Source organism: Anomaloglossus baeobatrachus, chromosome 2 (assembly GCF_048569485.1).
Source record: "Anomaloglossus baeobatrachus isolate aAnoBae1 chromosome 2, aAnoBae1.hap1, whole genome shotgun sequence".
Lineage (NCBI taxonomy): Eukaryota > Metazoa > Chordata > Amphibia > Anura > Aromobatidae > Anomaloglossus > Anomaloglossus baeobatrachus.
Window position 1 is genome coordinate 185,152,230 of NC_134354.1, and position 284,972 is coordinate 185,437,201.

The 284,972-nt window shown below is 45.5% G+C and overlaps 1 protein-coding gene across 1 annotated transcript; it reads right to left on the bottom strand.

Moving 5' to 3' along the window:
- Nucleotides 1-9,295: 9,295 nt before the first annotated feature.
- Nucleotides 9,296-211,939, bottom strand: LOC142288720 (amine oxidase [flavin-containing]-like). Its single transcript, XM_075333533.1, has 15 exons — nucleotides 211,655-211,939; nucleotides 111,502-111,596; nucleotides 102,765-102,902; nucleotides 69,285-69,389; nucleotides 65,690-65,781; nucleotides 62,200-62,341; nucleotides 60,284-60,433; nucleotides 55,521-55,680; nucleotides 52,488-52,584; nucleotides 38,310-38,363; nucleotides 33,969-34,026; nucleotides 32,006-32,103; nucleotides 30,001-30,112; nucleotides 25,873-25,935; nucleotides 9,296-10,985 (listed from the first exon to the last, which is right to left on the bottom strand). Exons 1-15 carry the CDS (start codon nucleotides 211,698-211,700, stop codon nucleotides 10,833-10,835), a joined length of 1,563 nt encoding a protein of 520 aa, XP_075189648.1. The 5' UTR covers nucleotides 211,701-211,939; the 3' UTR covers nucleotides 9,296-10,832.
- Between the last annotated feature and the right edge of the window lie 73,033 nt (nucleotides 211,940-284,972).

Genomic DNA, 284,972 nt, shown 5'->3' on the forward strand with positions numbered 1-284,972 from the left:
CCCTGTATTTTGATTGCCAACCAAGGTAACGGCAGGCAGATGGGGGTGGCAACCCATAGCTCTCTGCTTTATCTGCGCTGAGAATCAAAAATACCACGGAGCGCTACGTCATTTTTTTTTAAAGATTTATTTTTACAGCACTGTGATGTCCAGCAATCAAAATACAGGGAAGCCCATTTTGTTTTTAGTTATTTAAATAAATAATTAAAAAATATATATATGGGCTCCCGCTGCATTTTTTGTATTGCTAGCTAAGGGTAATCCAAGCAGCTACTGGCTGCTAACCCCCACTGCTTGGTGTTACCTTCACTGGCAATGTAAAATCCAGGGAAGCATTTTTTATTCTTTTTGCCAAAAAACTACAAAAAAAGGACGTGAGCTTCGCCATATTTTTGTATGCTAGCCAGGTATAGCAGGCAGGTGCTGGAAGAGTTGGATACAGCGCCAGAAGATGGCGCTTCTATGAAAAGTGCCATTTTCTGAGGCGGCTGAAGACTGCAATTCGCAGCAGTGGGGCCCAGAAGGCTCAGGCCAACCTGTGGTGCGGATTCCAATCCCCAGCTGCCTAGTTGTACCTGGCTGGACACAAAAATGGGGCGAAGCCTACGTCATTTGTTTTCTAATTATTTCATGAAATTCGTGAAATAATAAAAAAAGGGCTTCCCTTTATTTTTGGTTCCAAGCCGGGTACAAATAGTCAAGTTCAGGCAGCAATTTCAGCGTTCCAAGTGCCTTTAAATGAATTTGAAGAAACTGCACTTTAGGATTGTAGTGAGGATGAGATAAACTCCTATTGGAACACTTGATGAGCTGGGGCACCTCATCCTCACTACAATCCTGAAGTGCAGTTTCTTCAAATTCATTTAAAGGCACTTGGAACGCTGAAATTGCTGCTTATAATTTAAGCCTCTATTAAAAACCTTTTTGCTTATGGATTGAAAAAAACTCTCCAGGTATCTGAAAAATCATATTGCAGTGATAGTTTCAATTGGCATTAAATATCATATGCCTTGAAGCATCACTTAATATACTATATTTAATAATTGTTCTACTACCGGCTGGGGTACTGCAACCAGACACCTGGTATCTGTTTGCTGCACTATCAATTACTTATACATTATTTTTACTTTTATTTTTATTTCTACCATATGTGGTTTATTCTTCTTTCTTTTTCCTTGTTCTATTGTGTGAATTGTTTTGAATAAATTTGTATCTAAAACAAGGATAGCAATAAAAAGTATAAAATATTAATAAAAAAACCTCTTATCAGCGCTGGTTTATTGGGGATTTTTTATTTTAAAAAATCTCAATTAAAATTCATTTCTGATTCCAGGCAAATTAAAGGGGATTTTTTGCCTACAAACCTAGCTGCAGATTTAATGGTTATTGGGGTCAAGCGCTAACAATTGTCTGTAGACTACTTGGTATATCCATCCAGGACTGTATGCAGAAGTTTTTTGCCCACCAAAAAATTGACGTGGGCTTCGCCATATTTTTGTATGCTAGCCAGGTACAGCAGGCAGCCATGGGCTGCCTCCAACCCCCAGTTGCCTATTTGTACCCGGCTGGGAACCAAAAATATAGGGAAGCCCGTTTTTTTTAATTATTTCACTTATTTCATTAAATAATTAAAAAACAAATGACGTGGGCTTCACCCCATTTTTGTGTCCAGCCAGGTACAACTAGGCAGCTGGGGATTGGAATCCGCAGCACAGGTTAGCCCGAGGTTTCTTGGCGCCTCTGCTGCGAATTGCAGTCCGCAGCCGCCCCAGAAAATGGCGCTCTCATAGAAGCGCCATCATCTGGCGCTGTATCCAACTCTTCCAACAGCCCTGGAGTCGGGTGGCTTGTTGGGTAATCATGAGTTAATACTGGCTTTGTTTTACTAGCCAGTATTAAGCCAGAGATTCTTAATGTCAGGCACGTTTGACCCGGCCATTAAGAATCTCCAATAAAGGGTTAAAAAAAAACACCACACAGAGAAAAAATACTTTAATAGAAATAAATACACAGACACATTAGAGACTCCATCTTTATTACCCCCTGTCAGCCCTCCACGATCCATGGTCTTCTGTCTTTCTCGTTCAACAAATGCAGCTCTGCTACATCACTGCTGCATGGGGGAAGACGCTGCTGCTCCCCATGCAGCCTTCACTCCGTGAGTGATCAGTGCTGCTGGCTGTCAGTGGTAACCCTGACAGACGCGTTACCATAGCAACGGTGCTCCCGGAGCCGCGGTTAGCGGTGACGTCACCGCTAACTGCATTGCTATGGCAACGGTGATCTCCGTTAATGACCGGCTGTGTCAGCCGGTTCCTAACGGAATGGGGAGTCGACCGTGTGCTAGAGCATGTCGCCGGTACACGGCGATACACAAATGTGCACCGTGTACCGGAGAGATGCACTCGCAGGTCCTACATGACGCGTCATAGTCATGTGACCAGTCTGTAGCCAATGAGATAATTGCCACGTGACTGATCACATGGCTATTTTGACATCACGATAGGTCCTGCATCACTGCTGGCAGTGCTGGTCACCGGGAGGATTCAGCGATCATCGGATGGAATAGCGGCAGGAGACAGAGTGCAGGAGGGATCTTGGGGACCGGTAAGTGTTATGGAAATGTTTATTAACTGTTTGTGTACATTTATCATGCATTTTTATGTGTTTGTGATTGCCTCCCATTATATCCTATAGGTTCCTGTTTGGTTCGTCGAACGTTCGACGAACCGAACTCGAACGGGACCTCCATTCGACGAACCGAACTCGAGCCGAACCACGACCGGTTCGCTCATCTCTATTCATGAGTCTAACCGGTTTTCAAAGAACCTGTTCTATTGAAGAATGTCAGTTTACTTATTTATGAGACTAAAACTCATTACTTAGCCCTAAGCATAGTTTGTTTATATATACAATTCTTGCAACATTTCAGTCAGGTATATGTAAAAAGCAATACATAAAACATTCAAAATACAGATTAATCTTATTATAATAGAATATCATACTGGAGAAACAATTCATAGCCTAGGCCTTCACACCAGCATCTCTGATTGGCTGCAGGCAGACCCAGCCCCCAGACAGCGTTTGTGATTGGTTGGAATCACAGACCCTGTCTGCGCGTCTATATCGTGGTATAAAATAAATAAATAAAATGGCATAGCATCCCCCCATAAATTGATAACAGCACAGATAAAACCCACGGCTACAGGCCACAGACCCCAGCCATGCGTTTATCTTGGCTGTGCATAAAAATAGAAGGAACTGTCTGTAACTTTTTTAAAATTATTTAATTAAATAATTTTAACAAACTGGCGTGCGGTCCCTTCAATTTTGATACTCATCCAAGACAAAGCCTGACAGCAGGGGGATGTTGTTCCCAGGCTGGCTAGACCCATGCTTATTGGCTCCCCTCAGTCTAAAAATAGCAGCCTGCAGCTACCCAGTATTGCTGTATCCATTAGATGTGACTGTCCTACCACTTTACCTGGCTCATTGAGATTGCGCTGGTGCGGTGGCAATCGATGTAAAAAGGGCTCACAGCTGCCACTACGCCCTAAATAAGTAGTGGATGGTGTTTATGAGACCCCTATTACTAATCAGTAAGTCAAAGTGAATAAACACAAGCACCGAAAAAATCCTTTATTTGAAGTAAAATACAAAAAAAACCCCTCTTTCCTCACTTTATTAACACTTGAAGTCCCAGAGAGTGGTCATTTACCTTTGGAACCCAGAGACGGGTCGAATGACCTGAAGGATTTTAGCTAACATCCTATAATCACCGTCTTTTGTTCTGTAATTAAGGCCATTACTGTCGCACCACAGGAGGTTGTTGTTTTCCATTGAAATTAGCCATTTAGTTTCTAGTTAGTTCAATTCAGTTTGGATGAAGGGTCATTTGACCCTCTTTCGGGACTTCAGGGAGGAGTTCAAAATTTCTGGGACTTCTAGTGTTAACCCCCAAAAGACCCAGGTCCGAAGTAATCAACACAAGGTCCAACGACGATTCCAGATCTGCTACATCTGAACTGACATTTGCCCTGACATCTGTAATCCTCATGATCATGGCCTTATCCTGCTTTAGCTGGATATTGACTGGATTCTCAGACTCCTGAAGATTTCTGAGTATTTTGCCTTCTTCACTGAAATCTACCTAGAGATGCTTGAGCCATGCAGTGATCTGTTGAATGAATATGGTTTTACATATATGTGATGTGAATGGTGACTTGGGAATCCACCTTCGACCTACCAACTACCCCCTCACCTAAATCTTTTTGTGAAGCTATTGTTGAGTTAGGGAGGCTCTGATGCCCTTTGTTTGAGCAATGTGGAATAAAAACGTTTTCTGATGTCTACGGGATTTTTTTTACGTTATCACCGACTGTATTTTTGCATTGCTTGAATTTGCATTGCTTTTTGCACTGTACTACCCGGCTTCGCCCGGGTTAATACCTGCTGTTAACAAAATAGTCTATCTCTGTCCCTTTCCCTGTCTGTCTCTTTCCCTGTCTGTCTCTTTCCCTCTCTTTCCCTCTCTTTCCCTGTCTGTCTCTTTCCCTGTCTGTCTCTTTAACTCTTTCCCTCTGTCTCTTTCCCTGTGTCTGTCTCTTTGTCTGTCTATGACACTCTCGGGGTCCAGAAGTGTGAGTGTGCAAAATTTTGTGGCTGTAGCTGCGACGGTGCAGATGTCAATCCCGGACATACACACATACATACACATACACACATTCAGCTTTATATATTAGATATATACAGTCATTTGAAAAAGTTTGGGCACCCCTATTAATGTTAACCTTTTTTCTTTATAACAATTTGGGTTTATGCAACAGCTATTTCAGTTTCATATATCTAATAACTGATGGACTGAGTAATATTTCTGGATTGAAATGAGGTTTATTGTACTAACAGAAAATGTGCAATCCGCATTTAAACAAAATTTGACTGGTGCAAAAGTATGGGCACCTCAACATAAAAGTGACATTAATATTTTGTAGATCCTCCTTTTGCAAAAATAACAGCCTCTAGTCGCTTCCTGTAGATTTTAATGAGTTCCTGGATCCTGGATGAAGGTATATTTGACCATTCCTGTTTACAAAACAATTCCAGTTCAGTTAAGTTTGATGGTCGCCGAGCATGGACAGTACGCTTCAAATCATCCCACAGATTTTCAATGATATTCAGGTCTGGGCACTGGGATGGCCATTCCAGAACATTGTAATTGTTCCTCTGCATGAATGCCTGAGTAGATTTGGAGCGGTGTTTTGGATCATTGTCTTGCTGAAATATCCATCCCTTGCGTAACTTCAACTTCGTCACTGATTCTTGCACATTGTTGTCAAGAATGTGCTGATACTGAGTTGAATCCATGCGACCCTCAACTTTAACAAGATTCCCGGTGACGGCATTGGCCACACAGCCCCAAAGCATGATGAACCTCCACCAAATTTTACTGTAGGTAGCAAATGCTTTTCTTGGAATGCCGTGTTTTCTTGCCTCAATGCATAACGCTTTTTTGTATGACCAAACAACTCAATCTTTGTTTCATCAGTCCACAGGACCTTCTTCCAAAATATAACTGGCTTGTCCAAATGTGCTTTTGCATACCTCAGGCGACTCTGTTTGTGGCGTGCTTGCAGAAACTGCTTCTTTTGCATCACTCTCCCATACAGCTTCTCCTTGTGCAACGTGCGCTGTATTGTTGACCAATGCACATTGACACCATCTGCAGCAAGATGAAGCTGCAGGTCTTTGAAGGTGGTCTGTGGATTGTCCTTGACTGTTCTCACCATTCTTGTTCTCTGCCTTTCTGATATTTTTCTTGGCCTGACACTTCTGGGCTTAACAAGAACTGTACCTGTGTTCTTCCATTTCCTTACTATGTTCCTCACAGTGGAAACTGACAGTTTAAATCTCTGAGACAATTTTTTGTATCCTTCCCCTGAACAACTATGTTGAATAATTTTTGTTTTCAGATCATTTGAGAGTTGTTTTGAGGAGCCCATGATGCCACTCTTCATAGGAGATTCAAATAGGAGAAAAACTTGCAAGTGGCCACCTTAAATACCTTTTCTCATGATTGGATACACCTGCCTATGAAGTTCAAAGCTCAATGAGGTTACAAAACCAATTTAGTGCTTTAGTAAGTCAGTAAAAAGTGGTTAGGAGTGTTCAAATCAAGAAATTGATAAGGGTGCCCATACTTTTGCACCGGTCAAATTTTGTTTAAATGCGGATTGCACATTTTCTGTTAGTACAATAAACCTCATTTCAATCCAGAAATATTACTCAGTCCATCAGTTATTAGATATATGAAACTGAAATAGCTGTTGCAAAAACCCAAATTGTTATAAAGAAAAAAGGTTAACATTAATAGGGGTGCCCAAACTTTTTCATATGACTGTATTCGGGCTTCCCATAGACTTACATTGCGCATCGAATATTCGCATAGCTGCGACCTATTTGTCAAATATTCGCAAAGCCGAATATTGCCGAATGTTTGTGATATTCGATCATCCCTAATCCTCACCAAAGCACTCCCTATCCATTACATTATTTTAACATTTTAATGTTTATCAAACATTTACTTACTAATACCATTGACACATTGTACAATGGTTAACCGATACCCAAACATTAATAGATTCACCAGTACATGACACAAGTTCTAGTTCTTTATTACATTGCAATCTTTAATTCGAAAGCACATTAGTAGTCAAGATTATGACAAGTTAATTATAAGTAAATTAATACTAATTTTGACTATCGGTATGTTTAACTTTCAACATCTTGCATTAGTCACAATTACATATGTTTTATCCACTACCGAAATTATATTTTTAATACAGAATAGATACGAACACTGATCATTTTCTTTTCACTTATTTTATTATCTTCTTTCTAATCAGAGATTCAAGCTCGACTTGTGAAGGACATGTGGGTTACAGAAGAGCTACACAACAACAAAGTGTTTTAACAATTATCTTTAGCAATCAAAAGTAGATTTAGAATTTTAAGACGTGGGGATGTCATCAGCTGAATAAGAGTTCACAGGCTGACAAAATTGTCACGTATCCAGGCATTTAAAGGGAATATGCACTATTATTTTTTAAATATAAATTATGTGGTGTAAAAAGTGAAAAAAAAACAGATACTCACCGAGACTACACCAAAAGAAACAGAGATTGGAAGACAGAATGTTAAACTTAGAAATGAGCATTAGAAACTAATTGGTTGCGGAAGTTATGTGACATCTGCCATCAGAATTGTTAGCAAGGAGAATGGAAGGGTAATAAGCAACAGTGTGAAAGAGTGGCATGGGTTTGATACCGATGCTTAAAAAGGTTGGCCGCTACTTTAACATTGATGGCCTATATTTAGGATAGGTCTTAAATGTCTGACCTGGCATGCCTATGAATAAGGACAAACATGTCCATAACGCGTAAGCTTGTATACTTATTCATGGATTTTTTAAAAGTTTTTATTGTTAATATGGACCTTTTAATAAGGAGTCAATAAGGTAAAGTTTCATTATGCTAGTGCTTGATCCATTCATTCATAGTTTGTTTGCCCGACTGCGGACGCCAGCCACAAGAGTCTGTGCACCTGCGGCTAATCTTGGGACTATCTTGGAGACACGTCCATTGGAATAGGGTGGTGAGCTGCTGCTTAATTCCCTCTTTTTTCTTATTATCTGACAAAAGCTGTGATATCATTTTGTCTGAGAGAAGTAGTCTGTGACAACCACTGCCCAAAGTCTTCATGCAAAGATTTCATAGGCATGTTTTGGTTTTAGATAAAGTATTGACCTGAGCAAAATTAAAAGTGGGGTCCCAAATGCTTACATATTGCACCATCATTGTGAAACAGGGTTTCTAGGAGCAGATTTCAGTCCATTAAATGAATGCCAATCAATTATATTCAGAATGTTCTGTGCTTTTCTCTGCCTCTTTACATAGGTTAATGAAGAATTATAGAGACAAAATGATCATTCATATGATGAATTTGTCCCTATATAGCATAATGACAGCAGTTCCGCATCTCCTATTTAAATGGCAATATGGTGCTGAGAACAATCATTTTCGTCCCGGCATAAACAATTCCAATCACAATCCAATCACACAATGAATGAGCATTTTGGTTTCTCCTTGGGTGAGTGCCAGCATGTTTACTCTTACGAACGCTTGTCTGCACTGACAGTATTTTTAAATGTGAATACCACACACATTATATGTTACATGCACTCCATGATGCTCGTTACACACACACTGCATGTTACACACACACACTGCATGGTACACACACACACACACACACACACACACTTTATGTTATGAAAACTCCATATTACACACACTGCATATTACTTAAACACACATAGTAAAGGTATAATGCATTATCAGTGTAGTTTCTGGTTTAAAAAGGCAGACCGGCTCAGACTGGCAAGTCCACCAAACATGCAACCGTGTAAAGCAATGTTCCCCAACTCCAGTCCAGTTTCAGTATTTCCTTAATATTACACAGGTGATAATTCCATAACTTGTGCAATACTAAGGAAATCCTAAAAACATGATTTATCAGTGTCTCTTGAGGACTATAGTTGGGGAGCACTGGTGTAGAGTTTCACTTGGGTCCATTTACGGGCTCTAGGCAGCTGCCCAGATTGCTCCGCCCTAATACCAATCATGACAGTACCTCAAAGGAAACTTAATTGTAGTGCCTAACCTTTGGTTTTTCAGCTTTAAGCCAATTGTCACTATTTATAGGGGTGGTTCACTACTCTGCAATAGTGGCCACATTCCTGTAAAACTGATAGGGAAAGCTTTTTCAAATACCTTGTTCAGCCAATTCTGCCTCTGAGCGGTGCTATTGCAGTCCGCTCATCCCCCATGAAGTAACCCCGGGGTTCTGTGACCTCTGAGATCCAGTGATGTCACATCAACTTCCAGTTGACCTGACATCACTGAATCCAGCCCCAGTCTCCCTGAGTGACTGGGATGTGTGTAGCGTTTCACAACTCATCACAGTCCAGTGTCACAGTGCAGCATGCCATGCATTCTTCCCTTCACTGCAGAGTGCTACAAGCAGGAGTGATGCTGGGCTGTGACAACGGTGAAACTTTGCCCACAGCCCAGTCACTCAAAAAGACTTGGTGATGTCAAGTCAACTGGAAGTTAACGAGACATCACCAGATCTCAGAGGTCACGGAGTCCGGGGGTCACTTCATGGGGAGGAGCGGACTGCAATAGCGCTGCTCAGAAACAGAATTGGCTGAATAAGGTATTTAGAAAAAGCCTTCCCTATCAGTTTTATAGAGATGTGGCCACTATTGCAGAGCAGTGAACCACCTCTTTAATAAATTACATCAAATGCTGCTAATACCATATTCTCTGCTACACGTGGATAGTGTGTTCATAACACACAATGCACAATATAACATGTCTAGTAAACATATTTAAATTGTTAAATGATTTAGCTGTCCTTTTCATTTTTTTGTTTGTTTTGTTTTGCTTTTGAGACAGTAATGCTTAAGAGCAATTTAAACTAATTATACTGGTAAAATAAACCCATGTAAAATAGATAAATTAAAGTTATACTGTATATACAAAATAGTGTTCATTCTACATATAGTATTTTGGATACATGTAAAAAGGTACTTTCTGATAAATGAAATGTTCTGATGTAATTGAATACTTTTAGGATAGTTCTTCCTGACAAAGTATAATTAACTGCAAGTAGATCTGGAACTATAGTGAATGTTTCCCTGTAAAAAAAAACTAGTGGCAACTATACATCAACTTAAAAGAAATCAAATTGGGTTGGATTTTAAAAAATAGTTGAATTGTAGCTCACGACACTAAGGGGTACTTTGCACACTACTACATCGCAGGTGCGATGTCGGTGGGGTCATGTCGAAAGTGACGCACTTCCTGCGTCGCTCTCGACATCGTAGTGTGTAAAGCCTAGATGATACGATTAACGAGCACAAAAGCGTCGTAATCATATCATCGGTGTAGCGTTGGCGAAAACCATAATAACCTTGCTGTGACGGTCCAATGTTATTCCTCGTTCCTGCGGCAGCACACATCGCTGTGTGTGAAGTCGCAGGAGCGAGAAACATCTCCTACCTCCTTCACCGCGGCTCTGGTCGGCTATGCGGAAGGAAGGAGGTGGGCGGGATGTTTACGTCCCGCTCATCTCCGCCCCTCCGCTTCTATTGGCCGCCTGCCGTGTGATGTCGCTATGACGCTGCACGGCCCGCCCACTTAATAAGGAGGCGGGTCGCCGGCCAGAGCAACGTCGCAGGGCAAGGTGAGTGCATGTGAAGCTGGCGTAGCGATAATTTTTGCTACGCCAGCTATCACCACATATCACAGCTGCGACAGGGGCGGGGACTATCGCACTCGGCATCGCAGCATCGGCTTGCGATGTCGTAGTGTGCAAAGTACCCCTAAGATTGCACTAAACCATTAATCAAGCAATGTGTTCTGGCCTTGCATTGATTAGTGTCAATCAACTGTGTCTAGTACAAACCTGACAATACATATAGGATTGTTTTTTAACAGTTTTGTCAAGATTTGCTGCTTTACAAAATTTTTATAAAGAGACAAAAAGAACATCAATAAATATTTTTTTTAAAAATGAACACTAAAAAGTAAGTTACAAAATAATGCAAAACTACAGACATTTTCAATCATTGACATGAAATTTTTTCATAAACTACATTTGGATAATTAAAACACAAATTAACTGTTCATTTATGAAATGAGATGTGAGAAGAAGATATTTCACAGACTAGAATTGTAAACTAGAAGTAAATCTTTGGAATAAAGCAACTTTTAATTCCGAACAGGAAGTCCTTTCTTGTAAACGGATAAACCTAAAACGACTGTTGTTATAACTGCTGAAAATCCAACAAGAGTCAGTAAACCACCCACAGAAGGTAAGTTTCTTTCCAAAAATGTGGTTGTAATTGGAATTGCTGGAATATCCTACAAAAAAAATGAAAAAGAAAAACATAAATTAAACACATATCAATTCACAACCGTTCGAAAGTATTTATTAAAGTATTGTTTCCTTTCTGTACAGGGAAGAGTTACTTAAAGGGAATCTGTCTTCAGATTTTTGCTACCTCAGTTGAGAGCAGCATAATCTAGGGAAAGAGACTCTGATTCCAAAAATGTATCATTTAGCTGACTCAGTTCAGCAGTTGTGACACAGAGTTCTTAGAGGTAACATGCAGCAAAGCTCAGAAAGATAGCCCCAACCACACCACAGCTGTCTGTATACATTATCTCTTGACAGTGAGCTGCTTATCACAGGAATGGACATGGTCACGCAACTGCTTACAAGCCCTGTAGTCCTAATAGGGATAATCACCTGGTGATAAAACCTTCATTGTAAGTAAACAGCACACAAGCTATAACTAACATATTGCTGAATTCAGTGTTTTAAACTCTACATCATGCAGGCCTCAGATTACATAGCAAAAACCTGCTTACAGAATCCCTTAACCAAAAATAACAAACATGCTTAAAGGAAATCTATCACCAGGATTTAATTTCCAAAACTATTTAAAGAAAGTCTGTCAGCACAGAATCGCCATGCAAACAAAGTACAGGTGCTTGGTGCACTCTTGGAGTAGCCAAGAGCTCACATTCCCACCTACTTGTTTTTCCTCTATCACTGCACCATGTCTTTTTTGATTTATAGCTCTGGCATTATAGAGCCAGAGAAGGGGGTGGTGATGAGGGATTAGAGCTGGGGAGAATAGATGGTTGGAAAGAGCTCCTATGAATCAAAAGCAGTTTGGTTCTATTTGTACAGCAATTGAAATGCAGAATTCTCAGTGACTGAAGAACGGACTCTCTAGCTAAAGGTATTACTGGACATTTATTTGGAAGCTCTACATATATAATTTGGGAGGGGGTGAAATCCGGCTGACAGATTCCTATAAAGTGAATCTGTTATCAGATATCACAAGGCAAACGGCATAAATTATTAAATGCAAGTGTACACCTGACTAAGAGTCTGAGGATAAAATGATAATTTTTCAATCCAGCCAAAGAGAGAGAGTTCATGATTGCAGGTTTAAGGGGGTGAAGGGTTAGGCCCACCCCTGCATCTGTACCCGGAACACTTATGTGCTTGTGGTAACTGTAAAGTGTAATTGTAAAGTGTAATGCTTTGTGTAAAAACCGCCATCAGGTAGCAGTGCTACAGTACGAGTATCCTGGAACCTGGGTGGGGAGGAGGAGGAGAACAGGGACTATATAAGAGAAAATCAGTGGGAGAGGGAGTCCCCGGGAAGATGAATTAGTGAGAACCCCAAAGTAGAAGATTCCGACCTTATGGGTCACCCTCACAACCGTGGCACACGGGATCCGTTCTGATGGGGAAAACCGAGTCCCCCAAGGAAAAGGGTATAATCAGACGGTCGGGGGACTGACATTGGAATATACTGGCTGAAACTTAATGAATTCCACACTTATGGAAAGGTCAGGACGTCCTCGGCCAGAAGGGTATGTCTGGATGGCCTGGGCACAATAGGGATAGCCCCCCTTGTGCTAGAATGAAGAGTAGTCTGGAAGGAGAGGCCTGAAGGTGAAAAAAGGGTACCCAGGTGCCAGTGATATGGACTGTTGTTAAATTACGTAAAGTAGGGAAGAGTGGATGGAACCCCAATGGGAAGAGTACTGCCGCTGGCGAGATGCAGGCCGAGTTAATGCAGACAGTACCAGAAAATAAAGTTGGCCTGTTTAAGAAGTAAGATTGAGTCTGGAATTTATTTACTAAAGAAAAGTGAAAGAGTTTCGCCTGAGACTGTTACGGAGTCCTCCTGTGTGTGGTGCGGCGACGGGGAAGCAAGGGATTAATGACAGGCTGTGCTGTGACCTGTTGTTCCTCATGCACTTATGACTATGACCGCTGCCTGCCCCGTGTCCTCCACCACACAGGTGTATTTAATCTTCCTCCACAAAGGCGGAGAAACAGCTGCAGCTTGTACTGAGCAGTGTGAGATCTCAGCAGCTCTTAGAAGGAAGGGACACTGAAGAGCTTGTCAATCAGGCTAGGTTGGTGTAGACTGAGTTTAAATTCTCAAAAAGGATGGTACAACTATATTTAAATGGATTTTCAAAGTATTTTATTTCTGCTCAAACATGACACAACCATGATCTTAGGGATGTGCACACCCTAGAGCAGAGTCCCAAACTCCAGTCCTCAAGAGCCACCAACAGATCATGTTCTCAGGATTTCCTTAATATTCCAACAACCTGTCCAATACTAGGTAAATCCTAAAAATATGACCTGTTGGAGGCTCCTGAAAAGTGGAGTTAGGGAACACTGCTCTAGAGAAATACTTAGTTATTCCCAAAGTTACTTATTCCCTAAGTTAGTCCCAAAGCCACCTAATTCCTCAATATACAGTTGAAACCAGAGGTTTACATACACTATCTAAAAAGACACATCATGAATGTTTTTCTCACTATCCGACATGAAATCAAAACAAACCTTTCCCGTTTTAATTCAATTAGGAACCAAAATTATTTATATTTGCCAAATGCCAGAAAAATGAAAGAGAATGCTTTAAGGCTTTTTTCTTTACTTTCTGCAAAGTCAAAAGTTTACATACATTTCATTAGTGCCATGGTGATGGCAGTATCATGCTGTGGGGATGTTTATTGGCAGGAGGGACAAAGAAAATGTTCCAAGTCAAGGGTAAGATGGATGGTGCAAAACACAGGGATATTCTTGAGCAAATCTTGTTTCTGTCTGTCAGTGATTTGAGACTGGGACGGAGGTTCACTTTCCAACAAGACAATGACTCAACGCAACAGTCAAGTGGTTTAAGGGGAAATGTGTAAATATATTGGAGTGGCCGAGTCAAAGCCCAGACCTTAATCCAATTGAAAATCTGTGTTCAGACTTTAAGATTGCTGTTCACCAGAGAAAACCATGTAACTTGAAGGAGCTGGAGCAGTTTTGCTTTGAGGAATGGACAAAAACCCAGTGACAAGATGTGGAAATCTCGTAGAGACTTATGCAAAGTTATCTAATTTATCTCTTGAGTGATCACTCTGTTATTTATCCTAGTTATTGTGATATCTATGCTAACCAATTGGCAAACTGTATTGTATGAATCTATATTCCCCTCTTTTTTTGTGCTTTTTAGCACTCTAAGGAGAAGGCGTACTTTCTTCCATATATTCTGGAGAAGGCGTACTTTCTTCCATATATTCTGTATTATATTTTTTTATAATTTATCCCATACAATTTTTGTATGTTGTTCTCTCCTACCAATGTGTAACATCTTAGACCTATCTTATATCTGGGTTAGTTTTACTCACAGCCTACAAGTTGTGTACTCCATACTGACCTGATGATCATACCTGCAGCCTTTATTGTAATGCTTTAGGTCGCCTGCAGTCCCGTAGCAGACGCATGACGTGGGCATGCTCTGCATGCACCCTCCTGACGCCATAGTTGTTGTGTCGTTGTCATGGTGATGGAGGAGATGATGTACATCCTCTCTCCCATCATCCACATGGCGACATGCTTGCCAATTTTCTACACTCCTGATCAGCCATACACATACATGTATGAATACTCTCCACATGACCTTTTAAACCATGTATCCCGACAAAGCCCTGTGTTGACAAAACATGCGTTGAGGTACACCTGGCTCCCCTGTGCCCTTTGGTTCTTCAAACAATCTGCATCATATCTCAGTGTATTTAGATATTCATGATATGACATGCGTTTACACTGTGACTTGTCCCTCTACAGGACTATCCTCCTGTATTATCTTGCTGCTAAAGCATAGTTACTGCTTTAAGGCTCTGTTTATTGTTTATCAAATTTGAATAGTAAAGTGTTAATAAACTGCGCTGCCAGAGCAAAGAGAATCCATGTAGAAGGAATGATTATTCCTTCTACATGGATCCTCTTTTCTACGGCAGTGCGGTCTATTAACCCTTTTCTCTCCAAATTTGAACTGCATCTCCACGTGGGTTCTGCTGCAGCCGTATTTACGCCATTACAGTGGTTGCGACTTTCGCAACCACACCAGTTGAGTCTACCCTTACAGCATCTTTGCTGACAGTGTTTTAGGATAAGCCCTATTTGTGCTTACTGTCTTTTTCAGCATTTTTAACTGTTTATTGCTTTTGCACCTTTATGACATTTGACCCAGCCTGGAGACATTTGGGAGTTGAGTTTTTGTTTATTCTTTACTTCTGGATAGCCTCATTATAACCAACTCGCTATACTAAGATATGCCCCTGTTCTCGATATTACCTGTCTCATGTCCTGAGGTACCTTGATACTGATGTTACGACTTGTACATTTGTATTGTGACCTGCTTAGGCATATGCTGTGCATTATTCCCTTGCTGATAGACTATAGTTATCTTTACTTTATTGCCTATGCATTTTACAATTTTTGGATTAGACCCGAGACACTTGGGAGCTGTGGGTTTGTTTACTTCTTGCCTCTGGGCAGACTTATTTTCACCTGTTTGCTACCCTTGTCTCAGTCACCTTTTTAGTGCACAGTTATATGTTCATGTTAATATTTATATCAATAAAGTTTACAACTTTTATTATTACTATTTTTGATTCTATTCCTTTCTCCATCAGTTCATATATAATGCAACAATATTGCAATTACTTGTACAATTAGGGATTTTCTCCTATTTTGTTTTTAATCCAAAGCAACTTGCAACTGTAACTGCTACAAAAGGAATCTCTGCAAAGTACTGACTGTAGGGGGGTGAATAGTTATGCACACTGAAATTTTCAGTTATTTTATCCTATTTGTTGTTTGCTTCACAATAAAAAGAAAAAAAATGTTTTTCACATGAACTGATGCAAACCATAAATAACAGTGAATTTCCAGGTTGAGAGGTAGAAAAACATGAAAAATACCAACGAGGGGTGAATACCTTTGCAAGGCACTGTAGTGACCCATGTAGTCCTGAACAAAGAATAACCTGTGGAATGTCCAATAAATGAGCTTTTATGTCTTAAGACGTCTTCAACACCATTTGCTATTCTGCAAGTAATGCTCTTGTGTCGCGGGCGGAGGAAGGGACGCCGCGCTCTCCCACTGCTGCTCGGGTCCGTCTGCCGCGGCTGCTGCGGCCTGCTGCTGCTCGGTGGCTCGAGCGGTGGGCCGGATCCCGGGGACTCTAGCGGCGCTCCTCGCCCGTGAGTGAAAGGGGGTTGTTGGGTGTGGGGATTGTTTATTGTCCGTGACGCCACCCACGGTTGTGGTGATTTGTTGGCACCACCGCTGCTCTGTATGGGGGATCCCGGGAAGGATGGTATGGAGCAGCCAGTTGTTGTGTTGTCCCTCCGTGGGTAGGGGTTGGTGATCCCGGGGCCCAGTGATGAGATGGGAGATGCAGGGCTGGTGGGCGCAGGGACGCGGGGGCAGCGCTGTGCCTTGCGGCACTGTGACACTCACTCAGCCTGAGACGTTGACACAGTTTTTCAGTAAACCACACGGCTGGAAAGACGGTTCCCCCGGACGGCTGCACTTGCTCTCCCAGTAGGTAACGGTGATGTCCCTTTGACCTGCACCTAGTGTTTATATGTTGGTAGCGATGGGTTCCCACCGGTAACCCGCTCCCCGGCTTGGATATGGGCCGGAGGAGCCCTACTTTGCCCGCAGGCTCTGGCCCTGAGAAACTGGTGCCCTGGCGGTGGCGGTGTCTCTCCTTAATGGTTGGACTGTTGCCTTCAGTCGGGACTTGGTTGTTGGGGGATCGACGTCCCCTTCACTGACTGATTCGGCAAATTATGGCGACTCCTAGCTTTGCCGAGGTCCGAGAGGCCTCTGCCCTGGTGCTGACTGTCTTTCGTATACTGCTCCAGACCGCCGGGCCACTACCCGTCCGCGGTCCTTCCAGCAACCTCCGAGCAGTCCCCCTCCAGACGATCACCGCTGTTGCTGACCTTGCTGACACTGTCCTGCACTTAGCCGGACCAACTTCAGGTCTGTCTACGCTCACTTTTACTCTTTTCTTCTTTGCTCCACTACTACTTCACTTTCACTTCACTCAGCTCCTCTACCACTTCACTGTTTACTCAAGCTCTTCCCTGAGCTGACTCTGTTCTTTCCACTTCCTTCTCCTTTCTCTATCTGCCTGGTTCTTCCTGCCTCCAGGGCTGTGTACTCCTCGGTGAGCGGAGCCAACCACCTGGCCCACCACCTGGTGTGAACATCAGCCCCTGGAGGAAGGCAACAAGGATTTGAGTAGCTTTGGTGTTCCTAACTGGGATGTAGGGTGTGGTGGTGTGATGACCTGTGACCCCTGGCTTTCCCAGGGCGTCACATTCCCCCTTAGCAAAATGCAGACCGTCCGCGGGCTGCCCGTCCAACACCGGTTTTATTTTCTGTAAAGTATAAAAAGTAAACATATAAATCATAACATCATCCCACAATGGGAGGCACATTTCTTAAACGTTACTAAACGGTTTTACGGTTACGGTTTCCGCTCTCTCCCACCCAAGCAACCTGGCCCTGATGCTGCCCCTAAAACCCAGGCAGCACCCCTTGACCCAAGTCCAGCACAAGTTACCCGAGCGGGATCTGTCCTTCCCCTCCAGAGGGTAGCCACCGGTTCCTTTGGTGGCTGGGCCCCAGCCGGCTCTGCTGAGGGCCCTCCCTCCAACCTGCCTCTCCGGAGGCGGCAACTGTGGAAAACGGTACGGTAAAACAACATATTTACAAGCCACTTAACGTTTGTGGTTGCCCTGCAAGTTCACGGGCTTGTCCATGGATAGTTCCCATGCTAACTTTTTAAACGGTCCCCACGGGGACAACAGTGCCGTCTCCGGCCGGTTCAATCACTGTTAATCAAGTTAAACTTCGGTTATTATTTTGCTTATCATTTTCAAAACTTTCAAACTTTCAAACACTTTTAAACATGAACGCACACAGACTTCCTGACCCCCCTTTTTTTTAAAGGACAGTCTCCCTGTACCTAAGTGGGGGTCTACCTAGGTTGGGACGGGTGGACCTTCGGGGTCCGGTGTCAATGGGGCTATGGAGTTGGGCAGAGGGAACAACCGGTTCCTCCTCCCTTCTATTGTGTGGGGCAGGCGGAGGCATAGGGGAGCTGGGTACAGGTTCATCCCTGGGCACTGGCACTGGTTCTGGCTCACGGTCGACCGCTTCCACCACTTCTTCATCCACAGGTTGTGGGAACAGTATCACTGGAAGAATCACCGCGCCGTTCTGGGTAGGCCAGTCTGCTGGGAAGTCACCCATCACAGTGTGGATCACCTCTTTTGCCTTCTCTGCTGGTGGAGGAACTGGTACATCAGCCGTTGCCCTCAATGCTGGTGGGCACCTTTTCAGATGGTCCCGGGAAACCGTGGCCAAAGTGCCCCCTTGGTCACGACTGATCCGGTAGGCCTTCCCATCTTCCCACCCTGTGGGTTGTATGACGTATGGGGTTGGTTCCCATTGATCATCCAGCTTGTGGGTCTTCCTCTTCCGCTTTAACACCACATCTCCTGGCTGGAAAGGGCCCGCAGACGCTTTCTGGTTGAATCGCTGCTCTTGCTGTTCTCGACTTCGACTTAGGTTCTTCTCCACATACTCCTGAATCTGCCGGTATTGTGCTCTCCGCCGAGTTTCCCATTCAGCTGTCGAAGGGAGTGCTTCCGGGGACTCCAACCCTATTTCCAGGTCCACCGGCAGGCGGCCGGGACGAGCCCTCATTAGGTATGCTGGGGTGCACTTTGTAGAGCTGGACGGGATATTGTTATACATATCGAACAAGTCGGGTAGCTTCTCCGGCCACAGGTTCCGCTCTTCCAGCGGTAACGTCTTGAGGAGTCCCAGGACCAAGTGGTTCATCTTCTCACACATGCCGTTAGTCTGGGCATGGTAAGGGGTGGTCCGGATTTTCTTACAGCCGTACAACTGGCAAAACTCGTGGAACACCTCCACTTCAAAAGCCGGGCCTTGGTCAGTAAGCACTTTTTCTGGATATCCATGTGGGCGGCAGAAATAAGCCTGGAACGCTCGAGCAGCAGTTCGACCAGTTAATTCCTTGACGGGGACAACCACCATGAATCTTGAATAGTGGTCTACGATGGTCAATGCGTAGGCGTACCCACTTCGGCTGGGGGTGAGCTTGACATGGTCTAGGGCGACCAGTTCCAGCGGCTGATGTGTGATGATTGGGTGGAGGGGTGCCCTCTGGCTGGTCTCGTCCTTCCTCCTCAGCGTGCAAGGGCCACACTCCCGGCACCAGGCTTCTACCGACTCCCGCATCCCACTCCAGTAGAACCGCTCTCTCAACAGCATCTCCAGCTTTTTCCACCCGAAGTACCCAGCACCATCATGGTATGCCCGTAAAACAGTAGCCACATCAGCTTGGGGAATAACCAACTGGCAGATTTTCTCATGAGTCTTCGGGGTGATCAGCTCACGGTACAGCTTCCCTTGGTGTAGATACAGCCGCTTCCGTTCTTTCCACAAGCGCTGGGCTTCAGCCGGGGCGGCAGGGTCTATCCCAACAGCACCTTGTTCCACCAGGGTCTTGACGAGGCGGACAGCCGGCGCCTGGTTTTGAGCTTCCTGCCACTCTTGACTGGGCCGTGGGTCCAAGTCCACCCGTTGTTGGTGTACCTGTATCCTCTCGGTTGAGGGCTGGTGAAATGCAGGCAACTCGATCTCCTCGAGGTCATCATCCTCGCACCCTTCTTCTGACAAATGGGGCATTCGGGAGAGTGCATCAGCATTAATGTTGACACGACGAGCACGGTACTTGATGGTGAAGTCATAGTTGGCTAGCCGGGCCACCTACCGCTGCTCCAACGCGCCCAACTTGGCCGTATCCAGGTGAGTCAACGGATTGTTGTCCGTGAAAGCGGTGAATTTGGCTGCGGCCAAGTAGTGACGGAATCTCTCTGTGATAGCCCATACCAATGCCAGAAGCTCGAGCTTGAAGGAGCTGTAGTTCTCCGGATTCCTTTCAGTTGGCCGAAGCTTCTGGCTAGCATAAGCAATCACTTTCTCTTTCCCATCCTGGACCTGGGACAGCCCCACATTGCTGGCGTCTGTGTAGAGGATAAACGGGCAGCCATAGTCGGGATACGCCAGGACCTCTTCTCCGATTAAGGCCGCTTTCAGCTGGCAGAAGGATTCCTCATGCTTTTCTTCCCACACCAGTGGGGCTCCGATGGGTCTACCACCCTTAGTCTGTCCCACGAGGAGATCTTGCATGGGAGCAGCCATCTTCGTGTACCCTTTGATAAAGCGCCGGTAGTACCCCACCAGACCCAGAAACTGCCTTACTTCCCTCACGGTGGTTGGTCTTGGCCAGCCCTGGATGGCAGTGATCTTCTCAGGGTCAGGGGCAACACCTTCTGCACTCACCACGTGCCCCAGGTACTGCACTCTGGGTTTCAGCAGGTGGCACTTAGAGGGCTTCAACTTCATCCCGTATTTGGCAAGGGACGCAAACACTTCGGCCAGGTGCTCCAGATGGGCTTCATACGTCTGGGAGTAAACAATCACATCATCCAAGTACAATAGGACGGTCTCGAAGTTTATGTGTCCCAGACAGCACTCCATCAGCCGTTGGAAGGTTCCTGGGGCATTGCACAGCCCGAACGGCATACTATTAAATTCACAGAGCCCTATCGGGGTGGTGAAGGCGGTTTTCTCCCGATCTTCCGGGGCCACGGCCACTTGCCAGTACCCACTGGTGAGGTCAAGGGTAGAGAAGTAATTTGCAGTTCTCAGCGCGGCCAAAGACTCTTCAATCCGGGGCAGTGGATAGGCATCTTTATGGGTTATCTGATTAATCTTCCGGTAGTCCACACACATCCGCATGGTACCATCCTTCTTCTTGACCAGTACCAACGGAGCGGCCCAGGGACTACAGCTGTCCCGAATAACCCCTGCCTCCTTCATATTCCTCAACATATCTTTGGCACACTGATAATGTGCAGGGGGAATAGGCCTGTACCTCTCTTTGATAGGGGGGTGTTCCCCGGTGGGTATATGGTGTTGAACCCCCTTGATCTGCCCAAAGTCTAGTGGGTGTTTGCTGAAAACCTGTTCGTACTCCCGCACCACCCTGTATACCCCTGCTTTGTGATGTGTAGGGGTATCATCAGTGCCCACGTGAAGCTGTTGGTGCCACTCATTTACCTCCCCTTGCAGCGGGGAAGTGCTGGTAGTAGGTGGGGAGACTGAGGGACTGGCTTCGTGGATGGTGTGGGGATCTAGGGTGAGTAGCTTGGCAATGGTGGCATACCGGGGAAGCCTGACTTCTTCCTCCCTACAGTTCAGCACCCTCACGGGCACTCTCCCCTTCTTCACGTCTACCACCCCTCGGGCGGCCATTACTGTGGGCCAGTGCTCAGAGGGTATGGGCTCCATCATGGCAGGATAGTCACGCCCCTGAGGCCCTACCGCTGCTCTACACCAAATCATCATCTCACTCCTAGGGGGCACAAGCAACGGGGCCACATCCATCACTCTCACTCCACCAATCTCTCCTCCTGTTGAGTTTACATGCTGGCGGTACATCAAGGCTCGTATCTCTCGCTGCACAGCCCTCTGTCGGCTCCCCGCCGCCGTGGCGGCCAGCTGCTGCAGTAGGGCCAACACATCACCCATACAGTGCTCCATCACATTGGTTCCTAGCACTATCTTCGGGTTATGATCACTGGGTTCATTCATGATCACAATCATACCCTGGTGTTGCAGTTCAGCTTGCCCTACCGTCATAGCCACCTGTTTATACCCCACTTGGGTCAATGGGAGTCCATTGGCAGCAATTAGCGTTATACTAGTATCTGGGGGTGCCAGCTCGTCTATCCCCCAATACTGCTGGTACAACGTATATGGTATGGTAGTTACCTGGGATCCAGTGTCCAAGAGAGCCATCACCGGTATGCCGTCCACAACCACGGGAATAATGGGTCGGGCCCCAATATACCGGTCCCGCCAGTCCGAGGGGCCACGGGGTTCTACTCCTGAGGGTTGGCCCGGGGCCCCAGGGGTTGCTCGTTTAACGGGCACTCTCGGATGTAATGCCCAGGCTTACGGCACTTGTAGCAGATGGGAGGCCTGCTCCGCGGGTTGTTATTACTTCTCCGCTGCATCCAGGGGACATCTTCAGGGCTGTCGGCAAGCTGTATCGGTGCTGAAGGCTGAGATCTGGTCAACGGTTGGAGTGCAGCAAGAATCTTGGCGAGGTCTCCGTCCATGTGACGGATCTGGGCTGCCAGTTCCTCCATAGTGCTGCTTGGGGCTGCAGGTGTTGGAGAGGTTGGTAGAGCAGGGGCCACCACCACGGGAGCTGTCTCGATGGGCCACGGGCCTGGCTCCAGGGCTTCTGAGGCTGGGGGCTGTAGTGCTTTAATGGCCCGTTCCTTTAACACAGCAAAGTCCACATCAGGGTGTTCCAGGGCCCACAGCCGGAGTTGTTTACGATCCTCAGGGGACCTCATCCCCTGCGCAAATTGCTCTACTAACATCTTGTTGCTATCCGCTATCACAAGGCGCACCTCTACCCAACGGCAGAGCGGTAAGATCCTGTTCGTGATGCCAAGTTGTCGCGGGCGGAGGAGGGGACGCCGCGCTCTCCCCCTGCTGCTCGGGTCCGGCTGCTGCGGCCTGCTGCTGCTCGGTGGCTCGAGCGGTGGGCCGGATCCCGGGGACTCTAGCGGCGCTTCTCGCCCGTGAGTGAAAGGGGGTTGTTGGGTGTGGAGATTGTTTATTGTCCGTGACGCCACCCATGGTTGTGGTGATTTGTTGGCACCACCGCTGCTCTGTATGGGGGATCCCGGGAAGGATGGTATGGAGCAGCCAGTTGTTGTGTTGCCCCTCCGTGGGTAGGGGTTGGTGATCCCGGGGCCCAGTGATGAGATGGGAGATGCAGGGCTGGTGGGCGCAGGGATGCGGGGGCAGTGCTGTGCCTTGCGGCACTGTGGTACTCACTCAGCCTGAGACGTTGACACAGTTTTTCAGCAAACCACACGGCTGGAAAGACGGTTCCCCCGGACGGCTGCACTTGCTCTCCCAGTAGGTAACGGTGATGTCCCTTTGACCTGCACCTAGTGTTTCTATGTTGGTAGCGATGGGTTCCCACTGGTAACCCGCTCCCCGGCTTGGATATGGGCCGGAGGAGCCCTACTTTGCCCGCAGGCGCTGGCCCTGAGAAACTGGTGCCCTGGCGGTGGCGGTGTCTCTCCTCAATGGTTGGACTGTTGCCTTCAGTCGGGACTTGGTTGTTGGGGGATCGACGTCCCCTTCACTGACGGATTCGGCAAATTACGGCGACTCCTAGCCTTGCCGGGGTCCGAGAGGCCCCTGCCCTGGTGCTGACTGTCCTTCGTATACTGCTCCAGACCGCCGGGCCACTACCCGTCCTCGGTCCTTCCAGCAACCTCCGAGCAGTCCCCCTCCAGACGATCACCGCTGTTGCTGACCTTGCTGACACTGTCCTGCACTTAGCCGGACCAACTTCAGGTCTGTCTACGCTCACTTTTACTCTTTTCTTCTTTGCTCCACTACTACTTCACTTTCACTTCACTCAGCTCCTCTACCACTTCACTGTTTACTCAAGCTCTTCCCTGAGCTGACTCTGTTCTTTCCACTTCCTCCTCCTTTCTCTATCTGCCTGGTTCTTCCTGCCTCCAGGGCTGTGTACTCCTCGGTGGGCGGAGCCAACCGCCTGGCCCACCCCCTGGTGTGAACATCAGCCCCTGGAGGAAGGCAACAAGGATTTGAGTAGCTTTGGTGTTCCTAACTGGGATGTAGGGTGTGGTGGTGTGATAACCTGTGACCCCTGGCTTGCCCAGGGCGTCACACTTGCATTATATGTGTGATTCAATTTACAATCATTAGGCCATCAATAATTAGTATAGATGTGGGGCTCGACGACTATCTAAATATGAAAATACCTACAAAGGCCCAGTGTCCAAATAATACACTAGAAATTAGTAAAGTACATTCTTTATTTGGATAACACTGGTCAAAACAAAATTGCATTTGATTTGTAAAATACCAAATCATATGTATTTTTGTCTCAAGATTCCAAATATACCATCAAAAATGGTGTATCACGTAAGATTTTTTAGATATTGCAGATCCTTTAAATGTATTTTGTGTACTTGCTTTGTCACCTCAATGCCTCTTGGGTTTTTTTTTGTTTGAAATGATTGAATCACCGACTAAGCATGTGGTAGTATTCATTTCCGTGTAATATCCAGTGTAAAAAGCTATGAACAGTCACCAGAGGGCAGGCGTCCTATATGATTGATATTGCGTAATGTGGTTTACCGGGCTTCTGTGGTATTGCACAATGATATGTAAAGCTAGGGAATGAGTGAAATGTCTGAACGGTATATAAATGTGCAGTCATAGAGTTCTGGCATATTTCTTAGCGTTGGTGAAACCTTTTAAAATTCTTGTCTTATTTAATTACAGCAAAATAGCAAAATGGCAAGTGCTCAACGTTGTCGTTGTTGCGTAAACCATCCTGATAACTTCTGCTTTGTGTGTGGAACGTTTACAACAAAAGCAAACAAAAACAAAATTGTGAAATATAAAGATCATGAATGGCAGATTTGCTGTGATTTAAAAGTTGTTGCTCTGCTTTTAGGTTTACAGGGTGGTACTGAATTTACTAAATTCTGCTGCTTTTTGTGTCTGTGGGACAGCCGAGACACCAAAAACCAGTACACAGTCAAGGAATGGCCTGTGAGGAAATTGTACATTCCTGGAAAAGAAAATGTCAAATATATCCCACTGGTTGATCCAAGCAAAATAACTCTGCCGTCTCTACATATAAAGCTGGGATTGATCAAGAACTTTGTAAAAGCTCTTGATAAAGAGGGTCGGGCTTTAAATCATTTGGTTGCTATGTTTCCAAATTGAGTGCAGCTAAGTTAAAGGAAGGTATATTCATTGGACCTCAATTCAGGAAATTGCTAAAAGATGAAATATTCTAGTCAAAACTCAAGAAGAATTAGTCATCTGCTTGGTCCTCCTTCAAAGCAATTGTTGATGGCTTCTTGGGTAACAATAAAGATGATGACTATGTTTCCATAGTCAATGAGTTATTGCAAAACTACAAAGTAATAGGCTGTAGAATGTCATTGAAAATTCATTTTTTACATTCGCACCTAGACTTTTTTCCAGAAAACTTGGGTTCTGTTAGTGATGAACAAGGTGAGCGTTTTCACCAGCACATTCTTACCATAGAGAAATGCTACCAAGGACACTGGAATCCTGCACTGATGGGCGACTACTGCTGGATGTTGTGTAGGGAGACAGATGAGACTCATACAAAAGGAAAGCCTCATCAGCCCATTTTGCCCAAACAACATGACATTAGAATTTGGATTTTGAGGGCAATTAAGCTGAAAGTGTATAATTTAAGTGCTATTGCTAATATTATGACTTTGAGTCATCATTACGACTTTATGACATTGATAGTGTAGCTTTTAAGTAGGCCTAATAGTTTCTTATCATCTTTCTTAAAATGCTGTGTATCTATTAAACGTGACATGATAGAAAGAATCCAACTTTTCCACTGAAATCAGCACCGCAAAATTAGTTAGAACCACCCATTTTCAAACCAGATACAGGAAAACAATTGTTTTTTTGTTGACCAGGGATTAGGTGACTTATTTATCCAAGTAAAAAATATATTCTACTAAATTCTAGTGTATTATTTGGTCCACACTCAGCATTTGTAAGTGTTTTCATATCCTAATGTTCCCTGTATATAGAATAGTATGCTGAGTATGACCGACTGTAGCTGGATTCCTAGGTGAACAGTTTTCTGTGGAACCAAGATAAGAGACATTATATTTAGAAATATAATTGAGTTCTTACCAATGATTGTGGTTCTGGCATCAAAATATCATTCTCTGAAATTTTTCCCAACTCAAATAGGATCTAAAACACAATTAATACAATTAATACAAAAGGTTACAGGATTTACAATTGGATTGTTTAAAAACAACTTAATAAATATGTAACAATAACATAATTATTTTGCAAGGGTATCAACATTTTATAATTAAGAAACTAATTAGCCAGTACAATTGCAGGTAAATTGCATGTATATCAAAAAAAGTTTACGTAAAAAATATCTAGTAATTACAAGATTTACAATTGGACTATGTACTAGCACCTTAATAATAATTATTTGGAGAAGTAAATATTTTGACCAGATCATCATTTTTATACAGATCTTCCAACTCTGAGCTATATAAACTTGATTGCTTATTGAATGAAGCAGATCAAGTCATGTATGTTTATGTAATGAGGAAAGGTGAGGACTAAATATATCAAAATCCTTTATCAATGTGTACATAATTGTTAGGCAGCCTGTTTTCCTCAAGAAAAATGGGCCAAAAAAGAGATTTAACCAACTCTGAAGAAAAAAATGTTGCAAATTGTCAAAAATTGTTTCAAGTCTTACTGAAAAATATAGAACTCTTAAAATTGCTATAATATTGGGGCATGATCAAAGAAACACCAAAAGTTTGTTGTAAATAGTCAACATGGTCGCACATTAACTGCTAAAGATTTGAGAAGAATCAAGCGTGAAGTGACCAGGATTCCATTATTCTCCGGTGCTGTCATATTGCAGAACGACATCCTTCCTAGAGTGCCTTGAAGTACAAGGTGTTCAGTGCTCAGCGACATGGCCAAGGTAAAGAAGTCTGAAACCCGAACCCGACTAAACAAGACAAGTACGTTGAAATGACTGGACCAAGAAATATCTAAAGACAGATTTTTCAAATGTTTTATGATTTGATGAGATGAGAGTGACTCTTGATGAATTACATGGATGGGCCTGGGATTGGTCACTATCGATATAGATCTCCATTTCAACTTCAACTCCAGCAAGGTGGAGGGGGGTTCTACTATGGGCCGGTATTATTAAAGATTAACTAGTTGGACCTTTTCAGGTTGAAGAAGGATTCAAAATCAACTCTCAAACCTACTGTCAGGTTTTACAAGACACATTCTTCAATCAATGGCACAGGAAAAAGTTTGCATCTTGCAAAAAAGAACTTTATTTTTTTCATGCAGGACAATGCTCAATGCTCCATTCCATGCACTGACGTACTCCACTGATTGACAACCTAGTTAAGGCCTTAAAGGGAACCTGTCACCACTTTTTCGGCCTATAAGCTGCGGCCACCACCAATGGGCTCTTATATACAGCATTCTAACACGCTGTATATAAGAGTCCAGCCCGCTGTGTAAAACAAAAAAAACACTTTCTAATACTCACCTAAATGGTCGTGCTGTGGCGGATTCTAGTCAGATGGGTGTCTCTGCTCTCCGGTGCCAGCGCCTCCTCTTTCGGCCATCTTTGTCCTCCTTCTGAAGCCTGTGTGCATGACACGTCTACGTCATACACACTCGCCGGTCCCACACACACGAACTATAATGCTTTGATCTGAATTGCTTAGGGTAGATCAAAGTGCGCCTGCGCAGGACCTCAATGCTGGCGCGTATGCATAACGTAGGACACGTCATGCACCGCGGCTACAGAAAATTGACGACAAAGATGGCTGAAAGAGGTGGCGCCGGCACCGGAGAACGGAGATGCCCATCTGACTAGAATCCACCTTAGTGTGACCAGTAGTCCCTTGAGGGCGTTTCTGCTGTTCTGGCACTTAGAGGTTCTGCAAATTGAGTCTGCAAACTATTCTAGGAAAATCTTTGTCCAAAAGTCAAATTGCGCTTTCTCCCTACCAAGCCCTGCTGTGCGGCCAAACAGTACTGTACAGTCACATGTGGGGTATTGCCATGTTTAAGAGAAATTGTGCAGCATATTATGGAGTCTTTTTTATCTATTCTCTTTGGGAAAATTGGAAATCTGGGGTAAAACAACAATTTATTGGTAAAAATGTAGAAATTATTTTTTCTTTACCGTCTAATATTATAAAATTTTGTGACGCATCTGTAGTGACAATATGCTCATTGCACCCCTGGATGAATTAATTGAGGGGTGTACCTTGTAATAGAGTGTCACTTGTGGGAAATTGCACAACAAATTGCATGGTCCATTTTCTCCTATTAGCATTGTGAAAAAGTAACATTTTTGTTGTAAAAATGTATATTTTAATTTTCACAGCTCAATGTCATAAATGTCTAGTTAAATTAGTTGAGGGGGTGTAGTTCCCAAAATGTTGTGAGTTGTAGGGGAGGTTCCATTGTTTAGACACATCAGGGGCTCTCCACCTGTTATTGCATTTTATTGTAATGCTGTGGCACCCCAAAAAACATAATTCTGTCATTTTGGCTTTTTTCTTGTTTACCGCTAAGTTAATTTATTTTATATTTTGATTGATCAGACATTTCTGATTTCTGATAAAAAATAATGTGTATTTTTTATTGTTTTACTTTTAATGTGGCAATGGAGGGGTTATTTGAACTTTTGTTCTTGTTTGAGGTTTTTGGTCTTTAAAACCTTTTTTTACTTATTTCAGTAGTCCCTTTAGATAATTTGAAGCTGCAATTGGCTGATCAGCTGTGGCAATGCAGAGTAGTGCACTGTATACAGTGTACTGCTCTGTATAGCACAAATCTCAATCTGCTATGAATGCAATGGATTGCAATGACAGGCACAGTGGTCATCAGCTGATCCCTGGCTGTCATGACAGCACATTGTCGCCCAGTGGGCACGTGATGGGCACACCGATGAGAAGGATCAATGACTTGTTTCCTGTCTGCGCATGTTAATTGCTGCTGTCAGCGACTGTCAGCGGAATTTAACTGGTTTACAGCCATGGTTGGATCCACCCACTGCTGTTAGAGACATTTGATTGCTGATTAAGTCAGCCATCAAGTGCAGGGAAAGTAGCAGACTCAGCATGTGAGCATGCATGAAAGGCAAGGCCACGGCCGATGATGTAAATATATGTCATCGGTCGTGAAGGGGTTAAACTGAATATCATAGTCCCTCCTGATTGAATGCACCAAGAAATGTGATGTAATAGCTACAAGGCATTATGGGGAGACCTGCGTGGTCATTCCTAGGGTCATGTCAGCTTTCTGTGGCTGATACAGTCTTCTACAATATGCAAAAAGGTGGTAGGATTTTTTTTGGGGTGGGGTGGAATAGCTGTTTCACTAGGACTTGCATTGAGTCAATTTGCTCATCACTAATTTGCATAGAACCAAAACAATACCCGTTAATATCTATAGGATGATAAAATCATCAACTATGAACTAAACTTTATCACAAAGCATCTCTACTTAATCTCATTAATGCTTCTAGGGATAATTGGACCTGAATTTCCCTTGCCATGTTTCAAAATTTGTGTCAGGCTAAAGGTCCCGTCACACGCAACGATATCATTAACAATATCGTTGCTGCATCAACGTTTATGTGACGCGGTAACGATCTTGCCAGCGATCTCGTTATGTGTGACACCTATCAGCGATCAGGCCCCTGCTGTGAGATCGCTAGTCGTTGCCAAAGGGTCCGGACCATTTTCTTCAAAGGTGATGTCCTGCTGGGCAGGACACATCGCTATGTTTGACACCTAACAATGACCTCCTATACAGGTCGCTCATCGTTACTGCATCGTTGGTAAGGTCTGACTGTGTGACATCTCACCAGCGACCTCCCAGCGACTTACCAGCGATCCTTATCAGGTTTCATTGTTTTTGGGATTGCTGGTAAGTCGTTAAATGTGGCGGGGGCTTAAGTGTACCAAAAGGCAAATACATATGTATATCAGCAAAAACTTAAAACAAAAAACCTGTGCAAGGACATACACTATAAGTATGCACTATAAGTATATACTATTACTGTATATTGTGGTGGTTTGGCCCGGTTATGACTTTTTTCTAACCACAATGTCAGTAACAGAATTGTGTTAGCTTGGAAAAGTTCAAATATTTTCTCAGTATACAGAGTACACTCTTCACTACACTTAATGATCTTTCAACACTTATCAATATAATCGTCACAAAGAAAATAAGACATTATACCTCTCTAGCAGCTCTTTCTCCAGCTTGGATTGCTCCTTCAAGATATCCACTCCACTCTGTGGCTGTCTCTGTGCCAGCAAAAAAGAGCCGACCAAAAGGTTGTCGTAAAACCCTTAAAAATATGATGAGAAAGGAATTCACTTTCTAGGATACATGTATGTATGCTACAATGATATTTCTATCAGCAGCTTTATTTTTTACTAGCAATGTTATGCACATTTATATTAGGTTATGTAACCCAATTTTTTTATTTTTGCTACATCTACAAATCATTATAGACATGTCATAGGCTAATCCTTTTCTCAAATTACCTATAGAAAACACAACACACAATAATGATATCCCATAAAAACCATAATATAGTAATGAAATTTATAATTCTGTAAATTTTTATGTTCTAAAGTTTTTTGTTTTCAAGTTTTGAATTTAAAATCTTAAGCGACAAATCTCATTGTGTCATGGTCTTCTCTGTCACAGAGTTTTGTGACAAGTTCTGGGGCAGACTCTAACTTTATCTTGTGAGACTCTGCTGATTAAATGATTTCCCTTTCCTTTGGGGAGGAGAAGGTTAATGTTAGTTTACTTTTCACCAGCTTCTGTCTCCTGGTCAGGTGTTTCTGGTTATGACCATTCCCAGGTCTTACATATATCCTCTGCTTCCAGAAGAGGGTGCTGGTGATTTTTATTTATTTGGAAGCTTGGCCAGGAAGAGAAAGGAGCTAGAATCTGTTTGTTTTGCTTTGTTGGCTGCAGCATTGGTGCAGGCTGCAGCAATTCATGGTTTGCTGGTTGTACAGTATGGAAGTTTCCCAGTAGTCTGTTTTCTTCCACCTTTTTATGTTGTTTCCCCTTGTGCATTTTTAGTGGCTCCTTTGTGTGTGGTTGCAATGTGTACTAGTTGTCGTTTTCCCCTGTCCATGTCTGGTTGTGGGGTTTGTGTCTATTGTTCCAGCTCACCCCTCGGGGGGAGGTGGGGGAGGGGAATTACATCAGGGTTAGGACCTCACTACCATCTAGCGTACCTCTGAGCTGAGGGACAGTGCAGGGTACACAGTCCTAGGATCAGCTCAGGTGTCTCTGCCCTGTTATTCGCACCCCGTGACACATTGTGGACAAATACAATTAAGTCATGCTCTAACAACTTAACTATTACTACATTAAAATAATTATTAATACAGAAATAATCCTAATCAACCTTTTTTTATTGATCCACTATTTCTATGGTTACAAAATATATAAAAAACAGTTTCACATTTGATCCAGCAGTCATGTCATGAGTTACTTCACTTTCTTCAGCCCATTTTCTACTAAATATAGGTTCTCAAAAGGAGATGCAGCTAGAAAATATTATCATACCTCCTTATAATCAAGTCCTAAGAATGATTTTTTTAATGTCTATTAATTTTTTTTACAGCAAATCTGATATTATGAAGCAGATCCAAACAAACATGAGTTATTTTTGTTGATATGCATTTCACTGATTTTTTTTCTGAGAATTTTTCATGCGCTAAACTGGTATGGAAGTGTTGAGCCATTAGGAGCCATTCTTAATAGCAGTAAGGGAGCTTGTTCCATCCACTAGATATTGTGAAGTAGCCTTTACACTTTGGATAGCTGTGGGAATGAACATGGGAACTTTTGGCTCTGCTGGGCTCTCATGTATTTCCTATGAAGGAGCCACTGCAAGATTCTTCTGGCAGTGGCTCATCTCCTAGAGAACAAAAGGAGCAGCCATTGGAAATTCTACATTCCAGATCCTTGGCTCACGTGACATCATCTGTTGGGGAAGAGTAGGAAAGCCCCCCTACACATAAGACTGTTAGCCAATTCCGCTAATATCAATGGCTTACACTGACTTTCGTTGAGTGTTTATGGAGGATGGAAGTGTAAAAGCTGTACTTTATAGTCAGGCAATTGTTTGTGTTATTTACTCTTTTTTTTCTAAAGATAATAAGATGAAAGGATGTAAATTAACCTATTTTGAAGATTTAATTCTAAAACTTACCTTCCATACTGAGTCATTATTCCTGGTGGAAAGTATGCCGTATAACAGCCCCCAGAATATTGCTCCTCACACCAGTTCTTTTCTTCATAATGCACTGGCTGTTGATAGACTTACAGTTAAATAATTTTAAATTTATAACTCTTTAATTTTTTTTTACTGGCATATAAAACCACTATAATTAGGCACAGGCCGCTTCGATATTAAAATATGCCATATTAAATCCCTTGTTTTAGCAAGTTAATAAACATTATCATCAAGAGCTGTAAATTTCTACAATCTGCAATTCAGGAAAGTAAAAATAAACCCAGAGGTCACAGTGGTTGGAGTCTTGCTGATCAGGCTTTGTAGAGTTTTGTAATGTCTGTATTCGAGCCCGTATTTTAGGTCCCGGCGCTATTAGTGACAAAAAATGGACAGCACTTGGACAAATTTTATTCACTACGGTAAGACAAATGACTAATTTTTTCACTGACCAAATCTGTGAATGAAAAAAATTGCGACATGCACAATTTTACTCCTGAAATCAGTTGATAATCACTCATAGAAATCTATGGGTGCAAGAAAAAAAATCAGATGTCATAGTATGGTGTCTGATTTTTATGGATACATTGCAATTCTGGAACATAGAGAACTGTAAATGGTCCTGTAAATGATTAATAATTGCTGCTCTAAAAAAGTGAATTGCACAGAGATGACAAGTGAGAAAAACATTGTTCGACTTTTCTGGATGAAACTCTGAATGATTTTTTATACTGTCATGTGAATCTACCCTAACAGTGACTTCTACCCCCAATAATTTCCAACCAAGATTAAAAATGTTCCTGCCAATTAAGAAGATTGTCTAGGACGTATTTATTGATGACTTGTAGAGATGAGCGGACTCGAAGTTCGGTTCGGCAGCTTCATCGGCATTTAAGATTAAGTTCGGTTTGGGACCCGGACTTGACCTGAACCCCAATTGAAGACAGTAATTTGCAGTTCGGGTCTCTATCCACATGCAGCCAGCCATAAACAGATCAGTTGGGGTGGGTGGGTTTTTTTCAATTTGTTTTTGCTGCACACTACTTCCGATCACACTGTTGTTACCCCCAGAACGAGCCGTTTAAACTCTGCAAGTGACTTGCACTGGTCTGAGCACTGAGCATACCCAAGCACAGCAGTTCTTGTGCCAGTGGTGTTCATACATATAGCACCCAAACTCCAAATCCGAGTTGAGGTTTAGAGTTCAGGTGCCTTACGTATGCAGACCATTCATGCGACCATCACTGTGCTCAGATGCACTCAGTCCTCACCTCAGTGCAAGCAACTTGCAGTGTTTGAACAGCTCGCACTGGGAGGTAACAATAGCGTGATCAGATGTAGTGTGCTTCAAACAAAAAAAAATAGAAAAACCCCGACCACCTGCACCTGGACGTGATCTATTTATGTCTGGCTGCATGTGGGCAGAGACCCGAACTGCCCAATTAGTGACTTACATTGGGGTTCAGGTCAAGTCCGGGTCCCAAACCGAACTTTATCTAAAGTCCAGCTGAACCCGCCAAACTGAACTTCCACCGGTTCCCTCATCTCTAAATATAACTAAAGGTCATCAGTATCAGATCTTTGGGGTCTAACACCTGTCACAGCAATCAGCTGTTTGCAGCTTTCACTAGCGCAGAATGCATGCAGTGTACAGAGCTGAACAGCATGGCTCTGTGGGCTGTGTTGTGGCTGCTAATTTGTCTCAGTGCTATCATTCAGTTCTATCAGCCATTCATAGTAGAGCAAAGTCATTGTGAACATACATGCTTATTTTTGCTTATATTATGGTAGTAACTCGCTAGGATCTCCTGATTTCACCCTTTGTGAGTCATATCAGGATTTCACTATTTTTCCTAATTTTTCATTGATAAAACAGCATAATCTTTTTACTGAAATGCCTTAACCCTTGTTAGACACCAGTAAATGAAACAAGTGAACTTACATGTAAAGCTTCCTCGGATTCCAATACTCTTGCATACAGTTCACAGATTTTCCTTTTTCTAAACATAAAAAGTAGGACATTTTTATTTAATACTTTATTTCTAACAAGTGGACACATGTTTACATGAAAAGGTACGGTATATGGTACACTTTTAATTGTGAGAACTATACAAATCTAAATTTTTTGCACTCTTATTATATTAATATTTCTGACCTAACAGCACTTTCTGTACAATGTTAATGTATCCCCTATTAGTGCTGTGTAGGTTTGAATGTGTTACATCAGTTCATTTCTGACTGCAGTGTGAGAAACAATGGCTACCCACTTGTGATTTGCCCAAAAGAAGAGCCATGTGCAGAGATTCGTTTTTTTGTGGTCTGAGGGTGTGCTTAGTGTCAATATTTAGCACAGATTTTGTGCACAGTATGGAGATAATAATGAAGTGTGTATGAGTGTTTGAATGGATATAGAAATGCACAGAAGATTGTGTAGGAGGTCGCTTCCCTCCCCCCCTGCTGTTTTATGGTATTTGTCTGTGTTGTAAAGATAATGTGTTTAAGGTACCAAGTACGCCATTATTGTATTTGATAAAATGACTACTGCTGCTGCTAGTGACGTGCGGGTCCCTGATGTAGCATAGCCAGGACCGTATAGCTGCCGGTGCCACCGAGCCGCCGGGCCAGAGCAGCCTAAATGTTAGATAAGATAAGGGAGGCATGACAGATGATCGGTGGGTTGGTTAGAGAGACGGGCCTTGTGAGGGAAGTTCTGTAGCAGGGTTTGAGAAGTAAAGAAGTTGTCCGGAGCCTACGGCTCACCTTGGCGGGCTCAGGGAAGTCGTGAGAGTAGACAGTCATCGGGACCCAGAAGTGGACAGCGGTGAGAAGAAGCATGGTGGAACAGAGCCACAGGTACATGGCAGCTTGCGGCTGAGATCCAACATAGTGGGGATAGGTTGAGTGAGAGTACTCCAAAATCACAGTAACTGCAGAACTGTCAGGAGTTAGGCCATGTCATTCATAGTGTGGAAAGACTAAACTAGGGGGCAGATCGGTTTGATTAGTATCACTGCTCTCAAGTACGGCACCTACTCCATCTTCTGCAATCTCCATCCTCCTGCCCATCCTCATGTATGATGTGTCCGGCATCATTCACAGACAGGGCTCCATTGCACTCTTGTGCATGTGCACTTTGATCTGCCTTGCTGAGGGAAAAGCAATGTACTTTAAAGTGCTGGTGTGAGAAAAGGTCAAAGACCCCCTGCGCATGCACACTAGAATACTTTAAATTGCCTTTAGCCAGGCAGATCAAACTGCACCTGTGAAGTAGCGCAATGAAGGCCTCACTGTGAATGACACTGGTTGTGTCATGCATGGGGTTGGGCAGGAGTACAGAGATTGCAGAAGATGGAGGAGGCACCGGACCAGAGAGCAGCAACACCCATCAGTCCAATCCGTCCCATAGGTGAGTATAAGAAAAGTGTTTTATTTTACGTTATACAGCATGTCCTGGGCTCTTATATACAGTATTCTAGAATGCTGTATATAAGAGCTCACTGGTGGTGGCCGCAGCTTATAGGGGCCAAATCTGGTGACCGGCTCCCTTTAAGGTACACAGAAGGCCAGGTAGGAGATTGGTAATTATAGTAAAGCAATCATTCCATTACCTTCTTTAGTGCCACAGGGGCCTCAATTATGCCATTGTTATCCTATAGACTAGTCCCATAATGTGGATTGTGATTGTAGACCCAGTAGAGCAGTCACCAAATTGGGTCTTACATGCAGACTCAGGTGAGGGGCTTGGCCTCAGAAAAATACTTCCACCAATGCATAGTTAGCTTTGGGGGAGGGGGTGTTTCCCAGGGGATGGGCATGATCCTGGGGGGTGGCTAGGGGTACTTAGGACACTGACAAGAGGATGAGGGTTGTTGCTGGCTGGAGCTGGATACACGCACTACAGTCATGGTATCTGTCATCTGGATGAGTATAGGCTGTGACTAAAGACTATACCATTGGGAGATACAAAAGCTGTATGCTATCGAAAACTTGGGAGACAATGGGTATCACATGGTACAAGGGCAGGGGTGCTACTGGACCTGATTTGGGATCTTGTGGCTTGGGGGCATCTCATTTTGGCTATTTACCTGGAGTTGCTGTAAGACCGTGGATAGAAGAAATATACATAATTGCATTGTTAACCTGCCTAGGTGAATACTACAACCCACAACCTCAGATCTTCACACTACTTGTTAATTATTATTTAAGTACAATAATAACTTTACATTGTTCCAACATATCGAAAAAAGAAAAATATATAAAAGGACCTCATTTAAATGACTGCATTTAAAATCTATGTTCCATTAATCTTTTACTCTCTACTCATACTATACCATCTGCGGGACTTTCATATTACACGGAGCTATGCTAAGTTTTTATTTTCTAGTGAGCTCTTATGGAATATATGAGAAAAAAACAACTGCATGTTGTGTGGTTATTATTTTATGCAAGTATTCTGTTTATAGGAGGAAATTAAGTATCTCAAAGGCACCACATGGTGCAAGCAGTTCCTTTATGTACATAATCCAATAAAACCATAGGGGCAGTGATCCACCAACAGGCTAAAACATATTTTTTTTGTAAACAATAATTAAATGAATGAAAATATGAACAAGAGATAATAAGGTAATTGAGTTACAGTCATGGTTGAAAGTGATGGCAATTGTTCCAGATCATGAAGTCTTTCTCCAGGAAATTATTGCAATTACACATTTTGTTATACACATAAAAATGATTGTACTCCAAGAAAATAATTGCAATTACATATTTTGTTATATATTTATTTCATTTGTATGTATTGGAACAACACAAAAAAACATAGAAAAAAAAGGCAAACTGGACATAACTTCACACAAAACCTAAAAATGGGCAGAACAAAATTGTTGGTAAGTAACAGGTATGGTCAATATGAAAATCAAGCCTGAAACTAGATAAAAAGGAGTAAAGTTGACTCAATCTTTGCATTGTGTGTTTGTGTTGCACACTAAGCATGAAAAATAGAAAGAATAGAGAAGAGCTATCTGAGGACTTGAAAAACAAAATTGTTGAAAAATATCAACAATCTCAAGGTTGCAAGTCCATTTCCAGAGATCTTGATGTTCTTTTGTCCGCGGTGCGCAATATAATCAAGAAGTTTTCAACCCATGTTACTGTAGCTAATCTAACTGCCCATAAACAGCAGAGAAAAATTGATGAAAGGTTGCAATGCAAGATAATCTGGATGGTAGACAAGCAAGCCAAGTCAAGTTCCAAAGAAATAAGAAATTCAAGCTGTCCTGCAGGCTCTGGATGCCTCAATATCAGTGTGACATTTGAATAAAATGAAACACTATGGTATGAGACTCAGGAGGACCCTACTGCTGACATAGAGATATAAAAAAGCTAGACTGCAGTTTGCCAAAATGTTTGCGAGTAAGCCAAAATCCTTCTGGGAAAGCATCTTGTGGACAGATGAGAACAAGACAAAGCTTTTTGGTAAGCACATCATTCTACTGTATAACAAAAATGGAATGAGGCCTAGAAAGAAAAGTACACAGTACCTACAGCCAACTATACAAGAGGATCAAAGATGTTTGGGGTTATTTTGCTGCCTCTGGCACTGGGTGCCTTAACTGTGTGCAATGCACCATGAAATCTAAAGATTACAAGAGGATTTTGAGATGCAATGCAGGGCCCAGTGTCAGATAGCTGGGTTTGCGTCCCAAGTCATGGACAATGACCCCAAACATACTTCAAGAATCACCCAGAAAGAGATAAAAAAAAGCTGGACAGTTCTGAAGTGGCCAGTCAAGATCTAAATCTAATTGAACAGCTGAGGATAGATCTGAAAATTGCTGTTGGGTGAAGGAACCCTTAAAATATGAGAGACCTCGGGGTGTTTGCAAAAGAAGAGTTGTCCAAAATTACAGTTAAGTGGTGTAAGATGCTTGTTGATGCTTATAAGAAGCAATTGATTGCAATTATTTATTCCAAAATGCAACCAAATATTAAGTTGAGGATGCCAACAATTTTGTCCAGCCCAATTTTGGAATTTTGTCCAATTTGCCTTCTTTTTTCTACTTTGTTTATGTTTTGTGTTGTTTCACTACACACAAAGGAAATAAATGTGTATAACAAAATGTGTAATTGCAATAAATTTCAGAGAGAAATACTTCATTTTCTGGGACAATTTCAAGGATGCCAACTCTTTCGGTCTTAATTGTATGTGTATATACAACAATGCAAAACAATGTGAATAAAATTTGAACCGTGCACAAACAAAAATCAGAATTAAAAACACTTCTACCGTTCATCTTTGGTAAGATTAGCCAGTCTTCTTGACTTGCGGGCAAGTATGAATCTAAAATGAAATGAAAAGTCCTGATAAATACCTTTAGTAATTGTTTGCTTGTTCGAAATATCTGTGTGGTTTTCTTTCTTTTTAACTAAGTACATAAGTTATAAAGTGCCGCCAAAAGGTGCTGGTCTATGACTGATGCTTATGATGTATCCCCATAATATGGAAAAAATGTATATTTGCTGATGGTCGCAATGTAGACATACCAATAAATCATAAGAATAGGGCTCCTGTGTGCCCCAGTACCCCTCTTTTCAGAATTTATAAGACTGATGTTTTGTACTCACCTGTCTCAGACGGTCCCATAGACAATGAATGAAGTAATATTAATAGGTGATAATTAGTGATGAGCGAGTACTAAAAAGCTTGGGTGCTCGAGGCTCGGGCCGAGCATCCCAAGATACTCGTGTACTTGGCCCGAGCACCGAGCCCAATGTTATCCTATGGGAGACCCGAGTATTTTTCTGAAATGACCCCCGGCAGCATGTAGAAACCCTAAAAATGTCACAAAAGTCTCAGAAGAGTGCTCAAATGACATGGCAACAGCATGGGGAAGACCCCTTGAAGCATTTATCACTCAAAAGTCACAGCTGTGAACAATTTTGTCCGAGTTTTACACCATTTTTACGGACTCACCAGAAAACCTTCCAAAATGACACCAAAATGAATTTTCATGGCGGAAATGTTAAGGGCACATACCCAATAGTGAGATAGAGCTGGTGTATGTTTCTTTTTGAGATTAATACATGAAAGATTTTACGTAAAACATTGTGTGGCACTCCGATGTACAAAACGCACGTTTTGTGCTTTTTACTAGCGATGTCATAGTTTCATAGTTTCATAGTTTTTATGTCGGTCATTTTTTTTTTCATTCTATCTCCCGTCGGTCGGTCTCGCTCTGTCTGTCTCTCTCTGTATTGTCTGTCCCCCTCTCACAGTCTGTTGGTCATTCTCCCCCCACTCTCTTACTTACCGTTCCCCGATCACTGCCGCGGCGCTGCACTGCTGTTCACTAAACTCCGGCGGCTTTTCCTCTTTTGAAAAAGCCGGTCGCTCATTAAACAATCTCGTATTCCCTGCTTTCCTGCTTTTCGGCGCCTATGATTGGTTGCAGTGAGACATGCCCCCACGCTGAGTGACAGGTGTCTCACTGCACCCAAACACAGCAGCCGGTGGGTGTGTGTATACTGTGCAGTGAAATAAATAATTAAATAATTAAAAAAAAAACGGCGTGCTGTCCCCCCAATTTTAATACCAGCCAGATAAAGCCATACGGCTGAAGGCTGGTATTCTCAGGATGGGGAGCTCCACGTTATGGGGATCCCCCAGCCTAACAATATCAGTCAGCAGCCACCCAGAATTGCCGCATACATTATATGCGACAGTTCTGGGACTGTACCCGGCTCTTCCCGATTTGCCCTGGTGCATTGGCAAATCGGGGTAATAAGGAGTTATTGGCAGCCCATAGCTGCCACTAAATCCTAGATTAATCATGTCAGGCGTCTCCCCGAGATTCCTTCCATGATTAATCTGTAAATTACAGTTAAAAAACACACACACCCGAAAAATCCTTTATTAGAAATAAAAAACACTAACAAAGTCCCTCATCACCAATTTATTAACCCCGACAAACCCTCCATGTCCGGCGTACTCCACAGTCCTCCAGCGTCGCATCCAGCTGTGCTGCATGAAGGTGACAGGAGCTGCAGAAGAAACCGCAGCTCCTGTCAGCTTCACACAGCAACTGAAGACAGCTGCGCGATCAGCTGAGCTGTCACTGAGGTTACCTGGATCCAGCGGTGGATGCAGTGGTGGCCGCGGGTAACCTCAGTGACAGCTCAGCTGATCGCACTACTCACCGCCGCTCCTGTCAGCTCCACGCAGCAACTGAGGTGAGTATCGCGATCAGCTGAGCTGTCACTGAGGTTAATCGCGGCCACCGCTGGATCCAGCGGTGGCCGTGAGTTACCTGACTGACAGCAGCTGATTGCGCTACTCACCTCAGTTGCTGTGTGAAGCTGACCGGAGCGGCGGTGTATTCTGCAGCTCCTGTCACCTGCATGCAGCAGAGCTGGACGCGACGCTGGAGGTCCGTGGATTACGCCGGACATGGAGGGTTTGTCGGGGTTAATAAATTGGTGATGAGGGACTTTGTTATTGTTCTTTATTTCTAATAAAGGATTTTTCGGGTGTGTGTGTTTTTAACTGTAATTTACAGATTAATCATGGAAGGTATCTCGGGGAGACGCCTGACATGATTAATCTAGGATTTACTGGCAGCTATGGGCTGCCATTAACTCCTTATTACCCCGATTTGCCAACGCACTAGGGTAAATTGGGAAGAGCCGGGTACAGTCCCAGAACTGTCGCATATAATGTATGCGGCAATTCTGGGCGGCTGCTGACTGATATTGTTAGGCTGGGGGGCTCCCCATAACGTGGGGCTCCCCATCCTGAGAATACCAGCCTTCAGCTGTATGGCTTTATCTGGCTGGTATTAAAATTGGGGGGGACCGCACGCCATTTTTTTTAATTATTTATTTATTTATTTTACTGCACAGTATAGACACGCCCACCGGCTGCTGTGATTGGGTGCAGTGAGACACCTGGCACTCAGCGTGGGGGCGTGTCTCACTGCAACCAATCATAGGCGCCTGTGGGCGGGGAAAGCAGGGAATATGAGATGGCTGTGTGCAGAGCACAGCGCGCCCACCGGTATAAAGGCTCGGTCACGCTGTGCAGGCCGGCCAATCACTGCAATTCCACAACTAACAGGGCTGTGGCATTGCAGTGGTCTGCCAGCCAATCCCTGCATGAGGGCTGGCTCTCAAAAGAGCGCCAACATGCAGGGATGAAGACCACGAGTACAGCACGAGTATCGCGAAATTACTCGGTATCCGCCGAGTAGCCCGAGTACAGTGATACTCGTGCGAATACCGAGTAGTAACAAGCATACTCGCTCATCACTAGTGATAAAGTTAAATATTTTTGATTCAATCCCTTAGCTTGTCACCTAGGCTTTAAAGCCCTCATATTCATATACATTAAATAAAAGTCAGCTGAACCTGACAATTTTGGTGGCATTAACTATCTACTGAACTACCATTAAATATGCTTACCTTCCGACTTTCCCACCACATTATGATGATTATGTTGGATGAGATAAAGTGATTAGAATTGATTTACCAAGTCCATTTGTTCTGTTTGTTCTGTGTGCACATAAATCACTTCCAGTGATTATGGCAACAATTGCCTCCAATCTCTCCTTAGGGAACACAGGCAAAATACAGTATATCACAAAAGGTAATACACCGCTCATATTTTTGTAAATATGTTATTATATCCTTTCATGGAACAACACTGAACATATGACACTTTCATACAATGTAAAGTAGTTAGTGTACAGCTTGTATAACAGTGTAAATCTGGTGCCCTCTAAAGAACTCAACAAAGACATTAATGTATAAATCACTGGCAACCCAATTAGCTATATTCTCTCCCTAATGTCATGTAAGTCCTTAGTGCTACAAGTTCTCAGGTGTGCATGGGAAGCAGGTGCGTTAAATTTGGTGTTATCGCTCACACACTCTTTCATACTGGTCACTGGAAGTTCAACATGGCACCTCATAGCAAAGAATTCTCTGAGGATCTGAAAACAAGAATTGTTGTTCTACATAAAGTGGTCTTGGCTATTAAAAAAATTGCCAACACCCTGAAACTGAGCTGCAGCATGGTGAGCATGACCATCAATGTTTGACAAGGCACGTTCAACTAAGAACACGCCTCACCATGGTTGACCAAAGAGGTTGAGTGCATATGCTCAGTATAAAATTCAGACTATGTCTTTTCAAAATAGACATATGAGTGCTGCCAGCATTACTGCAGAGGTTACAGGGGTGGGGGGGTCCGCCTGTCAGTGCTCAGACCACATACGGCCGGCACACTGCATCAAATTGGTCTGCATGGCTGTTACTCAGAAGGAAACATCTTTTAAAGATGATGCACAAGTCCACAAACAGTATTCTTAAGACAAGCAGACTAAGGACATGAAGTACTGGAACCATGTCCTGTGGTCCAATGAGACCAAGATAAACATTTGTTTCAGATGGCAGTAACTATGTAAGGAGTACACAGACAAGTGTGTCTTGCCTAAAATCAAGCATGGTGATGGGCGTGTCATGGTTTGGGCTTCATGAGTGCTGCCAGCTGTGGGGAGCTACAATTTATTGAGGGTGTTATGGACAGGATTATGAACTATTATGAGTATATAAGAGTTATATGGAGATATCCAAAAGCCAGGATTTAAGATGCTGTTTGAGACTGTGTACCATATCTAGTTCTGCATTTTCGACATAAGACTCAGACAGTCTCTACTTTCATGTGATAAGTAGAGATGAGCGAACCGGTCCCGGTTCGGCTCGAGGCGGTTCGCCGAACGGGGGGTCTGGCTCGAGTTCGGCTCGTCGAACGTTCGACGAACCGAACTAGAACCAATAGGCTATAATGGGAGGCAATCACAAACACATAAAAATGCATTATAAATGTACACAAACAGTTAATAAACATTGCCATAACACTTACCGGTCCTCGCGATCCCTTCTGCACTCTGTCTCCTGCCGCTATTCCATCCGATGATCGCTGAATCCTCCCGGTGACCTGCACTGCCAGCAGAGAAGCAGGACCTATCGTGACGTCAAAATAGCCATGTGACCAGTCACGTGGCTATTATCTCATTGGCTACAGACTGGTCACATGACTATGACACGTCATGTAGGACCTGCGAGTGCATCTCTCCGGTACACGGTGCACATATGTGTATCGCCGTGTACCGGCGACATGCTCTAGCACACGGTCGACTCCCCGTTCCGTTAGGGACCGGCTGACACAGCCGGTCATTAACGGAGATCACCGTTGCCATAGCAACGCAGTTAGCGGTGACGTCACCGCTAACCGCGGCTCCGGGAGCACCGTTGCTATGGTAACGCGTCTGTCAGCGTTACCGCTGTTACCGCTAGCAGCCAGCAGTGATCACTCACGGAGTGAAGGCTGCACGCTGCTTCCCGATTGTAGTGAGCATTGTAGTTAGGATGGAGGTTCCCCAGCCCCAAGTGATGCCCCTCACTACAATCGTCACTACTACTACACTAGAAAGAAAGAAGACAGAAGAGCAGGATCGTGGAGGGCTGACAGGGGTAATAAAGATGGAGTCTCTAATGTGTCTGTGTATTTATTTCTATTAAAGTATTTTTTCTCTGTGTGGTGTCTTTTTTTAACCCTTTATTGGAGATTCTTAATGGCCGGGTCAAACGTGCCTGACATTAAGAATCTCTGGCTTAATACTGGCTGGTAAAACAAAGCCAGTATTAACTCATGATTACCCAACAAGCCACCCGGCTCCAGGGCTGTTGGAAGAGTTGGATACAGCGCCAGATGATGGCGCTTCTATGAGAGCGCCATTTTCTGGGACGGCTGCGGACTGAAATCCGCAGCAGAGGCGCCCACAAACCTCGGGCTAACCTGTGCTGCGGATTCCAATCCCCAGCTGCCTAGTTGTACCTGGCTGGACACAAAAATAGGGCGAAGCCCACGTCATTTGTTTTTTAATTATTTCATGAAATAAGTGAAATAATTAAAAAAAACGGGCTTCCCTATATTTTTGGTTCCCAGCCGGGTACAAATAGGCAACTGGGGGTTGGAGGCAGCCCGTGGCTGCCAGCTGTACCTGGCTAGCATACAAAAATATGGCGAAGCCCACGTCATTTTTTTGGTGGGCAAAAAACTTCTGCATGCAGTCCTGGATGGAGTATGCTGAGCCTTGTAGTTCTGCAGCTGCTGTCTGCTCTTCTCCATACAGACAGACAGCAGCTGCAGAACTACAAGGCTCAGCATACTCCATCCAGGACTGTATGCAGAAGTTTTTTGCCCCCTGAAAAAATTATGTGGCTTCGCCATATTTTTGTATGCTAGCCAGGTACAGCAGGCAGGTACGGCTGCCCCCAACCCCCAGTTGCCTATTTGTACCCGGCTGGGAACCAAAAATAAAGGGAAGCCCTTTTTTTATTATTTCATGAATTTCATGAAATAATTAGAAAACAAATGACGTAGGCTTTGCCCCATTTTTGTGTCCAGCCAGGTACAACTAGGCAGCTGGGGATTGGAATCCGCAGCACAGGTTGGCCTGAGCTTTCTGGGCCCCACTGCTGCGATTTGCAGTCTGCAGCCGCCTCAGAAAATGGCATTTTCATAGAAGCGCCATCTTCTGGCGCTGTATCCAACTCTTCCAGCACCTGCCTGCTATACCTGGCTAGCATACAAAAATATGGCGAAGCTCACGTCCTTTTTTTGTAGCTTTTTGGCAAAAAAAAAAAAAAATGCTTCCCTGGATTTTCCATTGCCAGTGAAGGTAACACCAAGCAGTGGGGGTTAGCAGCCAGTAGCTGCTTGGATTACCCTTAGCTAGCAATACAAAAAATGCAGTGGGAGCTAACATATATTTTTTTTAATTATTTATTTAAATAACTAAAAATAAAATGGGCTTCCCTGTATTTTGATTGCTGGACATCACAGTGCTGTAAAAATAAATCTTTAAAAAAATGACGTAGCGCTCCGCGGTATTTTTGATTCTCAGCGCAGATAAAGCAGACAGCTATGGGTTGCCACCCCCATCTGCCTGCCGTTACCTTGGTTGGCAATCAAAATACAGGGAAGCCCATTAATTTTTTCTATTTAAAAAATAGTTAAAAAAAAAAAATTACGTTGGGTCCCCCCATTTTTGATAGCCAGCTAGGGTAAAGCAGACGGCTGTAGCCTGAAAACCACAGCTGGCAGCTTTACCGTGGTTGGGGATCCAATGTGGAGGTCCCCTCAGGCTCTTTTTTATAATTATTTTATAAATATTAATAATTACACAATAAAAGTAGGGGACCCCCCAAATTGGATCACCAGCCAAGGTAAAGCGGACAGCTGTGGTCTGGTATTCTCAGGGTGGGAAGGTCCATAGTTATTGGGCCTTCACAGCCTAAAAATAGCAGGCCGCAGGCACCCCAGACGTGGCGCATCCACTAGATGCGCCAATCCTGGCGCTTCACCCCAGCTCATCCCGTGCCCTGGTGCAGTGGCAAACGGGGTAATAAATCGGGTTGATACTAGCTGTAAAGTCACCTGAGATCAAGCCCAGCAGTTTGTGATGTCATGGCGTCTATTAGATACCCAACATCATAAACTGTCAGTACTAACAAAAACAAAAAATCGACAAAAGAAATTTATTTGAAAAAACAGTCCCCAAAACATTTCCTCTTTCACCAATTTATTGTAAGAAAAAAAATAAAGGGGTCCCACGACGACTCTGGACCGTCTAGAATATGGGGGGGGAGACACTCAGGGAACGTATCCCCCATTTTCTAGGAGTGCGGACCCTTCATGTGAGGAGTGTGGGTGCAATGAATCTGCACTCACTCTCCCCGGGTCCACAGCAGCAGAGTCCATGTCGTAATGGTTGCTACCAAAGCTGCAATGCCCTGCTCATGAGGTAAGGGCATGCCTAATCAGGAGAACTACTGTAGAGGAAGCTCTGCTCACTGGTATATAGGTGCTCAGAGGTAATAATAGATAAAATTAGTGAGTAACCTCGGCACTCTATATCTCCCAGACTAAGTCAGTAAGTCACAACGGATAGTAATGCAAAATCACTCTTTATTGGTCCGTATTAAGAAAATTTTTTTTTCATAAGCATATATGTTTTTGTCCAAAACAAGTTACAAATGACGTTTCGGCCTGAGCCTTCGTCAGATTGGACTTATCTGCATGTAATCATGAAAAATGACAATAATCAGTATCACATAAGAGTGAGAGAACAATAACATAAACTCGAACAATGTAGAGGTACAATTGGGATGCAGCAAAAAAATTGCAACACAGCAAGAAATGAAACACATGATACAAATGTCATAATACAGTACAAGGACAATATAGTAATGACAAATATGGGGTCAGAGTAGACTTAGACAGCTCTGGTACGAAAGAGATGTCAATCATAAAGTAACATGTGCAGTAGGTGTAGAGCTACACTATGCATGGCAGAGCTAATGGGTAGACCGACCATAGAAAAAGTAGAGAAAAAGTGGAGAAAAAGTGGAGAATAAGTGGAACATAAGAGGAGAAAAAGTGGAGAAAAAGTGGAGAAAAAAGTGGAGAAAAAGTGGAGAAAAAGTGGAGAAAAAGTGGAGAAAAAGTGGAGAAAAAGTGGAGATTAAGAGGAGAAAAAGTGGAGAAAAAAGTGGAGAAAAAGTGGAGAAAAAGTGGAGCATAAGTGGAGAAAAAGTGGAGAAAAAGTGGAGCATAAGAGGAGAAAAAGTGGAGAAAAAAGTGGAGAAAAAGTGGAGAAAAAGTGGAGATTAAGAGGAGAAAAAGTGGAGCATAAGAGGAGAAAAAGTGGAGAAAAAAGTGGAGAAAAAGTGGAGAAAGTGGAGAAAAAAATGGAGAAAAAGTGGAGAAAAAGTGGAGAAAAAGTGGAGAATAAGAGGAGAAAAAGTGGAGAAAAAGTGGAGAAAAAGTGGAGAATAAGAGGAGAAAAAGTGGAGAATAAGTGGAGAAAAAAATGGAGAAAAAGTGGAGAAAAAGTGGAGAAAAAGTGGAGCATAAGAGGAGAAAAAGTGGAGAAAAAGTGGAGAAAAAGTGGAGAAAAAGTGGAGCATAAGAGGAGAAAAAGTGGAGAAAAAAGTGGAGAAAAAGTGGAGAAAAAGTGGAGCATAAGAGGAGAAAAAGTGGAGAAAAAGTGGAGAAAAAGTGGAGCATAAGAGGAGAAAAAGTGGAGAAAAAGTGGAGAAAAAGTGGAGAAAAAGTGGAGCATAAGAGGAGAAAAAGTGGAGAAAAAGTGGAGAAAAAAGTGGAGAAAAAGTGGAGAAAAAGTGGAGAAAAAGTGGAGAAAAAGTGGAGAAAAAGTGGAGATTAAGAGGAGAAAAAGTGGAGAAAAAGTGGAGAAAAAGTGGAGCATAAGAGGAGAAAAAGTGGAGAAAAAGTGGAGAAAAAGTGGAGAAAAAGTGGAGCATAAGAGGAGAAAAAGTGGAGAAAAAAGTGGAGAAAAAGTGGAGAAAAAGTGGAGCATAAGAGGAGAAAAAGTGGAGAAAAAAGTGGAGAAAAAGTGGAGTAAAAGTGGAGAAAAAATGGAGAAAAAGTGGAGAAAAAGTGGAGATTAAGAGGAGAAAAAGTGGAGAAAAAGTGGAGAAAAAGTGGAGCATAAGAGGAGAAAAAGTGGAGAAAAAAGTGGAGAAAACGTGGAGAAAACGTGGAGGAAAAAGTGGAGAAAAAGTGGAGAAAAAGTGGAGAAAAAGTGGAGAAAAAGTGGAGCATAAGAGGAGAAAAAGTGGAGAAAAAAGTGGAGAAAACGTGGAGAAAAAGTGGAGCATAAGAGGAGAAAAAGTGGAGATTAAGAGGAGAAAAAGTGGAGAAAAAGTGGAGAAAAAGTGGAGAAAAAGTGGAGAAAAAGTGGAGAAAAAGTGGAGAAAAAGTGGAGATTAAGAGGAGAAAAAGTGGAGAAAAAGTGGAGAAAAAGTGGAGCATAAGAGGAGAAAAAGTGGAGAAAAAAGTGGAGAAAACGTGGAGAAAACGTGGAGAAAAAGTGGAGAAAAAGTGGAGAAAAAGTGGAGAAAAAGTGGAGCATAAGAGGAGAAAAAGTGGAGAAAAAAGTGGAGAAAACGTGGAGAAAACGTGGAGAAAAAGTGGAGAAAAAGTGGAGAAAAAGTGGAGAAAAAGTGGAGCATAAGAGGAGAAAAAGTGGAGAAAAAAGTGGAGAAAACGTGGAGAAAAAGTGGAGAAAAAGTGGAGAAAAAGTGGAGCATAAGAGGAGAAAAAGTGGAGATTAAGAGGAGAAAAAGTGGAGAAAAAGTGGAGAAAAAGTGGAGAAAAAGTGGAGAAAAAGTGGAGAAAAAGTGGAGAAAAAGTGGAGCATAAGAGGAGAAAAAGTGGAGAAAAAAGTGGAGAAAAAGTGGAGAAAAAGTGGAGATTAAGAGGAGAAAAAGTGGAGCATAAGAGGAGAAAAAGTGGAGAAAAAAGTGGAGAAAAAGTGGAGAAAGTGGAGAAAAAAATGGAGAAAAAGTGGAGAAAAAGTGGAGAAAAAGTGGAGAATAAGAGGAGAAAAAGTGGAGAAAAAGTGGAGAAAAAGTGGAGAATAAGAGGAGAAAAAGTGGAGAATAAGTGGAGAAAAAAATGGAGAAAAAGTGGAGAAAAAGTGGAGAGAAAGTGGAGAAAAAAATGGAGAAAAAGTGGAACACCCTTTGGTACCTTTCATGTGGCACTAAGGGGTGCTTAGCTTTGTATTTAGCCAAAAAAATGAAAAAAAAAATGACATAGGGTTCCCCCTAGTTTTGTAGCCAGCTAGGGTAAAGCAGACGGCTGCAGCCTGCAGACCACAGCTGGCAACCTCACCTTGGCTGGTAATCCAAAACTGAGGGCACCCCACGCTGTTATTTTAAATTAAATAAATAATTAAAAAAAAAACCACGTAGGGGTCCCCCAAAATTGGATCACCAGCCAAGGTAAAGCAGACAGCTGGGGCCTGATATTCTCAGACTAGGGAGGTCCATGGTTATTGGAATCTCCCCAGCCTAAAAATAGCAGGCCGCAGCCGCCCCAGAAGTGGCGCATCCATTAGATGCGCCAATCCTGGTGCTTCGCCCCAGCTCATCCCGCGCCCTGGTGCGGTGGCAAACGGGGTAATATTTGGGGTTAATACCAGATGTGTAATGTCACCTGGCATCAAGCCCTGGGGTTGGTGAGGTCAGGCGTCTATCAGATACCCGACATCACCAACCCAGTCAGTAATAAAAAAAAATACACGACAAACACATTTTTATTTGAAAAAACACTCCCCAAAACATTCCCTCTTTAACCAATTTATTAGATTGAAAAACAAATCCAGGTCTGGTGTAATCCAAGGGGTTGCCATGACGATGCACACTGTCCCAGTCAATGAAGAGCAGGATGTTCCCCATTGGCTGGGAGAGCAGTGCAGTGACCTGAGCTAACATCAATGGGTCAGCCCAGGTCACTGCAGGGCATGAGAAGTGCTGCTGTCAGCGAGGTACATTATCTGCGCTGATCTCCAGCACACTGACAGCCCCTGTCACTGAGGTCAATGACCGGCGCCTTCACATCAAGTATCGCGAGAGGTCCGTGACGTCACCGCCAGTGTCAGTCTCGGGTCGGAAGCGAGAGGTGATGTGACAAGCGGCGGCCATGGAGGACAGTGACAGCGCTGAGGTCGGGATGGCGAGACTTCATCACCGCAGGTAAGCCGAGCGAGCGAGGCGAGCGAGCGAGCGAGCGAGCGAGCGGGCGGGCGGGCGGGCGGGCGGGGGGGGGGGTGGATGTGTGTGTGTGTGTGTGTTTGTGTATGTGTATGTATGTGTACATGCCGCGGGCAGGAGGGGGTGGAGCGAGCTGAGCGGGAAAGTGTGGGCTTCCTGCACGTAACTAAGATAAACATCGGGTTACTAACCAAAGCGCTTTGCTTGGATACCCGATGTTTATCTTGGTTACCAGCTTGTGGCAGGCTGCCAGCGATGGCTCCTGCTCACTGTAGCTGTAAAAAGCCCTGCTTTTTGCTGCTAGAACCGTTCTCGAACGTATCTAGAACTATCGAGCTTTTAGCAAAAAGCTCGAGTTCTAGTTCGATCTCGAACAGCCCAAAAATCACTCGAGCCGCGAACTGGAGAACCACGAACCACGAACCGCGCTCAACTCTAGTGATAAGTGAATCATGCTGACATTGCTTAATATAAATGAGGAAGCAAGCACATTACAGTATATTGTATATCACAGAATAAGCTGTTCTACTTTATCCAATGGGATAGACGTGTTATGTATTCTTGGCTCCTAGCCAAGAACTCCTTTTTAATGTTTGTCTAACTTCCGTATTAAATCAGTCTTACTTTCTATTCATATCCGAGTACGTCTCTGGTGTGTATGAAAGAGAGTGGTATGCATGCTACTATAATTGACTCATAATTTGGAGCAGACAGATTTAAGAGGGATGCACACTTAGATTGCATCACAGTAAATTTATGGACCGCCTTATCCAAGGGAATCATGAATGCAAACAAGTACTGTGACATACTGAAGCAGAGCATGAAACTCTTCTTTTGGAAACTGGGCATCTGTGGGGCATCCTCAAACGGAAGATGGAACACAAGGTCTCTAACATCCACTCGTGAGGTCGTCATGAAGGAGTTGAAGAGGATTCTAGTGGCAACCTGTGAAGCTCTAGTGAACTCCATGCCTAAGACAGTTAAGGCAGTGCTTGAAAATGATGGCACACAAAATATTGACTTTTTGGACATTTTCACTTAGGGGTGTACTCACCTTTGTTGCCAGTGGTTTTGACATTAATGGTTGTGTGCTGAGTTATTTATAGGGCACACCAAATTTACAGTGTTATACAAGCTGTACACTGACAACTTTACATTGTATCAAAGTGTCATATTTTCAGTGTTATCTTATAAAAAGATATAATAAAATATGTACAAAAATGTGATGGGTGTACTCACTTTTGTGATGTACTGTATCTGTCTCTAGAACAATTGTTCATCCAGCAATTATTTAATGTATATGATCAACTGTAGTGCCCAAAAAGATGAAAGTGTTTAGGATGAAAACTAGTGTTGTAAAATCACATCACTGCATCTAGTAACTTTTATCCACTTATGGTTACCAAATGGCCTTATGGCTACCACTGGCGTACTATCCTTTTCTAGGCTGATGTCTCTTTGACATTACTAAGGCCATGTTTGCATTTAGGAAATTAAAAGTGTTTGTACAGCACACTGTACAGTCCCAGGAGACCTCAGAGTGTTATACGCACATTTGGATTATCTGCAATTTCCTGAGAAGAATCAAATTTATGGAAAAAATAGCCAAATTTAAAATTTGAATTTCAAGAGATTTAATCATCTTTAAATAATCCTTTTAAGACTGGGCCATTTATCCCCATTCCTGACCAGTTACATTTTCGTACATGTGGTTTGAAGAATACATGGGGCTTAATTAATATGTAACTGTCATATTTTGTTGTTGATATCGTGCAATATCTATGGAAAATAAGGGAAATAAGTGTTTGTTTTCCCCATTTTTTAATAATTTTTTTTTATCACATAGAATATTAAAATACAATTAAAAATGTGTTCCTTTTTCTATAACAATTATGTTTATATATTGGACATGTTTCTTTACAGGGGTGGGGCAAGTAATTGCTATTTGAATTGACAGTGGCATTTCTATTTTATTTCTTTATTTTTTTATTTGATATTTTCTATTTTTTTACACATTGCGATTCCCTTAAGGTCATAAAAGAACTTTAGGGGGCATTTCAATATTTTAATATTTGATTTTAATTTTATTTCCCCTGTAATTGGGGCTAATATATTCATCCCAGTTACATGGGAAATGCAGCTTCCTGATTGTTTATCAGAGCTGTCTGAGTCTCCTATGACGAAGCTACTCCTGCTTCCTCCCTATACACATCAATCACATGACCGCTGTGTATGGAGGAGGAAGCGCCATCACCATGATAGTGGTAGGTGAGCGAGGTGGCATGCAGTTAATGGAAAACCTGCATGTGGCTGGTCTGACTGCTAAAGCAATGTCTTCACAACACCTTCTGATGGATTAGGCAGACACTGTTTGACATCTTAGGTTTGGCATGAAGCATCCAATTTCACTTGCAGCACAAAATAGATTAATTGTGAAAACAGTGGTATGGCTATTTCTGTGAAGTATCCCAGGAGCCATTTTTCAACACAACAAAGCCAGACTTCAGGTTTCTGATGTTGCAATCAGCAGCATGCATGACCTAATTATGCTTCCATGGCCTGTAGCATCTCCAGACATGTATCCCATTCAGCAGATCAATAGTTCCACTTTTCATTTTTGGTGTGGTGATTTTAATGTTGAGGAGTGTATACCCAATGCCATTAGTTTTTCTCAAAATAAATTTTACAACTAAATTATGTCATTAAACTACTCGTAAAACTTTTCTATAGATATATGTAATATCAATTGCACAATTAAGTAATAGACAAGACTATCCAATTGAAGTATGAAATTAACATTTTTTGAATGCAGAAGACATATTACCCCATTATAGCCGGCACCGTGCCATCAGGTTTTGTATCATCCAGGGTAAGACCAATTGGTGCTTCTTCATCCTCAATAATCATGCTCCCACAATAATCTAGTTAATAAAAAAACAGAATAATTACTAACGCAGAATTACTAGAGTTGGTGTAAAACGGTCACAAACCCATGGGTCATAACTAGAGTCATTTCTGGCCAACCTCTATTGCTTTTCTTTTGATTAGCTGGCCTGGTGAGATGTCATGTGTGTCATTCTGACGTTGTACCAGGCCGGCTAATCAAATTAACCCCTTCAGCCCCCGGGCACTTTCCGTTTTTGCGTTTTTGTTTTTTGCTCCCCTTCTTCCGAGAGCCATAACTTTTTTATTTTTCCATCAATCTTGCCATATGAGGACTTGTTTTTTGCAGGACAAGTTGTACTTTTAAATGAAACCATACGTTTTACCATATAGTATACTGGAAAATGGCAAAAAAATTCCAAGTGCGGAAAAATTGCAAAAAAAGTGTGATCGTACAATAGTTTTTGGGATATTTTATTCACTATATGGTAAAACTGATGTGTCAGTGGGATGCCTCAGGTCAGTGCGAGTTTGTAGACACCAAACATGTATAGGTTTACTAGTATTTAAGGGGTTAAAAAAATTCACAAGCTTGTCCAAAATAAGTGGCGCATGTTTTGCACCATTTTCCAAAATCCGTAACGTTCTCATTTTTTGGAATCTATGGCTCAGTGATGGCTTATTTTTTGCGTCTTGAGCTGACGTTTCTAATGGTACCATTTTTGCGCAGATGCTAAGTTTTGATTGCTTGTTATTGAATTTTGCGCAAAACTTGCGGCAACCAAAAAACGTAATTTTGGCGTTTGGAATTTTTTTGCTGCTACGCCGTTTACTGATCAGATTAATTGATTTTATATTTTGATAGATCGGGCATACCAAATATGTGTATATTTTTTATTTTTTTAACCCTTTAATTTTCAATGGGGCGAAAGGGGGGTGATTTGAACTTTTAGTTTTTTTTTGTTTTTTTAATTTTTTTAAACTTTTTTTTTTACTTTTTTTTTTATTTTACTAGTCCCCCTAGGGGGCTATAGTGATCAGCAATCCGATCGCTCTTATCTATCTGCAGATCTCAGCTACACGGCTGTATTCCGGCATTGAGAGTAAAGTGAGTCATGATAGCTACAGGCGTCATCACATGAGCCTGTGCTACCATGGCAACCACCGAAAGTCACGTGATCGCGCACGTGACTTCTGGTGGGGGCGGCGGTAAGTAAAAATCATGGCCGGGCGCATATACATCTCACTTTGGCAGTGAGATGTAAGGGGTTAAATGTTCCGGGTGGAACGTGATTCCACTCGGAACATGCAGGCACACATGTCAGCTGTTAAAAACAGCTGATATGTACGCCAGTAGCCGCAACCTGCCCGCGGCAGGGGGCGAGGCTTAACCCCACACGCTCCATGACGGATAGATCCGTCCAAGGTCGTGAAAGGGTTAAGAGTCGTAGATCCTGGAAAGTAGGAGGCCATTATTAGGTCCAAGAATAATGACGTGGTTGATGTACAGAGTCCTGCAAATCCAACGCCCCATTTAAAATAATTACATTTTTAAATGTCTATAAATGGTTGCAAGGATTATGCAGTGTAAGGGGTACTTTGCACACTACGACATCGCAGCTGCAATGTCGGTGTGGTCAAATTAAAAGTGACGCACTTCCGGCATCGCATGCGACATCGTAGTGTGTAAAGGCTCGATGATACGATTAACGAGCGCAAAAGCGTCGTAATCGTATCATCGGTGCAGCGTCGGCGTAATCCATAATTACGCTGACGCGACAGTCCGATGTTGTTCCTCGCTTCTGCGGCAGCACACATCGCTGTGTGTGAAGCCGCAGGAGCGAGGAACATCTCCTACTGGCGTCACTGCGGCTTCTGTAGAATATGCGGAAGGAAGAAGGTGGGCGGGATGTTTACATCCCACTCATCTCCGCCCCTCCGCTCCGATTGGTCGCCTGCCGTGTGACGTCGCTATGACGCCGCACGACCCGCCCCCTTAATAAGGAGGTGGTTCGCCGGCCAGAGCGACAATCGCAGGACAGGTGAGTCCATGTGAAGCTGCCGTAGCGATAATGTTCGCTACGGCAGCTATCACAAGGATATCGCTGCTGCGACGGGGGGCGGGTACTATCACGCTCGGCATCGCAGCATCGGCCTGCGATGTCGCAGCGTGCAAAGTACCCCTTAGCTGAGTGAGATCTCCGTCTTTTAAGTCTTTCTAGATAAAATTTATGCCTTAGTGTAAAGGCCACTTTAAACGCAACGACATCGCGAGATGTTGTTGGGGTCACAGAATTCGTGACACACATCCGGCCTCGTTAGCAACGTCGTTACGTGTGAAACACATGAACGACCGTTAACGATCAAAATTACTTACCTTATCGTTGATCGTTGACATGCCGTTCAAATTCCAATTATCGTTGCTGTTGCAGGACGCAGGTTGTTCGTTGTTCCTGCGGCAGCACACATCGCTATGTGTGACACCGCAGGAACGAGGAACATCACCGTACCTGTGGCCACTGGCAATGAGGAAGGAAGGAGGTGGGCGAGATGTTCTGCCCGCTCATCTCCGCCCCTCCGCTTCTATTGGGTGGCCGCTTAGTGACGTCGCTGTGACGCCGCACGAACCGACCCTTTAGAAAGGAGGCTGTTCGCCGGCCACAGTGCTGCCGCCAGGCAGGTAAGTACGTGTGACCGTTCCTAGCGATGTTGTGCGCCACAGGCTGCGATTTGCCCGTGACGCACAACCGACGGGGGCGGGTGCTTTCACCAGCGACATCGCTAGCAATATCGCTGTGTGTAAAGTGCCCTTTAAAACTAAAACAATTTAAATCTAATAATTTTCAATGTCTGGGTGAAGAATAATGTGCCAATATTACATGAAAGTAATCATGGATTTAATTGTAAAATTTCTACGTACATACTGTATAAATACTTGCATATAGACCATTCCCAGGAGGTTAAGAGTCCATACCTTTTTTTCTCCAGAAGGCCTCCTTATAATAAACCATGCACTTTATTACTGAGCCCATAGGAACACGATTAATTAGCTGATTCCTTAGCGGAGGCAAACTGGGATTAAAATGAATTTTAAGACAAAGAGCGGGTGGAATGGCACTGATGACATATTTGGCCTGAAACAATATAAAAATGTATTAAACACAAGAAAATATTTGATCACACCCTAAATGAAAACTATTTACTGTACCTCCTCGGCCTATTTCACATCACATTTATAGGCATTATATTGAGGGAAACTTTCTTATTTTTATTTTTACTGTTTTTCAGGAAAGTTAACCCATTGGCCATATGATACTGAATATTGTGAAATGCTATTGGCTTTGGCATGCTGGAACATAGGTACTTTAAAGGATAGACTATAGCATAAGTTTGTTATGCAAATACATATTTGTTACTTTCTTTAGCGACTGGTAGTATATGAAATGTTCAAAAATTTGTTCAGAAATCAATATTTTGTGAAATAACCATGATTTTTAATTACAGCTTTTATGCGTTCGTCGCCCAGAGCGAGGTCGTCCGGAAGGTAAGTGCGTGTGACGGGGGTTAAACGAGTTTGTGCGCCACGGGCAGCGATGTGCCCGTGACTCAAAAATGATGGGGGCGGGTACGATCGCTCGTGCTATTGCACGATAGATCGACTCTTGTAAAGCAGGTATTACAGTTGTTCTAGAGATGAGAAGGTGTGTCCAAACTTTTGGTCTGTACTGTATATATATATATATATATATATATATATATATATATATATATATATATATTGGTAGATCGAATTTTTGTGGATGCAGCAATAGTAAATATGTTTATTATTAATTTATTTTAGAATAGGGAAAATGTTTATGGTACAATTTCTTTTTCTTATTTTTATTTACTGTTTTTAAAATGTTTTCTTTTTTTCCCCCTCAATTTTTCAGTATTATTGACTTGCCTAATTGAGCCCAAACACATTAAGAAATGAGAGGGAATGTAAATAGAGCTGTCAGAGCGAAGAGCAACAACCATGATGGATTTACATTTTTGCAGATCACTCCGCCAAATAAGGAATTGTAGACCAAGAAGCAAAATGGTAATACATTTAGAAAGTTTTTTAAAGGAGATTTCCCACAAAGTACATTTTAATCAATAGATCTTGAAATAAAAATGAATTCCATGATTGAATGTGTTAAAAAAATGTTCCTGTGCTGAGATAATCTTATATACCATATTTTTTGGACTATAAGACGCACCACACTATAAGACGCACCCTAATTTTAGAGGAGGAAAATAAAATTTTAAGCAAAAAATGTGGTCATGACACACTGTTATGGGGCGAGGATCTGCTGCTGACACTGTTATGGGGGTAATGTCCCTAAATTTTCTAAGGTACCCCATCCTGATAATGATCCCCATCCTTGTATATATGTCCCACATCCTGGTATAGCCTCATCCTGATAAATACCCCCATCCTACTATATACCCGCATCCTGTTATACAGTGCCTACAAGTAGTATTCAACCCCCTGCAGAATTAGCTGGTTTGATAAGATGCAAATAAGTTAGAGCCTGCAAACTTCAAACAAGAGCAGGATTTATTAACAGATGCATAAATCTTACAAACCAACAAGTTATGTTGCTCAGTTAAATTTTAATACATTTTCAATATAAAAGTGTGGGTCAATTATTATTCAACCCCTAGGTTTAATATTTTGTGGAATAACCCTTGTTTGCAATTACAGCTAATAATCGTCTTTTATAAGACCTGATCTGGCCGGCACAGGTCTCTGGAGTTATCTTGGCCCACTCCTCCATGCAGATCTTCTCCAAGTTATCTAGGTTCTTTGGGTGTCTCATGTGGACTTTAATCTTGAGCTCCTTCCACAAGTTTTCAATTGGGTTAAGGTCAGGAGACTGACTAGGCCACTGCAACACTTTGATTTTTTCCCTCTTGAACCAGGCCTTGGTTTTCTTGGCTGTGTGCTTTGGGTCGTTGTCTTGTTGGAAGATGAAATGACGACCCATCTTAAGATCCTTGATGGAGGAGCGGAGGTTCTTGGCCAAAATCTCCCAGTAGGCCGTGCTATCCATCTTCCCATGGATGCGGACCAGATGGCCAGGCCCCTTGGCTGAAAAACAGCCCCACAGCATGATGCTGCCACCACCATGCTTGACTGTAGGGATGGTATTCTTGGGGTCGTATGCAGTGCCATCCAGTCTCCAAACGTCACGTGTGTGGTTGGCACCAAAGATCTCGATCTTGGTCTCATCAGACCAGAGAACCTTGAACCAGTCTGTCTCAGAGTCCTCTAAGTGATCATGAGCAAACTATAGACGAGCCTTGACATGACGCTTTGAAAGTAAAGGTACCTTACGGGCTCGTCTGGAACGGAGACCATTGCGGTGGAGTACGTTACTTATGGTATTGACTGAAACCAATGTCCCCACTCCCATGAGATCTTCCCGGAGCTCGTTCCTTGTTGTCCTTGGGTTAGCCTTGACTTTTCGGACAAGCCTGGCCTCGGCACGGGTGGAAACTTTCAAAGGCTGTCCAGGCCGTGGAAGGCTAACAGTAGTTCCATAAGCCTTCCACTTCCGGATGATGCTCCCAACAGTGGAGACAGGTAGGCCCAACTCCTTGGAAAGGGTTTTGTACCCCTTGCCAGCCTTGTGACCCTCCACGATCTTGTCTCTGATGGCCTTGGAATGCTCCTTTGTCTTTCCCATGTTGACCAAGTATGAGTGCTGTTCACAAGTTTGGAGAGGGTCTTAATTAGTCAGAAAAGGCTGGAAAAATAGATAATTAATCCAAACATGTAAAGCTCATTGTTCTTTGTGCCTGAAATACTTCTTAATACTTTAGGGGAACCAAACAGAATTCTGGTGGTTTGAGGGGTTGAATAATAAATGACCCTCTGAATAAACTTTTCACAATTTAAAAAAAAAAAAAAAAAGAAACAACATTCTTTTTTGCTGCAGTGCATTTCACACTTCCAGGCTGATCTACAGTCCAAATGTCACAATGCCAAGTTAATTCCGAATGTGTAAACCTGCTAAATCTGCAGGGGGTTGAATACTGCTTGTAGGCACTGTATACCCCCATCCTGTAATATACCCCCATTATGATAAAAACCCCCATCCTTCTCATATACCCCCATCCTGCTCATATACCCCCATCCTGTAAAAAAAACCCCATCCTGCAATATACCTCCATCCTGCTATATACCCCCATTCTGTTATATACTGCCATCCTGTTATATACCCCCATCCTGATAAATACCCCCATCCTGCTCATATACCCCCATCCTGCTCATATACCCCCATCCTGCTATATACTCCCATCCTGCTCATATATCCCCATCCTGCTCTTATACCCCATCCTGATATATACCCCAATCCTGCAATATACCTCCATCCTGCAATATACTTCCATCCTGCTATATACCCCCATCCTGCTCATAATATACCCCCATCCTGGTATATGGCCTGTATCCTATGGCACAAAAAAAAATAAACGTTTATACTCACCTTTCCTCACTCCCTGCAGCATCGATCATCTTCCTCTCTGGGTCAGCAGCAGCGCTGCTGACCTGTGTGGAGCAGGTCACTTCCCTGCAGCATCGCAATGTCCTCCTGTCTACGGCAGCTTTTGTATGTGGAGAGCGCGCACAGCAATGACGTCATCCCTGTGCGCACCGCTCTCTGCACAGATCAGCAGACAGGAGGACATCGCGGTGCTGCAGGGAACGACCGGTGAGTATACCGCACTTATTCACTGCACCCCGCGCTGATGATTATGCACGGGGGGCAGTAAATACAGCCGCACATGATCACTCCAGGCTGTAGTTGCCAGGGGTGATCATGTGGGCCGGCTGTTTACTATGCTTGAGAGATGATGGGCGGGAGGATGGGCGTGCATATGAAATGAGTGGGTCAACGTGGTCATGGCAGGTGCTGCTCCAGCTTGCTCGTGCCGCCGATGACCCGCTCCACTGCAGCACCCTCATTCATCGCAGCCCTACATTCAGACTATAAGACATACCCCCCACACACTTTTCCTCAACATTTGGGGGGAAAAAGTGCGTCTTATAGTTCGAAAAATACAGTATGTGTCCCTGCTATGTACTGTGTAATGGCCATGTCTGACTGTACAGGGACATGGTCTGATCATACCACATCTCTTGGGCTGGGGAGGAAAAGAGAGTATACAGGCATTAAAGCATGGGATCACAGCTGATTCTTTCTGAGGTAAAACATATTTTTAAGCAGGCAGAAAAATGTTGGACCCCACAGAAAGAATGAGCTGTAATCCCATGATGTAATGTCTGTTTAAATTCCTTTTATTTCCACCCTTGCCAAAGAGCCGTGGTGTGTTCAGACCATGCCCTGTAAGATCAGACATGGACATTATAGAGAAAATACTAGAGGCACATTTATAAAATTACCTCAGCACAGGAACAGTTTTTTTCTTAAAACACATCCAATTGTGGAACTTTATGTTATTATAAGATCTATTGACTGAAATGTACTTTGTTCACGGGAAAACCCTTTTCATTGTGAATTTAGGAAGCCACTGAACAATAAAAAAAACTTTAATCTTGCACATGGACATGAACTTTTTTCGCATGTATAGTTGCAACTTTGTTTTTATAAAGGTCTTTAGGTATATAACTTGCTAGCAAATTAATGTAACTCATATTTTAACTAAAAAAAGTTGAGACCTTGGATATCAGAATGAATAACTTACCTCGTATATTTCATGATTGATGGTTTCTACTGTAATGTTCTCAGCAGATTGATCAACACGCACAACTGGCCTCTGTAGTTTTACCCGGCCTTGTAGACGTTCTGCCATTTTTTCACTAATTTGTCCAGCTCCACCAACAAATTTTCTTTCCTTAACAAACAAAATGCAATATTTAATGATTAAATAACACAATGCTTAAAATTATGACTAATGAAAGAATATTAGTTGGTATTGTATGTTTTATGGTGTCCTGTTATTTCTCTGCAAAATTTATAATTAAATTGTCAATGCCCCTATAAATGCTAATGCCCATATATGAAATTATTCATGCACTTTTAGGAGTAATAGAAATTGAAAAGACAATGGAGGACTCTTAAAATATGCTTGAAAATGATTATTTTTGGAGCTTCATGAGCACTGACAGATCCTCGATGAAGGGAACCTGTCAGCTGATATACTGATATATGCTATCTGAGCCACAGAATCAGATATTGACTGGAAAAAACTGTAGTTCGGAGTAAACAGACAAAAGCTATCTGGGAATGATGAGGCTTGGGTGACTTATCTGAAGCAGGATGTATACAGTAGAATCTGGCTCAACAGTGAAAACTCGGGTGCCTCCGGGAAAAGAAGAGCAAATAGTTCAAAGGTGAACCCGGGCACACTTAATCAAGAAAAAGAGAGTGAATGTCTTTAAATTTGCTTTTATTCATGCAAAGATATGAAAAAATAATATCATATGACGTTTCGGCCCAACACACAGGCCTTTAACAAACAAATGATCTGGGTGACAAAAAGAAAAAACAACCATAAGTACAGGTTTAGGTATAGCATATTATTACATACATGCAAATAGATTCTTTACAATGCATGAAAAGAAAATTCTATGGGCTGTCATACATGTTAAAGGGAAAAATAGTATAACATAAGACTCAAAATCATAATGACCGCTCATTTGGTCCGTATGTCATGAGGTGTAACCTTATGAGGTGTACATACCTAGTTGAGTATGCAAGGAGTAAGGGTGGTGAACAACATGTTCCCATGGGTGAAGACTGAGAGAAAAGATATATACCTGAGGCAAAAGACAATAGTGTCAAATAAATTATTCTGGTATAGATAATAAATTCAGAGACTAACAAGAGGAGCAGAATCTGAGTATGAGGGGAGGGGGAGGGGTTTTTTGGAGTAAGTATAGAACTAGAGGTAAAAGGGGAATACCTTTGCCAGTGCTCCAGGCAGGAGCTATCCTATAGCATAGTCAGACAAAGTGTTGTTAGATCACGGCCTATCAGATGGTACAGAGAATAAAATGAACACATAATACAGAATAATGGTCACAGTTCCTCAAATGAAGTATGGTCCTAACACTAATATGGTCGGTATAACCTACCAAGAAGGACACAGATCATTTGTTTGTTAAAGGCCTGTGTGTTGGGCCGAAACGTCATATGATATTATTTTTTCATATCTTTGCATGAATAAAAGCAAACCAAAAGACATCTACTCTCTTTTTCTTGATTGAGTGTGCCCGGGTTCACCTTTGAACAATTATCTGAAGCTGGGTCTGGGAGGCTTCTCCCCACCCTACCTCCATGCTTGCTTGGCCTCTCTTACTACAAAAACAAACGTCAATCATGGGGATCGGAGGAGGCAGATAAGGCTAAAACCTTGTCTCAAACTAGTCAGCTGAGATACATAGTCTTCATTTCAAATAGGTTTTCTATGAACCGCAGTAGTATTTCAGAGTAAAGCATATAAGGCTGCAATAATGCATCATATGGCTGGTTAATGCAAAATTAATCATCAAACAGGTTCCCTTTACACTCTCTGAATGAAATATAATTAAATTATGGTTTAGTATTTCCGACTATCATCCTAATATTAATTATAATTTTGAATATTATTAGCTTTACCTGACCACCATTAGATGTTGAAAAAATTCTTGTGGTTCCTCCACATTGCTTTACATACCACAAGAACCAAAGTGCTGAGACTTCATGAGGTTCTGATGTTACATTTACATTCACAAAAAGTGTGGCAAACTTTTTGGCTGTGCTGAAACATAATAGAAAATTAATATATTATGATTAAAACATACTTTAAATTCAATATTAATGCCTTTTCAAATACAGGAAGTATTGTATAGGCTAAGCTTGTAATTGTTCAGTGTTCCTTACTTTCCTGAGTTTAAAGGGGTTGTCCACTATTCAAACAACCCCTTCTAAATCACTATGTTTGTCCCAAATAAAATAATACCAGATATACCTCTGATGCCAGTGCCTTTCCAGCAGTGTTGGCACTGGCTCTCCCATGGCCTGAGAGATGTTGTCTTGTCATGCAATCTCTGCAGCCAATCAGTGGCAGCTTCACTTTTTCTGAAATGGTGCTGGCTAAGGATACCTCCTTATCTTGTCCCCTTTCTGTCGGTGCCCCCCAAGGTTAAGTTCTTAGACCTCTTCTCTTCTTCATCTACTCCTCTGTCCTGGGACAGCTTATAAAGTCCTACAGCTTTCAGAATCATCTCTACACTGATGACAAACAGATCTACCTCTCTAGACCCACTGTCACCTCCTTACTAACCAGAATCCCATAATGTCTGTCTGCAATTTCATCTTTTTTCTCCTCTCGATTTCTAAAACTTAATGTGGACAGAATTCATCATCTTTCCCCATCTCACTAAACCCCCGATCAGACCTATCCATCATAGTCAATGACTGCTCACTTTCCCCAAGACCGCAAGCTCACTTGACTCTGCTCTCTTCTTCAAGCCAAATATTCAAGCCCTTTGAACCTTCTGCCATCTCCAACTCGAAAATATTTCTTGGATCCGTATATTTCTTACCCGATATTCTGCAAAAATACTACTGCATGTCCTCATCATCTCCTGCTTTGACTACTTCAACCTCCTGCTAAGTCACTTCCCTTCTAACACACTTGCACAGCTTAAATTTATCCTAAACTCTGCTGCCCGATTAATCCACCTGTTCCCCAACTATTCCCTGGCCTCTCCACTCTGCCAATCCCTTCACTGGCTTCTCATTGCCCAAAGGCTCCAGTTCAAAACCCTATCCATGACATACAAAGCCATCCATAATCTGTCTCGTCCATACATCTGTGCCCTAGTCTCCCAGTACCTACCTACACGCAACCTCTGATCTTCACAAGATCTCCTTCTCTACTCCCTTTGCATCTCCTCTTCCCACAATCGCATACAAGATTTCTCCCACAACTCTCCCATAATCTGAAACTCTCTACCTCAGCATATCAGACTAACCTACCATGTCACCTTTCAAAAGGAACCGGAAGTCCTACTTTTTCCGACAAGCCTACAACCTGCAATAACCCTACGTCCACTATACCGTTGCTTGACAAGCTCTACCCTCACCTATTGTATCCTCACCTATCCCCTGTACACTGGGATCCCTCATGGGCAGGGTCCTCTCTCCTCCTATACCAGTCTGCATTTTTTATTGTTCATGATTATTATATTTGTTTTTATCATGTATACCTCTTTTCACTTGACAATTGCCATGGAATAAATAGTACTAATAATAATTTTACTATGGGGAAACATAGTGATTACACACGAGAGAGAAATATTAGGATTTGCTTTCAGCTCTTGAAGCCCTCCATGCACAATAGATTGTCCAACAGCTATCTTCTGAGACTCCCTTTACTTCCCAATACAGGAACTCTTGGTTTGATATGTGGCTACCTATTATAAATTCGAGACTGGTGATTTTTTAATATATATATATATATATATATATTAATGTCAAATGTGTCCATGAATAACCCTAATGCCCCCGTAAGGGTCCATCTATCTAGCAAAATCTGGGCAAAATTTCTGGGTTGTGGGATTCTGGCATTCAGAGTGGGTTTCCATAATCTGCCACAAGGCTTCTCATAGAATAAGAGCGGAATCTTGTTGTCTACAAAAGCCCATCACTGCCATGCAAAACTGTTGCCAAACAGTAACCGCTCTAATGATATTACTAGTTACAGCTTAGTAATTTACACAACAGCACTGGGTTAGTGCAAAAAGCAAGATATCGCTGTTTCACTGCAAGAGTGACTGTTGAGGGTTTTAGGATCCTGTTCTGTATGCTAGGATTCCAGAACCCAAAAGTTTGGACTTTTGCTAGAAATGTAGGCCTTTTTGGGAACATTAGAGTTACTTATGAGCACTTTTGATAATAACAATAATAAACTGGGGCTGCTCACTCTTTTATTAAACATTATTATTAAATCTAGAGGTCAGCCCTTGACTGGTGATAGGTACTTTTTATGCAATATTAGACTTTCTTTCACAAACTTTACTCACCATTTTCCAGCACCGATTTTCTCTGCCAGGCACTACTGCTTTGATCTTCATGACTACTTTGGCAGAGATGTTAGGCGGCGCATGCACAGTGAGCCTGGTCACCCAAACAGCTTAACAGATGGTCCTTCTGGCCAATCTGGGGAGTTAAGGTGGCTTTACACACTGCAACATCGCAAACGACATCGCTGTAACGTCACCGGTTTTGTGACGTAATAGCGACCTCCCCAGCGACATTGCAGTGTGTGAAACACATCAGCGACCTGGCCCCTGCTGTGAAGTTGCTGATCGCTACAAATCGTTTAGGACCATTCTTTGGTCCTTTGTTTCCCACTGTGCAGCATGATCGCTAGAAAGTTTCAGTGTGTAAAGGGGACTTTACAGCGACTTTGTTAGCGACTTCCCTTTCAAAAAGCTGCTTTACAACGTCCCCAATGACTAGCTAGGTCGTTCTGCAGGTCCGGATCGCTGTTGCGTCGTTGGCCAGGTTTGCCTGTTTGACAGCTCACCAGCGACTCATCAGAGACTTTGTAGCGATCCCGGCCAGGTTGGGATCGCTGGTGGGATCGCTGAAAGTCTCAGTGTGTAAAGGGGCCTTTAGACAGCCAACTAATTACAGGGCTTGTTTGCTGGTAAACCGGCAGTCCTGACACTCTATTTACCTTACCTGTTTGCAATGTCATTGTGAACATTGCCAACTATGGTATAATCTCTATACTAGCTGGTGTGCTTAATTAGACCATGTTTCAAGTGTTATGGCCCAGTTGTTTACTGATCATTCTTCTGATTAAGCCTTGGACACTCAATATGTTTATTTTTTCATCTCTTTATTCTGCCTGATGTCCTGGAATGTGAACAAGCCAGCTTTAATTTCCTTTGTAGTACTTTTCTGATTTTGACCCTGGCCTAGTTAATTTGACCACAGCTTGTTTAGCCTGTTAGCAACTACTTTTTTGACGCACCAGGGAGCTATGTAGGGAAATTCAGGTCCGTGTAGAGGGGTTAAAGTATTAGTTCCAGGGAACACTATAGATTTCTGAAAGCAGAAATTCACTTTGAGCTGATGGGTTTTTAACACTTACCTGGTCCAGCATAACTTGTCAATCAGTTCCTTCATTGTTATTTTATCCCATTTTTCAGCATTTGGTGCATTCCAAGGCGAATCACTGGGAATCTGAAATAAACATTTTAAAACATAAAAATATGATTTTACCCCCCTACTTACACTGTGTGCAGAATTATTAAGAAAATGAATATTTTGATCACATGATACTTTTTATACATGTTGTCCTACTCCAAGCTGTATAGGCTTGAGAGCCAACTACCAATTAAGTAAATCAGGTGATGTGCATCTCTGTAATGAGGAGGAGTGGGGTGTAATGACATCAACACCCTATATAAGGTGTGCTTCCTTTTCTTTGGCAAAATGGGTCAGAAGAGAGATTTGAAGGGCTCTGAAAAAGTCCAAAAGTGTGAGATGTCTTGTAGAGGGATGCAGCAGTCTTGAAATTGCCAAACGTTTGAAGCATGATCACCGAACAGGCAAGCATTTCATGGCAAATAGCCAACAGGGTCGCAAGAAGCGTGTTGGGCAAAAAAGGAGCAAAATAACTGCCTATGAATTGAGGAAAATCAAGCGTGAAGCTGCCAAGATGCCATTTGCCACCAGTTTGGCCATATTTCAGAGCTGCAACGTTACTGGAGCATCAAAAAGCACAAGGTGTGCCATACTCAGGGACATGGACAAGGTAAGGAAGGCTGAAAAACGACCACCCTTGAACAAGAAACATAAGATAATACGTCAAAAAATATCTTAAGACTGATTTTTCAAAGGTTTTATGGACTGATGAAATGAGAGTGACTCTTGATGGGCCAGATGGATGGGCCAGAGGCTGAATCAATAAAGGGCAGAGAGCTTCACTCCAACTCAGATTCCAGCAAGGTCGAGGTGGGGCACTTGTATGGGCTGGTATCATCAAAGATGAACTTGTGGGACCTTTTCAGGTTGAGGATGGAGTGAAGCTCCCCAGTTCCCTACTGCCAGTTTCTGGAAGACTTATAGCAGGATAAAGGCACAGCCACAGTGTAAGAGATGTTGAAGTGCACTTGTAGGTTTCCACACCATATGTCCAGAGAATTAGAAACAAGGCACTCTCAAATGGTGATACAAATGAAGAATTTATTCCATAAGTCTTAAAGCAACATGTGACGTTTCGGCCAGGTGGCCTTCATCAGACAACAGTAATAAAGAATAATTCACATGAATCTTACAAAAGACTCAAATACATAGAGATTACGAAAACAGTTGCAGCATACAGCTTATAAAACGGACAAGGAAAAAGATTGGAGAAAAGTAAAAAACAATAAGAAAAGTGACCTGAGCAGCATGGATTTGTAGCAGCTATAAATAGACTGAGTGTCAAAAGTGTCTCCAAAGAATCTCACCTTGTTATTAAGACTGTCAGCATAGTAGTGAAGGCAGTGGTATCCACCACTATGCTGCATACACAGGGCACAAAAACGCCATGTTTAAAAAGCCCTGAAAACTAATCAGGATGCTAAGAGGGCGGTACTAAAACGGAGTGGATTGCACAATCGCAATGCTGGCTGTTAGAGTGACATGGGCAGAGACCAATGACAGGCGAGGAATAGACAGAAAATGTGTAATCGTTACAAGGGCCAATCAATTTCTGGAAGACAACTTCTTCAAGCAGTGGTAGAGGAAAAAGTCTGTATCGTTACAGAAAAACATGATTTTCATGCAGGACAATGCTCCATCACATGCATCTAACTACTCCACAGCGTGGCTGGCCAGTAAACATCTAAAAGATGAAAAAATAATGACATGGACCCCTTGTTCACGTGATCTCAACCCCATAGAGAACCTGTGGTCCCTCATAAAATGTGAGATCTACAGGGAGGGAAAACAGTGCACCTCTCGGAACAGTGTCTGTGAGGCTGTGGTGGCTGCTGCACGCAATGTTGATCGTAAAAAGATCAAGCAACTGACAGAATCTATGGATGGTAGGCTGTTGAGTGTCATGATAAAGAAAGCTGGCTATATTGGTCACTAATGTTTTGGGGTTTTGTTTTTGCATGTCAGAAATGTTTATTTCTAAATTTTGTGCAGTTATATTGGTTTATCTGGTGAAAATAAACAAGTGCCATGGGAATATATTTAGTTTTTATTAAGTTGCCTAATAATTCTGCACAGTCATAGTTACCTGCACAAACATATATCCTTCTAAGATAGCCAAATCTAAAAAATACCCACTCCAACTTCCAAAAAGATTAAGCTTTGATATTTATCAGTCTTTTGGGTTGATTGAGAACATAGTTGTTGATCAATAATAAAAAAATCCTCTAAAATACAACTTGCCTAATAATTCTGCACACGGTGTAGTATTTACTGTCAGCAGCTATATGTTTTTGCTAATACTAAAAAGAAAATTAATTACTAATTGAAAATAAGTCTTCAACCTAAATTGCAGCAGGTTCTGGTTTTACCATACAAAAATGTTAGGTTGAAGGTATCCCAAATAAATAGCCATGTAGCAAGAGAACAGGGAAAACTAAATTATTATGACACCACAAATTGTCTTCTGTTATGGAATTATTGTTACTATGTAGTCTATAAGCACTTTTTTATCACAAAAGTGAGTACACCCCATCACATTTTTGTAAATATTTTATTATATCTTTTCAGGGGTCAACACTGAAGATATGAGACTTTGACACAATGTAACAAGTCTCAAGTAGTCAGTGTACAGTTCGTATGACAGTGTAAATTTGGTCAAAACCACTGACCACAAAAGTAAGTACACCCTAAGTGAAAATGGCCAAATTGAACCCAAAGTGTCAATAACTTGTGTGAACACCATTTTTTTTCAAGCACTGCCTTAACTCGCTTGGGCATAGAGTTCACTTGAGATTTACAGGAGCTACTGGTCTCCTCTTCCAAACCTCCATGAGGACATCACGGAGCTGGTGGATATTAGAAACTGTGCGCTCCGCCACCTACCATTTGAGAATGACCCATAGATGTTCAATAGAGTTTAGGTCTGGAGAGATGCTTGGCCAGGCCAGCAGCTTATCTTCAGTTTCTTTAGCAAGGCAGTGGTCATTTTGGAGATGTGTTTGAGTGCGTTATCATGTTGGAATATTGTTGGCAATTTTCTTATAGACTAGGCGATCTTTATGTAGAGCAGCAATTCTTTTTTAAAGATCCGCAGAGAATTCTTTGCCATGAGGTGCCATGTTGAACTTCCAGTGACTAGTATGAGAGAGTGTGAAAGCGAGAACACCAACTTTATTACATCTACTCCCCATTCACACCTGAGAATTTGTAACTCTAATGAGCCACATGATACTGCGGAGAAAAAATGGCTAATTGGGCAAAATTTGGGCATTTTCACTTAGCGGTGTACTCACTTTGATGCTAGTGGTTTAGACATTAATAAGTTTGTGTTGACTTGTTTAGACGGCACACCAAATTTCCACTGTTATACCAAGTGTACACTGACTACTTTGCAGTGTATCAAAGTGTCATATCTTCAGTGTTGTGCCATGAAAAGATATAATAAAATAAAGGGTGTACTCACTTTTGTGATATACTGTATTTATTTTGGGATTTTTTTTAAATTATGTAACTATTATTCAAGCTTTATTTAATGTTACCTCCTCTCCCATTTCATCCATCGTTCTCCAGAGATTGTTATAATCCAGGTAGACAATGGGATTCCACATTGGCGGAAAGGGACCCTTAAAGGCATATGATTTCCCCTAAAAGACAGGTGGATTAAGAAAAAATATATACTTTTAGATTTGTGGGAAGGAGTGTAATAATGATAATTTCTGCACACACAATATGAGATTCACATAATTTTCTTTCATACATTTTTGTTGGTAACATCACATTTAATTCTGATTCTTCAGAAAAGTTATCTTCATCAGATAATTTGATTTGTCAGTTAAAAGAGAGGAGAAGAAGGCTTGGCAAGAATTAGTGATATCGCTTGTATTGTGATAAAAACACCAGGATGCATAGAAAGAAGTCAGACTAGAAATATGGACACATTAAAGAAAAGTTTACTAGACAGAAAGTTTTTTTTTTCCTTAATAAAATTTTCACCTAAGTCCTTTATCTGCACCCCGATATGTATATATTAGAAAACAATTACTGTAATCCATTTTGCAAAAATAAATAAATAAATAAAATCTTAGCATAAGGTATATAGTGCAGTAATACAAAAAGGATACATTGAACAGACAAGGCACATCCAATAATGAAATCAAAAGAGCAGTCATAAAGTATATATATATATATATATATATATATATATATAAAAAAACAATTAACACACACAGAACATTATATTACCATTAATTTCGTACCCTGGTATGGTCATGCAGCCAGAACATGGAGCCTGATAATAAAGGCTGCTTTACACGCAGCAACATCGCTAGCGATAACACCCGCCCCCGCCGTTTGTGCATCACGGGCAAATTGCTGCCCGTGGTGAACAATATCGCCGGTACGCGTCACATATACTTACCTTCCTAATGACATCACTGTGGCCACCAAACAACCTCTTTTTTAGGGGGGGCGGTTCATTTGGCGTCACAGCAACATCACACAGCGGGCCACCAATAGAAGCGGAGGGCGGCCGCATTCACGTCAATCCCACCTCGTTGCTGGAGGACGTAGGAACGCAGTTGTTTGTCGTTCCGGGGTGTCACACGTAGCGATGTGTGCTGCCTCAGGCACGAGGAACAACCTGCATCCTGAAAGAGCAACGATATTTTGAAAATGAACGACGTGTCAACGATCAACGATTGGGTAAGTATTTCTGATCGCTATTGGTCGCTCGTAGGTGTCACACGCAACGACGTCGCTAACGAGGCCGGATGTGCGTCACGAATTCCGTGACCCCAGCGATATCTCATTAGCGATGTCGCTGCGTATAAAGCGGCCTTTAGAGTCTACTGGTAAATACTGCACTGTATACTATTAGGCCCTGTGCGCACTGGAAAATGAAATTTTCTTAAGAAAAGGGTCTGAAAGATTACCGCACCCGCGGTAAAAAACGGCGGCAAACCCGAAAACCACATGCGGTTTGACGCGGTTTGCTGCGGTTTTACCGCAGTACTGCCGCGGTTTTGCTGCGGGTTGCATGTGTTTTAATGCATGCAATGCAATAAAGCACATTAAAAAAAAAAGAAAAAAAACAAGAAGTAATTTCCTTCTGAGATAGATAGTAGATAGATAGATAAATAGATAAATAGACAGATAGAAGAATAGATAGATAGATAGATAGCTAGAGGGATAGATAAATAGAGGACAGATCAATCAACAATTGACACACTGCATTTCTCCCGAGCGGTAGTGTGTTCACATCACCGGCCGTAAGAAATGACCTGTGGTTACCTCTCTGCAGGCTTGTTACGAGGCTGCATTCAGTGCAGTGGCAGTCACGGCTGGATGCAAGCAACGTGGGACCTCGGTGGATTACTCCGGAGCTGTGTGTTTGGGGGGTTAATAAAGGGGTGAAAGAGGGGCTTTTTTGTGTTTCATTTAAAATAAATGATTTTTCGGTGTTTGTGTTTATTCACTTTACTTACGGGTTAATCATGAAAGCTGTCTCCTAGACGCTGCCATGATTAAAGCCTGGACTTATTGGCGGCGATGCGCTGCCATTAACTCATTATTACCCTGATTGCCACCGCATCACGGCAACAGGAAAAGCCAGGGACACTCCGGGACTGTCACATAATGGATGCGACAGTCCCGGGGCAGCTGCGGGCTGATATTCTTGGCTGTGGAAGGGGGGCCGGGCATTAACCCTGGCCCTCGCCCTCCCCAGCCGGAGAATACCGGGCCACCGCTGTGTGTTTACCGGGCTGGACGGTAAAAATACGGCGGAGCCCACGTTTTTTTTTATTTTTATATGTCCGTTTGACTTCTATGTGTATTCTATATGTCTGTGTCTGTGTGTGAGTGTGATATGTGTGTGATCTATGTCTGTGTCTGTGATGTGTGTGTGTTTACTCTTCTCCGCTTCCTCTTCCTGTCATAATGACATCACTTCCCTAAGAACCGCAGGCAGTGATGAACATTATGTCCCGAAACCGCAAAATACCGCAGGGAATAACGCAGGAAAACGCAATGAACCGCACACAATTTGCTACCTGCGTTATTCCCTGCGGGATTTCCCGATTACATTGCAGTCAATGCAGTGACGTGTGGAAAATAAGTGACATGCAATTGTTTTTACTGGGAATCCCGCAGCAAAACATGCAGCTGTCAAAATCCGCATAGTGCGTACAGCATTTTTTTTTCCCATAGGATTTGCTGGTGAATCACTGCAGAGATGTTATGAACATAACATGCAGTGAAACATGCAGCAAAACTGCAGGAAATCCTCGGCAAAAAACGGTAAGTGCGCACAAGGCCTTATACTATACTCTAATGCAACCAAGCACAATTATTTTTCTCAGTCATTTCTGTTGGACCTTATCAAAAGAACAGCATAAGCGAACAGACTGTAAATATGTGTAATTAACCCCTTCACGACCGCGGGCCGTAAAATTACGTCCTATTTTAACGTGACTTAACGACCAGGGACGTAATTTTACGGCCTAAACTTCATTTGATTGCCGTGGCCATAGCAACGGCTTTCAAATGATGTCCTCTGCTGTTTCTTACAGCAGGGGACCTTTGCTTGACCCCAGGGGGGGCGGCATCGCCACCCCCTATCGACGATCGATGTGATTGGCTGTTCAAATCTGAACCGCCAACCACATCGATCGCACTAATTTCGGCAAAAATAATGCCCGAATTAGTGCAATCCTGTGAGATCCAGCTATGAGATGCCGCAGCTGCTGCAGCATATCATAGGTGGACCTCAAACATGCCGCCCCCAGCCCCTGCAGCACTGATTGGAGCGATCGTGCAATGACGCGCAATTGCTCCAATCAGTGTGCAGTGGGGCGGTCTGATCTGCCGGTGGCCGCCCTCCCCAGGCCTGTGCTGGCCTGCGAGCCCTCCCCCAACATGGCTGCAGCGTGCAGTGGCTGGTACTTGTGGTACCACGCCACCGCTGCTGCTGCCGCCGCCGCCGCCGTCGCTGAGGTCACCGCTGCTGCTGCTGCACGTGAGTACTGTGCTCACTTTGCAGCCCGTGTGCGCTCCCGTGGTGCCCCTGCGCGCTGCCGTGATAGCCCCTGCCGTGCCCCCCCCGCGATCTGCTCCCCCCAACCCCCCCCCCCCGACATCCCAATCTGCTCCCCCCGCGATCTGACTGCCTCCCCCATTATCTCTATTCTGCTTCAGCAGCTCCCTCTCCGGTCTCCCCCTCTGCTCTCCCCCCTCCCCCTCTGCTCTCAACCCCCCCTCTGCTCTCAACCCCCCCTCTCCCCCTCTGCTCTCCCCCGACGTCCTCTTACCTGTCTTCACCGGCCTGATCACATCTGCGTCCATCGCTGGGTCCTTCCTGGGCATTCTGCTGATCTGCCTGCTGCTCCTGTAAAGCTGTCCATCTCTCTGCCATCTGTTCCTCTGCAGCTCTTCTGGTCAGTGATCCTCCTGCTAGTCCTCTGGGAACTGTGAGTATAACTTTTTTTTTTTTTCCGTATCCCCTGTCCATTTTTACACCTCATCCGTCCGTGCGTCCCGCCAAGCGCTGATCAGGGATGCACATAACGGATCGGCATCCCTGCTCAATTTTTGGCGTGACTTTTTTTTCCGTATCCCCGACGCTTTTTGTATCGCATCCATCCGTGCGTCCCGCCAAGCGCTGATCAGGGATGCAGATAACGGATCGGCATCCCTGCTCAATTTTTGACGTGACTTTTTTTTCCGTATCCCCGACGCTTTTTGTATCGCATCCGTCCGTGCGTCCCGCCAAGCGCTGATCAGGGATGCAGATAACGGATCGGCATCCATGGTCAATTTTTGGCGTGACTTTTTTCCGTATTCCCGACGCTTTTTGTATCGCATCCGTCCGTGCGTCCCGCCAAGCGCTGATCAGGGATGCACATAACGGATCGGCATCCATGGTCAATTTTTGGCGTGACTTTTTTCCGTATTCCCGACGCTTTTTGTATCGCATCCGTCCGTGCGTCCCGCCAAGCGCTGATCAGGGATGCAGATAACGGATCGGCATCCCTGCTCAATTTTTGGCGTGACTTTTTTCCGTATCCCCGACGCTTTTTGTATCGCATCCGTCCGTGCGTCCCGCCAAGCGCTGATCAGGGATGCACATAACGGATCGGCATCCATGGTCAATGTTTGGCGTGACTCTTTTTTTTTACGTATCCCCAACGCTTTTTTTTATCGCATCCGACCGTGCATCCTGCAGCGGCCGATCAGTGCACTGCGTCTGTACGTTTGAAAAGTCAAATGGCGCTCCTTCTCTTCTGAGCCCCGCCATGCGCTCAAACAATTACTTTCCACCACATATGAGGTATCTGCGTACTCAGGAGAAATTGCACAATACGTTTTATGGTGCATTTTTTCCTGTTACTCTTGTGAAAAAAAAAGCTACCTAGTTGAAGCAACCGTTTTGTGGTAAAAAAAAAAATTTTTCTTTTCACGGCTCAACGCTATAAACTTCTGTGAAGCCCCCAGGTGTTCAAAGTGCTCACCAAACATCTAGAAAAATTATTTGAGGGCTCTAGTTTCCAAAATGGTGTCACTTGTGGGGGAGCTCCACTGTTTAGGCACCATAGGGGGTCTCCAAACGTGACATGGCGTCCACTAATGATTCCAACCAATTTTGCTGTCAAATGGCGCTCCTTCTCTTCTGAGCCCCGCCATGCGCCCAAACAATTACTTTCCACCACATATGAGGTATCTGCGTACTCAGGAGAAAATGCACAATACATTTTATGGTGCATTTTTTCCTGATAGCCTTGTGAAAAAAAAAGCTACCTAGTTAAAGCAACCGTTTTGTGGTAAAACATTTTTTTTTTCTTTTCACGGCTCAACGCTATAAACTTCTGTGAAGCCCCCAGAGGTTCAAAGTGCTCACCAAACATCTAGAAAAATTATTTGAGGGCTCTAGTTTCCAAAATGGTGTCACTTGTGGGGGAGCTCCACTGTTTAGGCACCATAGGGGGTCTCCAAACGTGACATGGCGTCCGCTAATGATTCCAACCAATTTTGCTGTCAAATGGCGCTCCTTCTCTTCTGAGCCCCGCCATGCGCCCAAACAATTACTTTCCACCACATATGAGGTATCTGCGTACTCAGGAGAAAATGCACAATACATTTTATGGTGCATTTTTTCCTGATAGCCTTGTGAAAAAAAAAGCTACCTAGTTGAAGCAACCGTTTTGTGGTAAAAAAAAATTTTTTTCTTTTCACGGCTCAACGCTATAAACTTCTGTGAAGCCCCCAGGTGTTCAAAGTGCTCACCAAACATCTAGAAAAATTATTTGAGGGCTCTAGTTTCCAAAATGGGGTGACTTGTGGGGGAGCTCCATTGTTTAGGCACCTCAGGGGGTCTTCATACCCCACATGGCGTCCGCTAATGAGTGCAGCTAATTTTGCACTCAAAAATTCAAATGGCGCTCCTTGCCTTCCGAGCACTGCCGTGTGTCCAAAGATTTGATTTCCACCACATATGAGGTATCTGCGTATTCAGGAGAAAATGCACAATACATTTTATGGTGCATTTTTTCCTGTTACCCTTGTGAAAAAAAAGCTACCTAGTTGAAGCAACCGTTTTGTTGTAAAAAAATTTTTTTTTCTTTTCACGGCTCAACGCTATAAACTTCTGTGAAGCCCCCAGGTGTTCAAAGTGCTCACCAAACATCTAGAACAATTATTTGAGGGCTCTAGTTTCCAAAATGGGGTCACTTGTGGGGGAGCTCCATTGTTTAGGCACCTCAGGGGGTCTTCAAACCCGACATGGCGTCCGCTAACAGGTGCAGCTAATTTTGCACTCAAAAATTCAAATGGCGCTCCTTGCCTTCCGAGCACTGCTGTGTGTCCAAACATTTGATTTCCACCACATATGAGGTATCTGCGTACTCAGGAGAAAATGCACAAAACATTTTATGGTGCATTTTTTCCTGTTACCCTTGTGAAAAAAAAAGCTACCTAGTTGAAGCAACAGTTTTGTTGTAAAAAAAATTTTTTTTCTTTTCACGGCTCAACGCTATAAACTTCTGTGAAGCCCCCAGGGGTTCAAAGTGCTCACCAAACATCCAGAAAAATTATTTGAGGGCTTTAGTTTCCAAAATGGGGTCACTTGTGGGGGAGCTCCATTGGTTAGGCACCTCAGGGGGTCTTCAAACCCGACATGGCGTCCGCTAATGAGTGCAGGTAATTTTGCGTTCAAAAATTCAAATGGCGCTCCTTCCCTTCCGAGCTCTGCCGTGCGCCCAAACAATTGGTTTTTACCACATATGAGGTATCAGTGTACTCAGGAGAACATGCACAATAAATTGTATTGTGTACTTTCTCTTTTCTCCCTTGTAAAAATGAAAATTTTATGGCTAAAGTAACATTTTTGTGTTAAAAAGTAAAATTTTCATTTTTTCCTTCCACATTGCTTTGGTTCCTGTGAAGCACCTAAAGGGTTAATAAACTTATTGGATGTGGGTTTGAGCAGTGTGAGGGGTGTAGTTTTTAGAATGGGGTCACTTTTGGGTATTTTCTGTCACCTAGGCCTCTCAAAGTCACCTCAATTGTAATGTGGTCCCTAAAAAAAATTATTTTGTAAATTTTGTTGGAAAAATGAGAATTTGCTGATGACCTTTGACCCCTTCTAACTTCCTAACGGAAAAAAAATTTGTTTCGAAAATTGCGCTGATGTAAAGTACACAAGTGGGAAATGTTATTTAGTAACTATTTTGTGTGACATATGTCTCAGATTTATGGGCATAAATTTTCAAAGTTTGAAAATTGCGAAATTTTCAAAATTTTCACCAAATTTCCTAAATTTTCACAAATAAACGCAAAAAATATCGGCCTAAATTTACCACTGACATGAAGTACAATATGTCATGAAAAAACAATCTCAGAATCGCCAGGATCCGTTGAAGCGTTCCAGAGTTATAACCTGTCAAAGTGACACTGGTCAGAATTGTGGGGGAGCTCCACTGTTTAGGCACCATAGGGGGTCTCCAAACGTGACATGGCGTCCGCTAATGATTCCAACCAATTTTGCTGTCAAATGGCGCTCCTTCTCTTCTGAGCCCCGCCATGCGCCCAAACAATTACTTTCCACCACATATGAGGTATCTGCGTACTCAGGAGAAAATGCACAATACATTTTATGGTGCATTTTTTCCTGTTACCCTTGTGAAAAAAAAGCTACCTAGTTGAAGCAACCGTTTTGTTGTAAAAAAATTTTTTTTTCTTTTCACGGCTCAACGCTATAAACTTCTGTGAAGCCCCCAGGTGTTCAAAGTGCTCACCAAACATCTAGAACAATTATTTGAGGGCTCTAGTTTCCAAAATGGGGTCACTTGTGGGGGAGCTCCATTGTTTAGGCACCTCAGGGGGTCTTCAAACCCGACATGGCGTCCGCTAACAGGTGCAGCTAATTTTGCACTCAAAAATTCAAATGGCGCTCCTTGCCTTCCGAGCACTGCTGTGTGTCCAAACATTTGATTTCCACCACATATGAGGTATCTGCGTACTCAGGAGAAAATGCACAAAACATTTTATGGTGCATTTTTTCCTGTTACCCTTGTGAAAAAAAAAGCTACCTAGTTGAAGCAACAGTTTTGTTGTAAAAAAAATTTTTTTTCTTTTCACGGCTCAACGCTATAAACTTCTGTGAAGCCCCCAGGGGTTCAAAGTGCTCACCAAACATCCAGAAAAATTATTTGAGGGCTTTAGTTTCCAAAATGGGGTCACTTGTGGGGGAGCTCCATTGGTTAGGCACCTCAGGGGGTCTTCAAACCCGACATGGCGTCCGCTAATGAGTGCAGGTAATTTTGCGTTCAAAAATTCAAATGGCGCTCCTTCCCTTCCGAGCTCTGCCGTGCGCCCAAACAATTGGTTTTTACCACATATGAGGTATCAGTGTACTCAGGAGAACATGCACAATAAATTGTATTGTGTACTTTCTCTTTTCTCCCTTGTAAAAATGAAAATTTTATGGCTAAAGTAACATTTTTGTGTTAAAAAGTAAAATTTTCATTTTTTCCTTCCACATTGCTTTGGTTCCTGTGAAGCACCTAAAGGGTTAATAAACTTATTGGATGTGGGTTTGAGCAGTGTGAGGGGTGTAGTTTTTAGAATGGGGTCACTTTTGGGTATTTTCTGTCACCTAGGCCTCTCAAAGTCACCTCAATTGTAATGTGGTCCCTAAAAAAAATTATTTTGTAAATTTTGTTGGAAAAATGAGAATTTGCTGATGACCTTTGACCCCTTCTAACTTCCTAACGGAAAAAAAATTTGTTTCGAAAATTGCGCTGATGTAAAGTACACAAGTGGGAAATGTTATTTAGTAACTATTTTGTGTGACATATGTCTCAGATTTATGGGCATAAATTTTCAAAGTTTGAAAATTGCGAAATTTTCAAAATTTTCACCAAATTTCCTAAATTTTCACAAATAAACGCAAAAAATATCGGCCTAAATTTACCACTGACATGAAGTACAATATGTCATGAAAAAACAATCTCAGAATCGCCAGGATCCGTTGAAGCGTTCCAGAGTTATAACCTGTCAAAGTGACACTGGTCAGAATTGTGGGGGAGCTCCACTGTTTAGGCACCATAGGGGGTCTCCAAACGTGACATGGCGTCCGCTAATGATTCCAACCAATTTTGCTGTCAAATGGCGCTCCTTCTCTTCTGAGCCCCGCCATGCGCCCAAACAATTACTTTCCACCACATATGAGGTATCTGCGTACTCAGGAGAAAATGCACAATACATTTTATGGTGCATTTTTTCCTGATAGCCTTGTGAAAAAAAAAGCTACCTAGTTGAAGCAACCGTTTTGTGGTAAAAAAATTTTTTTTTCTTTTCACGGCTCAACGCTATAAACTTCTGTGAAGCCCCCAGGTGTTCAAAGTGCTCACCAAACATCTAGAAAAATTATTTGAGGGCTCTAGTTTCCAAAATGGGGTGACTTGTGGGGGAGCTCCATTGTTTAGGCACCTCAGGGGGTCTTCATACCCCACATGGCGTCCGCTAATGAGTGCAGCTAATTTTGCACTCAAAAATTCAAATGGCGCTCCTTGCCTTCCGAGCACTGCCGTGTGTCCAAAGATTTGATTTCCACCACATATGAGGTATCTGCGTATTCAGGAGAAAATGCACAATACATTTTATGGTGCATTTTTTCCTGTTACCCTTGTGAAAAAAAAAGCTACCTAGTTGAAGCAACCATTTTGTTGTAAAAAAATTTTTTTTTCTTTTCACGGCTCAACGCTATAAACTTCTGTGAAGCCCCCAGGTGTTCAAAGTGCTCACCAAACATCTAGAACAATTATTTGAGGGCTCTAGTTTCCAAAATGGGGTCACTTGTGGGGGAGCTCCATTGTTTAGGCACCTCAGGGGGTCTTCATACCCCACATGGCGTCCGCTAATGAGTGCAGCTAATTTTGCACTCAAAAATTCAAATGGCGCTCCTTGCCTTCCGAGCACTGCCGTGTGTCCAAAGATTTGATTTCCACCACATATGAGGTATCTGCGTATTCAGGAGAAAATGCACAATACATTTTATGGTGCATTTTTTCCTGTTACCCTTGTGAAAAAAAAAGCTACCTAGTTGAAGCAACCATTTTGTTGTAAAAAAATTTTTTTTTCTTTTCACGGCTCAACGCTATAAACTTCTGTGAAGCCCCCAGGTGTTCAAAGTGCTCACCAAACATCTAGAACAATTATTTGAGGGCTCTAGTTTCCAAAATGGGGTCACTTGTGGGGGAGCTCCATTGTTTAGGCACCTCAGGGGGTCTTCAAACCCGACATGGCGTCCGCTAACAGGTGCAGCTAATTTTGCACTCAAAAATTCAAATGGCGCTCCTTGCCTTCCGAGCACTGCTGTGTGTCCAAACATTTGATTTCCACCACATATGAGGTATCTGCGTACTCAGGAGAAAATGCACAAAACATTTTATGGTGCATTTTTTCCTGTTACCCTTGTGAAAAAAAAAGCTACCTAGTTGAAGCAACAGTTTTGTTGTAAAAAAATTTTTTTTTCTTTTCACGGCTCAACGCTATAAACTTCTGTGAAGCCCCCAGGGGTTCAAAGTGCTCACCAAACATCCAGAAAAATTATTTGAGGGCTTTAGTTTCCAAAATGGGGTCACTTGTGGGGGAGCTCCATTGGTTAGGCACCTCAGGGGGTCTTCAAACCCGACATGGCGTCCGCTAATGAGTGCAGGTAATTTTGCGTTCAAAAATTCAAATGGCGCTCCTTCCCTTCCGAGCTCTGCCGTGCGCCCAAACAATTGGTTTTTACCACATATGAGGTATCAGTGTACTCAGGAGAACATGCACAATAAATTGTATTGTGTACTTTCTCTTTTCTCCCTTGTAAAAATGAAAATTTTATGGCTAAAGTAACATTTTTGTGTTAAAAAGTAAAATTTTCATTTTTTCCTTCCACATTGCTTTGGTTCCTGTGAAGCACCTAAAGGGTTAATAAACTTATTGGATGTGGGTTTGAGCAGTGTGAGGGGTGTAGTTTTTAGAATGGGGTCACTTTTGGGTATTTTCTGTCACCTAGGCCTCTCAAAGTCACCTCAATTGTAATGTGGTCCCTAAAAAAAATTATTTTGTAAATTTTGTTGGAAAAATGAGAATTTGCTGATGACCTTTGACCCCTTCTAACTTCCTAACGGAAAAAAAATTTGTTTCGAAAATTGCGCTGATGTAAAGTACACAAGTGGGAAATGTTATTTAGTAACTATTTTGTGTGACATATGTCTCAGATTTATGGGCATAAATTTTCAAAGTTTGAAAATTGCGAAATTTTCAAAATTTTCACCAAATTTCCTAAATTTTCACAAATAAACGCAAAAAATATCGGCCTAAATTTACCACTGACATGAAGTACAATATGTCACGAAAAAACAATCTCAGAATCGCCAGGATCCGTTGAAGCGTTCCAGAGTTATAACCTGTCAAAGTGACACTGGTCAGAATTGCAAAAAATGGCCCGGTCATTAGGGTGTTTTAGTGGCCGGGGGTGAAGGGGTTAATGTGTATAAAGCAACCACTAGCACACCAATATTATCTCAAAACCAAAAATGTATTTTTTATACCTACAGTCTAAAATGTTGTAGCACCTGCTAAGGGACTTACTAAAAAAGGATTGTTATCAAGTTTTATAGATTTTGACTATCCATAGAAAATGTGATAGCTTTTAGGGTCTGACATTGGAACCAACACCAATCCTGAGAACAAGCCTCTATAGAGCCCCATTTCAAGGTATGGAGCATGCTCACCACTGCTCAATACATTCCCGAGAAGATAACTGGAGATAACTGAGAGCTGCATGATTGAAAGAAAAAATTGGTTGAACAAAGGGAATCTATCAGCAGGATTTCGCACCACAAACAATATGCACATTTAGTTCTTTCAAAGACAAGTCCAGCAATACTTTTATAGTGCCTTGAAAAAGTATTCATACGCTGTGAACTTTCCCATATTTTTTACGTTACATCCTCAAACTTAAATGTATTTTATTGAGATTTGCAGTATTTATGAAATGTAAGGGAAACAATATATGATTTTCTAAATATTTAAAAAATATAAATATGAAAATAGGTTCATGCATTTGTATTCAGCACCCTAAATAAAATCCTGAGTGATCAATTGCCTTTAAAGTCATCCTATTGGTAAATTGTGTCCACCTTTGTGTATTTTATTCTCAGCATATCTACTGATATTCTGTGAAGGCCTCAGAGGTTTGTTTGACAACAATTAGGGATCAAAAAGCATCATGAAAACCAAGGAACACACCAGACACGTAAGTGATAAAGTTGTTGAGAAGAGTAAAGCAGAGTTAGGTTATAAAAATATAGCCCAAGCGCTGAAAATTAATGGAGCACTCTTCAATCCATCATCCAAAAATGGTACTGTGGAGGTGGCCTGAGCTATAGTTTGTTCAAACGTATTAAGAATATTTGTGTATGTAAATAATCAAAATGTAGATGTAGTTGCATAATTATCTATGTGTCTATATAGCAATTGCACAGACCTATAATATAATTCTAAGCTGTATAGTCATGAAGGGGTTACCAAAAATAAGTGAACAGATGTATAAACAATGAAAAAGTCTTCATAATGATGAGCAAAAGTCTTATCAGTAGCTTCACACAGAAAGAACGTATAACGAACACAGATGTATTTCATAACATGCTGGGAGAAATTGGGGAGTGGAATACTCCCTAGACTCTGTGTTTAAGTTCCAAGGTTAATGATGCATACTGTATAATTGAATCTATCGAACACACGAGTTTCAGTGGGTGACGCTGGCTCAAAGAGAACATGTTTTGTGTGATCATGGTCTGATACATTAACATCAGCTCTGATATACAGCTAACTCGGCACCGGACTCTGGATACCCTGTATGAAGACTCCATTAGCAGTCTTACCCAAATTTTTCCCTTGACAGTACAACCTCAAACCTACCAAGAAATGGTCATCCATCTAAACTGACATCCAAATTAAGAAGAGCACTAATTAGAAAAGTAGCCAAGAGACACCAAGAGACATATGGCCACTCTGGAGGAGCTGCAGAGATCACAGCTCAGATGGGAGAATTCAGCCACTGGAAAACAGTTGTATTCTGCACAAATCGGACCTTTATGAAAGAGTGCTAAGAAAAATGTTAGTTTTGAAAGCAAGTCATAAGAAGTTCCAATTACAATTTGCAAAAAGCTATGTGGAAGACACACCTAGCATGTGGAAGAAGGTTGTCTGGTTAAATAAGACCAAAGTAGAACTTTCTGTACTAAATGCAAAATGCTATGTGTATTGGAAAATTAAAACTACATATCAACCTGAAAACACCATCCCCACCGTCAAACATGGTGGTAGCAGCATTATGCTGTGAAGAAGCTTTTGTTCATCAGGGACAGGGAAGGTGGTCAGATTTGATAGGAAGACAGATGAAGCTAAATATAGGGCAATTCTGGAGAAAAACCTCTCAGAGGCAGCAAATGACTTGAAACCAGGGTGTAGGTTAATCCTCCAGCAGGACAATGACCCTAAACATACTGCAAGAGGTACAACAGAATGGCTTAGATCAAAGCATATTAATCTGTTTGAATGGCTCAGTGAAATTCCAGACCTAAATCCCTTTGAGAATCTGTGGCAAGACTTGAAAATTGCTACTCACAGACACTTTTCTTCCAATCTCACTGAGAAAGAACTATTTTGCAAAGAAGAATGGGCAAAAATTGCAGCCTTTAGATGTGCAATGCCAGTAGAGACATACTCCAAAAGATTTAGCACAGTAATTGCAGCAAAAGGTAGTTTTGTAATGTATTGACTCAAGAGGACTGAATTCAAATGCACGTCACAATACCCTAATTTATATTTTTTAAATAATTAGAAAACCATATATAATTTCCTTTACACTGCAAAAATACTTGTTACTTTGTGTTTGCATATCACATAAAATATCAATAAAATCCATTTAAGTAATAGAAAAAAATGCAGAGACGTTTGCAGGCTATAAATGCATTTTCAAGGCACTGAACATTGTTATACCGTTAACTCCATTACTGAGATATCAGTGTTTGAATAGTTATACATACAAAACTATGGTAGATCTGAGGCCTCTATCACTCCAGCTCTATCCCCTGCTCAGCACCATCTCCTCCTGCTTGACTTATGGTTCATTTGCCTGAATTCCCAGAGCATAGTGTGGGGAACAGAGCTGGAGTGACAGAAGCTTAAGATCTACAGTCTCATTTGTATCAACTCAAAAGACCGAATCCTCAGTAATGGGGAAAGGACTGGGCATGTAAAAGTATTTAACTTGTCTTTGAAAGAGCTACATGCACATATAAATAGTTTGGAGAGTGAAATCCTGCTGACAGATTCCCTTTAACGTACTGGATCGTGTGAGGTTAATCCCTGCTGGTTGCCATTATTTCAACAGCTGACATATGTGCCTGGCAGGCGTGAGTGGAATCATGTTCTACCGGTGCCTATTAACCCCTTATATCTCGCTGCCAATTTCTGACAGTGAGATGTAAGAGCGCACCACCATAAGGAGAACTTACCCAACCCCATTGGAAGTCACGTAACGTGATCACGTGACTTCCGTTGTTTGCCATGGTACCACAGGGTCATGTGATGACTCCTGTAGCTATCATAAGTCACTTTCTCTCAATGCTGGGAGAGGGCAGTGTGTGAGAGTAAAGCAGTTTTCTCCAGATCTCAGCTGTGTAGCTGTGATTGGGAGAAATAAAAGAGCGATCAGACTGATGATCGTTTTAGTCCCCCAGGGGACCTAGTAAAATAAAAACAAAAATTAAAAAAAGTTTTAAAAAATTTAAAAAAAATAAAAAAAAGCCTAAAAGTTTAAATCACCCCCCCATTATTATTATTATTATTATTATTTATTATAGCACCATCAATTCCATGGCGCTTTACATGTGAAAGGGGTGTACATAATAGGGACAAGTACAATAATCAAACAATACAAGACACAGACTGGTACAGGAGGATAGAGGTCCCTGCCCTCGAGGGCTCACAGTCTACAAGGAAAAGGTGAGGATACAGTAGGTTAGATACAGTTCGACCCATTAAAAATTAAACGGTTAAAAAAATTAAAAATATACACATATTTGGTATCGCCGAGTTGAAAAATGCCCAAGCTATCAAAATATAAAATCATTTAGGGCTTATGCGCACGTCGCGTAATAGCATGCATTTACGCTGCATATTGCACTGCAGTGTAAATGCATGCATCCTGCGTCCCCTGCACAATCTATGAAGATTGTGCATGAGACATGCGCACAATGCTTTTAAGAACGCAGTGATTTGGGTGCTAAAATTTTGACCCAAATCCGTGCGTTCCTAAAAGAAACATGTCAATTATTTCTGTGTTCTGGATGCAGCTCCCACTCTGTCTATGGTGGGGGCAGCAGCCGTAGAGCATGAAATCGGCTTTTTTAGCAAAAAAACTGCATTCATTATGCAGTCTTTCTGCAACGATTTGACGCGCACATCTGCTGTCAAATCACTGCAGAAGATTATGCAGTTACCTGCGCATGAGCCCTTAATCTGATTGGTAAACGGCGTAGCGGCAAAAAAATTCCAATCGCCAAAATAACTTTTTTTGGTCGCTGAAATTTTGAGCAAAATGCAATAACAGGCGATCAAATCATAGTATCTGCGCAAAAATTGTGCCGTTAAAAACATTAGCTCAAGGCGCAAAAAATAAGCCGTCACTGAGCCATAGATCCAGAAAAATGAGAACGCTGCGAGTTTCAGAAAATGGGGCAAAAAGTGCGCCACTGTTTTCAGATAAACTTGTGAATTTTTTTTTACATGTTACTTAAAAGTAAACCTGTACATGTTTGGTGACTACAAACTTGTATCGACCTGAGACATCACACCAACACATCAGTTTTATAATATTGTGAACACATTTGCTCTTTTCCAATACACTATATGGTAAAACAAGCCCTCATATGGCAAGATTAACGGAAAAATAAAAAAGTTACAGCTCTCGGAAGAAGGGGAGCAAAAAGGAAAAAAGGAAAAACGGAAAATTGCCTGGAGGTGAAGGGGTTAAAGTGCATGATCTTTTCTTTTGAGAAGAAACACAATGGGATTTTCCTTTGTTTAGTGCTAGGATGCGGAATCTGCCTTGCGCAGAAGATTTGATATACAGTATAACATTACTCTTCTCTTCATCCTTAGATTACTGGTTAAATAAACGTAACTATACAACATGAATTGTGCTAAACATGCTCAGGTCAACATTCAATGTATTTTCTTTCTGTCTTTTGTTTACCTTAAAATAGGGAATGTTTGATATGTATACGTAAAAAAAAAAATAAATTAGTTGAAATATGATTAAGAAAAGAATACTCAAGGATGTAGTATGCTTATTTCTAACTTCTAAGTGTCTATATGAATTGTAGCTTTGCACCTGCATATGAGAAAGCACAAAAAACAGTGGAGTGAAGAGAGTCTAATAGAGATGAGTAGTTCAATTAGGCTGGGGCCACACGGGGCACTAGTGCGATCCTCGCATGACACTCGGCTCCTGCTGGCAGTACAGCAGAGCTGAGTGTCATGCGAGTGTCCCTGCGACTGAGGTCCGACTGTGCGAGCAGACCTCAACTGCGGGGGGCGGGCCGGCACTGAGGAGGGGGGGCTGGTGCTGTGGAGGGGAGGGAAGGATTTCGCTCCCTCTCTCCTCCATAGCCGACTATTGCCATTCTCGTTCTGCACGCGCGGTACACCGGTGTACTGCGAGTGCAGTGCGATTTTTTTCTCGCCCAATGCACTTGAATGGGTGCACGAGAAAGAGTCTCGCATTACAATCGCAGCATGCTGCGATTGTTATCTCGGTCACAATAGGGCTGAGAAAATAATCGCTCTTGTGCGCTGACACACAGGCTAGAATTGGTCCGAGTGGAATGCAATGTTTTATCGCACTCCACTCGCACCGATTTTCTTGCCGTGTGGCTTAGGCCTTACTTCTGCTGGAGTAGGTAACGTCATGATGTCACAAGGCCTAGTGAGTGCCAAAGGTACCCAGGATGCCAGTGCCGAAGTGGAGATCCAGCTGTTATGGTAAACCAGAGTGCATGCCAGATCAAGTTAGCAGAAATTAAATTGAGGGGCTCAATCTACTAACATTTTAACTTCTTTATAATGGCTAATAATCCATTTATTTCATGTAGAAGGAAAAACAGAGACAAAAAAGTTTTGTATTTTCATTATGCAGAGGGCAATGACAGCTGATCTGTGGGGATCAGGATGCAGCATGTCACTTCTCTACCCACTCAATATGGATGACCTATATTAAAGATATATTGCCAAGAAAACCCCTTTAACTATTTAAAAGTTATAGCTAATGTTTATTTGCTTACAGATACTAGCCTTTTTCGATCCCGTAATATTATTTACTATTAAGTTCAAGATTCAAAATTACAACTAATATGGTTGCAATTAAAGGGAACCTGTCAGGTGCAATATGCAGCTAGAACCACGAGCAGTTCTGGGTGCATATTGCTAATCCCTAACTGTCCCTGTATCTAGTAGCATATATAAAGGGATCGTTCGAAAAAGTATTTCTAAACATCTATTATCTTATGCTTCTGAGTGCAGGGACTAGTCCCAAGGGTGTTATATCCCCCGACTAGCCGCCCTCTTAGCATGTTAGTATGCCCACAAGGGTGTGCTAATATGTTATTCAATTCAGCATCGGTGACGCACATACCTGTGTTTGCTTTGACCGCCCTTCTGAATGCCAGGCACTTCCGGTCATGCACATTATGAAGACGGGTGTATGCATCCCGGCTTCAGAGAGGTCTACTGCCCATGACTGGAAATGCCGGGCATTCAGAAGCATCACAGCAAACACAGATACGCAACTCCCCGCTGGTCATGCTGAATTGAATAGCATGTTAGTACACCTTGTATTAACATGCTAAGAGGGCGACTAGTTGGGGGATATAATGCCCTTGGGACTAGTACCCGTGCTCATTAGCATAAGATAAAAGATCTTTAGAGATACTTAGATGCTTGTATTTTTATGCCCATGCTCAATTTAGAATAATTTAAGATGGTTTGAAAATGTTGTTTTCAGTTTTTCAACATTTATCATTAAAAAGGAAAGTCATACTATTCATGCTGCCCAAACGAAAGGCAACATGAATCAAAGCATGGCTGAACAATTGAAGAAAGCTAAATTTTTCTCAAAACTTTTCTCAGAATGCTCTGGCATGTTAAAGAAAATAGAATTAGAAGATTCAGGGAATATAGTCAGAGACTAGACTAGTCTGGCACCTCCCCGTGCACCAATTCAGGTGAGTTATGAGTCCTATCAATCACCTAGAGTGGTGCAGGGACAAGCCGGCTGGGGTGGCAATGGACTAGAGTGGTCTCTAGACCTTTTATGCTTTCTCTAAAACATCAGAGTGTTCAAAAAAGATGTGCCTGACTACTATTGTGCAGCCAGACTCTGATAAATGCTATCTGTAATTTGGTCAGCATGAATTGTGTGACAGATTCCGTTTAACATGTCTATTGATCCTGCGATTTCCATAAATCCACTTTTCTTCTTGGTGCTGCAATTTCAATGTTGAGAAGTGTATGGTAAAGGGAATGTCACCAGGTTTTTCATACCTCATCTCAGAGTAGCATGATGAACAAGCAGAGAAACTAATTCCAGTGATGGGTCACTTAGTTTACTTGATGCAGCAGTTGTAACACAATCAGAGTTCTTAGATGTAGTATGTAGCTAAGCTTAGAAAGCTAACACCGACCACACCTATAAAGAGGGGGGCAACTTCCAGGCTAAGAGTCCTCCACACTCCTGCTGCATTAAAACTATGTGTCTGTGACCTGCCCCAGCCAGGGTGTGTAACACTTACTGCAGCCTTTAGAGTCACCTCCATCACCTTGCTGTTGGTCCCTGTTGGAGATGTAGCAGTGTTGCGGGCGGGGGCCGCTGCCACTTCTGGGGCCGCTTGGATCCGGGTTCGCTACTGCGGCTCGAGTGGTGACTGAACCCGGGCTCGCACGGCCGTCCGTCCTCACAACCATCGGAAGGGGATACTTACAGGTGGGTTGATGTGTCTGTGACGCCACTCGTGGGTTGCGGTGAGGGATGGTGACACCGCCGCTGCCTGGTGATGGGACACCCAGGGCTGATGGAGCGAGGCAGCAAGATGGGATCCCCTCCACGGGTAGGGGAGGTGTAGTCCCGGGGCCCATTTTCGGTACACGGGAGTAATGGCTGGAGGTGGCGCGCCGGGTTGGACTTGGGGTCAATGGTGTACTCACAGTTCAGTAATCACACACAAGTCCAGTGGTAAACCAAGTTGCCAGTGACCGGTCGCCTTTGGTGGGTGTATTCAGGTCCCTCACCTTGGTGTAGTAAACAGGGGTTCCTTCCTCCTGCACTCTGTGTTTGTGTCTTCTCTTGGACAACTCCGCATGGAACGGGGGAGTCCACTCCCAATACTATGTATGTTGGGAGCTGTGGCCCGCGAAATCTGACCCTTGGGATTTCTGTGGGTTCTGACGGACACCCTATCCCCCATGTTGGGCTTCCGTTTCGCTCTGTGGGCTTCTGGAGAACAAGGCCTGAAACCTCGTCCTCTGCTGGTTGATTAACAAGAGGCATACAACCTTCCTCGTCCTAGGGTCCAGGTACCCCGTCTGTGCACGGCCTCCAGACCGGATTCCCGCTGTCGGCACCGGCGGGCTACAACCCTGCCATGGTCTAATTGAGGTCTCCCACGACCGGATCTCCGTCACCTGTGGCCCTGTTTACTGTCTGCCACCTAGCTAGGTAGTCCAGGGGCCCCTATCCCTGACTCCACTTCTCTGTCTACTCCAAGCTTCAACTGTCAGCTTCCACTGTCAGTCCTCAATGCCACTCCACTACAACTTCCACTTGACTGTCGTGTTCCTGCCCCTGACACCTCAGGACCCCTAGGTGGGCGTTCTCATCTGCCTGATTCCGCCCACTGGTGTGTCCTTATTATCATGAGTGGGTGACTAGGCTTTAATGGCTGTGTGTTGTACCTGGATGTGGGTTTTTGGTGGTAACAAGGAGGGTGGACTACTTTTGAGACTACCTGGTTTTGTCAGGGCGTCACAGCAGGGCCACACATTACACACAGAGTCTTTATTATAAAACAATTAAGAAGAACAGCTTTATTCTTAGTACAAGTTTGTAATGACCAGAGGTCCGAATGAGATCCAGCGAGTCACAAACTGAGACCCAGGCAGATATGTCACAACATTGGGTTTAGTAAAAGGTATAGGGGAGAGACTCATAAGGAAATGCGTTAACAATTACTTCCCAGTCACTACTATACTTATTATACATAGACAGGCTATACACCATGGTCAAGGTGTTAACTTCAGAGATTCTTCCAATGTGTATCACGAACTGTAGGAACAAATTTACCCAAGGATCATATGTGGAACAAACAGTGACTCCCTCACGCTTCAGTAGAAAGGGTGTAAATTCAATGGGTGTAACCTAGTGAGGATCTCTGGAATTAACACACCGGCTTACAATACTAAATGTCACAACTGTAAGCGCAAACTACGAATGCTTCAACTGCTTGGATACCCGGGTATCGTTAGTAGTACCGTGTTACTGACGGAGTCTGACACAGGCCTGTGGTACATCCCGGCTGCAGCCGCTCCCAGTGGTCTTCGGTGACAAAATCCATGAGGTGGAATCACTAGTCGCAGAAAAAGAGTCCTCGTCTCTGCCTGCAGAAGGGCCCTGCAGATTTCCGATCACCGTTCACTCACAGTTCTGCAGGATTCAAAGCACTGCTCAGAATGTCACAAAAGTTCTCCTCTGAGCTCCTTCTTCACAAGCAATGGTTCACTTGGTGGCTCAGGGTCCTGCCTGCTTCGCCCAGTCAGTGTCCGCTCTCCATAGCCTCAAATATCGATCTCCATAAAGCTCTCACCCCCTCACAAACTTGCTGGAAATCCTTCTCCTGAGTTTCTCGCGCTTCTCTCCTCACAGCACAGCCACTATCCTCCCTCACAAACAGGCACCCACCTTTGGCAGGGAGAAGTTCTCCGGGTCCTGCTGCTCCCACAGTTCTCTCCACACACAAGTAGTCACACACAGGAATGATAGCATCCACAGCACTCTGCAGCCTGTTACAAGTTCATCAGGACAGACATGACCTTTAACAATCTGCTGCCGCTGTTTCCCGGGGGTACTCTTGCTTCTAGCCCTTGCTCTGACTATTAGCCCTGTAATTCTTCCCCATTATTTATCTTTGCAGCAAACGTGTCCCAAACACAACCGCGGACGGCTCTCTAGCTCCAGACCAGTGCAAGAAGCTGTCGGCGGTACTCTACCCCGACGTCCTACCAATCCTGAGGCGCTTTCTAGCCTGATCCTTGAGTCGAGCCTTAGGCTCAGGACATAAGGGAGGTTTACTCCTAGTTTTTGGACAGGCCCAAGCTACAAGACCCCATCCATACCACTGGAACCACTCTGCAGAACTCCACTCACTTTCTGGCCTGTCTGCCTAACCAATCCTCTCCTCCTCCTGTTGAGGAGAGCCATACAATGAAATACTTAATTAACCTCTGGACATAGAGCATTGTGGGAAATATGTCGATTTGCCTTACATAATTCAGCTCTCAGATCATACGCATAACACAGATTTAAAGATGGCTGACATTTCCTGTTCACCACACCTTGCTTGGAATGCAAGGAATGTCCAGATGAAAGAAGATACCATATAAGGGAAGACCCCTGGTCAAGCTAGAAGACATCACAGACCAAACCATCAGCATGGATCCACTAAATGACGTCCCTCCCATCACCATGGTTTCATCCACTGAAGTCAGACCCGCCCATCAACAGCAACATGGATCTCCCCATTGGCTAGCTCATGAACTGTCCCACTAAATGGGCATATCTGAACTTGTGTACACCCCTAGCCTATATCAAGAGGACGCATGAGTCTACTCAGTCTGTTTGGTGCCATTTCTACTGTGACCAAGAAGAGTTTTCATATCCGACTGTGTCTGGTGTGAATTCTTTTATGCATGCACTTGGCCCATATCAATTCGGCCAGGCAGTAGGCAACTAGTGATCTCTGGTTAAGAGTTCACCTTAACATTATTGGTGCCCAATGTGGAGCCAATAGACGGAGACACCTGAAATCCTGATGAACCGGCAACTGGAATGGCATGACGTGCTGGACACCCCAGGAAATTGATCACTTCCGAACGAGAGTACGGTAGGTCTGCTGATTTTTCATAATCTGTAGTCTTCCCGTGGTCTCGGTGGGGTGTGTGGCACTGATTGCCTGACTGTGTCCGGTTTGTTGGGGTGTCTGTTGACGGGCAGACGGGTCTCACGGCTATTGGCCATATTAATCTCGGAAGAACCGTCACATATTCAATTGCCTGCTGCCTGTTGTGTATTTGTGAAGAGAGCATGTGGGTTTGTGGGTGGTGTCTGTAAAACGTGTAAAGTATATGGTTTGTGGTTGCCTGTGATACGGTTTGTGGTTTTTGAAGTGCCAAGCTCAGATGAGTGCAGAGCCAGATGTAAGTGCCAAGCTCAGATGAGTGCAGAGCCAGATGTAAGTGCCAAGCTCAGATGAGTGCAAAGCCAGATGTAAGTGCCAAGCTCAGATGAGTGCAGAGACAGATGTAAGTGCCAAGCTCAGATGAGTGCAGAGCCAGATGTAGGTACCAAGATCAGCTAGACTTAAGTGCAGAGCCATATGTAAGGGCCCAGCTTTGGCTAGACTGAGTGCAGAGCCTTACGTTATACATAAATCTAACCTTTTTAAAGTGTTTTCCTGGAGTGAATCGGCCGGTATAGACACCTTGTAGTCAGGGGTGATACTAGGTGGTTTTTTATTAGGCTAGTTATAAGTCCTCCAAGAGAGGCGAATCGGCCGGTATAGACACCTTGTAGTCAAGGGTGATACTAGGTGGTTTTTTATTAGGCTAGTTATAAGTCCTCCAAGAGAGGCGAATCGGCCGGTATCGACTCCTTGTAGTCAGGGGTGATACTAGGTATTTTTTTTTTGTATATTACGGAACGCAGAAATCAGACAGGGACCACGTGGCAGTATAAGGAAGGATTTGGAAGTGTGTGCTGCAAACTGCAGGTTTTCTTTAGTGTTTCAGTTATTTGTCATCTCCCCCGTCTTTTTGTTTGTCTGTTTTTATCTGGTATGCATAGAGAAAGATTGCATGTTTGGTGTTGTTTATCTTGAGAGAAAGATGGAAAAATTGATGAAGCGGTGTCTAGTTGTGCCGGAAAGATCCGGATGAAAGTGGACTTTGTTGGGATGTGGGGACTCTAGGCCGCAATCCTGTGATAAACCATGTGCTAGTCATGGAGGCAGACATTTTAGGTAAGATTTTAAAATGGTGGACGAAGCACATGGCTACAGCATGATTGAGACAAAGAAAACAAAGTGAGTCAGGGGTTTGTGTGAAGAAGACCATGTGCTCTGTAAATGTTTGAGCAATGGATTGGATGGAGTACTATATACTTAGACAGAAACATGAGTGTTTTTAACTGTAGTTGGACCAGGACTGTAGATATCTGAATGTGTGTACATGATATATATAAATGTATGTGTGGTGTGTATGAATAAAATCCAGACTATGGAATATAGGGGGAAATAGTTGAGAAAAAAAAAAAGTTTCCCTTCCCCTCCCCCCAGATGATGCTGCAATCCCAACAAAGAGAAGGAAATCACGTGCTGTGGGGCCATTTTCTACAGGCCTCAGTGGAGCTGACAAAACTGCAGCCACTGAATAACATGAAGTGTTAGTAAATGTTTATAGCACTAAAAGATGGAATATTGAATGATTGGGTAGTTGTGGAAGACACTTAATATAGATCCAGTGTGCAGGTTGGATTGAGTCAGGACAGTCACAAGGAGCAATATCTTATTAATTAGTAAGCAATAAAAGAAAAGAGAAAAACCTTAAAATAAACGTACCTTAAAACAGATCTGATGAAAATAAATAAATATTTCAGTTATGGATCTGATAGATTGATCCTGAGAGTTGTATGTTTTAAAAATAAATATATAAAAAGATTAAATATATCCAGGCGAAGAGAGGTCGCAATGTTGACTTGTCTTGCAGAAGGAAAAAAAAAGAAACCCTGTTTTTGGCTACAGGGGGAGGAGGAAAAATACAGGCTTTTCCACTAGAGTTTCAAGTTACAAGGGGGGGGGGTAGTTCTATCTATTTAAGTTTACACCTTAAAGAGCAGCCCAAGGAAATAAATAAAAAAAAAGAGCTTTCTGCATTTAATTCATTGCAAATTATACTGGAAAAGGGTATAATTTATTTTACTAATTTTATCCTAAAGGAATAAAACTTAATTGTGTAAATGTTTAGATTTATTGGTAGATACAAGAGCATGGGAAGCTGTTTAATCAGATGGATTTCTATGGTAAATCAGCATTTTATAAAAAAAGTAATAGTATTTATGGACAGAATTATCACAGAGATGCTGAAAATTTCCTGATAATTTCCTCAATTTTGCAAATATGAACGCCTCTATAGCCAGAGGTTGTGTTACGTTATTAATATTATTGTTGTTAATAATAATGATAAAAATAATAATTATTAATAATTTATTCATAATTACAATTTGGTTTAAAAGTATGTGGATGATTTATGGCATTCTGTGTTTTATATATAATGTATTGAATCATCTGTTTCCTTTTTATAGAAAGAAAGATTGTAATGCAGATTTCTGTGGTTCAAGCAAAGGTTCAAAAGCCATTGAAATAGTTTTCTATTATAAGGTTATACATAACATAATATTTATTTTGTTCCCGATTAGGTACAATCTATACAATGTGACTTTCATGCCTAAATGCAGAGCTCCGGGGCCACACATTTTTTGAATCTAATTATGTTTTGGATAATAGATTCAAAAAGGGGGGAAAGATGATGTGGAAAATCACACATTATTTAAGGTTTTAATTTGTTCATCGATTGAGTTTTTCTATTAAGTTTTCTTTATATTTTTATCTGTAAGGAGGATACAGCAGACACACATATATCTCATGATTGCTCTGATGTAACAAGAATTGTCAGGTTTTGAACATGTCTCAGATGAGGCCATTGCTAATGCAGATTTTGAGTTTTTCCGTAGATTGATCCAGATACCAAGATGCTGGTTGATTCTGCACTGGATATGCTGAAGTTACACAACATGAGGTATTAAAAATCAAACCACTCCTCTCTCATCGGAATAGGAGAATGAGATGAAGATTTGCGATCACTGTGGTTCGTAGAGCGAAAAGGGGTAAGATAGTCAAAATGTGGATATAGGCAGCAGCCGGAGGAGATGCTCGCACAGGTGCACAACAAAGAAGCAGTGAATGGGCCTAGAGTTGAGAGTCCTTATACAAAGCAGACCAGTACCTCGGTGGCTCCTGTCACGTCGTCCGTGACATTGGTCACTCCTTGTGTTCTTAAATCCTTACAGGAACAAGCAATTCAGCAAGGAACGGAGTGTGAGACGCATGGAGCCATTTGACTGAGGAAGGTCTGTGGATAAAGGGCGGTAAGCTTTCTCTGCCGTGAGCATTCTACTCAATAATGGCCCAGGTAACCCATGTGACAAAGGTGTTGGGATGGACAAGATATGGGCGGCACCACTGCTCAGTACCCAGGTGGCGAGACACCTCCAGTCTTGTAAGACGTGTGCCTATTAAGGTAGAAAAAACTGTAAAGACCTCGTAGCAACACCCTCCTCATCCGCTCTACTGCTCCGGTGATTGCAGATTAGTCATATACATCTACCATGAGTAGGTTTATATGAGTTTTGTGCGTGTTGTGTGAATTTCTTTTCAGGCCTGCTCTGAAACATATCCAGTGTGGAAAGCGTTACTGTTGAAAAACTCATGGTGCTGGTGGTATGTAAAGATGGAGTTCCTAAAAAGCGGTAAAAGTACATACTCTATAGCACAGGTCATTATAAAGATCTTACAGTACCTGGCGATGCCCCTGATGAACCCCTGTCTGCCACTGCGAAGAGGGGAGAAATGCGTTGCGCTTCTTTCATGCTAAGTGTCTGACAAATATGCGTTTATTTTATTAGCCTGAGTGTGAATTGGACAGTGGAGGGCCTGTGATTGGATAAGATCTCCTCATGACTTTACCTGGCCTTATTATTATTATATTTATGCAGTGGGTACATGTTATACATGTGAGATATTTAATTTCTTTTAGGGTTTGGTCCTTCAATTTTGCTGTATCATATTGATTTAAGCTACCAAACAGCTATGTAAATACAGAGTGTGAATATTTAATCTTTGGGAATGAATTGGATATATATAATTGCATATAGACGCCTCTTTATCCCCTGTATCTCACGGTTTCTATATTTCCTCACTGACATTAGCAGCGCGTATTAGCTTAGCAGTGTAGGGATAGGAAGGGTGAGCCATCAGTGAGCGGGGGCGCCAATTCGCCTTATAGGGTGCCGACCTCCGCTGCGAGGTAGGGAGAGTTTAGGGCTATTGCCCCAATCCCTGCCCCTCCTTTATTGGAATATCTAATTGTGTCTATACTCACATGGGTGTATGTTGTTTAAAATTTTAATGATTATAACATAAAAATGTAACGATCCCCAAGATAATGGTGGACGCTGGCAAATCATGTAACAAATTTTCCTTTTTCTTAATAATTAGATCTTTATATAAGATATTTTTGGTTTAGCACCTACAATGTGATTATATTTCTTAGATACTTTAGATACAGTGTGATATCCTGACCAGTGATGTATGAGCCGTATACAACTGCCTATATAGTGTGTTAAATATGTGTATCCTCCAGTTCCAGATCCTAAATCAGTGTCAGGAGCACGTGGTCTCCAGCCAGGAGACTGGGTGATCCTAAAAAGACAAGTCAGAATGAGCCATGAGTCAGAATCAGATGGGCCGATCCAGCTTTTCCCAACCACAGTGACTTCCATGAAGCTTGAGGGAAAACCCATCTGGAGACAGCAGCCGCTGTAAAGAGTCCATCGTACCAGCAGAATGGGGGTCACAACACACATAGTGCTGGATTATCTCACATAGAACCTTATGGAGAATTTCTAGATTGGGAATGATACATGGGAAATAACCATAAGGGAACAATGGGCACAGGAACATTACACAAATAAGGGCTCATGGTGGAAAAAACATTATCTGACCTGAACCAATCAATTATTTTAAGGGTTTAAGTGACTTTTTAAGGATAACATACACTTGTAGGTAACTGGTATTGTTTTATTTGTTGGTATTTGAAGCCGTAAAAGTGCTACTCTGTGTTACTGAAGGTAATCGGATCCATGTGTAAGGGAAATCTTGTTAAAGGCCTCCTGGTGGTAGATTATAGACCCGAGACAAGAAGAGATCCATTAGTGTTGTGATACAATCAGGTGTATTCGGGTAGAAAAGTCTCGAAGATGCGGACAGCACTTGGATATTGACTGAGAATCAGTCTTTCAGAAACAGTAATGCTAAAAGCTGCAGCATAACAGTAAGAAGCTTATTCTTACAATTGCCTTACTCTTTCAAATCGATTAATCTCAAATTCTGAGTAAGCGCTTCGGCATTAAATAGTCTGTTCTAGTTACCTATACCTCTGTGAACTGTGTGTGCGGGATGTGATCAACTCTCTGATCAGCAGTCTGTACCAGCGGGGGTAAAAGCTTAGCATTGCTTGTGTAGCAGATAGAAAAATGAAAAAAGGTTGCAGTTAAAGCATTAGAGCTGATGTGTTAGAGGACCACGGTAGGGTCAGAAGGTTAATAAAGTATTTAGGGGGGACTGTTGAGGAGAGCCATAAAATGAAGTACTTAATTAACCTCTGGACATAGAGCATTGTGGGAAATATGTCGATTTGCCTTACATAATTCAGCTCTCAGATCATACACATAACACAGATATAAAGATGGCTGACATTTCCTGTTCACCACACCTTGCTTGGAATGCAAGGAATGTCCAGATGAAAGAAGATACCATATAAGGGAAGACCCCTGGTCAAGCTAGAAGACATCACAGACCAAACCATCAGCATGGATCCACTAAATGACGTCCCTCCCATCACCATGGTTTCATCCACTGAAGTCAGACCCGCCCATCAACAGCAACACGGATCTCCCCATTGGCTAGCTCATGAACTGTCCCACTAAATGGGCATATCTGAACTTGTGTACGCCCCTAGCCTATATCAAGAGGACGCATGAGTCTCCTCGGTCTGTTTGGTGCCATTTCTACTGTGACCAAGAAGAGTTTTCATATCCGACTGTGTCTGGTGTGAATTCTTTTATGCATGCACTTGGCCCATATCAATTCGGCCAGGCAGTAGGCAACTAGTGATCTCTGGTTAAGAGTTCACCTTAACACTCCCTCTGTCTCTAAGTCTCCTAGGTTACCAACTGTATCAAACTCTAGGCTTGCCAGTTTCTGTCTACCGCTATACTAACAACTATCTATCTACCACTTACATCCCCTCCTGCACTGTTGGTCCCTACATTATACAAAATCTTAACCGAAAACATTGTGTGTTAGTAACAACTGTTACTCCTATATACCCATTACTCCTCTAAATGCTTTACATGACTCACCAAACTCTGCCTACCACCTTGTTGTGGTGGTGGCAGGGGGCCACAGTTGTGGGCAAAGGTGAGCCCCTGCTACCAGGCAGCGTCTCTCTTCAGTGCTGCCCGCCTGCCACCTCCACAGTGCAACCAGGAACACTGCAGCTTCTCCTCCTCATGACAAATTCAGACACGAAATTCAGGATAACGTTCAACACTTCTTTACTGAATAACTTGCACAGTGTCTGTAAAACACATCCATTGCGAGCACATAGCTTAAACAGGCATGTTACGGTTTGGTTTCCTTTCACATTTTCCTGCACACTGCTCCCTCCTGCACATTTCTCCAGCTACTATAGGACTGTCTGTTTCCCCTGGCAACACCACAGTGGCAGCTAGTAAGTTCATGGAGTCTCACATGGATCTAATCGTGTCCCCTCCAAAAGGGATTTCATACACCACTAGACGGAGTTCCTTCACCATTGTCTCTGTGTCGACCCATTTACCCAGGTCTATTTTACCTCATGCCTAGACTGCGAGCCCTCGCAGGCAGGGACCTTTATCCTCCTGTACCAAGTCTGTGCCTTGTATTGTTTATAATTATTGCACTTGTCCCTATTATGTTTACCCCTTTCATATGTAAAGCGCTATGGAATTGATGGCGCTATAATAATAATAATAATGCCTAGACTAGTCCTATTGCTTCCCGTAAATTCCACTAGCATCAAGGCCTACAACTTTGGAGTCTGTCTGTGACTATTTCTGCACTCGGCTACTGAAGAGTTTTCTTTGTCCACTTGATCTGGGTTTCCTGAGATGACCCTGAGGGTCTGGTCAAAATACTCTGGGCTTGTCTAACTATACCTCCCTCAGGTATAGCTTCTTCTCTCTCCTCAATGGTGTCCCTATCTGACTGATCCCAACTGTCAACTCACTGTTGCTGGGCAGATTTTAACCTTTAACTGCTTTACCCCTTTTCTCAATTTCAACCCCAAGCTAAGGGACCAGGGAGCAGTGACACCTAGTGGTGACTAAAAACAGTGTACCCGAGAGCACACACATATAAACAACATTTCCCATACAAAATAACCATGATGTCTTCAGGGGGGCTGCAGAGAATCCTCCTACATTCCTCCCCTCTATAACCATGGTTGCCCCCAACCATGCAAGCACCTGGAAAACATAAAAGCACATCATGCATCCAATACAACCTTACATTAGTATAAAAATTATTTGTTTCTCCGGCATCCCAACGTCTTTTTTTCTTCCATGCCAGAGGCACACAACAGTTCTGTTTATCATAAAACAATGGGCCCGAGGGCCCATGGTAGTGACCCTTCAAGTCCGAGGGCACAGTTTGTTTACCACCGAGTGGTACTGTTCATATCTCCCACCAGCTGCAACAGTGAGGTTAAAAACCTTAAAGTACTGAAAAAACATCTTCCAAACAGTTTTGGAGTCACATTACTTTTAACACAACGTCTCATTGCCTGCCCTGGCTAGCACTTCGGGTCATTCATTTCTCCTTCCTTCTTCCCTTCTCCGGATTGTCGCAGTGTCTCAGGAATTTATCAGAGCAGGGTCCATCAACAGAACTGGCCAAAGTCCATAAACAGGAGAGGGCAAAATCCGTGAGAGCTACAAGGGACAAGTCCTTGGCTGAGGAGTACCTTCCTCCAGCCCAGAGGGCTCAAAGTTTGTCCCAAATCCAGCAGAAGGGGAAAACAAAAATCACAAAACAAAATCTTGGCCTTTCCAGCCACGAGGCGCATCACTCATCCCTCACTGTGACATAACTTTTCCATACAGGCCTTTCCAGCCAACTGAGCAACACTCTAGGGCCTAACCAAGGTTCTTCTGCTTCCAACTCTCAGTAACATAAGGGATATTTTGGAACCAACCCCCTCACTCACAACTTGAAACCATTCATAGCAGGTTTCCAGCCGTTTCAGGCCTTCTTCTAAGTTTTGGAGTGTCTGTGATGAATCTCAGTCCCTAAAAGGTGAGAGTGTCACTCTTATTTGCCCCCACCAGGTCTCACTACCAACTGAAGGCTTCATGGAGGTGGTTGGTGGGCTGTCTTGGTAAACTGGGCACATAGGGTTGAATTGCGTTCCCCTTCCCTGGGAGTATTGAATTACGGGTCCCACTGATGCTGCTGCTCATGACCGAGCCAGGACACAATTTGGCCTACCTTTTCCAGGTCTGACTCTTCATTCTCTGACACCATGTCCGCATCTTCCAGCACAGGCATGCCGGAGTGTCTCTCTCTTTGTCAAGAGCACGGCTGGGCATAGAGACAGCTTCCGCTTCACTCTGCTCTTCTACTGCTGGCATCTTGGTCCACCACTGGATCTTCAGCTTGCTGCAGACCAGGATCAAAGTAGGGTGTGAGGTGACACCCCAGCTGATGTACACTGGCGTCTCCGCTTCCATTCCCGGTGGCCGCTGTGGCTGCTCACCCGTCGCCGCTCCCAGAGTAACATTACTTTTGAACACTGCGCCGCATCTTGTGCTGCAGGGATCAGGTTATCCACATCTTTTTGAATATTAGGTTCATACTGCCATCTGCGGCAAATGTTGTGGGGGTGGCAGGGGGTCGCAGTCATGGGCTGCACTCCTGCCACCTCCACAGTGCAATCAGGAACACTCCAACTTTTCCTCTACAGGACAAATTCAGACAAGAAGTTCAGGATAACTTTTAACATTTCTGTACTGAATAATTTGCACAGTTTCTGTAAAACACATCCATTGCGGGCACATGGGTTGAACAGGCATGTTACGGTTTGGTTTCATTTCACATTTTCCTGCACACTGCTCCCTCCTGCACATCTCTCCAGCTACTACAGGACTGTCTGTTTCCCCCTGCAATACCATAGTGGCAGCTAGTAAATTCATGGAGTCCCACATCTATCTAATTGTGTCCCCTCCCACAGGGATTTAATACACCACCTGACGGAGTTCCTTCACCATTGTCTCTGTGACAACCTGTTTGCCCAGGTCGATGCTACCTCATGCCTTGACTGGTCCTATTGTAGTTAGTTGCTTCCCGGAAATTCCACTAGAATTAAGGCCCACAACTTCAGGGTCGGTCCGTGCCTATTTCTGCAACCAGCGACTGAAGAATTTCCTTTGTCCACTTGATCTGGGTTTCCTGGGGTGACCCCGAGGGTCTGAGCAAATTACTCTGGGTTTCTCTAACTAAACCTCCCTCAGGTACAGCTTCTTCTCTCTACTTAATGGTGTCCGTATCTGACTAATTCCAATTGTAAACTCACTGTTGCTGGGCAGATTTTAACCTTTAATTACTTTAGCCCTGTTCTCAATCCCAAATCCAAGGTAAGGGACCAGGGAGCAGTGACACCTAGTGGTGCCTGAAAACAGTGTATCCGAGAGCACACACATATAAACATTTCCCATACATAAATTCACAAAATAACTATGATGTCTTCAGGGGGGCTGCAGGGCACTGATCACCCTCCTACATTCTGACACAGCTCATTGAGCCAACAGATATTATACATATTATACATTACACTTTACTCTAAAACGCACACTAGCAATAAATTCGATATTCAATAAAACACTATAACCTATAGGCTGCTCGATATTGCTGACTGCTACGGCTCTGCTAGATCACCGGCAGCTGCATTAATATATATTAAACATTACATACATTTACATCACAACACTGTACAATAGGGGAAACACTGCTTAGTAGGAGTGGGAGCGAATTGACCACCTCCTACCCCTGTACATTGTGGGAGGAGGGAACATGGTTGGATGACTGGGCACGACGCAGCTAGTCACAGCAATGATAATGTCCTAGTGATAAAAGTTTTACTGCAAGTAAACAACAGCATACAGCTTAATAACTGACACATTGCTGAAATCTATGTTTCAGCCTCTAGACTATATCATGTTGTCTACAGATTACATAGCAAAAACCTGTTGAAAGATTCCCTTTAATGTTTAAGTAAAGGCTGAAAATCTTCTTATAGTATATTTTCACTATATTATTTAAAATAATGATTCAACCAGTAATTTATTAAAACACATTATTAAATGTAGTTGGTGAATCAAAAGAACTGTATGAAAAATATGTCTTTGCCACCAGATGGGGCTGTGAGTATTTACATATGATTGCAGTCTGTTCCTGTCAGACAGCAAGGCCCGCAGGTTTTTATTTTATTTAATCACTCTTTTCCCTTCAGCACTTGTCTGGTCTTTTAATGCTTTGATCTACTTCCCACGTTCTTCCTTATACTTAGTTGCCGCCTTGTCATATTCACCCATTTTAGATTTTCTCTTTGCTAAGGCTTAAAAAAGCTGTTTCTCATTTGCATGAATTACCAAAAAGGTGCTGTGCTTTATAGAGAACAATAATAATGGAAATGTTATGTAGGGCTGTCTATTCCCCCCGCCCCAAAAAGAAACTAAAATTTAAAAAAAAAAACTAAAAAAATAGTATATATATATATATATATATATATATATATATATGTACCGTATATATACCGTATATATATATATATTTATATATATATATATACGGCATATATATAAATATATATATACTGTGCATATGTATATATATATATATATATATTTATATATACACATATGTATATATATATATATATACAGTATATATATATATGTATACATATATATATATATATATATATATATATATATATATATATATATATATATATATATATGGGTTTTTTTTTTTAAATCCGTAATAAAAAGATAGTTTTCAAACCTTTCACTATATGATGCCATATAAACGGATCATTAATGCATCATATACAATACTGTAATGTTATAATTCATGGATAGTTACAGCGACCACAATAATAAGTAATAACTACATTCTCTTGCAAAGTGTAATTATTAATCTTACCTTAACATAATGAAGGAGACATTGCTCTTCATTTACTTTATATGTCTCCACTCCAAGTTCTTTGGCGACTCTTATGATTCTGTTCTGAGTGGGACCAATATAAGCACCACCGAGATCCACATATTTCGTTTTGCTGTTCTGATATGAAAACCAATAAAATGATTTAGTATGGGACCTTTCAAAAATATGCTCTAGTATAAAGTAGCTGGAACTAAAGTATAAGTACTTGCAATATTATTATCCCCACCTTATCATACAGTGGATAACTTCAATTCCATAGGTATAACACAGATGAAGACCAAGGTGGGAGGAGCCCACCCGGTCAGTAGCAGCTCATAATAGCAATATTACACGGAAAGAGAGCCATGAGCAGAAATGCTGAACAATAAAAATTATTTTTATTTATAATCAAAGTGCACAATGCATAAGGTATTTAGAATACAATACAAAGGATATGTAAAAGAGGACAAGGGGATCAGACAACTGGACAAAAGTTGCAAACAAAGTGCAAAACAGCTACAAAGATAGTTATATGACTATGTGCATAATTTTATCCCTAAGCAAGATATATCCTAATTAGCGTAATTAAAGATGGTGGTAGGATAAAAAATGTATATTGTACCACAGAAAATGTCCAACAACTATGAAACATGTGGGAAAAGGGGTACTGCGCACAAAATTTGATATGGAAAATGGATTAGTTTAGTATCAAAATTACTATTACTGGCTAGGGAAGTCTAAATGCCACTGGTGTATATGTAACTAATCCAAAAATAAATGAAAAAGGTGTGCAGTATGTACAACTCAAGTACAGAAAAATTGGACAAAAAAACATAGCCAGTCAAAAATACAATATATAATGAGTCAGCAATGTGGATACAAAAACGGAGGGAGAGTTGCTATAGGATGGATCTCCCGAAAGAGAACCCATTACAGGGGAAATAGCACAATAAATTGTAACCCAGGAGCTGGAAAGCACAAAATAAAAGCAGGTTATTGAAACATTACTGTTGTGTGGAGCAGTAGGGAAAACCCCTAACGTACATTTCGCGGCATACGGCTGTGAAGCCAGCCGCTTCATCAAAGGGGAAAGTGAAGAATCTATTGTGCTATTTCCCCTGTAACGGGTTCTCCTTCGGGAGATCCACCCTATTGCAACTCTCCCCCCTTTTTTGTATTCACATTGCTGACTCATTATATATTGTATTTTGACTGGCTGTATTCTTTGTCCCATTTTTCTGCACATGGGTTGTACATACTCCACCCCTTTTTCATTTATTTTTGGATTAGTTACATATAAACCAGTGGCATTTGGACTTCCCTAGCCAGTAATAGTTTTGATACTAAACTAATCCATTTTCCATTTTCCATATCAAATTTTGTGCGCAGTACCCCTTTTCCCACACGTTTCATAGTTGTTGGACATTTTATGTGGTACAATATACATTTTTTTATCCTACCACCATCTTTAATTATGCTAATTAGGATACATATTGCTTGGGGATAAAATTATGCACATGGTCATATAACTATCTTTGTAGCTATTTTGAACTTTATCTACAACTTTTGTCCAGTTGTCTGATCCCCTTGTCCTCTTTTACATATCCTTTGTATTGTATTCTAAATACCTTATGCATTGTGAACTTTGATTATAAATAAAAATAATTTTTATTGTTCAGCATTTCTGCTCATGGCTCTCTTTTAGTGTAATCTTATCATACAGTGGTAGTACTGAATTGATATATCCATTTTTTTAGATGCAAGAATCTAGTAGAGAAATACACAGTATATAAAAAAAGTGAGTACACCCCTCGTATTCTTGTAAACATTTTATTATATCTTTTCATGGGACAACACTAAGATGTGACACTTTGATACAGTGTACAGTTTGTATAATAAGGCTATGTGCCCACGCTACAGGATTTACCGCGGATTTACCGCGGATTTTGCCGCGGATTTACCGCGGATTTGCCGAAAATCTGCAGCAGCAGCACTTCCAAGCCATTTCAATGGCATTTTGGAAATGCTGTGCCCATGCTGCGGATTTTTCCGCGGCGGATTTGCCGCGGATTTTGATGCGGAAAAATCTGCAGCATGTCAATTGTTTGGTGCAGATTTGGTGCGGATTTTTGGCTTTGAATGGGAAAAAAAAAAAAAAAAATACGCATAAAAATCCGCGGCAAATCCGCGGTAAATCCGCGGCAAATCCGCGGCAAATCCGCGGGTGCGGATTTGCCGCGAAAGTCGCGGATTTTCAGGCAAAAAAATCCGCAGGGACATTCTAGCGCGGGCACATAGCCTAACAGTGTAAATTTGGTGTGCCCTCTCAATAATTCAACATTCAGCCATTAATGTCTAAACCACTAGTAACAAAAGTGAGTACACCCCATAAGTGAAAATGGTCATACGCTGAGCCCGCATCTTTCCCTGCAGATGAAGCCTGAATTATTCAGTGTTCATCTGCCTCTAAAAGCCACATGTGGATAGACGCTCCAACCATGACTGTTAAACTGATAACTGCTGTATATGACGACTCAGAGTCAATCTGATCACTTTTGGGGAGAACTATACTTATTTATGCCAGATGTATTTTTCATTTTTTGGGAAAATCAAGAGATATTAGCTATTGTTCCATGTCAGACTGCTTGGTGTCTCTTTCTGTATGTTAATTTGTGGAATGTCTGCGCATCACCACCCTGTGGTGTACTAGTCTGTATTTAGAGGACAATTCTACAGTCTATTTGGATCAGCAAAAAATTTGTCCTGGTCTGGAAGACACAATACCCTGAAATGGGAACAAAGGGATATAAAAAAGGCCTTGCTCCTGTCACCGGAGATTCTACAGAACTTTAGCTTAGGTTCCATAGTTCCATCTGGAGGATTAGAGAACTGATCCACTGCTCAAAATGAGCCCACAAATTCACTGGAGAAACCAGGAGAAACCAGGTTGAGACAACCCAGCCAGCTGGCTACAGACCTCTCTGTGCTCAATCAGCTTCCTCCTTTCAGTGGGTGCCTGCCAAAAGCAGGGTGCTGCTGGCTGGTCATACTTGGGCCTGGATGCTCTGAAGTAGCGAAAATTCTAATCCCTGATGGGCAAGTGGAAGAGTAAGACTCTGTTGCTTGTACCATCTTGTGTTCTTTCTGGGAATGTAGTATATACTGTTGTCTGTTGGTGACCCAATAAAGTCTTACCAGCGTGTGGTACCCTCACCATGTGTTGTCTGTGTAGTGTTCTACCCACTGGGAAGGAGTACAAATGATCAGTGGCATGAGCTCTGGTCCATGTGGTCTTTCAAAAGTCAGAGAGGTCAACAGACGAGAGAACCCACTGACCCTCATATCTCCCCACTGCTATTAATCTCTGACAGCGGCATTTAACATGCGTCAGCAGGGTGGCTGATTACCCCAGTGTATGTCATCATGGTATTCTTACTAGGGACCCCAACGTAGAGAAATACTTTGGCGTAGTGTTGGGGCTCTTCTGCATTGATCAATTCAGTAGCTAAATTTCTCTTTATTCATATATTCATGGCAGTAATGCAGGTTCCATTTTTCACATTTCATTCTTACAAATAGCTATTGAATTTTTCATGTCAGTATTCACACAGCAGTTTCTGCTATTCCATGTATTCCCCTTCCATAGTCACTGGTGTGCATACCTTATCTCCCCATAGTGATGTTTTTTAGGTTTTTTGCACCCAGTTCAGACATAGAATGGAGTTCCAAACGTTATTCCTTAAAATCATGGTATTCTTGTGAAAACCAACCTGTGGTGGGCGTTCATAGGAGACTGTGATTTCTTCTATATACTGTACAGCAATGCTGTGGCATTGCTACATATAGAACAAGTGATCAGACTACTGCAGGTTCAAATCGCCTAAGGGGACTATTAAATACAGTACAGACAAGAGAAAAAATGTTTTAAAAAATATGAAAAAAATAAAAAAAATTATGACAGTTCAAATCCCCCCTCCCTTTTTACTACATTAAATATAATATTAAGAAATAAAAAATACACATATTTGGTCTTGTTGCATTCAGAAAAGTCTGATCTGTCAAAATATAAAATAAATTAATCCGATCGTTAAACAGTGGAGCAAGAAAAAAAATCAAAACACCAGAATTTCAGTTTTTGGGCCACACCAACCACAGAAAGAAAGTCATAACAGGCAATCAACACATTGTATAAACTCCAAAATAATATTGATAAAAATATTAGCTGGAGCTGCAGAAAATCAAGCCCTCATACAGCCCCAGATCCCAAAAAATTTAAAATATTACAGCTCTTGGAAAATAGTGACACAAGAAGCAAGATTTTTTTTTTCAAAATTTCTGAATTTTTTTTTACCACTTAAAATAAAAACTATACATGTTCGTTATCTAAATTATCATAATGACCTGGAGAATTATACCACCAGGTCAGTTTGTGGTAAAATTATTGCGGTAAATAAAAAGCCCCCAAAACAATTGCAGAATTACACATTTTTTTGCTATGTCGACACATTACCATTACATCACATGATTAAATGAATGGTGTCATTCAAACGTACAACTCATTCTGCAAAGAACAAACCCTCACACAGCTATATCAAAGGAAAAATAAAAAAAGCTATGGCTCTTGGAATAAGGGGAGGACATAAAAACGAAAAATCGTCCGATTCTTAAAGGGATCAAGCACCAGTTTATTGCCCTATAAGCTAAAGACAATGCCATAATAGCAGTAGGTGGTTGATTAAAATGATACCTTCAGCTGATAAATCCATGTTTTGATTGCAGAGTAATCTTTGACCAAACATCCGAAACAATGTCATTGCTGCAGTGATTTGAGCATCGGGGAGACCTTTGTGGGTTGGGTTTTTGGCAATGACTCCTACCCTGGCTGCTTCCCCTCTATTTACTGTAAATATCTCCCCTCTACCACCCCAAGTAGTACTATGGCTGGCACTTTCACAGTTATTTTCAAGATTTTCTCCAACTCTTCAATAAAATGTTGCCAAAATTACTGCATGCATGCACCGCGATCTCTGGAGACATGTTATTGAAGACACTTTAAAGACGAATATGAGTGATGGCAGCGCAGATTGAATTTTTTTTATCAACGCATGCACCGCCGCTCATAGTCATCTCCACAGTGTCCTCAGAAAAATGGCGCTGGAGATCACGGTATGCACATGCACTGATTCTGGCACCATTTTATTAAAGAGTTGGAGAAAAACTTGAAAATGATACTGAACACGGCCATAGCACTAATCGGGTGGCAAAAAGGATAAATTTAAATATTGGGAAGGCAGGCAGTCAGTGGAAGAATCATTACCAAAGGCCTGAGCTATAAAGTCCCGCCCCGATGCTCAAGCCACTGCACAAATAACGTAGTTTTTGGATGTTTGGACAAAGATTACTCTGTAATCAAGGTTTGGAGTTATCATTTTAACCAGCCTTCTAGCGCTATGATGGCACTGCCTCTAGTTTATAGGGCAAAAACCTGGTGGTTGGTTCCCGTTAATGAGGTGGTCCGAAGGGAAAAGTAAATTTTATTTAAATCCTTATCTATTTGATGCTGTAGTCTAAGCTATTTTCTAATATACTTGAGTTAAAAATTCCCTACCATCCTCTAACTAACCTATCTAACTGCTATTCTATATTTTTTCTGTTTTCTGTCTGTTGACAATTTGTGTAAAAATCCTAGTGCATGCTGTAATACTCACATACTGTAAAGTGTCATCAGAGGGCAGAGTCTTTAGCAGTGACCACAGCCCCTGTCCACTCCCCGAAACAAAGCGTCATCAATCATGTTGCTCGTTTCAGTGGCTGGTCTGTCCCTCTGTGTGCCCCCCTGCTCTGTCACAGCTGTCCCTACTTGTTTCCTCCTTGCGCTGTGTATTTTGCAATCTATACAGTAACAGCATTCACTTTGATATCGTCTCAGATCTGTAATAATCAGCTGGTTACAGAGTAGAGTCTACATGCAGGAGACCAATGACATCACCAGCAGGGGCGGCTCTAGTCTCCTGCATGTCGGGTACACACACAGCTGTGCTACCGGCTGATTATTACAGATCTGAGCTGATAACAGAGCAGGTGCTGTACACTGTGCAAATCACACAGTACACCACACAGGGAGAGAAAGATAAGGGACAGGTGGGGCAGAGCTGCCCCTAAAATGAACGCCATGATGACACTTTGTTTCAGGGAGGGGACAGATGCCGCGGTCACTGCAACAGACTGCCACCTAATGACACTTCATTTGAGTATCCCAACATGCACGTCGATTCTCAAACAAATTGTCATCATACAGGAACTAGAAAAAAAACTAGAATATCAGTCAGATAGTGTAGTTCGGGATCTGTAGGGAATTTTTAATACAAGTATATTAGAAAATAGCTTAAATTACAGCATCAAATAGATAGGGATTTAAATGAAATTTACTTTTGCCTTCGGATTAGGGGATTATGTGTCCAAAGTTATTTTGTATTTACAAGTAACTTATTAAATGCAACTATTTTTTTCCTTATGTGGAGATAAATCTCAATGTATTAGTGAAACTTTGATGTCAATAAATGATTGTTTTTTTGTAACAGATATGTGATTCTTGCAATGATAATTTTTAAATGCTTAATTCTTAAGTATGTTCTGTAAAAACAAATTCTCAGCTAGTTTAAGATTTTATCTTTTTGGATTATCCTTTGGGTTGGAGTTAAGAAGGAACCAAGAGGTGGAAATTTTCTTTAGCTTTTGACTCAAAACGATTGTTTTCAAAACCATCTTATCTAGTAGTACAGATTTTAAGAATCAGTTTGTCTTAATATCTGTGCCAATCCAATATTTTGTACTGGTTAGTTTTTTGGTATCTTTGGCGCTATTTAAACTGAAGTTGATATATGCATGCTGAACCAAGGGCAGCATTTTTCAGATACTGGGGCTATTATTTCAGCCAACTGAATTATTTCAAAGAAAACTAAACATTTAAAGCTATCACCCCTAAGTAACAGGTCTCCCTATGCACCTACAGAGACAGAGACTGACACTCATGGGAAATGGAAAGAAGTTGTTGGGGACTAGATAAGTGACATGGAAAGAAGTTACAGGGGACTAGATAAGGGAAATGGAAATAACTTACAGGGGACAAGGTAAGGGACATGGAAAGAAGTTACAGGGGACTAGATAAGAGACATGCAAAGAAGTTACAGGGGACTAGATAAGGGAAATGAAAAGAAGTTACAGGGGACTAGATAAGGGAAATGAAAAGAAGTTACAGGGGACTAGATAAGGGAAATGGAAAGAAGTTACAGGGGACTAGATAAGGGAAATGAAAAGAAGTTACATGGGACTAGATAAGGGAAATGAAAAGAAGTTACAGGGGACTAGATAAGGGAAATGAAAAGAAGTTACAGGGGACTAGATAAGGGAAATGGAAAGAAGTTGTTAGGGACTAGATAAGGGATATGAAAAGAAGTTACAGGGGACTAGATAAGAGACATGAAAAGAAGTTAAAGGGGACTAGATAAGGGACAAGGAAAGAAGTTACAGGGGACTAGATAAGGGAAATGGAAAGAAGTTGTTAGGGACTAGATAAGGGATATGAAAAGAAGTTACAGGGGACTAGATAAGAGACATGAAAAGAAGTTAAAGGGGACTAGATAAGGGACAAGGAAAGAAGTTACAGGGGACTAGATAAGAGACATAAAAAGAAGTTACAGGGGACTAGATAAGGGAAATGGAAAGAAGTTGTTAGGGACTAGATAAGGGACATGGAAAGAAGTTACAGGGGACTAGATAAGGGACAAGGAAAGGAGTTACAGGGGACTACATAAGGGACATGGAAAGGAGTTACAGGGGACTAGATAAGGGACATTAAAATAAGTTGGTTCTTGAACTAGTCTCTCCAATGGCATGGTCCCTGACCAGCCTTTAATTGTTGCAGCATTTCAGAGCATAATATACCTGGCTGCACAGAATAAGTCAGTGTTTACCTATGCTGCCTGTGGTTTGGTCATCATATATCAGCTGTCAAGGTCCTTTTAAAATCAGTTTCTTCAAAGGGTTTTCCAGTTTAATTTTCTTTTTAGCCATTAACTTCTTGTATATAAATTACCAAATACAGTGTATGGTGCCCTACTGGTGCTTCAATGCTGGAACTTGAGCTGTGAATAACTACAGCTGTACATGTTATTTTTTTGTGTTAAAGCTCAATGGAATAAAAGAGAACCTTTGGGACGCTGCCTTTGGACACAACTTTTGCAGATCAGTTTCTGTGACTTTCCATCTATTTAGATGGTGGTCTTTTGTTACACTTTTGGGATATTGTCTTCAAAAATTTCTCATAAGTTTTCTTGACCTCCATTTATTTAGATGGTGGTCTTTTGTATATTTTGTGCTCTTTTGATCTGTGCAGGGCTGAACAGGGCCATATAGGGTTTCCCGTCGGTGAATGGGGGCGCCAGAACCTTTAGGGCGTCATACCCTCCATTGCTAGGTAGGGAGAGTTTTTGTTAGGGCTTATTTAGGGCCAGTTTACATTCTAGCTCTCCCGCCTGGATTTCTTTGTGTTACTATACATTCTGCAAGATCTTAATAATTTTTTATGTTTTTTGTGATTGAGATGGTCTTTGACTTTTTTTAAAGTATTTATTAAAAGTTACATTTTAATGGGACATTTTTCTACAGTTTGCTAATAAAAGAGAACCCCATTAATAATCCCATCCATTTAGCCATTATGTATAGTCAGTTAACTTACCTTTACAGTGAATGTTCGACCTCCTACTCGATCACGAGCTTCAAGCACAACTACACTCAGACCTGAATCTACTAGCACTTTAGCTGCCGAGAGACCTAGGGAAGAAACACCCCATCAGTCATAGGAATATTAATGTAAGCTATGGGTGAATGAACAGGAATTGAGATATATATAATTTTAAAAAAATACATTTTTTTGCCATTCTTTGAAAATTAAACTCAGTGTAGGTAACATAAAAAGATTTGATGAATGCCTCGAATACAGGAGAACACAAAGGAAGGTTGGTCACATATTAAAGGGAACATGTCACTTGATATGGACTGCCCAATTGACGATTGAAGCCAAGTATATTTTTTTGTGAAAATCTAGTTTGAAGAAGTGGTTTGGGACCATGGGTTTTGCGCCACACCCAGCTGGCATCTCCCCACTCCGTGTGATTGACGGGTCCCTCATAAGTGTGTACTTCCAGAGAGACCTGTCAATCACCTAGAGCAGTGCTGGGCTCTTCAAACTATATTTTCTCTGAAGCATCAAAGCATTTCAGTGAAAAACATTCCTGGCTGCAATCATCAAGACAGGCTCATATTTGCGCTGTTGGTGGTTTGGGCAGCATGAATCAAGTGAAAAGGAACTGCCCCAAAAGGTAAATGTGGATGGCAGAAAACATGTTATGAACGTCATTACTGCCCAAAGGAACAACATTATTCTGGATTTAGTTAAGTGAGGATAAGAAAATAACCATTTGCGGTACTTCTATATGAAATGTAGCTAAATAACTGACCATCAGCTTTAAATGACAGTAAATTAGCGGAGCAAAGTAAATATGTAGTGTGAACAGAGCAGGCTAGCTGCACCACTGATGTAAGCTTTTTATGACTTTACCTAAATCAAATATTGTCCTTATCTGCCAGTAATGTTTAATGCTGGCTGTCCATATCAATTTCCTGCTGTTCTGTACGGCTGACCTTTCCAGCAAGCAGCTGATATCTGGCAATAATACTGTGTACAAGGAATACAAGGCACACGTTTCCTACAGTTACATGAAAGCAGGTCTCAGCTGTGTGTTCACATCACGTTATAGCATTTGGACATTAGGTTATGCTCACACAGTTCTTTTTTGCAGCTTTTTTTCCAAATGAAAAACCCAGGGTGTTGGCAGGAAACATGCTGCATACATATTAAGGGATTTTCATGCATTTTTACATGGGTTTTTAATACATTTTTATTTTGCTGCTACTGTTAAACGCTGCGTTTTTTTTTTAAAAGGAATGTATAAAAGTACCGTATATATTTACTATGCACAAGTGGTTTCACTATCCTATATAAGTGCTAAAAGCTGCATAAATGAGCACACTCACTGCCTCTGTGCATGTGTGGCGCCCCTGAGGCTTCAGTCACCACAGAGTATTGCATCTGTCTTAAGGTGTAATGCTTATCCTGGGTAAGAAGAGGTTAAAGGGAACCTGTCATCATTTTTTTGGCATATAAGCTGCAGCCACCACCACTGGGCTCTTATATACAGTATTCTAACATGCTGTATATAAGAGCCCAGGCCGCTGGGTATAACATAAAAAACACTTTATAATACTTACCTAAACGGTCGCTCTGCGAAGGATTTGAGTCAGATGGGTGTCTCCGTTGTCTGGTGCCGGTGCCGCCTCTTTCGGCCATCTTCGTCCTCTTCTTCTGTAGCCGGGGTGCATGACGCGTCTATATTATCCACACTCGCCGGCATTAAGGTCCTGCGCAGGCGCACTTTGATCTGCCCTGAGTGTAATGTGCCTGCGCGGGACCGGCATCAGACAATGGAGACGCCTATATGGCCCAACTCCACTGCAGCACAACCATTAGGTGAGTATTATAAAGTGTTTTTTTATGATCTACACAGCTCTTATATAGAGCATGCTAGAATACTGTATATAAGAGCCCAGTGGTGGTGGCCGCCACTTATATGCCGGAAAACCGATGACAGGTTCCCTTTAACTTATAAAATACACTTAGGTGGTTTCTAGCCAGCCAGCTTGGAAAATTCCCGGGCAGGATGAGACATCAAAAAAGTGGGGCTGCCTGAGAAGTGAGCGAACACACTTAGTTTCAGTTTTGAAGGAGTTTTACCTCAAAATAGTTTGGGAGCAGAAGAGATAAAAAATAAAGATGCGGTACATTCTGGTATCCTCCATTTTGATACAGGTAAAATATATTTTTGTACCGTACAAAGATATATTTTTCCTGTATCAAAGCAGAGCAGAAGAGATCAGACAGCCTTAGGGGTACTATACACGCTGCGACATCGCTAGCATCGGCTAGCGATGCCGAGCGCGATAGTACCCGCCCCCGTTGCACATGCGATATGTGGTGATTGCTGCCGTAGCGAACATTATCGCTATGGCAGTTTCACACGCACATACCTGGTTGGCGACGTTGCTGTGACTGCCAAACAATCCCTCCTCCAAGGGGGAGGTGCGTTCGGCGTCACAGTGATGTCAATGCGACATCACTAATCTGCCGCCCAATAGAAGCGGAGGGGTGGAGATGAGCGGGACATAACATCCTGCTCACCTTCTCCCTTCTGCATTGCCGTCGGGATGCAGGTAAGGAGATGTTTGTCGCTCCTGCGGGTTTACACACAGCGATGTGTGGAGCTGCAGGAACGACAAACAACATCGCACCTGCGGTTGACCCAACATTATGGAAATGTACGACGCTACACAGATCACCGATTTTCAGCGCTTTTGTGATCGTTTATCGTCGGACCTAGGATTTACACGTTGCGATGTCGGTACCGGCGCCGGATGTGCGTCATTAATGACGTGACCCCGACGATATTTCGGAAGCGATGTCGCAACATGTAAAGTACCCCTTAGGAGATCAGCGTTTACCAGACTGGTCCTGGGGACGGGAGACTGGTGGAATTAGTCCCAGGACCAGGGGCCATGACCCGCACTGAGTTTGCACAGGATGCCAGTCAGGGTGCAGAGCCCTCGGTTAGGGAACCTTCATGGACTCTAACAAATCTGCAGAGAAAGGGGATTTCATGTCCCATTGGCCACTACCAAAAGTCCCGGGGCACAGCAGCAGATAGAGACAGGAGCCATAGCCACGGTCGGGTCCATAACAAGTTTTGCGCTGCCTGCTTACAGGATGGCAACTAAAGCCAAGGACACTGGGGTCCCCAAGTAGCTTCACGCCACAGGGATCCACACTACAAGGCACAAGGACGAAGGTCTCACACGCTTCACAACACAGGTGGTGACCTTTGCTTCATCCGGCTGGGGCCCATCACGGCGATGACTGGTACTCTGCGGGCGCAGCACATGAACTGTGAGTAAAACACCTGAAACTGCAGCCCCTGTGTGAGACTATGATTTGCCGGCACCACTGCTCCACGCATCGGTGCCAATGGCCCTTCCCCCGTCATCACTGTCCTCCCCGGAGATCGATCCACCTGTGGGGAGGTGGACCATCTGGGCTGCGGTAACATCAGCCCCGGAGGAGAGTGACATCTCGCAGCGGCGGCTAATCTTTGGCCACGCACCACGGGTGGCGCTACAAAGCAAATCCTCAATCCCCCTTTTTGACTCTCTCTTTGCCTGTAGCCAATGGGGCCATGAAGCTGGGTCAGATCATTCACAGCAACCCCACAAAACCATTGGCCTGGTGACGAGTTATGCCCTGCAAGTCCTGTGGGCTGCTACACATAAAGATAGTAAAATATAAATAAAAGAAATATGAGTTATATGGTACTGTGCGTCCAATGCAATGTGAAACTAGTACAGTATATGTGACAAAAAGGACCATATAAATGAAAGTGACGGTTGAGACAATGCCTACCCGTGTAAACAAGATGAAACACTGTGAGGCTGTGTGTTAGACCGCCGAAATAAGGGAATTCTTCTACTCTTGATAAGAGGAGAAGTTCGTGAAGATCCAAGGTGGGTATATGAATAAAGTTATATTCGAAGCAGTAGGATCTGGCATAGAAAGAGTAGGTCAAAGCATTGTAGGATAGTATCTTCAGTATTCTGGCCTGTAGCGCTGATAAAACACTTCTAGAAAAAATATGGAACTGCCACTTGGAGAAAGTGTGATGTCACCTGCAATGGGATTACCCGTATATAAACAAAAAATAACTCTGAATCGAGTATAATCACTTTGTAACTTGTTTTTGCCCACTAGCAATCTCATAATGTGACGCCCTGGGCAAGCCAGGGGTCACAGGTCATAACACCACCACACCCTACACCCCAGTTAGGAACACCACAGCTAACCCAAAAATCCTTGTTGCCTTCCTCCAGGAGCTGGTGTTCACACCAGGGGGTGGGCCAGGTGGTTGGCTCCGCCCACCGAGGAGTTCACAGCCCTGGAGGCGGGAGAACCAGGCAGTTAAGCTAGGGAAGTGGAGTAAACAAGGTGTTCAAGCCAGGGGAGTGAAGTAGAAAGAAGTGGTAGAGGAGCTTGAGAGAAGGAGTAAAAAGTGACAGTTAAGAAAGCCTGAAGCTGGTCTGGGTGTGTGCCCCGGACTGTGACAGCAAGGTCAGCAGACGGCAGTGATAGTCTGCAGCGGGACTGCTCCTCGGAGGTTGCTGGAAGGACCGCGGATGGGTGGTGACCCGGCGGTCTGGAGCAGTATACGAAGAACAGTCAGCATCAGGGCAGGGGCCTTTCGGATCCCGGCAAGGCTAGGAGTCGCCATAATTTGCCAAATCCGTCAGTGAAGGGGACGACTGTCTCCCAACAACCAAGTCCCGATTGAAGGCAACAGTCCAACTGTTACAGAGAGACACCGCCACCGCCAGGGCACCAGTTTCTCAGGGCCAGCGCCTGCGGGCAAAGTAGGGCTTCTCCGGCCCATATCCAAGCCGGGGAGCGGGTTACCGGTGGGAACCCATCGCAACCATCATCATCTTAGGTGCAGGAAAAAGGGACCGTCATCGTCACCTACTGGGGAAAGCAAGTGCAGCCGTCCGTGGGAACCGTCTTTCCAGCCGTGTGTTTTACCGAGAACTGTGTCATCGTCTCAGGCTGAGTGAGTACCACAGTGCCGCAAGGCACAGAGCTGCCCCCGCGTCCCTGCATCCCACCAAGCCCTGCATCACCCACCTCATCACTGGGCCCCGGGACAACCAACCCCCTACCCACGGAGGGGAGGACTAACATCCAGCTGCCCCATACCCTCACTCCCGGGATCCCCATACAGAGCAGCGGTGGTGTCTACAAATCACCACAACCGTGGGTGGAGTCACGGACAATAGACAATTCCCACACCCAACAAACCCCCTTTTCACTCACGGGTGAGGAGCGCCACTAGAGTCCCTGGGATCTGGCCCATTGCTCGAGCCACCGAGCAGCAGCAGGCCGCAGCAGCCGCGGCAGCCGGACCCGAGCAGTGGGGAGAGCGCGGCGTCCCCTCCTCCGCTCGCGACAACTTGGCGTCACGAACAGGATCTTACCGCTCTGCCGTCTGGTAGAGGTGCGCCTTGTTACCGCCGGAGGTGTCCGGCCAGAAAATTTCAGAAGCCGCCATCTTTGGTGCGAAAAGTCCCCACTCGAGCGTCTTCTCGAGTAGCAGAGGCGCGAAGGCCAAAACCCCGCCCCGATAGAGGAGTGGCTAAAGAGAAGCTAAGGGGGACGCGATGGTGGCTGGCTGCATGTGAGCGCAGCTATAAAAGCAGGGACGCCAGGACTCTGCAGACATCTTGTTCCTGGGAGAGGCCGCCAGCAACATGTTCATGCCGTACCGCAGCACCGTAGCCCCCGCGCCTGGAACCGCGGCGTGGGTGGAGATCCGGACCGCGCAGCTCTACCAGAGGCTGCAGGTCAGAATGCAGCTCCTCATGGAGGAATGGGAGGCCGACATGGCGGACGTGATTGCGACCGTGCGGAGACGCGAGGAGGAAGCCGAGGAAGGGAGGGTGAGTGACCCACGCCCCGATGCCCTGGAAGGGACAGTCATCGCGGCTGCGGGGCCCAGTCCAAGCCCTCTCCCCCTGCTGCCTCCCTCGCCACCCGTCCCGGAAGCCGTGACCCCGCCACTAGGCCCGCTGCCACCGCAATCGGTAGCGATACCCAGCATGCCCGCCCCGGCGGGCCGACCTGCAGCCGGAGCCCGTAGTCGACCGGAGGTGTTGCCCTGGAAAGCCCCGAAAACCGCACCAGAGGCGTCTCCCGAGAAAGTCCCCGAGCCGGAGCTGATGACCCGTTTCGAGCCGGAGGCCCAGCAGCGGAAAGCCCCTGTGCCCATCCCTCACACCTCGGCTGAGGTAGCGCCGGGTTGTCGCTGCAAGGCGGCGCCCAAGGCCAAGACACCGCGGGACCCGCCGCCCAGATCCCTGACAGTGGGCAGCGTCCAGAATGTCCCGTGGGGCCCGACCCGTGAGCCGGAGCTCGCGGCAGCGCCGTATTGGGACAGGGAGCCGGTACCGCTGGGCCTGGAGATCGGTGAGAGAGAGAGGAAAAAGGCGGAGCTGGTGGCCCGAGCAATCAAGGAAAAAGAGAGCCTCCGTCAGGCAACGTTCTGTGTCCGGGGCCCGCTGTATGAAGGGCAGGTGAGGCGGTTTGATGTCTGCCGGGGCTATGGGTTTATATATGAACCGGGCCTGGAGGCCGAAGTATTTATAGCCCAGCGGGATGTGAATGCCCACCTGCCTGAGGAGCATCCCGGCCGTAACTTGATGCCGGGCGACATCATGCAGTACACCCGGCACTGTGGGGAGAGGGGGTGGTTCGCGCTGGACGCTAAGCTAAGGGGCAGCCAGGAGTCCCGTGTAAGCACCGCGCCCCCTCCCTCAGGTGATGTTGAGGACTCCGAGTGATGGCAGCGGAGCACCGTTGCACCGTCCCCGTTGGGACCACCAGTCTGAGTATGTTTACAAGTTTGAAAGTTTTGCAAAAATGAAAATGATTACCGAAGCTTCATCTGATTAACCGTGATTGGGAACCGGCCGTTGCCGGCACTGTTGTCCCCGAGGGGACCATTTAAAAAAAAAGTTTCTTGGAGGACTTTCCATGGACAAGCCCGTGAACTTGCAGGGCAACCACAGACGCTAGTGGCATGTAAATAAGTTGTTTACCGTTACCGTTTCCGCAGTGCCGCCTCCGAAGAGGCAGGTTGGATGGAGGGCCCGCAGTAGAGCCGGCTGGGGCCCAGCCACCACCGGGACCGGTGGCTACCCTCTGGAGGGGAAGGACAGATCCCGCTCGGGTAACTTGTGCTGGACTTGGGTCAAGGGGTGCTGCCTGGGCTTTAGGGGCAGCATCAGGGCCAGGTTGCTTGGGTGGGAGCGGAGACCGTAACCGTAAACCGTTTTGCAACGTTTAAGAAATGTGCCTCCCGATGTGGGATGATGTCATACATTGTTATGTTACCGTTTTACCTTTTTATATATTTTCAGAAAATAAAACCGGTGTTGGACGGGCAGCCCGCAAACGGTCTGCATTTTGCTAAGGGGGAATGTGACGCCCTGGGCAAGCCAGGGGTCACAGGTCATGACACCACCACACCCTACACCCCAGTTAGGAACACCAAAGCTAACCCAAAAATCCTTGTTGCCTTCCTCCAGGAGCTGGTGTTCCCACCAGGGGGTGGGCCAGGCGGTTGACTCCGCCCACCGAGGAGTTCACAGCCCTGGAGGAGGGAGAACCAGGCAGTTAAGCTAGGGAAGTGGAGGAGTAAACAAGGAGTTCAAGCCAGGGGAGTGAAGTAGAAGGAAGTGGTAGAGGAGCTTGAGAGAAGGAGTAAAAAGTGACAGTTAAGAAAGCCTGAAGCTGGTCCGGGTGTGTGCCCCGGACTGTGACAGCAAGGTCAGCAGACGGCGGTGATAGTCTGCAGGGGGACTGCTCGGAGGTTGCTGGAAGGACCGCGGACGGGTGGTGACCCGGCGGTCTGGAGCAGTATAAGAAGAAAAGTCAGCACCAGGGCAGGGGCCTTTCGGATCCCGGCAAGGCTAGGAGTCGCCATAATTTGCCAAATCCATCAGTGAAGGGGACGACTGTCTCCCAACAACCAAGTCCCGATTGAAGGCAACAGTCATAGTTTCATAGTTTTTTTTTAAGGTTGAAGGGAGACTCTAAGTCCATCTAGTTCAACCCGTAGCCTAACATGTTGATCCAGAGGAAGGCAAAAAAACCCCAATGTGTCAAATAAGCTCCAATGGGGGAAAAAATTCCTTCCTGACTCCACATACGGCAATCAGACTAGTTCCCTGGATCAACACCCTGTCATAAAATCCAATATACATAACTGGTAATATTATATTTTTCAATTAATGCGATCAGGCTCTGCTTAAATTTTACTTGTGAATCCCTCAATACAACATCATACGGCAGAGAGCTCCATAGTCTCACTGCTCGTACAGTAAAGAATCCTCATCTGTGATTATGATTAAACATTCTTTCCTCAAGACATAGCGGATGCCCCCATGTTCCAGTCGCAGGCCTAGGTGTAAAGAGATCTTTCGAAAGGTCTCTGTACTGTCCCCTCATATATTTATCCATTGTGATTAGATCCCCCTAAGCCTTTGTTTTTCCTAACTAACCCCAAGTTTAATAACCTGTCTTGGTATTGCAGCCCACCCAGTCCTCTAATAATCTTGGTCGCTCTTCTATCTACCTGTAAAATTATGCTATTTATAACCTTCTATACTTTTGCTAACAAGAAATGCATCCATTCCTCTCTTAAATTCATTCAGTGAGTTGGCCATCACCACTTCCTCAGGAAGAGAGTTCCAGAGCCTCACTGCTCTTACCGTGAAGAACCCTCTTCTATGCTGATGTAGGAATTTTCTTTCCTCCAATCGAAAAGAATGCCCCCTTGTTCTTGTCATAGTCCTTGGTACAAACAGATCATGGGAGAGATCTCTATATGACCCTCTGATATATTTGTACATATTTATTAGGTCTCCCCTAAGTCTTCTCTTTTCTAGAGTAAATAGACCTAATTTTGATAACCTTTCCGTGTATTGTAATGCACCCATTCCATTTATTATTTTAGTAGCCCGCCTCTGAACCCTTTCAAGTTCAGTAATGTCTTTCTTCAGCACCGGCGCCCAAAATTGCACACAATACTCCAAGTGTGGTCTGACTAGTGATTTGTACAGAGGGAGAATGATGTTTTCATCTCGTGCCCCCAGACCTCTTCTAATGCATCCCATCACCCTATTTGCTTTGGTGGCTGCTGCCTGACACTGGGCACTCCAATTTAGATTCTTATTCACTAAGATGCCTAAGTCTTTTTCCATGTCTGATTTCCCCAGCAGTTTCCCATTTAGTAAGTAATCGTAGCATCTGTTTCTCCTTCCCATGTGCATAACCTTACACTTATCTGTGTTAAACCTCATTTGCCATTTTTCAGCCCAATTCTCCAATTTACTCAAGTCCATCTGTAGTTGCAAACTGTCCTCCTTTGTGTTAACTACCTTACATAGTTTTGTATCATCTGCAAATACTGATATTTTACTCTGTAAACCATCCACCAGATCATTAATAAATATATTAAATAGTAGGGGGCCCAATACAGACCCCTGTGGCACCCCACTAGTAACCCTGGCCCAATCTGAGTATGCACCATTAATAACCACTCTTTGTTTTCTACCACTAAGCCAGCTACCTACCCATCTACACACATTTTCCCCGAGCCCAAGCTTTCTCATTTTACTTAGCAGTCTTTTATGTGGGACAGTGTCAAATGCTTTACCGAAGTCGAGATAAATGACATCCAATGATTCTCCTCGGTCCATGTGAGAGCTTACATCCTCATAGAAGCTGATCAGGTTAGTTTGACAGGAGCGATCCTTCATAAATCCATGTTGATATGGAGTTAAACAGTTATTAACACTGAGACATTCCATAATAGTATCCCTTAAAAACCCTTCAAACATTTTACCCACAACAGATGTTAAGCTTACCGGCCTATAGTTTCCAGGTTCCCTTTTGCACCCTTTTTTGAATATTGGTACCACATTTGCTAGCCGCCAATCCAGTGGAACAGACCCAGTTTCTATAGAGTCTTTAAATAAAAGGAATAGAGGCCTGTCTATCACATTACTTAACTCCCTTAATACCCGAGGGTGAATGCCATCAGGGCCTGGTGATTTGTCAATTTTAATGTTACTAAGTCGGTTCTGTACTTCTTCCTGGGTTAGGCAGGTCATACTTAATGGGGCATCTACATGATCACTCTGCATTTCCCCTGGCATATGCTTTTCCTGTGTGAACACAGTTGAGAAAAAAGTATTTAAAACATTTGCTTTTCCCACATCGCTTTCTATGATTTTACCCTCATTATTCTTTAAAGGGCCAACACCATCAATTTTAATCTTTTTTCTGTTTATATAATTAAAGAATAGTTTGGGATTTGCTTTGCTTTCCTTAGCAATGAGTCTCTCAGTTTCTACTTTTGCTAAATATATTTGTTTTTTACACATTTTATTTTTTTCTCTATATATTTTTAATGCTTCCTCGCTGCCTTCTTGTTTTAGCTTTTTAAATGCCTTTTTCTTATTATTCATTGCCCCTTTTACATCCTTATTTAGCCACATTGGTTTTCTCCTGTTCCTAGCCCTTTTATTTCTGTATGGTATGGCTAGCTCGCAGTGGGTGTTTAATACCGATTTAAAAATTTCCCACTTATTTTCTGTGCTCCCATTTTTGGCGAAGGTCTTCTCTAAGTTGATCAAACTTTGCTTTCCTGAAATTCAGCGTTTTTGTAACCCCCCTCCAAGGCACCTTACTGAAGGACAAGTGGAATTGTATTATATTGTGGTCACTATTCCCTAGGTGCCCATCCACTCGTACGTCTGTTATTCTATCTGGCCTGTTGCTTAAAATTAAGTCCAGAAGGGCTGCCCCTCTAGTTGGGCCCGGCACAAGTTGGGACAGATAATTATCCTTAGTTACTGACAGAAACCGGTTTCCTTTCTGAGATACGCAGGTTTCAGTTTCCCAGTCTATATCGGGGTAATTGAAGTCCCCCATAATAATCACCTCATTGTGATTTGCTGCTTTGTCTATTTGTTTCAATAATACATTTTCAGTGGTTTCTGTTATATTTGGTGGCTTATAACAAACCCCTATGAGGATTTTATTAGTTTTCCCTCCTTGTATCTCCACCCATAGAGACTCCACCTCTTCATTTCCCTCTTGAATATCTTCTCTTAGTCTGGGCTTTAAACTGGACTTTATATATAGACAGACTCCACCCCCTTTCCTTTTTTTACGATCCCTCCTAAACAATTCATATCCTTGCAGGTTAGCCGCCCAGTCATAACTATCATCTAACCATGTCTCAGTTATTCCTACTATGTCGTATTTCTCCTCATACATTACCAGCTCCAGTTCCTCCATCTTATTGGTCAGGCTTCTTGCATTGGTCAGCATGCAGGAAAGAAGTTTTGCTCCCCTTTTCTCAGCTTCCTTCTTAGTACCCTGTCTTGGGTCCTCTTTACGGCATCTAGTGCCCTTGATTAGTTTGTCCTTCTGCTGCATGTTCTTGTCTGCTGTTTTTTCTCCCATCCCCTCTTCTTCTAGTTTAAAGCCCTCCTGATGAGTGTGGCAAGCCTTCTGGCGAACGTGTGTTTCCCAGGTTTTGTGAGGTGTATCCCGTCTCTTGCGAGAAGTCCATCGTAGAGGTAATTCACTCCATGGTCTAAGAATCCAAATCCTTGCTGCCTGCACCACCGTCGTAGCCAGTTGTTCAAATCTAGTATCCTATTCCATCTTCTGACACCATGGCCATCGACTGGGAGGATTGATGAGAAAACAACCTGTACGTTCCGTTCCTTTATTTTCTTCCCCAGAATTTCAAAGTCTTCACAAATAGTTGGTAGATCATTTCTTGCCGTGTCGTTTGTTCCTACATGTATCAATAGGAACGGGTATTCGTCCTTGGATCCGAGGATAGTTGGTATCCTGTTGGCCACATCCTTGATTTTTGCTCCTGGTAGGCAGCATACTTCTCGTGCGGTTATGTCCGGCCTGCAGATAGTTGCCTCCGTGCCTCTTAGTAGTGAGTCGCCCATAACTACCACTCTTCTTTTCTTTCTGGACGCACTGCTTGTTGCTCCTGAGTGCTTTTGAGTGTCTTTTGTTTCTGCTTTTGTTGACAAAGTAACTTCTTTTGATGATCCTGTGTCTTCTCCTGTAGAGACGGTATCATCCTGAGCTGTGCCATTTTCGTTCTCCAGCATGAGGGCTTCATATTGGTTGCTAAGCTGTGTGGGTAGTGCCGACCACTTGATCCGCTGGCTTCTTTTGGTCACATGTGTCCACTTTTCAGCCTCTGTATGTGTTCTGAAGCTTTTCTCACTTTCCATATCCTGAATTGTTGCTTCTGCCTCGTCCAAGAAGTCCTCATGTTCTTTAATTAGCTTCAAAGTTGCTATTCTTTCTTCCAGTCCCCGCACCTTTTCCTCTAAGAGGGCAACAAGTTTGCATTTTTGACAGGTGAAGTTGAATTTTTTGTGCGGCAGATCCGTAAACATGTAGCATGTGTTGCAGGTGACCATGTGGATTTTCTTCTCTTCCATAATGCTGATGTAGCGTATGACAGGCGAAAGTCGCGCGCCGTCAGGCGCGCGGTTTTGCGATGTCCTCAAACAGCGAGACCCGGCAAGTCCCAGCAATCGATCAGCTTACGGCGACTCTTCTCTTCTTAAACAGCTACAGTTTTCACCACTATGAGATTGTGTTAAAACTATGCCACACTTATCTTCAGTCGCCTCCCTTTACTTCAGTACCTCGCACTCTCAGCACCTCGCTAGCTCTGGCTGGTTTATATAGTTCTACAAGGACTAATAGAAGCTGCTAGAAGCTTCTAGAAACAGGTGTGGCTAATACTACTGACTAAATCACTAGACACACTTTTTTTTTTTTTGCTTTTTCACAGTACCCCAGACAAAGACAGACAACAAATCCCTAATGAAATTAAACAGTTACAGTTATCACCACTATGAGATTGTGTTAAAACTATGCCACACTTATCTTCAGTCGCCTCCCTTTACTTCAGTACCTCGCACTCTCCAACCGTTACAGAGAGACACCGCCACCGCCAGGGCACCAGTTTCTCAGGGCCAGCGCCTGCGGGCAAAGTAGGGCTCCTCCGGCCCATATCCAAGCCGGGGAGCGGGTTACCGGTGGGAACCCATCGCAACCATCGTCATCTTAGGTGCAGGAAAAAGGGACCGTCACCGTCACCTACTGGGGAAAGCAAGTGCAGCCGTCCGTGGGAACCGTCTTTCCAGCCGTGTGTTTTACCGAGAACTGTGTCATCGTCTCAGGCTGAGTGAGTACCACAGTGCCGCAAGGCACAGAGCTGCCCCCGCGTCCCTGCATCCAACCAAGCCCTGCATCACCCACCTCATCACTGGGCCCCGGGACAACCAACCCCCTACCCACGGAGGGGAGGACTAACATCCAGCTGCCCCATACCATCACTCCCGGGATCCCCATGCAGAGCAGCGGTGGTGTCTACAAATCACCACAACCGTGGGTGGCATCACGGACAATAGACAATTCCCACACCCAACAAACCCCCTTTTCACTCACGGGCGAGGAGCGCCGCTAGAGTCCCCGGGATCCAGCCCATTGCTCGAGCGACCGAGCAGAAGGAGGCCGCAGCAGCCGCGGCAGCCAGACCCGAGCGGTGGGGAGAGCGCGGCGTCCCCTCCTCCGCCCGCGACAATAGCAGGTGTTGATAGCGTCAGTTCCCAATTTTTAAGAGTATTTTCTTCTACCGGAACACTGAAGACACAACACTACAATCTTTTGACTAGAGATGAGTGAGCTTTTGGAAGTTCGGTTGAGAGGGTACAGTTGAACCTTGTATAAGGTTCAGTTTCTGACCCTAACTTTATCCGAGCCTTAATGGAAGTCAGTAATTGGGCAGTTATGTCTCTGTGCACATGCCAGCTATAAGCAGAACACTTAGAAGAGAGGGTTGGTGAGGTTTTTCAAATTTTTGGGGGGTTTTGTGTACATTAAATCTTATCATGATGATTTTCCCCTCAGTGTGAACAGTTCAAACACTGCAAGTGGCTCGCACCGGGCTGAGCATCAATCATTCACAAGCACAGTGCTGCTCGCTTGAGTGGTTTGCACTCATAACTTACTCGAACTTCAAACTCGAACTTTGTTTTTTTGGTAGTTGGTTTCCAAGACCCGAGCTTTGAACCTCGAACCTCAGGTTCACTCATCTCTACTTTTGACCTACTCTGGCTATCCCATATCCTACTGCATCACATATAGCAGTATTCATATACCCACCTTGGATTTTTACGGACTTCTCCTTTTATCAACAACAGAAGAATCCCCTTATTTTGGCGGTCTGACACACAGCCTCCACGTGGCCTCCACTATGTGATAAGGATTTGTGGGAGGCAGGAAGTGGACTGGTTAGAGGAAATTGGCATAAGTAATTTTGCCATGAGATCTTTGGAGGTGCAACACAGAAAGACAGAGACAGTAGGTGGTAAAGGCCGCAGCATTGGCTTGGAGCAGTCAAAAAATTGTAGAGTCTCTGTGAAGCCAGGTGGGAAACAGCATAAGACAGAGTTCTGTTAAAGAGGGGCAGGTACAAAAACATATATTATATTGGTAATCTAAGCAGGGATGGATTAAATTGTTTTTCCGTTCTTAGAATGCAAGTCTCCAGTCACTCCAAGTGACTGCAGACTTATAACTCCTCACAGCTCACTCACTGTGCAGATTCTTCGATCCCGGAAACAGGAGTGGGCAGTCATGTAAGTGACTAGATTGGTGCATCCTAACTCATTGAAAGTGTATTGCGTAAATCCAGAAACAGTTTAGTCGTAATCTGACCAGAAGTATGCATATCGCATGGGACCGGAGAATCCTCACAGCGTGCAATGTGGGCAATATGAGGATTCACAAATCTGCAATCACACAGAGTGACTGCAGAATTGTAGTTTAAGATTGAGCAACGCCTTTAAGAGTCCTTATGGGACCTGGACTATTTGGAAAGTGTCGGTCCCTTTCTAGTCCAGATGTTTTTAATTGTTATCTACACCAAGTGAATAACTACATCCCACAATAACTTTATACACTGCATGTCATGTGCACTGAACATTATACACATTTATTATTTAAGATAATCATCTACACTGTAAGAGTATTAAGAACGAGTGTTGCTAGGAAAGCTTTTTTCACGATTATCTTGCAATCTAAACAAGCTGACAGTCATCCGACGAACGAGCTAAAAGTTTGTTCGTTAGGTGAAATGATCTTTTATCATAAAGCCAGCAAATAGATAGAAAAACAATGGCACATACCAACGAAGATCCAGATATTAACGTTCTTTATTCATCCAACGGTGCAGGTAAAAAGCGGGAGGAGAGCTGGGTGTGGGTCCCCTCAGGACGACAGTCGTTTCGTGCCCAAAAGCACTTATATGGGCACGAAACGGCCGTCGTCCTGAGCGGACCCGCACCCAGCTCTCCTCCCGCTTTTTACCTGCACCATTGGATAAAATAAAGAACATTAATATCTGGACCTTCGTTGGTATGTGCCATTGTTTTTCTATCTATTTGCTGGCTTTATGAGAAAACTCCTCTGTTCAACGAGCACCCACGGCCAGTCTACCTCCTGGAACGACTTAAACTAACTTACTCCTTGCTGACACCGGTGCGAGACACAGCGTGGTGGTGCAGGACCAATTCTTTCTATTGAAATGATCTTTTATGCTGCACAAAAAAATCATGGTTCTTGGCAACACATCAACGTGTGTAAACAGGACTCATATTGCTGAGAACAATGGTGGCCTACGTTTACTGAAAGATCTATTACAGATTGTTCAATCCACATTGGAAGCACTGTCTGCCTGTGTAAAGGGGCAATTATCTAACATGTTGCTGATTGGCAGTCACTTGGTACTGATGGTTGTCGGGTGTTATCGCACCTTTACACTTATATATGAACATTCACTATTCACCAATGGGGGATTCTGCCCTGTATGTCAGCAGAAAACAGTACACTCATAAATGACATTATCAGAAAATGAAATACTTCATAGCTAAAATATTCCCAAAAAATGCTGAAACACAGAAGCTACTGGTATTCACTAGACATGTACGAACACTATGTACAGACAAAACAGATTACATAAATACAGCAACAGATCTGAACACATAGTACCAGAAATAAATGTAGTACATGGCTGATCGCACAGCTCATTCATGCTTTGCCTGAAGTTCACAGTGGGCAGTTATGTTCTGTGGCCACTCTCTGTGACTTCAGATGTAGCAAAGCTAGAATTGTTGTGGGACCTCGTGTGGATTATGTTGGACCTCGGTGCTTTGGGTTTTAATAAATTGCTAAAAGAATTTTTTGCATTTAATTTCAAATAAAGGATTTTTTTAATTTTAATGTTTATGTTTATTTTTTTTCACTTACAGATTACTAATGGAGGGGTCTCATAGACGCCTCCCGTTACTAATCTAGGGCTTAGTGGCAGCTGTGCATTGTTATTAACCTCTTATTACCCTGATTACCACCACACCAGAGCAATCGGGAAGAGCCGGATAAAGTGCCAGGGTGGTGGCATCTAATTGATGCAACAATCCTGGGCAGCTGCAGGCTTCTTTTTTTAGGCTGGGGGGCCCAATAACTATGGGTCTCCTCAGCCTGAGAATACCAGCCCTCAGCTGTTGGGCTTTATCATGGCTGTGTATCAAAATTAGAGGAGACCACTTGCTATTTTTTAAAATTATTTATTTAAATAATAAAAATAAAAGTTGCATGCGGTTCCTCTTATTTTGAGACACAGCCAAGAAAATTGAAAAGCTGGTGGCTGCAGCCTGTAGCCGTATGCTTTATCTGTGCTGAGTATCAAAATATGGGGGGACCCTATGACAATTTTTTTTATTATTATTAAGTTATTTTTACACCACGATAGGGACCCCCAGACAGGGTCTGTGATTGGTTGCAGTCAAACACTGTTACACAGGCTGGGGGCACGTCTGACTGTAACCAATCACAGATGCCAGGGCTGCCAGTGGGCGGGGAAAGCAGTGCATATTGATTAGCGTTAATGAGCAGCCTCAGAAGTAGAATGAGCGGCCTGGAAGCAGTTACAGCCGCGCCAGAGACTCGGTAAGTATGAGGCGCTTGCTTCATTCTTATTTTCTTAATTTCTCCTTTATTTATTTTCTTTTATTTACCGAATGCCAGATCTGGATCATTAGCCAGAATTCCCTAGGAATTAAGGCCCAGGTCCGTCACTCGGGTATGTTTAGAACCAAGTGGATCCAGACTTTTACAGTCCAGTTCCACCCATCACTAAAAGCAAACAGAAATGATCTCTCAATGCTTATCAGAATGGAAAAGTTTAAAAAACCCTCTCTATGGGGTACTTTGCACACTACGACATCGCAGCTGCGATGTCGGTGGGGTCAAATCGAAAGTGACGCACATCCGGCGTCACTGTCGACATCGGAGTGTGTAAATCATTTTTGATACGATTAACGAGCGCAAAAGCATCGAAATTGTATCATCGGTATAGTGTCAGTCATTTCCATAATTTCGGAAGGACCGATGTTACGATGTTGTTCCTCGTTCCTGCGGCAGCACACATCACTGTGTGTGAAGCCGCAGGAGCGAGGAACATCACCTTACGAGCGTCCCTGCTGCAATGAGAAAGGAAGGAGATGGGCGGGATGTTTACGTCCCACTCATCTCCGCCCCTCTGCTTCTATTGGCCACCTGCCGTGTGACGTCGCTGTGACGCCACACGACCCACCCCCTTAGGAAGGAGGCGGTTCGCCGGCCAGAGCGACGTCGCAGGGCAGGTAAGTGCACGTGAAGCTGCCGCAGCGATAGTGTTCGCTACGGCAGCTATCACAAGATATCGCAGCTGCGACGGGGGCGGGGACTATCGCGCTCGGCATCGCTACCATCGGTTTGCGATGTCGTAGTGTGCAAAGTACCCCTAAGAGTTTGGACTCTACCAATTCATAGTCAGCCAGATTGTGTATAAATAGAGGAAATTCAAGACAATTATTACCCACCTCAGCAGTGGTCAATAAACAAAAACGACTCCAAGAGCAAGGTATATAATTGTTCTCATGGTCATAATGGAACCCATGATGAGTTCTAAGCTACTAAAAGCCTCTCTAATGTTAATATTTTTGACTCCACCATCAGAGGGACACTGAACAATAGTGGTATGTATAGCTGGATTGTAAAAAGAGGCCACTACTGTCTAAAGATCACTGGTACAAGCCAGAAAGCAATTGGAACATGTATTCTGGATAAACATGTATGAGATAATATAGCGCTTTTATAGTTTGAGAAATTGTAAGTTTGGAGAAGAAAAAATGCATTACAGCATATAAACTTCATATCATCAGTGAAACACAATGATGGTAGTATCATGGCTGGAGTCTTCTTTATTGCATCTGGAGCAGGATGACTTGCTGTTAACTTCACTAATGAATTCTGAATTATACCAGCAAATTCTAAAGAAAAATGTCAGAATACTTGTATACTAGATGATTCTCAAGAAAATGTGCGTCATTCAGCCAAAGCACAAAAGTCATTCTACAAAAAAAATGGTTAAAGAAGAATAAAGTTTAAGTTTTGGAATGGCCAATTCAACTCCTGTAGAAATGTTGTGCAAAGATCTTAAGAAAGCAGTTCATAGAAGGAAACCCACCAACACAACAGAGTTGATGATGTTTTGTATAGAGAAATCGGCTATAATTCCTTCACGCCAATATGAAGGACAAATCAACGATTAATGGACACATTTAGATTCTGTTATAGCTGCACAATGGGGGTCACTCCAGATACTGAAAACAAAGGATCACATAATTTTGCAGTTCACAGACATGTATCATATTCCTCATTTTTTATTTTTTTTTTTTAAATGACAAAATCTAATATTTTTGACCAATTTGTTGTTTTTTTTTATCTTTATTTACATTTAGGACTTGTGTGAAAATCTGAAGTAGTTTTTGTTAAATGTTTACATAAATATGGAAATTTCTGAAGGATTCACACACTTCCAGAACCACTGCAATTCTGAGTTGTAAATAGAAAAGGTAAAGGTTCTGTTTTTTCCCTAGTTTTACACCTTATCCTTCTAAAATCTCTTTTTTAATGATACCACTATAAGGTAGTAATATTCTGTAGCATTTTCCGGAAGGTTAAGTACATTATCACAATGAATAACTGCAGCAATATTCGATTTTATATCTATCCAATTACATTTGTTTCTATTTCATTTATTGGCACTTGGGGGAATGCTTTATTTTTATATAAGTCTAATGGTAAGCACAGCAACCATGCCGGGGGCAACCTGTGGCTTTGTTTTAATTGAATAATGCTTTAAGACAACCGTATTACATCTGTCCTTTGGTTTTATCAAATACTATTACTTTGATTAAGAGAAATGACCATGGCTCAATAAGAAATCAGAAAAAAACAGACAATGAGGTTCTAGTTTGAAAAAGGGACCAGTGATTTGCAAATGCTTTTAGAAGATTATGCCTCACAGTAAGGGGTACTTTACACGCTGCGATAGCACCTGCCCCCGTCACTCGTGCGACATTTGGTGATCGCTGCCTTAGCGAACATTATCGCTATGGCAGCATCACACGCACATACCTGTGCAGCGACGTCGCTGTGACCGCTGAACAATCCCTCCCTCAAGGGGGAGGTGCATTCAGCGTCATAGCGATGTCACTGCGGCGTCACTAAGCGGCCGGCCAATAGAAGCGGAGGGGCGGAGATGAGTGGGACGTAACATCCCGCCCACCTCCTTCCTTCCGCATTGCCGGTGGAGGCAGGTAAGGAGATGTTCGTTGCTCCCGCGGGGTCACACACAGCGATGTGTTGTGCCGCAGGAACGACGAACAACATCGTACCGGTGGCAGCAGCTATATAAAGGAAATGAACGACGTGTCAACGATCACCATTTTGGAACGATTTTGCGATCGTTGATCGTTGCTCATTAGTGTTACACGCTGCAATGTCGCTACCGGCGCCGGATGTGCGTCACTAACGACGTGACCCCGACTATATATCGGTAGCGATGTCGCAGCGTGTAAAGTACCCCTAACAGTGTAGCGAGGCAGAGTATTAGGCTGCGTGCGCACGTTGTGTACTGCCGTGACAAATATTCTGCAGCGATTTGGCTGCGCTCCTGGGTGCTTCAAATCGCTGCAGAAACACTGCGTAATGGATGCAGTGTGTCTGCAGAATAGATGCTGCTTTCATGCGCTCTGCAGCCTCTCCCATAGACAGAATGGGAGCAGCATCCAAAGCGCACAAAATAAGTGACATGTTGCTTTTTTGAGCACAGCGATTTGGATCAAAATTTCAGCATGCAAATCACTGCGCTCTCAAACACACAACATGCGGATGGATTATCCACAATCTTCATAGATTGTGCTGGGGATGCAGGATGCATGCATCTACGCTGCAGTGCAATACGCAGCGTAAACGCATGAAATTACGCAACGTGCGCACAGAGCCTAATTGAGGTATGGGTGTTCTTTGTTACATAGTGCCTCTAATATGATATTACTTAATCTATAAAAGACATCTGATAAAGCATTCAATTCTTTTGAGCTGGATATTGACATTAAAAGATTCTATATGGGTAGACATATGCAAATAGCCTCTAGTGACTCCTATTGGAAGTAGCAATCCTACAAGTCAAAATCTTCCCTTCCCACATGACGTTAGATATAAAGCCTGAGTCATTTCATTTGGTAACGCTTTTTAAAGGGTTAATTCTGACTTTTAGGATGGCTAATTCCGATAGGTAGCACTAGAGGCTATATGCATATTTCATTTTCCACAAGAATCTTGCATGGTTTGTAAATCTCCCACAAAAGGGAAAATTTTACCTCTTTGACCTCCTGCTAAAGGTCTAAAGCCCGCTTTACACGCTACAAGATATCTTACGATGTGTCGGCGGGGTCACGTCGTAAGTGACGCACATCCGGCATCGTAAGGTATGTTGTAGTGTGTGACAGGTACGTGCGATTGCGATTGAATGAAAAACCGTTCATCGCATGCACGTCGTTCATTCCTGATGAATTGAACGTCAGGTTGTTCATCGTACCCGGGGTAGCACACATCGCAGTGTGTGACACCCCGGGAACGATGAACAGATCTTACCTGCGTCCTGCAGCTCCCGGCTGGCAATGCGGAAGGAAGGAGGTGGGAGGGATGTTTACGTCCCGCTCATCTCTGCCCCTCCACTTCTATTGGCCGGCTGCCGTGTGACGTCGAACGTCCCTCCCACTCCAGGAAGTGGACGTTCGCCGCCCACATCGAGGTCGTATGGAAGGTAAGTATGTGTGACGGGGGGTAATCGTTTGTGCGGCACATTCAACAAATTGAACATGCCGCACATACGATGGGGGCGTTGCAAATCGCATACGACATCGTATGCAAAATTGCAACGTGTAAAGCAGGCTTAACACTCATCCAACCACTTCTTCTACTTTCCACTGAAAGGAAAAAAACTTGAAATATGCAAACTAACCTTTTAACCACATAGAACGTATATATAAGTCCTAGGTTGCCTCCCACCCTTTGGTGTGAGCTCACGCGGTGAGCCCACATCTTTCCCCACACATGTCAACTGATCTGATCTCATAAGGGAGATGCTCTAGAGAAAAATTGCTTCATGAGTCGACTGCAATCAGACTACTTTCCTGGATCAATACCCTATCACAGATTGTACCGTAGTACCTGTAACTTGTCATCCTTGAAATGTTTTAATGAATCAACCATTGCAATATCATGAGGCAAAAAATTTTGTAAAATGACTACTCTTACAGTAACATTATTTGCATGTGATGATGATTAAACTTTCTTTTTTCCTGATCTAGAAGATGCCTGTTGACATCATTGTAGGTGTATATGTGGCACCCCTGAGGCTTCCGTCGCCACAGGAACTTTGCACCCCATCCAGCGGTGTGATGTCCCATCCTGGGTAAGGAAAGGAGTGAACGCCGGTCCACAGGCAAATCTGCACTACACCCATTGTTAGGTACACACAGGGACAAGGGACAGTGGCAGCTACTCTCTCATGCTGCATGCTGGGAGGGGCCATAAGACCCATCCCTGCTTCCATAGGGTGGTAGCTTGGCAACTGGGGGGTGGGAGGAGCCACCCGAGAGCAGAGTAGTAAGGAAGGTCAAGAGAGCGAGTTTAGTTTACCTCAGGGAGGAGGGGAGTGAGGAAGTCTGTGGGAGGCAGAGAAGTGAGAAGTGTGAGTCTGCAGAGAGACCTGAAAGGAGAAGTGCTCTAGTCAGTCAGGAGCAAGAAAGAAGAAAGCGACGCTTCCTGGTGAAGACCCTGGGACCCAGTAGGTCCAGGTGACACCAAGTAGAACAGAAGGGATTCCAGGGCCACAGATAGCTTTCAGGCTCGTGACCTGTTCCACAGAAACATCGGTGGAGGGATCAAGCTGCATACAGGGGACGGTCCCTAGAAACTGGAGGAAGAGAAGTCATTTCCAAAAGTAAAAACCGAGGCCCAGGGAAGTTGCAAACTCCCCGGGTCACAGCCCACAGCAGAACCTCTGGAAAGGGGGTAAAACTACCGACAGGCAAGCCCCCGGCCCGGAGGCTGTAGTGGAGGCCAAGCCAGGTCCATCCATAAAAGGCGAGGCTTAGAAGACGACCGAGAAAGAGACACGTTAGAGGGGTGCACCGGCTTTTATTCCCGGGTCTACCCAGGATCGGCGGAGGTCCCTGACAGAGGGTCCCAGCAGTCCAGAGGCACCAGTGTGCACCAACCAGGAACTATGAGTAAACATCTTGAAATTGCACCCTCTGGAGTTGCCTCAGGTATTTCGCCGGCACTACATCGACACTTACAAGCACCAACTGTTGCCCCGGGGCACCGCTCCACCTGTGGGGAGCAGGACCATCCTAGCTGCCATTCCACCAGCCCCGGAGGCCTCATACAGCAGCGATGGCTTAATAGCCGCAAACCACAGGTGGCGTCACGAATATAAACTTTAATCACCCCCAAGTCACCAGTCATATTAATTGACTCCCGACCGTCACAGAGTCGGGCCCCGCCACCACTGACGACCCCCCGGACTAATCCGGCCTGGCACCGGGTGTCCCATAGCCCTGGGGTGGGCGAGTCAACTTTGGCGTTGCGAACAGGATAACGTGCCCGGCCCCCACCGGGTACTGTGCACCTGAAAAGACTGTGTGTTTTACTGTTGGAAAACAGCCGCCGCCATTACCGCTTGCAAAGCGCGGGAAGAAGGGGGGTGTGCCTGGAGAAGGGCACAAAAGTAAGCCCCGCCCCCTTGGTCTGCAAGAAGGAGCGCGAAGCTAAGCCCGCTATGGAAAGCGGAGAAGGCAAAATGGCGCGCTAAGAATGCTGTCTAGAGGAAGAGAGAAGATGGCTTCTGCAAGCGGAGGCCAGGAGGAGCTCACCTGGATCAAGCCTGTGACCGCTGCTGAGCTGAAGGCTGAGGTCGGGAGGATGGCTGACAGGATGAAAGAGCAGAGCAGCGAATGCAAGATGGCGAAACAAGAAGCCATAAGTCTGCTGGAAAAGGCAGAGCGGGAAGTTACCAACCTGTTGCTGAGCAACATCAAAAGTCTGCTACTGGAAGAAGCGACGAGTCTGCTGCTGGGAGATCGTGCAGAAGGAGATGCAGAGAGGATGGTGTCCACACGCAGCGATCCGGAGCTGGGCTCCGCTGACTGGTGGGGCTGGGAGATGGACCAGTGGTGTGAAAGGCTGGAGGCAAAGGTGATGCAGCAAATCCGGGAAGCACACGCAGAGCTCAGAGAGATGGCCGGAATCGCCTGGGCCCATGAGAAGTGGACGGCGAGGCAGGCGACGCGCGGAGCCGCAACCGCTAGAACACCGGAGATGCTACTGAGGGGTGAGTCTTTAATGCCCCTGCCGGCGCGATACCCCGCTCGGCCAAGCAAGATCCCGCCGCAGCAGCGACGTTAATCCACGCCGCTGGAGTGACGCTGAACCAGGCCGCAGCCACGCCAGGCTCGGCCCGCCAAGCCCAGGCCACAGCCACGCCAGGTGCGGCCCGTCAACAACCATTCACAGCAGCGACTCCAATCCAGGCCGCCGTCATGCCAGGCACGGCCCGCCAAGACCAGGCCGCCGCCACGCAGGGCGTGGCCCGCCAAGACAAGGACGCAGCGCCGATACCATCACGCCACAGCAGCCCCACAACAGCTGGAGAATAAGACCAAGGGACTCAGGCCAGTCTGAGCACGGCCTACCTGCTGCCCAGGGCCCTGCCGCAGCGGGACTCCCACAGCTAATTAAAAGAAAGAAGAAGTTGAACTGTAAATAGACCCTGTCTGCCCCTCGTCATTTCTGAAGATTTTCCCTTTTGTGCTGCCCTTGTTCTTTTTGAAGATGACACCCTTTCCTGCATTCCTGCCCCTTTGTGCTTTTCGAAGATGTCACCCCCCCCACTGTTAATGTGTTACCGGGCCACTGGACTTGAAAGTGGTCCGCAGTTACATGTGTTTATATGTGAAGTATGTTGATGTGTAACCAGGCCACTGGACATAATGTGGCTGGTCTGCTCTAGCTTAAAAAGTCTCTAAAGTTTTATTAGTTTTAATTTCTGCAACGTTCAAGAAAATGTGCCTCCCATAAAGGGATGAAAAGTTTTAAAAATGTTTTTGTTACATGCATGTAAAAATGTGTTTTGCAATTTCTTCCACATTTCTTGTTGTTTTTCAGCCCGAGGACGTGCTGGGATTCGCTGTGGGGGAGTGTGGCGCCCCTGAGGCTTCCGTCGCCACAGGAACATTGCACCCCATCCAGCGGTGTGATGTCCCATCCTGGGTAAGGAAAGGAGTGAACGCCGGTCCACAGGCAAATCTGCACTACACCCATTGTTAGGTACACACAGGGACAAGGGACAGTGGCAGCTACTCTCTCATGCTGCATGCTGGGAGGGGCCATAAGACCCATCCCTGCTTCCATAGGGTGGTAGCTTGGCAACTGGGGGGTGGGAGGAGCCACCCGAGAGCAGAGTAGTAAGGAAGGTCAAGAGAGCGAGTTTAGTTTACCTCAGGGAGGAGGGGAGTGAGGAAGTCTGCGGGAGGCAGAGAAGTGAGAAGTGTGAGTCTGCAGAGAGAGCTGAAAGGAGAAATGCTCTAGTCAGTCAGGAGCAAGAAAGAAGAACGCGACGCTTCCTGGTGAAGACCCTGGGACCCAGTAGGTCCAGGTGACACCAAGTAGAACAGAAGGGATTCCAGGGCCACAGATAGCTTTCAGGCTCGTGGCCTGTTCCACAGAAACATCGGTGGAGGGATCAAGCTGCATACAGGGGACGGTCCCTAGAAACTGGAGGAAGAGAAGTCATTTCCAAAAGTAAAAACCGAGGCCCAGGGAAGTTGCAAATTCCCCGGGCCAAAGCCCACAGCAGAACCTCTGGAAATGGGGTAAAACTACCGACAGGCAAGCCCCCGGCCCGGAGGCTGTAGTGGAGGCCAAGCCAGGTCCATCCATAAAAGGCGAGGCTTAGAAGACGACCGAGAAAGAGACACATTAGAGGGGTGCACCGGCTTTTACTCCCGGGTCTACCCAGGATCGGTGGAGGTCCCTGACAGAGGGTCCCAGCAGTCCAGAGGCACCAGTGTGCACCAACCAGGAACTGTGAGTGAAGACCTTGAAATTGCACCCTCTGGAGTTGCCTCAGGTATTTCGCCGGCACTACATCGACACTTACAAGCACCAACTGTTGCCCCGGGGCACCGCTCCACCTGTGGGGAGTAGGACCATCCAAGCTGCCATTCCACCAGCCCCGGAGGCCTCATACAGCAGCGGCGGCTTAATAGCCGCAAACCACAGGTGGCGTCCCGAATATAAACTTTAATCACCCCCAAGTCACCAGTCATATTAATTGACTCCCGCCAGGGTCACGGAGTCGGGCCCCGCCACCACTGACGACCCCCCGGACTAGTCCGGCCCGGCACCGGGTGTCCCATAGCCCTGGGGTGGGCGAGTCATATATGTTAGAAGATAATTTGTACTGTCTCTGTACTGTTCATTCATATATTTCTACATTGTAATTTGATCACCCCTAAGCCTTCATTTTTCCAAACTGAATAATCTAAAGTTTGCTATCCTGCCTTGGTACAGCAGAGCAGCCATCCCCATAATAACCTTGGTTGCTCTCCTCTGCACCCATTCTAGTTCAGCTATGTCCTTTTTATACACTGGATCCCAAAACTATACACTGTATTCTAAATGTGGCCTGCCAATGACATGTATAGAAGTGGAATTATGTTCTTATCATAAGCATACATACCTCACTTAATGCATCCCATGATTTTATTTGCCTTGGCAGTACATACCTGGCACCGGTAACTAAAGTTGACTTTCCTGTCCACACATATACCCATTTTTTTCAATTAGGTTTACCCAGTGTTTTACTATTTTATACATAATATTTCCTTGACTCTCTAGATTACATAAACCTTAAGATTACAAAAATCCCTTTGTAAAATAAAATTATTCTCCCTTGTATTGATTACCTTGCAGAGTTTAGTATCATCTGAAAATATTTAAATTTTAATCCATATGTCCTTTATAAGGTTATTATTAAATATGTTTAAAAGAAAAGGGCCCAGTACTGAACCTTAGGTGGAGTGTTGGAGTTGAGTGGTGCTCATCATACTGAGTAGAGGATTGTCAGGGCCGTCATAATCATTTAGGTGCTGTGGGAGCATAATACTGCATCATGGTGTGGGGTCATCATACTGTAAGGGGGCTGAGAGGACCATGAAACTGTGAGGGGGCTGGGGGATCATATTGAGTGGGGGCATCATACTGGTTGGCTATCATACTGACAGCAGTTAGGGTTTATACTCAGGGTCATCAAACTCTATAATGGCCAGGAAAGGGGTCTCTTGGGTGTGAACACTGAGGGGCCTAGGGGCATAATAACGATGTACATGCCGCAATACATGTCCCTCTACTTTTTAACCAAAATTACTCTGCCTGCGTTACCGAATTTCCTTTTTTTTAGGCGGGGGGGAAAATTTAAATTTTTGCTATGGAGCCCTATAAATTTTATGTATGCCCCTGTGTACTAATTTGGTAATAGTAATCACATTGGAAAATCATGATGCCAAGTTCTTTTACCATACAATGAATGCTGTAAAACCAAAGGCCAAAAAAAAAATGAAGGAATTGCCTTCCTTTCATCATTTCATCACACTTGAAATTTATTTTCCAATGTTTTACCATATAGCATGGTAAAGTGAGTGGGGTCAATCAAAACTACAACTCATACTGCAAAAAAACAATTGACCATATTATTATGTAGATGGAAAACTAAAAAGGTTATGTATCTTGAGAAAAGAGGAGGAAAAAATTAAAGTTTAAAAATAACAAATGTTTTTTGTTTGTCATTGGGTGTTGTGTCCCTTATTGATTGACAGGTTAAACAAGATTCACAGTTGTGCTTCTGGTCAGCACTGTGTGTTCCCTGATGCTTCCAGCAGTGCAACTCTGTTGCTTTGGAAGAGGATGGTGGAGATTTATTGGCCAGATCCAGTGATCAGTGAGACGTCAGAGTAATGCTTACAAACTTTATAGTAAAGAGCTTGAAAGTGCTGCACATTTGCATAAGAGACCAGCCAGAGCTAACAGACTACAGGCAGGGGTGGGATTCAGCCAGTTCTTAACGGTTATCTCAACCAAGTTGTTAAAGTCATAGCAAATTTAGTGAATAAGAGAAAAGAAAAGAAGTTCCCCAATGTGGTACTGACTCCCAGGGGGTGGCACAATCCTCCTGCAGCAGGAGTACTGACTGTGCCACCCAATGAAAGATAGCACTTAGAGCTGATTGCAGGCTGCTCAAGAACTGTTCTGACATAGGGCAGAAATACTCACTCCAGCCTGCAGTCAGCGGAGACAGAAGCTCCTCCAGCAGCGTAACAGCAAGCAGACTAAAGGGCCATTTACACGCTGCAACATCGCTAACGATATATCGTCGGGGTCACGGTGTTTGTTACGCACATCCGGCGTCTTTAGTGACATCGCAGCGTGTGACAGGCTTCGGCGACCTTAAACGATCGCAAAAGAGGCAGAAATCATTTGTCTGAGAGAGGTCGTTTATGAAAAATCGTTGTCTGGTCAGCAGCGATGTTGTTCCTCGTTCCTGCGGCATCACACATCGCTATGTGTGACACCGCAGGAGCGACGAACATCTCCTTACCTCCGTCCACCGGCAATGAGGAAGGAAGGAGGTGGGCGGCATGTTCCAGCCGCTCATCTCCGCCCCTCCTCTGCTATTGGACGGCTGCCGTGTGATGTTGCTGTGACGCTGCACGAACCGCCCCCTTAGAAAGGAGGCAGTTCGCCGGCAACAACGACGTCGCAGGGAAGGTAAGTCCATGTGACGGGTGTTAGTGATGTTGTGCGCCACGGGCAGTGATTTGCCCGTGACGCACAACCGAAGGGGGCGGGTACGCTCGCTAGCGATACTGGTACCGATATCGCAGCGTGTAAAGTACCCTTTAGGCAACATAGGAGGGTGGAGCTAAAAATAGTGGCGGAGTAATACACAACCAGGGATATGAAGACAGAAGAAAGAAAAAGTGGGAGAGAGAAAAGATGAAGGAAGTGACAAGACAGAGTGAGGCAGGAGACAAGAGAGAGACAGCCAGGAGACACAAGAGACAGGCAGGAAAGAAGAGAAAGACAAGAGACAGCCAGGAGACAGGAGAGAGAGACAGGCAGGAGACAGCTGAGCGGGCTGTATAAAAGACACTGGCTGTCTCTCACTTGCCTTAAAGGAGTTGGCCGGTCTAAAATGAAAAGTCTGCAGTCACTCCATCAGTCTATGATACTGCAGACTTCTGAATCTTCACATGGCGTGCACTGTGCACTGTGAGGATTCTCTGCTGTGGGAGCCAGGAATAGTGATCATGTGGCTACAATTGTGTGATATGCTGACTCCCGGCCAAAATCCAACGATTGTAAAATACACTTGCATTCAGTAAGGCCATGGCCCTCTATTCGGACTCTGGCCAGGAGTGTGTATATCACAAATTTGAAGTCACATTACCGCCATTCCTAGCTCTCGCACCAGAGAATCTCAGAGCGCATAGTGCATATAATGTGAGGGACCTGACATTTTAGACCAGACAACCCCTTTAACCTCTTCACAACATATAACGTACATGTACGTCATATGTCATGTCCATTACTTTGATGCGGGCTTGCACACCGAGCCTGCATCTTTCCCAGCAGATAATGGTTATGGTATTTAGCCATCATCCACCTATAACAGGGGTGGTTTGAGTGGCACTCCACAACGGCTGTTAATCTGTTAAATATCATTGTCAATCTCTGATAGCAATATTTAGTATGAACTGAACTGTCAGGGGGTTGCATCACTCCACATGCTCATGGGCATGCCTGTGATGTGATTGCAGGGTGCTGATGGATTACCATGACAGTAATGCATCTGCTGATGACTCCCATGCCTGTATTTATAATTCTCCTGTGAAGACCAATGGCCAACGTTCATAGGAGACCATGATCTTCACTATACATTGCGATGCTATAACATTGCTTTGTATAGCAATTCACAGGAAAAAACAAAAAAAATCATAAAATCACTTCCTTAATTGTAGTAGGTGAAAAAGAGAGACTGCCCTCACACGAGGGTTAAAGTGAAAAAATACAGATTGCCATATATTAAGTTACAAAGTGCATATAAAAACAAGGACTTAGAATGCATGAGCCTGACTTGATATGTCTCCTATCTAATATATATAAGAGGGGATTCATCTTCAGTCGGGGTCTAGAATGGTCCTATAGGGAAATGGAAATCTCAAAGTAATAACATCACCAACCACTTATATATATTAGACTGGGGCTGGCCACGGTGATGTCAGGTCAACAGGAAGTTGATGTGACATCACTATATGCCAGAGGTCACGGAGACCGGGGGTCACGCGAAGGGGGTGAGTGTACCGCAATAGCACCGCTCACAGGCACTATTGGCAACACAAGGTATATGAGAGAAACCTTGTTTCTCAACATAATATCGATGTGGCCAGTAATGAAAAGGGGTGAACCACCTCTATTTTATAGTGCTTAAAGGGAACCTGTCACTATTAAACCAAAAGTGTCACCTTCTGCAGTAGCTCCTGTGCTGCATTCTATGTAGATGCACCTTGTTGCTGGCCCCCCTTCCAAACCCAAAAAAGAACTTTATAAAATCTATGCAAATTAGTTCTGTTGGCCAGATGGGCGGGCTCTATTTCGTCTCCTGTCCCCCCCTCCTGCTGCTCTTCGCTGTCCTGTCATGATTGACAAGGATGGCGCCGCCGTCATCATCCACTCTGCTGCCCAAGTCTTGCGCAGGCGCAGTTCGCTCTGCTCCTATCGCGGGCCGAGCATAAAAACACTTTCCCTCACGCGCGCCGGTGATGTATCTGCGCAGGCGCCAGATCATGGTCATGAACGAGGATGACGTGGCTAGCAGTTCATGCACAGCGCCGACCATGATCTCGCGCCTGCGCAGATACATCACCGGCGCCAGCAACAAGGTGTACCTTCCTAGAATGCAGCAGAGGAGGTGCAGAAGGTGACACTTTTGCTTTAATAGGGAAAAAAATGGTGACAGGTTCCCTATAAGTCAGCTTGACACTCACCACAATTCTTTAATCAAAGTTGCAGCTTATATTGCTCCTTATAGCTGTGTAATAAAGTGCCCATCTTTCTGCCCTCGAGTTATATCCTTTGAAATGTACATGGAAGGAAAAGTACTTTACATTCCTGCGTTCACTATTACTCTGTAATTGATTTCTTAGTAACTGTACTTATATTTCATGTTACATTTTTCCAGGCTCGGTAGAGTATTGGATTTATTTGCTCATGACAGCAATTCCTTATAAAGTGCAAACTATAATGCAATTGTTGTAAATGTGGATGGATTATGGATTGCTGCACTAAATGACCCTCATATATTTAACATGAAAAAGGACAGTAGTACATATCTCTTGTTAGGAGCTGGAGGCTGATTGCTGACATATGGTTAGATCATCTTACCACTGCTTTTGTTGCTCCAGGTTCTCATCGGTTACCATAGCAACGTTAAACCAAGATGCATCTACTTGTAGATTCAGTGATGAGGATGTCTGCAGCTGTATCTTTCTTTTTGCTTCACATGCAAAGCCCAGGGAGGAAACTTGTAAGCGCATGAAACAAATAATTATTAGATTATTTCAAATTTTTCCCAAATTTATTTGTGACTTCTTTAGTCCTGCCCCTTCCTTTGTCATTCTGGTGTTTATGGTTTGTGTTTTAAATTTTACATTTATCTTGCTTGCATTTTTAACCAGTATGTGTTTATTGCTACTAACTAGTAGTGTAGTTACGTTGGGGGGACAGAGGGGGCAGTCGCCCCGATTCTGGCGATCACAGGAGGCAAACCTGAGCTGCCACTACTGTAGACTGTATGGGTGTGCGCAGTGCGCCAATACAGTTACACTGCAGTAAAGCAGGTAGACATGATCTCCCTGTACCGCTTTTTGTCGATTTAGGCCTGCCATCTACAGAAAAGCAGGGAGACTGGCAGACGAGCTGGGGACGTGCAGCGTTGTGATGACATTACCTCATTGGTCCTCCCACGGCAAACTCCTCAGAATCCATGGGTAAGTGAGTATAAGATTTTTTATTTTGCTCATGGGGGAGATTTTGGGCCAGATCACAGTGTGGGGGAAATACTGGGGCCATGATAAAGTGTGGGGGAATAAATTGTGAGCCATATTACAGTGTGGAGGATACTGGGGGCCATATTACAGTGTGGGGAAATATTGAGGGTCATATTACAGTGTGGAGGAAATTGGGGCCATATTACAGTGTAGGGGAAACATTGAGATCCATATTACAGTGTGGGGGATACTGGAGGCCATATTACAGTGTGAGTGAAATATTGTGGGCCATATTACAATGTGGGGAAAATATTGAGGGCCATATTACAGTGTGGAGGATACTGGGGGCCATATTATAGTGTGGGGAAATATTGAGGGCCATATTACAATGTGGAAGAAATTGGGGGCCATATTACAGTGTAGGGGAATCATTGAGATCCATATTACAGTGTGGGGGATATTGGAGGCCATATTACAGTGTGAGTGAAATATTAGGGGCCAGATTACAGTGGGGGGAGGGGAATATTGACGGCCATATTACAGTGTGGGGGATACTGGGGGCTATATTACAGTATGTGGGAAATATTGGAGCATTATTACAGTGTGGGGAAAATATTGTGGGCTATGATAGTGTGGGTGAAATACTTTGCCTCATAGAGTGTGACAAGAGCTGCTGGGGGCTGTTATACAATGGGTAGGGTCTACTGTGGAGCCCATCATACTGTGTATGTGGGACTGTGGTGGGTTTAATGATTTATAGGAGGAAATTTTACCATCTACAGGGCATAAAGGAGGCATTTTACTTTGTTAGAGGCACAGAAGTGGACATTATGTTGGGCACAATGGTGGACATTATATGCAGCACTTAAGGGGTACATTGCACGCTGCGACATTGCAAGCCGATGCTGCGATGCCAAGCGCGATAGTCCCCGCCCCCGTCCCAGCTGCGATATCATTGTCATAGCTGCCGTAGTGAATATTATTGCTATGGCTGCTTCACATGCACTCACCTGCCGTGCATCATCACTCTGGCCAACGAACCGCCTCCTTATTAAGGGGGCGGGTCGTGCGGTGTCACTGCACAAATAGGAGTGGAGGGGCGGAGATGAGCGGGATGTAAGCATTTCGCCCACCTACTTCCTTCCGCATAACCGACGGGAGCCGCGGTGACAAAGGTAGGAGATATTCCTTGCTCCTGCGACTTCACACACAGCGATGTGTGCTGCCGCAGGAGCGAGGAACAACATCGCATCAGTGTAATTATGGAATTCGCCGACGCTACACTGATGATTATTTGATTACGATGATTTTGCGCTCGTTAATCGTATCATCAGGATTTACACACTACGATGTCGAGAGCGACATTACCCCACCGACATTGCACCTGCGATGTCGTAGTGTGCAAAGCCCGCCTAAGAGGATCAGTAATAGGGAGACATATGGCAGCAGTGGCTCAGTATTGGGGTATCAGGAGGATGAGGGGTTTGTGCAGGTTGGAAATAGATAAGGACGAGGCTGGAAATGTGAGAAGTCAAACGTGTCTGTGTTGTAATCTCTGCAGATGAGTCGTGACTGGATGAGGTTGTTATTAGTGATGAGCGAGTACGCTTGTCACTACTCGGTACTCGCACGAGTATCACTGTACTCGGGCTACTCGGAGGGTACCGAGTAATTTTGCGATACTCGTGCTGTACTCGTGGTCTTCATCCCTGCATGTTGGCGCTCTTTTGAGAGCCAGCTCTCATGCAGGGATTGGCTGGCAGACCACTGCAATGCCACAGCCCTGTTAGTTGTGGAATTGCAGTGATTGGCCGGCCCGCACAGCGTGACCGAGCCTTTATACCGGCGGGCGCGCTGTGCTCTGCACACAGCCATCTCGTTTTCCCTGCTTTCCTCGCCCACAGGCGCCTTTGATTGGTTGCAGTGAGACACGCCCCCACGCTGAGTGACAGGTGTCTCACTGCACCCAATCACAGCAGCCGGTGGGCGTGTGTATACTGTGCAGTGAAATAAATAATTAAATAATTAAAGAAACCGGCGTGCGGTCCCCCCCAATTTTAATACCAGCCAGATAAAGCCATACGGCTGAAGGCTGGTATTCTCAGGATAGGGAGCCCACGTTATGGGGAGCCCCCCAGCCTAACAATATCAGTCAGCAGCCGCCCAGAATTGCCGCATACATTAGATGCGACAGTTCTGGGACTGTACCCAGCTCTTCCCGATTTGCCCTGGTGCGTTGGCAAATCGGGGTAATAAAGAGTTAATGGCAGCCCATAGCTGCCACTAAATCCTAGATTAATCATGTCAGGCGTCTCCCCGAGAAACCTTCCATGATTAATCTGTAAATTACAGTAAATAAACACACACACACCTGAAAAAATCATTTATTAGAAATAAAAAACACAAACCAATTCCCTCTTAACTAATTTAATAAGCCCCAAAAAGCCCTCCATGTCCGGCGTAATCCACGGACCTCCAGCGTCGCTTCCAGCTCTGCTGCATGCAGGTGACAGGAGATGCAGAAGACACCGCCGCTCCTGTCAGCTTCACACAGCAACTGAGGTGAGTAGCGCGATGAGCTGCTGTCAGTCAGGTAACTCACGGCCACCGCTGGATCCAGTGGTGGCCGCGGATAAGCTTAGTGACAACTCAGCTGATCACGCTACTCACCTCAGTTGCTGTGTGAAGCTGACAGGAGCGGCGGTGTCTTCTGTAGCTCCTGTCACCTGCATGCAGCAGAGCTGGAAGCGACGCTGGAGGTCCGTGGATTACGCCGGACATGGAGGGCTTTTTGGCGCTTATTAAATTGGTTACGAGGGAATTGGTTTGTGTTTTTTATTTCTAATAAATGATTTTTTCAGGTGTGTGTGTGTTTATTTACTGTAATTTACAGATTAATCATGGAAGGTTTCTTGGGGAGACGCCTGACATGATTAATCTAGGATTTAGTGGCAGCTATGGGCTGCCATTAACTCCTTATTACCCCGATTTGCCAACGCACCAGGGGAAATCGGGAAGAGCCGGGTACAGTCCCAGAACTGTCGCATCTAATGTATGCGGCAATTCTGGGCGGCTGCTGACTGATATTGTTAGGCTGGGGGGCTCCCCATAACGTGGAGCTCCCCATCCTGAGAATACCAGCCTTCAGCCGTATGGCTTTATCTGGCTGGTATTAAAATTGGGGGTGACAGCACGCCGTTTTTTTTAATTATTTATTTATTTATTTTACTGCACAGTATAGACACGCCCACCGGCGGCTGTGATTGGGTGCAGTGACACAGCTATCACTCAGCGTGGTGGGTGTGTGTGACTGCAACCAATCACAGGTGCCTGTGGGCGTGGGAAGCAGGGAATACGAGATTGATTAATGAGCGGCCGGCTTTTTCAAAACAGTAAAAGCTTATTATTAGCTTTATAACAGCTGTGCAGCGCCGCGCCGGAGATCGGGGAACGGTAAGTATGAGAGAGGGGGGGAAATGACCGACAGACTTAGAGAGAGACAGACAAGACAGAGAGACCGACACAGAAATAAAGAAAATGACTTTTGTGACATTTTTAGGGTTTCTACATGCTGCCGGGGGGTCACTTCATAAAAATACTCGGGTCTCCCATAGGATAACATTGGGCTCGGTGCTCGGGCCGAGTACACGAGTATCTTGGGATGCTCGGCCCGAGCCTCGAGCACCCGAGCTTTTTAGTACTCGCTCATCACTAGTTGTTATGTTAGTTTGGGCCAGATGGAAAAAGCGAAAGACTCCATCAGATGGAACATCAGCTGTAAGTCATCATCTATAACTGTATTGTAATCTATTATATGTTCTGCAGAATTGGTATATCTACCATGCTCACCGTATAGCAGTATTATTAGTGTTAATCTTTGTATATAGATTATCAATAACAGCCCGGTCATCTACTTAGGTTCCCCGATATCTATGATTAGGCTGCGCCACAGTAATTGTAAGTGTGACGCCCCAGGAGCGATGATCCTGTTCGGGGACGCCACAGTGCTCGGTCAGCGGGACAACAGGTAGGTTGGTTTTATTTTTCTAGTCGTGACGCCACTCTCGGCATTTGCGGTCAGGGGTAGGTGACCACCACTGCCGTTTAACGAACGCCTGGGGTTGGTGGTATCAGCATAAGGTGGTATGGCCTCCCGAGAGTGAGGCCGGCCCCAGATGCTTGTGTGTATGGGTGTCGAGCCACGGGTTGCAAAATAATACAGGCAGAGTCCAGAATGTCTTTTAACTGCTTTACTCACTTTTTGCTGGTCGGTGAGATACCCGGGCGATGCTGAGATTGTACCAGGAGGAACCAGGAACTCCGTCAGGCCAGATTGAGGGTAGCTGCTAGCTCGCCTTCCTAGCACTCCTTTTGTTTGGGAGGACCCCTTACTGGTAGTATGGTGGAATTCCTCCAGTGAAGATGCTTCTGATCCACTCCCCTCCCTGGCCCGTCTGCCGGCAGCGTAGACCTTGGTGAAATGGCTTCTGGCACTGTCTCCTTGTGGGTCCCCCTGTTGCTGTTTGGGCTCGGACTCTGTGTTTCTGGTGAGGTATCTCAAGTACCCTCACCGGCAGATTGAGCAGCTCCAGTAAATAGATTTCTGCTCTGGGGACCTGTATCCCCGTGCGTGCTGGAATACCAGCAGGCCCCGTACTCGTCCACTTCTTCGTAGGTGTCTTTCAGGCTGACTTACAGGTACCCGTTCTCCCCTGCCAGCTGCTCCCACACTTGCAGTGTCTCCTCTCTAGCTTCCTCCATTCAGACTCTCCTGCAACAACTAACTCCCAGCCTCTCCACTCCACCCCCTGACAAAGAATTGGGGACTGCCCAAGGGTCCCATCTAGTGGTGTTGGAGACCTGGGTGCTATGTGTCTGTGTGTGCACACCCCATTCTGGCCTTTGGAGTTTACCTGGAAGCACTGGGTGCAATACTCTGTGGTGCCTGACCAGGTCAGGGGAGCCACATTCCCTCTTGGTTATCATCAGCACGTCCTCGGGCTGCAAAGACAAGAAGAAAATTATAAATACAAACTTTTCCCACACAGGGGCATTATTTACATTGAAACATACCAGGTACCATTTCACACCACCCACCACTCACAAGTCCAGTTCCCACCCAAAAACTCTTCAGGAGGCAGGTCACCAGTCCCTTTGGTGACTAGGTCTGGGCCAGCTCTATCCCAGACCTTTCCTCCAATCTTCCTCTCCTGAGGAGGGTGGTTTAAGGTAGGCCCCATAAACAGACGTACCCGCTTCCGAGTGTTGGAGGGCAGGCCACATAAACAGGCATGCCCCCTTGGTGGTGCAGAGCCATGCCCGTCTACAGGCAGACTCTGAGATTGGTACCACTGGGGTAACTTTTTACACTGCTAGAGTTTGTAGTTATAGCCAGTTCATAACCTTTGGTCCATTTTAGAAGTGCACGTAACCCGGTGCAACACATTTTAGCAGCAAAGTTCTCGCAATAGTCCTTGCGGGCACATTCTTAAATGTTACTGAACTGTAAACAGGTTAAACATTTGTAAACTTAAAGGCATTTACTATAAAGACATTTTAGACTGTACTTTCTCTATACTAGTCATGGCGAACCTTTTACAGGCCGAGTGCCCAAACTGTAGCCCTAAACCCATTTTTTTTCCGAAGTGCCAACCAATCCTATTATGTAAATAATTGATTTTAACCTAACCTTTGCAGTCTTCTCTTCAGCAGGGGGCATCACGCTCATGCATGCTTACCACACATTGAAGCTGAGCCCCTGCCCTTTCCAGACACAGCAGTTGGATTGATCTCTCTGGAAAAAATTGCAGCATATTAAGACAGAGATTTCACCCTGTAATCCACATCTACATTGCAAAGTCTGAACATCCTGAAATCCTATAAAAACGTACGAGTTGCTCCACTTCCCCTTCATTGTGTAGTTATGTCCCCCTTCCTGGGCCACTTCCTGGTAAACATGTCCCCCATCCTGATATATATTTCCTACATTCTGGTATATTTATCCCCATCATGGCCCCATTCCTGGTAAATGCCCTCCATTCTGGTAAATGTACCCCATCCTGGTAAATGTACCCCATCCTGGTAATTTTACCCCATCGTGGTAAATGTATCCCATCATTGTAAATGTATCCCATCCTGGCATGTTCCCCCATCCTGATAAAGGTCACCCTTCCTGCTAAATGTTCCCCATCCTGGCATTTTTCCTCATCCTGGCATGTTTCCCCCCATCCTTTCATGTTTCCCCCCATCCTGGTAAATGTATCCCCCATCCTGGTAAATGTACCCCTTCCTGCTAAATGTACCCCATCCTGGCATGTTTCTCCCCATCCTTGCAGCCATGTTTCCCCCCCATCCTTGCATATTTCCCCCCATCCTTGCAGCCATGTTTCCCCCCATCCTTGCAGGCATGTTTCCCCCCATCCTTGCAGTCATGTTGCCCCCCATCCTTGCAGTCATGTTGCCCCCCATCCTTGCAGTCATGTTTCCCCCATCCTTGCATGTTTCCCCCATCCTTGCAGCCATGTTTCCCCCATCCTTGCATATTTCCCCATCCTTGCAGCCATGTTTCCCGCATCCTTGCAGCCATGTTTCCCTCCATTTTTGCACATTTCCCCATCTTTGCACGTTTCTCTCCATCTTTGCACGTTTCCTCCATCCTTGCAGCCATGTTTGCCCTGTGCTCTGTATACCCCGTGCTCTGTATGCCCCGTGCTCTGTATGCCCCGTGCTCTGCATGTTTGCCCCGTGCTCTGTATGTATGCCCCGTGCTCTGTATGTATGCCCCATGCTCTGTATGTTTGCCCCGTGCTCTGTATGTTTGCCCTGTGCTCTGTATGTATGACCCCGTGCTCTGTATGTATGCCCCGTGCTCTGTATGTATGCCCTGTGCTCTGTATGTATGCCCCGTGCTCTGTATGTATGCCTCGTGCTCTGTATGTATGCCCCGTGCTCTGTATGTGTGGTGCCCTGGCCTAGCCAGGTCGTCACAGATAACACACAAACACCCCACCCCCATTAGACAGGGACACCAGCCAAACACAAAACCCTTGTTGCCTCCCTCCAGTGTCTGATGTCCACACCAGGTGGGGCGGGGCTAAGTGGTTGCCTCCACCCACTGAGGAGTTCACAGGCCTGGAGGCGGGAAAAGTGGCAGAACAGTTGTGGAGAGTGAAGAGTGAGGAGTAAACACTTGGGTGTCTGGGTTTGTGGCCCAGGCACTGACAGCAAGGTTGGCAGACGGTGGTGGCCGTCTGCAGGAGTGGTGGAGCGACGTGGAACCGTAGGACCGGTACCGACCGGGGAGCGAAGTGAAGCCAGCACACACAGGCAGGGCCATCGGACCCCGACCAGGCTTGGAGCCGCCGACAATAGTCAAATCCAAATGTGACTGGAACCCCAGGGGTTTCACAACCGGGGAGCGGACTATCGTTGGGAATCCATAGTAGTCAGAAAGAAGAACATCAAGGTGCAGGGAAAGACAGCCGCCATCACCTGTCCGGGGAGAGACACTGCAGCCGGCTGCGGGACCCATGCATCCAGCCGTTTGGTTTACCGAGGACTTTGTACCTTTCTTGCTGAGTGAGTACACCCGTGCCATCCGGCACCGCGCCGCGCTGTCCCTGCGACCCTGCACCTCACCGACCCTGCCTCCCCGTCACAACATCACCGGCACCCAGGACCACCGACCCCTACCCACAGAGGGGGAAAACAACATCCCAGCTGCTCCCTATCATCACTCCCGGGATCCCCGTCACCAGCAGTGGTGGTGCCTATCTTCACCACGACCCGTGGGTGGCGTCACGGACTAAATCCCCCAAACCAACCACCCCTTTAACTCACGGGCGAGGAGCGCCGCTCGAGTCCCCGGATCCGGCCCAACGCTCGAGCCACCGAGCAGCCATCGCAGCAGCGCCGGACCCGAGCGTTAGCGAGCGCGCGGTGGCGACGTCCTCCCCGCCCGCGACATATGTATGCCCTGTGCTCTGTATGTATGCCCCGTGCTCTGTATGTATGCCCCGTGCTCTGTATGTTTGCCCCGTGCTCTGTATGTATGCCCCGTGCTCTGTATGTATGCCCCGTGCTCTGTATGTTTGCCCCGTGCTCTGTATGTATGCCCCGCGCTCTGTATGTTTGCCCCGCACTCTGTATGTATGCCCCATGCTCTGTATGTTTGCCCCGTGCTCTGTATGTATGCCTCGTGCTCTGTATGTATGCCCCGTGCTCTGTATGTATGCCCCGTGCTCTGTATGTATGCCCCGCGCTCTGTATGTTTGCCCCGCGCTCTGTATGTATGCCTCGTGCTCTGTATGTTTGCCCCGTGCTCTGTATGTTTGCCCCATGCTCTGTATGTTTGCCCCGTGCTCTGTATGTATGCCCCGTGCTCTGTATGTATGCCCCGTGCTCTGTATGTATGCCCCGTGCTCTGTATGTTTGCCCCGTGCGCTGTATGTATGCCCCGTGCTCTCCATGCCCTGTGCTCTGTATGTTTGCCCCCGTGCTCTCCATGCCCTGTGCTCCCCATGTTTTCCCCATGCTGGCACTGTCCCCCACACCGTGGCACAGCCGCACACAGCATTTAAAAATAAAAAAAAAAAACTCACCTTCCAGAACTCGCTCCTCCGCTGCGCGCCGCTGGGTCCTCAGTAAGTTCAGTTCCCGCTCGGCCACAAGACGCAGGCACCACCTACTGATGCTCCTCCGTCTCCGAGGCAACAGGCCTGCAGCTCAGGAGAGGAGGCGTGTCAGAGCGAGGAGTAATGTCTCCTCTGCTCAACACCACTTTGATCTGCTGGCACGATCACACCAGCAGATCAAAGTGGCTCAGTGTGGCGACAGCGCGCGTGCCAGCAAAAAGGGCTCTGCGTGCCCAGTCTGGCACGCATGCCATAGATTCGCCATCACTGCTCTATACCATAATGGGGGCTGACCAAAGTTGCTGCGGGTTGATCTACGCAGTACTATGCTGTCATCTGTCTGAGGTTGTGTCCTCCCACCCGGTGTATGTGTCTCAATGTGAATGATGGGTGTACTGGGTGTTGATACCAGTGCATGGTCCTCTGATTCAGCTTCACTTGGCTTTTCTAAGTTCTGAACAGGTCCTTCTTGTTCTCTAACTTCTTCTCTGGGTTGAGGGAAGGTGATTACTGGAATTACAATTGCTCCATTATATTGAGGCCAACTTGCTGGAAAATCTCCAAGTACAGTATGGATCATCTTCTCTCTTGGGTCTTCGACTGGCGAAGGGTTGGCACCTTCTTCAGGGATCCTTAGCTGTTCAGGACATCTCTTAAGGTGATCTCTGGAAACTACAGCTGTTGTCTTTCCTCCATTTTTGCTGATGAGGCATGTCTTTTCACGGCTAAGTGATGATGGTAACACAGTGTAGGGTTCTGCTTCCCAGTGATTGTCGAGTTTTTGACGTCTTCTCTTTCTCTTGAGGACTACTTTTCCAGGCATCAAAGGAACAGCAGGTGCATTTTGATTGTAGGCTTTTTCTTGTTTCTCCTGCTGCTGAGTCAAGCTTCGCTCCACACACTCTTGTACTCTCTTGTATTGGGCTTGGCGGGTGGAATCCCAGTCCACATCTTGTAGAGGGTCTTCGTGGGTCTCGACTCCCATTTCCAGGTCCACTGGCAATCTTCCAGGTCTGGCCCTCATCAGGCATGCCGGTGCGCAGTTCGTGGAACTCACAGGGATGTTGTTATACATGTCCACCAGGTCAGGAGCTTTTCTGGTCACTGGCTCCTTTCTTCTAGTGGGAGAGTTTTCAGGAGGTCGAGAACAATGTGATTCATTTTTTCGCACATGCCATTGGTCTGAGGATGGTAACGCGTGGTACGGATCTTTATAAAGGTTATAAAATTCCTTAAACACCTCAGCTTCAAAGGCTGGGCCTGTCAAGTCCTTGACTGGTACTACCACCAGGAACCTGGAATAATGATCAACCATAGCGAGAGCGTAGTTGTAGCCTTGTCTGCTTGGCACCAACTTTACATGGTCCAGGGCCACGATCTCCAGGGGTCGTTTGGTTTGGATTGGCTGGAGCGGTGCTTTCTGGCTGTGATGGTCTTTTCTTCTAAGATTGCAGGGCCCGCAGTTTCGACACCACTTCTCTAGGGCAGATCTCATGCCCACCCAGTAGAATCTTTCTTTAAGTAGTGCCTCCAGTTTGTTCCAACCAAAGTGGCCTGTGCCTTTGTGATAGGCTTCCAGCACCACCCGTGTATCCTTTTGCGGTACAATCACCTGCCACACCTTCGCATGCGTCTTTGGGTCAATGATGCTCCTGTAGAGTTTGTCTTGGTAGATGAATAATCGACCCCTCTCTTTCCATAGGTACTGTGCCTCACGTGGGGCTCCTGGGTCAAGGCTGGCGCCAGATTGGGTGATCAGCTTCTTTACCAAGCCTACCGCTGGATCATTTTCCGGTGTCTCCTTCCAGTTGTAGTGAGGTAGCGGATTCAGGGTCACCTCTTGGTGGCTGGTACGTGACTACCGACACTGTTTGGCTCCATGGCGATGGAACGCTGGCAAGTCAATCTCTTCAAGGTCATCTACATCTTCACCCTCGTCTGCTAGGTGAGGCATCCTGGACAGAGCATCTACGTTGCCATTCTTGCGGCCAGCTCGATAATTGATAGTGAAATCATAGTTTGCTAGCCGGGCTACCCAACATTGCTCCATGGCACCCAATTTAGCAGTATCCAAGTGGGTCAGGGGGTTTTTATCTGTGAAGACGGTGAATTTGGTCGCTGCCAGGTAGTGCTTGAATCGCTCTGTGATAGCCCAGACCATGGTCAGGAACTCTACCTTAAATGAGCTATAATTTCTGGGTTTTTTTCAGTAGGCCAGAGCTTCCTGCTGGCATAAGCAATCACACGTTCCTTGCCTTTCTGTACCTGTGAAAGCACTGCTCCCAGTCCCACGTTACTGGCATCTGTATACAGTACAAATGGTAGACTGTAATCAGGGTAGGCTAGGATCTCTTCACCCGTCAAGGCCCCTTTCCTTTGTCTGAAGGAGTGTTCTTCTGCTTCTCCCCAGTGAAATGGTGGGCTGGAGGTCTTCCCCTTCTTTGCTTGGCCTACTAAGAGCTCTTGTAAAGGCGCCGCCATCTTCGTATAGCCCTTGCTGAACCTTCTGTAGTAGCTTACCAAGCCAAGGCACTGACATACCTCCCGGACGGTGGTGGGTGTAGGCCATTTCTGGATGACTGTGACCTTCTCTGGGTCTGGCGCTACTCCTTCTCAACTGACCACATGACCTAGGTACTGGACCTTTGAATTCAGTAAATGACACTTGGATGACTTCAGCTTCATCCCATATCGAGATAGTGCTTCAAAGACTTCAGCCAGGTGTTTCAGGTGGTCCTCGTAGGTCTTGGAATACACGAAGACGTCATCCAGGTACAACAGGATGGTTTCAAAGTTGAGGTGCCCTAGGCAGCACTCCATCAACCTCTGGAAGGTCCCGGGGGCGCTGCAGAGTCCAAATGTCATGCTGTTGAACTCACAGAGGCCCATGGGGGTGGTGAAGGCCGTCTTCTCCCGATCTTCCTCTGCTACAGATACTTGCCAGTAGGCTCTACTGAGATCTAGGGTAGAAAAGTAGTTAGAAGCTTTAAAGGCAGCGAGGGATTCCTCTATCCGTGGCAAAGGATAGGCATCCTTGTGTGTTATCTGATTTATCCGTCTGCACTCTACACACATCCTCATTGTGTCATCCTTCTTCACCAGGACCAGGGGAGCTGCCCAAGGGATGCAACTGTCCCTGATGACTGCTGCCTCTTTCATGTCCTTCAGCATATCCTTTGTGCGCTGGTAATGTGCTGGTGGTATAGGCCTATGTCGTTCCTTAATGGCAGGATGACTGAGTGTGGGTATGTGATGTTGCACCCCTTTAATTCTACCAAAGTCTAGTGGGTTCTTACTAAAGACCTGCTCGTATTCCTGCAAGACTCGGTGAACCCCATGTTTCTGGTAGGTGGTTGTAGAGTGAGTCCCCACATGGACTTTCTGGCACCAGTCCTCTAACTGCTTTTGGGAGGTCTCGTCCTCTTTTGAGTCGGCTTGTGTCAGTGGACCTACAGGGTGTATAGTGTCATTTGGGCAAATCAACAATTTGGCAATGGTAGCGTATCTTGGTAGTCTGGCTTCCTCCTCCCCACAGTTCAACACTCGCACAGGTACTCGTCCCTTGTGTACGTCTACTACCCCCCTGGCTGTCAGAATTGTGGGCCAGTGTTCTGAATGAGTGGGCTGTACTACAGCCTGGTAATCCCGTCCTCTGAGACCTACCGCTGCTCTACACCACATCATCATTTCACTCCGTGGGGGTATCACAATAGGGTTAGCATCTATTACACGTACAGTACCAATCTCACTGCCAATCTGGTTTACCTGCTGCTTTCTCAGGATGACTCGGATCTCTTTTTGCAGGGCTCTCCGTGGTCCGCCCTCTCAACACCTTCATCAATCTGGTGAAGCAACAACAACACTTCCCATAGGCAATTTTCTATGACATTAGGGCCTAAAATCATTTGTGCGTTCCTTTCTCTAACATCATTATCCACAACAATCCAGTCCTTGTTCATTTCCTGCCTTCCCACCTTTATGGTTACCTCTTTGACCTAATCTGGTCTATAGGTTGTCCATTGGCTGCATAGATGGTGAGGTCAGGGTCTGGTTGTCGGAGATCGTCGTCCGACCAAAACCTACGATATAGGACATACGGGATTGTGGTAACCTGAGAACCGGTGTACAATAATGCCGGGGTAGGGATCCCATCCAGGATGATGGACAGGACTGGTCATCCACCCACATACTGATCACGGCAGTCAGCTGGGCCTGATTTTCTTAATCCTAGGGACTGCCCTTGGCCCCAGGTTTGGCCCATTTAAAGGACAGGCCCTTGCATAGTGGCCTGCCTCCTGGCAACGACGGCAGATGGGTTGTTCAGAAGAGTCATAGCGATCACTGCTCCTCCCTCGGTTTGAGGGACCTCTACTCCCCCGCATCCAAGGGACGTCCTCTGGGCTATCAGCTAGCAGGATCCTAGGAGGGGCTTTGGATTCTGAGGGAAGTTGCATGGCTTTCAGGAGCCGGGCGACATCCTTGCTGAGCTGTTGCACCTGGGAGGATAGGTTATCTCTGGCCTCTGCTGGCGTGTTGAGTCCTTTTGCAGCTACCAGGGCCTGCGAGGAGGATTCTGCTCCGACAGCCGAGGAACTGGTAGACCATGCTGGTGAGATGGGGTCTGTGTCCATAGGGATTTGAAGTGCTTTCACTGCCCTGTCTTTCAGATTGGCAAAGTCCACATCAGGGTGTTCCAGGGACCACAGCCTCATCTGTTTTCTATTCTCAGGGGGGTGCAGGCCCTGCAAGAATTGTTCAGCTATCATCCGGTTTCCTTCCTGATCACTGACAGGATCCACAAGCTTGAGGGCCCGTAGTACAGCTTGCAACCTTAGGGCATAGTCTCTTATGCTATCTTGGGGCTTCTGGCGGCAGCTATAGAAGTCCTTCTTCAGCTCTCCCTCGGTGCGTTTTTCAAAAGCAGCTGTTAGTTTGGCAAAAATAGTTTCTACAGAGCTCCGGTCATCATTGGTCCAGGCCTCAGCCTCCAATTCTGCTGCTCCAGTCAATTGTCCCAGCACCACGGCGGCCCTCTGCTTACCGGTCATTGCGTACATGTCCAGCAGGGTGCTGATCTTCTTCTTGAATGCAGTCAGTGTGTCTGCTTTGCTGGCATATTGGGGCAGCCAGCAGGTCGCCCCGGGGACATACGGCAGTGAGATCGGCATAATCGAGGAGACTTCGGCCGGCACAGCTGCGACCACCGCAGCGGCACTAGGTGCTGCTGCGTTCACTGCGCCGGGACCTGGCATCGCTTGGGCTGCATTACTCTGGCCGGGGGCATTAGCACTCACGGCGTCCCTCATTCTCAGAGTTCCGCTTCTTTTTCTACAGGTTACTACCTTTTTCTTCCGGGGTCAGCACGCTCCGGCGGTTTCTGGGACAACCCCATCCATCCGTGGGCGGTACTCTTCTCTTTCGCACGGGCTGCAGCTTTCAACTTCGCGCGCTTTTGATGATGACAATATGGTGGCGGTTCAAATTTTGCGGTCGGACCTCTGAGGCTCACAGTCACCTGCCTAACAGGTCTAGCCCTTATCCTGTTTGTGACGCCAAAAGCTGTGACGCCCCAGGAGCGATGATCCTGTTCGGGGACGCCACAGTGCTCGGTCAGCGGGATAACAGGTAGGTTGGTTTTATTATTCTAGTCGTGACTCCACTCTCGGTATTTGCGGTCAGGGGTAGGTGACCGCCACTGCCATTTAACGAACGCCTGGGGGTGGTGGTATCGGCAGTAAGGTGGTATGGCCTCCCGAGAGTGAGGCCAGCCCCAGATGCTCGGGTGTATGGGTGTCGAGCCACGGGTTGCAAAATAATACAGGCAGAGTCCAGAATGTCTTTTAACTGCTTTACTCACTTGTTGCTGGTCGGTAAGATACCCGGGGGATGCTGAGATTGTACCAGGAGGAACCAGGAACTCCTTCAGGCCAGATTGAGGGTAGCCGCTAGCTCGCCTTCCTAGCACTCCTTTTGTTTGGGAGGACCCCTTACTGGTCGTATTGTGGGATTCCATCAGGTAAGATGCTTCTGACTCCACTCCCCTCCCTGGCCCGTCTGTCGGCAGCGTAGACCTTGGTGAGATGGCTTCTGGCACTGTCTCCTTGTGGGTCCCTCTGTTGCTGCTTGAGCTCGGGCTCTGTGTTTCTGGTGAAATATCTCAAGTACCCTCACCGGCAGGTTGAGCAGCTCCAGTAAATAGATTTCTGCTCTGGGGACCTGTATCCCCGTGCGTGCCGGAATACCAGCAGTCCCCGTAGTCGTCCACCTCTTCGTAGGTGTCTTTCAAGCTGACTCACAGGTACCCGTTCTCCCCTGCCAGATGCTACCAGAATTGCAGTGTCTCCTCTCTAGCTTTCTCCTTTCAGACTCTCCTGCAACAACTAACTCCCAGCCTCTCCACTCCACCCCCTGACAAAGAATTGTAAGCCTGCCACCAGATTGGTGGTGTTGGAGACCTGGTTTCTATGTGTCTGTGTGTGCACACCCCATTCTGGCCTTTGGAGTTTACCTGGAAGCACTGCCCCAGCATGGGTGCAATACTCTGTGGTGCCTGACCAGGTCAGTGGCGCCACATAAGGCTATGTTCACATGCTATGTTTTTGCTGGATTTTTTCTGCAGCAAAAACCTGCTTTCTTCACAGTAAAAAAAATTGGACCCAAAAAGCAGGTTTTGCCATGTTTTGCTGCTTTTTTTGCTGTATTTTTGTTACATTTTCCTTGCTGCGTTTTAAGTTTGTTATATGCCCACAGTGTATATTTAACACAGTTATATTTATTCACCACAAAAGCAGCAAAAACGTTTTTACACTCTGCTTTGCTTTCAATGGTGAAAAAATATTGCAAAAACGCTGAAAAATTTACATGCCATTTCTTTAAAAAAATCACAGCAGTTTTTCATTTCACTGAGGAAAAAAAGCAATCATACACATGAGATTTCTAAGATCTCATAGCTGCTGCTGTTACTGTAAAAAGAATCCTATAATTTGCATAAAATATGAAAAAATGCTGCAAAAAATGCAGCAAAAACGCAACGTGACTAAAGCTTAATCAGATTTACCTGGTTAGGGGTCCACTCAAATGTTTTTCCCCCTGAGCTGAACCCCTCAGCTACACTTCTGCTACTAACCAAGTGTTTTGTATATAGTTTGTAAAATACTGGCTTCCACTGTTGTAGGAATATGACTTTTATGTGTGCTGATAGTTTCATTGTTATGGAGACCTATACTTAAAAGGAACTTGTCATGTAAAAAAACGGTATAAACCTACAGATATAGGGTTAATCTGAAGGTTTATAGCATTCTGATGCTGGACGGCCACCGCACTGAGAACCCTGCTGCCAGGAGTAAATTAACTTTATTCCTCCAGGCAGCCTCAGGCTTTCAGCAGTGTCAGGCTCTCAGTCATAGAGGTGTGGCCAGCACGATTTCAGTCACTGTTCAGTACATAGTAAGTTGTGGCTGTAACCACACCCCTGGCACTGACTAAAAGTCAGCTAAGCAGTGCATCAGCATAGAGCAGACTGTCAGTCAGTGCCAGGGGTGTGTGATTACAGTTGCTGCTCACTATACACTGAGAAGTGATGTAAACTTCACCCGCTCTATGACTGAAAGCCTGAAGCTGTCTGGAGGAAGTTAATTTCCTACTGGCAGCAGGGTTCTCAGTGTGGCAGCTGCACAGCGTCGGAATGCTATATAGGTTAGTAGTGTTTTTTTACATGACATGTTCAATTTAATCAATGTGATGTTGCTATTTTTAACCTTTTATTATTCATCTAGTTATTGCTTTATTTTCTTTTTCATCCCCTTTCCAGCACAACGATGCAATCATATGGCCCCGGCATACGTGATTTAAGTAAGTGTGCATCAACATTCCATCTAAGTGGTTGGACAGATGGAAGGCTTTCTCTGTCTCATCATATTGGCTGGCAGACAAGAAAAAAATGTTGAATGGCATGACCACTGCAGCCAATCACTTTGCTCAGCAGCTCATACCATGTAAATCAGCAATTTCTGTGACTTTCCACGGCTGGAACTGTAGCTCCTCGGCTGAGGTCATGTAGAATATCTCTCTGGTGACAGAAGCAAGGCCGTTTTATACCACTCAGTTCTCAATTCAGGCTGTTGAGTTTTACAGGATTGGTTGGAGATGGCTGCTCTCTCATTGGTCGCAAGATTAATCTGACTGCATAATTTTCCTCTGAACTACAGTTTGTAGTCAGAATGGCTAAAACAATTCACATTTCCAGATATTAGGGCTCTGATCAGTCTAACAAGATAATGGATAACTTTTCTTGGTTTAGCAAACAAGGAAGCATACATCTGGCCTAATTAGGAACAGTTTACCACCCATACAAGTGGCCAAACGTGAGTCTTCAGAGATCTATTAAGTTTCCTTGCTGATCAGAATTATGTAAGGTCTCCAAACATAATAGATGAAAGGCTACCAAACGTGCAAATTATGGCAGGGCCAGTCAACCATCTAATGTTCCCTGGGGGCCTCCTGTCCTGACAGGTTAGGGCACTTTCACATTGCGTTTTCTACTACGTTCAGGTGTCCGCCTGTAGAAAACGTATATGCCCAAAAAAGGTGCAAGACAGAGCACATGCTAATTCCATCTGCTCCGTTATAGTCAATGGACCCGTTGGCGTATGCGTCCGAAACACGTTTTGCGGGGGGGGGTTAGGGTTCAGACGGATGCCCCGACGGGACCAGTGAATGTTGGTGAAAATGCAATGTCAAAGTGCAATTACAGACATGACCTTTTCTGGAGGTGTCAGGACAGATAGCTTGGCTCACAACTAAAGGCTCCGTTACATGCAATGACATCGCTAACGAGATGTCGTTGGGATCACAGAATTCGTGACGTACATCCGTCCTCGTTAGCAACGTTGTTGCGTGTAACACGTACGAACGACCGCTAACGATCACAAATACTCACCCGATCGTTGATCGTTGACACGTCGTTCAAATCCCAAATATCGTTGATGGTGCTGGACGCAGGTTGTTCGTCGTTCCTGAGGCAGCACACATCGTTACGTGTGACACCCCAGGAACGATGAACAACACCGTACCTGCATCCTCCGACAACGAGGTGGGCGTCACTTTCCTGCGGCTGCTCTCCGCCCCTCCACTTCAATTTGACGGCTGCTGTGTGACGTCGCTGTGTCGCCGCACGAACCGCCCCCTTAGAAAAGAAGCAGTTCGCCGGCCACAGTGACATCGTTAGGCAGGTAAGTATGTGTGACGGGGACTATCGATATTGTGCGCCACGGGCAGCGATTTGCCCGTGACACACAAACAATGGGCCGGGTGTTTTCACGAGCGGCATCGATAGCGATGTCGCTGCCTGTAAAGCCCCCTTAACTATGGTGTATTGACACCTTAGCAGCAGACTTATTTTGAGCACATTCTTTTTCAATATAGGTAAGACCTGAATGACACCCATTGACCAACTGATATTGTGGTAGCATATGTAATAAGTAGTCACACATGCACTTTGATGTCAGTTTTAAAAATATATGATAAATATGATCAATTCATGGTTAAATTGTCATGAATATATTACAATATCAACATGTACAAGTAATCATGATTCTCCTATTGTCATGTATTATTATGTACAAAGAAATAAGAAAATTCTGCATAAAAATAAATATAAAAAGTAAAGTTCTGGCTGTACAATTGTAAAATCCAGATTAATGACATTGATCCACAGTAAGTAAGAGAAAAGCCAAATTTGAGACATGTTCTTTTGGTCTATTAGTTAGGCTATTGTACCTTTTCTTTCACATTCACTAAGAGTTGTAGTTTTGACAGTGTTTTTTTCTACAGAATGATGTAATATCTAATCCTTTCATCAGAATCACAAGTTCGCGACTCTCAGAAGTCAAAAAACAACATTGATTCCCATTATTAAATGCGCTAAATGTAGCTACCTAATTCCACTCACGCTGAATCCTTCAGAGCCCCATTTATATACATTGAATTGTACAGGTTAACCCTTCATCAAACCAGCTGCTAAAAATAATAAAATAGTTCAGACTTCTCTGACCAACAAGAACAAAATAAATTATAGCTTACTAAAAGATCATTCTGAATTTACAGACTGGGGTGTAACTGATGAGCTATTCTCTGTTGTTCAAATTTCTATAGAAAAAAATACTATAATTGAAGTCAGGTCATCAAGGGTCACCAAGAAGCCCCAAAAAGAACTATATGATCACAGAAGCTTACATACAACAAATGTAACTCTAGTCAATGAGACTACTTGATTGTTTTTCCTTTTTTTTTTGTTCTACCATCTTTATTCTATGATGTTAAGTTAATATAAGGATATACTGCCAACCTAAAATGGCCTACCTAGGGAACCGAGAGAAGCTGCTTGACCAACCATTATGGAAAGTGTCCCCGCTATCATAGCTGTAAAACAGTATATTTTCCTATCCCCCAACATGTTCCCCTTAGGTTATGTTCACACTCGGCACCTTTTTTTTTTACTACAAAGATGCAGCATTTTTGGCCCAAAAAAATGAAACAAAAACGCACTGTGGTAAAGATGCATTTTTGACGTGTTTTACCCAATATGTTTTTCAAGTCAAATCTATTGACTGGATGGACTAAAAAATGCTGGAAAAACGCAAAAAGAATTGACATGCTATATCTTGGGTGCATCTGTGCATCTTCAAAAACGTAGCCAAGATGCAGCCAACAATAGATGCCCAGTGTGGGCAGCAAAATAGAAATCTCATAGACTTTGCAGGAAGAAGGAAATGCATGCATTTTGGTGCATATTTGTGACCTCAAAAATGCACCAAAAATACAGCAAAAGATGCCCTGTCTGACTTGGCCTTACACATTTGTTAGATTAATATAATTTAAATTGTTGTTGTTTTTTCTTCCAGTGCTGGAAAAGTGCTTTAAATCTAAGTTACCAAGTATTATTCTCACCCTTCGGTGTCATCATCTGTTCTACCTGCTGCTCTTGTCAGTCTTTGGAAGTTTGTAACCTGCCAGCTGCTCCAATATTTCATAAAGCAAGCCAGAGGTCTCAACTCAATACAAGTCTATGAGAACCTCGTTCTGGCCTTGTTTTGGCTCTCATAAACTCACATTAAGAGCTTGTGATGTAACTTCTGACTTCCGGACACTCAGAAGTTATGATCGCAAGATGCCGCAGTGGGACTGGAATGACACTGAAAAAAGATGAAAACTTCTGGTGGGTGAGTTTGAGGCCCCCTTCACACGTCCGTGAAACACGTGCGTGTTTGGTCCGTTTCCGTATGTACCGGAGACATGGCCAAACGTGCACCAATGTTAATCTATGTTTGAGGGCACACGTGCGTTATTTCATAATGTCCGTGTCCGTGATCCGTATGTTTTTCCGTTTTGCACAGAAGCATGTCCGTTTTCTGCACGGAACACGCACACGCGGACACCATGAAAGTCAATGGTTTTGTGCGCACAAAACGTAACACGGATGCATCTCAGTATGCTCCGTGTACGTTTTGTGCTTTCTTCTAGCGATGTCGGTCATTTTTTCTTTTCCTGTCTATGTCGGTCAATCTCCCTCAGTCCGTCGGTCGGTCTCTCTGTCTGTCTGTCGGTCTCTCTCTGTCTTATCTGTCTCTCTCTCGCTGTCTGTCGGTCAGTCTCCCCGCTCTCTCATACTTACCGAAAGAGATGAGCGAACCGGTCGCGGTTCAGCTCGAGTTCGGTTCGCCGAACGGAGGTCTCGTTCAAGTTCGGTTCGGTGAACCGGTTCGGCGAACCATTCGAACCGCATAGGAAACGATGGGAGGCAATCACAAACACATAAAAACACCTAGAAAACACCCTCAAAGGTGTCCAAAAGGTGACAAACAACTCACAACACAACACAAACACATGGGAAAGTGACAAGGACATATACTCATGCGAAAACAAAAGAGCTGGACAAGGAAAAAGAGGAGGACACACAGATATAGGCATGGCATGCCCTTCTAAAATCATGTAAAACACCGCAAGGTTACTCCAAGCGGAGTCTCCCTTTTTTCCAAAAATTGGGCCACACACACACCCACCCCTTCAGTGGCAGCTCTTGTGCCCCAGTTGTACACTTCACAGGTAGATTTGCATCAAGCACATTCAAAAATACGCCATCCTTAACCGTCCCCAGGATGACCCCGGGGTAGGTAGCAAAGTCTTTGCTGAACCATGACTTGTTCATCTTGGCTCCTTTTAAAAAACACAGCAAGCAAGGGTTACTCCAAGTGGAGTCTCCTTTTTTCCAAAAATTGGGCCACACACACCCACCCCTTCAGTGGCAGCACTTGTGCCCCAGTTGTACACTTCACAGGTAGATTTGCATCAAGCACATTCAAAATCCACAAGCATTTACTCTCCCCAGGATGGCACAGGGGTAATAAATTCCTTGTGGATCCATGACTTGTTCATTTTGATGAACGTTAGTCTGTCCACATTGTCACTGGACAGATATATGCGCTTATCTGTCAGCACACACCCAGCAGCACTGAAGACACGTTCAGAGACAACGACAAAATCTCCAAGGCGTAAGTGGAGAGCTCTGGCCATTTTTCAAGATTTGAAGCCCAAAATGAGCAAGGCTCCATTTGCAAAGTCATGGCATCGATGTTCATTTGGAGATACTCCTGGGAGATTCACTCCCTGCACCACGGTTGTTTGGTGGAAAAGCCGAGCTAAGATCGAGTAACAGCTTCTGCTGATACTCCTGCATACGTGCGTCCCTTTCTATGGCTGGAATTATGTCACAAAATTTGGACTTGTACCGGGGATCTAATAGTGTGGTAAGCCACTACTCATCATCACTTCTAATTTTGACAATACGAGGGTCATGTTGGAGGTAGTGCAGCAAGAAGGCGCTCATGTGTCTTGCGCAACCATGCGGACCAAGTCCACGCTGTGTTTGTGGCATAGAGGTGCTAACCGTTCTTTCATCCTCTGACATCTCCCCCCAACCTCTTTCAACAGAAATTTGACCAAGGTCTCCCTCATCCGCTGAGTCTTCCATGTCCATGGACAGTTCGTCCTCCATTTCTTCATGTTCTCCTTCACCTTCCTCAACATTTCGCCTGCTACTATGCGCCCTTGTTGATCCCTGTCCCCCATGGTCCCATGCCTGCCGCGTTGGTGATGATGAACGTCTGGACCTTGGTGATGTTGTTGTGTCTTGCGCATATGAATCCTCCTGTAGTTCCTCCCCTTCCTGTTGTCCCACGCCCTGACTCCGAATAGTGTTTAGCAAGTCCTCCAGCATGTAAATGACTGGAATTGTCATGCTGATAATGGCATTGTCAGCGCTAAACATATTCGTCACCATGTCGAAACTGTGCAGAAGGGTGCATAGGTCCTTAATCTGAGAACACTCAATCAGGGTGATCTGCCACACCTCTGCATCTCGTTGGCCCAGGCTATACGTCAGGACGTATTGCACCAGGGCTCGAAGGTGCTGCCACAGTCGCTGTAACATGTGGAGAGTCGAATTCCAGCGTGTCGGCACATCGCATTTCAGGCGATGAACCGGCAGGCCAAAAGACTTCTGGAGCGATGCAAGTCGCTCAGCAGCGGTGGTTGAACGGCGGAAGTGAGCAGACAGTTTTCGTGCCCTGTTCAGAAGGCCATCTAGGCCGGGATAGTGTGTTAAAAATTGCTGGACAACAAGGTTCAACACGTGAGCCATACAAGGCACCTGTGTCACCTTGCCCAGGCGAAGGGCTGCACCCAGGTTTGCAGCATTGTCGCACACGGCCTTACCAGGCTGCAGGTTGCGTGGAGACAACCATTTATTAAACTCAGTCTCCAGAGCTGCCCACAACTCAGCCGCTGTGTGACTCTTATTTCCAAGACATTTCAAGCTAAAGACTGCCTGATGCCGTTGCGCTCTGCTGCCAGCATAGTAATGAGGGGTGTGTGATTCCTTCTGCGCAGTTAGAACGCTGGTGGCCTGACCAGGCAGGCTTGGGGCGGAGGTGGAGGACCCAGACGAGGTTGAGGAGGCAGAAGCAGTGGCGGAACTTGGACAGACAGAGGATTGACACACAAGTCGTGGGGACAGCAAGACTTGTGCAGCAGACCCTTCTCCATCTCTGACCATAGTTACCCAGTGCCCAGTCAGCGACATGTAACGTCCCTGTCCATGCTTACTGGTCCAAGTATCGGTGGTGAAATGCACCCGTTCACACACAGAGTTTCTCAAGGAAGCGGTGATGTTGTGCGCGACATGCTGGTGTAGCGCAGGCACACCTTTCTTAGAGAAGTAGTGGCGACTGGGCATCTGGTACTGGGGCACAGCGACAGACATAAGGTCTCTAAAATCCTGTGTGTCCACCAGGCGGAAAGGCAGCATTTCGGTAGCCAAGAGCTTACAGAGGGATAAAGTCAACCTCTTAGCTTTGTCATGGGTTGCAGGAAATGGCCTTTTATTTGTCCACATCTGAGGGACAGAGATCTGGCTGCTGTGTGTAGACGGTGGCGAGTAGGGTGTCCGTGAAAAATGCAGGTTTGTGAGGAAAGTGCAGGCGTAGACATGATGTTGCCTTCATCCAACGTTGATGCTATCGATGTTTGAGAGAGCTGTACACCTGCACTTGTTTCCCCTTCCAAACCAAATGACGACCTACCAAGCAAACTGCCTGTTGCGGTTACAGTGGTGGAAGTTGTGCGTGGAAAACCAAGTGTGACAGCTGTCCCCACAGTCCTAGAAGATGAAGAGCGCGCGGATGCACTTGAAGGGGCAGGCGGTGGATGGTTTGCTCCGCTAGACCGCATTGCAGCACGGTGAGCTTCCCACTGGAACATATGATATTTATTCATGTGACGATTCATGGAAGAAGTTGTCAAACTCCTGAGGTTTTGCCCTCTACTAACAGAATCACGACAAATTTTACATATCACATGATTTGGGCAATCTTTTTCTATGTCAAAAAAGGTCCAGGCTAGGCAAGGCTTAGAGGGCATGCGACCTGCTGAGCCCCCCTGACTAGTGCTCAGAGGCAGAGTGGTGGCTGAGGATGCAGTTGTAGACGTGCTACCAGTACTACTCCTCTGTCCAGGAAGGCGCAAGGTAACTTCGTCGTCAGTAGCATCCTCCTCCACCGCCTCTGTTGACCTCCTCGAGTGCCTGACTGTGGGTTGACAGTAGGTGGGATTTAGAACTTCCTCATCAATTGTTGTGTTTGCACTCCCCTCACCCTCAGACCGAGCCTCTTCCTGACGTGAACCAATATTTAAGTTGTCATCCCAATCTGGTATCTGCGTCTCACCGTCATCAGTATGTTCCTCATTGTCTATAACAACAGGTGTTACAGTTTGTGAATAAGGGTCAACATTATGCTCAGAAACTTGGTCCTCAAGGCCTCAATCAGAGTCACAAAGGTTCTGGACATCACTGCAAACCATTTCCTGGTCTGTACTCACTGTAGCTTGGGAGCAGACCTCTGATTCCCAGGCTATAGTGTGACTGAACAGCTCTGCAGACTCAGCCATCTCAGTTCCACCATACTGTGCAGGGCGGATGGAGACTTCAAAGCTGGGAGAAAGCAAGTGTGATTGGGATGACAACTCAGAGGACTGATGTTTTTTGGATGCGGTAGTTGAGTTGGCGGAGAGGGCACTTGTTGGACCACTTGAGATCCATTCAAGCATTTTCTTTTTTTGGCCATCATCTACCTTTGTTCCAGTTGTTTGTGTCCGTAAAAAAGGAAGCACATCGCATTGTCCACGGTAAGTAGTAGACATCTTACTTTTGCTGGAAGATGGTGTTTCTTCAGCAGATGTTAATGGAGCTTTGCCACCTTCCCCATGGACAAACCCTTTTTTTCCTTTTCCAACACGCCTCTTCCCCTTTCCACCAGCATCTGTCATTTTGCCACTCATTTTGATTGCGACAAGATTGTGCACTTAAAATGTGGTAGTAAAAATTGAGAGGTGGTGAAGATTGCAGCGGTGGTCTATCTTTATTAACAGCAGAATGAACAACAATAACTATCCCTGACAATGCAACTACGGCCCTTAAACTGGCAGCATAGTTTGCTAGTATAATGGCTTAGTAACAATGAGTTTGAGTGTGCAATGCAGAGGTGCTGCAAATAGATTTGCACTAGTGGGACACTAATGGAAGTCCAACAGCCACTTTTAGGATGCCACTAAGTTTCCTCAGTGTTTTGTATTATAATGGCTTAGTAATAATGAGCTTGAGTGTGCAATGCAGTGGTGCTGCAAATAGCTTTGCACCAGTGGGACAATAATGGAAGTCCAACAGCCACTTTTAGGATGCCACTAAGTTTACTCAGTGTTTGCTAGTATAATGGCTTAGTAACAATGAGTTTGAGTGTGCAATGCAGAGGTGTTGCAAATAGATTTGCACTAGTGGGACCCTAATGGAAGTCCAACAGCCACTTTTAGGATGCCACTAAGTTTACTCAGTGTTTGCTAGTATAATGGCTTAGTAACAATATGTTTGAGTGTGCAATGCAGTGGTGCTCCAAATAGCTTTGCACCAGTGGGACACTAATGGAAGTCCAACAGCCACTTTTAGGATGCCACTAAGTTTACTCAGTGTTTGCTAGTATAATGGCTTAGTAACAATGAGTTTGAGTGTGCAATGCAGTGGTGCCGCAAATAGCTTTGCACCAGTGGGACACTAATGGAAGTCCAACAGCCACTTTTAGGATGCCACTAAGTTTACTCAGTGTTTGCTAGTATAATGGCTTAGTATCAATGAGTTTAAGTGTGCAATGCAGAGCTGCTGCAAATAGATTTACACTAGTGGGACACTAATGGAAATCCAACAGCCACTTTTAGGATGCCACTAAGTTTACTCAGTGTTTGCTAGTATAATGGCTTAGTAACAATGAGCTTGAGTGTGCAAAGGGCAGGAGGGTACAGTGGCAGGGTTGTGGGTCAGTGTACAGGAAAGGAAGTCTCACTTTCTATCCCTCCTAATGGGGAAATGCAGCGAGGAAGTCCCTGACCTTAGCTACACAGACGCTGTTATCTGTAGCTGTTAAAATCTGTTTCCATGGACCTGACTGTCACCTATGGCTCTGAGCCTGCTGTTATTAGCCCTTACAAGGGCTAATAGAAACTTCTATCCCTATTCTGTATAGCGCTGTGTGTAGAGCGTGCACAGCAGTATCGGATACAGGAGCTACGCCAGCGGTGACTGACACCCAGACGCAGAAGTGATAATGGCATCCTGATGGGCAGATACCCGTTTTTATAATGCAGGGACATAGACATCCTATTACACATGCCATTGCTTCTCTGGCTAAAGTCCACTTAGCTGTGTGTGTGTCTGGGATTGGCTGACATGCTGGCCCGCCCCACTACACGCGCACGCTTAGGGAAGGAAGACAAGGAAAAAAAAAAAAATTGTGATCGCCATTATCCCAGCAGCAGTGATCTGAATGCGCTGTTCCCGCACACTATACGCTGAAATTTCATAATAGTGTGAGTCACAGAGTGACTTACACTATTACAGCGGAAAGCCAGCTAGTAATTAGCTTGGCTTTTTGCTGCTAGAACCGTTCTCGAACGTAACTAGAACTATCGAGCTTTAGCAAAAAGCTCGAGTTGTAGTTCGATCTAGAACAACCCTCAAAATCACTCGAACCGCGAACTGGAGAACCACGAACCGCGAACCGCGCTCAACTCTACTTACCGATCCCCGATCACCGGCACTGCACGACATTCACACAGCTCCGGCGGCTTTTCCTCTTTTGAAAAAGCTGGCCGCTCATTAAACAATCTCGTAATTCCTGCTTTCCCCGCCCATCGGCGCCTATGATTGGTTGAAGTTAGACACGCCCCCACGCTGATTGACAGCTGTCTCACTGCAACCAATTACAGCCGCCGGGGGGTGGGACTATACTGTGCAGTTAAAAAAATAAATAAATAATTAAAAAAAATGACGTGCGGTCCCCCCCCATTTTGATACCAGCCAGGGTAAAGTCACACGGCTGAAGGCTGGTATTCTCAGGATGAGCAGCTCCATGTTATGGGGAGCCCCCCAGCCTAACAATATCAGCCAGCAGCCGCCCAGAATGGCCACAACCATTAGATGCGACTGTTCTGTGACTCTACCCGGCTCTTCCCGATTGGCCCTGGTGCGTTGGCAATCGGGGTAATAAGGAGTTAATGGCATCCCATAGCTGCCACTAAATCCGAGATTAATCATGTCAGGCGTCTCCCCGAGATACCTTCCATGATTAATCTGTAGGTTACAGTTAAAAAACAGACACACCCGAAAAATCCTTTATTAGAAATAAAAAAAAAACAAATTCCCTCGTCAACAATTTTTTTAACCCCAACAAAGCCCTCCATGTCCGGTGTAATCCATGGATCTCAAGCGTCGCATCCAGCTCTGCTGCATGAAGGTCACAGAAGCATCAGAATACACAGCCGCTCCTGTCAGCTCCACGCAGCAAATGAGGTGAATAGCGTGATCAGCTGAGCTGTCACTGAGGTTACTAGCGGCCATCGCTGGATCCAGGGGGGGCTGGCGGGGCATGTGCCTCAGGCGCAGTGTCAGGGGGGCGCTGTCGGACCGACTGATGTAGCACTCTGAGCGACCAGGCACGGCGTCAGCACTTTTCAGCACGAGCGGTGATGTATGCTGCGGCCCCTGGGCCGAGTTCCGGGGCCCGCAGTGATCATGTCGGCAGCTGCATTTCCCTGGCTCATGGCTCTTACATTCACACCTGAATGCAGCCTTCTCTGCGGTCTGCAGAGCCCAAGTTCATCTGTGGGTGGAGCTAGCACGCAGCGTGCACTGCGTCCAATAGAAAAGGCAGATGCTGCAATGTACGGGTTCCTTCCAGGTATGACATGTCACTTGTTATGTCACTTGTTATGAAGCTGGTCACGCCCACTAACTTGGAAGGAGCCCATACATTCTAGGCTCAACTCACAAATGAAGACACTGTCAGACAGGAGCCGAAGCATTAACTTCATGCCGAGCTGTATGTCCTGTCCCCCCACCCAGTGCTATACACCCCAGAACTGTCTATTAACCCCACCCCAGTGGTATATACTCCAGAACTGTCTATTAACCCCACCGCAGTGGTATATACCCCCAGAACTGTCTATTAACCCCAACCCAGTGGTATATACCCCCAGAACTCTCTATTCACCCCACCCCAGTGCTGTATACCCCCAGAACTGTCTATTAACCCCACCCCAGTGGTAGATACCCCAGAACTGTCTATTAACCCCACCCCAGTGGTATATACCCCCAGAACTCTCTATTAACCCCACCCCAGTGGTATATACCCCCAGAACTATCTATTAACCCCACCCCAGTGGTATATACCCCCAGAACTGTCTATTAACCCCACCCCAGTGGTATATACCCCCAGAACTGTCTATTAACCCCACCCCAGTGGTATGTACCCCCAGAACTGTTTATTAACCCCACCCCAGTGTTGTATACCCCAGAACTCTCTATTAACCCCACCCCAGGGCTATATACCACCAGAACTCTCTATTCACCCCACCCCAGTGCTTTATGCCCCATAACTGTCTATTAACTTCACCCCAGTGCTATATACCCCCAGAACTCTCTATTCATCCTACCCCAGTGCTATATAACCCCAGAACTGTCTTCTCACCCCACCCCAGTGCTGTATACCCCCAGAACTGTCTGTTAACCCCACCCCAGTGCTATATACCCCCAGAACTCTCTATTCACCCCACCCCAGTGCTATGTACCCCCAGAACTCTCTATTCACCCCACCCCAGTGCTGTATACCCCCAGAACTGTCTATTCACCCCACCCAAGTGCTATATAACCACGGAACTGTCTATTCACCCCACCCCAGTGCTGTATACCCCTCAGAACTGTCTGTCCCCTGACCCCAGTGCTGTATACCCCCAGAGCTGTCTATCCCCTGACCCCAGTGCTGTATACCCCTCAGAACTGTCTATCCCCTGATCCCAGTGCTGTATACCCACCAGAACTCTGTTCCCCCCACAGCTGTATTTCCCCTCACCACAGTGCTGTATACCCCCAGAGCTTGTTTGTCCCCCAGCCCAGTGCTGTATACCCTCAGAGCTATTTGTCCTCCACTCCAGTGTTGTATACCCTCAGAGCTGTTTGTCCCCCACTCCAGTGCTGTATACCCCCCTGAGCTGTTTGTCCTCCACTCCAGTGCTGTATAACCCCAGAGCTGTATGTCCCCCCCACTTCAGTGCAGTATACCACCCCAGTGCTGTATACCCTCAGAGCTATTTGTCCTCCACTTTAGTGTTGTATACCCTCAGAGCTGTTTGTCCCCCACTCCAGTGCTGTATACCCCCCTGAGCTGTTTGTCCTCCACTCCAGTGCTGTATAACCCCAGAGCTGTATGTCCCCCCCCCACTCCAGTGCAGTATACCACCCCAGAGCTGTATACCCCGACTCTAGTGCAGTATACCACCCTAGAGCTGTATACCTCCCATAGCTGTATGTCCCCCACCCCAGTGCTGCATACCCCCCCAGAGCTGTATGTCCTCCACTCCAGTGCTATTTACCCCCTAGAGTTGTACGTCCCCCACCCCAGTGCTGTATACCACCTAAGATCTGAATGCCCCCCTCTAGAGCTGTATGTCCCCAGCCTCTCCTGTGATATATATACAGCAGTATCAGTGTGCTCTGTGTGTGGCCATGTCTGTTAGTCATGGCCACCAATCAGCGCGGCACAGCCACATGCCGAGGAGGAGCTGGACAGAGACAAGCGGGAGAGGTAAGTGAGGCTGCTGCCGGCTTCCCCATATTAATAATATCTGTAATGTGTCTGTGTGTGCATGTATCGCAAGATCAGGTCACAGTCGCATGACACTCGGCTCATGCTCGCAGTAGAGCCTGAGCCGAGGGTCATTAGCATATTGCATCTGTTGCACTCGCATTGGATGCCATACGCTAATGTGACTCCAGCCTTTATTTGTGATACTGACTAATTCTCATCATTAAGCCTCAGCCCCACTTGCGCATTGCTTCTCATGCGAGTGCATCAGATGCAATATGCTAATGACCCTCAGCTCAGGCTTTGCTGCGAGCATGAGCTGAGTGTAATGCGGCTGTGATTCAATCTTGCGATCAGATCACAGCTTCGGTCAAGAGAAACGGAGGGAGTAATTCTCCACCTTCTCCACAGCCTGTCTCTGCGTATATCTGCGTATATCGTACTGCACTCTGATGACATCCAAGTGCACTGCGATGTTTCACACGCTCCCGTAGACCTGCATGGGTGTGTGAGCTGAGACTCTCAGACACTCGCAGCATGCTGCAATTCATTTTTCATGCCAATATATCATGAAAAATCAATTGCAGATGGACACTGCCCCATCATTTTACACTGGTGCGAGTGCATGTCAATGTTTTATCGGATTGCAATCGTCCGTGCAAAGAGCAAGTGGAACCGAGGCTGTACTTACTGTAGTTCCTGTATAGTCCTCAGTCTGATGATGACTGATAACTCCCAAGTATCTCCTTACCATTGTTAAAAGGAATCTGTCACCAGATTTTTGCTCCCCCATCTAAGAGCAGCATAATGTAGAGACAGACCCTGATTCCAGCGATGTGTCACTTACTGAGCTCTTTGCTGTCATTTTGATAAATTCAATGTTTTCTCTGCTGCAGATGTAGCAGTTATACAGAGCTCATGAATATGCTGGGCTACCTGGCAGCATGCCAAGTAGTCCTGTAATGATAATCTACTGCTGATTAAACAGGGATTTTATCAAAATTGCACTAAGCAGCGCAGTAAGTGACACACCGCTTGAATCAGGATCTCTGCCCCTACGTTATGCTGCTCGCAGATTAGGTGTTAAAATCCTGGTGACAAATTCCCTTTAAGGATATACTGAAAGTTATAGATTCCTGCAATACAAATGTCTATGTATCTGACCTGACATTACAATTGATGTACCATTCTTGTGGTTTTGATGATGTATTTCTGTACTGATGAGGGTTTTGATGCTGTGTTTCTAAACTTATGGGGTTATATGGATGAATTTCTGTACTGCTTCTGGTTGTGATGCTGTGTTTCTGTATTGATGAGGGTTCTAATTATGTATTTCTGTACCTCTGGTGGTTCTGGTGCTGTTACTAGTTCTGATCCTGTACACAAGTAACAATACATACATTGTAAGATTGGACAACCCCTTTACTTAGAATTGGGCTACACTGCTTAACTGTATAAGTAAAGTCTTGTCCAGGTTTGAGATGAAAGTTTCCAGTCTCTCTAGGTGACTGCAGGCTTCTGAATTCTCACAGCGCTTGCATACTTTTAGGATTCTCTGGTGCCAGTGGCGAGAGTGGACGGTCATATGAGCGCAAGTATGAGATTTTTAGATTTCTGGCCACATTTTAACTAGATGTGTCCGGCCTTGCTCAATTCATTTTTATTGAGCGAGGCCATACATATCTAGTCTGCACATGACCACATGCATGTAAGGCTGGAAACACATTTGTGCGTGTAAAATCGGTCCGAGTCTCATGCTAGAAAGTAGCATGAGCTCTGTTCACGTTATGATCAGTGTGCAATGCAACTGCAATGCGATCCTGGGATTTTTCAATTGATTGCAGTCCGTGTGCAATGCGTGTTTGATGCGTATGGGATCCGTTTTTACTATGTCATCTGCCATTCAGCTCTGCTACATGCCCGCTGACAGCAGACACAGACAGAGCCGCACGATCAGAATGAAGTCGGATGAACTTCACCCGACTTCATTGTCTTTCTGCGGCTCTGTCTGTGTGGCATGGCCTGATTTTCGGTCACTGGTGAAGGTCTTACCGGTGACCGCAAATCCCCCAAGTGACCGCAGTGAGCCGCGCTATCAGCGGTGCCGTCACTGAGGTTACCCACGGCCACAGCTGCAGTCCTCCCGCTGAGATCTGTGGCCGCGGGTAACCTCAGTGACGTCATCGCTGATAGCGCGACTCACTTCACTCGCTGAGATGAGCTCACAGAGAGCGGTCATGGTCTGTGACCGCTCTCTGTCAGCTTCTGATGTAGCAGAGCTGAAAGCGTCATGGGACCTCTGTGGATTACGTCGGACATGGAAGGGGATTTGGGGACTTGAATAAAGTGGTGAAAGAGGGTGGGTTTTTTTTGTTATTCATTTCAAATAAAGGATTATTTGGTGTATGTCTTCATTTTCTTTATCATACAGGTTAATCATGGAAGGTATCTCGGGGAGGCGCCTGCCATGATTAATCTAGGACTTATTGGCAGCTATGGGCTGCTGCCATTAACTTCTTATTACCTCGATTGCCACCGCACCAGGGCAATTCGGGATGAGATGGGTAGAGTCCCGGGACTGTCGCATCTAATGGATGCGGCAATTCCGGGCAGCTGTAGGCTGATATTTTTAAGGTGGGAGCTCCCCATCCTAAGAATACCAGCCTTCAGCCGTGTGGCTTTACCCTTGCTGGTATCAAAATTGGGGGGAACGCATGCCGTTTTTTTTAAATTATTTATTTATTTATTTATTTAACTGCATGATATAGACCCGCCCGCCGGCAGCTGTGATTGGTTGCAGTGAGACAGCTGTCACTCATCGTGGGGGTGTGTCTAACTGCAACCAATCATAGGCGCCGGTGGGCGGGGAAAGTAGGGAATACGAGATTAAATAATGAGCGGCCGGCTTTTTCAAAAGAGGAGAAGCCGCCGCAGTGTGAATGCCATGCAGCGCCGTGCCAGAGATCGGGGATCAGTGAGTATGAGAGAGGGGGGGAAAGGGATAGACCGACATGGACAGAGAGAGAGCTAGAGACAGAAACCGACCGACAGAGAGAGAATAGAGATCGAGAGGGAGAGACCGACTGACAGATAGAGATTGACCGACATTGTGAGACCTCACTAATTTCCAGTGTTTTCTGAAACATGCGATAAATGTATTTAGAAAAACAGATGTCACTAGGATGGTGTGTGTGCCCTCCGTGTGACATCCGTTTATATACCCGCTCCAATAGAGTTACATTGGAGAGACTCGCGCGAGAAACTCACCAAAATGCAGCATGCTGCGATTGTTTGCTCAGTCCGATTTGGGCTGAGAAAAAAATAGCAGATGGGAGCTGCCTCATTGATTAATATTGGTCCGAGTGCAATGCAAGAATTTCTCGCATTGCACTCGTGCGAGTTAATTGCAAGTGAGAAGCCGGCCTAAGGCCTCTTCTCCACTAGCGTGTAAAAAAACACAGCGATACTCGGCTCAAAATGTGAGTTGAGTATCCTGCGTGTGTCCTGCGTGTGATCTGCGTACGTTGTGTGTTTTTTTTCTCACATAGCATCCGTATGACATGTGAGCGTCTTGCGGGTGCTATGTGAGTTTTTAGGTAAGCAGCGTAGGACTGGCTACGGGAGAAATCTCCTGTAAAACCAGTCCTGGCCGCGGTTACCTGCACTGAGCTCCAGCGTCTGCCTGATCTGTCTGCAGCTGTGCTGACCTGAACAGCAGTCGCCGGGGAATCCATCACTCGGCGCTCGCTGTTCAGGCTGCAGTCTGGAGCTCAGGTGACAGCTCCGGGGTTCAGTGCATGTAACCACGGCCAGGACTGGTTTTACAGGAGATTCCTCCATTAGCCAGTCTGACCCGGTATGCAAGTGTCAGGATCCGTGTGACATGCGCATGCCACCCGGATTCTGACTTGCATGGGGTTGAGAGAGCTGAGAATCGCATCAAATCGCAGCATGCTGCGATTTCAAGGAGAGCCCGTGTATCGTCTGGAAAAAAAGGGGAAATGGAGACAGCATCATTAGAAACCATTTGCAAGATTGCAAACCGTTTCTCAATGCGAGGGAATTTGCAGGACAAAAACGCTAGTGGAGAAGAGGCCTAAATCACATACTTGCAGTTTCGTGACCTCCCACTCACCGCCGGCACCAGAGAATCCTGACAGTGTGCAGTGTGAGAATTCAAAAGTCTACAGTCACATAGAGTGAAACATAGAGTGACTGCAGATTTTTATCTCAAACCTGGAGAAGCCCTTTACTTATAAAATTAAACAGTGTAGCCCAATCCTAACAGCCTGTAATATACTCCCTGTCAGGATTCAGCTCTGCTCGCTGGTTCCAGCAGACACTACATGTCCTTTCCACTCATCTGTGATTTTCATACCTGCATGAGACAATTAGCTGTTCTTCCTATGTTTCTCTTTGAACTTTGAGAGAATTATTAAGAGCAGCTCATCATCACGTGACTAAGTGTGCAAATCACATATAAATAATTGTTCACATGGGGGTGGGGGGGGGGGGGTGGGGGGGTTGGGGGGGAGGGTCACCAAATTGAATTCTTGCCCCTGGTGCTGGAAAGCCTAGATACACCTCTGTCTATGATGATGTTGTGCAGTGGACATTGAACAGCATGTTAGCACGTCCCTGTGGGCATACTAACATGCTAAGAGGGCAGAATGAGCGCAAGAACTAACGCTCTTGTGACTAGTCCCTGTGCTCATTAGCATATCATCAAGGATCTTTAGAAATGCTTTTTCTAAAGATATCTTTATGTATGCTACTAGATACAGGAAGAGTTAGGCCAGAGTCACACTTGCGAGTGCCTCGCGTGTAACTCGCGCGAGTCTTTCATTGAATCACTCGGCACGGACTCACACTCTCCTGACAGGAGCGGGTCGGTTGCATGTATGTCTATGCAGCTGAGACGCTCCTGTTTGGAGAGTGTGAGTCCGTGCCGGGTGATTCAATGAGAGACTGGCGCGAGTTACACGCGATGCACTCGCAAGTGTGACTCTGGCCTTAGGTAGGGATTAGCAGTATGCACCCAGTATTGCTCGTGGTTCTGGGTGCATATTGCACATGACAGGTTCCCTTTAAGACTGTCTAAACTAGGATTGCACCAGCTATTAAGTTGGTTTACACTGTTCCAGAAATGTGTGCCACAATTTTTGCTGAACAGTCTTGCACATTACTACAGTATTCTTTTTTTGCAGTGAGGACAAGTCTACTTGTAAGACAAGACTCAGAAAGTGTCTAAACTGCATACAAATATGGTGCAAGCCATGAAATTGCAAATTACACCACAATCTGGGTGCATTTGGCTTGCTAAATTTACCCATATATTTTTTTGTGTAGTTGCTGGTAAAAGATAAATAAATAAATTACTATCTGATTGATATTAGGCTTTATTAGTTGTACACTCTGTTTTTTCACTCAGTTCACCTGCACCATCACAGGCTGATAATTGTATAGACACAAAGCAAACAACAGTCTGTGAAGGAAAAGGTAAATATATACATCCCAGTTGCTAAGATTTCTATGAATTGTCAAAGGTCAGAATCCTGAATGTAATCTACACAGTGTGCTCACTGACGCATAGTCCAGAAAAATAGAATAGCTTGGAAAGCAATGTAATTTTTTCATGCAGTAGTATTACATTGTAAAATAAAAAAAGAAAAAAAGTAAAACAACTTCAACAACACACATTTCTTTTTCCATTTTAAAGCATTGTCTGATGTGTTTGAAAACCCTCCTAATTGCCTTCAAATAATGCTATTCTTTTGTCGCGGGCGGCGGGGCGCTGCGCTCACCAAGCTCGGGTCCGGTGCTGCTGCTGCTGCTGCTCGGTGGCTCGAGCGGTGGGCCTGATTCGGGGACTCCTCGCCCGTGAGTGAAAAGGGGATGTTTTGGTTTGGGGATGTTGTCCGTGACGCCACCCACGGTTGTGGTGAGGTTGGGACACCACCGCTGCTCTAGACAGGGATCCCGGGAGCGATGACAGGGAGCAGCCGAGATGTTTTTCTCTCCCCTTTGTGGGTAGGGGGATTTGGTGGTCCCGGGGCCCGATGATGGTGACTGAAAGGTGGATGGCGGGGTTTGGTGAGGTGCAGGGTCGCGGGAGGGCAGCGCGGTGCCAGACGGCACGATGGTACTCACTCAGCCAATGACGTAGACGGAGTCTCTGGTAAAACAAATGGCTGGATGGACAGGTCCCGCAGCCGGCTGCGATGGTCACTCCCGGTAGGTTGGTGGTGACTGTCTCTCCCTGCACCTGTGTTGTGTTGTCGGCTCCGATGGCTTCCCACCGGTAGCCCGCTCCCCAGCGGTGTATTTGCCAGAGGAGCCCCTTTATGGCCGCAGGCTCTGGCCCTGGGAACTCTAGCTGTGGCGGTAGCTGTATTTCCCTTCACGGTTGAGCGATTGCCTTCAGTCGGGTCTTTGCTGCTGGGAAACCCCGGAGGTTCCCGTCGCTGACGGATTTGACCGGTTTAACGGCGATTCCAAGCCTGGTCGGGGTCCGTAGGCCCTGCTGAATGGTGCTGGCTTCTCTTCACTCCCCGGTCCGGTACTGGCGGGCCACCGCCCGTCCCCGGTCCTTACGGTTGTGCATCAATCGGCCTCGCCTGCAGACAGTCACCACCGTCTGCCAACCTTGCTGTTTGTGCCCGGCCCACGTACCCGGACACGGCCAGTCTGCTCCACTACCACTTCCCTCAACTCTCAAACTCTTCTCTCAAGCTCTGCCCGAGCTTAACTGCTTCCTTTTCCCGCCTCCAGGACTGTGAACTCCTCGGTGGGTGGGGCCAACCACCTGGCTCCACCCCACCTGGTGTGGACATCAGCCCCTGGAGGGAGGCAACAAGGATTTGTGTGTGTGATTGATGTGCCTAACCGGGGTGTGGGGTGTGTTGTTGTAGTACCTGTGACGTCCTGACTTGTCCAGGGCGCCACACTTTATGTATCATTTCATAAAAATAATAATAGTGTGGGAGTATGTGTGACGCCCTGGACTATCAGGTCGTCACACGGGTGCCGTGCAATCTGCTCTTCTGCATGGTACCTGCTCCTCCTTGGTTATGGGTCCTGTCAATTTGGTGTTGCTACCAATAGGTGTATATAAATCCTGAGGATCACTCTGCACCACACCCACCAACCACCCATTGGGCAGCCTGAGGGGAATAGGGCCACCCAGATGCGGGGATGGAAGAGGGAGGGCAGAGATGTCAGTAGTTGAGTGGAGTAGAGTTGAGCAGTGAGACAGCGGTGACAGTGCAGGTCACGCTGTGGAGCTGGGCTCATGTACCCGTCCCAGGTGCCAGACGTTGGCCTGGCCAGAAGGAGCTGGAACCCTGGTCGCAGGGGGTAGTGACGGGGGGTATGGTGCTGCTACAGAGAGCAGGCCGGCTGCCTTGTGCTACAACCGGGCAGGGGCCAGGGCACGATGGGGTACGCAGACCCTAGGCTGGGAAGTAGCTTCACGCAGCCCAGTAATTCACCTGAAGGGAATGGAGTCTTCAGGAACCGTTCCCCACCCGCTCCAGAATCAGAGTACTAGCGCAACGAGGGGGATAGGACTTACCAAAATCGTCCAGAAAATCCCAAGCATGAATCCTGAAAGCAGGCTCACCTTGCTAGCCACGCAGGTGAGCGGGATCCGAGTAATCTTAGGTGAAAGGGATCCACCAAGTTACACACAGTGCCAAGGGACAAGGCTTCAGACCAACCAGCAACACCAAAAGGGCACGGACCCAGCGTGCTCAACCAAGAGAAGCAAAGCATTCAAGAGTTTGGTTTACCTGGTGTCAGAGTCAGTGACTTTGGACTGTGAGTGTGTACCCGATATCCCTTAACCCCCGACGGGTTCCCCACTCCATCCCATAACCAGGCCCCGGGACACCAAACCCCCTATCCATGGAGGGGTTAAACATCCTGCTGCTTCAACATCGTCACCGGGCTCCCTAATAGTAGCGGTGGTCTCTCACATTACCACGCACCGTGGGTGGCGTCACGAACATTATCCCATTCACCACCCAAAACACATCTACCCCTTTTTATTTCTGAGGTAGCCATGCGACCCCGCCTCGGATCCGGAGACCCCTCGAGCCACTGTGGATCCGGGTCCGAGCAGCCCGTCGGCTGTCGCGGGGGCGGCACATACGCAGAATAATCATTTTTCAAAATCATTTTCTTTATTGATTATGTTCTTATTATAAATTGGAACACCATGGTTTTCTGTCTCATATGTTTTTGCCTTGAGTATTGAAAGCAGCAATTAAAAGAAGTTGGCCACTACTTTTACACTGATGACCTATCCTTAGAATGAGTCATCAATATCTGATTGGACAGGATCTGACACCCCGAACTCCACCGATCAGCTATTCTCTGTGTCGGTGGCAATAGCATGTAGCAGGAAATGCTGATTCCCAAAGTTGCCCTGTCAACTGCACATCCCGGAGCAGCTAGGTACTGCACATCCAGCTCCTATTAATTTGAATGGGAGGTGGATGTGCAGTACTCGTTCATGGACGCTATCAGAAAATATGGCAGCTCTGGTACTGAGCATTTCTAGCTGCCACCAGCAACAGCAGATCAGCTGGGGTGCTGGATGTTAGACCCCCGCCGATCAGACACTGATGACCTATCATAAGGCTAGACCATCAATGTAAAAGTAGTGGCCAACCTCTTTAACCCCTTCACGACCGGCCGATTTTTCGCTTTCCGTTTTTTTTTCGCCATTCTTTTTCTGAGAGACATAAGTTTTTTATTTTTCAGTCAATATGGTCATGTGAGGGCTCATTTTTTGCGGAACGAGCTGTACTTTTAAAAGAAACCATACGTTTTACCATATAGTGTACTGTAAAACGGCAAAAAAAAATTCCAAATGCAGAAAAATTGCAAGAAAAGTGCGATAGCACAATTGTTTTTGAGATATTTTATTCACTGTGTTCACTATATGGTAAAACTGATGTGTGGGTGTGATGCCTCAGGTCAGTGTGAGTTCGTAGACACCAAACATGTATAGGTTTACTTTTATATAAGGGGTTAAAAAAAAATCGGAAGTTTGACCGAAAAAAGTGGCGCATGTTTTACGCCATATTCCGTGACCCGTAGCGTTCTCACTTTTTGGGATCTATGGCTCAGTGATGGCTTATTTTTTGCGTCTCGAGCTGACGTTTTGAACGGTACCATTTCTGCGCAGATGCCACGTTTTGATCGCGTCTTATAGCATTTTGATCAGATTAATTGATTTTATATTTTGATAGATCGGGCGTTTCTGAACGCGGCGATACCAAATGTGTGTATATTTTTTTATTTTTTTAACCCTTTAATTTTCAATGGGGCGAATGGGGGGTGATTTGAACTTTTAGGGTTTTTTTGTTTTTTTTTTAATTTTTTAAAACTTTTTTTTTTTATTTTACTAGTCCCCCTAGGGGGCTATTGCGATCAGCATTCCGATTGCTCTGCACTATCTGCTGATCACAGCTATACAGCTGTAAACAGCAGATACGCTCTCTCTTTTGCTGTGCCGCTGGCACAGCGAAAGTGAAAGCAATTCATGTGTAGTACAGGAGTCATCACATGATCCTGTGCTACCATGACAACTAACGGAAGTCACGTGATCGCGTCACGTGACTTCCGGTATCGGGCGGTAAGTAAAAGTTTACCGCGATCGCTCTTATAATGGCGCTGTCACATATTGACAGCGCCATTTAAGGGGTTAAACGGCACGAGCAGATAATGATTCTGCTCATGCCTAGCAGGCACACATCTCAGCTGTGCAGCAGACCCCGGGCAGTAACATTATGACCGCTAGGATGTAATTTTACGGCCCGTGGTCGTTAAGCGGTTAAACATAGTCTGATTCTACAGTGTTAGCACACACACTGGAAATAGAGACTTAAGAATGATACTGGAATTTAGAACAAAATCAGAGTGCAAAAAGACAAACTAAAGACCAGGGGGCATTCACTGCAAGTGGAAGAAAGGCGATTCCGGAAGCTAAATAGGAAAGGGTTCTTTACAGTTAGAGCAGTCAGACTGTGGAATGTCCTAGCACAAGAGGTAGTAATGGCAGATATTATAACAGCTTTTAAAAAAGGGCTGGATGATTTCCTCAGTTCACACAATATTGTGGGTTATAAATGACATAAGGACAAAATATGTAATTCCTGGAGGAAGGTTGAACTAGATGGATCTAGGTCTTTTTTCAACCTATGTAATTAAGTTAAGTACACATTAGAAATAAAACAGAAATGTGCGAGAAGTGAATAGAAGGTAAAAGCAACTACCTAGGACCAACCACACCTTCCTTTTTATCATTTCACAAATTCACTCTTTCAACATGCTTACATACAAGGCTGGAGTTAAGGGGCAAATAGTAAGACACAAGGATTGAAAGACAGACAACATAGGACAATAAAGCCTTATGCACATGTTGAGTATTTGGTGAGCTTTCTACCTCAGAATTGGAAAGCCAATACCAGTAGTGGGTAAGAAATACAGAAGTGGTGCCCATGTTTCTATTAGACTTTTATTCTGGTTGTTCCACTCCTGATTTTGGCTTACAAATACTGAGGCAAACTTTTATCCTTGTGGGGGCATAGGTGGCACTAGAGTTTGACTCCTTCCTCCTTCTTCAATTTGAAAGATACTGAGGTAAAAAACTCAACGAATACTCAAAAGAAGAAACCACACTCACAAGAAGACTTTATCACATCCAAGCAAGCAATTTTCGCATTCAAGTTATCCTCACCTAGGATTACTTCACAACTCTCATATCTTCTCTATCCTATAGCCACAAATATATTCCCTCCTTTGTTCACCATTGCCTCAACTCAACTCACTCATTTGAGCAGAAGACTTTGCTTCACATTAAAAAATAAGATCTACCACAAAAGAGAAAACTGTAACGCTTTACCCCCACAACCACTCTGTATAATAGACCAAAGCCCTTACCCCATAGCCTTCCGTTCCACCATCAATGAAGAAATGTCTGCTCATATTCTCTGCAATACATATGTCACTGCTTGTGTTCTTGATCCTATCACAAACCACCATTATCAAATTGTCTTTTGAGCAGCTCACAACTCTCCTTCCTGGTTTCTGGTTGGGCGGGCATTTCTTCCTGAGTGACAGTTACGGTGAGTAGCAGAACTGTAGTATAAGTAGAGATATAAAGCTCAGCATAAGTTCTGCTGTAGCACATTCATCGATCAGTGATATGCTCTGAGCTATTCCAACTCTCGGGAATTAATACAGTTATTCCCAAATATATATATATATATATATAAAACTGTTTGCAGAATCTACTACTGTCTTAAATACAGGAATTGATAATATTCTACGCTTTAAGAGTGACCCCGACTTCACTAGAAGGGAAGGGTTGCTACAGACCTCCATAGAAAGATTCCAAAATAATCTCAGAGAGAAAACACTCTCAATTTGTTAGAGATCTAGCAGAATTCAGGGAGGATAAGGCTTTCCAACCCCCTAATAGGCAACCATCAGTAGTGTCTTCCTCGGATTTGGATACATTGGATTCCGAAAGACCGAGGGTCAGTACTAATTCCCCTGAAATGATTAATCGTAGTCCACACACATGGTCAGGCCCAAAAAAAATTAAAAAAAAGGAGGGAGGGTCATTATGGCTATCGTGGGCCCCCTCATGTGTCTTCTGGTCCCTCTTGTTCTTTTTTGCAACAGAGGCACATGGAGGGCTACTACCCTCGCACAAGAGCACATCAGGCCAGGGGAGGATTTTAAACCTCTCTGGTGTTCCCCTATCTTGTGATGATTATGCGGTGTTGTCTAGGGGTTTGGGCTTCATTCCCTCTAATCGTTTTGATTGTTTCGGCTGGATTAGGGACCTAGAGCTCTTTGGCAGAAAGCTAAAGTGGAAATTATTTTTTGAGCACAATACCCAGGAGCAATGTAGGGCCTTGGGCATTCTAGAGGAAGATTATGAATGCTTCCAGTCCCTTACTGATCTCCTTAGGGATAACACCAGGGGGAGGGGGTGATGGTCCCTTCACTAATCTGAAGAGACCAAGCAAAAAATCTCCACCAATTCATAGCTGCACAAGCGTTGATATCTTCCTAAGACTTGTGCAGGATGACCTCCTGAAAATTCCACAATCACTATATGGTTTGGATTCTAAACTTACCAAAGGGGAACTCCTGGCACTTGACCGTTTATCCAAAAATGATGATCTCATCATTAAGCAGTCCGATAAGGGCGGAAATCTTGTGGTCTTGAGTCACCCTAAATATCTTGATATGTGTTATGCCCTGCTTAAAGATAGAGACACCTATGAACGCCTGTCCCATGATCCAACCAAAGCATATACTGATATTCTCCTCCCTATACTTGATAGGGCTAGGCAGAACAACTTGATATCGGTAAATGAATATGAGTTTTTGGTACCACGATGCCCAGTGATCCCTGTGTTCTACGCCCTCCCAAAGGTGCACAAAGGCCTTGAGCCTTTGAAGGGTAGGCCTATTGTGGCAGACATTAGTTCTCTGTCCCAGAATGTTGGTATTTATGTGGACAGAGTCCTACGCCCTTTTTTCACCTCCCTCCCCTCTTATGTTCGGGATACCCCCCATCTCCTACAAATCCTTGATGACGTCCATGTGGGCCCTGATACTACCTTAGCCTCCATTGGCGTTGAGGCACTTTTCAGCTCTATCCCTCACGATCTAGGATTACTGGCGGTGAACTTTTTCTTAAGATCAAGGGCTGTTGAATGTGTGAGGCACAGCAAATTTATTGAAGAACTACTGTACTTTACCCTATATCACAATTATTTTTTATTTAATACCAAGTACTTCCACCAGCTCAGGGGTACAGCTATGGGGAGCCCTTGTGCCCCCAGCTATGCTAATCTATTCCTGGGCTGGTGGGAGGAAACTGTAGTTTTTGGGGAGGAGGATGGGGAATCTCATCAATGTATCGGACTTTGGGTCTGATACATTGATGATACATCCTCATCCTCTGGACAGGGTCTATTTTTGAGTTTGAACAATTTGTTGTAGGCCTCAACAACAATTCCTTGGGGTTAAAGTTCACCCATACCTGTGATCGGAATTCTATCACTTTCCTGGACTTGGTAATACTAAAAGATGAGGGGGGTAAAATTCATACCCTCACTCATCGTAAACCAACAGTGACCAACTCCTTATTGAAGTGGGATAGCCATCATCCCCTTCCCCTCAGAAAAGGTATTCCAAAGGGGCAGTTTCTGCGGATTCACAGAAACTGTTCGAGAGAGGAAGATTTTAAAACACAGGCCTCAGACCTCTTTGGTCGATTTTTAGATCGCGGGTATCCCATAAAGATCTTACAACGGTCATATGCCTATGCCAAGAATACTAATAGGCATACTCTTATGGCTCCTAGGATGCGTGAGAATAATTCAAACATTACACGTATTATTGGTACATACGATATGCAATCGGAACGGGTCTTTTCAGTGATTAACAAACACTGGAAGATCCTGAGGGCTGACCCTGATTTGGCAAAATATATCACGAAATCCCCTAGTATTACCTATAGACAGGGACGCACCCTGGGTGATAGACTCATGCATAGTATGTACCAAGGATCTAGACCAGATGGGACCTGGCTAGATAGACGCATCTGTGGGATGTTTCGCTGTGGTAATTGTAAATATTGCGGCTCTATGGACCAATGTAAGAGGGTGGTTAGTGCAGTCACGGGAAAAACTTTTTTTCTACGTGATTTCAGGAACTGCAAGACCTCCGGAGTTGTCTATGGGGCTACTTGCACGTGTCCTATGGACTACATTGGCAAGACCCTGAGAGAACTCCGGAGGCGGGTGGGTGAACACCTCTCTGATATTCGGAAACGGACGGGACACACCAATTTCCCGTCACATTAACACATTTCATCGTGGTGACATAACTCATGTTCGTTTCTCTGTATTGGAAGTGGTCAGACCTAGCCCTAGGAGAGGGGATTTTGATAGGGCATTATTGCAGAAAGAATCAGCATGGATATTTAAAATGGGATCTTTGACTCCGGGAGTGCTGAATGAACAGCTCTCCTTTAGCTGCTTCCTCCCCACCTAGCCTTGAGAGGGACCCTAAATTGTTTTGTATAATCCACTATGCCTTACATTGGAAGACTTTTCCTCCGTATTGGGCGGATGGCCCATATTGTTGGGCACTATCCTTATATTTTCTTCTCTTCTTCTTGCCCCTTGGGATTGACAACAGGATTATGGAGGGTATAGTTGTATATATATACGGTATCTTTTTATATCTCCTTATTGGGATCTCAATGTTAATACAATAATATATGATGCAATATTGTTTGCTATTATATAGTATACCATATCTATTTCTTTATATGTTCAGCGTTGTAAGCGGGGGTCTTGTCCAGTACGGCGCTGTTATATCTTTGAGCCACTGTATTTGCCCCACTTATGATATTATAGCAGCGGTGCAAGTAATGTATGATATGTGCGAGTAAGACTAAGTATTGCTCGCACACTACTGCGCACGCGTAGGAACACTTCCATCTGCTTTATCATGTGATTCCTTCATCTAACGCAGGCACCGTACTATTTGAGACCTCGCGCATGCGCTGTAGAGTTGTTTCTTCCTGACTGGCTGTGACATTGCTGGGCTTCCGTCCACGCGTGCGCATTGCCTGTAATGTATTGGGCATGTGCAATCGCGGTGTTGACGGCAACATACGATTGCCCTGATCACTCACAGCTCATTATGGGAATGTGGGCTATTTAAACCCCACGTCGGTATGCAGCTCCATGACGCCTCTCTGGACTGTGGCAGCATCATCTATACAGCATTGCCTGCACCGCTGTGGATCCTTTTTGACTGGCGCCATGGACCTGCATATCTGATGTCATATCTCTTTAGGCAAGTACCTTATATCTCTGTTCCTTCTTCTATCCTCATACCATATGTGGTGTAGTTTTAAACTTTGTACTTTATATGTATGATCTTTCAACCTTTGCTGATAGAATGTATTTACCTTATAGCCTCCTGATGAACCACATCTTCTATATGTGGGGAAACGCGTCGAGGTGGAGACTGATTTGCTAAACATTAAAATTGATGGCTCACTTCTACTAAAGGGACACTTGGAGAGCACCAGCATATATATATACTTGGACCTATATGGACTGCAACCGTCTTTATGCCTCTCATACTATGTGGCGCTGCCTGAACAACCAATTACGGTCCCTAAGTTAAGTCTTGGGCTCTGATGTGATACCCTATATGTGAACCCTCTCCTTTGACATTTTTCATGTCTGTATCTATTTTGTCTTTGACCATGTCTACATGAAATGTGACCTATTTGGTTATCGTATTTGTATTTTACACTAGTGGTGTGACCTTTTATACTTCAATAAAGACTATATATTTGGGAATAACTGCATTAATTCCTGTTTAAGTAATATTCCCGGGACCTTGGGCCCAATATACTAATTTCACTATTCCAACTCTCGACCTAATGGTTTGCTTTAAGCTACTCCAACTCCTGACATAATGTCTCCCTCCCCAATAATACCATGTAGATTGAAAGTCCATGAGGGCAAAATTCTCTCCACCTATGTACCAGTCTGCCACTATTGCTTTGTTTACTGAACTTATATTTGTATTATATCTATGAAACCCTTCTTCACATCTACAGCACCAAGTAATTAATTGCACTTTAGAAAAAATAATGATGAAAATAATATAAATAATAATAATAATAATAATAGTAAGTTATTTAGAAAAACAATTATGCACACCTCTGCATCATTTACTTCATAATTTGAGGTACACAGTTGCAAATCAAGTATAAATAATGGTTAGATGAAAAAAAGTTTTCAGCAGCTCACTTTGTTAGATATACAGTAAGTTGACTCTTCAAATGTCTCACCAGAAAATATTGTTTGTGAAATATCTTCCACTCCAGCTAAGCTCTTTCTTTTCAATGTTTTATTTACATTTTCATATAAACATACAGCCCATTAGAGCACTTTGCAAAATATAACATTATATATCACGAACAACAAAATTGTGAATACAGGTAGCAATTACAGCAATATCACTTAAAAAGTCAGAGTTTAGCCTCAGCCACGTGGTGGCCCCATCTCACTGCATACATTGGACCATTTAACAAAACCTTGTCAATATAAAGTAAAACTATAATTAAATGACTAAGTGAGATGAGAGGTCACCGACAGACTGAGGTAATTGATAAAAGCAATCAGGGCATAATAACCGATGTTGAAGATATACCATTAGAAAAACAAAGAAGACAAGTAAGACATAGGAAATACAAGGTAGGAGAGGAGGGAAGGGTTGTGGGGATTAGGTTGTGGGTGTTAAGCAGGCTTTACACGCAATGACATCGCTAACGAGATGTCGTTGGGGTCACGGAATTCCGACCTCATTAGCGACATCGTTGCGCGTGAAACGCACGAACGACCGTTAAACGATCAAAATTACTCACCTAATCGTTGATCGGTGACCGGTCGTTCTAATCCCGATTATCGTTGCTGTTGCAGGACACAGGTTGTTCGTCATTCCTGCGGCAGCACACATCACTATGTGTGACACCGCAGGAACGAGGAACATCACTGTACCTGCGGCCGCCAGCAATGAGGAAAGAAGGAGGTGGGCGGGATGTTCCACCCGCTCATCTCCGCACCTCCGCTTCTATTGGGCGGCCACTTAGAAAGGAGGCGGTTTGCCGGCCACAGTGACGTCGCTAGTCAGGTAAGTCCATGTGACGGGTGTTAGCGATGTTGTGCACCACGGGCAGCAATTTGCCCGTGATGCACAACCGACGGGGGCGGGTGCTATCGCTTGCGACATCGCTAGTAAAGCCCGCTTTAGGCTCAGAGGGCTCGAAACCGATGTGGGTGTGCAGCAGTTTGATTTACTGGTCAGCAGGGCAGGCATCAGTTGCGGGCATAATGCCATTTCAGAGATATACTCTGTTGACAATCTATAGGTGATCCATGGGCTCCAGATCTTCTGGAAAGAGGTCAAATTGTGTTAAGTAAGTGAAGCCAGCTCTTCGGTACAATACAAGAGGTTGATTTTACTTAGGAGATGTTTCTTAGATGGTATGGTGGTTGCTACCTAATGAGTTGGAATCAGGAGTTTTCCTGCTGCCACAATAAAAGCAGCTAGCTTAAATAGGGGTTTGTTAGCCGGCCAGATGGGGAAGTTGAGTAGGGCCTCTTCTGGAGTTAACTGGAAATAGTAAGGTTCGAGATGAGTGTTGAAATATCACGCCAAAAGCTACGTAGGGAAGGGCATGTCCATCATAAATGGAGATAAGTTCCCAACTCAGTTCCGGACCTCCAACACTTAGGAAAGGAGGATGGGTGCCATTAGTGTGACTGAAGTGAGGTTGTGTACCAGCGGGAGATTATTTTGTATGAGTTTTCCTCCAGCTAAGCTCTTTTATTAGAGTTGCATTGCTCCTTATACTTTACCCAAATTATCCCATCACATTTACTTAATTTCTGTTATCCATGTCACATCTCAATCATAAACTACAGTAGATAAAAAATATCATATACACAATTGTATACATATGTTTTGTAAAATATAAAAAAAAAAATCAAAGAAGCAAATTTGCTATTCCATTGATCTGTCATGTAATGCAGGCGTCACACGGGATGATAAATCGTGCGATCGCATAAGCAATCGCACCCGCCCCCGTCGTTTGTGCATCACGGGCAATTAGTTGCCCATGGCGCACAAAGTCGTTAACCCCCTGTCACATGTACTTACCTGCCGGATGACGTCGCTGCGGGCGGCGAACATCCACTTCCTGAAGGGTGAGGGACGTTCGGCGTCACAGCGACGTCACACTGCAGCCGGCCAATAGAAGCGTAGGGGCGGAGATGAGCGGGACGTAAACATCACGCCCACCTTCTTCCTTCCGCATTGCCGGTGGGACGCAGGTAAGCTGTGTTTGTCACTCCCGGGGTGTCACACGGAGTGATGTGTGCTGCCATGGGAGCGATGAACAACCGGCGCGCAGAAGGAGGAGCGAGATTATGAAAATGAACGATGTGTCAACGAGCAACGATAAGGTGAGTATTTTTGCTCGTTCACAGTCGTTCGGAGGTGTCACACGGTACTATATCTCTGACGATGCCGGATGTGCGTCACTAACGATGTGACCCCGATGGCATATCGCCAGGTATATTGTACTGTGTGACGCCCGCATTAGATTTGCATTACAATTAGCCTACAAGCATTGTCCCACCAGTAAGCCATGTTTTAGAGATTTTGCAGAGACCTAATCACCAGCTAAGTCCATTAGAATAATTTACACGTGCAGTCAGGAATATTTTAGAATGTTGTACTTTGTGAGAGGATTGAGATAACCTGATATACAGTTTACTTATCTCTGTACTTAAAGAGGTTGTCCACTACTTAAACATTGCTGACCCATCTTTAGGATAAGTTATCAATGTCTGATCGGCTGGGTGTGACACCTGACACCCCCGACGATCAGCTGTTCTTGATGGCAGCAGATGGCTGGAAATGCTCAGTTCCGGAGTTGGCCTATCCCCTGATAGCTGCCGTGGCTGGGTACTACACATCCTCCTCCTATTGATCTGAATAGGAGGCAGATGTGCAGTATCAGAAGATGGAACTAAGCATTTCTAGCCAGCTGTTACCGCCGACACTGAGAACAGCTGATCGGCCGAGGTGCTGGGTTTTGGACTCCAGACAAACAGACATTGATACCTATCCTAAGGGGTACTTTGCACGCTGCGGCATTGCTAGCTAGCGATGCCGAGCACGATAGTACCCGCCCCAGTCGCACATGCGATATCTTGTGATAGCTGCTGCAGCGAAAATTATCGCTACGGCAGCTTCACACACACTTACCTGCTCTGCGACGTCGCTCTGGCCGGCGACCCGCCTCCTTCCTAAGGGGTGGGTAGTGCGGCGTCATAGCGACATCCCACGGCAGGCGGCCAATAGAAGCGGAGGGGCGGAGATGAGCGGGACGTAAACATCCCACCCACCTCCTTCCTTCCGCATAGCCGGTGGCAGCAGGTAAGGAGAAGTTCCTCACTCCTGCGGTTTCATACACAGCGATGAGTGCTGCCGCAGGAACAAGGAACAACATCGTACCTGTCGCTGCAGCGAAATTATGAAAATGACTGACACTACACAGACGCTTTTGCGATCGTTTATCGGTGCATCTAGGCTTTACACGTTCCGACGTCGTTATTGGCGCCAGATGTGCGTCACTTTCGTCGCAACGTGCAAAGTACCCCTTAGGATAGGTCATCAATGTAAGATCTTTAAAATGTATATCCACTATATCCATGAAGATACTTGGCAGCATATATAATGATAGAAATTCTCCAACATATCTATATCTAGGTTGCAAACTTCAGTTTTTTTATGTACAAATTATAAAAATATCATGAACTTGAAACTTTTTTTATGGACACCTTGGCAAGGTAAAATATGTCAAAAATTATAAGTAGAAACAAGCAGAAATAAAGCTGACCTTGGTAAGATGAACGTCTCCACACACTTTGGATTAGTGACTAGATATTGTAAATAGTGCACATCTCTACCTTAAAGGACTTATCCTCTATGATAATAGACTTCTATATTTACAGCTTAAAAACCTATCACTAAAGAATGCCTATTCTTTCCCCTTACTATTCATACTGAGACCCCTGTAGAGTTAATTAAATCTGTCTGACTCACACTTTTATGACCACGGATTGGCAATCAAGAACGTGGGATCGGTCTCTGTGCCGATGATATTCTAGTCATTTCTAATTCATGCACTTTTTTTAACTCCATGCACAAAATACACTTTTGCAATATGCAATACTATATCTCATACTATTAAATTATTCTAAATCTTAAATTTGAAATATTGGAAAACAATGTGGCACATTCCACTTTCCTACACAAAGGAAGACTTACGGTACATCAGAGGTGTTTGTTAGGCATACTCCCAGTAAATATGTTACCTAGGATGTAAGATTCTGACATGATGTGCATAGTGACCAATTACCAATTTAATTTTAGGCTTTCTTTATATTTATGTTAACTATTTAGTATCAGCTACTGCTATAAAATATAAAAACACCAATTTGAAAAATGGATTTGATGCCCTGTAATGTAAAAAATTATGAGCACGACTCACTTACTACTTCTCCCATGCCATGTTTAGGGAGGCAATAGAGTTGAATTATTTCCATTAGCCATTAGTGTTAGTCTTTCTTCGCTTTGTTGTCTTGATGTATGCTCAAAAGATCAAGCCCTGACAAATGTAACTGTATACCATAGAGTTGCATTTGTCTATAGGCTCCTGAATGTAACAAATATGTTTTTGGTATCAGCATAGCCTATGATTATATATATAATTATGTTGCTTACCCTTATCCAGTATACATAGAACAAATGTGATCTCGCAATGACCAGAGTATATGTAAGTGTTTGGGTGTTTATCTAAGAAATTGTGTGACGCCCCTGAACTATCAGGTCGTCACAGGGTATTGCACAATCTACCCTCCCGTGCAGTATCCACCTCCTCCTTGGTTTAGGGTCCCTAACTACATGGTGTTGCCTACATCAGCTAATAAAATCCTAGATACACCCTGCACCACACCCACCAAACACACCAGTGGACGGCTTGAGTGGAATAGAGTCTCTCACCTGGGGGGTTGGGGAGGGGAGGTTAGGAGTGTCAAGAGAGATTCGAGTTTGAGAAGCGAAAGTGAGAGGAGGTCGGGAGCGGGGCTCCTGGAATGTAATCTAGGTGGCAGACGGTGGTCTGGGCCTAGAGGAACTGGACCCCCGGTCGCAGGGGATCATGGCAAGGGGAACGGATCTGTCGAAGAGGATAGCCGGCGGCCTTGCACCATCACCAGGATGGGACCAGGGCACGATGGGGTACGTGGACCCTAGGTCAGGGAGTAGCTTCAGGCAACCCGATAATTTACCCGAGGAGGACGGAGCCTTCAAGATCCGTTCCCATCTGCTCCAAAATTGGGGTACTAGCGCAACAAGGGGGATAGGACTTTCCACTCAAAACGGTCCAGAAAATCCCAAGCGTGAACCCTAAGAGCAAGGTCCCACACTTAGCCATAGTGGAGAGTGGGACCCGGCAAGTTTCACACTACCGGGACCACCAAAGAAGTAAATTCAGTGCAGGAGGCAGGTCACGGATCACTAGGCAACACCATTGGGGACGGGACCCAAACTAAGCTCCCCTCAGCGGCAGCGGTGTCCAGAACTTTGGTTTATCCAGTTGTCAGTGTCAGCTTAATGGACTGAGTGAGTATACAAGTGACCTCTTTGCATCCAACGGCACTCCCCTTCTATCCCTGAGTCCCGGGGCATCCCCCCTACCCGTGGAGGGTCACAACACCTGGCTGCCTCATTCCATCACCCCCAGGTACTCCCAACCGCAGCGGGGGTACTCCTAATTACCACACACCATGGGTGGCATCACAAACTCTATAAAATCCCTTGTAAATACCCCTTTTCATTTGAGTGGCCGCACAACCCCCTGGTCCGTAGACCGTAGACCCTCAAGCCACTGAGAACCCGGATCTGAGCAGCTCGGCTGCTGGCACGGGGGTGGCAGAATTGTGCCAGACTAAAATAGGTTAAAACATAAAGTTGCCTCTTTTTTCACATGCTTAATGGTTATACCTCCTACACAAGGTACTCAAGCATGATGGTTGCAGTTCATTCTAGGTGGTGCCACTGCTTGAATGTTCAAGAACTCACTTGAACAGTTTTTGGAAATTACCAACTATAATTTCCTTTCAAGTCATTGTTTACTTCCCAGGTTCTTATTGTGGCGGGCGGAGGGGACGCGCTCGCCACGCTCAGGTCCGGGGCTTCTGCTGCTGCTCGGTGGCTCGAGCGGTGGGCCGGACCCGGGGACTCGAGCGGCGCTCCTCGTCCACGAGTGAAAAGGGGGTGGTTTGTTTAGGTAGATAGTTCGTGACGCCACCCACGGGTCGTGGTGATAAAGGGCACCACCGTTGCTGGTGACGGGGATCCCTGGAGCTATGGTAAGGAACATCTAGGATGTTGTCCCCTCCGTGGGTAGGGGTTGGTGATCCCGGGGCCCGGTGGTGTAACGGGGAGGCTGGATGGCTGGGGTGCAGGGTTGCAGGGGCAGCGCGGCGCGGTGCCGGATGGCACTGGTGTACTCACTCAGGCAGTCAATGACAGAGTTTCTGGTAAACCAAACGGCTGGATGGACAGGTCCTGCAGCCGGCTGCAGTGTTTGTGCTCTCTCCCCAGACAGTGTGATGGTGGCTGTCTTTCCCTGCACCTGGTTAGAATGTTCTGGCTCCTGTGGTTGCCCACCGGTAGTACGCTCCCCGGCGTACAGGTACCGAAGGAGCCCGTTTTGCCTGCAGGCGCTGGCCCTTGGATCTCTAGCCTATGGCGGTGGCTGTATATCCTCACGGTGTGGACTGTTGCTTTCTGTCGGGTCTTGGTTGTTAGGAAACCCCTGGGATTCCGGTCACACTCGGATTTGACCGTTGTCGGCGGCTCCAAGCCTAGTCGGGGTCCGATGGCCCTGCCTGTGTGCTTAGCTTCACTCCACTCCCCGGTTCGGTACCAGCGGGCCACCGCCCGACCCCGGTCCTTTGGTTCTGCAGAGGTCCACTAACTCCTGCAGACGGCTACCACTGTCTGCCAACCTTGCTGTCAGTGCCTGGGCTCCGACCCAGACACTTGCAGTTTCTACTCCTCACACTTTCACCTCCAAAACGAATCTGACACTTTTCAGGGGCGGCACGGTGGCTCAGTGGTTAGCACTGCAGTCTTGCAGCGCTGGGGTCCTGGGTTCAAATCCCATCAAGGACACCATCTGCAAGGAGTTTGTATGTTCTCCCCGTGTTTGCGTGGGTTTCCTCCGGGTACTCCGGTTTCCTCCCACACTCCAAAGACATACAGATAGGGAATTTAGATTGTGAACCCCAATGGGGACAGTGTTCCTGATGTATGTAAAGCGCTGCGGAATATGTTAGCGCTTTATAAAAATAAAGATTTGATTTGATTTTTGATTTTTTTTTCCCGCCTCCAAGCCTGTGAACTCCTCGGTGGGTGGGGCCAACCACCTGGCTCCGCCCCACTTGGTGTGGGCATCAGACCCTGGAGGGAGGCAACAAGGGTTTTTGTTTGACTGGTGTTACTGTCCAGGGGAAGGGGTGTGTAAGGTGTAATGTCTGTGACTACCTGGCTAGTCCTGGGCGTCACATTATCAAGCTAGTGTTTTCACACCAATCTACAGACAGTATTGACTTAACTTTTTTCTTAAGCACTTAAGCGGTAACTACTGCACTTGCCTTACCCCAACCTCCTCTTTAGTCAACTATACTTGAAGATTGAATGACACAGGCCACACGTAGGATATCAAGGCAGCCAACCTGCCTCTACACAATGTCCACTATACCTCCATAGGCTGATCACTCATGCATTACATGCACACAGCTGTAGCCTTCAGATGGAAATTAGTCCAGAACCAGTCAACCCCATCTGACTCTCTTTAACGCTGACATGTTTTTGAAAAGCCAGTAAGTTTCCCAAAATAGACCCCAGCCGAACTGTCAAATATGCCCATCACCTGTTTGCCCAGAATTCTGCAAGCTGCTCACTTTTTTGGCTCATACATATGTGGCGCCCTCGACTAGCCAGGTCGTCACAGGTACTACAACACACACCCCCACCCCGAGACAGGCACATCAGTCAGACACAAAATCCTTGTTGTCTCCCTCCAGGGGCTGATGTCCACACCAGGTGGGGTGGAACCAGGTGGTTGGCCTCACCAACTGAGGAGTTCACAGTTCTGGAGGCGGGAAAAGGAAGTTAGATCAGTTAGGGAGGTGGAAGTGTAAGGAGTGAAGTAGTAGTGGAGGAGTAAACTGACCGTGTCCGGGTGTGTGGCCCAGGCACCAAGAGCAAGGTTGGCAGACGGTGGTGGCCGTCTGCAGGAGAGGCAGATCAACGCGGAACCGTAGGACCGTTACTGAACCGGGTGCGAAGTGAAGCCAGCACACACATAGCAGGGCCTGCGGACCCCGACCAGGCTTGGAGTCGCCGTTAAGAGGTCAAATTCATTAGTGACCGGAACCCCAGGGGTTTCCTAACATCCAAGACCCGATAGAAGGCAACCGTCCGACCAGTAGAAGGAAATACAGCTACCGCCACAGCTAGAGTTCCAAGGGCCAGAGCCTGCGGGCAAAAGGGCTCCTCCGGCACATATACACGCTGGGGAGCGGGTTACCATTGGGAAGCCATCGGGACCGAACATACACAAAGGTGCAGGGAAAGGCAGCCACCACCAACCGTCCGGGAGAAACCACAGCAGCCGGCTGCGGGACCCGTCCATCCAGCCGTTTGGTTTACCAGAGACTTTGCGTACATTTGTGGCTGAGTGAGTACAACCGCACCACGCTGCGCAGTTCAGGCGACCCTGCACCTTGCTGGCCCTGCCTCCCCGTCACCTCACCGGGCCCCGGGACCACCAACCCCTACCCACGGAGGGGGAAAACAACATCCCAGCTGCTCCCTACCATCGCTCCCGGGATCCCTGTCACCAGCAGCGGTGGTGCCCAACCTCACCACAACCCGTGGGTGGCGTCACGGACTAAAATCCCCCAAACCAACCACCCCTTTTACTCACGGGCGAGGAGTGCCGCTCGGGTCCCCGGATCCGGCCCACCACTCGAGCCACCGAGCAGCCATCACAGCAGCGCCGGACCCGAGCGTTAGCAAGCGCAGCGCAGTGGCATCCTCCCCGCCCGCGACACATATCCAATCCACTACTCTAAGGTGGCAATGGTTCCTTCAGGTCAGCTCACCATCTAACACTTGACTCTCAATGGCATTGCATTGTGATGCTGCATGATAACTATTGTCCATGGGTGGCACAAAAATATAGCTTTTGACCCACAGTGCAGAGTTCCACTGACCTTGTGTCACACTTTCCAGCTCTCAATCCATTGCCATTTCTAAAGTGGACTAGCCACTCTGGCTTGTACTTACTCTTTCCCAGAAAACCAGTGCACGTTGGCGTTCTGAATCTCACTGGTCAGTCAATGGTTCTCTTGGCTACACATACAAACTAGCTATATGCATCAACATTGTTGCACAAGACTAAGGGGTACTTTGCACACTACAACATCGCAGGTGCGATGTTGGTGGGGTCATGTCGAAAGTGACGCACTTCCGGCGTCACTCTCGACATCGTAGTGTGTAAAGCCTAGATGATACGATTAATGAGCGCAAAAGCGTCGTAATCATATCATCGGTGTAGCGTTGGCGAAAACCATAATTACCTTGCTGCGACGGTCCGATGTTGCTCCACGTTCCTGCGGCAGCACACATCGCTGTGTGTGAAGTCGCAGGAGTGAGGAATATCTCCTACCTCCTTCACCGCGGCTCCTGTCGGCTATGCGGAAGGAAGGAGGTGGGCGGGATGTTTACGTCCTGCTCATCTCCGCCCCTCCGCCTCTATTGGCCGCCTTCCGTGTCACGTCGCTATGACGCCGCACGGCCCGCCCCCTTAATAAGGAGGTGGGTCGCCGGCCAGAGCGATGTCGCAGGGCAAGGTGAGTGCATGTGAAGCTGGCGTAGCGATAATTTTTGCTACGCCAGCTATCACCACATATCGCAGCTGCGACAGGGGTGGGGACTATCGCACTTGGCATTGCAGCATCGGTTTGCGATGTCGCAGTGTGCAAAGTACCCCTAAGGGGTACTTTGCACACTACATCGCAAACCCATGGTAGCGATGCCGAGCACGATAGTCCCCGCCCCGTCCCCAGCTGCGATATCTTGTGATAGCTGCCGTAGCGAACATTATCGCTACGGCAGCTTCACATGCACTTACCTGCCCTGCGACGTCGCTCTGGCCGGCGAACTGCCTCCTTCCTAAGCGACGTCACACGGCAGGCGGCCAATAGAAGCAGGGGGGCGGAGATGAGCGGGACGTAAACATCCCGCCCACCTCCTTCCTTCCTCATTGCAGCCGGGACGCAGGTAAGGCGATTTTCCTCGCTCCTGCGGCTTCACACACAGCGATGTGTGCTGCCACAGGAACGAGGAACATCGTAACATCAGTCCTTCCGAAATTATGGAAATGACCGACGCTACACCGATCATACTATTTTGACGCTTTTACGCTCGTTAATCGTAGTAAAAATGATTCACATACTCCGATGTTGACAGCGACGCCGGATGTGTGTCACTTTCGATTTGACCCCACCGACATCGCACCTGCGATGTCTTAATGTGCAAAGTACCCCTTAAGGTTGCTTTACACGCAGCGACATCGCTAGCGATGTCGCTAGCGACAGCACCCGCCCCCGTCGTTTGTGCATCACGGGCAAATCGCTGCCTGTGGTGAACCATAATGCCGGTACGCGTCACACATACTTACCTTCCTAACGATGTTGCTGTGGCCGCCTAACAATCTCTTTTTTAAGGGGGTTGTTCGTTCGGCGTCACAGTGACGTCACTCGGCAGGCCATCAATAGAAGCGGAGGGGCGGAGACCAGCAGCATTCACGTCACTCCCACCTCGTTGCCGGAGGACGCAGGAACACATAGCGATGTGTGCTGCCTCAGGAACGACGAACAACCTGCGTCCAGCACGAGCAACGATATTTTGAAAATGAATGACGTGTCAACGATCCATGATCTGGTGAGTATTTCTGATCGTTAGCGGTTGCTCGTAGGTGTCACACGCAACGATGTCGCTAACGAGACCGGATGTGCGTCACGAATTCCGTGACCTCGACGACATATCGTTAGATACATCGTTGCGTGTAAAGCGACCTTTAGGCATTAGACCTATTCATGTGCTGGTTCTGTACTTATTTTTCTTAGTAGGTGGGAGTTGGAAAGAAAATATTTGAAATGTCAACTTCTGTGTCCAACCAGGTAAATAAACATAGCTTGTCAGTCCAGCAACAAGCCTATACAGACATACAGCGATACAATAATACTAATGCTCAGAGTAACACATACATTGCATTTAGATTATATACTGTAGTTTAAATGGAATCTGTCACCAGGTTTTTGCTCCCCCATCTGAGAGCAGCATAATGTGGAGACAGAGACCCTGATTCCAGCGAGGTGTCACTTACTGAGCTGTTTGCTGTCAATTTGATAAAATCAATGTTTTCTCTGCTGCAGATCTAGCAGTTATACAGAGCTCATGAATATGCTGGACTACCTGGAAGCAGGACAAGTAGTCCTCTAATGATAATCTACTGCTGATGAATCCGTGATTTTATCAAAACTACACTAAGCAGCCTAGTAAGAGACACTGCTGGAATCAGAATTTCTGCACCTTCGTTATGCTGCTCTCAGATTAGGTGACAAGAACCTTGTGACAAATTACTTTTAAGGCAACACTCCAGCATCTTTTTTAATTTTGGACTCTGGAGTGGTGCTTCTAATGTAAGGTCCCTACACTTAGGGCCGCTTTAAAAGCTGCCACATCGCTAGCAATTGCTAGCGATGTTGAGCGCGATAGCACCCGCCCCCGTCGTACAGCCGATATGTGGTGAACGCTGCCGCAGCGAACATTATGGAAACGGCAGCGTCACACGCACATACCTGTTCAGCGACGTCGCTGTGACAGCCGAACAATCCCTCCCTCAAGGGGGAGGTGCGTTCAGTGTCACCGCGACGTCACCGTGACGTCACTAAGCGGCCGGCCAATAGAAGCGGAGGGGCGGAGATGAGCGGGACGTAACATCCCGCTCACCTCCTTCCTTCCTCATTGCTGGCGGACGCAGGTAAGATGAGGTTCCTCGTTCCTGCGGTGTCACACACAGCGATGTGTGCTGCCCCAGGAACGACAAACAACATCGTACCTGCAGCTACAACGATAATTGGGAATGGACCTCCATGTCACCGATTAGCGATTTTGAACGTTTTTGCAACGATTCAAAATCGCTCATAGGTGTCACATGCAAGGACATTGCTAACGCGGCCGGATGTGCGTCACAAATTCCGTGACCCCAACGACATCATATACGTAGCGTGTAAAGCGGCCCTTAGTCTTATACTCACCCTTTGTCGTGTTCATCACCTATCGCCGCCACTCCCATCGTTCTCCGGGAGCCTGTGAACTGCCGGCAGCTCCAGTGTTTCATGGAGTCTTCACTTCAATGCAAGTCTATGAGAGCCTTTTTCTGGCCTTTTTCTGTCATTCACAGACTTACATTGAGGGCTTGTGTCGTAATGTATGACTTCCGGCCAGACAGAAGTTCAAAAATGGCAGCGCAGGATCGAAGTGACGTTGATAAAAAGGGAAGACGCTGGAGGGTAAGTATAAGATCAGGGGTAGGGACTTCCAATGAAAAGCACCACTCCAGCAGTGAAATAAAATATCCTGGACTGGTGCTTTGAATAACACCTATGCAATTAAAATTCTCTTTGTACCCCTATTTACACATTCTAGTAATTTGATCATATGTTAGAGTAAAGGCCCCATCACACGCACCGCCCCCATCGTTTGTGCGTCACGGGCAAATAGCTGCCCATGGCACACAATATCGTTAGGAGCCGTCACACGGACTTACCTGCCTAGTGCCGTCGCTGTGGCCGGCGAACTGCCTCCTTTCTAAGGGAGCGGTTCGTGCGACGTCACAGCGGCGTCACTAAGCGGCCGCCCAATAGAAGCGGAGGGGCAGAGATGAGCGGCCGTAAGATCCCGCCCACCTCCTTCCTTCCTCATTGCCGGCGGCCGCAGGTAAGTTGTAGTTCGTCGTTCCCGAGGTGTCACACATAGCGATGTGTGATGCCTCGGGAACGGCGAACAACCTGCGTTCTCAACAATCTTTTTAAAATGAACGACGTGTCAACGATGGACGATTTCGTGAGTATTTTCCATCGTTAACGGTCGCTCGTTGGTGTCACACGCAACGATGTCGCCAACGATGCCGGATGTGCGTGATGGAATCCGGAATCGTTGCATGTGACGGGGCTGGAATCCGGAATCGTTGCATGTGATGGGGCCTTAAGTTTCTCAATGAGTGAAGAATAATCATTAACAGATACTTATATAAAAATTATAGTAATGCTTGTGTATTGCAAAACATTTCCTATGTAACCACATGCAGGTTATGGACTTTAAGTCTACTACACACGTGCACAGTCAGAAATATTCCTAAACATGGCTTTGGTGTTATAGAAAGGATTGTGAATCCCTGTTTTGCAGCATACTGATCTCCTTATAGGAGTTTCCTAAGAGCTTATCTCATTATTTTTATACTATTTATAACTGACCTGGAAAATCATCCATGCTGTTTTTGTTCGAATGGCAACGTGAACCTAAATCACCACCAACCTTTTATTCTTCTTCTTAAAACAGGCTATTGATAGGTATAGATACTTGTTAATCGCTGTGTTATTCAGCACCTGCAGCTTTAGGCTAAGATAAACATTTGAGAAATCGTTTGATTTTTGTTCAGAAATTGGCAAATTTTTAACCATGCCATTGTCATCTGTATTCCATCTGTTTGTTTTTTTTCACATCTCTATACCGTCTTTTTCCAAAAATAAGATCTCCCCCAAAAATAAGCCCTAGGAGGGATTTTCAGCATTATCGGAGCAAGGCTTAAATATAAGCCCTAATCCAAAAATAAGCCCTAGTCGCAGTTCAATAATGAAGTGTTAATGCAGCTAAAAAAGTTAAAGATACTACAGAACACTTCATTATAGAAAGTGGGCACCCCGCAATCATTCTCACCAGACGCTGAGCAGAGGCCCTGCAGTGGATCGCAAACTCGCACACATCCGATCTCACACACACAATCAGATCACACAAAGAAACATCGGATCACACACACACAAACATCGAATCACACACACACTCCCCAAATCCAGTGACACCGATTTCTTCTCTCCGGCAGAATCCTGAGGGGCTGTGCGGTGGAGCACAAGGACCTGCCGCAATGCTTGCTTACAGGACTTGTGGACACGTGACTTCCTCTCATCATTCCCTGTGGCCGGAAGCATTGTTTAACACGGGATGTGATGAGTGAGAGAGTGAGTCTGTGATCTGATGTGTGTGTGACCTGCTGTGTGTGTGTCAGCCAGAAGCAGGGGAGGACGGCATGCAGCACCCACAGGAAGGACCTGGGAGCCACTCAGACGTCCAGGTCTGGTAAGTATGAGTCTACTGGGAAGTGGTGGGGTCTGCTTTTTTGACGGGTAAACTTACCCCACAACCATGTTTCTCCAAGAATAAGACGTCCTCCAAAAATAAGCTCTAGTGCTTTTTGGGGGGTAAAAAAAGTATAAGACAGTGTCTTATTTTTGGAAAAACACGGTATCAACATTTTTTAAAATATTACAAGTTCAAATATAGCTTCTTATGCTAAAGGGATTGTCCACTACTAGGACCACTCCGTCTTATTCAGTGATTTCCCAAGGTAACATAATAAAGCTTATACTCGCATCCCATGTCAGTACCATTCCAGTGGTGTCCGACCTCATGGTGCCAGGGCTCCAAGAGGGTTGTGATGTCACATGAGCCCCGCATCCAATCAGCGCTGGCTTTATTTTCCTTGGCTTTGGATCAAATGAGCAATCATCAGGAAGTGAGGGCAGCCATAGTGCTCAGTTCCTGTAGATTAACTCATTTGGTCTGAAGGCAAAGAGACCAAACAAAGCCAGTGCTAAGTGGATGCGAGTCTCTTGTAATGTCACAAAGGCACATGAGCCCCAGCACCGCAAGCCAGGACTCCACTGGAAGAGTACTGATATGGGAGGTGACTGTAGGGTTTATTATTTTACCTGGGGAAATATGTGGAATCAGAATGGATTGTCCTAGTAGTGGACAACCCCCTTAAAAATTGCAATGTATCCATAAAAATTGGATGCAATATTGATGAGCCGATTGTCATCTAATATTTTTGTGCACTCATAGACTTGATTAGGCAAGTCTCAGTCGAGATATGGAAGAGACTAATGCATGCTGCGATTTTTTACACAGAGACACTTGGTTTGTGTTAAAAAAAACTATCGTCTAAATCAGGGGTCTCAAACTCGGCTGGGTGTATGGGCCGCACAGAGGAAAAAAAATAATTTGGGGGGCTTCATTCTTTGCAGGACAAAGTGACATTTTTATTGGTACCATATATAATATATTTTATTGTTTTTACACACCTTGGGATCACTGATTTTGAACATTTTCACTTGTTCATTATAGCAAACATGCACATTCTTTGTTTAAATATAAACCTTTTTTTTTTACATTTTATTCCTTTCTTGTAACTAATAGTCTTACAATTAGCACTATATAGAAATTTTGACCACATCTTTTAGTAATGTTCCCCATATTGTTGTAACGTGCCCATCCTTGTCCCCTTGTAGTATTGTGCCCCATCCCACAGTAATGTGCTCATCCTTGTCCCCATCCTAAAGTAATGTTCCCCATCCTTGTCCCCATTTTGTAGTAATGTGTTCATCCTTGTCCCCATGTTATAGTAATGTGTTCATCCTTGTCCCCATCCTATAGTAATGTCCCCAATCTATAGTAATGTGTCCATCCTTGTCCCCATCTTATAGTAATATTCCCCATCCTTGTCCCCTTGTAGCAATGTCCCCATCCTATAGTACTGTCCCTATTCTATAGTAATGTGCCCATCCTTTAGTAATGTGCCAACCTTGTTCCCACCCTATAGTAATGTCCCCAGCATTATCCCTATTCTATAGTAATGTTTCCCATCCTTGTCCCCTTGTAGTAATGTCCCTATCTTACAGTAATGTGCCCACCTTGTCCCCATCCTGTAGTAATATCCCCATCCTATAGTACTGTGCCCATCCTAGTCTCCATCCTATAGTACTATGCCCACCTTGTCCCCATCCTATAGTAATGTCCCCAGCCTTGTTCCCATTCTATAGTCATGTCCCCATCCTAGTCCCTATCCTATAGTAATGTCCCTATACTATAGTAATAATGTCCCCATCCAATAGTATTGTGCCCATCCTTGTAATGTCCCAATCCTATAGTAATGTCCCCAGCCTTATCCCCATCTCATAGTAATGTGCGCACTTTGTCCCCATCCTGTAGTAATGGCTCAGCAGCTCCACTCACCTTCCACAGACGCTGGAAAAAGCTGGGAGTGGTCTGCGGCCCCAGATTCACAGTGATTGGACAGATCAGTCACAAGGCCGGTCTCTCCAATCAGAGCTTGGGGCGGGTGAAGCAGAGGTCACCCAGCTCCAGCCAATAATCAGGGCTACAGCTCCACTGATCTTGGCTGGATTTCAATGTTTCAGTGATTTTCAATGGCTGAAACATTAGTGGCTGTGATTGGCTGAGCGGCGTTCGTCAGCCAATCACAGCCTCCGTAGGTCCGGGGAGGAGAAACCACCCCTCCTGAGGTCCCCTCCTCCCCGAATCTAAGGTATTTGCAGCGATCGTAGCTACCGGGGCTGCGATTTCGCCATGACGTACTGGGGACGTCATGGGTCCTTAAGTACCAGGGAGCCATAACGTAACCAGTACGTCATAGGTCGCTAAGGGGTTAATGTCAACACACACACACACACCATTCTTCTCACCTGTCCCGCGCTCCCTCCGCTGCCTCATCTCTGCTTCGTGCGGCCCCCAGACCCGTGCCCCTGTTCACTATCGCGGCAGCTGCAGTGTCACTGTCAGTGATTTATGTGAGATGATTGTGTTGCCGGCGCGAGAGCGCAGCACCAGCAACACATTCATCTGACAAAGTGCAGACAGTGGCTGCGGCCCCTGCACCTGCCGCGATAGTGACCAGGGGCACGGGCCTGGGGGCCGCACGAACTACCCTGAGGGGCCGCATGCGGCCCCTTGGGCCGCGTGTTTGAGACCCCTGGTCTAAATAGTCCGGTTCAGTAACATTGGTCAGCTGTGCTTGTGTTATCTGATTTTACATATGTATAATATGCTCATCTGAATGAGTCCCTACAAATTAATTTCGGTTAACCCCATTTCATCAGATTTCTTTTACTTTCCTTACGATCTGATAAGGCTGGGATTACACTGTAGTGCTTTTTGACACCATTTGCTGAAATTGTGCAAAAACAAAAAAAAAAGTATCATAGTTTTCACATGTGAAATCGGTTTCAAATGACTGTCGAAAATCATTTAGAATTAGTAGCTGTGAATTAGGCAATGGCTGGGGCAATTTCACCCATGTCCAAAACATTTTCATTATTGTGTTTGTGCATCATTTAAGTTGAAAGCCATTTGATAACAGGGGATTTTTATCTTCTATTGAGTAAATTGCTTTCTACTTTTGCAAATATTGCTCTTGCATATATGTTTTTATACGTCCTATACCCAATTCATAATGGCCACATCTAATTCATTTTTGAAGGATGGGACGCATTTCGATTGGGACCGCATTGATCCAATGTCTTTGACATAATGATTATTGACATTTAAAGAACTGAGGTGAAGAATATAAGGACAATTTGACATCTTAAATCTGCCTATTATAATAAATATTTGCTTGCTTCCAAGTAATCATTGGGAATTAAGAAGTTCTTAATATTGGCAGTAGAATTGGTAGGTAGAAGTACTAAAAATATCATTTTCAATACCTATTAGTGCCTATTGCCCAGCTCTTTCAGTTGTTACACTGGCTTAGAAAAAAAAGTCAGCTAAACTAAACAATTTTGGCACGACCAGCCAACCATAAAATGTGTTTTGGAACGTTTATACTCTCTAGGGACAGAAAGATTAGGCACATTATATACAAGAGATCAGCTGCTGGTAGAGAGGTTTGGCAGTGGCTTACTCTACTCTCCCAATTGAAGACACATGAACGCAGCGGCTTACTCTGCTTTCGCAAGTGAAAACATATGTACTCTCAGCGGCTTACTCTACTCTCACAAATAAAAACATATGTACTCTCAGCAACTTACGATACTCTCCCAATAGAAGACAGATTTACTCTTCTCTCCCAATTGAAAACATATGTATTCTCAGTGGCTTACTCTACTCTCCCAATTGAAAACAAATGTACTCTCAGTGGCTTACTCTACTCTCTCAATTGAACACTATCCTAGTCATTACTATACTGTCCGGAAGAAGGGGCAGAGACCCCTCAAACGCGTTGACCTATATATGTGCCTACAATAAAACACTTGGATTAATTAATTCTGTGCTGCATTGGTGATAAGCACGACGGGTACCCCCGTTTTTCCTTTGAAAAATTTGTCTAATATTCCTGCGGGGCTGCAGCTATCTCCATCCATGATTATGCGCTTTTAGGTGTTGTGACTTTTTCACAACTCCTGTAGGTGAGTGCACCTTAATTATCATTATCTGTTTTTTATCTGGTAAGACCCTATGCGCCTTTTTCTCCACAGTCTTTGAAACCTAATTGAACACACATGTACTTTCAGTGGCTTACACTACTCTCTCAATTGAAAACAGATGTACTCTCAGCGGCTTACTCTTCTTTCCCAATTGAAAACACATGAACTTTCAATGGCTTACTCTGTTTTCCAGTTGAAAACACATGTACTCTCAGTGGCTTACTCTCCTCTCACAAATGAAAACATATGTACTCTCAGCAGCTTTCTCTACTCTCTCAACTGAACACATGTATTCTCAATGGCTTATGCTACTCTCCCAATTGAAAACAGATGTACTCTTAGCAACTAAGGGGTACTTTGCATGCTGCGACATCGCAAGCCGATGCTGCGATGCCGAGCGCGATAGTCCCCGCCCCCGTCGCAGCTGCGATATTCTTGTGATAGCTGCCGTAGCGAACATTATCGCTACGGCAGCTTCACATGGACTCGCCTGTCCTGAGATGTCGCTCTGGCTGGCGACCCGCCTCCTTATTAAGGGGGCGGGTCGAGCGTCATCACAGTGACGTCACGCGGCAGGCGGCCAATAGGAGCGGAGGGGCGGAGATGAGCGGGATGTAAACATCCCGCCCACCTCCTTCCTTCCGCATATCCTACGGAAGCCGCGGTGATGCCGGTAGGAGATTTTCCTCGCTCCTGCGACTTCACACACAGCGATGTGTGCTGCCGCAGCAGCGAGGAACAACATCGGACCATCGCGTCAGCGTAATTATGGATTACACCGACGCTGCACCGATGATACAATTACGACGCTTTTGCGCTCGTTAATCGTATCATCGAACCTTTACACACTACGATGTCGCATGCGATGCCGGAAGTACGTCATTTTCAATTTGACCCCACCGACATCGCACCTGCGATGTCGTAGTGTGCAAAGCCCGCCTTACTCTACTCTCCAAATTGAGCACACATGTACTCTCAGCGACTTACTCTATTCTCCCAATTGAACACACATGTATTCTCAATGGCTTACTCTTCTTTCCCAATACAAAGAACACATGAACTCTCAGCGGCTTACTCTGCTCTCCCAACTGAAAACACATGAACTCTCAATGGCTTACTCTGCTTTTCCAATTGAAAACACATGTACTCTCAACAGCTTACTCTATTTTCACAAACGAACACATATGTACTCTCAATAGAACTGAATATGCTTGTGTATGGAAGAAGCAGGAGAAATAGCTAGAGTGTATGGTCACCTTTATTCCATATGATTGAAGTCTTTTGTGGGTATTCAACAAGAACTTTATGTCAGTTTTCTGAAATTTAAAAATCAACATTTTTTGCACAATCCATAGTAGTTAAAAAAAGAAACTTTTTGTGTTTTTACACTGTTTCAACCACTTTTTTAAGAAAATATTCTGGGCCTAATGGCAGGGGTGTGGTCAAAAAGGGCCCAACATATTTATTATAACTTATGCTACAAAATGATGTAAATTATAATAAAAATTCATTCCAACTTGTAATTGGCATAGATTTTGGTTTATGAAAGCCCAAAGATTAGCTACATTAATTTAGAGGCTTGTGCTTCTCAATGAATCTGGAACAAATTATTCAAGCGGGTGAAAAATGCCGGTTGTGATGAATCGTCTTTCCCTTTCATGCTGAAAAAATGGGAATTCAGTCTTTTCATTGTGTTTTTACAGCATGTACACCTTTGTCATCAAACACTAGCTTTTACACGGGTTTAAAGAAGCTAAAGCTGGCCATACATTTTAGACAGCTGTCGGCAAAGGTAAGAGGGGAATAAGCCACTGCTTATTTCCTGTGAACACCAAAAAAGATCGTACAAGTTAAAATCCAACATTCCGAATCCTTTCTTTCAAAGCCTAAACGGGGCTTTACACGCTGGATGGCGCCTCTTAATGAATTAGGGACTTCACCCTCCAGCGGACCCAATCATTAAGAGTCATATGCAAAACGCCAGTCTAAAGGGCCATTTATACGCTGCGACATCGCTAACGATATATCATTGGGGTCACGGTGCACATCCGGCGTCGTTAGCGACATTGCAGCATCTAACACCTCTGAGCGACCTAAAACGATCGCAAAAAAAGTAAAAATCGTTGGTATTGGAGAGGTCGCTCCAACACCAAAAATCGTTGAAAGTGAGTAGCGAGGTTGTTTGTCATTCCTGCGGCAGCACACATCGCTATGTGTGACACCGCAGGAACGAGGAAACTCACCTTACCTGTGTCCCGCCGGCAATGAGGAAGGAAGGAGGTGGGCGGGATATTCGTCCCGCTCATCTCCGCCCCTCCTTTGCTATTAGGCGGCCACTTAGTGACGTCGCTATGACGCCAAACAAACCGCCCCCTTAGAAAGGAGGTGGTTCGCCGGTCACAGCGACGTTGCTAGGCAGGTAAGTAGGGTGACGGGTGTAAGCGATGTTGTGCGCCACGGGCAGCGATTTGCCCGTGTCGCACAACCGACGGGGGCGGGTACGCTCACTAGCGATATCGGTACCGATATCACAGCGTGTAAAGTACCCTTACCATCTGTTGTCAGAGGCAACACTCAAACACATTAGATGGATGATGGGTTCCAGTTGGAGATGAGCAGACCCAAGGAAGTTCGGTTCGGGGGGTGCAGCCAGATTTTAGATAAAGTTCAGTTTGGGACCCGGACATGACCTGAACCCCAATGGAAGTCACTAATTAGGCAGTTCGTGTCTCCGTCCACATGCAGCCAGCCATAAACAGAGCACTTTCAGGGGAGGATGGGCGATTTGTTTTTCATTTTTTTGGGGTTGCACACTACATTCCATCACGCTGTTGTTTCCCCCAGTGTGAACTGTAAAAACACTACAAGCATCTCACAGTGGGCTGAGCACCAAGGGTACCTGAGCACAGTGATGCCTGCACAAGTGGTTTACAAACGTAAAGCACCGATCTACAAAAAGAAACTATGGGATTTTTTAAAGTCTCTGTTTGGTATGAACACTGGACACCGAACCTCAGGTTTGTTCATCTCTAGTCCAGAATAGAGATGAGTAGACCCGTGGAAGTTCAGGTTCGCTGGGTTCAGCCAGACTTTAGGTAGAGTTCAGTTCAGGACCCGGACGTGACTTGAACTTTATCCTGGGGCCCGAACCCCATTGGAAGTCACCGTTTGGGCATTTTTGCTCTCTGGCCACATACTGCCAGCCATAATCAAAACACCTCCGGGGGAGGGCAGGTGGCTTTTTTTTGTACATACTACATCCAAAAATGTTGCTTTTACTCCCAGTGTGAGCTATTCAGAGACTGCAAGCGTCTCTCACTGGGGTGAGCACCAAGTGTATCTGAACACCCATTGCTTGATCTAGTGGTTAAGATACAAACAGAACCCAAATACCAAATTAGGACACTTATTTTTTTAAAGGGAACCTGTCACCACTTTTTTTGCCTATCAGCTACGGCTACCACCACCGGGCTCTTATATACAGCATTCTAACATGCTGTATATAAGAGCCCAGGCTGGGTGTATAACATAAAAAACACTTGATAATACTTACCTAACGGTCGCACGGTGGGCCTTATGGGCGACTCCGTTGTCTGGTGCCGGCGCCTCCTCTTTCGGCCATCTTCATCTGAAGCCTGTGTGCATGACGCGGCTAAGTCATACACACTTGCAGGTCCTGTGCAGATGCACTACAATACTTTGATCTGCCCTGCTCAGGACCTGAATACCGGCGAGTGTGTATGACGTCGGACCCGTCATGCACCGTGGCTAGAGAAGAAGGAGCACAAAAATGGCCAAAAGAGGCGGCGCCTGCACCGGACAATGGAGATGCCCATAAGGCCCACCGCACAACCGTTAGGTAAGTATTATAAAGTGTTTTTTATGTTATAACCCCGGCCTGGGCTCTTATATACAGCATGTTAGAATGCTGTATATAAGAGCCCAGTGGTGGTGGCCGCAGCTTATAGCCAAAAAAAGTGGTGACAGGTTCCCTTTAAATTCAAGTTCGGTACGAACCCCGAACTTTACAGTTCAGATTCACTCATCTCTAGTCCCAATGAAATCATGGAGTTTAGATGACATTATTCCAATGTGTATGGCCACTTTTAAGAACAGCAGCGCATTTTTGAGGATGGACTCCACCCTGTCACAAAGCCATTCACACACACACACTGAATGCTACCTACAACTTGTTGCTACATACAGAACATTTTGTAACCATTTTATTCTTTATGTTAGTTCTTTTGCACCCAATCTTGTCTCTTTTGTAAGCTTACCATGTATCTATATTTTAATATTATCTCATTTACAATCACAAGGCCCAAAGCTGTCAAATTAGTACATTGTGATCTGCCTCCACAAATCTCACCTATAGAGATTACAAAATGATCTTGTTAAACTGTGGCATTACATTTCTAGACATCTGCGATAATCATTGTAGTGCCACAATCCTGAATAATGAATGCTGGCACCTTCTTTAAAATCCTATATATTGCAAATGAAGAATAATCTCACCACACTGATGTTCTTTGTCAGGTTGAGCCCTACAGCCTAGACGGATTACAAAGATAGTTTCTACAGGATCACAATGGATTAAGCAATGTGTAAAGAAAAGAAAAGCTCCGTATTTGAACTGACAACAGAGGAATATTTACAATGCATCTTCGTCATGGACCTCTATTTATAAAGAGGCAACTAAGGCAATAGTGTTAAAGTTGCTCTAACAAGTGACACAATGTATTGAATCAAAATATTATGTTGATACAACATGAAGTGTGTCTATTACGCACCTGAAATGCCCCCTCCAATGACCACCACGTCGTATTTGTTGTTCATGGTGCAAATTATTTTCTACCGGATCTGGTTCTTCTATTCCTTTGCAGCTATAGATGAGTGAAGCTGGCAAGGATCTCCCCTTGTCAGCTGTCAGAGGCTCTGTCTTCCAGGAGGTGGTTTAATTCTTATCAGTGTTTCTCCTCTCAACTCCTCCTCCCTCAGTGATGGGGAAACTGAAATGATCCTCTTAGTATAAAAACCTGGAAGCTCAGTCCTCTTGTACACAACAAAGATCATCCTGCTTTATTTGCAATCTATTCAGCTAATCAAATCTTTAGGCACAAACTCCCTCAAGTGGTGAAACCGAAATATATCACATGACAAAATGACAGCAATAAAGCAAGGTGATAAATCAGTGTGTGTATGTTACCTGACAACCACAAAATGCTATGGCAACTGGGAGTGAGGCTCAATTTTGCATCCTATGACGAGGTTAATAGATTATTGCAGAACAATTAACATAAAGGACAAAGACAAAAACATGAGTAAATCCTTTTGTTTTGACCAAAAATAGTCACCGCATGGATTTTTTAAAGATGTTTCTACCATTGCATTTCTTCTATAAACTGCTCCTTAATCAAAGGCCCACTATTGAGGACATCGGACATTTAGTTCTATGACACTCATGGGGTGCCATCAGGCAGCCTAATGCAGTGATCCAAGTTGGATCCTGGGAGTGGGATTCAGACATTTTTCAATCTGGTTGTCAAACTGACATCCAACTCAGTGAGCCTGTAAGACGCCAGATCTCTGCATTTCCAGGTCAGGGTGATGTCAGCAGCATGATGTGGTTACATGATCACACTGCTGACATCACTTATGCACAGCAGAGGATAGGGTCGGTGGTAGGGTAAGCATCAATGGATCAAATAAAAAGTAGTGTTATTGGTTAGATTGTGAATGAAAAGTGTTATTGGTTATATTGTGATGTGACAGAATGGGGATAAAATGTGAGGCAACAATATGACGGGAGAGTGAAAGGTGACAGTATGGGAGGGAGTGTGGTATGAGCAGAAAGTATGTGGTGGGAAGTGAGAGGAGAAAATATAGGAAGAGGAAACGTATGGGGGGGGGTCTGAGGAAACAGTATGAGGAGAATTGTGTGAGGGGACAGTATAGGGGAAAAAAGTGTGAGGAAACTGTATGGGGAGAGAAAAATGTATAGAAATAGTATGTAGGGGGAGTGTGAGGAGAGAGTATCAGAGTGAAATATGAAAGAACAGTATGGGGGGAATGTGTGAAGGAACAGTATGAGAGAGAAATTTGTGAGGGAACAGTATGGAGGGAGAAATGTGTAAGGAGATAGATTTGGTTGCTGATTTCAGTAGTCATCACATATGCACTCATATGCAAAATTCATGGCACATGGCAATTAGCTTCTCTTCCTGCTTCTTTCAATGAAGCAGGGGCTGTAGGTTTTGAAAGGAAGAACAGCTAGTCAGTGTGCAAATTTTCATATATAAGTAATGGATGGGAATATATGCTTATGGTAAGGTAATGTTGGTGATTGGAGGTGCTGGGTGAACTGAGAGTGATCCCAATAGTCAGTAGAAAAGAAAAAACAACTGCACTCAGTTGTTTAAAATGCTTTATTCATGTATCAAGAAAAACCTTAGCGGAGGATATAATTAGGGACATGGGTGACCATTTGGAGAGACATTTTGACCCATCCACGGATCGTTAACATTCAGTCACTGTAGAGGTAAGAAGCAACATATTAAAGTGCTGTACATATAAAACCGCATCGATACATATTTAAAGAAAAAATGAAAAGAAAAAAAAATGAAAAAAATCCAGAATAAAGACACTAGGTTATGAAAGGAACCAAAAATTCAAAGTGAATAACATACACTGTGTGCAGAATTATTAGGCAAATGAGTATTTTGATCACATGATAATTTTTATACATGTTGTCCTACTCCAAGCTGTGTAGGCTTGAGAATCAACTACCAATTAAGTAAATCAGGTGATGTGCATCTCTGTAATGAGGAGGGATGTGGTGTAATGACATCAACACCCTATATAAGGTGTGCTTAATTATTAGGTAACTTCCTTTCCTTTGGCAAAATGGGTCAGAAGAGAGATTTGACGGGCTCTGAAAAGTCCAAAATTGTGAGATGTCTTGCAGAGGGATGCAGCAGTCTTGCAATTGCCAAACTTTTAAAGCGTGATCATCGAACAATCAAGCGCTTCATGGCAAATAGCCAACAGGGTCGCAAGAAGCGTAATGGGAAAAAAGGCGCAAAATAACTGCCCATGAATTGAGGAAAATCAAGCGTGAACTGCCAAGATGCCATTTGCCACCAGTTTTGCCATATTTCAGAGTTGTAACGTTACTGGAGTATCAAAAAGCCAAGTGTGCCATACTCAGGGACATAGCCAAGGTAAGGAAGGCTGAAAAACGACCACCTTTGACAAGAAACATAAGATAAAACGTCAAGACTGGGCCAAGAAATATCTTAAGACTGATTTTTCAAAGGTTTTATGGACTGATGAAATGAGAGTGACTCTTGATGGTCCAGAGGCTGGATCAGTAAAGGGTAGAGAGCTCCACTCCGATTCAGATGCCAGCAAGGTGAAGGTGGGGTACTGGTATGAGCTGGTATCATCAAAAATGAACTTGTGGGACCTTTTCGGGTTGAGGATGGAGTGAATCTCAACTCCCAGAACTACTGCCAGTTTCTGGAAGATAACGTCTTCAAGCAGTTGCACAGGAAGAAGTCAGTATCGTTCAAGAAAAACATGATTTTCATCCAGGACAATGCTCCATCACATGCATCCAACTACACCACAGCGTGGCTGGCCAGTAAAGTTCTAAAAGATGAAAAAATAATGACATGGCCCCCTCGTTCACCTGATCTGAACCCCATAGAGAACCTATGGTCCCTCATAAAATGTAAACTCTATATTAGTCACTCATTTTTTTGGGTTTTGTTTTTGCATGTCAGAAATGTTTATTTCTAAATTTTGTGCAATTATATTGGTTTACCTGGTGAAAATAAACAAGTGAGATGGGAATATATTTGTTTTTTATTTAAGTTGCCTAATAATTCTGCACAGTAATAGTTACCTGCAAAAACAGATATCCTCATAAGATAGCCAAATCTAAAAAAACCCACTCCAACTGCCAAAAATATTAAGCTTTAATAGTTATGAGTCTTTTAGGTTGATTGATAACATACGGTAGTTGTTAATCAATAATAAAAAAAGTCTTCTAAAATACAACTTGCCTAATAATTCTGCACACAGTGTACACAACAATGTAATACAGTAATTATGGCATATAGCATTCATGGTAAAGGGTATAAGCCAGTATTACAATAATATTAATATGTCCACAATGGACGTATTTCATGTAATTTCAATAAAAAGAAGCACCCATATGTCAATGCTTCAATGAAAGGGAGCAGTCACATAGATCCAGTGTAGTATCCAAATGTCCATATATAATGAAAAAGGCAATCATGCAAAGATAATCAAGAGGGACCCAGGAAGTAGCAGGTAAAATGAGGTCAAACATAGATAATAAATAAATTACAGAGAAATGTACCAAATAAACATGATAAGAGCAGCAGCTCAATTAATTACCTTGGGCCCAGCGTGGAGAAGGGGTGAGTTAGGGTATGTGCGCACGTTTGGGTTCTGCACCACAGCGTTTAAGTCACTGCATGTGCGTTTCAAAATGCAGCTCTGCGTTCTGAAAGTTTGTTGACCTGCAGAATTCATGCGTTCTGGATGCTTGCTCTGCCATAGACAGAGTGGATAAAGCATCCAGAACGCACAAAAGAAGTGACATGTTGCTTTTTAGAACGCAACATTTTCGCAGCATGCAAAGCGCTGCGTTCTAAAACGCAAAGTGTGGATGGAATTTGTACAATCTTCATAAATTGTGCTGGGGATGCAGGACGCATAATTTTACGCTGCGGTGCAGCACATGGAAATACAAGAAGTAATGGAATGATGGAGGGAGAACATACTTTTTAACATTGAGGGTGATTAATGAGTGTAACAGGCTGCCACAAGAGGTGGCGAGTTCTCTTTCAACAACATCATTTAATAATTAAATGAAAAAAATTCCCTCAATTTTTGATAACCAGCAAAGGTAAATCAGACAACTGTGACCTGATATTATCAGGCTGGGAAGGTCCATGCCTAAAAATACCAGTCCAGAGCCACCTGAGAAGTGGAGCACCACATTAGAAGATCCAGTCCTTGTGCTTTGGCAAATTGGGTTCTGTTTTTTGAGGTTGATGTCAGCTACAGTTAGGTCCAGAAATATTTGGACAGTGACACAAGTTTTGTTATTTTAGCTGTTTACAAAAACATGTTCAGAAATACAATTATATATATAATATGGGCTGAAAGTGCACACTCCCAGCTGCAATATGAGAGTTTCCACATCCAAATCGGAGAAAGGGTTTAGGAATCATAGCTCTGTAATGCATAGCCTCCTCTTTTTCAAGGGACCAAAAGTAATTGGACAAGGGACTCTAAGGGCTGCAATTAACTCTGAAGGTGTCTCCCTCGTTAACCTGTAATCAATGAAGTAGTTAAAAGGTCTGGGGTTGATTACAGGTGGGTGGTTTTGCATTTGGAAGCTGTTGCTGTGACCAGACAACATGCGGTCTAAGGAACTCTCAATTGAGGTGAAGCAGAACATCCTGAGGCTGAAAAAAAAGAAAAAATCCATCAGAGAGATAGCAGACATGCTTGGAGTAGCAAAATCAACAGTCGGGTACATTCTGAGAAAAAAGGAATTGACTGGTGAGCTTGGGAACTCAAAAAGGCCTGGGCGTCCACGGATGACAACAGTGGTGGATGATCGCCGCATACTTTCTTTGTTGAAGAAGAACCCGTTCACAACATCAACTGAAGTCCAGAGCACTCTCAGTGAAGTAGGTGTATCTGTCTCTAAGTCAACAGTAAAGAGAAGACTCCATGAAAGTAAATACAAAGGGTTCACATCTAGATGCAAACCATTCATCAATTCCAAAAATAGACAGGCCAGAGTTAAATTTGCTGAAAAACACCTCATGAAGCCAGCTCAGTTCTGGAAAAGTATTCCATGGACAGATGAGACCAAGATCAACCTGTACCAGAATGATGGGAAGAAAAAAGTTTGGAGAAGAAAGGGAACGGCACATGATCCAAGGCACACCACATCCTCTGTAAAACATGGTGGAGGCAACGTGATGACATGGGCATGCATGGCTTTCAATGGCACTGGGTCACTTGTGTTTATTGATGACATAACAGCAGACAAGAGTAGCCGAATGAATTCTGAAGTGTACCGGGATATACTTTCAGCCCAGATTCAGCCAAATGCCGCAAAGTTGATCGGACGGCGCTTCATAGTACAGATGGACAATGACCCCAAGCATACAGCCAAAGCTACCCAGGAGTTCATGAGTGCAAAAAAGTGGAACATTCTGCAATGGCCAAGTCAATCACCAGATCTTAACCCAATTGAGCATGCATTTCACTTGCTCAAATCCAGACTTAAGACGGAAAGACCCACAAACAAGCAAGACTTGAAGGCTGCGTCTGTAAAGGCCTGGCAAAGCATTAAGAAGGAGGAAACCCAGCGTTTAGTGATGTCCATGGGTTCCAGACTTAAGGCAGTGATTGCCTCCAAAGAATTCGCAACAAAATATTGAAAATAAAAATTTTTTTTTGGGTTTGGTTTATTTGTCCAATTACTTTTGACCTCCTAAAATGTGGAGTGTTTGTAAAGAAATGTGTACAATTCCTACAATTTCTATCAGATATTTTTGTTCAAACCTTCAAATTAAACGTTACAATCTGCACTTGAATTTTGTTGTAGAGGTTTCATTTCAAATCCAATGTGGTGGCATGCAGAGCACAACTCGCGAAAATTGTGTCACTGTCCAAATATTTCTGGACCTAACTGTATGTAGTGTCCAAAAACACAGCTGGCATAAAGAGTTAGGGCAGCTTTGCACACTACGACATCGCAGGTGTGATGTCGGTGGGGTCAAATTGAGAGTGACGCACATCCGGCGTCACTTGCGATGTCGTAGTGTGTAAATCCTAGATGATACGATGAACGAGCGCAAAAGCGTCATTATCGTATCATCGGTGCAGGCTCCGACATTTCCATAATGCCGGTGCCGCGACAGGTACGATGTAGTTCCTCGTTCCTGCGGCAGCACACATCGCTGTGTGTGAAGCCACAGGAGCGAGGAACATCTCCTTACCTGCCGCCAGCGGCTATACGGAAGGAAAGAGGTGGGCGGGATGTTTACATCCTGCTCATCTCCACCCCTCCGTCGCCATTGGCCGCCTGCCGTGTGACGTCGCTGTGACGCCGCACGACCCGCCCCCTTAGGAAGGAGGCGGGTCGCCGACGAGAGCGACGGTCGCAGGGCAGGTGAGTGCATGTGAAGCTGGCGTAGTGATAATTATCGCTACGGCAGCTATCACAAGATATCGTACCTGCGACAGGGGCGGGGACTATCGCGTGCGACATCGCAGCATCGGCTTGCGATGTCGCAACATGCAAAGCCCGCCTTAGTGCTAGTAATGGAGCGGTGCCTATAAGACACCCCAATTACTAACCCAGTAATTAAAAAAAAAATCTACAAAATTACTTTACTGAAATAAACACTCCCTAAAACTTTCCTTCATTCACAACTTTAATAACAATAACTAAATCCCAACCAGGTCCGCCATAGTTCAGGGAATCCACAGTAGTCCAGCAAATTCGTTGTAGTTCTCAAATGGAAATCTGAAAAAAAAAACAAAAAACAGAAACATAAAAGAAATGAAAAATGAAACAAGACACCTACCTTTATTTACCACTATATAAAAAAACAAAACCAAGAAAACCTGCGCAGGTAGAACATAGTCCAACAATTACTACTAACAAAGTCTATGGAACATCCTTCTAACAACTCGATGGACTTTACTAGCAGGCACTTCTGTGTCACACTATTGGGGGCACGGTCAGCAGGGATATCAGCGAGTGTCAATGAGGGTCATAGCAAACTAACAGTAAGTTATCAAATACCATCAAGGGCAAGAAAACTGTACAATCTCTAGATGATTAGAGATGGAGGACTAAGGGGTGCATTATAGTTTTCCTTGCACCCATTGACTTGTATTGCCGAGGTACAGAGCCACTCACAGCTTGCTGCAATTTGTTCCACACACAGAGGTTTTCAGAGATAAAACTAGCAGATGTGTTTTGCACTATTAGTTAACATTGATGTGAGTGCAATGCATTTTTTTTTCTCGCATTGCACTCGCATATTTTATATGCAGATGTGACAGAACCCTTAGGAGGGCTTTGCACACTACGACATCGCAGGTGCAATGTCGGTGGGGTCAAATTGAAAATGACGTACTTCCGGCATCGCATGCGACATCGTAGTGTGTAAAGGCTCGATGATACGATTAACGAGCGCAAAAGCGTCGTAATCGTATCATCGGTGCAGCGTCGGCGTAAATGATTACGCTGACGTGACGGTCCGATGTTGTTCCTCGTTCCTGCGGCAGCACACATCGCTGTGTGTGAAGCCGCAGGAGCGAGGAACATCTCCTACCGGCGTCACTGCGGCTTCCGTAGGATATGCGGAAGGAAAGAGGTAGGCGGGATGTTTACATCCCGCTCATCTCCGCCCCTCCGCTCCTATTGGCCGCCTGCCGTGTGACGTCGCAGTGACGCCATACGACCCGCCCCCTTAATAAGGAGGCGGGTCGCCGGCCAGAGCGACGGTCGCAGGACAGGTGAGTCCATGTGAAGCTGCCGTAGTGATAATGTTTGCTACGGCAGTTATCACAAGGATATCGCAGTTGTGACGGGGGCGGGGACTATCGCGCTCGGCATCGCAGCATCGGCTTGCGATGTCGTAGTGTGTAAAGTGCCCCTTAGAGTTCAATCTGTGAAGCCTGAAGAGAAGAAGTACCAAATCAGAGTGCTTCCATAGGTGAACAGGTAAAGAATATCAGTACACCCCCATTACAACATATTATACCAGCCTTACAATGAAGTTATTCTGTTCAGACATACATCATGCACAATCCATCCATACACATCCAGTATCACCCCATATGTTTTCTCAAGAACAGTATCTATATATATATATATATAATTGCCTTATTCTGTCTGTCTGTCTGTCTTGCTCCAAAATTGTGTCACCGTGACAGTGTCACCGTGACAGTGTCGTTAGCGTGACAACTGTCGGATTGGCTGCTGGGCTCGGCCTGGCCCAGCCCCCCCACGGATTGGCCGCTCGCCTCAGCCTCGCCCCACCCCCTGCATGGATTAGCCGCTCGCCCCGAACCTCCGCACGCATCGCCCGCTCCAGCGTACACCGGCTCCCGGTACACATGTGCAGGTAGCCGGCATACGCTGACGTCTCGCCCGCTCGCCCCCGCCACACGTTGGCACGCTCAGCCCCGCCCTCGGCGGACATAACCTTGCGATGCTGGGATCATGACGGAGCCGGTGTACGCTGGTAACCATGATACACATCGCGTAACTATAGGAAGCGCTTCCCTTAGTTACCCGATGTGTATCATGGTTACCAGCGAACACCGGCTCCCGGTACACATGTGCAGGGAGCCGGCATACGCTGCGGTCAATAATGAAGTGTCATGCAGCAGTGAAAGAGTTAAAGACACTGCAAGACACTTCATTATAGGCAGCGGGCACCCCAGAAGAGAGAAGACAGAAGAAAGAAGACCCCGCAGTCATACTCGCCAGATGCTGACCGGGAGCAGGTGAGCGCATCAAGGTCCTGCAGTGGCGGAACACACACACGCACACACATAAGAACAGACACACACATCAGATCACACTCACTCACACACATCACACACACATCAGATCGCATCCACACACTCCCAACATCCAGTGATATCGCTTACTTCTCGGTGGCGATACTGTGCGTGCAGTGACCTTCCAGGACCTGCCGGAGGATCACATGGCCAGAAGCATGTGGTATCTCCGGATGTTGTGAGTGTGTGAGCGCGTATGTGCGATATCGTCAGTGTGTGTATGCGATCGGATATGTGCGTGTATGCGATCGGATGTGTGCGTGTGTTCTGATGTGTGAGTGTAAGCGATCGGATCTGAGAGTGTCGGCAGAAGGCAGAGGAGCACGGCGTTCAGCACAGCTGCTGGGACCGCCCACCGGAGGGCACAGGGAGAAGTGGGGTGTGAGTGTATGCGATCAGATGTGTGCGTGTATACTGTCTGATGTGTGACTGTGGAGCACGATGGGGAGTGCGCAGCATGGGGGATGAAGCACGATTGCGGGTGCGAAGCATGGGGGGTGCGCAGCATGGGGGATGGAGCACGATGGGGGGTGCGCAGCATGGGGGATGGAGCACGATGGGGGGTGCGCAGCATGGGGGGTGCGCAGCATGGGGGATGGAGCACGATGGGGGGTGCGCAGCATTGGGGCTGGAGCAAGATGGGGAGTGCGCAGCATGGGGGATGGAGCACGATGGGGAGAGCGCAGCATGGGGGATGGAGCACGATGGGGAGTGTGCAGCATGGGGGATGGAGCACGATGGGAGTGCGCAGCATGGGGGATGGAGCACGATGGGAGTGCGCAGCATGGGGGATGGAGCACGATGGGGCGTGCGCAGCATGGGGGATGGAGCACGATGGGAGTGCGCAGCATGGGGGATGGAGCACGATGGGGGGTGCGCAGCATGGGGGATGGAGTACGATGGGGGGTGCGCAGCATGGGGGATGGAGCACGATTGGGAGTGCGCAGCATGGGGGATGGAGCACGATGGGGAGTGCGCAGCATGGGGGATGGAGCACGATGGGAGTGCGCAGCATGGGGGATGGAGCACGATGGGAGTGCGCAGCATGGGGGATGGAGCACGATGGGGGGTGCGCAGCATGGGGGATGGAGCACGATGGGGGTGCGCAGCATGGGGGATGGAGCACGATGGGAGTGCACAGCATGGGGGATGGAGCACGATGGGAGTGCGCAGCATGGGGGATGGAGCACGATGGGGGGTGCGCAGCATGGGGGATGGAGCACGATGGGAGTGCGCAGCATGGGGGATGGAGCACGATGGGGGGTGCGCAGCATGGGGGATGGAGTACGATGGGGGGTGCGCAGCATGGGGGATGGAGCACGATTGGGAGTGCGCAGCATGGGTGATGGAGCACGATGGGGAGTGCGCAGCATGGGGTATGGACCACGATGGCGGTGCGCAGCATGGGGGATGGAGCACGATGGGGGGTGCGCAGCATTGGGGATGGAGCACGATGGGGGGTGCGCAGCATGGGGGATGGAGCACAATGGGGGGTTCGCAGCATGGGGGATGGAGCACGATGGGGGTGCACACCTCCCCCCAAAACACACACACAGCGCCACACGTGCACCGCACAACACACCACACACACACACTGGGAACCACAAACACCACCCTACACAGATACCCACACACAGACAACGCCGCACACACAACACCCAGCACACAAACACCGCGGCGTACACAAATATACGCACATACCGCGCAACACACACACTGCACAAAAAATACCTCCCCCAAAACACACACACGCACTCCACACCCACACAAACCGCGCGACACACACAGCACCACACACACAGAACGCTGCAGACACACAGCGCTCCACAAACAACGCAACACACACAACGCAACACACATACAACACCGCTCTCACACACCCCCACACCCAGACAACACCCAGAACATTTACAGTGCCCTACACAAACACTGGCAACTACACACAACAACATCGATATATATATATAACAAAAATCATACATTAACTAAACAATAAATTCTAGAATACCTGATGCGTTAGAATCAGGCCACCTTCTAGTTATGTATAAATGCTTAATTAAATTATCTCTAGCACTAGACTAGGACCACAGTGTCCTCCTTCTCCGAAGAATGGCTCCAGCACCTAAAGCATTTTTAAAGGGATTCTGGCTGCAGGTTTTTGTATATAATCTGAAGACAGCATGCTTTAAGAGTTACAACTGTGAATTCAGCCCTGTGTCTCTTATCACATAGTGTGTTTACCTGTAATGTTAGCCTAAGCTTCCTAGCTTTAGCTTTAGTCGAACACAGCAGTCTGTGTGTTCAGGTCTGACTCTGCCTCCCTCTGTGATTAGTAGATTCTGTCTGTAAAAATGTACACTTAAATCCCGGTGTGGAGGGGGGGGGGGGGGCAGTTGTATGTGCTCTGCTTTATGGATAAATCTAAAATCTTTGATTGTCTCAAAACGGCTGCAGCCTGTAACCTAAGTGATACATTGTTGCATTCAGAATCTCCTTGCCTACATCATGCTGCTCTCAGATGAGGTAGCAAAATTCTGCTGACAAATTCCCTTTAACCTGTTAAGGGGAATGAGTGAAGCAAGGTGTTGCTTTTTTATATTAGGTGTTTTGGACTATAAATAAATAGATGCTATTCACTTTATGACATTATCTATATGATGTATTTTAGGCCTCAGTTTGTAGTGCGTGCATCTTTGTTGGATATAACATTGGTTTTATTTTAGCAGAAAACAAAATGTCGCTAAATATTGATTTGGTTAAAAAAAAATCAATACAAGCATTTATTGGCTAGCCTGAATGGGGCTTAGTAGTATACATTTGTTCATCATATCAGGCTTTTGTATCTCAGGAGCAAGAAACAGATGTTTTCTTGGCCTTTTAGCTAAGATGTAAAGCAGTGTCTGCTCTTATCAGGGAAAGAGATGTGAGGGCACATTCACCGTGTAACTCTTCACTTGCCTTACGGCTGCTGGAGACGTGCACCTGCCTGAGCCATCCATATGCTTGTCAATGTATACTATTACTGTGGAAGGAAGACTGGGATTGTAACCTTGTTTATCAAGTATAACAATATAATTGCATTACTGATGTTGCAAGGAGTTTTTTTTCTATTGTCAGTGAACTATAATCGTCTGTATCTTGTCACTTTATTATTTTACTGTCCTGTGCTTACTCTACTGTGTGTCAGATTAGACTTCAATCAGATCCCCTGCTTTCTTTTACGCTGTCAAAAAAACTAAACATCATTTCTGCCACTAAGGATTATAATATATTCTCTAAAATTATGATGCCAAATTATATTCTGTAAATTATGTGTTATTTGCAGAATATAACAGAAAATATACAATCTAACTCCCTCCTGCTTCATTTTTGCGCTTTGTGCTTTTTTCCTCTACTTAATCCAATAGTCATAACTTTTTTCTTTCCCCAGTAACATAGTTGTATGATGGCTGTTTTTATAAGACAAGTTGTAGTTTTGACTGACACCAATCAATTTACCGGCAATGTATTGGAGAATAGGAAAAAAATTCAAGGAAAGCAAAGTATTGAAAAGAGATTGTCACATTGCCACCAGAGCCCGCTCCTGCAAATTCTGCTTCGATCACCAGGCGCCGCCATATTCCCGCCGTGGACAGTGCTAGTGATAGGGGAGGAATCAGTACCAGTGTCTCTGGTGGGTGCAGGCTCCATCCATCCCCTAAGCTAGGTTTCGCTGGGATCTGCAGTACCACTGGCTGACTGTGGTGGCGTTTGCCTTCCAGCTGATGTTACCACCTTTCAGCCACAGCAACTGGGAAGGCACCACACCCTTCATATTCCTCCTCCTGTCTGTTGGTCACTGCCAGATATAATATTGCAATATACTGCTGTGCCTCTGGTTCACACCCTGCTCTTGAACGTTGATCCCTGTTTTTGACTTCTGCCTGTTCACTGATGAATCTTCTGCCTGCTATGTTTTGTACTTCACTGCCATCTCCGGTTTGACCTTAGCCTGATTTCCTAACTACGCTCTTGCCTGCCAATTTTGTCCCTCTTTGTACTTCCTGGTTTTGACCTTGCCTGACAACTACTCTTTCCTGGAATTGCAGCCTGCCATAGGAAGCACTCTCATGAACCTTGTTGTAATAACAGATGCCTATACAGGGGTTAAAGGGTTTTGGGGCTCTCGGGATCCTGCTGAGTGGGTGGCTAGCCTCTAGCCTGTTTGTGGCAGTCATCCTGATTTTGTGGTCCCGGGCAGATGTCACAGAGATTAATTCTGCATTTTCTTCAAAAGCTTGCTTTGGTGCTTAAACCACAGGAGAATGCTGTAGCCACTGACAGCGACAACATCAGCAGGAGTCAGCATCCTGCTCTTTCAACATCCTACACCACCATAACAGTTAATATCCACTTTATTAATCACACCTGTTTCTATTCTATCCTAAAGTTCCTTAACACCCAACCAACAGCACTCTGGGGGCTAAGGAACATAGTACACCAGAAAATCTTATTCTATTTCATATCTTGTATACATAAACAGCTAGCCTTTGATAGTCCCCGGGGGGATGTACTGATGTACAATGTGATTCTAATGCCTATCTGTATTGCAGACTCTGCGAGCCGAGGTGGTAGGGGCACTGCCTGTGATAGTAGCACCCTAATCAAGGTCAATCCTCGGGTTAGGAAACAGGTAGGGAAGCAAGTAGCACTGGCTATTTTACATACAGAGGCACCTATCAGTCCATAGCACTGTCCAGCCCATGCTCCATTGGACCCACACTATGTAACTTCTTAAAAATGAATTTCCTTGAAAACAAGTGAAGGTGCTTTAAGGCTGCTAAAAATTCAATTGATTATATCATGAAAAATGAAGTCCCATTGGTAGAACTTCATGTTGATATTTGGTGAGATGGTGAGATGACAAATTAATTATCTTTAGCTAATTTGAGGATTTGAGGGTTTTAGATTTTGAGAATTTTTGTATTGCATTCTGACTATTCTTCCCCCGAGTATTAATGGTGCTCACTTCATTGATAAGGGAAGAGGAGGGGACCACCCCCTGAGATTTGTCTCTACATGTCAGAGGCTGTAAAGAGGTTGATCTAGAATAAGATTTCCACCTATAAACATGGTTAGATGTAAAATCATTGAGATCCCTTTGCAATTTTTTACATTTAAATTCTTTAGCCTCTTTGTCCCACTTTTCGGATAAGTGGTTCAATTCCTCCTTAAATTTTACAAATAAGTCATCAGGTACATCACGATGGATAGTATTCTGTAGTTCTTCCATCACATTTTCCATCTCAGATAAGGACTGACTACTCATCCTTGAAAACAGCCTCATAAATTCACTGGAGCATGTGCTGGAGAGTGATTCCCATTCTTGTTTAAACAGATCATCATTAACAGTGAACATGAACACCTGTACCCTAAGGTCTCTTGGAATGAGGCCTTTTGCTAAATATTTATCCAAGAAGATCCTATTCCACAAGGTATGAGTTATTTTGCGTAAAAGATCCTTGTATCTAAAATCCTCTCCTGTGTATTCTCATTAACACCCACCACAGTCGTGCTATTTCCGTCCTTAAATACATTATTAAGTTCCAGGAGCCAATTTTGGTCCTTTGTCCTGAAATCTTTGGAGACCAATGGTCTTCTGTGAACAACACAGAAGCAATAAGTATGCAAACAAAACACACCATGGTTGAAATTAATGTTCCACAGAAGGTCATGATGGCAGACAAGAAAAAATCTAGTCAGACCAGTGAACATGCACTCTCCCAAGATAGCTATACACCAAGGAAAACAGAGATTTAAGTATGAAATAGAGAAAATCTTTATTAAGTGTGTTGCCCAGGGAAGGGGGTACTCGGTTCCCGGGTGGTTGAAACGGGAATGTCACTTCGGGTGGCCATTGCCCAGTCCCATGCTTAATGAAATGGCAGGGGCTATTTACAAGGGATAATGAAATTAATGTTTGTGACACCACCTGTGGTAGTGCCCATATACCGCTTTATTATTCAACTTTGATGTACACTGTGTGCAGAATTATTAGGTAAATGAGTATTTTGATCACATGATAATTTTTATACATGTTGTCCTACTCCAAGTTGTATAGGCTTGAGAGCCAACTACCAATTAAGTAAATCAGGTGATATAGTAATATCAACAGGGTCGCAAGAAGCGTGTTGGGCAAAAAAGGCGCAAAATAACTGCCCATGAATTGAGGAAAATCAAGCGTGAAGCTGCCAAGATGTCATTTGCCACCAGTTTGGTCATATTTCAAAACTGCAATGTTACTGGAGTATCAAAAAGAACAAGGTGTGCCATACGTAGGGAAATGGCAAAGGTAAGGAAGGATGAAAAACGACCACTGTGACGCCCTGGCTGGGCCAGGTAGTCACAAATAGGGCCCCGCATTACACCTTCCCTCACAGGTAACACACAACCAACCTTAAAACCCTAGCCACCCCCAAAGGGCTTGATAGACACACCAGGGGGCGGAACCAGGCGGTTGGAAGACACCCACCTAGGAGTTTTAGACAGCCCGGGGCGGGGAAAAGTTAGTTCAGTTCAGTTCAGTCAGTGCAGTTTCAGAGTTCAGTGAGAGTGGAGGTCAGGCCTGTGTCTGGGCCTGAGGCAAACTGACAGGTACCAGGGTTGGAGCCCTGGTGCCTTTGGCTAGGAGGCAGATGGCGGTCTCCGTCTGCAGGAGCCGGGAAGACGGCTCGGTGGAACCGAGGTGGACTGCGACAGGGTAGTGGCCCGCCGGTATCGACCCGGGGAACCGACTCGGAAACCGGAGCACACAGGGGGGTACTCAGACCCTGAAGCTAGGCCCAGAAGCGACTGGAACTAGTTAATTAACTGATTGCGGCCAGGACTAGAGGTCCTGTCCCACCCAAAGTCCCGACTGAAGGCAACAGCCCACCGAGGGGGATAACAGGCCACCGCCAAGACTCAGAGATCCCACGGGCCAGTGTCTGCGGGCAAAGGCTCCATAGGCCACATCCAGCCGGGAGCGAACTCTTGAAGTTGCAAGCGCAGGTAGTCCACCATTCCAAAACAGGTGCAGAAGAAAGTCAGAGACCACCAGCCGGGTGGGGGAACCAGAACGCAGCCGGCTGCGGGCACTGACCACCATCACCTTGGTTTACCAGAGACTCGTGTGTGTTTCTAATAGTGAGTACATCAGCACCCTGCGGTCGCCCATCTCCCTATACCACCAGTCCCCAACGGGTCCCGGGGCCACCATCCCTGCCCATGGAGGGGTTAACAACTTGCTGCGCAACATCTCCCCCAGGTGCCCGTAACTACAGCGGTGGTGTCTAATATCACCACATACCATGGGTGGCGTCACGAACTCTGTACGGCTCAGCCCGTACATATACGTCCTACACCCACCATCCCATCACTCCCCCTTTTCATATATATATATATTTGGTTTTTATTAAGTTGCCTAATAATTTTGCACAGTAATAGTTACCTGCACAAATAGATATCCTCCTAAGATAGCCAAATCTAAAAAAAAAAAAACACTCCAATTTCCAAAAATATTAAGCTTTGACATTTATGAGTCTTTTAGGTTGATTGAGAACATAGTTGTTGATCAATAATAAAAAAATCCTCTAAAATACAACTTGCCTAATAATTCTGCACACGGTGTATGTATTCATTTATGTTGGTGCCATGTACAGTTGTCGTTTTTGATCTATCTCGGGATTTATGAGGGACTGGGGCTGATGGAATCAGCAGCAAGTGTGTTAACCCCCTACGCAGGTAGGGTAAACCCCAGTGTCCTCTAGGTGCTGGATGAGGTGGATAGTGCAGGAACAAGCTATGAGATCTCTTGGTGTTGGATGAGGTACACAATGCAGGAAACAGGGACACACACTGCTGGTTACCGTAGTACTGAATGCAGGCTGAAAGCAATCCAAACAGGCAAAGTCTGAGTGAAACAGGGAAGCTTTACTGAAGATTTACTCAAAGGTTCCACTCCCCTAGTGCTGGGGACAGATTACTGTTTCCGTTTGTCCCGGCTCTGTCCGTGCAGCCTGACTATGGCCCCTCCTTTTCTTATGGTGCGGCTCTCTCCTGGCCTGCACCCGGTTATGTGCACAGCTCTGTCAGACTCCCTTGCAGACCCCGCAGCCAGCTTCTTCTCCCCTGGGTATTGCACCACCTCAGGCCTCGCACCCAGACATGACACCCAGCCGGGTGTCCTCCTCCTTTCTTCCCCTCTCTCTGCCTGTGTCTGGACTTTCTCCTCCATTGCACTCACCAACCGCACCCCTTCCCTCTATGGACCTAGCTCCAGGAGAGTTGGATTTTCATCTCCTAGGCAACATCCACTTCCTGGACAAGTTTACATCATAGCACAGCCAACCCTCTTGTGGTTAAGAGTTGTGTGAGTGGTTTAGGTGTGTGCGGGTTTAGTCAGAGCAAGGGTTCCAGGAACCAGGTTGCAGATCTTAGTAGCATAACCGCAGGGGCGCTACATAAGCATTGTTAAAACAAGAACATACATGTAACTTATAATTAAGGACAGAAAAAGGTCACAGCACCAGTGCCTCGCCGATAATATAACACATGTAACTTGGCTATATATATAAATAGTCAGAACAAATACAGAGACCCTGAAAGGTGCTTCTGTGCAATGAAAGTGCAAATGCAATATAGAATATGACAGAGAAACCAAAATTGTCTTACCAAAGTCACAAAGAGGGATAACAAGGCACACGGAGGACCTGAGTGTGGGGCCTGACAGATGTTTTATGCGGCATCTGCCAGCTTCTTCTTAGGCTACTGTCACACATCCGGTTTTTATCATCAGGCACAATCCGGTGTGTGCCTGATGCAATGGATCCGGCGCAGATTGTGGTAAAACTGATGCGGCGGATCCGGTAAAAAAAATGGTTCCATTGTAGCAGTTTGTACCGAGAATCAAGCTGTGGCCACGGGTTATCTGAGTGACGTCACCGCTGATAATGTGACTCACTTCAGTTGCTCCGCTCCTGTCAGCTTCCAATGTAGCAGAGCTAAAAGCATCGTGGGACCTCATGTGGATTATGTCGGACCTGGAAGGGTATTTGGGGATTTTAATAAACTGGTGAAAGAGGATGTTTTTTTGTCTTTTATTTCAAATAAAGGATTTTTTGGTGTTTGCGTTTATTTACTTTCACTACAATTTAGTGAAGGAGGATGTCTCATAGACACCTGCCATCACTAAGCTAGTACTTAGTGGCAGCTATGGGCTGTCATTAACTCCTTATTACTCCAATTGCCACTGCATCAGGACAATTTAAGATGAGCCGGGTAGTGTCCCGGGATTGTTGCATCTAATGGATGCGGCAATTCCGGGCGGCTGCTATCTGATATTTTTAGGCTGAGGAGCTCCCCATCATGAGAATACCAGCCCTCAGCCATGTGGCTTTACTTTGGCTGGTATCAAAATTGGGGGGGGCTGCACGTCACTTTTTTTTTTAATGAGATATTTATTTATTGTACTGCAAAATATAGACCCGCCCTCCGGCGGCTGTGATTGGTTGCAGTGAGACAGCTGTCACTCAGCGTGGGGGTGGGTCTGACTGCATTCAATCATAGGCACCGGTGGGCGGGAAGCAGTAAATGCGAGATGGAATAATGAGCGACCAGCATTTTCAAAGCAGTAGAAGCCACTGGAGCTTTGTGACATCTGTGCAGCGCCACGCCGGTGATTAGTGATCAGGGAGTATAAAAGAGGGGGTGAGAGGGAGAGACCGACCAACAGAGAGAGAGAAAGAGATCAACCGACAGACAGAGAGAGAGAACGACATCGACAGAGAGAGGGAGAGGCCAACTGACAGACAGAGAGAGAGAGAGACCGACATCGACAGAGAGAGACCGACAGACAAACAGAGAGAAATTTTCTAACCAGAAAGGAATTTACACACCTGAGCATGCTCAGTTAAAAAAACAGATCCGTCGGTGGAATGCGTTTTTTGTAGCATTACGATGGATCCGGTGCCCATTGGCTTTCATTTTTTAACACTCCGCACGGCGCCGGATCCGGGGAGGTGCGGGGTTTTTTGCCGGTGACAAAAAAATGTTCCCTTGTGCGTCCTTTCTGGCAGCCGGACAGAGAAATTTCACCAGGTCCGGCACACGCCGGATGAAACGCAAGGGCATCAGGCACAATCCGGCGCTAATGCAATTCAATGAGGATAAAAACACATCCGGCGCCGGATCCATTTTATCCGGTATTCGCCGGATTGTGCCTGATGGCAAAAACCAGATGTGTGAAAGCAGCTTTAGAGGCATATAATAGCCTACATGGCCTTCCAGGACCTGTAAAAAGATCCCGGAGGAAGATCATATGATCAGGTGAACAGCACGAGTTACCGCACATGCACCTACCTGAACAGCAACACAAGGGAGTCAGAGGGTGGGATAACGGAGGCGTGGTTTACAAGCGTGAGTGTTATTTTCAGATCATTTGATGGGGATACCTTAGGCAGGGAAATGTACTCACCCATCGGTCGCTAAGGTGATCACACATCACTGAGAACATTGCTGAATGCAAACAGGGGGACGCGTCACCGCTGCAGCACAGGAGCGCTCCCAAGGAGGAAAGTGGTCACAGTGGCGATAAAGGACTGCAGTTAATTCATGCCTTCTGGACATCTGTCAAGTCAGCAGTCTTTCCCATGATTGTGCAGCCTACTGAACCAGACTAAATGACTGTTTTAAACACTTAAGGAAGGCTTTGCAGGTGTTTTCTGTTAATTATTCAAATTTTCTGAGATAATGACTTTTGGGTTTTCATTGCCTATAAGCCATAATCATCAACATTAACAGAAATTTAACACTTGAAATAGATCACTCTGTTTGTAATGACACTATATAATATATGTGTTTCACTTTTTGTATTAAATAACTGAAAAAAATTTACTTTTTGATGATATTCTAATTTATTGAGAAGCACTTGTATGTCTGTTTTCATCTTCAGGTGGCGGACATTGGTCTCTTCCAACACCTTCACTGGATCTTGCTCAACTGACATGATCTGACATGACTTGATACCCAACAGCCACAGTGCACCTCATTGATTCCCCTTCATTTTTTCACTGCTGGCTGACCCCCATGTATTGTAGTTTGAATTCTGTTGCCCGAAGCAGTCACGGAAAAAAATTCCCGTTCCACGCATGGCCAATGTCCTGAATTTAATAGTGCAATATTTCTTTCACATATACTGTATACACTCTTGAAAAAGTATGTCAGAAAAATGTTACTTCATATCAATAGAAATATACATACAGAGTGCGGCAGCACACTGCGATTAATCAATCCATTAAATATTGCTATAAACATTAAAAACATAAGGTAATTGGTGATTTTTGATCAAAGAGAGCAAAAGCCATCCAACCACGTCAAGGTGAACCTCTTAATATGGAGGGTTCCTAAACACTATTGTCCTACCTCTCCATGTGAAAATTAGCCTCATCTGAATGGGGAATGAAAAGGGAATCAGGCATAGCTCGCAATTAAAACCTTGTATGGTAGAGATGAGTGGATAAGGCTACTGAGCCATGGAGTGGGTCACTCCCACACAGCTTTTATATTCTACTAGCTGTAGCACCGGGTGTTGCCCGGGATAGTAACTGTCTCTCTGTCGGTCTCTGTCTGTCAGTCTCTGTCTGTTTGTCTCTGTCTCTGTCTGTCTGTGTCTGTCTGTCTCTGTGTGTCTGTCTCTGTCTGTCTCTGTCTGTCTGTCTTTGTCTCTCTGTCTGTCTCTTTACCTGTCTGTCTCTGTATGTTTGTCTTTGTCTGTTTCTTTCCCTGTCTGTCTCTGTGTGTCTGTGGGTCTGTCTCTATCCATGTCTGTCTGTCTGTCTGTGTTTATCTCTCTGTCTGTCTCTGTATCAGTCTCTTTGTCTGTCTCTCTCTATCTCTGTGTCTGTCTGTCTATTTATCTCTGTGTCTGTCTGTCTCTCTATCTCTTTGTCTCTTTCTCTCTGTGTTTGTCTGTCTCTCTCCATCTGTGTCTGCCTGTCTCTCTCTATCCCTGTGTCTGTCTATCAGTCTCTTTCCCCGCCTGTCTCTTGCCCCATCTTTCTCTTTCCCCGTCTGTCTCTTTCTTCGTCTGTCTCTTCCCTTGTCTGTCTCGTTCCAGGTCTGTCTTGTTCCAGGTCTGTCTCTTTCCTGGTCTGTCTCTTTCCAGGTCTGTCTCATTCCCCATCTGTCTCTTTCCCTGTTTGCCTCATTCCAGGTCTGTCTCTTTTCCCATGTGTCTCTGTCCTTGTCTCTGTTTTTTCCCCTGTCTGTCTCTTTCCCTGTCTGTCTCTTTCCCTGTCTCTGTTTCTTTCCCTGTCTTTGTCTCTTTCCCTGTCTATCTGTCTCTTTTCCCTGTCTGTCTTTGACTGTCTCTCTCCCTCTCCCTCTCTCTGTCTCTTTCCCTGTCTGTCTCTGTCTGATTCTTTCTTTTTGACTGTCTGTCTCTCTCTGTCTCTTTCCCTGTCTGTCTGTGTCTTTCCCTGTCTCTTTCCCTGTCTGTCTCTGTCTGTCTCTTTCCCTGTCTGCCTCTTACTCTGTCTGTGTCTATGTCTGTCTGTCTCTTCTGTCTTTGTCTCTCTGTCTCTTTCTCTGTCTGCTTCTTACTCTGTCTGTGTCTATGTCTGTCTGTCTCTTTCCGTCTCTCTATCGTCTCCGCACCGACATATTATTACCTCACACATATGCTTCTTATACTAACAATTTATTTTGTTTCTATAGCAACTAATCACAGCTGCTATAAATAACCGATAACTCGTAGCTCCATTGACTTTAATGGAGGCAGTTTGTTTTAAAGAGTAACTGTAAAGCGTGGTGTTAAATTTTCCCCTCAAAACATAGTCTATGACGTTCCCTGAGTCACACGAGGCGTCTGTGAAAAGTTTGTGATTGTAAATGCGACGGTGCAGATTCCTTTAGTGGACATACATACATACATATACACACACACACATAAACTCAGCTTTATGTAGTAGATTAATGTGCAGGTGCACAAATCCGCTATGTGCTTCACTGTGTATATTGACCACATAGCAGATCTGTGCACCTGTACATTAATTCAATACAAAAGGTATGCAGCTCCTTTTTTTTAATTTGTGTAGCCTAATTCAATAGATATTATGTAGCAAAGCAAGCAATCCTGGTTTTAGCAAATAAAAAAATTATCTCCAAGAGCAGATGTTACAATTAGGGATGAGCAAATGTATTCGCCACTATTCGCTATCCAACGGATAATGGGGTATTCAAGATATTTGCTAGCCGACGGATAAAACAACATCCACTCCGATACTTTCATTTTCATTTCTGACTTCCTGGCGCCTGTTTTTCAGCCAATGAACACATCTGATTTTGCTTTCCCTCACAGTAACGCCACAGCTATCTTTGTTGTGATGTTACTGTGGTTGGCTTAGCCGCACAGCGTCATAGGAAATATATAAGGCAGCGGCCATTTTGTGAACACACAGTGATAGGGAGCTGGCGGTGGTGATAGACTGTATTGTGTGCGGGAGAGCGTTCTTAGATCCAACTAATAAATAATCCTTGTAAGGGCTGAACACAGTGTCCAGTAGCTGCTAGCAGCTGAAGAAAATGTAGAACCAGCTATAGGGACAGTGCAGTGCCTTGTATGAGATAGCGTTCCTGCAGCAAAATCCTAAATAGTCCATGTAAGGACCGAAGCCAGTAGTTAGTAGCAGCTAGCAGCTGCATAAATCGCCAGGCTGCAAAACAGTAAATGCAGAACCAGCTATAGGGCCAGTGACAGTGCAGTGCTTTGTTAGGTGAGAGCGATCCATCTTAAAAAAAAAAAAAATCCTCTTATTAGTGCTGCATACAGTATGTTAGTGTAGTGTCTGATATAGGGAGAGCTTTTTCAAAGGCAGGGAGAGATTTAAAGCTGTCCTGACATCTGCTACTAATAATCAACAATCCCAGCACTACTAGATCCCTTGTGTGTGTTCTAGTAGGGATAGGTATTGCAAATTCCTAAAAAAGGTCCCAGAATTTACCAAACAACGGGTTCAGGTGTAGTGTAGTGCCTGTCAGCCACCATCTTGATTCATACCAGCACAGTTGCGTCCTTGTGTTGGCTTCATAGCGTAAATAAACTCCATAGTACCCTACTGCTAAAAAAACTAGTGTAAGTTAAAACAAAAAAAATTGCTGTCAGTGGCTATACTTCTGCCTGAAGCCAAATACCTTCATAGCACCAACCTAGAATCCTGGTGGTGACTTCATATCTTACAGAACCTACCTAGTGTCCTGCTCTTACTAAAACACAGTGTTACTGTTACCAAATTTTGAATTAATACTCGAGTCAGTGGCTGTACTTCTGCCTGAAGCCAAATACCTTCATAGCACCAACCTAGCATCCTGTTGGTGACTTCATATCTTACAGAACCTACATACTGGCCTGCTGCTACTAAAACACAGTGTCAGTGTTACAAAATTTTAATTAATAGTCAGTGTCAGTGGCTCTACTTCTGCCTGAAGCCAAATACCCAAAACAAGGAAGCCACGGAGACACCATCACATGTTTCTCAACACTGGCAGGTAACTAGCCAGGTTTTTCACCGGGAAGGAAAAACCACGGGAAGGGCAGTCTCCAGTCAAGGAAACCACCTATTCCAAAACATGGTATCCACCCACAGACAGCTGTTTTGGGGTATTTGCCCCTCATCAGTGTGGAGTAGGAAACTGGCTAGTGGTAGCAATGCCTAGTAGAAGACTATATAGGTAAGGATAGTTGACCTTAGGGAGATCAACATCCAGCACCATGGAGCACCATCACGTGTTTTCTCAATGTAGTGATTCTAGAGCAATGCCCCCTGGGAAATATACAAAACAAGGAAGCCGCGGAGACACCATCACATGTTTCTCAACGCTGGCAGGTAACTAGCCAGGTCTTTCACCGGGAAGGAAAAACCCTCCAGTCAAGGAAACCACCTATACCAAAACATGGTATCCATGGTGTCTCCACGGCTTCCTTGTTTCTGCGTTGAGGAAACACGTGATGGTGCTCCGCGGTGCTGGATGTTGATCTCCCTAAGGTCAACCATCGTTACCTATATAGTCTTCTACTAGGCATTGCTCCCACTAGCCAGTTTCCTACTCCACACTGATGAGGGGCAAATACCCCGAAACAGCTGTCTGTGGATGGATACCATGTTTTGGCATAGGTGGTTTCCTTGACTGGAGACTGCCCTTCCCGTGTTTTTTTCTTCCCAGTAAAAGACCTGGCTAGTTACCTGTCAGCATTGAGAAACATGTGATGGTGTCTCCGCGGCTTCCTTGTTTTGCATATTTCCCAGTGGCCATTGCTCTACAATCACTGTGTTGAGAAAACATGTGATGGTGCTCCGCGGTGCTGGATGTTGATCTCCTTAAGGTCAACCATCCTTACCTATGAAGCCAAATACCATCATAGCACTAACCTAGCATCCTGGTGCTGACTTCATATCTTACAGAACCTACATAGTGTCCTGCTCTTAATAAAACACAGTGTCCGTGTTACCAAGTTTTTAATTAATACTCGGTGCAGTGGCTCTACTTCTGCCTGAAGCCAAATACCTTCTTACCACCAACCTAGCATCCTGGTGGTGGCGTCTTCATATCTTAGAGAACCTACATAGTGTCCTGCTCTTACTAAAACACAGTGTCAGTGTACGGCTATGTGCGCACGTTGCGTTCTATTATGCAGCGTAAATAGTCACTGCATGTGCGTCTCAGAACGCAGCCGAAAAGCTGCGTTCTGAGACGCATTCGGCAGAATGCAATGTGCACACATTCCTGCAGAATTCATGCGTTCTGGATGCTTTCTCTGCCATGGGAAAAGCATCCAGAGCGCACTGACAGTGCGGTCCCACTCGGCTCTGCTGCATCCCCATAGACTTGCAGCAGAGCCGACTGGGACCGGAATGTCAAAAAGAGCACATGGCTGGCTGCAGGAGACAGCCGCGCGATCAGAATGAACTTCACCCGACTTCATTGTGATCGCGCGGCTGTCTGTGTGCCGCGGCTTGATTTGTGGTCACAGGTGAAGGACTCACCTGTGACTGCAATTCTGAGTGACTGCAGTGAGCCACGCGATCACCGGTGCGATCACTCAGGTTACGGGTAACCTGAGTGACGTCCCCACACACATCCCGACATTCCCGCCGACATCCCCGCACACATCCTGACATCCCTGCACACATCCTGACATCCCCGCACACACCCCGACATACCCGCACACATCCACGCACACATCCTGACATCCCCGCACACATCCCGACATCCCCGCACACATCCTGACATCCCCGCACACATCCTGACATCCCCACACACATCCCGACATCCCCGCACACATCCCCGCACACACCCCGACATCCCCGCACACATGCACGCACACATCCTGACATCCCCGCACACATCCCGACATCCCCAAACACATCCCGACATCCCCGCACACATCTCGACATCCCCGCACACATCCGACATCCCCGCACACATCCCGATATCCCCACACACATCCCGACATTACCGCCGACATCCCGCACACAACCCGACATCCCCGCACACATCCCGATATCCCCGCACACATCCTGACATCGCCGCACACATCCCGACATCCCCGCACACATCCCGATATCCCCGCACACATCCCGACATCCCCGCACACATCCTGACATTCCCGCACACAACCCGACATTACCTCCGACAGCCCCGCACACATCCTGACATCCCCACACACATCCCGACATCCCCGCACACATCTCCGCACACACCCCGACATCCCCGTACACATCCACGCACACATCCTGACATCCCCGCACACATCCCGACATCCCCACACACATCCTGACATCCCCGCACACATCCCGACATCCCCGCACACATCCCGACATCCCCGCACACATCCCGATATCCCCACACACATCCCGACATTACCGCCGACATCCCGCACACAACCCGACATCCCCGCACACATCCTGATATCCCCGCACACATCCCGACATCCCTGCACACATCCTGACATCGCCGCACACAACCCGACATTACCTCCGACATCCCCGCACACATCCTGACATCCCCGCACACATCCCGACATCCCTGCACACATCCCGACATCCCCACACACATCCCGACATCCCCGCACACATCCCGATATCCCCGCACACATCCCGACATCCCCGCACACATCCTGACATCCCCGCACACAACCCGACATTACCTCCGACATCCCCGCACACATCCTGACATCCCCGCACACATCCTGACATCCCCGCACACACCCCGACATCCCCGCACACATCCTGACATTACCGCCAACATCCCCGCACACATCCTGACATTATCGCCGACATCCCCGCACACATCCCAACATCCCCGCACACATCCTGACATCCCCGCACACAGCCCGACATTACCGCCGACATCCCCGCACACATCCCAACATCCCCGCACACATCCATTCCTGACATCCCCGCACACAGCCCGACATCCCCGCACATATTCCGACACTACAGCCCTCATCATCACCGCACACACACACAGGCATTACCTCAGTGATGTCCCCGCTGCCAGCGCGACTCCCTTTAGTTGCTGCATGGAGCGGACAGGAGCGGCAGTGTTGTACTGCCGCTCCGGTCAGCTTCATGTAGCAGAGCTGGATGTGTCGCGGGACCTTGTGGATTACGCCGGACCTGGAGGGGTATTTGGGGATTTTAATAAAGTGGTGAAAGAGGGTGGTTTTTGTCTTTTATTTCAAATAAAGGATTTTTCGGGTGTATGCGTTTATTTACTTTCACCAGGTTAATCATTGGGGGTGTCTCATAGACGCCTGCAACGATTAACTAGGACTTAGTGGCAGCTATGGGCTGCTGCCATTAACTCCTTATTACCCAGATTGCCACGGCGCCAGGGCAGTTCTGGATGAGCCAGGTACAGTCCCGGGACTGTCGCATCTAATCCATGCTGCAATTCCGGACGGCTGCTGGCTGATATTTTTAGGCTGGGGGGCTCTCCATAAATGTGGGGCTCCCCATCCTGAGAATACCAGCCTTCAGCCGTGTGGCTTTACCCTGGTTGGTATCAAAATTGGGGGGGACCGCACGCCGTTTTTTTTTTAATTATTTATTTATTTTACTGCACTACATAGACCCGCCCACCGGCGGCTGTGATTGGTTGCAGAGAACAGAGAGTAGTAGAGAAGGGTTTCACAGGCGTGGCTGTGAAACCCTTCTCTACTACTCTCTGTTATCTGCCTTATGGGGACCGCTATGAGATTGAATAATGGGCGGCCAGCATTTTCAAAAGCAGGAGAAGCCGCCGGAGCAGTGACAGCCGTGCAGCTGATCGGTGAGTATAAGAGACAGGGGGAGAGGGATAGACCGACAGAGAGACAGAGACAGACCGACAGGGAGACACAGAGACCGACAGACAGACAGAGAGAGAGACCAACATTACAACCAATACGCACAAAAGAAGTGACATGTCACTTCTTAGAACGCGCGCTTCGGGCAGCAGCTGAAGCGCTGCGCTTTAATACGCCACGTGCGCACGGCTCCTGCATAATCTTCATAGATTATGCAGGGAACGCAGGACGCATGCAGTTACGCTGCGCTACAAAGCGCAGCGTAACTGCATGTAATTACGCAACGTGCGCACATAGCCTTACCAAATTTTTAATTAAGACTCGGTGTCAGTGCCTCTACTCCTGCCTGAAGCCAAATACCTTCATAGCACCAATCTTGCATCCTGAAGGTGACTTCATGTTATACAGAACCTAGATATTCACGCCCCCTGACGAAGGCTTTACAGCCGAAACGGCCGTCGGGTTGGACGCAGGCTCTCTTGGTCTTTATACTTCCCAGGTAAAACTGCAATTATCAATGTTTCCCTTATCATTGGAGGCTGGGATCTGTTTCATAACCCTCCACTAACTTTGTGCAACCCTGTTTGTTATCTATTTATTCCAACATACTCTCTATGTGGTTGCCATGATGATTTTTTGAGGAATTGGTTTGGGGTTTATATTCCAGCCTGTATATTCTATGCAGTTTCCCGGGTGGACTATTTATTATCTGATTACATATATATATATATACCGGTTAACATATAACCGCTACCACTACTAGTAATCAGCACTTTTGGTTTGTCAGTAGTCCGCTATAGATCATTGCCTATGTCCACACTTGTTTGTGCCGCCCTGCACCTATTTACCAATAAAGTTTTTTCACTTTGTACCCTGGACTTTGGTCGCAATTTTCCTTGTTTGTAGAACCTAGATATTGGCCTGTTCCTACTAAAACACAGTGTCAGTGTTACAAAATTTTAATTAATAGTAGGGGTCAGTGGCTCTACTTCTGCCTGAAGCCAAATACCGTTATAGCACCAACCTACCAAATTTCACTCTCCCCGGGTCCCGGCGCCGCCTGTCACTCACCGCTCCAGTTCCCGGTCCTTCTGCCCGCGGCTGCCCCCCTCACTCTCCCTCCTCTGCGTCCTCCATGCCTCCTGCCCGCCGGTCCCAGTGTCCCCCTGCAACCCAGGACACTCTGTCTGGTCCCCCTGCATCTCCTGCACCGCTTTCTGCTCTGGTCTCCGGCACATGAGCCTCGCACTTGCGCATTAGGGTGCATGCGCGTTCACCCACCTGTTCTTAAAGGACCAGCGTCCCGGAACAAGATATGGTCAATTGCAGGTACAGGGTATAATAGGACTTCCTTTCCATGTGGGCGGTGCCTGATCAAATTGTTCCCATAGCTAGGTGTTCAGGTCCCTCTGTGTCTTGTACCCAGATTAACCCTGTCTCTTCCGCAGAGCCCGTCTGCCGTCCTGACCTGGTCCCAGAGTGCCGATTACCCAGGAGGTGTCCCAGTGACTGTTTGCTGAGGATCCTGCCATCTCCTGTCAGCCTGAACCCGTCACCTGGACTTTACCTGGAAGCTCCAGACTGCACGTCCCGCTGGATCCGGATCCTGTCGGCTGTGACTACTCGGCACCTGTACCCGGTTCCCGTCATCTGTCCTGCCTCCGATTCCCGTTGGACTATTAGTCATCTCCCGTGCCGATCTCTGAAGGACCCGTACCCCGTACTCCCTGAGTTCCGGCTGCTGTGCATTTAGGCCCTCTGGTGGCGTGACCAGACAGTCCCTGTATAGGGGTTAGCTCTTGGTTGCCTCTCTGGGGGAGTCCGGTGCACGTTCCCGTGAATCCACCTCCAGGACGTTACAGCATCCTGGTGGTGACTTCATATCTTACAGAACCAACATAGTGTCCTGCTCTTAATAAAACACAGTGTAAGTGTTACCAAATTTTTAATTAATATTCGGTGTCAGTGGCTGTACTTCTGCCTGAAGGCAAATACCTTCATAGCACCAACCTATCATCCTGGTGGCAATTTCCTATCTTACAGAACCTACATACTGGCCTGCTGCTAGTAAAACACAGTGTCAGTGTTACCAAATTTTTAATTAATACTCGGTGTCAGTGGCTGTACTTCTGCCCGAAGCCTAATACCTTCATAGCACCAACCTAGCATCCTGGTGGTGACTTCATATCTTACAGAGCCTATATAGTAGCCTGCTCCTACTAAAACACAGTGTCATTGTTACCAAATTTTAAATAATACTCGGTGTCAGTGCCTCTACTTCTGCCTGAAGCCAAATACCTTCATTGCACCAACCTAGTATGCTGGTGGTGACTTCATATCTTACAGAACCTAGATACTGGCCTGCTGATACTAAAACACAGTGTCAGTGTTACAAAATTTTAATTAATAGTCATGTCAGTTGCTCTACTTCTGCCTGAAGCCAAATACCGTTATAGCACCAAACTAGCATCTTGGTGTTTCATTCATATTTTACAGAACCTAGATAGTGGCCTGCTGCTACTAAAACACAGTGTCAGTGTTCCAAAATTTTAATTAATAGTTAGTGTCAGTGGCTGTACTTCTGCCTGAAGCCAAATACCGTCATAGCACCAACCTAGCATCCTGGTGGTGATTTCATAACTTACAGAACCTACATACTGGCCTGCTGATACTAAAACACAGTGTCAGTGTTACCAAATTTTTAAATAATACTCGGTGCAGTGGCTGTACTTCTGCCTGAAGCCAAATACCTTCATAGCACCAACCTAGCATCCTGGTGGTGACTTCATATCTTACAGAACCTACATAGTGTCCTGCTCTTAATAAAACACAGTGTCAGTGTTACCAATTTTTTAATTAATATTCGGCGTCAGAGGCTGTACTTCTGCCTGAAGCCTAATACCTTCATAGCAACCACCTAGCATCCTGGTGGTGACTTCATATCTTACATAACCTATATAGTGGCCTGCTGCTACTAAAACACAGTCTGAGTGGCAAAAAACATACTAACATAAAAGTGGTGTCAAACCCTGTTTTCTTTTAGGGCTGAAAGACATTCACAACATCTTTGTCGACTCATCCAAGTGGTACTTTATCCAATAAAGGTTCCTTGAATTTTTTAGACTTACAGAAACAGAAATCGTAGCAAACTATTAACATAAGGTTAACAACCCGGCATCAGTGTTGTTCCACTGCCTGTACAAAAGGTCACATTACAGTATTCACCTTCTAATAATCAAACCCAAAAAATAGGATAAAGAGGCGGTAAGGGCCGTGGACGAGGTGGTAGTGACAGTGGTGGTCGCTCAAGCAGTGTGACCGAGCCAAAGAGAAAGGTTCCTGCTTTATCTACCTCTGCCTTTCTATCTCAATTTTATTCTCCACGTGGGAAAGCACTCTTGCGCCTTGAACAGTCTGAACAGGTAACGAGTTGGCTAGCAGAAAATACATCCAGTTACTTGTTGAGTAGCAAATCCCAAGGGTCCGCACAGACAGACTTGAGTAGCCCAGAGCCTGGCCCATCGAATCCTCAGCCTGGTCCTCCTTCCTCACAACATCAGTATTCTAAGGAAACATATGACTCCAAAGCAGGTTACTCTGAGGAACTGTTTACAGGACCCTTTGACCTTTCTTGCCTCTCACCGCACAACACCACCAACGCAGGTGAGGCCGTGGTGTGCAGTGATGCAGAGATATTTGAGCACCTAAGGCCAGAAGAAGGCCATGTTCTTGGCCGTGACATGCTGGGCAATCAGGTGGAAGTGTTGAAGAATGATGAGACACAGTTGCCCTCAGGTCAGCCTGAAACCTCCATTACCAAAGATGTTGACCTTCAGGAATTTGAAGACGACCTGGTCGATGATGAGGTGACTGATCCAACATGGACGGGTGGCATGGATTGCGAGAGCAGCAGTGCAGAGGAGCATGTGTCCATAGTCCGCAAAAAGGCTGTAAGAAATAGGGTTTCGACCACTGCCAGAGGTCAACCAACTGTGCACATAACACCACCACCTGTGCTATCTCAGAGTCCAAGGGTCCGTGCATCACCTGTGCCATCATCTGTGCCATCTGAAATACTTAATTCAGCCATTTCACGGACCCAAATATGTAGTTTAGTCGATATAGCCCAACACACATATTTATGAATGCTTTTGTTCCTTAGTAACACATATACAGTATATATATATATATATATATATATATATATATATATATATATATACAGTTAGGTCCAGAAATATTTGGACAGTGACACAAGTTTTGTTATTTTAGCTGTTTACAAAAACATGTTCAGAAATACAATTATATATATAATATGGGCTGAAAGTGCACACTCCCAGCTGCAATATGAGAGTTTTCACATCCAAATCGGAGAAAGGGTTTACGAATCACAGCTCTGTAATGCATAGCCTCCTCTTTTTCAAGGGACCAAAAGTAATTGGACAAGGGACTCTAAGGGCTGCAATTAACTCTGAAGGCGTCTCCCTCGTTAACTTGTAATCAATGAAGTAGTTAAAAGGTCTGGGGTTGATTACAGGTGTGTGGTTTTGCATTTGGAAGCTGTTGCTGTGACCAGACAACATGCGGTCTAAGGAACTCTCAATTGAGGTGAAGCAGAAAATCCTGAGGCTGAAAAAAAAGAAAAAATCCATCAGAGAGATAGCAGACATGCTTGGAGTAGCAAAATCAACAGTCGGGTGCATTCTGAGAAAAAAAGAATTGACTGGTGAGCTTGGGAACTCAAAAAGGCCTGGGGGTCCACGGATGACAACAGTGGTGGATGATCGCCGCATACTGTCTTTGGTGAAGAAGAACCCGTTCACAACATCAACTGAAGTCCAGAACACTCTCAGTGAAGTAGGTGTATCTGTCTCTAAGTCAACAGTAAAGAGAAGACTCCATGAAAGTAAATACAAAGGGTTCACATCTAGATGCAAACCATTCATCAATTCCAAAAATAGACAGGCCAGAGTTAAATTTGCTGAAAAACACCTCATGAAGCCAGCTCAGTTCTGGAAAAGTATTCTATGGACAGATGAGACCAAGATCAACCTGTACCAGAATGATGGGAAGAAAAAAGTTTGGAGAAGAAAGGGAACGGCACATGATCCAAGGCACACCACATCCTCTGTAAAACATGGTGGAGGCAACGTGATGGCATGGGCATGCATGGCTTTCAATGGCACTGGGTCACTTGTGTTTATTGATGACATAACAGCAGACAAGAGTAGCCGGATGAATTCTGAAGTGTACCGGGATATACTTTCAGCCCAGATTCAGCCAAATGCCGCAAAGTTGATCGGACGGTGCTTCATAGTACAGATGGACAATGACCCCAAGCATACAGCCAAAGCTACCCAGGAGTTCATGAGTGCAAAAAAGTGGAACATTCTGCAATGGCCAAGTCAATCACCAGATCTTAACCCAATTGAGCATGCATTTCACTTGCTCAAATCCAGACTTAAGACGGAAAGACCCACAAACAAGCAAGACCTGAAGGCTGCGGCTGTAAAGGCCTGGCAAAGCATTAAGAAGGAGGAAACCCAGCATTTGGTGATGTCCATGGGTTCCAGACTTAAGGCAGTGATTGCCTCCAAAGGATTCGCAACAAAATATTGAAACTAAAAATTTTTTTTTGGGTTTGGTTTATTTGTCCAATTACTTTTGACCTCCTAAAATGTGGAGTGTTTGTAAAGAAATGTGTACAATTCCTACAATTTCTATCAGATATTTTTGTTCAAACCTTCAAATTAAACGTTACAATCTACACTTGAATTCTGTTGTAGAGGTTTCATTTCAAATCCAATGTGGTGGCATGCAGAGCCCAACTCGCGAAAATTGTGTCACTGTCCAAATATTTCTGGACCTAACTGTATATATAATATATATTTATATATTCAGTGATTTTCCTTAATATAATATGTAAGCACATGTAACTTAAAGATAGCCCCTACATTCTGGACAACACCCAAGGTGATGAGCACTAGGAAGAATATCCAAAGTTTGGGAGAACCAATCCAGTAGAGACTATGCAAATTGCTACACGCCCTGAGCCCAACCTGCGATACTTCATTGGACTATATTCTGCCTACACCCTTTTCTTCCCTAGAACTATAAAAGTTTTGTGAACAATAAACGAGCAGAATTCCTTTGGCGTCCGTCATGGAAGGAAGTTCATAATAACCGATTTAAGTCTGTTATTTCTTCCCACCCATGCACACATGACATTGTAATCTGAAAAGAGCAGTCAGACCTTGAGAGACCCTTTGTAGTCTCACCTCAACATCATCTCAGAGTCCAAGGGTCCGTGCTGCGATTGTGTGGGAGTTTTTTTCCAAGAGTACTTCGGATCAAACAGTTGCCATTTGTCAAATCTGTCAGACGAAGCTTAGCAGAGGTAGAAATACTTCCAGCTTGGGCACCTCCAGCATGAGAAACCATATGTTAGCCAAGCACACCACTGGGTTATTGACAGCTGTAGGTAAAGAACACGATTTACAGACTCAAAACACTGCCACTACCCCTGGCCTGCCTGCTTCCCAAACTCCTGTGCAAGAAGGTGCCGCTGATGCCTCCTACTCTCAACCTGATGTTGTCAACACTCAGTCATCATCGACCACATTCGCTTAGGTGTCCCAGCATTCCATTCAGTTGTCCATACCACATACCTTCGAAAAGAAGCGGAAATACCCAGTTACTCACCTAAGGGCAGAAACCATAACTGCACACATTGCATGATTTATAGCCCTTGAGATGTTGCCATATCGGCTTGTGGGAACAAAGGGTTTCCGTGACCTTTTGGCGGTGGCAGAACATCGATACTCTGTGCCTAGCCACCACTATTTTGCTCATTGTGCCGTCCCCGCGCTTCACAATCACGTGTCCATAAATATCAAACGGGCTCTCACCAACGCCATAACAGGGAAGGTCTACTTAACCACAGACACATGGACAAGTAGAAGTGGACAGGGACGCTACATCTCACATCTACATCTGACGGTACACAGGGTGAACCTGGTGGCAGCTGGTACAGAGTCTTAGCCGGCAACACCCCATATAACTCCCACACCCAGAATAGCGAGCCCCACTTCAATCACAGTTTCAGTAGTTTCCTACACAGCAACAACTCTCTCCTCCTCCTACTCTTTATCTGGCTTCTGTGCATCCTCCTCAACATCCTCTGGTGTTCAACCGTTGACATCATTTCCCAGCTGGGATCCCTGCAGCAATGCCTTGGCTAAGCAGCAACACGCTCTACTGAAGCTCATCTATATCGGTGACAAATCAGACACAGTAACTGAGCTTTTGAAAGCAATAACTGGGCAGACATGAGTGGCTTGCATCGCTGGACCTCCGTCTAGGGATAGTAGTGTGCGATAATGGTCGTAATCTGGTGGTCACTTTAAATCTTGGAATGGAAAGCTTGTACACGTTCCTTGTATGGCCCACGTTGTAAATTTAGTAGTTCAGCACTTTCTCATAAAATACCCTGAGATGCCAGACCTACTTACCAAGGTACGATATATTAGCGCCCATTTCCGCAAGTCATCTCTCTCTTTTGCTGACCTGGCAGTGCTGCAGCAGCGCTTACACTTACCTTGTCACAGACTAATATGTGACCTCCCTACTAGGTGGAATTCAACCTATCATATGTTGGCCAGGATCCATGAGCAGCAGAGGGCAGTATCCCAATTCCAGCTGGAACATGCCCGTCTGACGCAGCTGCCAGACATAAGTACTGCAGAGTGGGTGTGGATTGCAGACATTTGTCAGGTCCTAGAGAATTTTGATTACTGTACCAACATTGTGAGCAGTGATGATGCTCTTATCAACATTACCATTCCACTGATTTGTTTATTGAAACGCTCTCTGGATGGTCTGACTGACCAAAGTGTTCATGCACCCGAGTTATCTGTGGATCCAGACTTCACAACAGTTGGTAGTAATCCGCAGAACCTCGGCCAACTGGCTCAGGCCACCTTTGGTCAGCATCATGAGGATGAGGAGGGTGATGAAGAACAGGAATGGTTTGAAGTTGGTAACCAAGGGATTGACAACCCAAGCTTCAGGGCTGTCCAGCATAGATGGCCTGAGGAAGAGCAGGAGGAGGAGAGACAGACTGAGGAGGAGAGGAGAGGTTTAGGGAGACAGAATGTATTTTTAGCAGTGACACACAAAGGTTTCCAGTTCGGAGTCTGGCACACATGGCACAGTTCATGTCATACTGCCTTTCTCATGACTGTTGGCTAGTTCACATTTTGGCAGACAACACATACTGGTTATGTACCTTCCTTGACCCACGCTACAAAGTCAAATTCATTTCGCTACTTGTTGAGGCAAATAAGGATTGTACTACGGAAACATTCAAGAGGGCTGTAGTGGAACAGTTGATGAAAAGATTAGCGTCAGATAATGCTGTCATCAGAGGTAGCATGTCATCTCACGCAAAAGCATTACAAGGGAGGGCTATGCATAGTAGGAGCAACACAGGCGGGAGACTAATGTGCCAAAACTGGTCCATTTTCCCCAAACCATCAACTCAGAACCAGATACCGGTCGGGTGAACTATGACAAGGAGGAAACACATAAGTAAGATGGTGAGGGACTATGTAGGTGACCATATCAGGGTGCTTTCAGAGTCTACAGTTCCCTTTAACTATTGGGTTTCCAAGCTCAACATTTGGCTAGACCTCGCCTTATATGCTTTGGAAGTGATAGCTTGCTGCGAGTGTGTTGTCTGAGCGTGTTTTCAGCTCAGTGGGATCAATAATAACAGATACTCGCACACGACTATCCACGGAAAGTGTAGACAGTTTGACGATGATCAAAATGAACCATCAATGGATTGCCCAAGAGTATCTCAGTCCGCCTGTTAACAAGACCCAATAGTATCTGTAGCCCAAAATTTGTATTTCTTAAGTTCAAATAAGTTCCATTGTTTCTCATTCAAGACTATTTTGTCTTCTATTATCTAATGAGACTGCATGACTAATCTAAAGGCCGCTTTACACACTACAATATATCTTACGATGTGTCGGCGGGGTCACGTCGTAAGTGACGCACATCCGGCATCGTAAGGTACATTGTAGTATGTAACAGCTACGTGCGATTGCGATTGAACGGTAAAATGTTCATCGCACGCACGTCGTTCATTTCTCATAAATTGAACGACAGGTTGTTCATCGTACCCGGGGTAGCACACATCGCAGTTTGTGACACCCGGGAACGATGAACAGATCTTACCTGCGTCCTGCGGCTCCAGGCCAGCAACGCGGAAGGAAGGAGGTGGGCGGGATGTTACGTCCCACTCATCTCCGCCCCTCCGCTTCTATTGGCCGGCTGCCGCGTGACGTCGATGTGACGCCGAACGTCCCTCCCACTCCAGGAAGTGGACGTTTGCCTCCCACATCGAGGTCGTATGGACGGGTAAGTACGTGTAACGGGGGTTAATCGTTTGTGCGGCACATTCAACAAATTGAACGTGCCGCACATACGATGGGGGCGGTTACGATCGCATACGATATCGTATGCGAAATTGTAACATGTAAACATGTAAAGCAGGCTTAACTTGTTATGCTGTTGCAATTTAATTGTTCGGCCCAATCACCCAGGGCAATATTTTTCAAGCCTTTGTACATTATGCACTGGCACAACCACTGTCGAGTCTACACTGTTTATAAAAATTGGTCAGGCAGTCTCTATTTGTGTTCTTTATTGATGCTGGCCTCCACGGTGTGTTACACATGGCCCTCTGCGGAATCTGAATTTTTTTTAAATCCTTGTTATATTATGGACTGTTGCAAGTCTTACCAATTTTGTTTTTAAAAAAAAGCAGTTGGGAGTACCTTGTGATGCTGTGCTCCATGGTGTCTAAACCATTCCCCCCTGAGGAAACTGATTTTTTTTTAACTCCCTGGCATGTTATGGACTGTTGCAAATCCTACCAATTTTTTTTTAAAAAAAAGCTGTTGGGAGTACCTTCTGATGCTCTTCTTCATGGTGTCTGAACCATTCCCCCCTGGGGAAACTGAGTTTTTTTAAATCCCCGGTGTTAGCTAGTGGAATAAAGCCTGAGTTCCAGAGTGAAACAACTGCCACTTCCACGGTGCTGCATGTTTCACAAACTGCGGTCTAGGAAGCAGGCGATGATGCCTCCTGCTCCCAACCTGCTTTTGGCCATTTGCATTCATCATCAATGACATCAGCTTTGATGTCCCAGCATGGCGTTCATTTGCCCATAAAACAGACATTGCTGAATAATTTGAATAGAATTTGAATAGAGGGCCACTGGAGCCGGTGGTGTTAGTGGAGGAGTAGGGGAAGGCCAACACCCAAATGGCCACATTGGCAATAGCACTGTAAAGTGTTATGGAGTATGCATTCCAACTTTCACACTAATGATATTGGGGACGCAGAAAACTATAAATAACTGCCGTCCCTCCCCAATGTATGTTACAAGGCCCACCTAAGGGCCCAAAGAAGTCTGAGATTTGAGGACAGCCAGTGGCCCTTTCTACATTTGAATAGAGGGCCACTGGAGATGGTGGTGTTGCTGGAGGAGGAGGTCAAGGCCAACATCCCAACGGGCACATTGTAGCTGACCTTTTAAAGTGCTGTCAAATATGTCCCAAAAAAGGAGGTGCGAGACAGACACCAATATAATGTATAAGTTAGATCCCTTTCTAATTGAAAAAGAGAGAAAATGTAAAAAATGAAACGTGTGAACATATGCCAAAGTGTTTTTTTTTAGGTCGGGGCTTGATTTTACGTTTTATTAAAGTGATTAGGCACTACAAACTGTTTCTTATCAATTTCCCCTATTTTACTTTGGTTTGAGAGCTGTTCTGGCGACTACGTAAAAGGTGCGTGCTGCTCTGAGCATGTTATTCCAAGACACCAGAAATGCAGTCACACACCTTCTACAGGTTGTGCCCACACTGTTTCAGCCTTTTCTCACCCATTTCAGCCATTTCCTCAGTCACCACAGCTCACCATTAGGTCCAATGTGAAATTATTCGAGTTTCCTATAGACTTACATTGCGCATCGAATATTCGCGAATAGTCGAATAGCGATGACCTATTCTTCCGATATTCATTGAAGCGGATATTTTGGTATTCGATCATCCTTAGTCACAATCCATTAGAATTGAATGCCGTAATGTTGTAGTGTTTGTTCAAACATTGTAAAGAGTCATAGCAGTCATACTGAAACATGGGTTACTTTCAGATTTGACATTGGCAACTAATGAGGGATGTGTGTTGCCTACTGAAGCCCTTTGGAGAGGTCACAAATGTTGTGTCATTAGGAACACATGTGAAATCATCAATATAATGCTGCTCATATTTATTCTGGAAAAAACACTCACCAGTATTTAACAGAGGATGATAGAAGAGAACCAATTTGCATCTGTTCAGCTTTGCCTTGTGTGTGTTGGAGACCCTGAAGGTCTATGTCACATGCTGCATGAGTAAGATGAGGAGAAGCAGGTGGAAGACTTGGCACATGCAGGGGATGAGGCAGTCAGAGAGAAAATCATGAAGACAATGACGCTAGCCATCACAACCAACCATCACAGTGATGTTATGACAATAAAACAATGGGTCCCTTGGTCATGCTGGTGAGCATAGCAATTTGTTTGCTGTAATGCTTGGTTACAGATCAGTGTATTGATGAATATTGCGTGGCCATGCTTTCAGTCCCTTGCTATAAAAGAAAAATGGGGAATTTTTTTCTTGCATCTCAAAGGAAGTCCAAACTAGCTTAAATCCAGGATAAGCTTTGCTATCTGCTTTCCAAAGGCAAAAATTCTAAACCTCAATGCTATGGACTTGTGGGTCAACACATTGGACCAGTTGCAAGAACTAGCCAAGTTTGCTATGGGATTACTGATGTGTTCAGCCTTAAATGTCATGTCACAGAGGGTATTCAGTGCAGGTGGTGGATTTATTACACCAAAGAAGACAAGCTAATTTGCCACAAACCTAACATTCGGCAAAATGCATCAGGCATGGTTCGGTGTAGACTTTCATGCATCAACAGCTGATGCCAATGATTAAATCAGCAAAACTATCTGTTTGCCTACCTAACTGTCCAATGACTTGTCTATACCACTTTTTTGGACAGCTTGATAAAAAGCCGCTGTGATTGTCAGATCAAGTTGTGGTTAGCAAACAGTTTTGGATTCTGAAAAAAGTTGTTTTTTTTTCAATTTTAATTAACAAGCTATTACGTCTTCATATTCAACACTGTACAGTGCACCTATTTTGTCTCCCTAATTAAACTGAACAGTTTTGGACTGCTTATGAAAAAGTTCTTTATATTCCCTAAACAGGGATAATTGTCGCACACAACCCTATTAAAATGCCACTACTTCTTCCATTTGCACTACCTGTCTATAAACAAATGCAAACTATGCATCTGGCCTCAAATATGGAAAATTGTTGAACTTTTTATACAACATAAATAGCCTATGAAGTTTCAAATTGCTGTATTTGGTTAAACAGCCTAATTTGTAGGTAGTTTATACAAGTTGGGTAGCCTAAAGAGTCTAATACTGCAGTGTGTTGTTAAATGTACTGTTGGTTAACTCTGTTTAGCTTGCATTTTCCCCTAGCCAGATAGATTGCAATTATTTGGACATTGAAAAAGCTGTGTTTAGTAGAGATGAGCGACGTTCGAGGTTCGCTAATTTCATGTTCGAGTGATTTTGGGGGGTGCTCGAGACCGAACTCGAACTCGAGCTTTTTGCTAAAAGCTCGACAGTTCGAGTTACGTTCAAGAACGGTTCGATCACCAAAAGCAGGGCTTTTTACAGCTACAGTGTGCAGGGAGCCATCGCTGGCAGCCTGCGGTAAACTGGTAACCAATGTAAATATCGAGTATCCAAGCAAAGTGCTTTGCTTGGTAATCCGATATTTACCCTGGTTACATGTGCAGGGAGCCCACACTTCCCCGCTCGGCTCCGCCCAATTCTGCACTCAGCATGTACACACACACTCACACTCACCTGTCCCCAGCCATGCAGTCCCCGGCACTGACGTCCTCAGCGCCACATGGCCCCGCTAGGCTCCACTCACCTCGCACTCCGCCGCCTGCACACATGGCCCCACTAGGCTCCACCCACCTCGCACTCCGCACACATTACCCGGCTTAGCTCCACCCACCTCACACTCTGCACACATTACCCCACTTGGCTCCACCCACCTCGCACTCCACACACATGGCCCTGCTCGGCTCCACCCACCTCGCACTCCACACACATTACCCCGCTTGGCTCCACCCACCCCGAACCCCGCACACATTACCCCGCTAGGCTCCACCCACCTCACATTCCGCACACATTCCCCTGCTTGGCTCCACCCACCTTGCATTCCGCACACATTACCCCACTTGGCCCCACCCACCTCACACTCCACACACATTACCACACTTGGCTGCACCCACCTCGCACTCCACGCACATTACCCCACTTGGCTCCACCCACCTCGCACTCCGCACACATTACCCCGCTTCGCTGCATCCACCTCGCACTCCACGCACATTACCCCACTTGGCTCCACCCACCTCGCACTCCGCACACATTACCCCGCTTGGCTCCACCCACCTCGCACTCCGTACACATTACCCCGCTTGGCTGCACCCACCTCGCACTCCGCACACATTACCCCACTAGGCTCCACCAACCTCACAGTCTGCACACATGGCCCCACTTGGCTCCACCCACCTCGCACTCCACACACATTACCCCACTTGGCTCCACCCACCTCGCACTCCACACACATTACCCCACTAGGCTCCACCCACCTCGCACTCCGCACACATTACCCTGCTTGGCTCCACCCGCCTCGCACTCTGCACACATTACCCCACTTGGCTCCACCCACCTCGCACTCCGCACACATTACCCCACTTGGCTCCACCCACCTCACACTCCACACACATTACCTCGCTTGGCTCCACCCACCTCACACTCCACACACATTACCCCGCTAGGCTCCACCCAACTCACAGTCTGCACACATGGCCCCATGGCCCCACTTGGCTCCACCCACCTCATACTCCGCACACATTACCCCACTTGGCTCCACACACCTCGCACTCCGCACACATTACCTTGCTAGGCTCCACCCACCTCGCACTCCGCACACATTACCCTGCTTGGCTCCACCCACCTCGCACTCCGCACACATTACCCCACTTGGCTCCACCCACCTCGCACTCCGCACACATTACCCCACTTGGCTCCACCCACCTCGCACTCCATACACATTACCCCGCTTGGCTGCACCCACCTCACACTCCGCACACATTACCTCGCTTGGCTCCACCCACCTCGCACTCCGCACACATTACCCCACTAGGCTCCACCCACCTCGCACTCCGCACACATTACCCTGCTCAGCTTACCTGAGGTGATGAAGTCCCGCCCTCCCGACCTTAGCGCTGTCACTGTCCTCCATGGCCGCCGCTTGTCACATCTCCTCCTCTCGCTGTCGACCTGAGACTGTGACTAGCGGTGATGTCACAGGCTCCCGCGATACTTAACTGTGAAGGCGGCAGTCATTGAAGTCAGTGACAGCTCTGCTATCAGCAGTGCAGGAGATCGTCACCGCAGGTAATGTACCTCGCTCCTGACAGCAGCACTTGTCATGCCCTGCAGTGACCTGGGCTGACCTATTGATGTTAGCTCAGGTCACTGCATTGCTCTCTCAGCCAATGGGGAACATTCTGTTCTTCATTGACTGGGACAGTGACTATGGTATGGATCGTCATGGGAACCCCTTTGATTACAGCAGACCTGGATTTGTTTTTCATTCTAATAAATTGGTGAAAGAGGGAATGTTTTGGGGAGTGTTTTTTCAAATAAAAATGTGTTTGTCGTCTATTTTTTTTTATTACTGACTGGGTTGGTGATGTCGGCTATCTGATAGACGCCTGACCTCACGAACCCCAGGGCTTGATGCCAGGTGACATTACACACCTGGTATTAACCCCATATATTACCCCGTTTGCCACCACACCAGGGCACGGGATGAGCTGGGGCGAAGCACCAGGATTGGGGCATCTAATGGACCATGGACCTCCCTAGGCTGAGAATATCAGACCCCAGCTGTCCGCTTTACCTTGGCTGGTGATCAAAATTTGGGGGGACCCCATGTGGTTTTTTTTATGAATTATTTATTTAATTTAAAATAACAGCGTGGGGTGCCCTCAGTTTTGGATTACCAGCCAAGGGGAAGCTGCCAGCTGTGGTCTGCAGGCTGCAGTTGTCTGCTTTACCCTAGCTGGCTATCACAAATAGGGGAACCCTACATCATTTTTTTTTAAATTTATTTATTTTCTTGGCTAAATACAAGGCTAAGCACCCCTTAGTGCCACATGAAAGGCACCAAACGGTGCAAAATTACAAAATGCAGGAGAGTGGGACGTGATGTGTCTTTCTGCCATTATAATGACAGAAAAGACTGATATGAAGTGTACAAGCAAAGGAAAATCACCAGAATGCTCTACACTGTGAAAAGCAGTAGAAAATGGCACTGGAGTGAACATGTGACCACCTCATGTAGGTTGAAGCTATGGATCCTGGGTAATTTATGTATTTTCCCTCCTTCATTTTTTTTGCAATATGCAAAAAAAACGGAAGGCACACGGATGACAAACAGATGACATACGGACCGTATACGGAACGGAAACTGATGCCACTCGGATGCACCCGTGAAAAAAAACGGACCGTTTTTTGCGGACCGCAAAAACGGATCGGTCGTGTGAATGTAGCCTTATTCTGATCTGCCGTTTAGAAACAGCAGGCAGCAATAAGTGAATAGCGCCCCCCAGCGTCAGAAAATCTCCGGGGTTTCAGGGGTAGCTGAGACCCTGGAGATCATGATTCAGGCCGTTTTTTCGGGTCCTTGCTCACGTGATCACCGGTATACACCGTATACCGATGATCACATTACAGTAAATGACAGCGCCGGTAAAAAATTATTTATCTCCCATCTGGCATGAACAAACATGTCAAATGGGAGATAAATCTCCTCCCCGGTCACCTCCGGTCCCCCGGTGTCACCAAAGTGTCTTTCCCCCGACCCCTCCTGGAAATCCAAGATGGCCGCGCGCACAGCACCCTACTCCTTTGATTTCTGTTGCATGTGCCATGACATATGCGACAGAAAACTCCTCCCCAGGCCCTGCCAGGTCACCCCCTATAACCCCACCGGTGTTCCCTGGTGTCCCATGGTACCTGTGTAGCGTTGATCCCCCGCGGCTCCCTCCTTCACAATAGACGCTGCCGTATGCACAGAGCGGGTGTCAGCTCACCTTCCTGTGTTCAGACACAGTGAGTGGTGGTAACCATGCATCTTTAAGCTACTGCAATGCCTTGCTCATGAGGTAAGGAACATAGTTGATCAGGAGAGCTATACTACATTTCCAAATGGAGGTATTTGATTTTTTAGTTGCTCTGCTGAACGACTACCAAACATGAGAGTCCGTTATACGCCACAAGAAAACATGTCTAAATAGCGAGCTCTGTTGTTTAGTATTCATTCAGCTGGATAACTGGACTTCAAGGGGTATTCCATCTCCAAGATCCTATCCCCAATATATATATAGTAGGTGGAATAGCAATAATATCAGCAAATACCAATATTTGGAAATCTAGAATAGTTCTCCTGATTAGGCATGCCCTTAGCTCATGAGCAGGGCATTGCAGCTTTGGTAGCAACAGTTATGACATGGACTCTGCTGCTGTGGACTCGGGGAGAGTGGGTGCAGATTCATTGCACCAACACTCCTCACATGGAGGGTCTGCACTCCTAGAAAACGGGGGATACGTTCCCTGAGCGTGTCCCACCATATTCTAGACGGTCCAGAGTCATCATGGGACCCCTTATTTTTTTTCCTTACAATAAATTGGTGAAAGATGGAATGTTTTGGGGGGTGATTTTTCAAATACATTTTTTTTGTCTATTTTTTTTGTTAGTACTGACAGTTTGTGATGTCGGGTATCTGATAGACGCCATGACATCACATACTGCTGGGCTTGATGTCAGGTGACCTTACAGCTAGTATCAACCCCATTTATTACCCCGTTTGCCACCGCACCAGGGCACGGGATGAGCTGGGGTGAAGCGCCAGAATTGGCGCATCTAGTGGATGCGCCACTTCTCGGGCGCCTGCGGCCTGCTATTTTTAGGCTGTGAAGGGCCAATAACTATGGCCCTTCCCACCCTGAGAATACCAGACCACAGCTGTCCGCTTTACCTTGGCTGGTGATCCAATTTGGAGGGGACCCTACTTTATTTTGTAATTATTAATATTTACAAAATAATTTTAAAAAAAGAGCCTGGGGTGACCTCCACATTGGATCTCCAACCACGGTAAATCTGCCAGCTGTGTTTTTCAGGCTATAGCCTTCTGCTTTACCCTAGCTGACTATCAAAAATGGGGGGACCCAACGTCATTTTTTTTTAAACTATTTTTTTAAATAAAAAAAATGAATGGGCTTCCCTGTATTTTGATTGTCAGCCAAGGTAACACCAGGCAGATGGGTGTGGCAACCCGTAGCTGTCTGCTTTATCTGCGCTGAGAATCAAAAGTTCCGCGGAGTGCTACGTCATTTTTTTTAAAGATTTATTTTTACAGCACTGTGATGTCCAGCAATCAAAATACAGGAAAGCCCTTTTTGTTTTTAGTTATTTAAATAAATAATTAAAAAAAATATATATGGGCTCCCGCTGCATTTTTTGTATTGCTAGCTAAGGGTAATCCAAGCAGCTACTGGCTACTAACCCCCACTGCTTGGTGTTACCTTCACTGGCAATGGAAAATCAAGGGAAGCATTTTTTATTTTTTTGCCAAAAAACTACAAAAAAAATGACGTGAGTTTCGCCATATTTTTGTATGCTAGCCAGGTACAGCAGGCATGTACGGCTGCCCCCAACCCCCAGCTGCCTATTTGTACCCGGCTGGGAACTAAAAATATAGGGAAGCCCTTTTTTTAATTATTTCATGAATTTCATAAAATAATTGGAAAAAAAACCGACGTAGGCTTCGCCCCATTTTTGTGTCCAGCCGGGTACAAGCATGGGATTGGATTCGCAGCACAGGTTAGCCCGAGCTTTCTGGGCCCCTCTGCTGCGAATTGCAGTCAGCAGCCGCCCCAGAAAATGGCGCTCTCATCGAAGCTCCATCTTCTGGCGCTGTATCCAACTCTTCCAGCTGCTCTGATGCCGGTGGCTTGCTGGGTAATAATGAGTTAATACTAGCTTTGTTTTACTAGCTAGTTTTAAGTCAGAGATTATTAATGTCCGGCAAGTTTGACCCAGCCATTAAGAATCTCCAAAAAAAGGGTTAAAAAAAGACACCACACAGAAAAAAAATACTTTAATATAAATAAATACAGACACACTTAGAGACTCCATGTGTATTACTCCCTCTCATCCCTCCACGATCCATGGTCTTCTGTCTTCTTTCTCCTTCAGCCCATGCAGCTCTGCTCCATCAGCAGCACTGCATGGGAGAAAGACGCTGCTGCTCTCCGTGCAGGCTTTTCACTCCGTGAGTGATCAGTGCTGCTGGCTCACCGATGACAGACAGGTTACTATAGCAACTGTGCTCCGATCAGGTGACTCCCGGTGCCGCTGCATGCTGTTAGCGGTGACGTCACCGCTAACAGGCACGTTATGGCAATGGTGATCTCCGTTATTGACCGGCTGTGTCAGCCGTTAAATAACGGAACGGGGAAGCAGAATGGGGAGTCTACCGTGTGCCAGAGCATGTCGCCGGTACACGGCGATATACAAACGTACACTGTGTACCGGAGAGATGCAATGACAGGACCTAGCATGACGTCAATGCCATGTGACCAGTCTGTAGCCAATGAGATAATAGACACGTGACTGGTCACATGCTATTTTGATGTCACGATAGGTCCTGTCATCACTGCTGGTTACCAGGAGGATACAGCGATTACCGATGGAAAAGCTGCGGGAGACAGAGTGCAGGACGGATCGCAGGGACAGGTAAGTGTTATGGCAATGTTTATTAACTATATGTGTACATTTATAATGATTTTTTAGGTGTTTGTGATTGCCTCCCATTGTTTTAAATGGGGTTCGAGAGGTTTGACGAACGGTTCATTGAACGGTTCGTCGAACGAGGCACCGTTCGACGAACCGAACCGAACTCGAACTCTAGGAGGGTGGCTTATCTCTAGTGTTTAGATTATAGAGCTCAAAATGTTTAAATCTGACTCCAAGGAAAACTCACAGTTGTCTACGCATAGTTTTCAAGTAATTAGAGGCTTTTTACCTATGCAACGTAAACAAATTTACATGGCGCAAGCTAAATTTGGGGGGGGGAATTCGGCGGGATCGATTTTTCTAAGAGCCATTCATTAGGGATGAGTAGACCCGTGAATGTTCCATTTTGCCTGGTTTAGCCACACTGTAGTTAAAAGTTTATTTTGGTACCCAAACTTTACCTGGGACCCCAAACCCCATAGAAGTCAATGGAGACCTAAACTTTGGCGCTGAAAAATGGACATAGTAAGGTATAGGGATCTGCAAAAGGAAGCAAAATGGGGGAAGAGCAGGAGCTCCGTACACACAGTCCTTGTGAAAACACTGATTTGTGCGCAGACCCATTGATTTTAATGGCTCGATGTATATCCATGTCTCCGGTACGTATGAAAATGGATGTCGTATGTACCGGAATCACTGACATGTGGAGGGGGCCATAGGGGGACTCAGATGAAACCCCCCAGATGCACCACTGAAACTTATTATAAACATCCTATGGGATAACATTTTTCTTTATGGAGAGTGCCAAGTTGGAAGAGGGAGACTTAGTAATTTAAATCTGCAAATAGCATCTTCAGAGAGAAAGTGGACAGGATTTATAGTGTCACCTATTGGAGGTCGCAATCCTTCAAGCCATTATTGACCCTTTGAAGGGCATTGCCATATGACTTATGCCTGCTTTACACGCTTCAATAGATCTTTCAATCCGTCGTCGGGGTCAAGTTGTAAGTGACGCACATCCGGCATCGTTCGTGACGTATTTGCGTGTGACACCTACATGCGATCAAGATTGAACGCAAATACGGTGATCGCATACACGTCGTTTATTCCTCATACATTGGACGTTTTGTTGTACGAACCTAGTCAATTGAAACGTGTTACATCCCTCATACGATTTTGATGTCTGAGGCTATGTGCGCAGATGTGCGCTCTGCACCGCAGCTTAAAAAAGGTCCGCTTCAGAGTGCAGCTGAAAAGCTGCGTTCTGAAGCGCCTCACAATGTCTGTCATTCACTAATCTCTGTCAGTCGGTCACTATCTGTGTCCCTCTCTCTCTGTCCATGTCAGTCTATCCCTCTTACCCGCTCTCTCATACTCACCGATCCCCGATCACCGGTGCGGCGCTGCACGGCATTCACACTGCTCCGGCGGCTGTTACTATTTTGAAAAAGCCGGCCGCTCATTAAACAATCTCGTATTCCCTGCTTTCCCCGCCCACCGGCGCCTATGATTGGTTGCAGTGAGACACGCCCCCATGCTGAGTGGCAGGTGTCTCATTGCACCCAATCACAGCAGCCGGTGGGCGTGTCTATACTGTGCAGTGAAATAAATAATTAAATAATAAAAAAAAATGGCGTGCGGTCCCCCCCAATTTTAACACCAGCCAGATAAAGCCATACGGCTGAAGGCTGGTATTCTCAGGATGGGGAGCTCCACGTTATGGGGAGCCCCCCAGCCTAACAAGATCAGCCAGCAGCTGCCCAGAATTGCCGCAAACATTAGATGCGACAGTAGCTCTGCTACATACATACAGACACACACAACTCTGCTGCATGCATACAGATAGACACACACACTGCTCTGCTACATACATACATACAGACACACTGCTCTGCTACATATATACATACAGACAGACACACTGCTCTGCTGTATACATATATACAGACACACTGCTCTGCTGCATGCATACATACATACAGACAGACACACTGCTCTGCTGCATGCATACATGCATACAGGCAGACACATTTCTCTGCTGCATACATACATACAGATAGACACACTGCTCTGCTGCATACATACACACAAACACAGCTCTGCTACATACATACAGACACACACAATTCTGTTGCATGCATACAGACAGACACACACACTGCTCTGCTGCATACATACAGACAGACACACTGCTCTGCTGCATGCATACATATATACAGACACACTGCTCTGTTGCGTACATACATACATACATACAGACAGACACACTGCTCTGCTGCATACAGACAGACAGACACACTGATCTGCTGTATACATACATACAGACAGACACACTGCTCTGCTGCATACATAAAGACAGACACACTGATCTGCTGTATACATACATACAGACAGACACACTGCTCTGCTGCATACATACAGACAGAAACACTGCTCTGCTGCATGCATACATACATACATACAGACAGACACACTGCTCTGTTGCATACATACAGACAGACACACTGCTCTGCTGTATACATACATACAGACAGACACACTGCTCTGCTGCATACATACTGACAGACAGACACACTGCTCTGCTGCATACATGCAGGCAGACACACACACGCGGCTTTAGGGGGCCCACACATGCGGCTCTGGGGGGTCCACACACGCGGCTCTGGGAGGCCCACACACACGGCTCTGGGGGGCACACACACACGGCTCTGGGGGGCCCACACACACAGCTCTGGGGGGCCCACACATGCGGCTCTGGGGGGCCCACACACGTGGCTCTGCAGGGCCCAAACACGCGGCTTTGCAGGGCCCGCACATGCGGCTCTGCGGGTCCCACACACACGGCTTCGGGGAGTGGGGGGAGAAGCCCAGACAGCTCACCGGGGCCCATAAATCGTGGGGAGGAAGGGTGTAGCACCTACCGCTCAGGTCACAGTGGAGAGAGGGCCCACACAGCGCTGGAGGAAAGCGCTGTGCTAGGGGTCGCTGGCTGGCACTGAGCATCCTTCATCTGTGGGACTGAGCAAGACACCGCGCGATAGCTCCGCCCACAGATGAAGTTCAAACCAGACCGTTCACGCTGTGGTCTGCGCACCTTAAAGGGATGGCAGCCGCAGATTCCTGCCGAGGACTGCGGACCCCGGAACTTGGCCCGGGGGCAGCAGAACTGATGAGGCCGAGTGGCCCCCCCGGATCTCCGGGACTCCGACATTTTCCCGGGTGTGCCGAGTTCTGACGCTGGCTCTGTCCCTCTATATAGAAATTTTAGTATGGTTTCTTATCCAAAGTCTTGTAAGTATCCCTATGCTAATTTGTCACTCTTTGCAAGGAAAAACGTCATCCTTTAGGACCATTGTTAGCAGCTTCTCATCCAATTTAGGAAGCTTGACTCCAGGTTATACTGTTTAAAGGGAACCTGTCAAGTGAAACAAATGCTATTTACCTGCAGATATGGGGTTAATAGCATATGAAACCTGCCCGGTCTCTTCACATTGAACCCCACTTCAGGGAGGAAATGAACTTTATTCCTCCCGGCTAAGTTTGGGTTTCAGTCATTCAGTCATAGGAGAGGTGCTGGTGCTGGTTCAGTCACCGCTCTGTGTACAGAGAATGGCAGCTTTAATCGCAACTCCCACACTGTTAAGGCCCCGTCACACACAGACATACCTCCCAACCGTCCCGGATACAGCGGGACAGTCCCTCTTTTGAGCCTTTGATCCCGACTCCCGCCCGAGAGGCTGTTTGTCCCGGGCTCCACCCACCCACTGTAGCCCCGCCTCGCTGTTTCTCCCTTCTATTCATTACAGAGCCGAGCGCGCACCTTGAAACTCCTGTGACTGCTGCTGAGGTATGAATCACCCCCTGCAGCAGAGCGACCCCCCCCTGCAGCAGAGCCGCCCTCCCCTGCACCAGACCCGACCCCCCCCCTCCCCCAGAGCGGACATCCCCAGCCCGGAGCCTGCGTTTCTCTGCAGCTGTTCTCTGACTCCCCGTGTGCGGCTTCTCACTGCTGCAGACACGCGGGGAGTCAGGAAGCTGAGGAGACCGTGCAATCAGCACTTCTCTCTCCTGCAGATAGCACTGGCCAGTAATACAGAGTGACATCTGCAGGCTTCTATTAGCTTACCGATCAGTGGTCTCCTGCCTGTGGAGCTGCTGGGTCCTAGCTTCCCAACAACTTCAGCTCTGCTTTATCCTGGCTGCCCTACCAGTTAAAGGGAAACTGTCAGCAGAAATTTCACAATGAAAGTAATAGATTCCCTTCTGCAGCTCCTGGGCTGCTTCTAGAAAGGTTCCTGTTGTTATTGTGCCCCCTTTGAGACCTACAAAAATACTTTATGAAGTCTTACCTTTTTGCATGCAAATGTGTTTTTATGGTCACGGGGGCGGGCTGTCTGGCGTCCATTATTCCCCCTCCTGCCGCTTTACGCAGTCCCCCATTGCTCATTTACATACACAAGGACGCCTTCCTCATGTAACTGTCCTCCCGAAGTTTTGCGCATGTGAACGCTTTTTCAGGTGATTGCGCAGGCACGAGATTATGGGCGGCGCTGTGATTGTCATCAGCAGCGTTAACCAAGTACCCGCCCATAATCTCGTGCCCGCACTTTTCCCTCTGACTCCACCGTTATGCGCAAGTGCTGGCCATATGAACCATGTTACCTATTACTGCTTGCACGAGATTATGGGCGGGTACTTGGATGACTTTGCTGATGACAATCACAGCGCCGCCCATAATCTCGCGCCCACGGTAATAGGTAACATGGTTCATATGGACAGTGCTTGCGCATAACGGTGGAGGCAGAGTGAGAAGCGTGGGCACGAGATTATGGGTGGGTACTTGGATGACGCTGCTGATGACAATCACAGCGCCGCCCATAATCTCGCGCCTGCGCAATCACCTCAAAAGCGTTCACACTTTGCACAGTGCTCACTCCCGCGAGAGTGGCACTGGGCATGCACAAAACTTCAGGAGGACAGTTACATGAGGAAGGCGTCCTCATGTATGGAAATGAGCAATGGGGGACGGCGTACAGCGGCAGGAGGGGGAATAACGGACGCCAGACAGCCCGCCCCCGTGACCATAAAAACAGATTTGCATACAAAAAGGTAAGACTTCATAAAGTATTTTTTTAGGTCTCAAAGGGGGCACAATAGCAACAGGAACCTTTCCAGAATGCAGCCCAGGAGCTGCAGAAGGGGAATATTTTATTTTTTTTGCTAAATTTCTGGTGACAGGTTCCCTTTAAAGGGAACCTATCAGGTGCAATCTGTACTCAGAGCCAGGAGCAGTTCTGGGTGTATATTGCTAATCCCTCCCTAACTGTCCCTGTATACGCTAGCATAGATAAAGGCATCTATAGAAAAAGTATTTTTAAAGAGCTTATATCTTATGCTAATTAGCGCGGGGACTAGTCCTAAGGGCGTTACTTCACTTGGCTAGTCGGCTCACATAGCGTGTTAGTACTCACACAGGGGCGTAATAACATGCTAACATGCTATGCGAGCCGACTAGCCAAGTGAAGTAACGCCCTTGTGACTAGTCCCCGCGCTCATTAGCATAAGATATAAGATCTTTAAAAATATTTGTTCTTGATCTCTTTATCTATGCTAGTGTATACAGGGATGGTTAGGCAGGCATTAGCAATATGTACCCAGAACTGCTCCTGGCTCTGAGTGCATATTGCACCTGACAGGTTCACTTTAAAGGGAACCTGTCACCAGATTTGGGGCCTATAAGCTGCGGCCACCACCAGCGGGATCTTATATACACATTCTAACATGCTGCCTACCTCCCAACCGTCCCGGATACAGCGGGACTTTCACGCTTCACGTTGTTTGTCCCGTTGCCACAGGCGGGACGACCGGCTCCCGGGCTCCGCCCACCCACTCTCTCTCCGCCTCCCTGCTTTTCCCTCCTACCATCCTAGTAGACGTGGCATAGAGAGGAGCGCTGCCTGTGCTGCTGCTGGTACAGTAAACTAATCTCCCCAGCGCTGATTTCCCTCCCTCCCCCCTCACCCCCGGCCGGAGCCTGTCTGTGCGGTCGGCCGGCCGCCTGTCTGTGCGGTCGGCCCGCCGCCTGTCTGTGCGGGCGCCCCCCTGCCGCCTGTCTGTGCGGGCGCCCCCCTGCCGCCTGTCTGTGCGGGCGCCCCCCTGCCGCCTGTCTGTGCGGGCGCCCCCCTGCCGCCTGCCTGTGCGGGCGCCCCCCTGCCGCCTGCCTGTGCGGGCGCCCCCCTGCCGCCTGCCTGTGCGGGCGCCCCCCTGCCGCCTGCCTGTGCGGGCGCCCCCCTGCCGCCTGTCTGTGCGGGCGCCCCCCTGCCGCCTGTCTGTGCGGGCGCCCCCCTGCCGCCTGTCTGTGTGGGCGCCCCCCTGCCGCCTGTCTGTGCGGGCGCCCCCCTGCCGCCTGTCTGTGCGGGCGCCCCCCGCCGCCTGTCTGTGCGGGCGTCCCCCGCCGCCTGTCTGTGCGGGCGTCCCCCGCCGCCTGTGTGTGCGGGCGGCCGGCCGCCTGTCTGTGAAGGCGACCGGCTGCCTCTCTGTTCGGGCCGCCTCTTTGTGCGGTCGGCCCGCGCCTCTCTGTGCGGCGGCCTGCCACCTGTCTGTGCGGGCGGCCGGCCGCCTCTCTGTGCGGGCGGCCCGCCGCCTGTCTGTGCGGGCGGCCGGCCGCCTCTCTGTGCGGGCGGCCCGCCGCCTGTCTGTGAAGGCGGGTGGCCGGCCGCCTGTCTGTGAAGGCGACCGGCCGCCTCACTGTGCGGGCGACCGGCCGCCTCACTGTGGCTGCCTGCGTGTCCGTGCTGGAGGCCCGCCGGCTGCCTGCGTGTCCGTGCTGGAGGTCCGCCGGCTGCCTGCGTGTCTGTGCTGGAGGCCCGCCGGCTGCCTGCGTGTCCGTGCTGGAGGCCCGCCGGCTGCTTGCGTGTCCGTGCTGAATGGGTGTGGATGGGGAGTGGATATGGGCGTGACTGTGAAATGGGTGTGGTTAGGGGGCGTGGCCTAAAAATTTGCCGCGGCGCGCTACACGCGCCGCAAACTTTGTCCCTCTTTTCCTTCTTTAAAAGTTGGGAGGTATGCACAGAGATAAATCTTTGGCAGATCTGTGGTTGCAGTGAAATCATGGATATATTGTTCCATTTGTACACAGCCACAAACCTGGCACTGATTGTCCACAATTTCACTGCAACCACAGATCTGTCACAGATTTATCTCTGTGTGTGACAGGGCCTTAACAGCCACTCATTACACTCTGCAACTGACTTCAATGTGCAGGCACCAGCGAGGTTTCAAACACTATTAACCTTCAGATTAACCTAATATCTGTAAGTTACTATTATTTTTTTACGTGATAGGTTCCCTTTAAGCACTACTTGTCTAGCCAGTAATTCTGGTAGCCATCATGTCCATAATGGACCATCAAGGACTGAACCACAGCTTCCTAAGGGGTACTTTGCACACTACGACATCGCACGTGCGATGTCGGTGGGGTCATGTCGAAAATGACACACTTCCTGCGTCGCTCTCGACATCGTAGTGTGTAAAGCCTAGATGATACGATTAACGAGCGCAAAAGCGTCGTAATCTTATCATCAGTGTAGCGTCGGCGAAAACCATAATTACCTTGCTGCGACGGTCCGATGTTGTTCCTCGTTCCTGCGGCAGCACACATCGCTGTGTGTGAAGTTGCAGGAGCGAGGAACATCTCCTACCTGCTTCACCATGGCTCCTGTCGGCTATGCGGAAGGAAGGAGGTGGGTGTGATGTTTACGTCCCGCTCATCTCCGCCCCTCTGCTTCTATTGGCTGCCTGCCGTGTGATGTCGCTATGACGCTGCACGGCCTGCCCCCTTAATAAGGAGGCGGGTCGCCGGCCAGAGCGATGTCGCAGGGCAAGGTGAGTGCATGTGAAGCTGGCGTAGCGATAATGTTCGCTATGCCAGCTATCACCACATATCGCTGTTGCGACAGGGGCGGGGACTATCGCGCTCGGCATCACAGTATCGGCTTGTGATGTCGTAGTGTGAAAAGTGCCCCTAACAGACTGGTTCATCTTGGACAATCTGGAATTCTATTCAGAAGAGGATTATCTCTACATCTTCTTACCGTCCCTTTTCTAAATCTTCCGCTGAAACAAGCATTGAGATTGTGCTATTCCTTTACTACATACTCAAATTTTACCAAAGTGCGTATTCTCCTGAAAGTGTAATAAAAGGAAAGAAAAGCAGCCCAGTTATATACAGTATACTAAAAAGAGCATATGGGGATGCAAAACTTCCAAGGCATAAGCCCAACCTGAATAGTAGAAACAAAAAATGGAAGCAGCACTCTCAAAGCTTGAGAAAGGGTCACACAATCAATGATCAATAACTTACACTATTTTTGGAGGGCTGCTTCCATTTTTTCTTTCTCCAAAATAAGCATTATTTTCTAATTGACTCCACGTAAACTCAGCAAAATGGCTGTTATTTTGCTGAATCATAGGAGGTCAACAAAAGGTGAAAAAACCCTCCCGGCACACTTATCCTGCCGCTGCGCTGTTTGGTGACCACCAGATGGTGATGTGATGGTGAAAAGCAGAGGTTCTGAGGACCCTTTAGGAATGTAAAAATGTTAGTACACCATGTGTAGTTCAGCATTAAGAGCTATAAACATGGACATGTTAACACTTGGTACATAAACATAAATATGTACATAGAAAAGTATATTCACACACGCATAGACTCTGTCACTTACACAATGTAATACACACATAAATTATATACACTGCTGAATCTCTCAGGACAAGATGACAGAGCCTGCGGTGCTGTGAATATATGGGAGTTGTCTTCTTTCCTGTCTGCCATTTGCAAAAGGTGAGAGGTGAAAATCTTCTCTGTAATGTTACCTTTCACCAGCAGATGGCATATAACATTGTATGTAGATATAGAATATTCATGATCTGGAGAAAGAACAGTTTTCACTTGGTCACTCTCTCTTTTGTGCGCCGCGCCTCTGATAGTGTACAGAAAATTATGCGATATACAGTAATGTTATGCAATGGATGTAATTATTTATAGTGTATTGCTTGTATTGCTTTTCTGGGTTGTTGCATATTGAACGTTTGTTTAATGATGACTGATTGTCTATTAGCACTAAGGGGTACTTTGCACGTTGCGACATCACTACTGCGATATCGTCAGGGTCAATCGAAAGTGACGCATATCCGGCGCCGGTAACGACGTTGCAGGGCAGGTAAGTGCGTGTGAAGCTGCCATAGCGATAATGTTCGCTACGGCAGCTATCACAAGATATCACATGTGCGACGGGGGCGGGTACTATCGCGCTCGGCATCGCTAGCCGATGCTAGCGATGTAGCAACGTTCAAAGTACCCCTTAGATTAGCCTTTTGACATGTCTTGACAGTCCATGTAAAAGAAAAAAGTCTGATTGATCCCCCAGGAAGACCGATTATCTCGGGGATAGACTCCCTTACAGTTAATTTAGCTGCCTATATAGACCACATCATGCAGATCCATGTAGTGAATCTAAAAAGTTATCTATGAGATTCCACGCAACTTATCAACCTAAGCAAAGATATAACATGGAATTATTCCTTCCTTTTTATCTCTCTGGATATAACAGCCCTATACACTAATAACACCCATGACCTTGGATTGGAATGTTTTAAGCAATATTTAATGGTAGATGATCGCCTACCAACTGATCAAAAGGACTTCATTCTGAAAGATATGGAGTTCATTCTGACTAACAATTTCTTTACATTTCAAGAGAAAATATATCACCAGCACTGCGGTACAGCGATGGGATTGAAGGTCGCACCGACTTTTACAAATTTGGTTATGGGGGCCTTTGAGATATTATATATATATAATTCCATTTTTTCAAGCATATCATTTTGTATAAAAGGTACATTGATGATTTGTTTATTATATGGGACAATACTGATAATAATGTGGAGCTTTTTCTGGAAATCTATTGAGCAATAAATGGGGTCTCACATTTACACCCAATGTACAGAGAGATACGATTAACTTCCTAGATCTGACTATTATGCATAATGGGGGACATATTTCCACTAAAACTTAAAAGGAAGTAGATAGCAATGGCTACATCCATTGGTTCCATCCAGCACAGACGGGTACAATTTTGTTCATCCTTAGGGAGTGACAGCTTTCACATCAGGACCCATTTGACATGTCAATCTGATTTTATAATATATCTAATAGAATGTGTGATAAACAATATCTAGGCAGAACGACGCAACCTTTGCACAACAGGTTGAACTCCCACCGTCATAATGTCAAAATAGGTTTTCTTTTACATGGACTGTCAAGACATGTCACTCTAGTGCATAACAAAAAGGCTAATCTAAGGGTCACCCCGATTGAGCAGATTCCGTCTCATATTCCCAATCGGACAGAAATGCTTAATAAGAAAGAGACCTACTGGATATACAGACTCAACACACTTAACACCAGAACTACTGGACTCATGACACCTATATAGAAATACATGGTGCAAAGTAGTCAAAATGACTACCTCAGTAGTTCTAGTGTTAAACCTTTGGGTCTGAACGAGGTCACTGATTTGTTTTACTAAGAAAAAGTTTTTAATTTTTTCTTCTTTTTTTTTTAAATAATTTTGTTATTATATTTCCTTGTAATTCTATATTTTATCATTATATTACACCACATTTTATGATCTAAACTATCATAATTGTATTCCTTTATCCATCTGTATGTTTAATATACACACATTTTTATCCTCTGTATGTTTAAGACCCGCAACACACATCCGTTTTTTTTTGTACGTGTGCGGTACGTATTTGCACATACCGGAGACACGTACACACGGAGACCCATGTTATTCAATGGTACATGGTACACACACGTAAAATCACACGGAACGTGTGTCCGTGTGATAAGTACGTGTGTGCACTTTTCTGCACGGACGACATGTCCGTTTTTGGCCGGCAGCACACAGGCACGGACCCGCTAAAGTCTATGGGTCCGTGCCTGCACGGATCGCACACGGAGTATGTCCGTGTTCAGCACGTTTTGTGCGTGTGCGTTTTTACACTAGCGATCTTATTTTTATTTTTTTAAAATTAAATTCAGTATACTTACCTTTTTTTCTGCTGTTCTCAGTCATACTTACATTGGCGCTCTGTTTTTTTCTTCCCCTGGCTCATACCGCTCCCCGATCACCAGCGCGGCGAGGAACAGCTGTGCAGAGAATACGCGGAAACAATTACTTTGAATATGCTGGCCGCTCATTAATCAATCTCGTATTCCCTGCTTTCCCCGCCCACCGGCACCTATGATTGGTTGCAGTCAGACACGCCCCCCACGCTGAGTGACAGCTGTCTCACTGCACCCAATCACAGCAGCCGGTGGGTGTGTCTATACTGTGCAGTAAAATAAATAAATAAATAATTTAAAAAAACGGCGTGCGGTCCCCCCCAATTTTAATACCAGCCAGACAAAGCCATACGGCTGAAGGCTGGTATTCTCAGGACGGGGGGCCCCACGTTATGGGGAGCCCCCCAGCCTAACAATATCAGTCAGCAGCCGCCCAGAATTGCCGCATACATTATATGCGACAGTTCTGGGACTGTACCCGGCTCTTCCCGATTTGCCCTGGTGCATTGGCATTCGGGGTAATAAGGAGTTATTGGCAGCCCATAGCTGCCAATAAGTCCTAGATTAATCATGTCAGGCGTCTCCCCGAGATACCTTCCATGATTAATCTGTAAATTACAGTAAATAAACACACACACCCGAACAATCCTTTATTAGAAAAAAAACACTAACAAATTGCCTTGTTCACCAATTTAATAAGCCCGAAAAAGCCCTCCATGTCCGGCGAAATCCAGGATGGTCCAACGTCGCTTCCAGCTCTCCTGCATGAAGGTGACAGGAGCTGCAGAAGACACCGCCGCTCCTGTCAGCTCCACACAGCTAATGAAGGGAATAGTGCGATCAGATGAGCTGTCACTGAGGTTACTCGCGGCCAACGCTGAATACAGCTGATCGCGCTATTCCCTTCATTAGCTGCGTGGAGCTGACAGGAGCGGCGGTGTCTTCTGCAGCCCCGGTCACATTCATGCAGGAGAGCTGGATGCGACGCTGGACCATCCTGGATTACGCCGGACATGGAGGGATTTTTCGGGCTTATTAAATTGGTGAACAAGGCAATTTGTTAGTGTTTTTTTTTTCTAATAAAGGATTGTTCGGGTGTGTGTGTTTATTTACTGTAATTTACAGATTAATCATGGAAGGTATCTCGGGGAGACGCCTGACATGATTAATCTAGGACTTATTGGCAGCATTGGTTTGCCAAAAACTCCTTATTACCCTGAATGCCAATGCACCAGGGCAAATCGGGAAGAGCCGGGTACAGTCCCAGAACTGTCGCATATAATGTATGCGGCAATTCTGGGCGGCTGCTGATATTATTAGGCTGGGGGGCTCCCCATAACGTGGGGCTCCCCATCCTGAGAATACCAGCCTTCAGCCGTATGGCTTTATCTGGCTGGTATTAAAATTGGGGGGGACCGCACGCCGTTTTTTTAAATTATTTATTCATTTATTTTACTGCACAGTATAGACACGCCCACCGGCTGCTGTGATTGGGTGCAGCGAGACAGCTGTCACTCAGCGTGGGGGGCGTGTCTGACTGCAACCAATCATAGGCGCCGGTGGGCGGGGAAAGCAGGGAACACGAGATTGATTAATGAGCGGCCGGCATATTCAAAGTAATTGTTGCCGCATATTCTCTGCACAGCTGTTCCTCGCCGCGCTTGTGATCGGGGAGCGGTAAGTATGAGAGAGGGCTGCTCACTTCAGTCACTCGGGGGATTAGCGGTCACTGGTGAATCCTTCACAGGTGACCACTAATCAGTACGCGGCACACAGACAGAGCCGCGGCATGACAATGAAGTCGGGTGAAGTTCACCCGAGTTCATTCTCATCGCGCAACTCTGTCTGCTGTCAGCCGACATGTATCAACGACATTGTGCAACACACAAACGGACATTCCACACGGACATTCCACGTACACATACACGGGCATTTTACACACAAACACGGACATTTTACACGTACACACGGTTCGCATACGCCATCACACGGATGCCATACGTACCGGAGAAACGCCCCAAAAAAACGGAACACGGACCCGTAAAACGGACCGTGTCACACGGGTGATTTTTATGCGGAAGTGTGTTTTAGGCCCTATACACACACAATGTTATAGGCCCAGATTAATGCGCTCCCATTATTTTATTCATCACTTTTTATTAATCATAATAAAATATTAGTTTGATATTCCACAGAAAGATCCCTTCCCCTCCCCCTCCCTTCTCCTATAAGAGAATTTTTAATAATGATGCCAGGCCGTTTAATAATTTCTTTTAATATATATGATATCAATCGCATTCAGCATTATATTATATATCGAGACCAATCCTTGTGATTGTTGTCGCTTGGCTCCCTTAATAATTATTGGACTGGATTACAGCTTTGCACAATGACTCTGAGAGGGTCCTTCCGATATTATCTTGAGTTTGGGTGCTGCGCAAGCGCAATATGATTTTTTCCTATGCTTCTGAACTTTTTTTACCCTCCTTGTACCAGCTCCTGAGTGAACTTGTGTGAACCCCTTGGAGACATGCGCAATACGCATTTTTCTGTCACCCGGTTCTTTCTTTCATTTCCCCGATAATTCAGTAGTTATAATTTATTTGACACTCCTTGTCATTCTCGTTTTTTATTATACCAATATGTTTATATAAAAGAACATTACACATATTCGTATTGGCTTATTGCGGGCTTTGCGCACTACGACATCGCAGGTGCGATGTCGGTGGGGTCAAATTGAAAATGACGCACTTCCGGCATCGCATGCGACATCGTAGTGTGTAAAGGCTCGATGATACGATTAACGAGCGCAAAAGCGTCGTAATCGTATCATCGGTGAAGCGTCGGCGTAATCCATGATTACGCTGACGCGACGGTCCGATGTTGTTCCTCGTTCCTGCGGCAGCACACATCGCTGTGTGTGAAGCCGCAGGAGCGAGGAACATCTCCTACCGGCGTCACTGCAGCTTCCGTAGGATATGCGGAAGGAAGGAGATGGGCGGGATGTTTACATCCCACTCATCTCCGCCCCTCCGCTCCGATTGGCCGCCTAGCGTGTGACGTCGCTATGACGCCGCACGACCCGCCCCCTTAACAAGGAGGTGGGTCGCCGGCCAGAGCGATGGTCGCAGGACAGGTGAGTCCATGTGAAGCTGCCGTAGCGATAATGTTCGCTACGGAAGCTATCACAAGGAAATCGCTGCTGCGACGGGGGCGGGTACTATTGCGCTCCGCATCGCAGCATCGGCCTGCGATGTCGCAGCGTGCAAAGTACCCCTAAGACTCTATGTTCCATTAAAGATTCTTGACACAGGTGGAGAGTCTTGTGGTAAAAAAACCCCTTCCCCGCCAACCCGACTATATGACTCCCAAAGTCCAAAACTAGGTTCTAAACATATGAACCATCTTCCCCCCTTTTTGTTTGGTTGTTTTTTTCCTTCTTTTGTGGTTCTTTGTTATAAGAAATGTTTTTTTGCTAAATGCAATTCACTAATGATTGAGTTTATGTTTGATGTTTAATGAACCTTTTTTCTCTGCTTGGTTAGAAATCTATAACCATGTGTTAGTACGTCATGCTGATCCTTAACGGGTGTGTTCTTGGTGATATATTTTTTTATGTGGTGGGTGGTCTTATGACATCATCGCATGGTTCTTAAACCACTCAGACCTCGATTGTAACAGATTTGATGTTCCTTGCCTGTTGTCCTGATGAAGGGAGCTGTGACTCCTGAAACGCGTTGACCTGTGCATGTTATTAAAATAAGCATTAATCTCCTTCTGAATCCATTGAGTCCTTGGCGCGGATTTAAGAATCCTTCTTCGTCCACTCTCTGTTATCAGCCATATTTGGGACTGCTGCCGGGACCCGGATTCTTATGTGGAGCCCAGGGCTGCTGCAGCGGTCTGGTGCGTTACCTCCAGGGACTCCACGGGATGGTCTGGTCACAGGTAGGGAACCTTCTCTTTTGATTTTCGTGACGCTACTCTCGGTATTGCGGTCAGGGTGACCGCCACTGCAGATTAAGGGGTGCCTGGAGCTGATGGTGGGTTCAGTTAGTTGTAGTGGCCTCCCGAGAGTGAGGCAAGCCCCAGGGCCCTGTGTAAGTGTGTGGAACCACAGGTCACAGAATGACTCAAACACAGTCGAAGAAGTCTTTTAACATGTTTACTCATTGTTTGGTGGTCACTGGGAGATGCCCGGGCGACACTGCGATAACCAGGTGGAACCAGGAATTCCAGAAGGCCGTTCTGAGGGTAGCTGTCCACTCGCCCTCCTTGCACTCCTTTTGTTTGGGAGGATCCCTTACTTGAATGGTAGGATTCCTCCAGGGAAGCTGTTTCCAACCCCGCTCCCCTCTCTGGCCCATCTGCCGGCAGCGTGACCTTGGTGGGATGGCTTCTGGCCCTGTCCCCTTATGGGTCTCCTGATTGCTGCTTGGCTCGGACTCTGTGGTGGTGAGGGCCTGAAGTACCCCCACCTGAAGGTTGAGCAGCTCTGGATGATTAGCTGTCTGCTCTGGGGACCTGCCTCTCCTTGCATGCTGGAATACCAGGGATCCCCTTACTCAGCCACCTCTCTCTAGGTGTCTTTCAGGCTGACCGACAGGTACCCTTACTCCCCTGTTTTCAGCTACTGCACTCCGCAGGGCCTGGCTAGCATGAGAGCTCCTCTGCTCCCTTCCATACTCCTGAACACTCTGCTCCAGACTCCTTGCTCCTCCTTCCCTTCCTGTCTGCCCTGCTTCCTAGCAACCAGCCTCTGAGCACACCCCTTGATGGGAATTGAAAGTTAACCCCTTCTGGCTACCCAAGGGTCCCTTCTAATGGTGTGGGAGACCTGGTCACTATGTGTTTGTGTGTGCACCTCATCCTGGCATTTGGAGATTACCTGGAAGCACTGTCTCAGCATAGGTGCAATACTCTGTCGTGCCTGACCAGGTCAGGGGTGCCACACTTACATGCGTGCATAGTGGTTGTGACTGGCACAACCACTATAGGTGAGTCTAACTCATATCTTTACCCTTTATATTATTGGGGTAAGACCCTATTGCGCTTTCTTTTCCACAGCCCTTGATTAGAGATAAATCTTTGGCAGATCTGTGGTTGCAGTGAAATCATCGACATATTGTTCCATTTGTACACAGCCACAAACCCGGCACTGATCGTCCACAATTTCACTGCAACCACAGATCTGCCGCAGATTTATCTCTGTGTGTGACAGGGCCTTTAGATTACTGGGTTTAGCCATTCTGACACAATTGGAATTCTTAACGGGGTTTTAGGCGGGCTTTGCACATTGCGACATCGCAAGCCGATGCTGCGATGTCACACGCGATAGTCCCCGCCCCCGTCGCAGGTACAATATCTTGTGAAAGCTGGCGTAGCGAAAATTATCGCTACGCCGGCTTCACATGCACTCACCTGCCCTGCGACCGTCGCTCTGGCCGGCGACCCGCCTCCTTATTAAGGGGGCGGGTCGTACGGCGTCACTGCGACGTCACACGGCAGGCGGCCAATAGGAGCGGAGGGGCGGAGATGAGCAGGATGTAAACATCCCGCCCACCTCCTTCCTTCCGCATAACCTACGGAAGCCGCGGTGACGCCGGTAGGAGATGTTCCTTGCTCCTGCGACTTCACACACAGCGATGTGTGCTGCCGCAGGAGCGAGGAACAACATCGGACCGTCGCGTCAGCGTAATTATGGATTACGCCGACGCTGCACCGATGATACGATTACGACGCTTTTGCGCTCGTTAATCGTATCATCTAGGCTTTACACACTGCGATGTCGCATGCGATGCCAGATGTGCGTCACTTTCAATTTGACCCCACCGACATCGCACCTGCGATGTCGTAGTGTGCAAAGTACCCCTTACACTCAACGACAATGACGAGATGTCATTGGGGTCATGGAATTTGTGACACACATCTGGCCTCGTTAACGACGTCATTGCGTTTGACACATACGAGCGACCACTAACTATGTAAAATACTCACCAAATCGTTGATTGTTGACACGTTGTCCATTTCCCAAATGTCGTTGCTGCTTTTGGATGCAGGTTGTTCATCGTTCCTGAGGCAGCACACATCGCTACGTGTGACACCCCAGGAAGGACGAACAGCACCGTACCTGCATCCTCCGGCAACGAGGTGGGCATGTCTTTTATGCGGCTGCTCTCCACCCCTCCGCTTCTATTGGACGCCTGCCATGTGACGTCGCTGTGATGCTGCACGAACCGCCCCCTTAAAAAAGAGGCTGTTCGGCTGCCACAGCGACGTTGCTGGGAAGGTAAGTCCGTGTGATGGGTACTAGCGATATTGTGCGCCACGGGCAGCGATTTGCCCGTGACGCACAAACGATGGGTTTGGGTGCGATCGGCAGCGACATCGCTAGCGATGTTGCTGCGTGTAAAGTGGCCTTTGGTCTGGTGCAAAAGTTGCATTTTTGCCTAATTTTTTCCCAAAATTTTGTTTGCATATTTTAACAAATCTGCAAGGATATCCTCATGATAGCAAATTCTATGAGAGTCCTAAACTGTTCTGCACAAATTCAAATTTTTTTCTTTGCAGATTTGGTTGCAGAAAAAAAATTAGCAGCATTTCAATTCCTTTGACATTTTTGGCTGTGTTTTCACCATTAAAAGTGATGAAAAAAAGCACAGAAAAAAGTTGCAAAAACGTGTATTTTTGCCACAGCATTTTTCTTGCTAGGAAATACAGATTTGGTTGCAAAGTGTCTTAAGGCTGCTTTACACGTAACGACATCGCTAACGCGATGTTGTTGGGGTCACGGAATTCATGACGCACATCCAGCCTCGTTAGCGACGTCGTTGCATGTGACACGTACGAGCGACCGCTAACGAGCAAAAATACTCACCTTATCGTTGCTCGTTGACACGCTGTCCAGTTCCCAATTATCGTTGCTGCTACAGGTACGATGTTGTTCATCATTCCTGCGGCAGCACACATCGCTATATGTGACACCGCAGGGACGACGAACATTTCCTTACCTGCGTCCACCGGCAATGAGGAAGGAAGGAGGTGGGCAGCTCCGCCCCTCCTCTTTTATTGGGCGGCTGTTTAGTGACGTCGCTGTAACGCCGAATGAACCGCCCCCTTAGAAAGGAGGCGGTTCGCCGGTCACAGCGACGTCACTAGGCAGGTAAGAAGTGTGACGGGTGTTAGCAATGTTGTGCACCACGGGCAGCGATTTGCTCGTGACGCACAACCGATGGGGGCGGGCTTGCACGCTAGCAATCTCGCTAGCGAGATCGCAGCTTGTAAAGCGGCCTTTAGGTGCCCACGGGAGTTTGTACCTGCGAATATATCCGCAGGTACATCCGCAGGTTTCCCGCAGCTGCTCGCTGGAATCCACTGCTATTTTTAGCTGCGGTAGTACAGCGAAATAGCTATGGTAAACCTGCGGGCATTCGTGCGACTTACCTGCGGAAGTCCCGGCCTCTATCTCCATAGTGGAGGGCCGGGATTTACACAGGTAATTCCGCAGAAATAATTGACATGCAATTACGTGCGGCTGCGGGACATCCGCAGCATGTTCCGCAGCTGCACGTATCCGCAGCATGGACACAGCATTCCCTTGTCCCATAGGATAACATGGGGAGTGTCTGTACATGCTGAAACCTGTGTATTTATCTCGAAAATCCAGAAAATACGCGGATTTTCCACAGATAAATCCACAGGTTTAATCTCCCGTGGGCGCATAGCCTAAAGGCCCCGTTACATGCAACGACGTATAACGATATCTAACGATATGTCAATGAAATCACGGAATTCGGGATGCACATCCGGCCTCGTTAGCGACGTTGTTGCATGTAACACCTACGAGCAAGTGTGAACGATCAAAAATACTCACCTAATCGTTGATTGTTGACATGTCATTCATTTTCAAAAAATCGTTGCTGGTGCTGGACGTAGGTTGTTCGTCGTTCCTGAGGCAGCACACATCAGTACGTGTGACAGCCCCGGGAACGACGAACAACAACCTACCTGCATCTTGCCGGCAACGAGGTGGGCATGTCGTTAATGCTGCTGCTCTCTGCCCCTCTATTGGCGGGCCGCTGTGTGACGTCGCTGTGACGGCGAACGAACCTTCCCCTTAAGAAAGAAAGAAAGAGGTTGTTCGCCGCCCACAGCGACATCGCTAGGAAGGTAAATACGTGTGACGCTTCCAAGCGATATTGTATGCCACGGGCAGCGATTTGCCCGTGACGCACAAACGTGGGCGGGTGCTTTCACGAGCGACATCGCTAGCGATGTCGCTACATGTAAAGCAGCCTTTAAAGTTAGTCATGTAGCAGAGCTGAGAGAGCTGTCCTGCCTACAGCAGGCTCTCAATAGAGAGTGAGCATTGACAGTGAGGTGTCAATCAGAGGAGATGGGCTGGAGAGCCATGCACATAACATTGTAGTCCAAGCAATGATAAGTCCTGCTGCTTAAACAAACATAGAAAATAAACAACAAATTGAACCTTCACAAGACAGGCATCCCTGAATTCTATGTTTAACCCTTGCAGCATTCTGTCTTCAGATTGTATAGCAATAACCTGCTGACAGATTCCCTTTAGGCCTCCGCCACACATCCGTGAAAACCACGTCCGTGTAAAACGGGCCATTTTTCGGGTCCGTTTTCCGTTTTTTAGGTCCGTTTTTATGGTATGTGTGGCCTGCGTGTGTATTCCGTATGCTAGCCGTATGTGCGTGTGGAATGTCCGTGTGTGCGTGAGTGAAATAACTGACATGTGTGTGTGTTGTCCATGTGAAATGTACGTGTGTGATGCAAAATGTCGTTACTACATGTCGGAAGACAGAGTAGCAGGATGAGAATGAACTCGGGTGAACTTCACCCGACTTCATAGTCATGCCGCGGCTCTGTCTTTGTGCCGTGTACTGATTAGCGGTCGCCTGTGAAGGATTCACCGGTGACCGCTAATCCCCCGAGTGACTGAAGTGTCCCCCCCTCTCTCATACTCACCGTTCCCCGATCACCGGCGCTGCACGGCGTTCACACTGCTCCGGCGGCTTTTTCTAATTTGAAAAAGCCGGCCGCTCATTAAACAATCTCGTATTCCCTGCTTTACCCGCCCACCGGCGCCTGTGATTGGTTGCAGTCACACACGCCCACCACGCTGAGTGACAGCTGTCTCACTGCACCCAATCACAGCAGCCGGTGGGCGTGTCTATACTGTGCAGTGAAATAAATAAATAAATAATTAAAAAAAACGGCGTGCGGTCCCCCCAGCCATACGGCTGAAGGCTGGTATTCTCAAGATGGGGAGCTCCACGTTATGGGGAGCCCCCCACCCTAACAATATCAGTCAGCAGCCGCCCAGAATTGCCGCATACATTATATGCGACAGTTCTGGGGCTGTACCCGGCTCTTCCCGATTTACCCTGGTGCCGTTGGCAAATCGGGGTAATAAGGAGTTATTGGCAGCCCATAGCTGCCAATAAGTCCTAGATTAATCATGTCAGGCGTCTATGAGACACCTTCCATGATTAATCTGTAAATTACAGTAAATAAACACACACACCCGAAAAAAATCCTTTATTAGAAATAAAACACACAAACAAATTCCCTCATTACCAATTTATTAACCCCGACAAACCCTCCATGTCCGGCGTAATCCACGGACCTCCAGCGTTGCATCCAGCTCTGCTGCATGGAGGTGACAGGAGTAGCAAAAGACACCGCCGCTCCGGTCACCTCCACGCAGCTAATGAGATGAGTAACGCGATCAGCTACAGCCGGGTACAGTCCCAGAACTGTCGCATATAATGTATGCAGCAATTCTGGGCGGCTGCTGACTGATATTGTTAGGGTGGGGGGCTCCCCATAACGTGGGGCTCCCCATCCTGAGAACACCAGCCTTCAGCCGTATGGCTTTATCTGGCTGGTATTAAAATGGGGGGGGACCGCACGCCGGATTTTTTAATTATTTATTTATTTATTTCACTGCACAGTATAGACACGCCCACCGGCTGCTGTGATTGGGTGCAGTGAGACAGCTGTCACTCAGCGTGGTGGGCGTGTGTGACTGCAACCAATCACAGGCGCCGGTGGGCGGGGAAAGCAGGGAATACGAGATTGATTAATGGGCGGCCGGCTTTTTCAAAATAGTAAAAGCCGCCGGAGTTATAACAGCCGTGCAGCGCCGCGCCGGAGATCGGGGAACGGTAAGTATGAGAGAGGGGGGGAACTGACCGACAGACAGCTAGAGGGACAGATAAGACAGAGAGACCGACCGACAGACATAGAGACCGACCGACGGACTGAGGGAGAGAACGAAACAGAAAAAGAAAAAAGACCGACATCACATGAAAAAAGCACAAAACGTACAGGGAGCAAACAGAGATGCGTCCGTGTAACTCGGATGTGCGCACAGACCCATTGACTTTCATTGGGTCCGTGCTGCGTGTTGCGTGCAGAAAACGGACATGCTGGCGTGAGACACGGACCAAACAACGCATCACGGAGACGGACTCACGGACATAACCAAAATTGTAACCGCTGAGATATAGTAACATTGGTGCACGTTTGGCCGTGTCTCCAGTATACACGGAAACGGACCAAACACGCACGTGTTTCACGGATGTGTGTTTCAGGCCTTAAAGGTATCTTGTTACATCTAGAACATTATCCACATGGAGTAATATGCAGATAAATAGCATTTAGCCAGTTTACTGAAGCAGCAGACCTGGTGATAACACAAAGTTTTATTATCGCTATGGCCATTAATTTTCAATCATCAGAGAGCTATTACAGTAACCCCCAATACACAGCGATTGTAGGAGGTGCTCGAGCCCTACCATTTCAAGCATTTGGTTAAGTAGAGTACAATGTGTTATGCCTATAGCTAAATATGTATGTTGATATTTTATACTGATAGCTGGGTGCAGGTTACAGATATAGTAGAGTGGGACTGTGTCCCAAGGTACCACCTGATGGTTATGCTGAGATAGAGGCAGGATGCAAGAGATAGGGTTAAAGGGGTAGTGACATTTGTGGGAAAGAGGTTGGTTGGGAAGTCTTGAGAGTGGGCATTCTAGAATAGGGTTCAAATGTGAGTAGACGTGGCCTAGGGGCTAGGGCCAGTAAGGGAACCCTGAGGTATCCTCGAGGGACCTATGGCTCACCCTGGCAGGCTTAGAGAGTCACCTGCTAGAAAGTCACCAGTGTCCAGAATCGAACGAGGGTGAACGGAGTCAGGGGGAAGAAAATACAGACCCCGGAGCTTGAGGACGAGATCCAAAATAGCAGAGGGCGATGGGTCAGGATAGTACCCCACACTTATAGAAAGCAAAGGGTAGGCCACGTCGGTTATAACAGTGTGAAGAATAAAGTAAACTTTCTGGTTGGCTAAGTGAGCTCTGGTGTCATGTGTGTTTCTCACTGTCTACAAGAAGGACCTCCAGCGGGGTGCTGGAGACCAGCCTAATGAAACCAGTAAGTGTCAGTGTACAACACCCGATGTCCCATCAGCACCCAGAGTCTGGGAGAGGTCTGCGGTGCCCTTGCGGCCTGGGGCCGCCTCCTTCCTTCTTGATTGTGGCTGCAATTAATCCCCACACTTTGACTACCTGCTTTTCGCACCCACACTCCGCACACATACACTGAAATGCAAGCTGTCAGCAAAGTGTCGGGGAGTGATTACTTCACACTTACTTTGAGCGGTGATTGTTACAGCTCACTGCACCACCATGATGACTGGAAGTAAGAAGCTGCAGTAAGAATTTAACTTCATTTTCTACCTGTAGTCGCTGCTCCAATATGCCAGTTAAACCGGATTTAAACAATTGTTATCTGCAGATATCTCTATGTCGGGAGGTAAATAGAATTCCTGAAGGTGACCAGTTATCTTTAAACCCTACTATTTTATTTATGTGAAAAGTTTCAGAAGAATTTTGTATTCAAATACAAAAAACATAATTCACTGAAGGTCAGGAGGGAATATATTTCCCACATGTAATATTGTTTATGGAACTATATAAACAAGTTCTAGTTTTATGACTGTGTCACTAAGGGGCATGGTGGGAACAGCCATTTTTGTAATAAACATCTTGTTTGTATCAAAAATAGGTTCACATTATGTGACTATGTGGAAAAGCAAACCAGATGTTTACTAATTGTAGTATTACTGGAACACATGTTCACACCTTAGAATTGTATTCACATATATATCTTTTATGTTTTGCACTCAATAATAAAACCTTTAGGGGTTTCTTTTTGTATTTTGTTCTCTTAAAATGTAGTAAGTATCAGATCACACTTCTATATTCAGCTCTTGGGAAATGACTCAAGGGAAAAGATGTAAAGGCAAAAGAACATAAAATAGAAGTAGCAACTGCAGCAGCGCTAGATCTCAGAGAATATGTAGTCCCGTATTAGTTTGCCCCTATTTAATACATTCTTCCTGTTGATTTCTATGTGCTTGTTTGCAGTTCAAATTTAGTTCCTTAAAAAGTGGTATTCAAATGTAAACCTGTTATAGGAGACAATGCATTCCGCCCAACTTTTGTAGAAATGAAAGAGAGAAATCATGTGTTCTGCTAATTTCGGCCATGTCCCTAACCGCACCCCTTAACTTCACCCATTTACCATTTTTTCTCTACAGAGGAGGAGATGTCAGTGGGGGCATGGTAGCAGTGAGGGGAATTTAGCAGAACACCTGGGTCAGACGGGCATAGACCCAAATCTGTTTCGGTCCCACTACATTTGGGATGATTAAAACCTATGGATTTATTTTTTGTTCAGTCATTTATTCCTAGTTATTTTGTCCATATTTTTCCAGTTTTACATAAGCTACATTGTAAGAGATGTGTTTTTTTTTCAAGATGAGCTGTAGTTTTAGGGCATGTGCGCACTCTGCAGTTTTGTGCTATCAACGCACTTTCTGGTTGAAAAATGCACCTTGTGCCAGAAAAGGCATAAAGAGCACGCATTTTTTGCACATTTTTGTGCGTTCTTCGGCGCTTTTTGGGCATTTTTTACCCATGTGTTTTTTTAGGGGACTCACAGATACCCATGGTCAGCAGGTCTAAAAAAAAAGAATCGGTTCTGGATAAGAATTGATCTCTGGTATCTGGCTATATGCTAGTCTCCATATAAGTCCCCTTAGTACCCCAATTGCCACTTCACCAGGGCAATCTGGAAAAGCTGAGTAAAGTTCTAATGAATGTGGCAATTCCTGGGTGGCTGCAGACTGCTATTTTTATGCTGAGGGGCCCTACAATCATAGGTTTCCCCAGCCTGATAATACCAGCCACTAGCTGTTGGGTTTTATATTGATAGGGTATCAAAGTTGTGGGGAACCGCACGCCATTTTTTTAAATTGTTTATTTATTTACATTTTTAAAAAAAAAAAAAAAAATGCATGAGGTTCCTCTTATTTTGATACACAGTCAAAATAAGCACATGGCTGGGGGCAGCAGCCAGTAGCCATATGCTTTATATGTGCTGGGTATCAAAATATGGAGAGACCATACATCATTATTTTATTTTTTTTTTTTTATACCATGGTATACTCGCAGACAGGGTCTGTGGTTGGAGCACTCAGACGCTGTCACACAGGCCGTGGGTGCGTCTGACTGCAACCAATCACAGATGCCGGTTGGCAGGCTAAGCAGTGAATATGCATGAGGCTAATGAGTGGCCCCGGAAATAAAATGAAAGGCCGCGGGAGCAGTTACAGCGGCGCCGGAAACTCGGTAAGTATAACGAGTTTGCTCCAATCCCCCTATCACTTCTACCATCGTTTTTAAGAGTTAGATTCTGGCCCCCATAGACTTATACGGGGACCGGCAACTGACTAGATACCCAGGATAAATTTGGGCCTAAATGCGTCCTTTTTTTCTGATGCTTTTTATCTGCATATTTTTTATCTGTATATTTTCTGCAGATGTTCAAATGAAACCACACAACAACAGTCTTCTCTGATTATTGCAATTTTTTGCATTTTTTTTAGAACTTTTCCTATTTAATGACTTTTTGGGTGCAGACTTGAAGCAGTGTTTTTAATGCACTTTTATAGCACAGAAAAGCTTTCATTCTGTACTTTTAAGTGCAACTACATTTTTTTCAGTCTTTTCTTAAAAGCCTGTGATGAAAAATGCACCAAGACAGCACAGCTCAACAGCGTCTTTAGATACACAGCAAGCAGTAAAATGCTTGGGTGCTCAATGCTTGGATCGAACATACTGAAATGCTCGGGTGCTCGACCCAAGCACTGAGCCCAATGTTAACCTATGGGATACTTGAGCATTTTTCCGACGGCACCCCCGGCGGTCTGCAGAAAGCCTAAAAATGTCACAAATATATAAGAACAGTGCTCAAATGACATGTGAGCAGCATGGAGAAGACCCCTGTAAGCATTTATGACTCTCAGGTCACTGCTGGGAACAATGTTGTCTGAGTATTAGGGGGAAGAAAAATCTTGTGTTCCTCCTCCCGTGTGACATGTGTGACGTGCACTGTAGCTTAGTACCGTATGTGCGGCAGCTTCTCTCTGCCTGTACATTCGCTGTTAAGCAAAATCAAAAGTGAACAGTAGAAAAAAAAATAACATACTCACCTCTCTGCAGACTCCAGGACACGTCCGATCAGCTCCAGGACCTCCCGGTAATCAGCTGATGCTGTCACCTGACAGCATCACCTGATCGTTTAAGTCCGGTCAAAAGCCGGCTTTTTACAGCCCAGCTGGTTTAAACGAACAGATGATGCTGTCAGGTGACAGCATCAGCTGCTGACCGACTGCTCCTGGATCTGATCGGACACGTCCCGGGAGTCTGCAGAGAGGTGAGTATAGTTTTTTTTTCTACTGATGCATCAGCTGATTGTTTAATTGGCTTTTAAACAATCAGCTGATGTGTTATCTGATTCAGGTCCTTGAACCTGACACATCATCTGATCGATTTGACTTCCGGCAAGCCGATCAGATGATATTGGATCCGGATTGGACATCACAGGACCCTCGACCCAGGATTACGGCGGGGGGGGGGGTTCTTTAGTTCAATAAAGATGGAGTCACTAATTGTGTTGTGTTTTATCTCTAATAAAAATATTTTTCTCTGCGTTGTGGTTTCTTTATCTTTACTAGATGTAAAGATCTATCTTTTTTAATCTTTAATAGAGAGTGCCGAGCATGTGCCCGAGTATCTCACCGGTACTCGGCAATCGCCAAGTATCTCGAGTAGGGCTCTTATTGGAAGCGATATGCTAATGACCCTCTGCTGCGAGTGTCAGCCGAGGGTCATGTGACTGTGATACGATCTTGCGATCGCATCACAGGAGCGGAGAAGATGGAGGGAGCACTTTCTTCCCATCTCCTTTGCTTTCTGTCTCTGCGTATATCGCACTGCAGTCGCATAACATGCGAGTGCAGTGCGATGTTTCACATGCTCCCATAGGCTTGCATGGGGTGCGTGAGTCGAGACTCGCTGTCAAACGCAGCATGCTGAGATTGCACTGAGAGCACGATTTGTGTCGAGAAATAACAGGAGAAAGGACACTGCCTCATTGATTAACACTGGTGTGAGAAGTGAAAAAAAAAATGGTTGAAAAAAACTGATGTAAAGCATGACACCTTAGAAAAAAAATAGGACAGTTCTTCTTGGATGATAACATATGGATCTGTGAATATAGCCTAATAGTGAGGAAAGGGAAAGCTGAGTGCAAAAAGAGATGTGAGAACTGAACAGTAGCTGTAACACATTTGTAACATTTTTGCAGAGCACTCAATAAAGGATATGCACTATGCACCTGCAAAATGGTAGATTTTACTGGAGACTATTTTGTGCAATGGTGTATGTAGCTTTTGCTTTCCTTTCCATCTATCTATCTATCTATCTATCTATCTATCTATCTATCTATCTATCTATCTATCTATCTATCCATCTAGCTATCCATCTATCTATCCATCTATCCAGCCATCTATCTA

Bases quoted from the DNA above. Each gene is read 5' to 3' on its own strand.
- LOC142288720 (XM_075333533.1), bottom strand. From the start codon at position 211,700: ATGAACAACAAATACGACGTGGTGGTCATTGGAGGGGGCATTTCAG. The intron at 65,782-69,284 runs GTAACATTAAAT...TGTTTATTTCAG, and splicing joins TGGATGAAATGGGAGAGGAG to ATTCCCAGTGATTCGCCTTG. The intron at 30,113-32,005 runs GTAAGTTTTAGA...CATATTTTTAAG, and splicing joins ATAATGACTCAGTATGGAAG to GGTTTTACGACAACCTTTTG.